Source organism: Amia ocellicauda, chromosome 5 (assembly GCF_036373705.1).
Source record: "Amia ocellicauda isolate fAmiCal2 chromosome 5, fAmiCal2.hap1, whole genome shotgun sequence".
Classification (NCBI taxonomy): Eukaryota; Metazoa; Chordata; class Actinopteri; order Amiiformes; family Amiidae; genus Amia; species Amia ocellicauda.
The window spans coordinates 31,041,762-31,330,119 of NC_089854.1; the positions used below are offsets into that span (position 1 = coordinate 31,041,762).

At 39.3% G+C, this 288,358-nt stretch overlaps 1 protein-coding gene and 1 long non-coding RNA gene across 4 annotated transcripts; both read left to right on the plus strand.

Annotated features, from left to right (window-relative positions):
- The first annotated feature begins 35,719 nt into the window (after nucleotides 1-35,719).
- ca10a (carbonic anhydrase Xa) lies at nucleotides 35,720-236,627 on the plus strand. 3 transcript variants are annotated; one of them, XM_066704769.1, is made up of 11 exons: nucleotides 35,720-35,821; nucleotides 37,459-37,853; nucleotides 59,554-59,628; nucleotides 110,721-110,863; nucleotides 196,852-197,037; nucleotides 227,933-228,028; nucleotides 229,245-229,317; nucleotides 232,415-232,569; nucleotides 234,283-234,457; nucleotides 235,458-235,532; nucleotides 235,911-236,627. In XM_066704769.1, the coding sequence occupies exons 2-10, from the start codon at nucleotides 37,793-37,795 to the stop codon at nucleotides 235,520-235,522; spliced, it is 1,029 nt and encodes a 342-aa protein (XP_066560866.1). In that variant the 5' UTR covers nucleotides 35,720-35,821; nucleotides 37,459-37,792; the 3' UTR covers nucleotides 235,523-235,532; nucleotides 235,911-236,627. The 3 variants fall into 3 exon arrangements, with proteins under 3 accessions (XP_066560866.1, XP_066560865.1, XP_066560867.1); XM_066704768.1 differs by lacking the exon at nucleotides 35,720-35,821 and having other exon boundaries at nucleotides 37,324-37,853; XM_066704770.1 differs by lacking the exons at nucleotides 35,720-35,821; nucleotides 235,458-235,532 and having other exon boundaries at nucleotides 37,325-37,853.
- Nucleotides 141,798-143,268, plus strand: LOC136750579 (uncharacterized). Its single transcript, XR_010816896.1, has 2 exons — nucleotides 141,798-142,004; nucleotides 142,110-143,268. It is a non-coding gene; the product is annotated as an uncharacterized LOC136750579 (long non-coding RNA).
- Nucleotides 236,628-288,358: the final 51,731 nt, after the last annotated feature.

Here is a 288,358-nt window from a genome sequence, read left to right on the forward strand (position 1 = left end):
CGCGAGCTGTTCTTACCCGTGTTGCCTTACAGGTGTTCGGGAAAATTGATGTTCCCTCTGTGTAGAATGTGTGTGGAAACTGAAAATCAGACTACCTCTTGTCTGCACAGTGATGAAGAGAGAGTGCTGACGGGTGTCTGGTGTAGCATTGAGCTTGACAAGGCAGTGGAGAAAGGTTACAGTGTCGGTAAGGTGTATGAGGTTTGGCATTTTTCTGAAAAATCTGATACTCTTTTTGCTGATTAAATTATGACCCATCTGAAAGGGAAACAGGAGGCATCGGGCTATCCCTCTTGGTGTGTTGACGCCGCGGACAAAGAGCGATACGTTCAGCAATATTTTGAAAAGGAAGGGATCCGTCTAGAACCGGGGAACATAACTGTAAACCCCGCCAAGAGACAAATGTCCAAACTGATTTTAAACAGTCTGTGGGGTAAGTTTGGGGAAATTAATAACCATCTAAACACAACCTTGATTAAAACTCCTGAACAGTTTATAGAATTTATGTTTTCCAAACAACATGCTGTATCACACTTTCAATTCTTAAATGACTGCATGGCACAGGTCCGGTGGAGGGCCCCTAAAGATTTCCCCACCAAACAGGGTAACGTTAATGTTTTCATAACGGTTTTTACCACGGCTTACGCCCGGCTTGAACTGTACAACTTAATGGATCAGCTGCAGGAACGCACGCTTTATCATGATACTGACTCTGTAATCTTTGTCACCAGAGCAGGGGATTGGGTCCCTCCCCTCGGGGACTACCTTGGTGAGTTAACGAGTGAACTAAATCCTCAGGACCACATAGTGGAGTTTGTTTCAGGGGGTCCTAAGACTTACGCATACAGAACGGCGGCGGTTAAGACATGTATGAACATCAAGTCTCTGACGACCCTGGTACAAAGTTTTGTAACCGAGAAAGACGCGCCTCCTCGTGAGATTATTACTGCCGGAAATCAGATCTATCGCAATAAAAAGTGGTACACGTTGGAAAATAGATCACTAAACAAACGGTTCAGGGTGGTGTACAATAAAAGAGTGTTGAAGACTGATTATAACACTCTGCCTTATGGATATTAGCGGCGGTTTTGATAACAGACTTCAACACCCTTTCTCCTGTATTAAAGCTGGTCCCTCCAATTCGGGTAAGAGCTATCTTATAAAGAACATCACAGAAGATGTGGAAGCAACTGTGTCCCAAGATCTCAACAACATAGTGTGGTGTTACTCTTGCTGGCAACGTCTCTACGATGATTTGGCTTCGAAAAAAAATAATCTGAAATTTGTGCAAGGTCTCCCAGCCTCGTTGTGTGAAGATGACTTGTTCCCGCCCGGTCAAACTAATCTAGTGATCCTTGATGACCTGATGGAGCAGGCTGGTGACAACAGTGAAGTGGAAAAAGCTTTCACAAAGTACACAATTTAAGTATTATTTATTTAGTTCAAAATTTATTTTTTCAAGGTAAAAAAAGCCGCACTATTAATTTAAACGCCAATTATATAATTCTTTTTAAAAACCCCAGAGATAAACTACAGGTCACCGTCTTGGCTCGTCAAATGTACCCTTACCAGACCAAGTTCTTTTTGGAGGCATTTGAGGATGCCATAATATCGGGGTATGACCTTCCTTTAGATCTATGATATAAGAAAAACACACAGTGTTGACCACAAGTGAAGGTCTGTAGACTTTGTACTTGATGACCACTGTAAATGATTTCTTGACAGTTGTTGAGCAGAAAGTTATTGATCTTCCGAGGGAAAGGTCTGAAATCCAGGGGGTTTCCATAGGAATCAAAAAATTCTCCACGGTGTTCCTGCCTTAGATAAATAGCCAGCCAATGTCCTCTGGGCATATTTTTAGGTTGTGTGTTGATTATGTACATTGCGGGTAAATTCTTGATCTTAAATTTAGGCAGCTGGTCGCAGGCGTAGACTCCTTGAAACAGTTTCCGTGAGCAGGCCATAGCATTCATGATGTGGTTGAGCTCTCTGGTGTTCATTTTAATAATAATCAAACAGGACGTTTCTCCTCTGGTTCACCTCAATAATGTTGTCAAACACAGAGTACACGACCATATTTACAGTGTGTGGTAGAGGCTGCTTGAAACGCATCTCCAAATGCATATTGCCCGTCTTCACCAGCGAAAAATGTTGTCCACACTTTTCGTCAGGGTCAGGTTGAAGCCGTACAGTGTGTAACCGCTGCAGTATTCCCAGCGATCGATCAGCAGAGGTTGATCCTTGAGATGGCGACCCATAGCCAATACTAGACTGTAATATTCACGAACAGCATTGCCGTTTTCAAAGTCAGGTTGAAAAGGTCTGGATGGAACCTGCACCCCATCGACGCTATAAATTCCGCGTTATAATGTTTAAAATTAAAGGGATTCTTGTTGTAAACTCCGGTAAATGCATCATTATCCACGAGCCCAATAATAACCTGTTTTGGGAGCTGTCCTAGAAACAGATTTTCCAGGTTCATCACCCACGTCCCTTTCGATCGGGTACTTGGCGTTTGCCATCATTAACGCCTGCGCATGTCCTAGTTTAACCGCCGGGGAGACGAACACTTTTTTCACAAACAGCAAGGCCGATAATATGGTCAGTTTATATTTTTCAGTATCAGGGGTCATCAGACAAAAAGCATTTTTACTACGGATCATTTTAATTTTAATGTCTACCCCGTTGAGCATGAGTTTTTCTTGGAAAAATATGTCTGCATGAATATGCCCCATTAGCTCAAAGGTTCGCCTTACTGTTGAAAAGGCCGTTCTTTTTTGCAAACCCTTATTGAGTCCCTCTGGATCCTTGTCGTCCATAGCTCCCGGGGTGTCTTTGAAGAAAAGGCTGGGGCTGAACTGTTTGCTTAGGGTCTCCTCACTATAATTAAGTGTAGCATAAGGTACACTTATACATTTCAATTAAAGAAGTGAATTTATAGTATCACCTTATCACGAATCCTGGAATCTTGTAGAATTCAATTTCTGTAATAATTGGACGCAGACACCAATTCCAAAGATATAAATTGTCAAATTTATTCAAAAACAAAGACTAAATGTAGCACTACACTAATTATACAAAAGGGAAAAACTAATTAAAATTCAACTCTAGATCAACAAATCAAAGACAAATCACTTCCGTGACCAAATCAAAGACCATGGGATCACATATGATATCACACAAATCGTTAAACAAAAAAAAAAGGTTATAAACACATTGACTACAATACCAGTTAGTAAGACGAAGGTGAGTCTCTCATTAGTATTGTTAGTCAGACATTAAATAACTATGCAGGTTAGTATTTATGTCAGGTAACTTCTCGTTATATATATATATATATATATATATATATATATATATATATATATATCAGTCTCATTTACGTTTAGGTGCCGAGAAAGATCCTATCATTACTTGTTACCACAATTTCCCTTAACTGATTATTATTCAATGATTAGTGATAGGCAGGGTGTCTATTAACTTGTGTCAATTTCAGACTAAACAGTTAAACAGGAATGAGAAGATATTTCTCGGCGTTGACAGATTTTATTTCTAAAATTATCAACAAAACAGTTTAATGGAAGACACATTTATATTTAAGAAAACGAAATGATATTACACTGATATTACTGTGCCATCCTCCCACACTGTCACTTTGATGTCAACCAGTCCCACGCTTTAAGGAAAACTTTGGGGTGAGAGGTCTTCTTTAGATCAGTGCTTCAGCTCAGAGCTAAAATGCTCTTATCAAAATAACCCATCATAATGCTACATAAGGATACACTCCATCATGGCTCTATAGGGGTAAGTATTGCTGCTTTGACTAATGAGCCGATCTCCCAGGGTCACATCCACCTGTGAAAGCATGGTGGCCACCGGGTAATTGATGACCCCAACGTTGGTCGTCTTCTCGATTGCATCGCCTTCCTCATCAACCACTTTACAGTTCATTAAAATAAATGTGTTATTCAAATCAATATAATCCTCGCCATTGCCTGCTATGAAAAACTCCAGAGGGGCCGTGTCTGAAATTGCTGAAAGAGGTGGAATCTCTCTCTATATGCTCTTATCTATACCCGTTTGAGTGTATGGAACTGTAAACAGATCTAGTTCTGATTTGATGCATTCTTCCGATAGACTGTGGACAAAAGACATGTTTAAAAGATGTATCCTGAGGCTCTATTTGTCTTTCTTTGAGACTTTCTTTTTGCAGGTTTTTTCTTGTGCTGCTTCCTTCTCCAAGTGTTTCCACGATATGTTGGAGAATGAGCGATTCTTCATTTTTTGTTAGCCATGGATCTTCGTCGCCCTGGTGGACACCTGCTGTTTCTTCTTTTACCCCCACTCCTCGCCATTACCATGAGACCCGAACCCTCCTGATGCTCATGGCTAGCTGCCCGGTTCATAACATTGGTGAACACGTCACTAACAATGTTTTTAGCCACTGATTTCAAGTGGGGTCTGGCTATAGCAAAGCCTCTCTTAAGCAGGGGTACGGCCATTCTAAAGAGACCACAAAAGAGCCCTCCTAGACCAGCTCCATACATTGTGGGGGCTCCTACAAAACCAGGCAAGCCGTTCCCTGCTTGCGTCTTGTAATAATCCACATAGGCGCTAGGATCGACATAACCCCTCGAGGTATCCATTTTAATAATGTACGCACTGTTTCAGGGGTCGAAAATGTAGTTTGACAATAACTTTACTGAAGCGGAAGGGTACGGATGATATTCTGATCCGATTTTACTTTGATCGTGATGTTGTCAAAGTGGGTCTTTCAGACTGGTACGTAGTGCGGCTTGTCATAAGTAATTGTGACCATGTCATTGCTTTTACCTTTAATAAGTACATTTCTCAAAAGGGGGACATAACTATCCCCGACCCTCTGGTGGGTTATGATATCCGTATACACATAAAGAGTGTAAAAGCCGCCCCTGATGTCGGCCGGGAAGGGGGCCACCACTTCTGAGAACATGCTCTCTGTGTCAGAATAGAACCCTAATATACGGCCCAGTTGGCCACTGGTTTGAATGCTAACACCCGGTTTTGACACCTTGTACACTCTGTTTTTAACAGGGTTGTAATATAGCTTGAGGTTGGAGTTGCCTTCTGAGAACTGTTTATTCATCTCATCTAATATTTTATCCACGCTGTCATAATAACCTTTTTGTATCGTGAATGTCCATTGACTCTTTTTAACATCATCAAAAATGGCGAAGGTGGCATCCTTATCTTGTAAAACAGACCAAGTGTAAGGATACTGTATTTCCGGCAACCCCACTTCCCACGACCCCCTTAGATCTATAGATTTTCCAAATTGTACCGTGTAACTGGATATTTCATTTTTAGGATATATATTGATAGAGGCATTACTGGGTAGAGTCACGTAGAAGCCTCCTGATTCCATCTTGAGTATCGAAAGTAATGCCCCCACCACACCCGCGGTCATGTTGTTATAAAGATTGAATATCGCAAACCTGTTGTTCCGGGACCCAATTATTGAACTTTTCAGGCCATCCTCGCCATTTCACCAACACATATTTTTTCCGGTTCTGGGTTTTTTCAGCTAATATCTTTTCAACTCTGTATACACTGTCTTTACCCACAATAATTTTTTGTAACTCGGCTTCGTAAAACGTTCCTTCTATATCCTCCCCGTCATAGTCTTTTAACCGGTACACGGGGGGTCTCTAGCCAACTGCTCGGTAACTGTAAAATATTCATCAGAAAATGTTTGTTCATAACCTTTGGCAAAAGTACTCCGTAGCTTTGAAATGCGAACCACATCACCGATGTTGAACTTATAAGTAGTTTTTCCCTAGTTAATAAATGGACCGTATAAATTTGTATAGACCTGCAGTTTTTTAGGACATCGACCCTTGCCCAATATATCCTCAAAGGCCCCTACCTGTTTTATTATGTAGAATGAGAGCCCAGGCATATTTCGATAACACGCCAATACACATCAACATAAATTTGTGATCATTGTTATGTTTTGATAAATTTGACATATCGACTAGATCCATTTGCCATTGTGAGTCTATGTCAGTTGCATATACGCGGTTTCTTTTAAAGTTAATCCTGAGAGGTTTATGTAAGGTATAGGCGTCTTGTTCCCATAACCATTCTGAAACAACCACATCATTAGCCTTCACTCCTGCCTCCGCGAGACCTCTTTGAAAACCCTTCTTACCCGCCAAACCCCCAATCTTGGATGGGTTGTAGTATAGTTCCTGCATTTGGGGAGCTTGCCGAGTCATTCTGTCAAATAACAACACAGACCAACACTATGCGCAAAGTTTTTATACAAGGTTTTTTATTCAACTTCAGGAGAGCAGATACCCCTTTTTAGACATTTGAGAAAAGTATAATATACACAACAATTTTTTCTACGGTCCAGACAAAAAGAAATCAGATCATTGGTTACTTGATCTATATCAACAAATACCTGCTTCTTTATCTTGTAGGCACACACCTCAGTTACATATGTAAATAAAACAACAATATGGCCTATTTTAAAAGTAAACAGAGGTGTATTAAACATGCTCAGTAAAAGGTCATACAGATGTTGATGAAATGGCCTAATATCATTCTTGGCCTCCTTGAGCGCTTCATCTCAGTGTTCGTACCCCCCGGTCTTTGTTACAGCAGCCATTAACTTTTCCAGGTTTGAAAGTTGGTCCTCATCGATGGTTAAATCTGTAGAGAAAAGGCTCGCGTTGGCAACTTTTTTGTCAAGCACATGGTATAATAGAGCTCTCAGGTTAGCTGCAGAGTGTTGATGACAGAACCAGTTGCAGAAGCAGTCCAGAACATTCCCCATATTCAAAGTCCCTTAGTTCAGGTCAGAGTCTGAATCAGTGGCGTAGATGTCAAATTCTTCATCACCGTTCCCAGCTTTAACTTCTTTACGGAAGAAATAAGCTTTTAGCTTGCCAGCGGTTTTTCTACTCGGCTCATCCAGGTCGTTGAGCAGCTGACCAAGTTTCTCTATTATAAACGGCTCCTTTTTCAGCTGCAGCAAAATCTCATCTATGATTTACTGGACTTGCACCGGGGTGACATGTAGGTGGGAGTAAGACAGCGCCTTGATTAGCGCAGGTTTCAGCCACAGTTTGTTCAGTCTTCTGTAAAACACGTCGAAATAGAACTGGAAATAGTAGCGGTCTGGTTCAAACAAACAGCTGTGTCTCAACTGACTGGGGTGATTCACTTCACAACCCAGACAGACTTCTTTCAGAGCTCGGCCGATGAGAGCACTCAGAATATACACCAGGGTGCTTTTAACCACTCTGCTTACTTGGTCACGTACCCCAGGCATAAATCCAGCGTCTTCATCACGACCCCGGGACAGTTCGATGCTCATTGGGTCACCTGGTGGTTTGTGGGGTGTTTCTACATCCATTGGACAGACCCCCTCCTGAGACGCACAGACGGTAGACAGTTCAAAATTGAGGCCCTCCAGGAGCTCCAGAGGCTGGGGCTCACCGAGACTCATTTGGACATCCATCGCACAGCATGCTGTTTCGTCCTGAGGGACTGGGGGCTGAGGTCTTGGAGGGTAGCCGCAGTCAGAGGGTTCCGGAGTGTATACAAAATCTGGGGAATAGAACCAGAGGAGATCCCAGGTTTGAAGAGGTCTGTAGAGCCTGTCGACGTCCACAGCTTTCGGGTAAGACATTCTCTTTAATTTTAAACCATGAATGAAGTGTTGCGCCTTTTATCCTATCTCTTCACTACGTCACGACAGACCGCCCTCTTAGAAGAGAGTAGCCCCTGAGCCACCAGACCCTCCTCCAAACCCCCACAGGTCATCTGTTTTATCATCATCGTCGTCCTTCAAGGGGGATATATAAACCATAATCCAGCATATTCTCCTTCTAACAGAATCCAGTTCCGAACATTTGATCAAGATGTCAAAACCGTCATTTATACAGGTTATGACCTCTTTCAAAAACAGCCAGTTCAAGTCGTCAAACATGATTTCGGTAACATGTTTTTCTGGCTCCTCCACAACCCCTTCAATAGGGTTTCTAATCAGGGTCCTGCTAAACAAAACCTTGCGATCAGTAGTTATCGATAGACTCTTCACCACTCTACCATAAATCTGTAAGCTTTCCCATTCACACCTTTCAAAACCCTGAGTCGGAGAGCCCGTTTTGGGTTCTCTTGGACCCTCTTGCAGGTCTTCTAGAGTCTTATCCACAAGACCCAGATCTCTCCAGGCCATCACCTTCAACCAGTCCTCATAAGAGTATTCAAATACCATCTCAAAAGGTTCCAGCGTACCCTTCTTCTCTCCCAAAGCAAAAAGGTCCACTCCAACATAGCTGGGGTCCCTTTTAAAGTGGTAACCCCGTTGAGCCCCCCAGAACAGCACCCAGGTGCGCTCAATCTTCAAATTGGTGAGTACAGGAACCCTTGCCCGGGCTTGCTTCTTGCGGGGTTTCACGTTGATGTCGCTGGACATGTTGACGAAGCTGGATGTTTCAGATGCTGAGAATTAAAGAGGTATTGCCTAAAAGCACCGCGGGTTCTTAAATAGAGAGGAGAGTTTCGGGGGCGGTGCCTTCAGAGGGGGTGGGGGTATTTATGGGTGGCCTTGTTGTTCAGGGTTTTAGGGGTGGCCTTGTTGTTCAGGGTTTTAGGGGTGGCCTTGTTGTTCAGGGTTTTATGGGTGTACACTTTCTGCCGGATATGACGTAGGAATAATTAAGGAAATAACTCTACCTAAAATCACTCCCCCCAATTATGACGTAGGAATATTAATAAGGTTAGGTCATACGCCATACCAAAATAGGCCACGCCCATAGGACCCTACTATCTACTTGTGTGAAATCAAATACAACAATAACAGGAGTCATTCATCCTTGCTCTTCAGTTATTCTTGTTAGATGATGTTTAATATCATTGGCATTTACATTAATAGTATTTCCATTCAAACACTTTGTATGCAGGTATTTAGTTATTTGGTTAGTAAGCTCGTTTTTATATACCACTCATTGAATTTTTACTTTAATACATTCCTCTAAGAAATACTGACAGCTATTTTGTGGACTAGGATTAAAACAACAAAAAAACATACATTAAGGGCTGATTTCACATTAGCACCAGACTTGGTTTACCCAGTGTTATTCTAGGTGGAGAGTCCGACACCAGTGAAATTCGAGGGCTGTGAAGCCTGCTGTAAGAGTTAAGCAAAGTGAAAGCTACCATCAATTGCCCGAAAGTTACAGACACTTAGCTTTAATGGAGCTAAAAGCTAAAAAGGGTGTAGATGTGTTGATTGTGCAGAGAAATAAAATAAATCCACCAGTTACACAAATTGCAATATTGTCAGTCAAACATACAAACAGTCACCCTCTGGCATAAACTACACAAAAATAAGCAGTATGGAATAAAGGTCAAAATCATATTCCAAAATAACATTTAATGGGCTAGTTTCACACGCTAGTCTATCCAATGTTATTTTAGGAAGAATAGTACAAGATTTGTGAAACCAACTGAAAAAAGCTGCTATAAAATGTTACAAAATTCTGTGTGTGTGTGTTCTATATATATATATATATATATATATATATATATACAGTGAGGGAAAAAAGTATTTGATCCCCTGCTGATTTTGTACGTTTGCCCACTGACAAAGAAATGATCAGTCTATCATTTTAATGGTAGGTGTAAAATAATCCAGAAAAACGCATTTCAAAAAAGTTATAAATTGATTTGCATGTTAATGAGGGAAATAAGTATTTGATCCCCTATCAATCAGCAAGATTTCTGGCTCCCAGGTGTCTTTTATACAGGTAACGAGCTCTCTTAAAGGGAGTGCTCCTAATCTCAGCTCGTTACCTGTATAAAAGACACCTGTCCACAGAAGCAATCAATCAATCAGATTCCAAACTCTCCACCATGGCCAAGACCAAAGAGCTGTCCAAGGATGTCAGGGACAAGATTGTAGACCTACACAAGGCTGGAATGGGCTACAAGACCATCGCCAAGCAGCTTGGTGAGAAGGTGACAACAGTTGGTGCGATTATTCGCAAATGGAAGAAACAAAATAACTGTCAGTCTCCCTCGGTCTGGGGCTCCATGCAAGATCTCACCACGTGGAGTTTCAATGATCATGAGAACGGTGAGGAATCAGCCCAGAACTACACGGGAGGATCTTGTTAATGATCTCAAGGCAGCTGGGACCATAGTCACCAAGAAAACAATTGGTAACACACTACACCGTGAAGGACTGAAATCCTGCAGCGCCCGCAAGGTCCCCCTGCTCAAGAAAGCACATGTACAGGCCCGTCTGAAGTTTGCCAATGAACATCTGAATGATTCAGAGGAGAACTGGGTGAAAGTGTTGTGGTCAGATGAGACGAAAATCGAGCTCTTTGGCATCAACTCAACTCGCCGTGTTTGGAGGAGGAGGAATGACCCCAAGAACACCATCCCCACCGTCAAACATAGAGGTGAAAACATTATGCTTTGGGGGTGTTTTTCTGCTAAGGGGACAGGACAACTGCACCGCATCAAAGGGACGATGGACGGGGCCATGTACCGTCAAATCTTGGGTGAGAATCTCCTTCCCTCAGCCAGGGCATTGAAAATGGGTCGTGGATGGGTATTCCAGCATGACAATGACCCAAAACACACAGCCAAGGCAACAAAGGAGTGGCTCAAGAAGAAGCACATTAAGGTCCTGGAGTGGCCTAGCCAGTCTGCAGACCTTAATCCCATAGAAAATCTGTGGAAGGAGCTGAAGGTTCGAGTTGCCAAACGTCAGCCTCGAAACCTTAATGACTTGGAAAGGATCTGCTAAGAGGAGTGGGACAAAATCCCTCCTAAGATGTGTGCAAACCTGGTGGCCAACTACAAGAAACGTCTGACCTCTGTGATTGCCAACAAGGGTTTTGCCACCAAGTAGTAAGTCGAAGGGGTCAAATACTTATTTCCCTCATTAACATGCAAATCAATGTATAACTTTTTTGAAATGCATTTTTCTGGATTTTTTTGTTGTTATTCTGTCTCTCACTGTTAAAATACACCTACCATTAAAATTATAGACTGATCATTTCTTTGTCAGTGGGCAAACGTACAAAATCAGCAGGGGATCAAATACTTTTTTCCCCCACTGTATATATATATATACACTCACCTAAAGGATTATTAGGAACACCTGTTCAATTTCTCATTAATGCAATTATCTAACCAACCCATCACATGGCAGTTGCTTCAATGCATTTAGGGGTGTGGTCCTGGTCAAGACAATCTCCTGAACTCCAAACTGAATGTCTGAATGGGAAAGAAAGGTGATTTTAGCAATTTTGAGCGTGGCATGGTTGTTGGTGCCAGACGGGCCGGTCTGAGTATTTCACAATCTGCTCAGTTACTGGGATTTTCACGCACAACCATTTCTAGGGTTTACAAAGAATGGTGTGAAAAGGGAAAAACATCCAGTATGCGGCAGTCCTGTGGGCGAAAATGCCTTGTTGATGCTAGAGGTCAGAGGAGAATGGGCCGACTGATTCAAGCTGATAGAAGAGCAACTTTGACTGAAATAACCACTCGTTACAACCGAGGTATGCAGCAAAGCATTTGTGAAACCACAACACGTACAACCTTGAGGCGGATGGGCTACAACAGCAGAAGACTCCACCGGGTACCACTCATCTCCACTACAAATAGGAAAAAGAGGCTACAATTTGCACAAGCTCACCAAAATTGGACAGTTGAAGACTGGAAAAATGTTGCCTGGTCTGATGAGTCTCGATTTCTGTTGAGACATTCAGATGATAGAGTCAGAATTTGGCGTAAACAGAATGAGAACATGGATCCATCATGCCTTGTTACCACTGTGCAGGCTGGTGGTGGTGGTGTAATGGTATGGGGGATGTTTTCTTGGCACACTTTAGGCCCCTTAGTGCCAATTGGGCATCGTTTAAATGCCACGGCCTACCTGAGCATTGTTTCTGACCATGTCCATCCCTTTAAGACCACCATGTACCCATCCTCTGATGGCTACTTCCAGCAGGATAATGCACCATGTCACAAAGGTCCAATCATTTCAAATTGGTTTCTTGAACATGACAATGAGTTCACTGTACTAAACTGGCCCCCACAGTCACCAGATCTCAACCCAATAGAGCATCTTTGGGATGTGGTGGAACGGGAGCTTCGTGCCCTGGATGTGCATCCCACAAATCTCCATCAACTGCAAGATGCTATCCTATCAATATGGGCCAACATTTCTAAAGAATGCTTTCAGCACCTTGTTGAATCAATGCCACGTAGAATTAAGGCAGTTCTGAAGGCGAAAGGGGGTCAAACACAGTATTAGTATGGTGTTCCTAATAATCCTTTAGGTGAGTGTATATATATATATATATATATATATATATATATATATATATAGTTTTTGTCACAACTGTATCAGCCCTGCATCTTCAGAGGTCAAGATTGGCAATGTGGTGACATTTGTCCTCTAAATGCCACCAAACATTTAGGGTCTATTTCCAAATGAAGAACATTCCAAGACCTACAAGTTCCTTTTTTATTTTCAAATGGATGAGCTAAAAGAACCAACCATCTAGTTAGATGAAGTTGAAGTATAGCAAGATCAATTGAGCAATGTGACGAAAACCTAAAACCTTAGGCAAATAGGAGAAGCTAAATATGAGAAGTAAGATTAAAAGATACATAAAGATCAAGCTGTTAAATTGTTCAAACTGTTTGTTAAAATCGTATGCAGTACTTACAGGGCAGGACCTATATGTCAGAACATATAAAACCCTTTCCAAAATGTGCCTATCTTTTGACATGCTACAGTGCCAAAAATTGTTTTACTTTTAGTAGTAGTAGTAGTAGTAGTAGTAGTAGTAGTAGTTTTATGATTATTATTTATTTCTTAGTAGACACCCTTATGCAGGGTGACTTACAATTTACACAAGAAACATTTCAAAGCATTACAACAGTGCAGTACAATCAGTACAGAGAAGCAGTAAAACAACAATACAATAAGTCTCCCTAGTTACAGTGTATTAACATAGTAGGTACTCAGTAACTGCATGTTAATTAGCCATAAGAACAGTGTATTTAAGCATTTGTTAACATGCACTTAATGTGTAAAAATGATTAATGGTATATGCAAGTACACATTTGTCTGGTAAGGATGCCTTTGGAGCTATACTGGCAGGCATGGCCAACTTTGTACACATTAAGTACATGTTAACAAATGTATAATTACACTGTTCTTATCAGTAACTAACATGGTGTTACTGAGTACCTACTATGTTAATACACTGTAACTAGGGAAACCTATTGTAAAGTGTTACCAACAATACATAAGTACACAGGGGCAAGGGTGGAAAATTAGTGGGCTTGGGAGGAAGGGGAGTGGAGAGGGGGTGCAGTGAGTGAGTAACAATAGATATCCTATCTCCCTTTTAAGCTAGCTTTGACTTTTAACAGGGGTAATTGCTGTCTTGTACTTGAAGTGAATCGATGACTACTGTTTTCTGGCTTCCCAGCCCTGAGCATATGGGGCTGTGGCAGCTGTTGTTGTCGGGGCCTTCTGATGAGGAATCCACTCCATCAGCCCTTGAATGGGCAGTGGTCATGGGTGAATTTTCAGTGTTATTATCTAGACGCAAGTGGTTTACTTCATTTGAATGATTCAGTCTACTCATTTCATTCATTTACTTGCTGTTATTGCTGTTATTGTATCAGTTTATTCACTGAGGACAAGAAAAGGCAACTTTAGTTAAGACACTGACTAGATCTTTGTCATTGTGAGCATTATGTGGATATATACATTGCATGACCTTGCTAAATTCACAGCATGCTGTGAAATGCTGGCCAAAAACTATATCTCTAAATCCATTTTATGTTTTTATTATGTAAGTACAGAAAATTATATTTAGAATGCGGTATTTACTTATTTATGTATGTATGTATGTATGTATGTATGTATGTATGTATGTATGTATGTATGTATTTATTTATTTATTTATTTATGAAGAGCAGCAAATCAAATCTACAGTGACAGGATTTGTTTATATACTTATTGGTTGGCATTTTTGCCAAAGCATGAGTTCCCATCTATTCCTGTCAGGGTGAATTTGTTTAAAAAAATCAAATAATATGGCTGCCCAGAGCTAATGGGTGTTGATTTTTCCATTAGCTGGCTGGTCATTCTTAGCGCTTGCCTAACTGTAATTAGTGTCCTTAATCTGGATCCTTTCTGCAGCTGACTACATGAGCATTGATCCAATACCAGTTAGGCATCTTCAGTATTAAAAGGTGATGACTGATTTGTGTTGCAGGAGATGGCCTTTAATTAGTATGTATGAATTTGCCAATGTGGAACTGTCAATTGCCATTCAACCCCACTCCAGGACGACATTACGTCACTGCAGCCCCCCCTCAACATAATTAAGGCTGACTGATGATCAATTAGTGCTATCTTGTCGCATTGTTCACCCATGTTCTTCTGTCCAGTGAAGCCTGCCGAGCTGCTGAAGCCAAAGAACAGCACAGGCTCACCAGGGCCTTCCTTAGGGCCTCCAAAAACTCAAGGTATAAACAGTGGTTTACAAAATCATTCATTCAAGTTGTGGAGTCGACACACCTGCTTAGCTTTGCTAGATGCTTTGGAAATTAGCATTTTGTGTATAGGTATTGTCATTTGTATGCCTAAATAACTTCCTGCTCATTGAATACAGTATATAAAGTGGACCTTATTTGAACCCTGCCACATTGTATGTTCTTTTTTTCTTGTTTTTTAGTTTTTTTGTTTGTCTTCCTTTTTGTGTGTTGTGTGTGCAGCACTTTTCTTTATGACTGATTAAAACTTTCAAAGGACATATCTGGCATAAACTATCTAAGCTTCAAGCTACCGAAATATATCCGTTCAGCAGGTAAAGACCATATTAAATCAGTCTCATCAATGCCCCCACCCCCATTTTAACCTTGATTCCATAGCAATAGAGAGAGTTGTCACAGGCTGAAGGATTTGAGCGGCCTCTTAAGACCTGCTGTCCACAGACTCCTGGCACAGACTGCTAGGAGCAATGGAAAATGACTGCTTCAGACACCGGCCACTTTATAATTCTTGATATTTCAAAAGTTGAGCTCCAGGATGTAATAAAGCATTGACGCGCCTGTCAAACAAATCAGTTTGAACTCACTTTATCTATTGAACCAATTCTGTATGAGAGTGCTTTAGAATGGACATTACCTGCTGTTTAGGGTCATCTTAGCTTAGATTCCAGCTCTTGACAAATGTCATCTGAGGTTGTCATATGGGAAAAGAGAGCTCACAAACCAGAAAATAAAGTAAAACAAACAGAAAAACAAGCAAGAAAATACAACCATAAAGTAAGTTAAGCCCCATTCACATTGAACCAATTGCCTGCTTTTTAGGGTCATTTTGTTGCTGGCAAGGTCTTTGTGAATGGGTTTATGCCTGCATTTCGACACCAGCAATTTTCCACCTCAGGACCTAGTCTAAATGCCAGCACATTTCCGACAACAGGTATGTGTGAATGGAGCAGGAAAACGAATGCTGGCAAATTACGCGTCACATCCTTGCGTTACTGATGTAACCAATCAGAATAGGGGGTGCAGTTTCAAATTTTGCCCCCAACACAACCAGGTTAAGCCACTTTTGACCTGTACATGAAAACGGACTGGGTGGTTTGTGGAAATGGCGGAGGTTGAAAATAATGTAGTTGCAGCAATTCTGAGTGTTATCGATGAACCCACAGGTTGGTGACATATGTAATGCTAACTATTGTCACACATTTCAGGAGTTATATACCAATAAATCATGCAAAATATAATAACTATACAGGAAAATGTATTAGACTGCATTACAGTGTACACTGATGGTAGTGTTTCAAACTTTAAAAAAATAAGTTGTTTTGAGCAATCAATCGCAGATCTGCAAACCCAGACTTTGTATTGTGCTTATATTTTGTAAGTCGCCCTGAATAAGGGCATCTGCCAAGAAATAACTAATAATAAAAATATACATAAACACACACAATGTAACATCATGCTTTTTTCTGATTTAGTTTAGTTGATTTAACTTTGCTGTAGTGTGTCAAGACCCCACACATCACTCAACCATGATATAAATAATCTGTGACCGCAGGGTCCAGTGACCACACTGCCAAAACACACAACCATACAACCTGATTCAACCCTAGATTGACATATAATTTGCGTTTCCCTCCTGACTATTTGTTCTTGGTAATGAGTCTGAACCGAACTGGCTCCCTGCTTAGAACCACACAATGCAAGGAAAGTGGCAAAACGAGGAAATGATCAAACTTTTACAAACACGTCCAGAATATCAGTCCGCGTCTCCTCTCCTGAATCCACATACTTCTGTAGTGTCTCGTTCCCAGGGCTACAGCACTAATGCTGGCATTCTCTGTTTTCTGTGTAAAACGGTACATGCCTACATTTTGCCAGCTTTCAAAGTCAGTGTGAATGGGTGTGCGACCGGAAAAAAGCAGGCAAAAGTTGCCTACATTTTGCTGGCATTTCAGTGTGAATGGGGCTTTAGTATTTTAGAATGATGATAAACAGTTCAGTGTTCATTTTTGTAACCTTGTCACAGTAGTTAACAACATGGAGTGTATTTGCATAACGTGTTGTTAGTAAAGCCTTATCCCTGCAAACTAAATACATTTGTCAATGAGAGTAACCTCTTGAAAATAACATTCAGGCATGCTGCAACATTTGTGCCTCACAGGATGTCAATCAAAGCTAAAAAAATAGAAGAAAAATAAAAAAAAGTCCAGTCAGCGATAAAATTACATGTAGTACAGAACTTAAGTGACCTTTAAAAGAACCTTTAATGCTAACATCCATTAGGATTTGATAAGGGTAAAAGGATATGAAAGAAGTCTGCAAAAAGGCACTGCACTTAGGAGTCTTTCTGGAAAATGCTACAGAAGGATTTTATAGATACAGAAAGTGCCTGGGAAAACTGGATTTCAACTGTTTCACCATCTGTTCTTGTGTAGTACACAGCATCGCAGAGCTCACAATTAGATTGAAGTTCAAAGGGGGTGAAGTGACAGCTTTTAAACTATTCACTTTCCTGTAGGCTGTCAGTTTGACAATTGCAGGATTTCTAAGTGCTGGGCTCATGTTTAAATATTGGCAAATTGGTGAAAAATGGAAGCTGGTGCACTACAAAGACACCTGTCTTACACACTAGCGTGTAACGTCTAAGTGCTATGAAGAGGCCTGTCATGATTTTCCATCATTCCTTAAATGTGTTGGCTTTGAAATGGTACACATCCCTCAAAAAGATGAGAACTTGCTACATTATCACAGCAAACAATGTATTGGATCATTACATTGAGCAACACTGGCTGTTTACGTGCTGGTAAATAAGTCATGACAAGAGGTACAGTCATAACTAAGGTAGTTATTGCAGTTTAGAGTTTTAAATAGTGCTGGGATTTGTTTGAATTGTAATTAAAGAAAAATCAACAGAATAAAACCTAAATGTCCAAAGGAGGGATTGTGAAATAAATACAGAATTTATCTAAACCCTCTACAATTGTAATACAGGCCTACCACCTTAAAATAAGTTGGCCACTAACTCTATTGGCATTACTTTTGTACAGCATATAAAACAAGCCATTGGCTTAATGGCTTCAGTAAATGCCTAAATATATCAGTCATTTTATTCTTTTGAAAAAATGATCAGCAGAAAATAAGCCACATCTAAATTTTTTATAAAAAAGTAGTGACTGATACGCTTTCAAAAAAAGGTTGTACATTATTTAATGTGCATGGGGCCATTATAACAACTTAATACACCTTTGATCTCTCTGTACTTACCATATGCATTTCAGGAGGCTTGCCATTGAGACATAGGGGAAGAGAGAGGGAAAAACAGATACTTACAATTCAAAGGTGGAACAAACCAGGAAACCAGCAAAAGACTTGTGAACCCATCTATTGTAGGGATACTAATTGAGTGACCAGTAGGGAGACTTTTGATCTTACCACATCATATGATTTCTTTCTTTCTTCTACTTTTAACTTTAGTTGAAATCTTATATTTAAGTGAATTCATACTTCTGTATTATACTTCTGTATTAATTATCACACTAAACTGAAGGACAGATTATCAATAAGAAATATGCCTATCTGAAAAGGCAAGCTGTTACTGCCATTGTTTTCCATAAAGAGATTACAGTAGTAAAGCCTTGATAGATAACTACCAAACTGAATTTCTAATACACTAAGTAGTCTAGTCTACTGAGGTCTATTTGAATGCTGTATTTTTTTTTTTAATTATATTAAACTCAAAGGACTGATATCAATCAGATCAGGTATTGAAATTACAGTTGAGCAATTACTTTATTCTTTATTTAGTGCACATTACTTTCTAAAGCAATAGCTATATTAAGTCCCATAGTTACAAATACAAACCACTTTGCAGTCACAAACTTTTTACTTTTTAAATGGACATTCCTTAAACCCAAGGGGGAAATATATAAAACTGAGCTATTTTATCACTGATCTAGCGATGCTTGTAATGAATGTTGTGGGTTTTTTTTAAATACAATTGTCAGTGATGTATAAAATCAATTCAATATTAGCATGCATGAATTAATACAAATTTGAAATGTAATTTGAGCTGAAATAAATCACTTATTTATTTATTTGATTGGTTTGTTTGTTTACTTGCTCTTTTATGTTAATTGAGTTATGCTTTGTGTTTATATTTGGTTTCTGGCACTACGAAAAAAAAAAAAAAAAACAGTAATCCCAGTAAAATACAAACTGTTTTTTGGGCAGTCTAATATTTTGCCTCATATATTTTTTCAAAAGCTTGTTTTTCATGTTTGTCATGTGACAGTGAAATGTGCTTAAAATGTTTTGGCTGTGAAGACATCATTCCTTGATGAGTTTAATCAGGAAAACCATTAGAGATTATCGTTGTTTTTGCAAAAATGTCACAGATGTTCCTGTAAACTGTCATACAGCAAAGTGTACCAGAGGAGATAACAACATAAAGAATAAGTTCCTTGAGTGACTTAAGGCTATTTATGTCTTGATGTGTTGTTAAGTACAGAGGAGAAGCCTCTTAGTGGTTTCATTTGAAAGATACATTGTCGAATAGTAATGTTTCTACATTTCAAATAAAAACTGATACTGCATTTACACTGCACAGTCGGACCTAAAGCGGCTAATAAGGACAACTTTGCTTGATTTTGTAAAGAGTACACCTCTTAGTTCTAAGAGCTGATTAATACACAAAAACACCATGACCAAACACCTTTACATAAGACAATATTTAGTTTGATACTTACATCCAATTGAGATAAAGTTATCATCTGTTTATTAATTTGTCTACCTTTCTTAAACATCAACAGACTTGTGTAGGAATGGTAAAGTATGGTTTAAGATTACTTTGTCAGGTTTGTGTCAGATTATTTGGTCTCTTTAATGTAATCAAGGAAACTGGAGTCTCTGAGACAAGCACCAACTGGGATTAGAAATCTGGATAAAAAGCAGGAAAATAAACTAAGATTCACATAAAACAAGACAACAAAAAATGTGTGATATAAGATGACCCAGATCATAGAACACTTATGCATGCTTAATACCACAAATCAGGTGGAGCAACATGTACCACTCAGGTTACAAATTGTTTTAAAAATTCAAATGTCAATGCATACCTATTATTTGTAGCCCTGAAAGCTTTGCATGCAGAAATTCACTGCAGGCTGTTGGTCAATAACATCATGGCTAATGCAGTCTTGTGTTCTTCTTCACGGCTAGAGCTGAAGGGAATACTAATATGTGCTTATTTGGCAGAATCAATAAGTACAATTGAAAGCAACATAGCACACTTCCCCTCCTTACCTCAATTGCCTAGTATCTGGGTCAGATTTTAACTTGCTAGTGATGTGTAATCTTCCTCACAAACTGCTCGTTTGAGCTGCCATGTGTTAGGCAGGGACAATAATTGAACCCCTCACCCCCCACAACAAAAACATGACAAAGCTTTTATTACCACGTTCAGTTACTAATTCAGAAAGCATCTGAATTTCAAAATGTTATCACATATGCATCTGGTGTTGTAACTGCATGCAGGACAAAGTGATGTAATTGTATTATAGTAGCCTCTCTAAAATTGAGATGCTTTGGTGCTGTGTTGTGTCAGTGTTAGTAGTATTTTGAATCCTCTGACATTGACTCTTTGTGGAGTTAAAAAGGTACGTTGCCAGTCAAGGGGTTGTTTTTTGACGTAAGTTGACTATCTGCCAGGGTGTTAGGATTCTGGACACGTCATAGTGCTGTTTATACACAAGACCCCCCATAGCCCAAATCATTAATCACTGCCACTGATTCAGTCATTCAACTCACATAGCAATCTGTCACTCCCAGCACTTGTCCTGATGTGACTATTGTCATTACCTGGAATAAATCAGGACATAAAGACCGGGACTAATTTTCTTGGGCAAACTGTAGTGCAATAATTCAAGCACTCAAGCACACTTGTTGGACAGCAGGTATATATCAGCATCACTTCAGAAAATAATTAGTCTTTAAGAAAGATAAATCATAGAAAGATCACTCTGTGGGTCAAAAATAAATAAGTAAACACACATTCATTCATTCATACATACATACATACATACATACATACATACATAGAGACAGGTGATATATTCAAGGAAAAACCAACATGAAGTGTCTCAGTAATGTGTTGGGAACCATGAGCCGACAGAAAAGCTTCAATGCTCTTGGCACAGATTCTACGAGTCTCTGAACTCTACTGGAGGGATGAACACCATTCTTCCAAAAGATATTCCCTCATTTGGTGTTTTGATGATGGTGGTGGAGAGCACTATCTAACAAGTTGGCCCAAAATCTCACAAATGTGTTAAATTGGGTTGTGATTTGGTGACTGCGAAGGCCATAGCATATGATTCACATTATTTTCATACTCATTAGACCACTCAGAGAGCCCTCGTGCTCTGTGGATGGGGGCATTGTCATCCTAGAAGAGACCACTCCCATCAGGATAGAGATGTTTAATCAAAGGATTAAGGTCATCACTCAGAATAACTTAAGAATGATTTGCAGTGACCCTGCAAAGTGGACCCAAACCATGCCAGGAAAATGCCCTCCACAGCATAACAGAGCCTCCAGACCCCCTCACTGTAGGGGTCAAGCAGTCAGGCCAGTACCGTTCTCTTGGTGTCACCACACATACACTCACCCATTTGTCGAGAATATGGTGAAGGATGATGCATCTGACCATGTCACTTTCCACATCTCTGTAGACAAGTGCCTATGGAGACCCAATAACGACCCCTCTTTCAAAGTCACTTAGATCCTTTCCTCTTGCAATCTTGATCCAAAATCGAGGTCAGCTGGGCTTGCTCAGCATTTTTATACATGCCACAGAGGATGATAGGATGTTAATTGCTTAATTGTATCATGCAGTACACCTGTTTGGAGGCATTCACATTCATTATGTCCCTTGTTTTTCCTTGAATTTGTCACCCGTCTGTATATACATACTATTTCACTTTCGGGTAGGGTTTCTCTATCTAAGACACAGTCCTTTATCCAATTCCTTAGAAAACAAATTGACTAACTAACTAAATGCTACAAGCTGGAACAGGGGATTGTCTTATTCAGAAGTTTACCACATCACATGTTGAACAGGAAAGAATCCAGAAGGGGATTAGATATACACCGATCAGCCATAACATTATGAGCACCTGCCTAATATTGTGTAGGTCCCCCTTTTGCCATCAAAACAGCCCTGACCCATCGAGGCATGGACTCCACTAGACCTCTGAAGGTGTGCTGTGGTATCTGGCACCAAGACGTTAGCAGCAGATCCTTTAAGTCCTGTAAGTTGCGAGTTGGGATCTCCATGGATTGGACTTGTTTGTCCAGCACATCCCACAGATGCTCAATTGGATTGAGATCTGGGGAATTTGGAGGCCAAGTCAACACCCTGAACTCGTGATTCATTGGACCAGGCCACCTTCTTCCATTGCTCCGTGGTCCAGTTCTGATGCTCACGTGCCCATTGTAGGTGCTTTCGGCAGTGGACAGGGGTCAGCATGGGCACCCTGACTGGTCTGCGGCTACGCAGCCCCATATGCAACAAACTGCAATGCACTGTGTGTTCTGACACCTTTCTCTCAGATCCAGCATTAACTTTTTCAGCAATTTGAGCTACAGTAGCTCGTCTGTTGGATCAGACCACACGGGCCAGCCTTCGCTCCCCACGTGCATCAATGAGCCTTGGCCGCCCATGACCCTGTCGCTGGTTCACCGCTTTTCCTTCCTTGGACCACTTTTGATAGGTACTGACCACTGCAGACTGGGAACACCCCACAAGAGCTGCAGTTTTGGAGATGCTCTGACCCAGTCGTCTAGCCATCACAATTTGGCCCTTGTCAAAGTCGCTCAGATCCTTACACTTGCCCATTTTTCCTGCTTCTAACACATCACCTTTGAGGACAAAATGTTCACTTGCTGCCTAATATATCCCACCCACTGACAGGTGCCATGATAACGAGATTATCAGTGTTATTCACTTCATATTCACTGGTCATAATGTTATGGCTGATTGGTGTATATATAGTGTATGTGTATATATATATATATATATATATATATATGACTGAATAACTATCTAGACTCTGGCCGAACAATTTAGACAGTGTATTAAGGCTGAATTATTTGTGTCTGGTCTCTGCGAACATGTGCAGGCATCATACACAGACATTCACATAGGTCTCTGCCAACATACTTGCACGTGATGTTAATGAAAACATAGGGGGCAGTGTGTATTTTTCACAGACATAATGCATACTCGGGTGTTCACAAAATACTCATTATGAGCATGACACAAATTTATGACACAAATTATGCCCCATAGTTATGTGAGACAAATGCGTTTCGTAGTTGAGGAGATGCATTTAAAATAATTGTGTATGTGACCACATTGTTTCTCTGACCTGCTGCAGCACTGTAAACATTGTACACCAGTCAACCCAGCACTCTCCATTATGCACAGCTGAGCGATTGGCCGTGGCTCTCAGAATCTCTCTGCTCAACCAGTCAGTGCTTTCTTGACACACAGGACTGCAGATACGCGTGATGATATTTTGGAGGTGTGCACGTCAGCTCCTCTGTGTGCCTCTGAAAGCTACGCTTACCCAGAAACCCCTTCTCTGCGTCGCTACATAGAGACGTTTATGCGTATCTTCGCAGAGGCATAAATCAGGCTTTAGTCTGTGTCAATTGCCTGAAACTATAATGAAAGAATCAAGATACTGCTGAACTGGTTATCTGAATAGTTTCTTGTCAATGCAGACTTAAAAAAAATCATAATTAAAAAGAGCTCACAGGTCCTTTAAAAAAAGAGATGTCTTTCAAACAGCATTCTGTCAGTAACTCATAATTAAAACGTGTTCATCTGTCATTTAAAAGAGAAATGTGTGTACACAGACCCACAGAACATCAACTGGATACTGTACATGCATCTAATTAAGGAATCAAACCTCTAGTCTCTAGAGATTCAGGAAGCATTCAGAGTAAATCCACTGAATATATTTTGATTTATGCTTTCTAACTCATACTTGTTAAAGATTAGGAATGAAACAGAAACCTGGCTGTGTTGTTTTCCTTTTGACTGTAAAACATTATAGATATACATATCTATAGATATTATATATATATACTGTATATAGATTATACCTTTTACATAGAGACCACCCGTGGAGTTCGGATTAGATTAGGTTTTAATTAGGTTTTATTCGTTTTAGATTAATGTTCAAGGTGGACCTTCATTTTTCCTTTTCCTTTTTTTTATATTCTTGTATAGTGTTGCCCGGATATTAAAAGCAGTTTTAAGGGGGGGTTTAAACCTGTAAATACCTGGCCTGTGCCATTGACCTCCTTTCGGGCACCTCTACTCCCAGAATTGCGCATTTACCCTCTCTTTCTCCCAGAGTCTCAGGCAATGGAGGAGTAAATCAAAGATGTTCTGGACCTGGGAATCATCCGTCCTTCCATGACACCTGCCGCTGCCAGCTTCTCTTTCATCTTGAAGGACGGTGGTCCTTGACCCTGCATTGACTACAGGGGGCTCAATGCAGTAACTGTAATGTACCGGTACCCGCTGCCTTTAGTGCCAGCAGCCCTGGAGCAAATAAGAGGAGCCTATTACTTTACAAAACTGGACCTGCGCAGCACCTACAACCTCGTCCAGATTAGAGAGGGGGATTAATGGAAGATGGCATTCATCACACACACAGGCCATTATGAATACCTGGTCATGCCGTTCAGTCTCACCAATGCCCCCTCTGTCTTCCAGGCGTTCCTTAATGAGGCTCTGAAATCCTTTCTCCATCGCTTTGTCATCGTCTACATTGACGACATTCTGATTTACTCTGCCCCCTCTCTGAGCACATCTAACAGGTACGATAGGTGCTGCAGTGTCTGCTGTGCAACGGACTGTATGTCAAGGCAGAGAACTGCGAGTTCCACCGCCAGTGCGTGGGCTTCCTGGGCTACGTCATCGATGCCAGCAGTGTGCACATGGACGTGGAGAAGGTGAGCACTGTCACCGACTGGCCCGTAGCCCCACTCTGTGAAGGAGCTGCAGTGCTTCCTGGGCTTTGCCAGCTTTTACTGGTGGTTTATCCACAATTTCAGTTCTGTCGCCTCTCCTCTAACCCCTGTTAAAGGGATCCCCTCGGACTTTCATCTGGACAGACTCTGCTACTGCCGCATTCGCCCACCTCAAGACGCTGTTTACCACAGCCCCCATTCTCAGACACCCAGACCCCTCTCTCCCGTTTGTCGTGGAGGTTGATGCCTCTGAGTGGGGGCTGTGCTTTCCCAGCGACACAGACAGCCGCCCAAGCTTCACCCCTGCGCTTTCTTCTCCTAAAAGCTGTCACCGGAGGAAGTGCTAGGTGCTCCTCACTGTGAAGCTGGTTTTCGAGGAATGGAGACACATGCCTGGAGGGCGCCGCGCATCCTTTCCTGGTTCTGACTGACCATCGTAAACTGGAATACATCCAGTCAGCCAAGCGTCTCAACAACCGCCAGGCGAGCTGGGCGCTCTTCTTCACCCGGTTCCACTTCACACTGATGTACCGCCCGGGATCGAAGAACGTCAAGGCGGACTCCCTCTTTACCAGTTCCACTCCTCTCCTGCTCCTCATAATCCATTCTGTCTCCCTCCTGCATTCTTGCTCCTATTCAGTGGAGCATCTGGGACAAGAACCAATACGGACTCGCCTCTGATCCAGCTCCTTCCACCTGTTCAGTGAACCAGACCTACGTCCCGTCATATGTGCGACACCACTTGTTGCAGTGGATCAACTTGACTCCTGCCTCCAGTCACCCAGGTGTCAGCCTTGGTTCGGGGACAATTCTGGTGGCCTGGTTTTGTGCGTGACGTCACCAGGTTTATCGGTGCCTGCTCCACCTGCGCGCAGTCCAAAGCCTCCAGACACCTCCCCGCTGGTCTGCTTGAGCTTCTTCCTATCCCTCACCATCTGCTGTCAGTGTCATTTCGGGATTTCACCCCCAGTCAAACGGACAGACAGAACGCTTAAACCAAGAGATTGGCAGGTTTTTGCACTTATATTGCAGTACATCGCAGACTGACTGGAGTCGGTTCTTGCCCTGCACGGAGTACGCTCAGAACTCCCTCACCAGCTATTCTACCAGCCTCACCCCATTCCAGTGCACCCTCGGATACCAGCCTGCCCTGTTCCCCTGGGATGAGGAATCCACAAACGTCCCGGTCAATCCAGTCACTTACCTCCTGCAGTTGCCCCCTCACTACAGGATCGCACCCACATTCCATGTCTCCCTGTTAGACCCTGTGGTGTCAGATCCCTCGCCTTCTCCTTCTCAGCCTGTCTCGTCTCCTGCTGTTCCTCTTCCTCCTCCTCCTCTGAATCTGGATGACGGTACTGCTTACACGGTCCGCTCCCTGCTCCAATCCCGTCACCTCGGGGGCCACCTTCAATACTTCGTGGACTGGGAGGGATACGGTACAGAGGAGCGCTCATGGGTTCCTGCCTCCGATGTGCTTGACCCTTCCCTAATTTCTGACTTTCATGCTGCCCATCCCACTGCACCTGCTCCTCTGCCCCGTGGCCGCCCCCGCCATGTATGGTCAGGTTTGGCTCCAGCCGACTGTGGAGGTGGGGTGATGTCACGGCTACAGGCCAGCACTCTGCACCAGTCTAAGCACTTCCACTTTCCCCCACTAGATGTCACCTTCACCCGTCCCTATCTGTCACTTCTCCCAGCTCCCTTCAATCAATCAATCAATCAACATTCCTGAAACCCTTGTGCACTTCTGTGATCACCCCCTGCTCTCAATCGCCCTCCACCTCTCATCTTGTTTCTCTGCCCCACATATAATCCATTCAGTCACTCTCAGTCACTGCGAAGTTGTGTCAGTTGTGACTTTGCTCCTCCAGATTACCTGTTTGCTTGATCACCCATCTCTTGCCAGTGACCACGACCATGTCTTTGCTTTACCCTTTGCCCTGTCCTGCCAGTATACGACCCCCGCCTGTCTTGACCATCCCACCAGCACCGCAACTGAGTTCCCCTGCTCCTGTGTCCGCGGTATGTTACAGTAACTATTAACTACACATTCATAATGCTTATTTTTACAGAAAGCCAGAAGGTTTCTCTGAGAATGCATTCATTTTTCACAAGACTGCCCAAATTTGAAAGCTCTGTGGTATTGAAATGAACATATTCAAAACAGAGACAGCAGGTGAATATCACCGAAGGGCATTAACTTATCATTCTAAGCCAAATTCTGTTTGTTTAACAAAAAGAGGGAAATCATCATGCAGAGTTTAAATGGCCTAGTAAAAAGTATTGAAAATGGTCCAAAATGTATAAAGATGAAGTCCTCACTTATTTATATTCATTTGCAACGTCCTGAGAAGACATTAAAGGGATTGCATTCTTTATCTATTCATGTATGTATTTTAGCATATTTTGTTATACTGCCACCTCAAGGTGTTGTGCTTTGAGATGCTCACCCTGCACACCACATCCCAGACCATTAAGCCCGGCGACTGGTTCACCACGGTGGATTTGAAAGACGCTTACTTTCACATGCCCAGGCACACAGAAAGTTCCTCCACTTCACCTTCGAGGGCCGAGCGTTCAGGTTTAGCTGTTCTCCACTTCAGCCTGTTGCTAACGCCTTGCACTTTTTCCAAGTGCATGGACGTCGTGTTAGCCCTTCCATTGCCAGGGGAGTCCATGTCCTCAATTATCTAGACAACTGGCTGGTCTGTTCTCACTCCAGGGAGTCTCGACTGACTCACTTCGTGTCATTCGAGAGCCACCTGACACCAACTCAGCAGGCAAAGTTTTCTGTCTCTGTCTCTGCCTGTTCCAATTGAGAGCCTGTGGCAGGGTGTACCTTTGCCAGAGGCTGCTGGGCCTCCTAGCGGCTGCATCACAGACCCTCCCCCTCGGCCTCCTCCAATTGAAGCCGCTGCAGTGGTGGTTCAGGTCTCTTCGGAAGCATCCTCACTTTAATCAAGCACGCCGAGTCACAGTCACTCCGGCGTGTTGGAAGGCGTTACCTGGAGAGCCCCTAGGGTCCCATTTCCTGGCTGTGCAGTTTCTGAAGGGAGTTCACAGGCTACGGCCTCCTCGCACCCCTTCACTGCCAGCATGGCACCTTGATGTAGTGCTGGATGCACTTTCCCAAGCCTCATTTGAGCCACTGCAGTCAGCTGACCTGAAATTAGTGTCACTAAAGACAGCGTTTTTGCAGGTGATCACCTCTGCAAAATGCGTGAGCAAGTTACACGCCCTGTCCGTATACCCATCGTGTGTCCATTTTGCGGGAGATGGTTCCAGGGTCACGCTACAGCCTAACCCTGCGTTCCTCCCGAAAGTGCTGTCTCCAATTCATGTCAACAGGCCTATTGAGTTGATAGATTTTCATCCTCCTCCCTTCGCTTCAGAGCAAGAGAGTCGGCTTCACCTGCTCTGCCCTATGCGTGCCCTCAGGTGCTATTTGGAATGCACTAAGGACATTAGGCACTCAGACTGTTTGTGTCTTATGGAACTCGGACACAAGGCTTTCAAAGCAGTGCCTCTTGCATTGGATTGTGGACACTATTACCATGCCTGGACACCTGGTGGCCCATTTGCCCAAAGGCATTGCCTCATCGTGGGCCGTTTTTCAAGTCACATCCTTGGCAGACATTTGTGCGGCTTTAGCTTGGGCTTTGCCGCACACATTTGTCTGGTTCTACAGGTTGGATGTGATGGGACGGTCCCTTTCATTGGAAATCCAGGGTAGACTTCAGTTGAGCCCCAGGAGCCTATGTTAGTGCTGTATCTCACAATCTAGTTAGATGAAGAACAAGATTTCATATGAAACATAACATTTCTTTTCAGGTAAAGACTCATTAAAGCATCATGAAACACAAAGTGCCATGCCATAACCAGAGATTTTCCAATCTCATAAAAATATATATTGTTGCCACTTTCTTTTTTAAATATGGCAATAACTTTTTTTTTTAATCTATGTGTCCTAGTTTATATATCAATAGCAAATGTATCTGAAATAGAAATATCCTTGACAAACTGTGCCTAACCATACAAAATGACAGAGACACATCAGTGTCAATTATTTGTGGATGAAGGTAGGAGAATACCTCTGTTTTACAAAACATGATAAAACAAATCTTTGATTATTTTTAAAGAATCGTTAGATGTTCATGTAACACAAAGACATACATGTCTGAATAGATTATTCTCGCTTTGGCTTTTACATTATTCTAATATGAAAGATGGTTATGCATATTTATTTATTTATTTATTTTGCATTTACCAAATGAATATTCAACTAAGTCCCTCTATAGCACCTTAATAGGCTCTTTGGAAAGTAAAGCTGAATAATCTCGTATGTTACAGGAACCATATTGGGCTTATGTTAACTTGGCCATTAGGAAGCGGAGTTCATCAGGAACACTGTTGATTCTAATCCGTGCTCTGTGTGACCTATGATTATAATGGCATGGAATCACCTAATGGTATGAAAAACAGCTTACCAGGTAGTGCAAGCCTCTTATTCCCGAAGGTGAAATGAATTTAAAAATAGGTCTTCACTGCAATCATGGAATCTATAGGTGCAGCTTTGCAACACTTCAGTGGCTGGAACAGACCCAGCCAGCAATTGTTTTAGCCATGGCTTTCCATTCCATCTTGTCTTAAAGAGAAATATAACCTTAGTCATGAATTGGATTCTTCATAAAATATACTTTTTCCCCACAAGTTGCCAATTATAACAATATTTTTGCATCCAATCTTCACACTCGGCATGAGGGATGTGTTGTTATCCGAATGTGTTATCATGGTTTCTGAATAGCTTCGATCCCTTGACGTCACCAGGCCGAATGTCAATGGATGGAGAATACAGTATTTAATGGAAAAACAATAACATTGTGTGTGTTCAGTACACCTTCGGCAGTTTTAGTGGCCTCCACTCTCCTTTGAGTCAGGTAGGTAAAGAAAGTACAGGTTTGAGCCAAGACTTAGTGTTGTGCATTGACTCAAGAGAATCCCTCTTAATAGGTACAAAAATGGGTGGTGTAAAAATATAGCTATACATACAGGAGTGTAAACATATCAAGTTAAAAGACATTTCCCTATCTGTAACATCACACAAACTTTCCTGGCCAGTTCAAATGCATTGTACACTCCTATAATTCATCTTCCAATGTCTCCCACAAACGCAAGCCCTCCATGTGCTGCCACAGATTAACAACAGAGTCTTCCCCAATCTATTGGCCCATCCATGCTAATAGTAAGAGGCAAGGCAATTGACTTAATGCAAATTTCTGGAGACTCAATCCATTTAAGAAGGTGAACTTGTGTGGGAAGGTTTTTATGTTTTTAATTAAAAACACAAAAAACACTAATCAGGTTAACAAAAATCTAGTGATTTATACTGTGATTTATTCCACCGTTACCTCATTCCAGTAAGGTATCAACCTCCTAATGATCAACAAACACACATTTCATACATTCTTTCATGAATCACAAACCTGCTGGGAAAATGCTCAACAAATGAAAATATTTAAAATACTCTAATTTCAGAACATTTATGAATGCAGGGAAAGGTCTACTAAATGATGTTTACAGGATTACAACACTGTGCTTCCCTTAAGAACTTAGTAATGGTGCAATGATGATAAACATCCATTTGTTTTCCTACCCAATATCACATCTAAGTGGAAGAACTGATCTTGCTTTGCTTTTACGCTTCATATTAAGTTACAGTATATTAAGGGATATCCTTTCTCAAATAGCCATTAAACTGCTATTCATATTCTTTGAACAGAAAATCTCTAAATAATTCATAACATAAATCGTTATAAATGCTATGATTGCCTATTGGTGATACAGGGTAGAAAGAAGAGATTTTATTTGTGTCAGCACTGATATTACAAAAAATCCACATTCCTTTCAACGCATCTTACGTTCTTTCCAGCTTTTCAGTACTTCATCTATTGATTCGGGCATCCTCTATGCAAATGTATGAATTCACATGTTTTAAATATATATATATATATATATATATATATATAATTACTTTTGAAATAAAATACCTTTAAAGCCCTTTTCAGTGCCTATCGACACTTTTCCGTGAGAAATTCTTCATATTATGTATGCATTACATTAAGCATTCAATGTTCCCTGTACAAAGCATTGGCAATTAAAAGTGCACTGTTTTCTGGTTTGGAGATGGATTGAAATCTAAATATATACATCTCCCCCAAAAAATAGATTATGTGCACAAACAAAGCAATGAGTTTTTACGTGTTTTGAAGATACTTCTTCTGCCCCAGGCTATAACGCACATAAAACGAATAAACCAACTGAGGAATTAGCTGAGAATTAAATAGCAGAACTCCTACTTCTTCAATATTTTAGAAATGCATCTCCAAGAATAATATCACATACATTGAATTTACATAGTTATTTAGAAAGACAGACAGGCAGGTAGAAAGACAGGTGGACACACTGAAATCCCATCATACTTCTGAAACAGCTTGTTCACTAGTGCTTCAGACTGCTGGGGGAAGAAAGGGAATCAATTAGATATCGTCTTTCATTTATTTCGCTTCTATGGATGAGTGCATTGAGACACACCTATCCAGCAGGCTTGGAATGAGAACCGTATGACCAAACCAGGAACACTTTTTATCTGTACTAGTTTAGCCCGTGATTGAAATGAAAGCAAGCAAAGCTGAGGTGATATGTTCGGAGAAGATTCAAAGGCCAGAGCACCCAGGAGGAATGTCGTGCTTTATACACCTGTTTAACAGTTTCTCACCCCGCTTGGAATTGGAAATGTAGCTACTTTTATATGAGTTGAACAAGTTATCACCTCTTTGTTTGTGTTTCAAAGGCATAACCTACTTAATGGTCTACTAAGTAGTATTTCATGGCCATCCCATATTGATACTAGCTACTGCGATTATGTGTAGTTTTGAATGCTATATCGCACTCTGGAGCTCAACTATGACTAATAATTATGAAGTGTCTGACAGCCTCATTCAGCTGCTCCTGGTCGTCTCTCTCTCTCTCTCTCTCTCTCTCTCTCCACTTGTATACACACACACACATTATACTTTGAGCTCCAGGACCTGATGTATATACATTTCAAATTCTTTTACCAGATTTATTTTGATACACATGATCGATAAGATGCCCTTGATGATACTTAATAGTGCTCAAAATCCAGTTAAAACAAATCTTGATAATTATTGTTGCTCTAAGTTGAGCACAGAGGGAGTTTTCCGCAAGTTTGACTTGAATGGTGACGGCATGTGTTCTCCCTGATAATTCAAGCTTGGAACACGAGATTGACCTCAAGGTGCATTTTAATTTCCAACTGAAATCCCAGCAGAGAACTCAATGTGTAGAGCACACCACCTTTTCTTACTCACCTTGTTTTTATGTATTTATGTTTGGGAGGAGGCATTGTAATATCCCGGTCTTGTATAGATGCTGAAACTTGGATATTGCCGGTAGCTCCTGCAGACATAAAGATGTAGAACTAATTTTAAACGCATTGAAGAGAATGATCAACTGCTGCTGTAAAAGCATAATTTTTTTTTGGTAAGATACAGCTGCTGGGTATAGACGGCATAGCATTTTATTCCGTCCCATAACACCTCAAAGAATGACGAACGCTCTCTGGAGCTTTCTCATAATTATCAAACGCAATATCTAAATCTCATGTTTTTTTATTTGTTATTATTACAAATCAAGTTTAGAACAGGGATTTGTATTATTAATGCCTCGTGGCACTTTACTTTACAGGAATGTTTCCATTATGACTTTCATAGCACCACACTTGTTGATAGTTTGTGCAATATTAAATTGCCTAGGCTAAGCATTGTCAATATTTCTTATTTAATGGACAGACGTGTTTCCAATAGCCTTTCACTATCTCTCTCTCATATGAAAGTGCACTTTTAAAATAATACAATCATGATTAATATAGGAACTCTCCCGAGCTTCCATATTTGCTTCTTAAAGAAATAAATGCACTATAAGCATGCATTAAGAGTAAAACTGTCTTGACTAAATTCTGTTAGTTGCTTTTTGGATGCATTGCAGTTGATCTGGTGAAATTTATAACATTCAGAAATAACCACAAGCCATGAATGGACAGTTTGACCTTCTACAGTTTAAATGACAGAATTTAAGGTTATTCATAAGGTTTGCAGAGACTTAACAGACTTAACAGACTGAAAAGAGACCATTTTCTAAGATCTAAACCTTTACAATATAGATTTTTTATATTATTTTAGTAAGAATACAAAACGGTAGGCCTCCAGACTCCTGCAGGGAAACAGAACAAATAAAAGATACATCTAACCATAATAATCACAATTTCTGTTTAGGAAGCACAGAAAATGTAATTGCATGTTTAGGGATTGCTTCTGTGGTAAGTTGAATTTAGTGATTCAGAGTAACTCTCACCATATGTTCTGGTTTGTAAAAAAAAAAAAAAAAAACATTAATAGAAGTTGCAAATTCCAGAAATTTTAGTAATATGCAGCTGCCTTTAGTATTCTATCATTATATAAAACACTGATTTCCAAGTTCTCCGAATTGTTCACAGTTCTCCTCTAGGCTTCCAAAGCATATGCATGCCCCTAAGACAACAAATTGAAATTTCAATTTAACAGAACATTTATCTCGTTTAAGTGAAATCAAATGCATCTGCAGTGGCATATTAATTGTACTACTGCACTTTTGTCATTCTTAAATTGTACTTGGTATTAATTATACTACTGCACTTTTGTAATTCTTGTGTAAACTGTAAGTCGCCTGGATAAGGGCATCTGACAAGGAATAATAATAATAATAATAATAATAATAATAATAATAATAATAATAATAATAATATAGACATTCCCAGAACCAAAGTCCATCATTTTCTGCCACCATGCGTTCTAGCAAGCAAGTCACATCAATTGTGTAATGCTGAGTAACTATTCATAGAGCTTAAATTTTGAAGGGAATTCAGATTCTGGACAGGCTAACAATTAAGTAATCTCGGAAAGGATCTAATGATTGCCTTTACATTGAATTGGGATACATGCTTATTAAGACGCCTAGGCTGGTTATACATTGAACACAAATGACACCAGATCCTGTATCACTAATATAATTAGTCGACCCATTATTTCTACATAGTGACTCTTCAAAACAGGATCTTGAAATACTTCACAATAATTGATCCAATAGGGCAGAAAACGTATAGCTGTAGTCGTTTGGAAAGTGCAGTCGGACTTCATGAAGATAAATGTGTGGTCAACAAACTACATAGTACTATATCCAAGGTGCTTGGGAATATTTGTTTGTTTTTTAATTTCCGAACACAAAACAGCATTGAGTTGTTCAGTGGACTCGACTGCAGTAGCACAAAATACAAAAACAAACAAATGATCAAACAAATAAATAATGAAAGGAAATTGATAATATTTTGATGAACCATAATTTGCGAAGCTACTTTATTGGAACACGAAGGAGATTATGATGTGATGTGCAAAGCAAACCTCACCCCTCTGAATAATGCATCCAGCATTGTAATACAGCTAGAAGCTCCCTCACTGTACAAACAGGCAGTAACTGTACACCTTAATGTGTAGTGTTCTCAGAGGACTTTTTAAAAAGTTATCTCATGTTTTTTCATACATTCAAAAAACTGAAGCTCACAGATCAGAAACATTAGTCCCTGCTTTCCTGTTGTCTGCTGTCCAAGGTCACAGACTCAAGTGGTTCAATGGATCCAGTGTCCCACAATATCAAAAGGATGTGGTGTTGGTATAACATGGAAACCACTTTTCTTCTGGGATATTGCAATGGTCCCCTTAAAATTAGAGTCATTTAACCCCTAAACAGTTTATGAAGACCAGCGTTACATGCCACAGTTTCATTAAATTTGTTTAATGGAGAATTCTAATATTCTAATCCAATTCTATATTTTTTGCAAGGTTCAATCTATTGATTTTAGGTTAGAAGTACTCAGTGTGTTTGTCACTTGCATCTTTTTCCTTGACACCCCTTCCCTCCTTACACTGTCTAAGAGCCACTACAAAAAAAAAGTACGTACAAAGTCTCAGCCACGCATGTGTGTTTTAAAAACACAATTTATGTTCACAGTTTGCAGATGAAAATCTTTACAGATTGCAGGAAGATGTTGCACACGTCTCAATTAAAATGATGTGAACTGCCATAAAATAATTATGCTGTATTAATAATTAGCACATAGTTAAGTCAAAACATAATTTACAGTAATTTCCTTGTGGGTCTACATTTGCAAAATGCTCTTCAGGGACACACAATTACATGATTTGTCTGGAGAAGTACTCTGAGGTTTTATTATTAGGCTATATTGTTATTATTGTTATTGTTATAGCGATAGTCGTGCAAAGGGAAACTGTCATTGCAGATAATTACATTGTCGTGATACATTGAAGCTAACTAGTGTGTATAATAAGTAATGTAACGTCACTTGTTGCAGACTTCATTTACTGTGAGTGGCGGAGCACAGGTAGTTACTAATGTTTCTTTCAGAGCAGACAGTGCAGGTCAAAGCAAAAGTTGTGCTATGTATAATAATTCACTGAATTAATTGTGCTTCCAGAACAAAGTAATTAGCCAAACTGTGCAAGGGATGTGACAACAAAGGAGAAACGGGTATGTAAGTATTGATGCGTACTTGTTTTTTAAGGGATTAGTTTAACGATATGCTATTTACAGACATTTCCCAACCTTGAGGTGGCATTTATTTTTGATTTAACAATTTATCTGCTGTGAAAAACAATGTAAAATATGGGTGCAGGTTCATACATAACGTAAAGGTTTTTACTTTCAATGGAATCCATCTCAAGGCCACACTGGGACCCAGAATCAAACTACAGCAAACTACCTGCCCTGGGATTTGTGTCATTTTCCCTTTAAAAAAAAAAAAAACAATCTCGTTATTGTTGGTACTTTTTCTTTAAAATGTGTGTATTCCAGTGCAAACCACGCTTTGCAGTCTTGCATCCTAAATTGAACCCTCAATTAAAGCAGCTGCACTGACTGCATCTGAGTGGAAGAGTTTCTTTTGACGCCGGGGTCTCAGCGTCGGTGTGGAGCGCCTGTCCTTCAGCGCCTCCCCGCACACGCTGCTCGGCACTGGGAGCCCAGTGTCACTCCAGAGGGGTTATAGTGTGCCGCGGTGAGTCTCAACTGGGGTTAAAAGGGCAAGTGGGGGAAAAGGATAGAAAGCACGCACACTGAGAAAGAAAGCAAAAGTGTGCTGAGCATATGTTAGTCACAGGTTGAAAGAGAAAGGAGGGCGTCCCATAATGAACTGGGAATGATTGTTTGTGCCTCAGGGAGAAAGGAGACCTGTTCTTTAGCATTTGCTCCACTGATGAGTTTGGGGGGGTTGTGAGTGGTAGTGGATTATTATTAGGTAGAAATACTGCCTGCGCATCGTGGACGGGAGCTGCTAATCCCCGGCAGCTGGGCGCTCACGGTCCGCCGCGTCCACGGCAGCAGATGCCGCAAAGCCGGGGACTGGCGTCGCACACTCGCTACGTTAAACCCCACACTCGCTCTGTTTCTCCCTTTGCTTTTGCGTAGCAGTTACTCATTAACCGACCATCGTAGTTCCCTTCTTTTCCGCGACGATTGATTGATTTTGTTGTAATCTTTTCCCACGGTAAATGCGATGCACAGGGCTGCGGGGGCGAGGGGGGTAGAGGAAAGTGCGTGTGTCGCTCCATTGGCTTTACTGTAGCACCGGGCACCGGCGGTAAACTGCGGAGATGCGCCGCCTTGAAGATTAGAGGGGTCAGAGACCTGCAGTAGTGCAGTGTATACTGCCATCAGCCTGGTATAAATGAACAGCATGGACCGGACCCGGTTAGCACTGCTATAGCACAGCACAGCACAGCACAGCACAGCACAGCACAGCACAGCACAGCACAGCACAGGGACACTCGGTATACAAGTGCAAACTTCGTGCGGCCGGCACGGGTGATTGTGTCAGGTACAACACATTGCATGTGTTTATGTATGCCTTCAGTCATAAGTGCTGCCTCTGTGTATGATGATACACATACTATGCAATAGTATCTACAATGATCTTACATGGGATATTATTCAAATGAGGTTTTCTTAAGTTACATTTTTTGATTCGAAAACGTTATTCCAGAAATGTTTTTAGTTCTGGGAACAATTATTCTTTGACGGTTTGTCACATAATTCGTCAGATAATGGCAGTGTTCAAGTATAAGCACATCTTCACTTCTTCCTTGTCTTGCTTCTTGTAACCATTGCTATTTCTATTATCAAGGACAATGTAGAGCTCGACACATTGTTGGCTATATAAACATTATATAAACTATATAATCGTTTTATTTGCGAAGTGCAGTATCTTTTCCTGATGATAATTTCATAATCCATTACGCAACATGGAACATAAGCGCTTCCCACTTAATGCGCAAAAGTGACAATTTATATCTGTCTATATGTATCAAATTACATACACTACTTATAGTAAGACTAATGTTTAATATATTTTACATACAAAGACTCCCCGAACTAAGTCGTATGTCTCTGTGTGTGTGTGTGTGTATATGTGTGTCATACATGGAGCCGGGCGCACAGCTGTGCATGCAAACCCACACAGCCAGGTAAATGGGCTGTATGTGAGCCAAGCACGCCCCCTTGCAGGGTAACACTCCGTCTCCAGCCCGTGTGAGCTGGCTGTCAGACTGCTGTGTGCGGGGAACCGACCCAGTGTCCAGGCTGTGCGTGAACTTTAGTGCGTAAAACCTGCTGTATTGTTTCATTCTTTCGTTTCAGGACAGATGACACCAGCGTATATGACGGTCTGAAGGAAGGATCACTCATTCACGGAGCAAGCATTAGAGGGACGGGGTTTCTTTTGGTGGGAAAAACGGAGTAATAATCCCTGAATCGTTTCAGATTGCGCTAAGGATATTGGCACAGTGCTCTGCTCCGGAGTCCGGTCACTTGGATTGCTTGATGTCTATGAACTCCGCCTGATATGATATGTTGTCTTTGGTCTGGAAAATACCTTCGGGAAGAAGTAAAGCGGGCGGTTTGCTGGGAGAACCCAAAGTGTGCTATTGATCCCCCTTTCCGTGCGTGATGTACTTGGAATGAAAAGCAAAGGATGGAAATTATTTGGGAAATATTTTTTATTCTTCAAGCCAATTTCATCGTCTGCATATCAGGTAAGACCCGCAGAGTTCACAGTCTGAAGTTGACAATTGAATGTAGGCAGGTAAGGGGCACTCAAGTCAAGCTCAAACACTTCCTAAATAGTTGCACACATTTACAGTCAATAGATTTGCTCCCTACTGGACAGAACCGCTTTTTATTCTGGTTTTGTTTGCCATCTCATGTGTTGCAGTTTTTAATATGTTGAGGACCCTGTAAACTTTTATTGCGACTTAAGTGCCATTTGTGATGGACGGTGTATTGCATTTAACTGTTACACCATCTCTTTCTGTTCAGGGAAGAGTCAAGGTCACTAAGCAAAGTATGCAATATGAAATGAAAAGTCATGCATTTTACGTTGGCATTGGAGCCTGTCAAATGAATAAATGGCCATGCCTTCAGCTGAAACAACGCATTATTTAGCATCAAAGGAAACCTTGGCTGTCAATGTATTGTCAGTCACGCTAGAATTGGTGTGAAGTGAAGAACGAGTATGTCAAACACACGTTAACTATTGAAACTACACTTTCTCGCTTAGGTGCTGTAGCTCTATTCATTATTGTCCGATGCGTGCACCCATTGAACTAAATAGAAAATATGTTTGAAAATGTGTATATCATGTATAGTATGATGTAGCTTTTTAGTGTCCCCTGATGTTGTTACTGATATTTAAATATTTAGTTTGCAGGGGGATTGTTTTTGTTCAGTGGATTTTTAATACAGCCTATATGTGTCGTGTTGTCTGTGTGCGTTTTCTCTCTGTCCCTGTGTTTATTATGCCCGTATCTTGGCAGCTAAACAGTGTTTTCCCGTAAATTACAATTCATCATATTTCAGATTTTCTTTATATGGAAATACCCTCCCATGCAAATGTGCTATGTCTATTCAGTGAGGCTTTTAATAAAGGTTTTACATATTATGTAAAATATGTATAAATTGAGCTGAATTAGTCTGTATGATATTCCTCAATCTCCGCAATATCCACCGTATATGTTACATTTTACCTCTTTGTAAATAATAATAATAATAATAATAATAATAATAATAATAATAATAATGCATACTCCTTTTTGCATTCAAAATGTTGTCCATCCTGAACATTGAATATGGATCTATAGCGGTGGTAATTTGGTGGTTTAATAACACTTTATGTTGTGCTGAGCAAAGATTTTCTTTTTCACGACGTGTTTTATGCGATACTTCAGGCTAAAGGATGTGTAATGCCTGTAATCTGTATTCTTTTTTGAACACATGGGATTATATAGAAGTTGTTCAGCTTCGTTTAATGTATGTCCCACTGTTATCTTTAAATTATAATCAAAGCCATCAGTTTTTCTATTAAACAAATCTTGTGGTCTGTGTTTCAGTCTATTCTGTGACTTTCCTCTTGACGGACTAGGTCTGCTACAAGGAATCACGCTAACAGTTTCGGATTAGGGATTTGGTTGCCTTTCCACTTTAATCCAAATGAAAGTAAATAGTGCACGTACCAAAAAAAAAAAAAAAAAAAAAAAAGTCTGTGCCTACTGAATTGGTAATGCTGTGATTACGTCAAAGTACAAGCAGACAGGGCTGGTGAGCCATATGCCATCCCATCTTCTGAGGAAAAAAAAATGGTTGTTTATAATTGTATATCTACACTTTATTTATTTGCACTTCCTGAGTCATCTGTACCACGCATAAGTACAGTCTTAACGATTGGTACTGAAGCATCTTGCTGAAAGAGCTGGGGAGTAGGCCTATTTAATCTCATTACTTTATGTCATCAGACACTTTTCAGGTTTAATTGAGCTAGTGTAGTGTAGAAGGATTGGGTGACTGCTTTGTTCTTTGCCCTGATAATACAGATTAATCTAAATGCGGCTTGTCAAGGTTTTCCCAAGTTGGATGGTTACTAGTGAGGATGAATGGTGAGATCAGGGAATTTTAATGATGAGCAGCTAGGGGAAAAGGGGCTGTTTTCACCAGGGAATGTGAGTACCTTTCAGCAAGCTCAGATTGAAGAGGTGATACTGTAGTCTTTTCTAACGAGCAGGTATAGGCAGGATCCAGTCTAATAAGAAAGGTTTGGTGCTCAGGAATGGTATTGACTGAAATGAATTTAGAATAACCAATGACTTACAGTATTCACATTTTAAACCCAGAAAAATAAAGAATCTTGTCAATATAATCCTATATATAGAGAAAGGATAAAAACAAATAGAATACTGTATGCATTGGCTGAGCTTCATGTGCTCAATCAATATGCCCAGTCTAGCAGTGCAACAAAGTGCTATCAGATCATTAGTAATCAGAAGTGGTAGTTTTGCTTGTTCGGTAATATAGTCTCCAGGGTGTCGGCCTTTGCATGTCAGAACTGCATTATCAGTAATGGTGGAGTTTTGGATTAAGCATCTACTTTTGTACAGGTGGAAGCAGGCCCCCCTCGTTTGTGGCCATCTTTGCATCTGAAAGAGGTTTGATTTAAACAAGTGGGACTAACTGGGGGCATCTTTGCATTAACTGCAGTGACCTTTGGGGTTTGGAGAAGAGAGGGTTGAGCTATGCATTGGAAAATGAGTTTTCTGTGATTTAAAAACAAATATGAGGCCAGTGATTTCTTGACCTGTATCTGGGTTTAGCCCAGAGATTAGGGTTAATTCCTCTTTTTTCCATCTTGAATTTTTAAATCCTTTATGCAAAGCCTTGCCAGTGTGGTCGTCCCTGTAAAAACATCTTCTGTGTTTGCGTGCATTTCTATGATCACTTTTTTCACTGCTGTTGAGTAACTCACTTCTGATAGGAAAAGAGCAGGAGACATGTGTTCAATAGTTATTTAGTACAATATGTATACTGCTTATTATCTAAATGAAAAGGTCACTGTGAGAGACCCCCATGATGTAAAATAGTAATACAAAAGCCAGGGGTAAGTCTTATTAAGTAACTTAATCACAGCTGAAAGGCTGGGAGTGTACTGGAAGTGAATTATGTGCCTGGGATTTCTGCTGGCAAAGTTGTATGGTGTCTAGAGAGTGTATCACTCAAATGTTTTCCTATACTGTTCCCTCTGAACTCTATGGCAGAAGCTCTTGTTGCTGTACATAAATAAAGTAATATCTTATATAGTTCCTTTGTCTCAGTCTTCAATGCACTGGGCACTAAAAGCAAGAGGGCAAGTAAACCACAGGCAAGGCCTTAGTTTGTCATTTCAGGTTTAAATCATTTCTGGTATCCATCTTGCTACTGTCAAACAAATGCTTAATAATAACAGTCCCTGCATAGAGCCGAAGGGGCTGAAAAGAGTGGTATAGAGCCAGATGCAAGGGCAGATACTTGAAATCAATCTGCTTCCTGTTTAATAAAAAGGATTAAAACTAGCAGTGCTTAAAACACTTAAAACTTGCTCCTGATGTTCAGTGGATGGATGGTGTTCATGACATCAAGAGCAGCACTGAAATCCAAAAGAAAGCAACTATCAGTTGTTCAATTAAGGCCTCTCTTAACTATTGTGGAGTGGTCTTTAGTCTGTGAAAAGTTTTATGGAGATCATTGTTCAGTAGAGGATTGTGCAACTGGGGAGCCACTCTAAAAGCTTCTGGACTGTGCTGAAGGAATGTGTTTGCTGATTTAATCTGCAAAAACATAAGTGGATTATCTCCTGGCTGAAAGCAAAGAGCACCCCCAGAAAAACTGTACGCAACACATTTTGCTAGGTATGGTTCCAGAATAAACACACGTCCTTTCCAAAATTGGGTCCCGATGCGCACACACTCCAATCTCTGTATGTCTGTGATTTATTTACTCCGCCTGGTGCTGTGCAGATCTTACAGCACAGATAGCATCTGAAAGCACATACAGAGTCATTACTCTAGATTAGTTGGAAATACAGGTCTGCCATTTTGTGAATAATGCATTTCACAGGATACGATTTATGTACATGTTTTATGTATGCTGTCATCTTCAGAATGCCATTTGTATACCAATAGTACAATGTATGTGGATTTTCTAGATACCAGAAGTGTGAAGACATGGCACAGGAAAAAAAAAGTCAGTCTTTGTATCTGGAGATTCTCAGAGAGATGAAAGAGTGTCCTTGCTAAAGAAACAAAAACCGGTCCCATTCTCCTTCACTTTCCCATATTAAATGCAAACGGAACAGACCCTTTCATTTCTCTTTCAAAGTGTCTGTGCCTATGATGCTGCCTTTGAAATGTGTTCAAGAACGTATTCATACAGTGTCCTTATTTTCTTTTGTTGCTAGATAAACTTGAAATCATAACAATGCATTTTTCACACTTTCTTGCATTAATAGCTTCTAAACATGGAACAATTCCTTGGTGAATCCAGTCACAATTTGCAGGCGTAGTGTTGCTGTATAATATATCTGAAGTTTAGAGTTGTGAAGAAGAGCAGGGCTGTATAATTAACTTAGTTTATCTAGATTGTTCTAGCTGCAAATGAGAAACTGTAATCCATTGGGGATATATCTACCCATCCACACTTTTTTCTTTTTACCCAAGAGATGAGTATTGCAGAGAAATGTCTCATGTTTAGATTGTACTTGCAGGAACAGCTGTGTGTTGGAACACAATCAATGCCAGCTTAAGACCCATATAGTTCAAATTAAATTGGTGTTTTTAGTGACAGGCGTAGAGTATTCTGTGCCTTTCAGTTGATCTATCTACAATTGAGCCAGACTCGTACATGACCATAGCACAACCCCATGATCATAATGATGATAACAAGAAGAAATTCCAGTTTCCCATTATCTGGTGCAAATGCATTGAACACAACATTTTCTAAATGCATTGTTTTTAGATGCCTATGGTAATTCTGTATCTATGGCATTATGTTATCAGGATATGTCTGGTAACAGGGTGGAAGAATTGGAAATTGAGGTTAGTTTAATGATGCAACCAGGACACTAATAATGATAAGAAAAAGAAGACAAATAAAAAATGATAATTGCACTTACTATACTTGTGCACAGTTCAGTTGATCTGCAATAGCACATTCTGGGTGAGAAGGTGTTGTATATAAGGCACACTATTGGTTTCATAGGCCACAAGGGTGTTGTTTTAGATGTTTATATTGTAACACATTGCTGTAATGCAGCTCTCATTGGCAGGGCTTTCTTGTGTTTAAAACCGTGAGTAAGTAAACCTTTTTACGCATCACCCATTTTTTGGAAGTCATCTGAATATTTAGCACTCGTGGACTTGTTAATCATTGCTTATAAGTAGTCACTAAGATGGCATAACACCCTGTCGTGTCTATCAAGCAAGTCAATACTTTGACAGAACTGGTAACCTCGGGGGATTTGACATCCACTCTTCAAGATAAAGTATTGGTGACAGTGGAGCGGGCTACCCAGTAAACTCCATTTACAGAATCATAGCCCAATCTCATTGTTTCTCAGTTTTCATCAAATATAAATGTCCAATTTGGTGTGGCTAAATCAACTTGTACAGCAATCTGAGCAATGCATTCTTGTTCTCAGCAGAGTGCATTCCAGGTTTTTATTTTGAAAATGTTTTGACTAAACGTTTGGGTGCTTGTTAGTTTTTCCCCCACAGCCGAGGACTTTCACATGACCTTGGTAGCTTAATCTAAAGTTTTTACAGATGATTACCATTACACGTTTGCCAGTTTACTGTGACCCTGAGAATGAGAACCCATTCTTATTAGAAAGTCTGTATATTTTCCATGGCCAGGCAACTGAATACAAAGGTTCTCCAGACCTGAACCTGACTGAAATCATAGAAATTGGCTTTATTTATACAGATACATACACCGATCAGCCATAACATTATGTCCACTGACAGGTGAAGTGAATGACACTGATAATCTCGTTGTCATGGCACCTGTCAGTGGGTGGGATATATTAGGCAGCAAGTGAACATTTTGTCCTCAAAGGAAAAATGGGCAAGCGTAAGGATCTGAGTGATTTTGACAAGGGCCAAATTGTGATGGCTAGATGACTGGGTCAGAGCATCTCCAAAACTGCAGCTCTTGTGGGGTGTTCCCAGTCTGCAGTGGTCAGTACCTGGTCAGTAAGTGGTCCAAGGAAGGAAAAGCGGTGAACCAGCGACAGGGTCATGGGCGGCCAAGGCTCATTGATGCACGTGGGGAGCGAAGGCTGGCCCGTGTGGTCTGATCCAACAGAGGAGCTACTGTAGCTCAAAATGCTGGAAAAGTTAATGCTGGTTCTGATAGAAAGGTGTCAGAACACACAGTGCATCGCAGATTGTTGCGTATGGGGATGCGTAGTGGAAGACCAGTCAGCACCTACAATGGGCACGTGCGCATCAGAATTGGACCACGGAGCAATGGAAGAAGGTGGCCTGGTCTGATGAATCATGAGCTGATTACACTCTGAGAACTTTATTAAAGCTCCATATTTGGGATTTTCTTTCCGAGCCCTTCTATGGGGAGAGAAGTATTATCATGGTCGTCTAGCATGCAGAAAAGCCTTTCTGTGTCTTCCAGCAAAGTGACTAATGGGCTAATTTATAAACTGCATATTAATGTGAGACGGGCTCCCATTTGCCTTAAAATGTCTTCCTTTAAAACTGTGGTGGATCCACTAATTTTATGTATGTTACCTTTTGCAAGTAATAGTCCCGACTTCTAAGACAAATTACAGTAATTTCCCTAATGCACTATATATTTTGATTAATTTACATTCCTTATATTACTATTAATTCATTTCAAGACATGGTATTTATTATTACTTTTGCAGGGTTATTACAGTTTAAAAAAAGAACGTTTAATTCTCTTGAGAGGTTGGATCTTATCACTTGTTAGAAGCATTTAAATAAGCAAGCTTTATTTATTTTTAAATGATTCATTGTAATGAGATCTCCTCATCAAAATGGTGGTCCAGAAGGCCACTATCACAGGTGTAATACACTTTTTATACTGATATATCATTGGTCATTGTCCTTGTGTGTGCATGATTTTAAAGGCTCTCTCCCATTATTATTTACATATAGGGGGTAGGAAAGTTTTTCCAACATTTTCAACATGTCCAATTAATATCCTTTTATTATCTGACCTCAAAATATTGTCTTAATCTCAGAACAGCCACTTCTCCAGCCTGTCTGATTACACGTGGACATAGGAAGGTTAATGCTTTTGATAGAACTTTATGATGCTGTTTGAATTACTTTCAGATGTTACTCTATTGGTAGATGCTTTCATCTAATCCTACTGACCAGTGCTTTGCTCTGTGTTTACTTTTTTAATGTATTCTTGTGATATACTGTAAGGGAAAAAAGTATTTGATCTCCTGCTGATTTTGTACATTTGCCCACTGACAAAGAAATGATCAGTCTATAATTTTAATGGTAGGTGTATTTTAACAGTGAGAGACAGAATAACAACAGAAAAATCCAGAAAAACGCATTTCAAAAAAGTTATATATTGATTTGCATGTTATTGAGGGAAATAAGTATTTGTTCCCCTATCAATCAGCAAGATTTCTGGCTCCCAGGTGTCTTTTATACAGGTAATGAGCTGAGATTAGGAGCTCCTAATCTCAGCTCGTTACCTGTATAAAAGACACCTGTCCACAGAAGCAATCAATCAATCAGATTCCAAACTCTCCACCATGGCCAAGACCAAAGAGCTGTCCAAGGATGTCGGGGACAAGATTGTAGACCTACATAAGGCTGGAATGGGCTACAAGACCATCGCCAAGCAGCTTGGTGAGAAGGTGACAACAGTTGGTTGTTATTCGCAAATGGAAGAAACACAAAATAACTGTCAGCCTCCCTCGGTCTGGGGCTCCATGCAAGATCTCACCTTGTGGAGTTTCAATGATCATGAGAATGGTGAGGAATCATCCCAGAACTACATGGGAGGATCTTGTTAATGATCTCAAGGCAGCTGGGACCATAGTCACCAAGAAAACAATTGGTAACACACTACGCCGTGAAGGACTGAAATCCTGCAGCGCCCACAAGGTCCCCCTGCTCAAGAAAGCACATGTACAGGCCCGTCTGAAGTTTGCCAATGAACATCTGAATGATTCAGAGGAGAACTGGGTGAAAGTGTTGTGGTCAGATGAGACCAAAATCGAGCTCTTTGGCATCAACTCAACTCGCCGTGTTTGGAGGAGGAGGAATGACCCCAAGAACACCATCCCCACCGTCAAACATGGAGGTGGAAACATGATGCTTTGGGGGTGTTTTTCTGCTAAGAGGACAGGACAACTGCACCGCATCAAAGGGACGATGGACGGGGCCATGTACCATCAAATCTCGGGTGAGAACCTCCTTCCCTCAGCCAGGGCATTGAAAATGGGTCGTGGATGGGTATTCCAGCATGACAATGACCCAAAACACACAGCCAAGGCAACAAAGGAGTGGCTCAAGAAGAAGCACATTAAGGTCCTGGAGTGGCCTAGCCAGTCTCCAGACCTTAATCCCATAGAAAATCTGTGGAGGGAGCTGAAGGTTCGAGTTGCCAAACGTCAGCCTCGAAACCTTAATGACTTGGTGAGGATCTGCAAAGAGGAGTGGGACAAAATCCCTCCTGAGATGTGTGCAAACCTGGTGGCCAACTACAAGAAACGTCTGAGCTCTGTGATTGCCAACAAGGGTTTTGCCACCAAGTACTAAGTCGAAGGGGTTAAATACTTATTTCCCTCATTAACATGCAAATCAATGTATAACTTTTTTGAAATGCATTTTTCTGGATTTTTTTGTTGTTATTCTGTCTCTCACTGTTAAAATACACCTACCATTCCAAGGTTAGACTGATCATTTCTTTGTCAGTGGGCAAACATACAAAATCAGCAGGGGATCAAATACTTTTTTCCCTCACTGTATACTATGTGTGTAAAATATATATAATTTTTCTAGTATTTTTGTCCTGCACAATGTAAATTACTCGCTTAAGTTCTGCACTTATTTGACTATCTAATGTTACAATATATCATTTGTTTAGATTCATTTTTTATAGTTTGTATACTTTTGCCCTTGGATAATTAGCCAAACTCATGTCATCATTATTATTGTAGTTGTTGTTGTTAATGTTAATATTATTTGATAGTAATAATACTGACACAAAAGGATTACCCTTAAACCTCTCCTGGGCAGCAATTCAACATTGAAAACAGTCCAAAAATAATTTTACCATTTAATTTTACTTAGGGAAAAGTAAAGTAGTATTGGGGATTTGTAGTTCTGGAAAAAAACATCCTAAATTTGAATTGCTGGTCAATTGTATTTGGATCTCATTAGCCTTTCAAGTTAAGTGTTTTGCAATTTGGACATATGCAAAATGCATTGGAGCTGGGGTCGTGCAATACAGAGAAACGAAACCTTGGTCTTTGTGATTTCAGTTGTCGTGGACTTGACCAAATAAATAGACAGTCAAGTTATAATGAAGTGGAAGGCAACAGTTTATACTAATCCCTTCCAATGAACCATTTTTCCCCTGAATATTAGACTTAGTTGGAGGCAGGATTACCCTCAAATGGATTGCTGAGCAAAGAAGACCTGTTTAATCTCGCAGACATTATGGAAATATTGTATGTGCAATATACCCTTAAGGCCGAGGTTCCTAAGCGTTAAAGCTAGCAGCATATTGTGAGTGTTATCTCATAAGCACACACGCATGTATGTATGTATGTATGTATGTATGTATGTATGTGTGCATTCTTTTTAAAGCATTGAAAACATGAAATGGGAGGTAAATGTATTACTGCATTGCCCTGATATATTTAATAGACAGTTTCCTCTATCATTGCTGAACAGATTAACAACAATACACAAATGACAGGTGCAGGGGTAGGATTTTGCAATCTAATATTAAAATGAGTCGAGAGATCAGTTTTGTGATTTTGGCATTAAGTATAGCTGAGGCAGTTAGTATCTGGCATCCAATCTGATCATGGCATAGGAAGCAGACCAGAGCAGAGTGATCTCATTGACAGTAGCCATATGTCTGAAATAAATGAGCCTTGGAACATGGCTTTTTTTTTTCTTCCCACTCCTGTGCCAAATTCAAGCTGGTGACCTATGGAGGGGTGTGTGGCAAGTGACATATTCCAAGTCTGTTTCCTGGAGAAAGAGCTCTTATCCTGTCACAACAGTGTGTCTACCTACCTCCTTCCTTATTGAGATTGTAATTTACAAACATGGGGTTTGATTTCTGCATTTTACTCATTCCTGGGGGGCTTTTATCAGGACCATATGATGCCAAATTCCACACATCCCCAGGTCACCAAAACCTTTCTTCTCACACCTGAACCCACACATGCACTGCACCTGCCCCAACACCCTCCAGCACGATCACTGTTCATACAAGAATATTGCTGGGGTTACAAGGTAGGGTGGCCTTCGAAATCACACATGCATTGTACACCCACTTTCCCCTCAACTGGCAGCCAGGTCTGGAGAGTGCCCAGGTATGCTTGTAGTGTGACTAGTACCAGTTAAGACTTCACAGTCCCCATTTTCATGAGGCCGCACAAATTGAAGCTAATTTGAGGGTCTCGGTGGAGATGCCCGTGCTGCCGTTTGAACCACTGAAGTGCACCTTGTAGGCACACCAGGTCACTCTTCACATGTCTAATCTCTACTGAATCGGTTTTGCATTCCTTAGCACAAGTGCGACACTGTGGCACTGCCAAGGTCATGTTTATTGTGGGAATCTCAAATGGATGTGTGAATTCCCAGTAGTCTTATCTTCAGAGGTGTTTTCATGTTTTGTTGTTGTTCTTGTTGTTTTTTCTTTTATTGCATATCTATAAGTAGTTTAATCCTCATACCGTGAATTTAGGCACCGGTGGCCTATTTTCACAAGATAACACACCTGGATTAAGGTATTGAGGTATTGAACACGGCCCCAATTTCATGTTGCTGACCTATTTTATTGTTTTTGTTTGTTATCTGCAGCCCAACGTGCGACGATATTTATAACTCAGTATGAAATATGAATGTCACTGGCACGCAGTTCTTGTCGGTTTCTTTTATCTTGCTTTTGCTCTGTGTCTGTGTGGAAATCTCTTCCTTACACTGGTGCGCTCGCTGAACACAAATGACAGTTGGTGGGTTCCTCATTTATTTGTTTGTAAGATGTGAAAAGAATCCAGTGCTGTTCATTGCGTTTGTAGCAGCTTTGTATATTTGCAAATTCTGTCACTCAGTTTTGTCGACTGTTTCACAGATAAATTGATTTCCCCATTGTCAAACAAGAGGTTAAACCGACTTGTCTAGGTTGTCAAACAGAGCACCCCCTCCCCCCGAAACAACTCAATCTCTCTCTTAGTTTTCACAGTTTAGAAGTACACAAGTACCTTGCCGACTTCTCAAACATAGATTGGACAGATTGAGAGATTTGTTTTGTGTTTTTGTAATGCACCACCAGAAGAGTTTATGTGATGACTTGTGCAAGTCATGATGACTAACTGGTAGACTTTTGTTTTTACATACATTTTTCATTAAAAGTAGAACTCATGATAAAGCTAAATATATAATAATACATAATGTTAATATGAATAAGACAATGGTGAGTTTTTTTTGGTTCAGTTGATTTATGACCACGATTGGAAACTAGTCTTCTCTTGTCAGAACCAAAGAAAATTATTACTCAGAATTTTCACTTCCATTCAGTGCCTATATCAATCAGTGGTTTGTTATACTGCTAGACTTAGTAATCTTGGACTTGCACTTGGAACAGACATATTTCTTAACGGTGATACTTATTCTGGAGAACGACCCAAACCAGCTTCAGGCATCTTGGGACTGTAAGGTGGCGTGACTTTATCCCTTCTGATGGGCTTTTAATTCTAGGGATTTTAATAACGTTACTCTGCATTGCATAGTCTGGAAGAAAGAAACACATTATGAGGACTGTTTTGCAATCCCTTTCTTGTAAGCGTTGTGTTTCTTTATATTTTTATATATATATATATATATATATATATATATATATATATATATATATATATATATATTAGTAAAATTTTTCTCCATTCTTTGTGCTTTGTGGATAGAGCTTATTCAGCCCTTTATAATGTAGCCCCTAATTACTTCTGGACCTGGACGTGGGTTGTTAATGACTACCACACACCGGGAAGAGAGCTATGGCAGAGGCCCTTCAGATGGGAACAATTTTAAGGAGCATCATACTGTACATTAACTGGGTTTGAAAGATTTGAAATATAGCTTTTATCAAAACAACTGCAAAATAACCCTTTTTAAATCTATTAAGCACATTAAAGCCAAAAGAAAATAATGATTTGATGACTAGTGGTGATGGAGGGCAAGTAATGGTGGCAGAAGTTACGAGATTCAAGCTTTTGTTACAGGTGAAAAAAAGCTTCCCTCAAAGTCATGCAGAAGAATGTAGTGATGTTATTAGTATCCAGCCATTCTTTATTGCATGGTACCAGAAATGTCTTTTGGATAACTGAAAAATAACAATTTAAATCTAACATTTTCAGGAAGTTTAGCTCAATAAATATATATTTTTTCATATTCCCTCTATACCATTTGTAGGGATGGAAAGGCTACAAATTGTCCCTGAGAAATGCAATTTCGAAGCAGAAGTCCAGACGTTAATGCATAGCGAGCTAAAATCTCGAAGACAGTGTATTGCAGTGTGTGTTCACTCATAGCGGAGTGGCTGGTGCGTTTTGATTTGATTGAAAACGAGACAAAATGCATAACGTCAACAACTACAGCTGTATCTGTTGTCTGGTGCCTCGAAGAGTCCTGGGTTATAGATAATCATCTCACAAGTCACTAAGCACAGCTGTTGACAAGGTCAGGTTTCATTTACGTTTAGCATTTTCATTTTCCTTCCCTCTTAACTGTGCTTGGGTGCGCTGCTGTGTAACAGGGCCATTTTGCTACATATTAATCTTGTAAATGAATTATAGCATTTATCTTGGCGAGGGTTTTATTTATAGCCGTTTATGTTCTGACGAAAGCATTTGTAGGCAAAGCTACTGGGAGTGAAAAGATGTACTGGAAATATGAAATGATTCAACATACAGGAATTTATGATCCATTATATTGCTCCCCGTTCCATCATATCTTTAAGTATTGCAATGCTCTTTCTTCCATGCATGTTTAAGAGTTCTGACAATATTCCTGCCTATAACATAAGATAAAAGAACTGAGAACTGAAGTATTGTAGCTTTGTATTTAATTTTTTGTCACTGTTTTATAATGTTATTCTTGAGCATTATTATTATAATTTGTATTGATGTATGCAATTTGTGGCACCAGTATGCTTCTGTGCATCCCCATGTGAATTGTGCATAAATCTTAAGTTCTTCATGAGAATGAAACTACTTTGATATGTTTTAATAACTCTTCTGTATTGGTGGCTGAGAGTGGCATCAGGCTCGATTCCCTCCTAATACAGTGATTATTCAATTTGGTGACATATGACATACCGACTGTCTATCAACAAAAAGAGTAAAGAACATTAACGTGGGTTTCCCTGAATTGCTGTCCAGTCTTAACTTGACCGATCCACTGGCGCACTCAAATCAGGGCCGTAATTAGATTGATTCACTAGATGTTGAAAGCAGGACTATGAAATTCTCCGGAGAAATATCTAGTGACAGTTGTTTTCTGTGTATTTGATTGTCTCATTGATTGGCATTACACTTCAAATGATCCACTTTCCAAAGAAGAAAGGCTTCCTGTAAGGATGTAACAATGCTATGTGTGTACCTATTTCCCTTACGACATTCCCATGGCATTGTTGTCAATTTCCATGAAGCACTGGGATTTCCTTCCTAATGCATAATCAATCTCTTTTTGGTATCTATTGTAATAGTAAGCATAGGTAGAAGACATTTCAGGTGCCTTGCTAGTGTCAGATTTATGTGAAAGGGCATCAGTGTATTTTAGAGTTGCATTATTTTATATCTATTAAGTCTTGAAGCTTGCTTGGTCTGGTATGAGTTTAATCTCCTGCCCCACTATCAAATTAGGAGGAACCTCTCAAGGGTCACTTGTACATTTAACTAAATTCAGCAAATTCAACTTCTCCAGTGGTAAAATTGAACAGCTATAAAACACCCATTTCCAGATGTATTGGCAGAGCACTTTTAGATGCTGTCCCGTGACTTTTGGGAATGTAATGTCTGTACGATGCACTCAAAGGGACCTTTATTACTCTGTTATTTCTGAAACAAAATGGCTTTTCTTTCCCTGCTGAAAACCTCCTGATGTCGAAGCCTGCACATTCACCGGCTTGATAGCTCTCCTTACTTTAAAGCTGTATATTGTTCAAGGGCAATGGTGTATCACAAAAATGTGTTGGCTAGCTGAATTTAATTCTGCTCTGGGACCACTAGAAATGGACTGTGATGGGCAGGTGAGAAAGACATTGGGGAAGTCTAGACCTGCAGAACTTTTTCTTGCATAGCAGTAAGCAAATTTGACAGCAAATGTCAGTCAAAAGTTAGTGACCGGTTTCAGTAATAATGCCAGTGTTGCAAAGGTTGCCCTGGGTGTCAGCTATCCTGTAACATAAGTAATGTTATTATACTTTGGGGATCCAGAGGAAGTGTATGACAGTTAAACAAAAAAAAAATGGCCTACTTCTGTGAAATATACAGAAAATCTATAAACATACTCCACAAATTAAAATGAAACTAAGGTATGTGATGGAAAACTGAAGTTTGGTGTTATTTTGACAAGGTTTGTTGCCTGTATATTTACTTAGCTTGGAAGTGAAGGTAGCCACAATATATATAATTCTTTTTAGGGTTATAATGATTACAGTGTCTTATCTTGGTGACCAGTAGAGGTGTATTGTCAAGATCTGTGTCTCATATTATAAGCGTGATTTACCCACCACTTACTAAAGTAAGGTTATAAGAGAAATTGCGTCTGTGGCCATCTCTTACTTATGAGTGGATACAATTATCCATGATTACATTTAGAAAGCTGCAGCATATGCCATCAAAGATGCGTCTTCATACTGTAAACATACCCAAAACACAGTCTATTACATTTGTATTAAATCATCCCAAGGTCCACAAGATCCTGAATTTGTGCATATTCCTTCACAGATGGACCCATTTACTTTATGTTGAATACCCTAGTGAAATCGCAGGTTCAGATGTATTAAGACTGTTCAGATTTCTGTACACCCTACACTACATATTTTTAAAATCCCTTTCACATTTAAGTAACAGGTTAGCTAAGGGCTGGGCTAGCACTTTCACATATTGAAAGCCATGGTTGAAAAGATTGCGATGGATAAAGAACATATCCATTACTATTATTTACCATATTATAAGTAGTCCCTCGTTATCCAAGACAATGGTATCCAGGTCACTCCCTCCTGCTAGATCATCAGACATTGATGGCTTGGGACTTTCCAGGCTTTGATGAGACACAGTGTCTGCATAAATCTATTCTGATTGTGAGTCAGCAGTTACAGTACAGACAACCAGTACACTCCTGCTTTTCACAATTCGAGGCATTTGCGAACATTTGGTGACACAAAATACTGAAGTTGAAGTGACAATAAAAACAAAACAACTCTTTAAGCCTTTAAGCCTGGAAACCTGTGTACTTGTGAACTAGAGCATGGGGGACAATGTGTGCTGCTGCAGTGTGTGCATGGCGGAGAGCAGGTGGGTTCTTCCATGCTGGGACTTACAGAAAACGTGGAGCGGTTTGTCCAAGACATTTATCGCCAACATTACTAACGGGGGTATTCCTGCATTGTAATTACTTCATCTGCATAATAATATGCTTATGCAGACCACCCACCAATAAAGTAAACATATATCCCTTTACAATATATACCATTGCTATTAATGGTGTTTAAAAGTGTTTATGCACTGATGTACAACACCTATGCAGCAGAAACCGATGCTCAATAAAGCATGTGCTGTACTTCGCCATAGTTCATTAGCTATTAATAAGTAAGCCATTGAGATCTTATGATGTGGCTGTGATTTAAATGTGTGTTAATGTGCATGTATGTAGAAGAGGGTTTAGTGGGTATCTAGGGAGGCTTGACACTAAACGATGCCTTTAGTTGTTGCTGTGGTTTCCCAACAGCCATTTAAGATAATATGTGAAGGTGGCACTGCTGGGGATTCATCACCTTTTTTGGGAGAGGGGAATAATGCATACAGCACAGATGTGAGAGTGGAAGACATTGCTGTTATTACGGGAAATTAGAATTTGAAATGAAGTCATGTGATTGGCTGCATCCCATATATTTTTATATTTTTATTTTTTTGTTTCTTTTTCCTGCAACCCTGTAGTGTTTTCGATTCCTTTCAGATGTTTAAGTATTAATTTTTGCTGATCTAGTTCATAGTATGCTGCTAAGCCCCAGCTGTTGGTTGAAGTGTGAGGACATTGGCGCCTTTCTTTACAGTAATTCTGATGAGTCATGGGGTGTAATGTTTCCAGTCCTCTGCGCTCCGACCCTGCTCTGCTGTAATGTGCCGAGCCGCACTGCATGATGCTAAAGAGCAACAGAAGCGAGCGAGAGTGGAAAGAATCCATACCCTTGATTATGAACATTCAATGGAAGAAAATGAACGGGCCCCTAATTAAAAGCCTAGATAATACATGAGTAAATAACGTGAGGTACCCTGCTGATGTGTTTATCCCTGCCTAAAAAAAAACATTTTGTTTGGTGCATGGAGTATTTTCTCCCTTGATTTGCACTGGGACTGAACTCTTTTTTTGTAATCTTCCGACTCTGACCTCTTAAGGTTAGTTTGATTTAGAGAAAACCAAGCCAGCTTCTGTCTGTGTGCTGTGTTGGTTTACAGCTCCTATTGAGTTAAGTTTAATCTGGTATTCCTTTTTTTGGTTTAAATTATTTTGAAATCTGCTGGTCCTCTCTGTCGACAGCAATGACTTCAAGTTTCCCTGCCTATGTGACTTACTCATGTTATATTTGATCTGAGAACTGCTTCTGAAATATCCTGAAATGCGGGAAGGTTTTTTAAAAACTGGCTAACAGCCAGAGGGAAAGGGGTGGAGAATAATTCAGTGTTTTTCTTTATTGGATGTTTGGTTTTGGTCTGTTTTATTAATCCGAGCTGGTTTCGAACCCAATCCTCCTAACTTCAAATTTGATGAATTGCCTTCTTATTCAAGAGGGAGCCATTTCCAGTATGAGAGGCTCATGTCCACATTTCTACCCAATGCAGTTTCAGAGGAGTCTGCATATTTTAAGAAGACGTTTGAGAGCTTGCTTTAAAGCTCTCCACCTTATTACTTATAATACCACAGAGAGGTTCTGGCTAATAAATTGTTATTGCTTCTTAAATGCACTTTGCAACATTTTCAAGGAGATGCTTTGAGACAAGTGCACTCCGGGGGGTGGTTTGTCAAATAGTTTTTGAGGAAAAAAAAAAGAAAAGAAAAAAAAAGGGCATTCATGTTTGGTTGGAACCATTTAGCAGCTTTTTGTTTCAAGTTTGATTCCTATAGAAGAGCTGCGAGGTGTAGTGGCTTTGTATTCTACAGACATGGAGCTGATTTGTCCAGTGCCCAGTGTTTATAATGCAAGTCTGTTGCAAGTGACTAAAACCATACTTTTAAAGCCCTTATAATCATTAGATTTCTGCATGGGAGTGATGATTGCAAGGATTCTCCCTAAACGCAGGAATTAATACTGGAAAGCCCTTTTTTGCTCATAATCTTAAATACCTTTGGCTGTAACAATCAGGAGATCAACCTCCTCCCTTCCATACAAATTTGCACCGCACGTATTTCAGTGCCAGCGAAGTGCCAGTAGCCAGCTAATGCAGTTGTACCTCCGGGGAGCGCAGGCAGGTGCTGCTGGGAATGAAGGGCTTATGCAAGCTGTCCCAGTTTCTGACCTCTGAGCCTGTGGATATGTGGCCTGCCTGCCTGAAGTTCTGATGAGCTTGGTTTTCATGCTACTTAACTTTCCAGCTCTGCCTCTTCAGCAGAGAAACACAGTGATGACAGGGCATTTATTTCCCATACCTTTTGTGTGTGTTAGTAGCTGTCCATGGTGCCGAACTGTATCTAAGAGCTACTTACTGTGCATGCATAGATTGAATGTCAAGGGGCTGCGCTTCTGTTACAAACACCTGATATCTCTGTTAAAACAGGGTTATTGTACTGCTGTTCCACTTCCGTGCGCCTCCTTCAACCCTTTATTAATAGCAGTCAAATCTATTCTTCATGCCAGAGTTAAATGTAAAATAAATCTACTTTTCTGGAAGTCGTCTCGGCTTTCCTCTCCCCGCACAGAGCGTCCGTGACTACTTTTATTACAAAGCAAGGGAAATGGACCTTGCTGCAATTTTTGAATAACGGCGAGCGGTGCAGAAATCCCAAACACACAGTACCAAATCCATTCTGCACGTCTGAACAACCTCGCATTTCATAACAGGGCCTTTTCCTTCTGGGTTAGTGCAAGTCACTTCAAACCCCATGCTGAGGACTTACAGCAGAAAGGACAATGCTGAATCACCGGACAATGATCTTACCACAGACTTCTGACAGGCAGAAGCAATGAGACAATGTCAGAGAGGAAGGTCGTTGTTTTGTTGTTGTTTTTGTGTGCTGTCAATCATGTGATGCAAAATGACAGGCAGCGATGCAAATACAACAGAGTGTTGTATTACAGAGTCAGATTTGTATGCTGAGTCCACACTGTGTTTGTTATGCTAACCTAATTTATTGCACTTGCTTAGGTATTACAGCCATTTATTTTGCTTGGCACGTTTGAAAAATCACATGCATGCAACCCTTCAGTTGCCTTCCCAGTCAAATTGAGTTGCTTATTTGTAAGAAGAGTTCAAAATTATGTGATGCATACTACATTATGAATTGTCATGATTTTTTTAACTTTCTTACCAGATAAAAATGTTGTTTTAACAACAGAGTTCCCCCTAGAGCATAATCAGGTGGAATGAAAACTGAGAAAGCTTTTTTATGTAATATTAGAAAAGTAGAATGTATATTATTTTTAGTTTTTGTTTTAATGTTACCTTGACTTAGATACCAAAGCTTTTCTTTCACTACATAATGTTCATGTTTTTATTCTCAAATGATTCGTTTGTTGACCTCAAGTCTGTGACTGTGTTAAGTTCTTCACAAATGTCCTTCCTGGTATTGCGTGGATTGTCCGATATTACCAACTGTCTTTTTGAGCTGGGATAAATACGAACTCTATCTGGTAAAGCGGGATCATGGCTGCCTCCAGCACACAATGTTTGTGATACATTTGGCACCGCACAAAATGGATGTCATAACACATTAATGGTTTTCAAATGCAAAATCTACATAGACTTTAAAGCAGTGCTTTAGTATCATCATTCTATAATCTGGAGTAAAAGCTTTTTATATGACCGGGTGCATGATCTCAATTTCCTAGCAGCAACAAGGAGTCCTCGTCTTATAAGTTTTCAATGAGGTGATTACTCGGATGTGTATTCAGAAGAACTTTATTAAGATGCTGTATCTAGCTCCCATTAAGAGTCATAAGAGAGGATGTATACAAAAAGTCAATGGATGGTAATATATCAATGACAGGAATAAATAAATATGTGAGGCCCTCTGGGGATTTTATTAAGGAAATTGAGGGCAGCGACTGATGCAGTGTAATTATAATTCCTGCAGCACTCATGGAAAGCGACTGTCTTGTTAATTCTCTATCTTAAATCCTAATCACCTGTGTGCTTTTTCTTCTTTGTTGTGGTTTCTCCTGGCATGTATTTACATTCAATGAGCAACTATTCTTGAATCCATTTATTTGGTAATAAAATCCCAATTTCCTCTTTCCTGACTGAGAGGCTTCCATCCTGAGATTATTTTCGCATGCCATTTTGTCAGCCTTGCCATGCTTTTATTTTTTGCAACATGCTTATCACATGCCTGATTGCAGAGCAGACCATTTCCATATCTAGCATCTTACCCTTAAAACATGAATATTTGAATACTGAATAGAGAGAAAATAATAATCTGGTAATGTCAAGTAGAAGCTGATTATATAAAAAAAGAAATCTGTATGCCTTTGATTGTGTTTCATGCAGTGTGTTGCGCCTGCATCCCTTTTGTTCATGCCTCTTGGCTCATTCGCAATTAACTAGTTTGGGGATATTGGGTTGTTAAATCCAACTAAACACGAGTTTTAAACAAGAAAATTAAACCTAATGGGCTGTCATTAGATTATGTACATTCAGTGTTGCTTTCTCACTGGCATTCGATTTAATACCCCGGAAATATTGGAGGTCAGCAGAATGTTGTCAAAGGAGTCCTTGACACTTTAAAACAGTGTTTGCCTGGGACTGTATTTTATGGCTGTAAACCAGGCTTTGAAAACATAACTGTTCCTTTTTTTTTTCCTTATCACCAAGTAAAGCTTTGAGAATGATCAAAGTAACACAGATAATTCCCATAGTGCTAATTGTAACCATCTTGCTAATTGCATGTGCATACAGATATACAAAGATCTTTTTTCCGCCGCAGATGTTAAAATTACTGCTTCACTGAATGAGAAAAATTGTCTAGGTTCCCAATGTGTTGATTTTCACACGTTTGACGGTGTGTTTAAGTGTTTTGTATTAATTTACTTTCCTTACAGCATTTGGAGGGGCTACTATGATGCTGAGAAGGAGAATTGGAAATTTAGATAGGCTGCATATTGTTTCCAGTCATCGACGTTCCTGTTGTTTTGAGAAACTTTTTGAAAGCCAGCAGAGCAATTTGGAAAGAACTGGTGCGATGGCATTTCACTTTGTGTACAAGCATGCACTGAAGGCCTTTTGTTGCGGTAGATCTGAGATGGTCCAGTCTCAGATGTCACATTCTGTTAACATGGCATGATTCTGCTGGGGGAAGTGCCGGGCACAGTTATGTTTCTCTGCATATTCAATTTAATTGCAGTCTAGTGTCCCGGTTTTATTTGTCCGTATGTATAGGTGTCTGATCAAACTGTATTGTTATATTTAATGAAATCCTCTTATTGATGTTCTTTACAATACATCTCATGCATTTGTTTGATGTAGTTCTTTTCAAATGATGGGGAACTGCTGGAGAACAATTCCAGTTTATCTCTCTGATTTGGGGAGGGGGGGAAAGTTAAATCAGATTTGGACTGATTTAAAGAGAAGATCATTTCTGAGTCAGTGTGCTGGTTGTGGAAAATTCCTAATCTGTTTTTTTTTTTGCTGTTGCCTGGGAATGGAATTGAAAGAGAGGTTTTCCAGACTTCACCTTATTCCTTTTCCGTTTCTTAAATTGAAGTAATGTATTCTGTTGCTGCCCGTTTTCAGCATGGAGTGAGTTAAATCACTTCTATTTCCATGAAATGAGTACCAAGCCCACTCCCAGTTTCTTATTAGGTGCTCTTGGATTGCCAGTATTCAAGGAAGAGAGCCAATGTAGAATGCAATATCCGAGAGCCCTTGTCTGTAATTCCAGGTCGTGACCTCCTTTTGTAGTTGAAACTATACCTAGCCACCCAATTATAATGTACAAATCTTCTGTAATCTTGGCTTCCTTGTACAACTGACATGACAGAACTTATCTCCATACTAATGCCAGACTAGGGGGCAACTTTGTCTTCAATTTGTTTTCTTAAAAGTCTGGTTGATAACCAGTAACTACCTTGCCCCCACACACTGTGAAGGTTACACCGGCAAACCCAATTCTGGGGTTTTTGGTTTACTTTGGATGTGGTTTTCTATTAAAGGACAAAAAATATTAATCATGACATTCTTTCCCCTTTTATGTTTTGCAGCTCAGCAAAATTCACCCAAAATCCATGAAGGCTGGTGGGCATACAAAGAAGTGGTGCAGGGGAGCTTTGTTCCAGGTACTACTACATTATAACTACTACTACTATAACTACTTACTCAGCAAGATACAGTAAGAAGCTGATTGCATGTAACGTACCTCCATATTGTGGCAAATGAATATTTAATAGTTATATAAAAGAAACACGCAAAAAAAAACAAGAAACAATACAATTTAAGACTGTGAATGATGATAGCGGTGGTGGTGGTTCTGAGGAACACACAGTGACATGATTGTTTAATTATGATGTGTAAAAGTTATATGTACAGTCTTTTTGTACACTATTAACCATATTTATTGGTATTTTGATCGTAAATTACAATTGAAATCAAAGCGAGTACAATGCAAGCTCAAGAAAAGCAAGTGGAATTAAAAACATAATGTGTGAACATTGGCAGACTCTGGTCACCTTTGTCTTCAACATTTATCAAGTGCTCTCTTCAGCCATTTGTTTGGGACCTAACCTCACAGGTTTAGCTCTTTTTCAGTGTCATATTTCACCTAAAAAATGTAACATATTCTACATCAGCTTTTAAAGTTGTCTTGCTTTTTATGTCTGGCATAAAACATCAAATCATTGTTTTGAGAGCTGATTGGGAGGGCTGCTTGTCTTTATTAGTGTCACTTACAATTAACATTTTCACAGGAAACATTACCATACACTAAGGGGAATAACTTCGTAATAAATCATTATGATAATTGAAATTGAAAGATTATGATGCGACTCCTTGATTTATATGCCTGGGTTTGATGGAAAGTGTAAGGATATATTTCTTCATACAGTGTTCACAGCATGCAGTTTTGTAATTCGGATATATGCTGGTTAATAGGAAGCTATATAAACTAAACCGTGGGACTGAGATTCTTTTTAGTGTTTTACTAGTACTATGCTTGTATCTTATCAGTTTTAAATTAAACTGATAATGTGTGTGCGTGTGTGTGTGTGTGTGTTTTAATCTTCAGTGGCTTTTATTAAAGATCACTGTAAAGAGATGTATTTTTAGTTAGAAGGGAAGCAGTTCCTACAACCAACACTGATTATAAGAATAAAATGAATGGATTTCACACAATATTCTGAATTATTTAAATCCCAATGCATCTGAATTATAATGTAATGTATGTATGTATGTATGTATGTGTATATATATATATATATATATATATATATATATATATATATATATGTATGGTGTATGTGTGTGTCATACATATGTGTGTACTTGTGTACAAGTCCTTGGTTGTTGAAGCCAGTCTCCATTTGAAGATTGTTGAGGACTATTGGGAGAGTTCTTCCTCAAAGTTGTTATTAGCTTGGTATACCAAGGTCACTTTGGCAGCATAGATTACAAGAAGCTCTCAAGGAACACAGCTCTGTGAAATCGAATCATTAGCTTTCTGACACAGGCTTCCCACTCCTCCAGACCTGTGCGCTGCAGGAGGAATCTTGCTGTTGCCTTGTTGCAGCGCCTTTTAAAATGACTCATTAAGAGATAAGCCCACGATCTTGACTGTGCTAATAATGAAGTTCACCAGCACTCCATCCATTCCAGATCACACCGCAAACATCAGTCATCCTGTGTCCACTGAGCTAAGAAACGGGGGTGTACATAAGTTCGGAAACAAAGACACTAATGTTAGTCACAAAATACTAGGCTATTGATAAGGGCCTTTTTTAAATATTATTTTTAAGTGTGTCCATTTTGGACGCAAACGCGTTGGCTGTTAGTAAGACGTTCTGTCTCGAAGCTATTATAAGACCATCAAAGACTCCGAGTCTTTACCTCCATCAGTTCATTTTAATATCCCCGGGTAGCACCAATAACCAAATTGACAACAATCTCTGGCAACATTTGAAGCAGGCCGATGTCACCTGGGCCTGCTCAGTACGACACTGCATGTAATGTGGCTCTGAATGGCTTACACAGGTTACACAACACTGCTTTTCCTGTGTGTGTGGTGTTGTTTTTTCCAGAGGTTTTATGTTTTATAGCAAAGCCTTGTTAATCTCTTATAAAATGTTATTTAACAGTAAGGGGGGGAGGGGATGACTCATCTTGGCAAGAAATAATTCCATATTCCTGGAATAGTATGCAAGCCACTCTGGTTTAGCCAACACACTACAATGAACATCATTTGAAATGATCATTCAACAGCCTTAAGTGACCTTGAGCAAAGTCATAGCTCAGTGCACTTAGTTACAGATGCTTCCTGTGATACATAATGTAGAAAGAGAGGCGGTGACCGGCCTTAACTCCTTGTTAGAATTTTCCAAAGACATCCACGGAAAGGATCTTGATTAGAAGTGCAGTGTGGCAACGCACCAGAGTCCTGGACACCGGAGTGGAGGGTTATTGGCTCAATCTCAGATGGGACACTTCTGCTGTACCCATGAGCAAGGTACTGCACCTACACTACTGGTCAAACGTTTTAGAACACCCCCTTTTTTTCCCAGTTTTTATTTAAATTTAAGCAGTTAATGTCCAGTGAATGCCGCTTACCTTTGTACCATTTCAGGTTAAACTGCCACAGGTTAAAAAAAAAGTTTAGGTTACCAAAAACTGAAAAATAATGTACATTTCAGAGTTGTACACTGTGTTACTGCACCCTCTTAAGCATTATTTGGCAGTGTTACGCGCAGCTCCTGCGCATAGAAGTTACACTGTATTCCTACTATGCACACATCTCATTCAGACGGTCACAGATCACTCCGTTTCAATCGTATTTCTTCGCAAATAGGCTTGTTTTGTTCAGAACAACCTACCGATTAATCCAGTAAATTATTTGATGTTCTATCAGACACAGAGAAGTTCAGATCCAATTATGTAAAATTGTTGTGTATTAGTATCTCTAATTGTTTATTTGTTCTATGCTTTAATTACAGAGTACATGGAGACATTAAACTGCTTACATTTAAATAAAAACTGGATAATTTGAGGTGTTCTAAAACGTTTGGTAGTGTATATTGCTCCAGTAAAAACACAGCTGTTTAAATAGGTAATTATGTGTAACGTGGATATATTTAAACAATTGCCCCCTGGATAAGGGTGTCTAATAAGAAATATAATAATAACAACAAAACCTGAAGTGTTATAAACAATATACCTGCCAAGGCTCAGTTCTGATTTTGTAGCTTTGTTTCCAGTCTATCACAGGAACAGTTGCATGACTTTCACTGATTCAAATCTGCAGATAGGATGAATGTTGCGACATCCGGCGATTGAGGAGAAGGCCTTAAAAGCATTTGCACTGTGCATCTTAGATAGGGATCGTTATATTGGTGGTGCAGTTAAGCAAAGAATAAATTCATTTCAAACCAGAAAAACAATGAAGACCACGGGCCCCTTTGTTTTACCTCGTCATTATGCCAGGTTTCATCTGTCTTTGACATCTGCAAGCGGAGCCTACGCTTCATTTGGGAGTGAGGTAATGTCAGTCTCTGAATACTTTATGTATCAGATGAATGTATGACATTAATGCGGCTCTTTGAATGTGGCGAGTCTGGATTTAATTTGTGTCACTACCATTGCTGTTGAGGTTCTTTGACAAATTATGTCAATCACAGATCCGCTGTCCTCAAATGATGTACGTCTTCAGCTTAATGGTTTCTGATGTGATATCCTGGTTCTGGTAAATCTCCACTTTAATTGAAGGGCGAATTGAACTGATCCCAATAACACTGGGTGGCTTAAAAACTGCATTACAACTGGTACTTACAAAAGCATAACTGTTTCATATTGCTGTTGCACTTCTGTTTTATTACATAGTACGACAAGTTGTTCGCTACCAGAATAATCCAGAACTATCCGACACTAGTGCAGCAACAACTTTTTGAATTCTATTCTGTGCACTGAATGGTGTTTACAATTTTGTAACGTGTTAAACGATTTAAGGTGAATAATGCTGTTTCGAATAGATATATCACTGTTTACACCTGTGATGAGCTATAAATACATCTCTATATTTAAATTGAGTTCATGTGATGCGTATTGTAAGTGTAGTGTTAAAATAAATAAGAAACAGAATTCCCAAGCCCTATGCATAGTTGTGCTCTCCTACAGTAAGCCCACCGGTCTACCCACAAGGGGCTGCAATACTGAAGATTAAATCAGCTTTATCAATCCTGGGATGTAGAAGTCCCGCCCCTCGCTGTGTCATTTTATAAAGCTGACTTGGGGAAACTCTTTTATTGTTATTTTTTATAATGCAGCACAATATCCAGATGGCACTGTAAGCACTTACGGATTCTGCTGGAGTGAACACACACACATTGTCTTGTTTATCTCCCCGCTCAGGATACACACAGCGTCCCCAGACATGGTCAAGAATGTAATACCCCAGCATATGTGTCTGGGATTATTACACAATTATGAGTAATGCGAACACTATTCCCAGAAGCCACATCCCTTACCTGCATCCCCACCTCCCCCTTTCATCCGAGTGTGTACATCACCTCACAAATTACTGATACAGAACATTTGCTACTGTTCTGGGCCCTAGGCAGCTCCAGTCGGGGGGGTGGGAATGATTTGGGCATTGCAGTGTGTACAAACTTTCAATTTGTTTAAATAGTATTTCACTCTTCTTTAGGATATTCTTAATTAGTGTCCCCCCTCAGAATACAGAGGAATATATTTTAGCAGTCTAAGTACTATATCAGCAGTCCCTTGAAGAGTACCTAAAAGGTATTATTTAATATTGAATTTAAGCAGCTTAAATTCAATTGATTTGCTAATTGCCAGACATTCTCATTGCATCTGATCCACAGGGAGACGGTTGCAAGAGATACAGCTGATCGAAATCACATTAAGCAATAGACACCTGATTAGGGGGGCATTACCGATTGGAGGTTTGTCGTTTATTGAACTAAAATAGATATACCATATACCGATTTTGTTCCATGAAAGGCTGGTGAAAGATGAGCCGTGATACTGAAGTAATGTTCCTGTCACAGGCTTGGAAAATTGTCTGGGCCTAAATGGAATTGGATGGTAAAGCTGAGGTTCTGTAGGTGGAAACTGTCTAACATGATTACCTATATATATATATATATATATATATATATATATATATATTTAAAGCTTGTATACTCTGTTTTAATCCCTAGCTCTGTGCTGTGAGTTCATATCAAGGAGAATCGTGGACTAGGAGAACCACCGGTAGATAATTAGTGTATTTTTGCAGATGTTACTTAACTAGGATTTACAAAAGGGTTTGCTTACCCTTTGTGTGTTCTAGATCAGTGATTGCCACTCGTAGTCCTGGAGAGAGAGAGACTGCCTTGCATGTTTTATAGGCAACTTCAAATCTTCAAGGGGTAAAAAGCTGGAAACAAGTGAACATTTAGTCCAATTATCTCTGTAATTGGTTTAATTAAGTCATTAAGAGCTTGGAGTGAAAAACTGAACATCCTGTGGCTCTCCAGGTCCAGGGGTGAGGATAAGTGATCTAAACTAAAAAGCATTTCAAGTAAAGAACTACAAAAACATTGCTTAGGAATAAAACCATTGCTTAGATACTTTTACAAGGTTTTGTTCTTGTATTTAGGAGAATCTGCAAGGGGTTACGTAAGAATGAAATAGATTTATAGATTAATTTGAAGGTTTAAAACAAAATGATGTTCCTGGCCTCCACTAGGAAGGGTATAATATACATATATCATATAAATATCAATTCCCTTTATGTTAATGTGAACCTAATTACATTTCACACCCATAGTTGTTCACATTCATTTACTAAATTAATGTTCTAGCACTTGTTAAGTCCAATTTGAATAGCTAGGAATCGCTTCATATTCATACTTATTTTTTTTAAATATATATAGGCAATATCATTGTTGAATTCTGTGCGGTTTTAAATAGTAACATTAATGTTTTAATTATACCCCGCACAATTAGTCATTGTGGAGAATCATACATTTTATACTTGAATGTATGTCTATTTCAATTTGTCATATTTATATATTATTATATATATTTTCAATCTCGTTGTACTTTGTATTATCTAGTTAATGCATTACATGACATTACAACTCAAAACCGGTAAATAATTACATTTTCTAAACATTCAGATAGTCTGATGGGTCTGTAATGCATTTGATCAATTTAGAAGATGATGGTGGTGTAACCTGATAAAGATCTTAATTGTTGTCATGATGGGAGCCCCCGTCTCCAGGACAAGGAAAGCACACACAGGCAGGCAGTTAATTTACTACACCCTTGTGAAATGCATTATTGCCAGCAACCAAACGGGTGTGTGACAGCTTAAAGGAATTAAGCAGCTGAATGACGGATGGGGTTCAGAGAGGCTGTATCTTATAACCTTCTGCTTATTGCCTCTGTCTTTGTAGAAAGAAACAAAAGTTACAAAAGAGCAAACTATGGAGTTGACAGCAGGAATATGCCAAGAGTGGACAACCGTGGACCCTTCACACCTTTACTTCTCTGGGTTCCAACTAATCCTTAATTATTTGAATGATCTACCACATGAGCAATTACTGTCATTAATTAAAGGCCAATCAAGCAATTAAAGTTCTGTTTGGACTGCAAAGGGCTGAGATTGCCTAGCCAAGCTTTAAAACAGAGGTGGGCAACTCCAGACTTTGACAACTGGATTCCTACAGATTGCAGATGGACTTCAAATGGCAAAAAATTTAATTAAAGGAACCAATGGGTGATGTATCCAAGCTATTAGTTCAATTAAGTCATTAAGACCCAGGCACGGGAGACCTGGAGTTGCCCCTCTGCTTCAGGTTAATGTTTTCCAGCAGTGCGACCTTCTGCTGCTGACTTAGAGATCAATGTCATGGACGCATGCATGTAAAGCATTATACAGTTCATATCTCTAGTGTTCAGATTCTTTAAATTGAATCTCAAAGATTGTCCATTTCTAAGTTCAATGATACAACACAATCCTCAAGGAATCTGTTGGATTTTAGTTCAGGCTTTGTTTCTTAGTTCTTCATGGCGTTCATGCATTTGGTGGACTTAGTGCAGGTGGAGAAAAGTCTGGATGAAGTTTCAAATAAAAATAGTTTTTTCACAGATCACTTTCTTTCAAATAATGATTACACAATTATGTATGTTGCGCTTTAGCTGCTCCAAGTCCCTGTGTTGAACACTTTACACTGGAAAAAGCAGGCCACTAACTTCACAGCATTAGAGTACACCCTTGTTGGTTATTTTGTGTGTAAGCTTTCCTCAGGGTTTTGAAATCCGAGTCCTCTGACAGATTTGCAGTGCTGATGAGGCAGTTCAAAGCTATCCACAGAATTTGCAGAATATAGACATTTGGCTTCTGTGCCTCTGAAAGAAATGTCTTCCAGTTCAATTCATGAAGCTGGTTGCAGATCGATATGAACAATATCCTTTATTTTTTGTTGATACACCTCACATTTATGCCCTTTGATGTGTTTTTTTCCATCTCTAGCCTGTGATATTTCTACAAGACATCCTTATATATTTGAGAAGTGATTTAGTAAATTCTGGTCTGTGCCCCAGGATTACATTAAAGCCTGAATATTGATGAGTAATCTCCATATTACAAGAAGGTATTTTTATAGTATTTATTGCTTTATTGACATGAAAATACCAGAGGCCAATCCTTATTCCCAAATGACTTTAGAGACTGAGTTCATATCAATATAATCTCAATCTACATTCATGTATTGTGACATGTATCCAAAAGAGAGGCCCAGAGTTGACTTGTCAGTAAATGTTGTTCTGGTTTTTAAATATAGATGTAGAAGTGATTTATTTGCATTTGTCAGAAGGAAAATGTGGATCTGTGCCAAATAGAAACAAATATGTTATCATTGTCTTTATAAATTGGCTCAATGCCCCTCAGTTGCTAAAGTTACATTGACCTCACATGCCCATCTGAGGCTAAACTGCAGTGGTGGGTGAGTCCCCTCCTACGTGTAAAGCACTTTGGGATCCCTTGGGTTTAACGGCACTATATATAATGGAAGATATGACAAAAGTGTAAAGTTTAATATTTCAAGGTCAATTTCCAATTGTCAGTTGTTTTACATGCATCTCAGCCCTGCATCAGTCTGTATTGTACTAAAGTTTGTGTTTGGCCTTTAAAATAAGAATTTTCAGAGGACGAAGAGATACAAATGGTAACTGACAGGTACACATAAGAGAGATTACACACACGCAAGTGACGCAAGGAGGAACACAAAACGTCATCATACATTTAAAATGTTTGCTAGTTTGACCTCTTTGCAATAAATGTACCAGCCAAGAATGCTGAAAATTAATACATATATAAATAAAATAATACAGGTAAGACCAGCAATAGTACAGACATATGTGTATCATATCTATTTTAATGTTACTAATAAAACTCCATATAAAATAAATCTGGTTCTATTTAGCACACTTAACACTACCTTACTCACCTCTGATGCCTTTCAAGTATAGAAAAGCACTATTAGCCTCAAAATGGCTGCTCTGTAAGGCTCCTCCTGAATAAAACTGACTGAAATCACATAACAGGCGCAGAAGAATTTAGACTTTGACAGGATATGAAGATAAACATCCTTCAAGAGCAGTGAAATAGCTTTTATATGCCTGGCATGCTGGGCCCATTTCTCTTCTCCTCAGTATAAAAGTATTTCCTCTGCACACCATGAAAATGAAGGGAGTCGAGTAAAATGCCAGTATTTCTCTCTTTAAGGGGATGTTAAAAATGAATTGTCCCTTGCAGAAATTACCAGTGAGCTGCAGGTTTTGTCTGTGTGAGAAGTTAAACTGTATAGCTTTTCAGACCCCAGAACTAAGTGAGTAACTACATAAATATTGACAAAAGGTCATTTAGAATAATTTACCTTTATGGTCGGGTTTCACAGATCCTACATCCTACTGGGCTGAGATAACTTTAGTTAAGACATAAAACAAGTTGAATTAAGTCCAATGGAAATGATTTACTATTAGTATAAAACTTTATTGAAAATTGCATTAAAAAAATATAATCCTGAATGTATTAACAGATTATGAATATAGTCTGAGAGTAACTGGCCACTTCTAATGATGACTTTTGTTATTAACTTAAAGCCAATATGTAACCCATTTGCAAGTTAATAATTCAGTGTTTCCAAACTAAGGGCTGGACCAAATTATAACGTTGACTTCCCAGCTGATCGCATCTGTGCCCTATCAAGGTTTAATTGATTGTATAAACATATTTATTTCTAATTGCCATGGGAGCTCTTTCTTATGTTACAGTCATTTTGTTATGGAGCAAAATAAAGTCCTAACAGTCATGCCTTTAGAGCTTGAACACACAGTTCAGCCGGAAGCCTCAGTACCTACTTGTGTAATTCAAACCCTGCTGTGCAGCCCTGAATATCAGCAGCTTCTTTTATGGTTTGTATTTATGTATTATTTTTTCTTTCTTCATTTCTTTTTCATTCATATCACATTTGGACAAGGCTGTGGAGCACCTAGCCTTTGTGGTTCAAGTCATAAACCTTAATATATTTTCCAAAACTGCCTTGATATATTTTATCCATTTAAATTGTATTGTATTTAATTTCCCAGAAACTGCAATGCATGTTTTTTTCTTCATCATCCTCTGGGAAATAAACTGGAGGCCTTCAGGCCTGGAGCCAAATTTCCCTACTGCTGAGTGAAGTTTTATGACAAGTCCCGTGTATGAGAATGTTCTGTAGATTTGGTTTATAAGTTTAATGCAGAGAGCTGAATGACTTTCTTATATTATCAAATGACGTTTGATCATTTAGAGACTGAGAAGGAAAAATTGGCAGGTGAACCATTGTGCGTTTCAAAATCTTGACATATTAATATGTTATAAGCTTCATCTAACCACGAGAATCGCAGCTCCTTCCTTCCACGTACAAGCATGCGTTATTCTCTCCTTCCTTACGTTTTAGTGTATTACAGCAGTGAGGATCACAAAGGGAATTGATATGCAAAACATGTCAGCTAATTAAACATGATTACTTCTCATTTATTTATTCCATTCACATGTAGAAGTCCAGCTTTTTGAATATAAAGAGAGCCCTCTGGGGATAATAATTGCTCAGAAGTGTCTTTATCGATGTACGTTGATGATAGTAAGTCTTACAAGACGACAATAAAATGTTTTTTAATTTTGTTAATGATAATCTTTGAAAGGACATTAAGTTTTTTTTCTCTCCATCTGTATAATGCTTGATATATTTGATAGAGAAACACCATGCATAATAGGGAGTAGACATACACACCTCCTTTTAGGGACCTGCGTTTTCCAGAAGGCTGCTTTGTAAGCCATTGAAGCAAAAGTGCTGTGGGGATAAATTGTCCATTAAGCCCAATGTGTTCAATGCGGCTTTGTTTTTTTACTCCACAAGTTCAGGGAATAACCCACCCCCTCCTCCACTTGCCACTGAGATCAACCTGTAAACCTTCATTTGAAATCTCCAGTGGGTTTCCTCGAGCCGTGGAACAACAGCACAGCGATGCGGTGTTCTCGCTTAAGTCGGCACAAGGTCAAACTGCACAGTGAGGGAACCATTCAGCTCCACACTCGCTGGGAGGTGTTGTGACAAAACACTGCTTATATTCAACTAGAAGCCAAACATAGCTTCGTTGGAGGCCATTGCCATTATTGTACTGTGTTTAGTGCTGATACAAATGTGTGTGCATATATATAATAATAATAATGAAACATGGTGGTGGTGGAAGAAAGCATTTTCCAGAACAATTATTTGAAAATTAAGTGACAGAAAAATGGCCATGCAGCTTTATATTAGAATGAGGATACAAGCTTGTTTTTTTTTTTTGTTTTTTTAAACGTTTGTATTATTTACACTGCCCCCACTCTTACAGCCCATTTTCTTCCTTGAATGCTCTTGCATCAGTGTGTATTTTTCGCTCTCTAAACCACCCCCTTTGTAATGCCAAACCTCATCTTAAGTCATTTCCACAGTGTTTCCCTGGCTCGGCAGTGGTGGGAGGACTGTATAATTAATGTATACGACACAGTTGTTGTAGAAAGTATGTACACTCTTTGTTTGAAAGTTACTCTGTGATTCATTTGGTGTACCGTAATAAGCATAATGCATTAAACTATTATTATTTAATACAGATTCAGCCAAAATACAACTGTAAAGATTTTATTGGATTGAAGAGAGTTGACCAGAGGTGTGTAATTATTGAACTGCCATTCTACTGCTTTCTAAATATTTTTATTAACAATATTTACTCGACAGAATTCATTGCTAGATAGCATTGATTCAGATGCGGGGCATGAATAATCTGAACTACAGCTGCTTCTAATGTATTACTGTTATTTCCCATTTTACCCAGTAACTAGAATTACTGATACCAAAACCAAGATATACAGAAAGCAAAAGATTGTTTGATGTGTATGAAGCCAAAAGTTGATCAAGTAACTGAATCACTAAAGAGCTTTATGTTAGATGTTTTGTTTCTTCTGTGTCGTTTGCATCTTTCCATCTGTTTCTCTCAGAGCCTTCATTGAAAGCAATGTACTCCCATTAAACACAACCTCCTACAGGTATCAAAGTCAGTCGGAAATATTTTTCCCAAACCCCAATGTCATTATTAGCATTTTGTTTACAAGCTTGAAAGTGCTTTGGTTCCGATCACATCGCTGTATGCAAATGGGGAGGTGGTGTGTCGTTCTTCAACCAGTCCCACGCTGGGCCTTCATCTCCCTGTTATGTAAAATAAAATAGATTTTATCGCCTCATATCCTATCCTGTACTGTTCCTGAGTTGTTTTTTTCCCTTTTGCTTCCAATATCACCTCAATCTCTTGATCCGCTCTGAGACAAACTGAGGGGCTTTTGGTGTCTTTCACAGGAAGAAAAACCTAGCAGGAGGTTTTGATGTTAGAGGAGGGTCTCTGGGCAGCTTTGCTTGCCATAAATCGGGCTCTAGGTGTTGAGCTCTTTGGAAACGTGTGGTAGACAGACGTGCACGGAAGCTAATTTGTCGAAATGTGAGATCCGATATACCCAAGAGGAGTCTCTTCAGCTTTTATTACAGCACAACCCCAGGTGTTTGGTAATTTAGAGTTCTGATTAATATTTGATAATAAGTCTAAGTGCAGATCTACGTGCACGGTGTGAAAAATAAGTCTTGAAATCCATTGCAAATGTGTCTCATAACAAGATTCCAATTATGGTCCTGGATTCAATTGGTAGTGCACAAGTATTTTGTAATTTGGAAGCCCATTGGTATTGAGAATAATAAAAAGTATTGAAGTTAATGTACTGTGATATGTAATCTCTGCCAGACTGAGGGGATTCAAATGTATTCAAATGTGTGTAGTATAATGTAGAGTAGTTTAGAAAATGTGATTTTCTATCAGCAATCTGTGAATTTGCTTAGTGCTGTTAATGACTTCAGACATAATCATTTGTTGTATATATAACATTAAATATTTTTTATTTTGGCAGATGTTTTTATCTAGGTTTACAAGATTTACATGAGAAAGCAATGAAAGCAACTTTCATAGTTCACTTCTGGCAACTTTTCTTGTGAAAATCTACTTTCTCATTTTACATCTAGATTATGTCCCTGAATAGCATAGAGGTGCTTGGGGGGGTTATTTAACATTTAAATAAATAAATATATATATATATATATATATATATATATATATATATATAATTTATTCTTTTTAATGTGGTTTACTGTAGTGATTTCTTTAAAAAAATAAGCAGTTGACTCAAATGCATTGAAGGGGAGAATCAAATGAAATGGTCTGGCACTTGGGGTTTCAGCACTCAGTCTAATTTTGATGTTCTAAAATGCTTTTGAACCATGTTTTGCAATGAATTTAAATAGAAATCATTTTCTAATCCATGCTAATTGGTTGCTGAGACTTTCAAGTTTTTGGCACAAATTACATTGCTGTGAATGACACTAACAAAACCAAATGGTTATTTCCCTGGTTGTTAATGTGTGTGTCTTAAAAATAGCACACAATCCTACCTTAAACCTCATATATAGCATATAGCACAGAAGAAATATAAATATAACAGTGTCTGAGCAAGTACAAAACTGGGTCATAATATGATTTCTCATCCCATTTGATATCTCGTTCCACTGTGTAAGCTTGCTTTATATAGCACATTTGATACAGAATGTTATGAAACTAGCAAAGAATAATAATTAAAAAAAAAAACAGTTGACTCATAGTTAAGGCTGAGATATTGTAAGGCCCTGTGAAATTCACAGATGAATTTGGGCAACCTGCTGACTAGGATTGAAGTCAGGAAAACTCAAGCCGTTAATGAGGCCATTTCGACAAGGACAAATGAACGTATCCACTCACAATCCACCTCCTTATTGTAAGATATCTACTGGTTATGAAGAACAATTAAGGTGGTATCTACCACCTATTTGTTTTCACAAGCCATAAATGGCAATTATTTACATTTTAAAGTAAAATGATTTCCTTTTCAAGGGAATGTTTATGCTTATTGTCTCAATCAATGTAAGATTGGCCATGCAAATCCCCTCCTAGCTCCGATAACTTTTAGAGAATGTAGACACAGATCTTTGCTATTCTTCTGTACCTGTAAATGACTTGTTTGCACCCCATATTCTGATTATTCTGTCTTGCTTGGAGACCATGTGACTGGACAGCCTAAGCAGGGAGTCAATGTATTCTCTTTAAAAGGATGAAATGTGTTATCTCTGTGGATTGGCTCCTTCTACATATGGACTTCTTTTACCCTTTTCATCTGTGCTTGGCTTTTCAGCTGGTAGTTATTGAGACGTGTGTGTTTGCATTGTGCATGGCTTTTGTGGGTCAGGAGAGGCACTTTCTAAATGAAAGGAAGCCTTTGTTTTGGAAATAAGCTGCAAGTGGAGCTATTGATTTGTTGAAAGCAAGGTAGATTGAGTCAAGGGAGACTGGTGCCAGGCTGTCTGCAGGTGAATCGTGAAAATGAGAAACATACCCTGAAGAAAGCCAAGACAGAAGCATGGCATAGTCTGACGCAAAGGGCATCAAATCCAATTACTGTGCACTTTTTTTTTTGTCCTCCCATCAAAATTAGACTTAACTTCAAACCTACGGATTTGTTGGAGGAATGTACAAATAGATTCAGTAGGAAACTGGGCACAGCCAGTGCATTCTAGCAAACCCATTTCTGTTTATCTGTGCTCAGCTCAGGTCACAGAATTGAGTGTCATGTTATTATCTGTGGCTCTCCAGCATGCGTGTTCATACCTTGTAAACTTGGGTGGATGGCCTGCAGTGCTCTGGATGTATCTTCTCATGACCGGTCTTTAAAAGATCATTCAATTTGCTAGATGACCTCCTGGTACAAGGATGAGTGGTGTCACCTTCTGCAATCCCAGACACAAATGCAGAGGCAGAGAGAATGCAACCAGCTTTCATAGATTGAATGTTCTTTTTTTACATTAGCTTGTCAGGTTATGATGTTCTTTTTTTGGGGAGGTGGGTAATGGATTCACTTTTAATGTTGCAAGAGATGCAGACGTCCAGTTTATACAAATGGTTCCATTAACTGAGGCAGGAGATGACGTCTGCTGTTGTTTTTGCAGAGGCTGAGACTATGAAGGTGCTTCCATCTGTAGATAAGGCAGATGAGGTATTTTTAATTTGCATTTTCCTTAAATTGTAGACCATTTCATGATCATTGCATGCTTTTGAAGGAGGATTTTTTTTATTATTGGAAAATAGAAGTATTACAGCTAATCTTTCATACAAAAGGAGCTGTATCCAAATTCTTGTAAAGTTGCATCTTGTTTTCATGATGATTTCCTCTGTACAATATAATCATGACACACTAAGCGTTTTACTGCATTATGCATACATTACAGTTAATCAACTCACCCTGTTCTGGTCCTATACCATTACCTAAATTCATATACCCGAGTGTTTTTATTTCCATTGATTCCTATGTAATGGGCAAACAAATTCCTCTGATCAGTAAAAGATTTTACCTCTAAAATTAACATGTCAGACGCTTTTATTGATGAGGGGAACCTAAACCCTGAGCCATTTATTTTGCGTTGATGGAATTAGAATGTCTAAACTCATCTTATCTCTGACTCTGACAAATCATCTGCAATTCTATTATTGTGCCACATAATAGAAAGTAAAGGATGCTTAAGGAATACATGATATTTGAAAAGCTGTCTGGGGTACAAAATCACATGGATTGCAGGTACAGCCGTTGTCAAGCTCCATGCAAAAGAAAAAAATAAAAGGTGGTTGGCATGGACCCTCAGATTTTTACATGTTAATAAGGAATAGTTTTAATACATTTCCATTATGGTATTAATAATTTGCATTAATTTTAATAATAATAATTAGTTGAAAAACTTTAATGTACTTAACCAGGAAAATATTCTCCCACTTCTTTGCCTTGTGATAAATTCAGATTGTATATGCTTACTTTTTTATAAAATATTACTACATTATTATAGGTTTTCTAAGTATATTTCAATATTTTTCATTTGTAACCGTGGAGAACTATTCCTATTCAGAAAATAATTCCTTGACTTGCATATTTTAAACATGATTCCTGATTTCATTGTTGTGATGTTATACAGTTAGGTCCATAAATATTTGGACAAGGACACAATTGACATCATTTTGGCTCTGCACGGCAGCACAATGGATTTGAAAGGAAACAATCAAAATTTTCTTTAAGTGTAGACTTTCCTCTTATATTGAGGGTAGTTACATCCAAGTTGGGTGAGCGGTGTAGGAATTACAGACATTTTTATATGCGGTCCCCCCAATTTTAGGGGCTCAAAAGTAATCATAATCATGAATTAAATTGTGAGTTTCAATACTTGGTTGCAAATCCTTTGAAGTCAATGACTGCCTGAAGTCTGGAACCCATAAACATCACCTGATACTGGGTTTCTTCTCTGGTGATGCTCTGCCAGGCCTGTACTGCAGCTGTCTTTAGTTCCTGCTTGTTCTTGGGGCGTTTTATCTTCAGTTTTGCCTTAGAAATCAAAACAAACCAATCAGAGAAATAGCAAAATCATTAGGTGTGGCCAAATCAACTGTTTGGTACATTCTGAAAAAGGAAGAACACACTGGTGAGCTCAGGAACACCAAAAGGCCCTGAAGACCACGAAAAAAAACAATGGTGGATGACAGAATAATTATTTCCCTGGTGAAGAAAATCCCTTCACAACAGTTGGCCAGATCAAGAACACCCTCCAGGAGGTAGGCGTATCTGTGTCAAAGTCAACAATCAAGAGAAGACCACCAGAGTAAATACAGAGGGTTTACCACAAGATGTAAACAGGAATCAGGAAGACCAGATTAGAGTTTGCCAAAAAACATCTAAAGAACCCTGTACAGTTCTGGAGCAACATCCTATGGACAGATGAGACAAAGGTCAACCAGAATGATTGTACCAGATTGTACCAGAATGATGGGAAGAAAAGAGTATGGAGAAGGGAAGGAACTACTCATGATCCGAAGCATACCACCTCATCTGTGAAGCATGTTATGGCATGGGCATGTATGGCTGCCAAGGGAACTGTTTCCCTTGTATTTATTGATGATGTGACAGATGACAAAAGCAGCAGGATGAATTCTGAAGTTTTTAGTGCTATATTATCTGCGCAGATTCAGCCAAATGCTTCAAAACTCATTGGATGGCGCTTCACAGTGCAGATGGACAATGACCCGAAGCAAACTGCGAAAGCAACCCAAGACTTTTTTAAGGTGAAGAAGTGGAATGTTCTGCAATGGCCAAGTCAATCACCTGACCTGAATCCAACTGAGCAGCATTTCACTTGCTGAAGGCAAAACTGAAGGCAAAACGCCCCAAGAACAAGCAGGAACTAAAGACAGCTGCAGTGCAGGCCTGGCAGAGCATCACCAGGGAAGAAACCCAGCATCTGGTGATGTCTATGGGTTCCAGACTTCAGGCAGTCATTGACTGCAAAGGATTTGCAACCAAGTATTGAAACTCACAATTTAATTCATGATTATGTTAGTTTGTCCATTTACTTTTGAGCCCTTAAAATTGGGGGGACCACATATATTAATGAGTATAATTCCTACACCGTTCACCCAGTTTGGATGTAGCTACCCTCAAATTAAATATGAAAGTCTACACTTAAAGAACATCTTGATTGTTTCCTTTCAAATCCATTGTGGTGGTGTACAGATCCAAAATGATGACAATTATGTCACTGTCCAAATATTTATGGACCTAACTATGTCTACAGGCAGACAAATAAATAAATTAGTTATTTGTAAATTCATCTTTTGAGAATTTATGAGGCTGGAAATGTGAACTAGGCCTTATCAGAATTTCAAAGTCATAATCCCTTTCAAAATGTATCTTAGCTATGTAGGGATAGAATCTATTAATAGAGCTCTGTGTGGTTGATTACTTGTTAGCAATTTAATTTTTTTTTTTTTAAATGAACCATCTGCAACCTTAATGTTTAGAATAAAGCCTTGCTAATAGACGATATGTTATCTTTCACTAGGTTTCTCGTTTCCCAATGTACAGGGTTTTTCCTATGAATTCCCTCATGAGTACAGAACTAACCCTGGCTTTGAGATAAGAAAGAAATAGCTACTGCAGTATGGTAGTGAGTGTGTCAGGAATTCTTCAGGATTAATTAAAAAAAAACAAGAAAAAAAAAAAAAACGCTAAGCCTCATCAGTCCTTGAATACAGTTGAAGAATCCATGCATATCACCTTCTGCTGTTCATCTTGTACTGACAGCAGCGCAGCCACCTGGGGATGCTCCATACAACTCTCCCCCTGGCCTTGATTCAGTTATTGGTGTCCCAAAGGCCCCGTACACTCAGTGCTAATATTGGATGCCTTTCAATCACATCACTTGGGTTTTGCGTCTGTGGGCTCAGAGTTCTTGGGCAGCCCTTTGCCTGCTACTTTGCGACGGTTTCATCTTCCAATAACTCGCCCCTGGACTAAGATTGTAGGTTAGCATATTTTGATGACAATAATGACCAGTGACGCTTTATTTGTCACAACTATGCAACCCAAGGTGACCTACAAGAGGAAGTACAAGCTCTTAATGTGCCAAATGCCCTGACACTTCCGTTTCACAGACCTCGCTTACCTAAAATAACATTGGGTAGTCCATGACTGGTTCTAGTTTGGGTCTGTGAAACCAGCCCTTCTTGTGGGTGTTTACAACTTTCTAAATAATAATACTGTCAAACCAGAAGGGCGTCTCTCTTGGTTTTGAAGACAACTTGGTGTGGGAGAAGCTCATCTTCTGTCACCTTTCTTCCATTCCAGAAGAATAGTTAAAAACAAACTAGAGTGGTTCTGTGCTATTCTATTATATATTGCAATAATCCACTTCCCAGAATTATTAGCAGAGCAATAATGACTCTGCAAACAAAATTTATATTTCTTTCCTTTTTTCTCCATGGAAGAGCACAAAGTGAATACCAGCGGGGGAATCCTCCAATTATTGTCAACATAAGTGAACAAGTTGTGACCACTTATCAAAAAGATGTGAGATTAAGAGTTTTACTGATAACTGTGGAAACAGTTGTCGCCAAGTCAAAGCACTGAGAAAATATTACCTTCGGGTTCAATGAAAAATGTCCACGTTTAATCCTATTTCCTTATGCTAATAATTGTATATTTTGTTATGGTTATTTATTTTAACCAGCTGCGAATGAACTCCATGACTGGCATCCCAGAAACCAACAAACAAAAAACAACAACCCATAAAGAAGTACGAAATGAAACTAAAGCAATCCGGGATGTATCCAGCCGCGGTGGTAATACGCTCCCCTGCTGCTGCTCTAAGCCTCTCTACCTGCTTCCACACAAGTGTTTGTTCCTATGGTGCTGAGGAGAACTATGTAGGTTAATGTAGCACTGGGGGAGTGATATATTATGACCACCACTGCTATGAAAATTTCCTTACAAGGTCTTGGAAAGGAGAGACAGTGTGCATTAAGGAAAGAATCGGAAAAGATGCCAGATGATGTTACAAATTGTATTCTGATATTCGCGGCCACTTTCGAGATGTAGGCAGAGGGGAAAAAAACATTTATTTGGCTTAAAATAGTAAATCAAAGTAGGCAGCCTTAAGTGAAGATTAAATCATTTTGAATGTGAATATACAAAAAAACACTTCTCTCCCCCCCTTCTAGTGGCAGTAAGTGGCAGTGCCTTGCACATGAAAGACACAAAACTCTGTTCTCATCCACTGTGGTCCAATTAAAGTCAAATGTAAATCTCAAAGTGGCACTTTTCAAATTATATTTTACAAGTGTCAGCTCTCCCAGTTTTAGTAAGAACTGAATTTTCTTAGGGCGGCTCCAGAAATAACAAAAGAAGTGCCAGCGACAGCTTCGGTCTTGTATTTGATTATCCGAGATAAAGCACCTGAGAGCTTATTATGGATAAGGAAGCAGGGTGTCGTGCAGGTTCCTGAAGTCCGGTGGTAGAAGAAAGCTTTATTCTTACCTAATGGAAGAATGCTTACTAGGCAGGATCAGATGTCATACTTGTGAGGATATTTATTCTCTGGTTGGGATATTTTATCTCTGATTCACTTCATCTAATGCACAATTATATGTAAATAGTACCTGTTATCTGTCTAATTGGTGTATGTACAACTGCTTTGGCTGTGGATGTTTGCTGTTGACCACACAATTATCTCAATCGATGACCCCTGTGTGCTTCTTGCGCTGTTGAAGTCCCAAGAACAGAGATGGTGTTTAATTGGTAGCGCTGAAGACCGTTACGGATTTGACTGAAAATGTTTGCAATGCTCTCTTCATTCATTTGTGCGATTGCAATGTTGATGGAACATCGGTCTAAGACAGAGGTCCTCAATGCACATTTGGTTTTCTCTGCTACGAAAAATGTTATTTTATGGGACCCCCCACAACATGGGAAAGTAAAAGCTGTGCCCCACTTGGTCTAGGATGAATAAAACATTTTTTTTTGTTGTTGTTGTACTTTCTGTGAAATTTTGTTGTGGACCCAAACCGCAAGTCATCTTGTGTATATAAATAATTGGGTGAAAAATTAAAAATGAATACATACAAAAATAAAACACAAGTTGGCCCCCCGGCTATGATTACATCTCCGAGCAAGCCTGACATTATTCTTAAGAGAAATAAATAAAAGCATCTCTTGTCTGCTCTGTGTAGAACCATTTTAAGAGGATTAGGGTGTGAATTTTATAAAGGGGATTGGGATTTGCAGCCTATCACAACTTAATATAGCACACCAGTTTAATATGCAATGTTCTCTTAGTAGGCTCAAGTCTAATCCATCCAAACTAAAGGGTTTTGCAGATCATGAGCGACAAGTAAAATCGTGCTTTTGGTTTTTTGCTAAGCAGAAATGTAGAAATGTACATAAAGTATTTAAACCTTGCATATGCTCTACATGAAGCCGACATCATTTCCGAACAGTTTTTAAATAAATTTATTGAATTCCTTAATCATATCAAAGTCTTTTTGAATCATTTGATTGAGATATACAGTAAGTACATAAGGGAAGTTTGATATTTGTAAGATGAAGTAGAGTGTGATTTGTGGGATGCAGACTAGGATTCACATTTAACACTTACGGTGTCTTAAGACAAAAATGCATGATGAAATGAGTTTTGAAAAGAATTAAAAGGTTTTAAAAGGTGACCCACTGGTTTAGTTTTTTTCATTTCCACAAATTTAGGTGAATAAATACTTTATTTGCAATGCTCAGACTTTTGGAAAAGTCTGTGTTTTGTGTTTGTTTTCTTCACATACCATTGTGAAGTGTTACTATTTGATTATGCTCCTTGAATCTCAAATTGTCTATATGTAAGAGAGTCTGCTCATACTTAAAATTATGAATACAATCATAACGTCTTGTAGTCGGGGAAAAATGTCTCGTGTATTAGGTCTGGCTTCTGGTCACATTAAGGAAAATGGGCTTAGATCAAGCAGAGGTTCTGAATTCTGAAGAGTACTGCTTGACGTATTATTTTATTAAACTGTCCTTGGAGGAAATATCTTTCCAATGTTGGTAAAAGCTCAATTCTGTTCCAGTAAATGAGCGCTAAATGACCGTTCACACTGTATGGAAGTTTTAATCGGGCTAATATGCAGGAGTTGCGAATTGCGGGACTGAAGTAAGTGCTTCAGACAGCTTCACTGTAGAGGTCCAAGGCTGAGTCTTTGAAGAGGAATACGCTGAATATGCTCCAAACATGGTTCATGAAATGTTGAAATAAAAGAGATGAGCCACTAATGCCACATTGTACATAAAACGGTAAGAGAAAAAAGGTGTCGTTAACAATCTTATTTAATCTGCCAGGACAGCTAGTTTATTTCTAAGACATTTCATCAAACACCTATATGTAATGGGTGTTGAATTCTTCCCTTTCTGAAGTGTAGACCGAGTGGCTTTTTACTGAGAGACCCTGTGATTCCCCGTGAAGTGTAATATTTTCATGGATTTTGGTTTATACCCAGGATTCCTAACCGAGACCGATAATAACAATTACAGCAATTTTCTGCTTTCAAGATGTTCTATATCTCCATAAAATAATTGCATGACCTTTTTATTATATATATATATATATATATATATATATATATATATATATATAGCATTTATTAACAGGGAAATATTCCTTGATGTTTAACATTTGTTTTCCATTCATCAAAACACCTTCATGGGAAAACAAGCATATTTTTGGGTGTCAAGTTATATAGGTCATATTCATTCTTGGAATTCAGAATTCTTTTTTTTTTTTTTTTAATTGAGACTAATGTGATCAGTATTGTAAATTTCCTGAAATCTATGGGCTCCCAATGCTGTTTGTGAGTATACTTACCTTCTTACTATTACAATTTCCATAAAACATTTCTAAACTAACTCGTGGTTCTGTCCAGTGGAAGTGGGACAATGCCCAGTCCTTCGTCTCTGTGTACAAGTGTAGAGCAAAACTGAGGAAAGTGGTTTGTTTTCTTGCCCTTGAAGGTGCGTCACTATGTTGAGTAATGTACTTTGTGATGTGATTTGGCTGTCAGGATGTTATCGTATTGCTTTGCCAGGGCAATTAGTGTGCATGCAAACACCTGTCCTGAAAAGGTGAGAAGATAAGTCCATTACATGCCTTTTATCCTGCATTCGTTTAACTGGGGGGAGGGATTGGGGACTGTCTCTGTAAACCTGAGCAAGGTACAATATAGCAAGCGCTCCCAAGCTCTGACTAACACTGGGCTGTCTTAAAAGTTGGCAGGCCGACTTCTGAGTTGTAATGCAAAATTAAATCAACAAAGAAATCTAAGTGATATGCCAAGTTTTACCACAGAAGTTGAGTTGCACATTGAGTCTTATGTGGCCAGTGGCCAATAACCCTCATATTGAATACAGGAGCCATGGCCTCATAACGACATAACTGTTAAATGGTGTTGGTACAGTATGACTGTGCTTCTTATAATGAATGACAAGCTGGGCTCACTTACTGGCGTTTACTCGTTTGCGAAGATCATCTGTGCCAGGGCCATATGTCACTTAAGAGCCTGCTTTGCCATTAAACTTGCATCACAAAACCCTGCTACAGTTTCTTTATTAGCTTCTGACAACATTTTAATGAGGCTCCTCTCCAACCTTAGGGGTAGTCTTATGTTATCTGCATTTCCCTGTTATTTTGCTTCTTGCTTGGAGTAAACACTATTGTGCGCGCTGCTCAGTTTATCTTGTGATGGTAATTTTCTCTTTCCAGCAGATTAATGAGATTTTGAGGTTCAGTTTGCAGTGCATCCATTTACATTTGGAGTATGCGGCTGGCATCATGTGTCTCCAACGAGTGCCTGGTTGTTACAGGTTTGAAGCTTGGGTGTCTGAAAGGGAGACTTGTAGTGTTGGCATTGCAATTCTGTGAGGAGAGATCAACGGGTATTTGCCACTGTCATCTTGTACGATTTGTTTTAAATCAAGCTCTTTGAGATAATTAGTTATGAAGGCACTATTTCAATTAAAAGACGTTGTTGAGAGAATTCAGGTCCAACTTGTAACTTATCTCTGCAATCTTTCATAATACAATTGAAGAGAAAATGAAGCTAAAATATTTAACTAAATACAAATAAAAAGTTTAGGAAAAAGTTTTCGAAATTAAGAACATGCATGACATTACCTCTCCTTTTCACAAACCCCAGCTATGTCTGATCAGCCGAATCAAGATTTTGAGGACTAAGATCTGGCAACTGTCACCTTCTAAGCCCCCAAAATCTTCTGTTGATCTCAGCCTGTGCCCTTCAAACCAGAAATAAGTGTAGCTACCCTTCTTTGAACCTTTTCAAAGGCCCTCTGTAATATTTATAACATGGTGCCCGGAACTGAACATGGATGTCTCCGTGTAGTCCTAACTAGGACATTGTACAATTCACAGAAACCTCCCTAGACTTGTATTCTATGCTTTTAGATGTCTATCCAACCATCCTTTCTGTCTTTTTAATTGATTCTCCGCAGTGGCAAGATAATGAAATTGATGAATCCATTACAACATCAAAACCTTTCTCCAACAGACTCTTACTTACGTTTGTGTCACTTATATTTTATACCCAGCATTTGTATTCCCAACATGGATGCCTAATCTCCATATCTCATGGAGATCTTGTGCAGCATAAATTCTGGCCTTCCTGAGTTTTTACATGTTTTGGGGGAAGAAAAATGGTGGAAGACTGCAGTTCTGTTACCAAGATCATAAAATCCCTCGATTACACCAAAATTGCTCTCTGCCTGTTGTATTGAGAAAGTCCTGTTACGAAATGTGAACAGAGATATGTCATAAAATCCTTGAATTATTTTCATCCTTCAAAAGATATCAGGGCATGTCATATAAAAATAATAACAATTGAGAAGCAATCTCAAAACAGTATTGTGACAGTGACTCTTTTTATGTATATATCTATATAGGTTTTTATTATTATGTTATGATTTGTTATGTTTCTTGTTGTTTGTTAGATTTATTTTTACTCTACTTTTTGAAGTTAAAATAATGCACTTTCTAGGGCATAAGGCAGACACTTTTATGCAGGTGTTATTTATAGTTTGCAGTTTGCAGAATAATTGCTACTTATTATAAGGAAGCAAACACATGCAGGAAAATCTTCTTTAAGTGCACTGTGGGGTTTACAGACAACTCTTTAATGTCTTTCTGTGTTTTTAGTGCTAAATGTGGAGAAAAAATAAATAAAAAGATCACTGGCATGCTTTGAATCATTTGGCTGAGTGATTACCTTGAGAAATGGCAGTCAAGTTCCCCCAAACCAAGTGATCTAAGGGTATTGTCAGACTTGGTTAGTTTGGCCTGAGTGTTTTCTAATTGAAAAACATTGCAGTTTCTTTTCACCAGGAGTTGTCCTTCAAGTATTTGGGGAAGTGTCATAAATCCCCCATATTCTCTACCAAGAGCAAAGAAAATGTTCGTTTTCTCACAAATGACAATCTGCATGAGAAACTGAGTTCAGAAGAAAGCGGATGTGAACTAGCAGAAGAACCCCTTTCAAGAGAGCTGAGCGAGTTCTTTCGCAGTGAAGGGCACATGTAAATGCAAAGTTATTTGCTCTCTGCCGCTGTGCTTCCTTCACTGGAAACTCAATTAAATATCAAAAGAAACTAAACTCTGAAGGCCAGTGTGGGTGGGTTGCAAAGGATTTAATACTGAGAAGAAAAAAAAAAGGTTAACAAGCATTACACCTGGACAGGATGCTGAATCAATGTCATACTTATGCTTTAGAAATTCAAAACTCTGTTAGAAAACTGAACAACAACAACAAACTACCAGTTAAATTAAGCATTAAACCCGTCGCACCCCCCCTGTCCACCGCTCTGTATGTGTCCTACATCATCTAAAAATAATGAATTAAATAAATTGTTATTTCACTTCTTAAATAACTTGGCTTGTTTCAAAGGTGGAATACATTACAGTCTTGGGAAACTAGGTCACCAAATTTCTCTGAGATCACAGTTGGCTGTTGACTTCAAATTTAGTTGCTTAGAAGTTGTGGGGGGAAGGGGAAAAAAAAAGAAGAAGAAGAAAATCACACCCACACAGATGCTTCAGTGAATTGCAATGGCTCAGGAAGCATCCAGAATAGATTTAAGATCACTGTGCTCTCAATAATCTCCTAATGGTATTATAACACCATATCCAGCGCTTGCTTAGACTTCTCAAGGCTTTTATACTCCGTCAGAGTGTTAATGATATTACAATCCTTTCTCTCATTACTAGGACATTAGCAGAAGCATAAATGTATTAATATGCATATTTCACAGTTCTGCACTTGTGCTCTAGAAGAAAAAATAGGAGAGAAAATAGAAAAATCAGCCACCTTGATTAGCCCTTCTTGATGAACACTAGTGTGTAATATGCTTAATGTCAGCAGTGTGCTTTGTGGAGGTGTTTTGCTGAGGTGTTGTTTTAAGGTCACATTAGGTTTGTGCACAAAATTAAAAAGCCATTTCTTTCATTTAACACAAAAGATAACATGGCCCTTAATAACTCTGCTGTATGCACAGAGCAAAGATCAGCAAACAAATTGTCTCCCATAACGTATGAATTATTTTTATGAAGAGTATCACTTATTTCATATATATATTTTAGCTGTGCCTAAGAAAATATTCAATTTCAAGCATTTGTAATTCAAGGACCAAGTCTGTAGAGTAGTGCTGGAAGCGGTAACACTTTTGAGATGTAACCGAATGCAAGTATCAGCATCTATCAAGCTTTACTGCTTTGGTATGCTTGAGTTTCGGAAGCCTCCCCATCAGCTGCTAAAAGCTCCTGTGCTCCCACTTTACCTTGCAATACTCCTCTCTAATTTTCCGTTGTTTTTAAGTGGCTTAGCAAAGTCAATTTCCATTGTGTATTCTCAGAGGAAGACTCCTGTTAATTCAGTGCAATCACAAAAGCAGGGCATCCCATATAACCACGTCCTTTTCAAAGGCACAGTGCCAGGTAGACGACAAACAAGAATGAGAAACTGACACCATTTCGTATGGAAGCAAAAACAATGCGCTCATTAATTTAACGGTAACAAATTACATAAACTGCCTGCCAGGAGACAATTTACAGGTGTTAAGATTCCATTAAGATCAAGCAATACTTACAAGTGAGCTTTATTTTACATATATTTATCTCGCTAAAATGGGGAGGAGTCACTGATCTGTATTTTGTGCTCTTCCAAACATTATTATTGGACAGAGAGTGTCTAGTTATGTCCTTAAATGATCTGTAGTGAAGGTTACTTATTTTCCCAAAGCCTTATTTGCTCTCACTGAGCGGGTTTGCAGTTAGGTGCATCCGAGCAAACTTTAGCATTTATGCCTGAGGCAAAATATTTTACATTCCACCTTCAGAAAGTGTGTCTTGTAAAGTTGATTTGGATTGAGTTACCCCATGAAGTGAAGGGAAAGTTTTCTCTCCCTGATTGAATGCCAAGAATACCACTGTCTGAGCAGATGTAGAGAATGTGCAGGCCTAGAAACTCGCTTTCCCAGACTTGAAATTGAGCTGCTTTTCTTACGTAGTCAATAAATGCATTGTTACCGTATTCAAATGGGTATAACTGATTAAACTGTACAACATTGCTGCCCACCAATAATGTTATTCTAATACAGATATCACAAACATGTACGAAAACTATTGTGTGTATGTGTGGGTTTTCTTTTCTTTTCCCCCATTGTTGGAAGGCTTCATTATAATAGGACTGGAGGCTATTAAGTGTTGTGTCAAGCTTCTTAACCAGTATGATTTTGGTGAGCTGAGCTGATGCCTTTTGATGTTGTTGTGTAGTGTACTGTGCATACTCTTTGTGGACAGGTTGTCGACAGTCTTTTCATGAGTGAAATTCAAGCAGAACAAGCTGTTTTTGGCTGTACTTTTTCAAACCACGTGCTCTCTGCCTCCTGTTCTTCTTGTTAAGGTTTGTTCCCACCTCATAATTATGGTCATTTTAACTGCAGCACACCACAAATGTGTACAAAATGACTTCAACTACACTTAATATCCCTAAAATGCCCATGTATTACTGTAAAGTGTTTTAATTCTGACAGACATTATCATGCTAATGAGCTTTTGGTAGATTACAAAAGCTATGAGTACTGCTGTCAATAAGACTTATAATTTTTGATGTAATAAGCCAAATTAGAATTCTTGTTTTAATGTTCTATTCAACCAATATACATTTACAGGTGAGTAATGATAATAATAGTTATTATAATTATTAATGTATTACTTCACTGCTTGTGATATTTCTATCGTGACATTTTGCATATGAAGGTACACGCTTAAGGAACTAAACAACCAAACTGAAAAGGTTTCTTTTTCCATCTCTGTAAAAACATTTGGGACCCTCAGCGATTTTGGGTCTCAATAGTCCTGGAGTCTCATCAAAATGAATGTGTCTTTTGTCTTTAAAAATGTACCGGAGGAAATGTAGACTTTGGGGACCCCTGCTCACTCGTTAACCCGGCCGATGAGGACTGCTCAAGGAGTTCTCTAACTGGAAATCCGAGAAGGTCAACCGCAGATGAGCCATTAGATAGGAAATTAACAGCATGACCGTTATACTGATATTCCCAGCGATGCACTAACCTCGGTCCCCTCTGTGGACTGGGACACGGTTCGTAACCACAGAGCGCAGCGTTGGAGCCTGCCGCTCCCTCAGTTCTTTAAGAGGGTCATAATTTTATACACTGTCATTGGGTAGGGTTTTATTGTTAAAAAAAATGTAATGATTTGCTGTTTGAAATGTGCATATTGAGTGGTGAAACACATTAAACAGAGAAGGGCCAGTTCTTTAAACAGTGGCCACACCATTATGACGACCCTTTAACCCCTTCCAGGATCCAAACCGTCTTCGGTGAAGTGGGAAAACGCTCCTCCCAATTCCTAGGAGTTATGTGTTTTCATTGAGTTGTGACTGTGTAAGCACTACACATGGCAGCACACAAGCTAGACCCCCGTCGCATGAACACGCCAATAAATCAATAGCAAATAAATAAATAAATAAATATCACACACACAGATGAATAAATCAATGGGTGAGCCAAGTAGCCCTGCACGTGAATTACTAGATTACATCACGGTTGAAACATCTCAGCCTGCCGTGTGCAGCTCCACTGGCTACTGTACTGGCTATGAAGTATAGACGGCCTATAAACTGATTGGTAAGCTATTACACAAGCCATGGGGATCACAGATTGTATCCTGCCTCTGGCACTATGTTTATTTTAATAGGCTCACATGACAAGTCATAACAGCCGGCTCATTACATCTTGTATATCGGACTCAATGGTATTGCGCCAATGTTATGCCTTCGACCTAGGCAATGCCGCGTAATGAACACACGCACAGATGTTTCTTTTGGATTATCTTTTGTCCTTCTTAAGCTGCGGGCAAGTTCTTGGAGATCACTGTAGCTTGGAAACTGGCTACTCGGGTGGTTGTTGAAGGAAAGCATTTAGTGGTAAATCCTCAAGTGCGTGAATCTTGGTTGGGAAAGTTCAGTTTTCCAACTCCCGAGCAGTAACATAGACCGACATAATAATATCCAGAGCTATGAGTATGTAGTTTTCGTTTGCTCCCAGCAATTCTTCTAATATGATAGTACTCCAGTCGTTTGCATTTTCATTCCAAATGATGAATTATTTGTGAAGCTTGTACCTGAATTCTGATTATGTAGGGACACAAATAAACAAATAAAAGGTATATATTAATAAAAGATGGGGGTGGAAGAAGAGAGCATTTTCCAGAAAATTAAATTCATGTCAGACAAAATGGCCATGCAGCTTCATATCAGGTGAAGAACATATATAGACTGTTAATACCATTGGAAACAAAACCATTGAAAATGAGTTTGAGATATTTTGATTATGTTCAAGATCTTTTAAGAGCAAATGAAGGTTTTTGAAAAAGTTATCAGAGGACATCAGAAGATAATGCTTTCTTAGGTTGCTGATTTGCGGCTGTGTGAGAAGTCCAGTGTTGTTCTGTGTCAAGATGCCAAAAAACAAGTCCAGGACAGGCTGCCTTCCTCACTGTCCCAATCTGATAAGACAGAGGTCATAAGAAAAGTGTCCTTAGAAAGAATGAATACATTAATATATAATGAATATTACTTTGAAATGGATGTCCTCCCAGATAAAACCTAGAATAAAAATGCAAAACAAATGAAGATTGCTTTCTTGTATCTTTTTAACAGACTTGAAAACTTCTTTCTGTATTTCCCCCAAACTCGCGTCATTTAAACATGAGCAGAATGCAATAATCTTGTTTGTGCCACTGCGGTACTTAAGTTGGACCGTTTTTTTTTTCTCTTTGATGGAGGAACATTGTTTTTTTGTGTTTTTTTAAGAAGCTTTTTATGAACATACTGAACAAAGAGCATTGTGTCAAGTGTCTTGCTTTCAAAAGAAGTAAAGAACAACTCGCAACTTTCCAGTGCTAGTTTTAAACTTATCTTGTTATGACCTCAGCTCCCTCTGAATACGGGTTCCCATTTTTGAGGCTTGTAAATCTTAATTGCAAACAATAACTAGCAAATAGCTCAACAGGAGAGGCAACATGTATTGTAGAATTTGGACAGAAGCCCAGTTGTACACTGAATATATGGGATTCAATTATGTTTGTAATTATTTGTATCCACTAACAAACTTTGTGTCTGGGTTTGTGCTGGGATGCATACATGTATTTATGCCATCTTTACACAGCATATAGTAACCATTACTGAGCATGGTGTAATCTGATAGAGGGAATGGTAGATGTTAATAAAGCGCAGCTAATTCCATACCAAGCAGTGAAATATGATTAAATCATCAGCACTTCATGTATAATTCAGCTAGATGCCTTCGGTTGTCAGTTTTATTGAGAGCTTGGGCCACGATGAATGTGCTGAACCTTCGGAAAGCTGCTTAACATCTACCTTTTGCAGTCCAAAAACCGAATTAAGTACTGCCAGTCGGGATGGCTGAGAAATTTCACACGTACTTCAAAGTCACATCCACATATCATGCCCGTAATCAGTCCTTAATTGGCTTAGTCTCTCACCTCAAAATGAAGTTGCTAAGAAAGCTTCTACTGTGTCGTCTTACTCCCGCACTTCATCATCCTCTACTTCCTTATTATGGACACCATTTTAACCCTTTACACTCAGGCCTATTCCTGTTATTTTCCTGTTGATTTATTTGTGTGTAGCTCCTTGATAGTTTGTGCCATATGCATTTATCTCAAATTGACAGCCTTTCGTATTATAAAGGGTTAATTGACTGACGCGACCATTTTCAAATTCTGTAGCTCAGGCCAGGTAGACCCTAAATACGTAAGTAAGATGTCATTTGAAAGCTCAAGGTCTCTCTTTATTTCTCAGATTGTCGATGTTCTGAAAATAATGGGGCGGAGTGTAAAGGGTTAAAAAATGTCATCACTGGGGTATTTAAAACATAAATTATCTCTGAACAACTGTGATCTGAAGTTCTTAATCAAAGGCAGCTTCATTGATGATGTCATACTATGTATTAGAAATGGGGGGGAATAAGACTGCTTAATGGGATTCTAATAAAGTAAGCATTCAACATCCGATAAAGTCACAGAATCCTCAATTGAATGCATGAAACTCTGAGACACTGACACAACAAAATGTGAAAAAAGTCCAAGGGGGTATAGACTTTCTATAGTCACTGTATGTTTGGGTTTAATGTGGAATCATATAAATTGATTAGAAGCCCCCTACAAATGCACCGTAAGAGTTTGAAGCCAGATTTGAAAAATAACTCAGACATATGGAGGCAGAATTATAATCTCTCTTGAGAATTATGCATGTTTTATTTTTTTGGACAATTAATTGGATAGCATTTGTTGTATTCTCAGTAGTGCGGCTAAATTTATATTTTAAGGCATCGTGTCAATTAAAGGTTTTACATTGTGATCAAAACCCAAATTCCCCACGTTTTATACCATGATTCGCTTGGTTCTAATTATCCTAAATGAACAAGATTCTCGGTATATTAAGAAACCAATATTAATTAGTGCTCAATTATAAATAGACCTCTTCAAACTGATTAAAGATGGAGCGACTCCCAAGACAATGTGGAAAGTACAAATGATGTACCTACCTTTGTTTATTGTGATGTGGTGTTGGATTTGTGGGTTAAAAGTAGTGAAGTCTTTTTTCAGATTGAGTTACGTTATTTGAGTTTAGAGGCAAATAAATAAATGCATAAATCGACCTTACATGCATTACCAAAACAAACAAAACAAAAACACTGCTCTTGATTAATTCTCGGCATTGATATTACAGTTAATTTATCACATAGTCTATTGTTCTCTTATCCTAAAGGAATGCATCACTTGAGACTTGGGGAGCTATACCATGAAATGTGACATTTATTGGAATACAATCCTCCACGATCTTCCTTTGATATTGAAATGTTTCCTTCAAGAAGGAAGTTTGTTTTGTGTGTGTTTATTGTTTTGTTTGTTTTGTTTTGTTGTGCCAGATTAAACGGAAACAGCGGGTGAATGCATCCACTGTACCCCCTCTGAAATAAATAAATCAAAATAATGATATCAATACAGTCAAATCAAACTTGGTTACAGCAAGTACAAACGTAGATTAAGTGTTTTTTGTCTGTTGTTTGCTTATAACATTGTCTGTGAACTACTAGACCTCAGCATTTATTAAGAATCATCCAAAATTATAGTTACAAATAATAATATTTAATAGCTTTCAGATTTTGCTTCATTCCTCCCTTATGACACATACCTTAAAACATTCCTTACATTTTATTTTCTTCTTTCTCCTCTTTCATTGATGTGTTGTCTGTGTCAAACTCAATTACAGCTCTGGAAAACAAGACCAAAGACAGCTTTTGAATGGGCATCATTCCCCGAGCACATCGCTGCTGCATTTCTCTCCATTATTCATTCAACACAATTCCAATACCCCAAAGAACTGAAAAACGCTGTATGCTGTTTTAGTGTGTACTTTAAAACTTCTGTTATCTGTACTTGCAGGGTTTTCCTTGATAAGACCTCGGCACAACAGACAACTGAGGAAGATATTTGTTGTAAATAGGTTGCCACACAGATAAAGAATCACGTCATATGAGTTTGAAGCAATCGTGAAATATTAAACACGGTGGTGTGCAATTGAAATATGGACCATGTGTTTTTGTGTTTATTTTCTAATACGTTCCTTGTTCAGTACATTGTTTGGAAATGGGTTAAAATACTGAACATAACAGACTGCCCTGCATATGCTAATTTCTGGGGGAAACACTGGGGTGATTGCCTTCTCAAGAAGAAGAAAAAACTCCTGTGAGTCCAGAAATATATCCTGCACTTTTCCACTTCTATACTGCGCATATAAAGAGGGGGAAAAAAGCACTAGTTGCTTTCAGTGACAATTCAGACGGTCCCACTATTTTCATTTTTCAATCTTCAAAAGTCGAGCTTGGGGATATGATGAAACAAACATGTTACATAATCTTTCAACTAATAAGGAAACAGATTAGAACATTAATTATAGTTTCAAGAAATGCAGTTCAGTTGACCTTCAAATTGCAACTTCAATTGAAGTACGACATTTTCTCTGTGGTTCTAATTTAGTGCACACTCCCATCCTTTTGCAGGAATACACAGATCTGTCACAGACAAGGGGATATACACATAGTACTAGTAATTATTGTTATTGTAATCATTATTGTATACATTTGCAATACCAAACTACTAAATGTCTTGATAATGTTTGCTGGTAAAAAATGGTAGGAGACCGCACAGAATACTTTTTCTCATACACTGTCTTAGAACTTGACATTGGAGATCCGACAGTTTAATTATTCAGGAAATAAAGGAGGAAAGTCCTCTAAATAAATATTTTATGTCTTTGAATATGATGTATGTATTATTTATTTATTTTTAATTAAGTATATTCATAACTCTTTGAGGTTCAGCACCGTAACTGATATGACCTTCATTTCCTATGTACAGTTAAGTGCTGTTGTGAGTCGTGGCTGCTATTTGCGAAGCTAAATCCTGGGACGGACCTTGTTTTTGATGTCTCGGATCAAGTCACGAACCACATGGATGCTGAAAGGAGAGCGTGATCAATTTCATTGCTTAATTGCCTTAATTGCCTAAGCTTTAAAAGCAAATATAGGAGTTCTTATATCTAGGAGTCCCCCCCCCCCACACACACACATATTGACCACTCGTGATGAGTTAATTTCTAACAGATTAATAATGGCTGCCCAGTTTAATTAAATGGCACCCTTTTAATACGTGTAATCCTTGTAATGTTTTGGTTCTAATTCTGCCATTCTTCTCAGGAAAAGAGAACATAACGCATGAATAACTGAACAAACAAAGCCCCCGATGAAATCCGCTTTGTTGACACTTTTTTTTTTTTGTGTATTTGCTCACCAAAAGAACATTTCTAAACGGTACCCAAAGCTGTAGAAACTACAGTGATATAGAGCAGTAGGTCACACACATCTATTTTAAGATTTCATTATCCCAAATTCAGTGTGAAACTCCAAGTCTGTGGTTATCTTGCCAAAGGCAGAGGCGCTTCCCTTAGATTGGTTGTGTTTGAATTGTGGCATTTCAGGTTTTGTGATTTCATGAAGGGAAATCTTTTAACTGAGGATACAGTCCTTTTCCATTAGACCACCAAGTCTGGGGCCTGCGTGGAAAGTGGCAAGGAGGGTTGGCCTTCTGCAGAGGGTGGTATGGAGAGACGACCACAAAAATCAATACTGAACCGTTCAGGAGGGAAAACTGCCGAAATGTGAGGGAGGCATTTTAAAGGGACCTTTTTATGTCACATTTACAGATCCCTCCAAGAGAATCAATGTGAGAAAGATATCCATACAGGATAGAACTGACGCTGCTTTTTTTTTCTTTTCTGTACTGACCTGTCGACGTTGTGAGTTCACACCTTGAATGTAGTTTCCTCCTTTCTTAAAGAATAAAAGATTTCCGTTCCTTTCTCCCAACACCCACTGTCCCTTGATTCCTCTAGTTTATAATGCATTACTCTGCCTTCAAGAAGCATTCTGTAGCTGGGAAGCCAGAGAGCGCTTGCATTGATTTATACCAATTATGTGAGCAGCTAGCGTTCGCGCACTTAAAATCAGTTTATTTATTCACATCATTAGGAGATCAATATTTTGTCGCCTTTTGCGCAAGGGGAAGCGGTTGTTGTCAGCCAGAATAAATTTGAATGTGGGTGGCTGAATTACCTGAAAGTATTTCTTCAGTAGAGCAGATTGACACTCTGAATTGCTGGGATTAACATGCTAAATATACTTAACATAAGACAAAAAATATAAAAAATTGAGAGATTCATGAAAGCCTTCTCTTGCATTATACTTCAGTCTTGACATTTCACATTGATTATTCATGCATCACTGGTGCTCTTGTCTGGTTGCACTGATGCTTCCCTCGAAATGATTAAGAAATACGTCTCTTGAGGAAGTGGCGAGAAGATCTCTAAATGTTTGCTTGGGAACACAGAAAGGGAAGCAGATGAAAGAGTTAATTGAACCCTGATTTAATGGGTTTATGTGGCATTATGAACAGCACACCATCATTATAAGTCTTGTGCCTTTGCTTGCTTACTTATACCAGCAAAGACTTAAACATTGGAATGTCCTGGTTTGATAGGAAAGGTCAGAAAACTTCAACTGTGAAGTGAGATGGAAGGTCGTGTATGCGTGTGTTATCTTGTACACACACACGCACACACACACACACACACACACACACACAATCTATACAATAGCCTCATTGTCACTAAATTGACGGTGTGTACTATGCACAGTTTATCCACGCAGTTCAGTGCTGTCCTGTAGTTATGTGAAAGAGAAGGAAACCTTGAGAATAAATTGTTTTTGTTAAAATGGTTAACCTCACCACACAAGCTCATGCACTACACTTGTGAAACCCAGATGCCAGACATACTGTCAACAATGCTGACAGCATGAAAGGTAAAATGAAGAAAAAAATGCAAATGAGAGCAATTCATGTGCAAATTTCTTTGGAAAATTAGATCCAAATGGATGAAAAATCAAGTCTTTAAGAATATCATTGATTTATCTGTGTGGTGCTGTTAAAAGGTGAATATTAAACTGTCGAATGACCATTCTTTCAGTAAGTCCGTCTCCTAAAACTGAACAGACCACTTGAGTGCACAAGTTGTTAAAGGTGTGATTATATAAGTTGTAGTGCCAAGCTCCAGTAGTGTTACCTGTCAGTCCTGTCAACAGCTGCAGCTCTGTAGTTCTGCCGTTTCCTTTATTAATCACAGATCTGTGGCTCAGAGCTCTTTTTATTGCCTTAGCCAATCTGGAATGGTTGACTGCATAATCTCCTGCAGAGTGACAATTCAGTACAATTCTCTTTTCCGATATAGACAATTGTTTATCACCCAAGTCTTGGAGATATCCTTCTGTGCTTTCTGTTTCACTCCATACTGCCCTTGCGCCAGCAGAAAGCACGACAGGTTGACTCTTAAGAAATGGAGCTTTTGAGATGTCTTGCTTGAAATACATATATATTTATTATATTATACACACCCATACATTGTTTAATGTAGCCTGGGAGGTTTAGATCTTATCACACAATGCTTTTGTGTGTGTGTGTGTGTGGTGGGATATTTGAAAAACTGATTATAATGGGTGCACACAGTCTTTGCAGCAGAAAAACAGCTACAAGTAAAGCATAAGAAAAAGCAATATCCTGTCACTGTGACTGCGTCTTGTCCTTTTTATCTGTCGGTTCTAGACGTTTGTTTTCAAGAAGTAAAAGCGCATTAATTCAGGATGATTGACGGAGCTTTTGCCAACCGAATGACCTTCAAGATGTTATGTGGTTGTGGGTATCATGTTGAGTCATGATTTCACTAAGGCACTGAACCACTTTATATTAGACCTTCTGGAATAGAAAACGAGTGAAACGGCCCTATGAAATTCCCATGAATTGCGTACAGTTGTGTACATCTGCTCTGTATTGTCCTAAACCTGCGCAGTTGTACTTACAGTGAGGAAAAAAAGTATTTGATCCCCTGCTGATTTTGTACGTTTGCCCACTGACAAAGAAATGATCTAATTTTAATTGTAAGTGTATTTTAACAGTGAGAGACAGAATAACAACAAAAAAATCCAGAAAAACACATTTCAAAAAAGTTATAAATTGATTTGCATGTTAATGAGGAAAATAGGTATTTGAACCCTTCGACTTGACCCTGGGTCAGACGTTTCTTGTAGTTGGCCACCAGGTTTGCACACATCTCAGGAGGGATTTTGTCCCATGCACGACCCATTTTCAATGCCCTGGCTGAGGGAAGGAGGTTCTCACCCAAGATTTGACGGTACATGGCCCCGTCCATCGTCCCTTTGATGCGGTGCAGTTGTCCTGCCCCCTTAGCAGAAAAAAACACCCCCAAAGCATAATGTTTCCACCTCCATGTTTGACGGTGGGGATGGTGTTCTTGGGGTCATTCCTCCTCTTCCAAACACAGCGAGTTGAGTTGATGCCAAAGAGCTCGATTTTGGTCTCATCTGACCACAACACTTTCACCCAGTTCTCCTCTGAATCATTCAGATGTTCATTGGCAAACTTCAGACGGGCCTGTACATGTGCTTTCTTGAGCAGGGGGACCTTGCGGGCGCTGCAGGATTTCAGTCCTTCACGGCGTAGTGTTTTACCAATTGTTTTCTTGGTGACTATGGTCCCAGCTGCCTTGAGATCATTAACAAGATCCTCCCGTGTAATTCTGGGCTGATTCCTCACCGTTCTCATGATCATTGAAACTCCACGAGGTGAGATCTTGCATGGAGCCCCAGACTGAGGGAGACTGACAGTTATTTTGTGTTTCTTCCATTTGCGAATAATCGCACCAACTGTTGTCACCTTCTCACCAAGCTGCTTGGTGATGGTCTTGTAGCCCATTCCAGCCTTGTGTAGGTCTACAATCTTGTCCCTGACATCCTCGGACAGCTCTTTGGTCTTGGCCATGGTGGAGAGTTTGGAATCTGATTGATTGATTGCTTCTGTGGACAGGTGTCTTTTATACAGGTAACGAGCTGAGATTAGGAGCACTCCCTTTAAGAGAGTGCTCCTAATCTCAGCTCGTTACCTGTATAAAAGACACCTGGGAGCCAGAAATCTTGCTGATTGATAGGGGATCAAATACTTATTTCCCTCATTAACATGCAAATCAATTTATAACTTTTTTGAAATGCGTTTTTCTGGATTTTGTTGTTGTTATTCTGTCTCTCACTGTTAAAATACACCTACCATTAAAATTATAGACTGATCATTTCTTTGTCAGTGGGCAAACGTACAAAATCAGTAGGGGATCAAATACTTTTTTCCCTCACTGTAAGAGCATTTGCATCCTTAATTTCAAACACTGCCATCTTTTCACGTTTTTCCTGTCCTGAATGAGGGACAAATAAGGAGAGCTGAGTGAATGATGAATAATTATTAAAGTGCATCTATCCAATAAATAAATGTTGTGAATACTTTCAAGTACAACTTTATATTATTCCATACTTCATGCTCTTAAAGGACTGGTGGATATCAATTTCCCTTTCCTTTGATTTGTATGTTCTTTCTTCTTAGTTCTTTACATACAGTCTTAACAATCTACACAATACAGCATTGCCCTGCATACATACCATGCTTAGTTTCAGTTGTTTAGTTGTTTTAATCTTGTTTTTAAGGTGAATCTTCACATTTCCAGTTCTGTTTGCTTACAGCTGTGACCACACTCACCATGAAGGGGGAAAAAATGTATGCTGACATATTCAATACACAAATCGCTTTCATTTGTCTTCATAAACCAAACGTGTAAAAATCGAAAGTCTGATCATTTCAGGTCCTGAGTACATTAAATTGTTTCTCCCATGTTTAATTTCATTTCAAAGATGGGAAGGGGATACTTTTAGGCAGGGAATATAACATTTATGTAGGGTTGTTTGTCATTTTTCTGTGTGGCCCTCAATACAGCAATAAAGAAAAAAAAAAACAGAAGTTGAAAGGCAAACCTAACATTAGAGTTGTTGGGGGATGCTGGTAAAATGGAGCCTGTCAATGAAGCAGCGTAAACTAATAGATTAACAGTTTAAAAGGTGATGCATTGCAGATTTTGCATGTTGTTCACTGTAATGGTTTCTGTGCTGCCTTACATCCGGAACAATTGCTGGGTGTTTGGAGTAAAATGGCAAATACCCTCAGTGCCTTATTTTGTCTCTGGTGGATTTTGTACAGGCAACAGGCATGATTATTTTGCTTCAGCCGAAATAATCTAAACCTGAGTCTAATGCCAACACTTTTTCTATGGATCTAAGGGATTGTGCAAAAGAGGATTTGGTTAACTGTTTTGGCTGTGGTCAGAGAGTATACCCCCACCGCCCCCTGCATATAATCTCACTGTATAATATAGTATACGAAGTGTAACTTCCATATTTATATCTGTATCTCAGTGTTGCTGAGAAATAATGATTATAGGAAAACATGAGTATACACTCACCTAAAGGATTATTAGGAACACCATACTAATAATGTGTTTGACCCCCTTTCGCCTTCAGAACTGCCTTAATTCTACGTGGCATTGATTCAACAAGGTGCTGAAAGCATTCTTTAGAAATGTTGGCCCATATTGATAGGATAGCATCTTGCAGTTGATGGAGATTTGTGGGATGCACATCCAGGGCACGAAGCTCCCATTCCAACACATCCCAAAGATGCTCTATTGGGTTGAGATCTGGTGACTGTGGTGGCCAGTTTAGTACAGTGAACTCATTGTCATGTTCAAGAAACCAATTTGAAATGATTCGACCTTTGTGACATGGTGCATTATCATGCTGGAAGTAGCCATCAGAGGATGGGTACATGTTGGTCATAAAGGGATGGACATGGTCAGAAACAATGCTCAGGTAGGCCGTGGCATTTAAACGATGCCCAATTGGCACTAAGGGGCCTAAAGTGTGCCAAGAAAACATCCCCCACACCATTACACCACCACCACCAGCCTGCACAGTGGTAACAAGGCATGATGGATCCATGTTCTCATTCTGTTTACGCCAAATTCTGACTCTACCATCTGAATGTCTCAACAGAAATCGAGACTCATCAGACCAGGCAACATTTTTTCAGTCTTCAACTGTCCAATTTTGGTGAGCTTGTGCAAATTGTAGCCTCTTTTTCCTATTTGTAGTGGAGATGAGTGGTACCCGGTGGGGTCTTCTGCTGTTGTAGCCCATCCGCCTCAAGGTTGTACGTGTTGTGGCTTCACAAATGCTTTGCTGCATACCTCGGTTGTAACGAGTGGTTATTTCAGTCAAAGTTGCTCTTCTATCAGCTTGAATCAGTCGGCCCATTCTCCTCTGACCTCTAGCATTAACAAGGCATTTTCGCCCACAGGACTGCCGCATACTGGATGTTTTTCCCTTTTCACACCATTCTTTGTAAACCCTAGAAATGGTTGTGCGTGAAAATCCCAGTAACTGAGCAGATTGTGAAATACTCAGACCGGCCCGTCTGGCACCAACAACCCTGCCACGCTCAAAATTGCTTAAATCACCTTTCTTTCCCATTCAGACATTCAGTTTGGAGTTCAGGAGATTGTCTTGACCAGGACCACACCCCTAAATGCATTGAAGCAACTGCCATGTGATTGGTTGGTTAGATAATTGCATTAATGAGAAATTGAACAGGTGTTCCTAATAATCCTTTAGGTGAGTGTATGTATAAACTTTCCTATTACTTTGCTCAGGAAGTTACTGAACCTGTCCTTCAGGCAAAACATAAACCAAGACCTATTGCACGTGACTCTGCAGCAACACTTGATGCTGCTTTAAATAACTAGATACAAGTGTCAGATGAGTAATTACTAGAACAAATAATATGTTTTTTGGCAATGCACCAGGTATCTGTTTTCACCTAATTAAAACAGCAAAAGATCTAGTTAGAAATACACTTAACTTACAAGTAATACAACTCACAACCACACAGGCCTGTTCAAAAAGAAAGGTTTCAGTTTGAAAGGTGAGGAATTGTTTGTTTCTGTGTTAAAATCAATTCCTAATCTTAGAGGTAACCAGTAGAGGGACCTAAACACTGGGCTGATGTGTTCAGAGAGTAAGTGAGGAGTCTAGGAGCTGCATTTTGAACCTGATATTTTTTTTAATTTCAGTTTTGGACCTCCATGAACCGAGAACCGAGAAACTGTCCTCTCTTTTTTTTCTACTCAGTCTAATTTTGAATTATTATTTCTGATGCCCTATTTCACTGAAGTAATGAGATATTGAATTTGTAAATGAAAATAAAATGCAAGACCATAAAATGATAGACTACACATCATAATTTATTGAGGCCACTTGTTACACCACAACAAAATATTCTGGGGGAAGAAAAGGCAACTTAATATGAATTTTGTTCACCTGTCCCACATTTTAACTATATATATATATGTTTATTTATTAATTAAAATGTTGAATTATCATTTTCAGTGTTATACTTTCCTGTCACACACTCACTGTCAGAAATGCCCTCGAGCTAGCTCTAGGCTTAGACTAGTCATGTACAAGTTTTGTTAGACTCTGAAAATACCTAGTGAAGTTTTTAACAAAATTACATAATTTCCCAGTGGTCAATAGTCCTTAGCCATAATTAATGGAGACCATTCGGGTTATTTAATTTTACTTTTGTATAATTTGATTTAGAGCGCCAAGTCAATCAATATCCTTATTCACAGGAGCTGATGTCCATTTTTTTTATTTTGGTTTTATTAGATTTTTTTAGATGTGGTTTCTTTACAGAACAAAAATAAAATCAATAACGAAAGAAGATTTAACTTTTTTAATTAAATGTAGCTTTTGAAAGGCTGAACAAACGTTTCAAGTACCTCTTTTGTATTTTTTTAGTATTTCCCTCTTCCTTTTCTTTTGGCATTGTAGATTAGTGTGGTTGCATAATAATCCAAGGTCTAAGATTTGACAGTAGAACTTTAAAATAATGAGTCTGAATGTGTCTACAGAATATGAAGAGACTATCTTGACCTAGAAAACTTGTTTAAATTGACTTAAATTGACTTAATTTATGTTGTAAGTCGCCCTGGATAAGGGTGCCTGCCAAGAAATAATAATAATAATAATAATAATAATAATAATAATAATAATAATAATAATAATAATAATAATAATAATGATGATGATGATGATAATTAATAATATTATACAACTGGTGATTGTGTCCATTGTCAAGTAGTGTTGTGTTGGTGATGGCAAAGCAGAGAGATCAATATGTTTTTTTGGTAATTGCTACCACCACTAGGGGACAAGGGGGCAGAATGCAAAGGTCTGTATCTATGACTGAAATATCAATTGGATTTTAGTATTGGTTTAGAGTCTGGTGCCATTTGTTTATCAGTGTGGCCCCAGTGACTTTGAAGACCACCCATGAACAGTGGATACAAAAAACATGTCTTAATTCAGGACTGCATTGTACTGATTACATTTGCTTGCAGGCCACATTTCTCTTAAGTATTCAGCAGACTTTGCAGGGGATTTAGCTTCTAAATCCAGTACTATGCCACAGCAGAGCATAATAACTCTATCTGACTTCCTCGCATTTGTTCGGAGGGTGAGGTTGAGCTCCCCCTGGCTTTGAGACAGGCGGCCCTTCAAGGTCAAGATTTGAGCCAGTGAGCTTCTGACAGGTTGACAACGGCTGGGTGCAAAACTGTCCATTAATGAGATACTTTATCCTGTTTGTAGAGGAGAAGGCCATGGCTTAGACTTGAACATTCTTCACAGGAGAACCAGTTGTTCTCTTCAGACTTGAAGCAAAGAACTGCTATTGAGTGGTGTAAATGAAACTTTTTCTTGAACCTGACAAATATATGTACGGTAATGTTCCTCCTTCCATTTCTGCTAAAATGGTCAGTCCAATTCAACTTTTGGGTTCTTAGAAAAAAAGAATCAGGATTGCAGCATTTGCCTTTTTATATTGTACAGGTATCATTTCACTGAAGACCGTTTGAAGGCCAGTCATCTTATCGTCGAAGCCGTACACTTGTCAGCATTTAATAAAGCGGATGTCCCGGCGTGAGTGCAGATTCCAATCAGGAGAGAAGAACAAATGGGAATTTGATGCAGCGCTTCCATGTTAGTGTCACTAATGTTCACCGTGGCCAGTATTGTTAATTAAAGCCGCACATCTGTCATCTATCATGCAATCTACTAGGCATGCAGCCAAGACTTTTCATCATAGTTTGGCAAAGGACATTTCATTTTATTTTATCTTCCCCTGTTTTCTGAGTAGCAGCATGATCTGTCATGTTTTATAACACTGTTCATTCTTTTTTTTTTTTTAACCCTTCTGCCTTTTGTGAACTGTTGGGGTCTGTTTAGTTATAACTGTTACCATGTTCCGTAACAACTCATAACAACTCATAACATAAGGAAAATTAGAGTCTTGGAGAGTACAGGGGGTTAACTTTTTTTCTCACACTTTTGATTTATTTCCGTTGTCTTAATTCTCACCATGTGCGCTCGCTAATGAAGGAAAGGCGAGCAGACTCCAATGTGTGAAACAGTGAATAGCGTTCCTCCCACTTTATTATTATTATTATTTTTGGCTTTGTGTTTGGAAATGCATCCTATAATGATTTGCGAGAATCTGTACACATCACCTAGTTTTCGTGTGTCAGTATTTATCAACAGAGCCTAAGATGAAACCGTTTTGGATAACAAGGAGATTACAAGTTATCAACCCAATGAGTCAACAATACCAGCTCCCAAGAGGTTGATATTCTGCATTTGTATTCCATGGAAATTCAGCATGAGCTTTTAATTTTCATCAAGCACTGTTTGTTACAGGGCAAGAAGACGGTCAAATGCCATTTCACCCCTCTTCCCTTCTCCTTTGGGTCATGTGTCACTTTTTGTTTTTCCTGGAGCTGGGTTGTCCCTGCAGGTTCAGAGTTTATACACAATATAGTTTTACACAATGCAGTTTATACACAATAAATAACGTAGTAGTTGCTTTTTCTCCTGATGCAACTTACAGGGACTCGGAGGTGGACTGTGTGTCATCAGAGTTCACTAACTAGCTCACCGAGTCAGTGGCAGACCTGGGATTTGACCTGGAAAAGGGGCATTTTCACAGAATGGCTTCTAACACACATCAAGAAATCACCCCATCAGATGTGGAAACAAGTGATGACACCCAGGGAAAAATAATGGCAGATCATCAGAAGGGTTTTAAACAAGAGGACAGTCAGCCTGTCTCGCTCTTATATTTAGTAATTGCAAATCAACACCTACCGTGGCCTACCAGACTGCTCGTAGACACACTGGTTCAGACTGTGATCCCAGAGTCCTGGGTAAGGTTGTCTGCTTAGAAATGCATAATAATAATCAACCAGAAATTAACTAGATGGCTTGGTAGCTTTTTACAAACTCCTACAAGTCTCTGTATACGGAACAAAAAAGTGCTTAACATGCCTAATTTGTATGCCCACTTGTGACCACTGATCCTTGTTTCGTTTGTAAACCATGAACGTTTTAAATTCACGCCGTCTGCATTTTCCACTTTATTTTCCATTATACCGGTGGCCGATCTTACTCAGTAGGCCATTCTCTGTGGTTGCAGTGCTAACACAACATCACAGCTACTAACACAACAACGATGACCAATATTGGGCAGTGTCCAGAAGACCATTTATAAAACATCATTCACTGAAGCTAGCAATGATGTTCTGTACAGGTCATGCTCAGTTTTGCTTTGGAGGGTATTATTTCCTAATTTGATGATATTGAAATGCAAGTGCAGAAATAGTCCGGTGTTACTGATGGCAATTTATGCATTCTGAAAAATGCTGAGCCATTTGTGCCCATTTTCTTTCCTCTGTAGTTTGTATTTGATGCATGAAGTATAGGGGAAGCTGGAATGAGGTTACAGTGAAAGTTCAGTTAGTGAAGCGTGCTGTGCAGTAAATGTTATTTCCCTTGCTTGTTTATATAGCTATCTGGTGTGGAGTTTGCACTGATATGCGGTTTTATCTTCATTTATTTATTTATACATGTATTTTTCTGCATTCAGAGGCCTATTGCCAAAGCAGATTTTCTTTGCAGGCAGGCATGGCAAAAATGAAGGCTGCCTAATGATTTGTGAAAGGAGAATGAATTCGCAGACAAAGCAAAGGTTTTAATATTAAGCAGGCAGCGACTTGCCGTGTTGGTAAATTTCCCCTACTGTTTGGAAAACTGAGAAGAAAGATCAGCAAAGTGCTCTTTAGGAACACGGCACTGTGGTAAATTGAATTTTAATTGGAATCAAATGCTTCCATTAAAGAATTGCACTAAAGGTGAACCTGATTTAAAATTCAACAAGGGAGATATGTGTCCAATATGTTGTAATTAATCACTAATTATTGTACTTCTTATCATTTCCTGAACCATATGTATGTTTTAATAGGATCAAAGCAGTTTTTTGCAAAGGCCCTTCTTACTGGTAGTTGGTGGAAAGGTAACCCTTAACACTGGATCAACACCTTTATCTTTCTTTACTTAATCATAATGCTTTGTAGTCTTCTTCACAAGGAGCTCGATTTACCAATAATAATTTGCCAGGTACAAAGATGGTGTTGCCAATAACAACGGAGTCAAGAACACCCTTCAGTTTGTGACAAGGCAGCATAAAAACATGAAGACTTGCCTTCGCCCTTCTTCTGCATGTGTGTGTGAATGTATATATACCGGGGGGGACCACAGTGCTGGGGGTTTGTGAGGTGGGGTTTAGAAGGCCCAAGGCAGATTTATTAAATACAGTGCTTGTAATGCAAACAAAATAGACCGACACAAAACCAAATAAACACCTAAGTCTTTGTGGCATGGTACACGTTTCACAGGTTCCTCTCTACACATTATATGGACAACAACCAAACGAATCAGTAGTCTGAAATCATAATCAAGACCATACGCAATGTCTGTCGCTGTAATCAAGTTATTCTCCGCTCTCTTGCTCTCCTTCTGCCTCTGTCTGGTTATTAATCCCTCACACGTTGAACCAAAAAAATAAAATAAAAAATGAAATATTAGCATTCTTTGCATTATCATTTTGTCACAATAAACTGCAAATGTAGCTGGACAGTTTAATTATGAACAGGAGCCACTGAATGTTTGCTATTATTGCCATTTCAAATGCTCCTATAATAAGATGGATATAGTTCATTTTATGCCATTATAATCATGCAACTTCAGACACATCACTTTGGCAATGTAACAGAACATCTACTGCAATGACATAAAAAAGAAAGCAAGGGCATTAGAAAAGGAGGAATCAGACTTCCTTTTTTTCTTTTTAATGGGTAGTAGGTATAGTTAGACCAAAGTGAATTCGATTTAAATGTTGGTTTCATTAGCATGCCTCACTGGATGTAATTCATTATTTTTCTCATTCTCTCTTTATCCAGCTGAGATATGTGTGCTTCTTCTGATGCAATTTGCAGATATTTTCCTTGATCTTTGTGTGTAATGTCCAGAAGTGCATACAATTAAACTGTACTCATTAGTTTCCAGAATTTACTTGGAAGCATAAATAAAATATTGACTATAAAGCACCATTGGGATGGAAGAAACTAAAGAGGACAATGAAATGTGCAATTATAGCATGCAATGGCTCATTGAGGCCAGCACCAGACAGTAATAATCTCAAAGCTCTGGATTACAAGATAACTGCGCTCAGGATTGCCCTGTGACCAGCCTCTATCTTGTGATCTTCAGATAAATGATTTTGTGATCTTGAAAAAACTGACCTGAAATCCCCCAATCCTTTGATTTGTGATCTTGGAAAATCCCAAAATAACTTATTTCGAGATCACAAGCCAAAAGCATTTTGTCGGATAACCATCGTGATGTGGTTACATTCTTCTGGTTTGCGCAGATTGACTGGTTATTGACAAGAAGCCTGACATATCGAATGCTATTTTAAAGGCACACCGTGAAGGTATATTGTACCAACAGAATCAAATTAGTTCTAGAATTCACAGGAGGTCAAAGCTGTTAAATAATAAAATGTCAATAGTAGACCTTTCATTTACTAAGTCAATTGTATAATCCACCTTCCGCTGTGATTTTTCATTCACCATAAATTAATCTTCTGGGGGGGTTCTTTCATTGTACTTTTGAAGCCTTCGATGCAACTAGCTGCTTAATTTCACAAATCCAATTTCATTAGCCCAGCTGAACAACAATAAGAACAACAGCAGATATAATGACAGTAATCATACAATGAATATGTGCTATTCAAAGACATCCTTTGTTTTTTTTACTTCCAACAGAATCCAAACCGTAACAATAATGTGCTTTTCTACTCATGATTGTGTGCAGACTTTTCTTTAATTGTAAATTTAATATAATTACAGTATTGAATATGTATTTGGTAGCAGGGATTCATAATAATAATAATACTAATAAAAGTTGTATAAATAAAATAATCAAGCTTCTTAGGGGTTTAACAGAAATTGTACAATGTATTGTGGAAAGTGTAAAGTGGAAACCAGACGAAGATCTAGAACACATGATTGCCAATGATCCAATGAGAACTCGGTAACAATAGGAAAGCACCACTTCCAAACCGCAGGGCTTTGTAGTAAACTGCTGCAAATTGATAGCACAGTGATTGAACGTGCATGTTCCTTCTGCTGCTCTAATGATAGATGTCTCATTTCTGAGGCTCCCTGCCTTGGTTGTTATGCAGCGGCGCAGCTCAGCCCAGCGCCAGGTTGTATATTCCTGGCCATTAACAAACGACAAGAAGGGTTTATGTGACTGACATGTTTATAGTTCTCTTTCTGGACCCGACTAATGAGGTATATCAATCCAAGGTGTTACGATCAGATGTGTATTAAAGGACAGAATAGCGGCGTTCTTTCTCCCTGTGATGGTGGAGTGTGTCGCACGGCAGCGAAGCCCTGGCTCTTTAAGTCTCATACGGTCGACGACAGGCAAGCGTGTGTCAGAGCATGATGGGTTCCTCTGTAAGTCATTAACGTCTGCCTGGCTCGGGCCTGCGCTCTCGGCCTGACATGTCACGCATGGATCCTCAAAACGAACGCACGTGTGATTGGCGTCTTAACTATTCCTCTGGCGTCGCAAGCATAAAAACATTCATTTGGTCTATCCAGGGAAATGACGATGGAAACCTTAATAAAATCTAAGTGCTTTAGCTTTGATTATGTGTCCTGCAGGTAAATGGTTTATGATCTGCCTTGCTAGCCTATTGAGACAATGATCAGTAGAAGCCTGGGATTTCAGTGCTTGATAGTATTGTGATTTTAACACAGAAAGGCTTTTTGCAACTTAAAATATTGAAACCCTTTAATTTTGTGATCAGCACTTGTTTCTCAGGTCCTTGTCTTTTTACGTGAATGTGCAAATAGTGATTTTTTTTTTTTCCCTCATATTTGAAATATGTAATCAGCATGTTATTAAAAGTAAACACATTGATTTGAGATCTTCTCTCATGGCAGCACCCCCTTCTCTCCCAGCTGGTCTTGAACCCTGGATACCTTTGTGCTCTCTGGAAGGATCGCTGAGTGCCTCTGTGGAGCTTTCCGCCCCTAACACTGGGGAGTTCAGGTGGAAAGGAAAAAAAAAACAACCCACACTTTCCTCATTATGAGTTTGTCAGTAGAGACATGCTAAATAGTATATTTCCAAACAATTATCTATGACTTTTCATCTGAGGGTTTGGCTAGCAAATTATTATATTCAGCTTTTGTCTTTAATTTGAAATCAGTAATGATTTGACATTTAATTCCTGTTGCTCTCGGTACAGTAGCCTACTTGTACAATTGCATCTTCTAAGATAATTGTATCTTCTCTCTAGCTCCATTTCACTGGTTCAAAGAGATAAATAGTATTTATTTAAACCAATCCTCCCAAGAGTTATCCAGTTTTTGACAAGTATTTAATATCACATATTATAGCGCAAGACCAGGGGAAAAAAAACGAATACATTTTCCTTCCACAACATCAAAGCAAAACATCCACATACATCTCTGTGCATTTACGAGAATCAAGTGTAAATATGCTGAGCAGCAGGACAGCAGAAGCTTCATTAGGAAGGGAAAGGAAGAGGGGAATATTTCATTCCCATGATTATTAATCTCTCGGATTATTATTTCCACCCCCAATCCTACACTGGATTTCTCCTTGAGCAATCACATTTTGTTTAATTTCATACCATCCCTCTAGTTCTGTTCAAATAATTGCCATCCTTGCAGAACAGCACAAGTGGTAGTGGTGGTGATGCTGGGAGGGAGGGGGGGATTAAAGGAAAATTAATCATAGACATTACAATGTGTTACTAATATTTCACCGAAGGGAAGACAATGGAATTCCAGGGAGATTGTCCCAAGTTTAATAAAGTCTAATACTGATGCATCTACCTTTTGCAGGTTTTTTATACCGTGTAATGAAAGCTTTATATCTTAAAACCAGAGATTTAAATAGTGAGTGAAATATTTAAGTTTCATTTGGAGGTACCTAGAGGCGTTAGCATGATCATTTGCTTGAAGATCTGTAGGAGGAAATAATTAATGGAGTGGTTTATTGATGTGCATAGCTGCAGCAGTCTTTCTCTCTCTCTCTCTCTCTCTCTCTCTCTCTCGGCTCTCAACCTTAATAAACCAGATGGAATCCTCCACTGCAGACGCATGTAATTAGACGGGGCAAAAATAATTACTGTACAAACACAACTTGATTTCTGTAAATTTTCATCTAGTCCCCGAGTTCAGAGAACAGGGACTTTTAAATTGAGATTCCCAAAAAGACGCGGTGTAGCTTGAAAGCGTCAGCATCGAGTCTTAGGCCTCATTACCATTTGTCATCAGAGCTGCACTGAACACTTTTTGAAGTTTTTCCTCTCGTCCGCAGCTGCCTTCGTTGCTGTTGGTAATTGGGGATGTGTTGGCTTATGTATCGACATTTCTCTCTTTTCTTTTTTAAAGGGTTTATCTTATGGAAGCACCTAAATTTGAAGGAAGCGGATTTCTCCAAGTGTTTCTCTGACGCTAGGTGTTTAAACCTGTTAACTATTCAACCTTGTGATTGTTTAGCATTTGACAATTTGCTTGAACTCGGTGGTAGGCTAATAGCAGTGCCACAACCGGTGATGAAATTAGACTGAGGCCACTTTCTATAAGTGTGTTCCTCTGCACCAGTCAACGGTGTGATCTCAGGAGAAATTCAACTTGCTAACACAGGAGAGGGGCTTGTGTTTGACTGTCTAATTACAAATCCAAACAACAAATCATTTGATAGGAATCATTCTTTTTATTTTTGGTGAAGGTGTTTAAACTCTTCTAAGCCCTCAAAGACTTAAAATGTTGTGTTGTGGTGAATGGTTGGTGAAGCAATCCAGATAGCTTGCCTCTAAAGATAAAATGAACCTCTTCAGTGAAAACAACAGCAGGACATAAATATTTGAAAAGCCAGGCCCTTAATAAATATCCATGATGTCTTCATTCCACTCCATTTGATTTAAGGATGGACTGGGCTATTAACGTGGCCACCGCAAAATAAATAAATAATTAAATAATAGCCTGCAATCTTCTTCAAAAGAACAGATAAGGGTATCTCTATAAAGGCCATAAAATATTCCTACATCTGCTCTCACAAGTGACAAGAAGAAGAGAAACTGTGCTTAATGTGAAATACAGGACAGGCAATAAATAGAGCTCGACAGTAATGCATTCCCTTCTGTTTTTAATACCACAGGGTACTGGAAAGGTTGAGACGTAGGTGCCGTACATTATTGTCTGTGGAAAGCTTGCCCTCCTGAGAAATACAGCTGCCAGGTTCAGCGTGTTCGGGATCTATCAGTAGGAAATAATTATGTGTAGATATTGAACAAGGTCTCGAATTAAGCATCGATCCAGTGCACTTGCATGCCATTTGAACCGAATATTTCCTGTCATTTTCCAGCATAATTTAGCGCACGGAGTGTGTTCTCGTAGTTTCGAAAGCGTTCATGGTGAATTCAATAATTTCCTTAAATGAGACGATGCGAAAAACAACTTGCATGTAGTGCTTTCTCAGTAGGGATGGTGTCAAATGGTGTAATTCGCCTTTGGAAAGAAGGTGTTATTAAGTTGGAATGCAACAAACCAGCTGGCTGCCGTTCCTCTGCAACGACGCCCTACCATTGCGGCAGATTAAATTATGTCTGGGATACCTTTATTAATTGAACCCAAAGTGGTTCAAGGCGTACTGGAAGCAAGGCAGGGTTTTGGCTGGAGCCGACCCCTCGCAGATTGTTGTATTTGAAAAGTTGGAGGGGTCACGTTCTACTAAGAGTAGCATTTGTGAGCGTCTTCCTCTGCTTAACGAGTGGAGTCTCCTTATTTCAAGATGCATCCGAAAGCACACAGACCAATTAACACCAGATGGCACTGATGTCAGGAAAGCGCTTCAACCCCCCAAGTTAACTGATTTCCAACATGAATAGGGATGTATCAAAACCAAGAGGTGACAGGGGAGATGCTCTAATACAATGTCTTGTGGAGGTTGTTCAGGGTAGAGGACTTTTCCCCTGAAATCAAAGTGTGGCTTCAGTCAAGCGTTTCTGAATAACAATCACTTATTCAAGACTGTATTTAGCAATGGTTTCCTCAAGGCTGCCTGTCTATTTGTATTATTATTCAAATATGAGCCAACATATTTCTTCCTCAAACTTTGCAGCAACTTGGCTCTTTCAATGTATGCATACCAATGTACCAGTGCTTAAAATTATACATAATACGTAATACACTTCTGTTACTCTCAATCATATATTATTAAAAATAAAACAGATTCATACTTTTCGCATTTAAATTGTTATTTAAATGGTTTTATGTTTAGATTCATTGAATGCGATGCACAAACTGATTTGGACTGACCCATCCAACGTATTCTAACCATATGGTTTTTGAGACGCAAAGATACGCAGCGGTTATTTTGAAAATAATGCTTAATGTGCTAATGAAATCAAACTGGTTGTAGTTTTCCCGTTTTCTTCTAATGTCTCTAACCTGTACTGCTTGTGTGTCTGTTTGTTTACAGTTCCATCTTTTTGGGGGCTAGTAAATTCCGCCTGGAATCTATGCTCGGTTGGAAAGAGACAATCTCCAGTTAACATTGAAACCAGCCATATGATTTTCGACCCCTTTCTCACCCCACTCCGTCTCAATACAGGCGGACGCAAGGTAAGTTGGCCTGCGTTTCTTTGTATCGATGTGTCTTTGTGAATCCTGCGATCCCTTTGTGGTCCCATTCTATTGGATGTTACCTCATGGCAGAGACTTTTATGGTGTTGTTTGATTTGTATTATGAAGTGGCCAGTACAGTGCCAGTTTTGTTGGACAGCAGAAGTGACACACTTCTTTCCATAAGATAAAAATGGTGGGATTTTATTTTACAATCCGGATGGTGGTTGGTAAGCATTTGCTGGTCACCAGGCTTGCGGTACTGTTATGTTTCTATACTTGGACACTGTGGGTATTTCCAGGTTTGAGTGACCTGCAGCTTTTGTGAATGTAATTACATCTGCGTAGGCAAAACCATAGAAAAACCTCTTCCAAAATAGCTCATTCCATTAGGATTGAAGTCTTTTCTTGTTTTGTGTACCAAAACGTGCTAAATGAAATAGTCAGAACATCCAGCCACATCCCATTCCATCGTCTTATGGAATGTTTCCTTGACCTTTTCATTGAAAATAATGTGATGTAAATCCGTTTTATTTGATTTCATTCGGTTTTGTTTCGGTTTTCCTCCTCCTCCTCCTTTTTCTACCTTTTATCACTAACATTGAATCCGACAGAACATGTAATAGAGGTCTTTGAAAGAACACGCTCATCCTGCTATTGCAATAAGTGGCTGACCTTCTGTTTTGAAAACCCATTCACATTATTAACATTCAGCGGTACATGAAGTATGGAATTCTTCAGTGATGGTTTTTGTCCATTTCTGTACACCTACAGCTAATGAATAGCATTGGGAAATTAACCCCAATTACCTGCCCCCCCCACCCAATCTTTGAATGCAGGCACTGATTTATTAAGAAGACACGTACATCAAGGTTATGTATGGAGACTAAAGAAGTCACAGTCAGGAAATTATCTGTATTAATTTAATATTTGCTCTGCTGAAGATGAGCTACATGTACTTGAAGTGGCTTTAATTAATTTAGTCACCTCTGCACAAGGAAAAAGTAGACATTTAATCTGGCCTAAATGCTGGCTGCTGCCGGATTTAAGAGTGAAAGGTGAAAAGACATTATACATGAAAGACTAATAATAAGACTTTTTATTTTCAAATGGAGTTCTTAAATGTCTAGTACAGAAAAATGAATGACTCAATGTGGAATGGAGGTGTCACTCTTCTAATATAGTTGGTTTCTCCTCATTGACAGAGTAATGTGCTGCATTTTATGTTTTGTATTTTAGTACAAAGAAAGGAAGGTCTTCACTGAATAGATAACCAAGGGTTTCTCAGAGTCACGCTTACTGTCGTAACAAAGTAAAAGAAAAAATGAAAAGATAAAAGTTGGGGAAACTAAAGAAAGGGTTTTTATTCCTGCTGTCCATGCTCTTATTGAAAGGTATGGGATTAGGTTTCTCTCCAGCTGCTTAAAAATCTAACCATTTACCATGGCTGAGATTATAATGTATGCCTATAAGTTTGTTGATTTGTTTTTGTTTCCAAATGTTCTACCATTTGCTTATTGAGAGAGTCTTTTTGGTCAATGAAGGAGGTTTCAATACAACATCTTCCCTACCCAGGATAGCCTATGCATGGCTGAATTTGAGAAACAATGGTTGAGTGTAATTCATAGCATACCCAAACCTAGGAAATGCATTGACAAATCGACACAAAACCAAAAACTGTAGACATAAAAGATTACCTTACAGCAGTAGACGTTTCCTGAGATGAACTTACCCAAATCCCTCAGAATATTTGGCATGTTTAATTTACTAATACAATCTGATCCATTAATCAGGGCTTGAATTTGTATATTTAGATTATAATCTGTACCTAAGAGGTGGGTTCTTTAGTAAATTGCCATTGCTGTCTCATGGTAGCCCCAGGGCATGTGGTTAATGTCTACTATATGACAGCCTGCTTTGCTGTATTTCAATTATGCTCACAGAGGGCAAAATAGAGAAAAATAATCTAGTTAACAGTTTCCTGTGATATGGGATATCTGAATGGTATCACCAACACCAAGACCAAGAGATAACTATCTTAATGATCACATAGACTACATCTCTCAGGAACTACTTTGCTGCCGACTGTGGTTAGGAATAAGTGGCCAAACTCCAGATTGGGGTCTAGGTAGTGCAGAAGGTTAATTTGTAAATCTAACGAGCTTCCTCTCTTGTCAGACACGGCCAAGGCCACAATTAAAATCAGTTTTTCTTTTTTTGGTTCTTGGACTCTCCTGAGCCATTAGGGAACAATTAGTTCAACACCATAGAAGCGAGGAAGGATACGGTACAGTTCATCTGTCAGTGTTGTTTAAAGGGAGCCTAAGATAGTAATGGGACAGTCATTGATCATATTTTCTAGAACTTGCAAAGCTAAATCATATAGGTCTTGTTGGCATTCTGTTGGACACTCCAAACATTTTCAGTTGTAGGTTCTCACTGTGTTGATATATCTGGTTGTGTTTAAATAATCCTACATAGACCTTTTAAACAAGGGAAAGCATGGCTACATCAGTGAATAATTCCCCTTAACTAAGCTGAAAGCCCTTCCTCCCCCCAGTGTTCACACATTGAAACACACAGAAGCAGACGTCTGTGCCGTAACTCACAGACTGTATTTGGTAATCGTGCTGTTTAGGAAGAGTCACACAGCTGCTGTTACAAAATGCATATCATCAAATACACTATAACCGTTGCCTTTGGCAAACTACACTTAACTGTGCAATTTAAATATTTATGTAAAACATGCAAATGTTTTGTTCTTTTCTTATCAGACTTTCTTAATTTATATATATATAGGTATATGTTTGAGTGTGTGTATGTTTTGCATTCCTAGTATATACACCAGGGGTTCTTACATTGTACAGATATTGTTTCATAGTACATGTAATACCTTTAACAGCTTTTGCAGAATTAATGCAACTAGGCTTACAGTCTGAAAAGATGATATACATTAAAGGCCCCGTGAAAATTGTCATAGAAATTAGAATGTTCAGAAGGCTATTCTGATGCTCAGTGACATGGAAGTAAATAAGTTAACTTGTATTTATTTATGTAGATATGTCTGTATGTATTTTTAAATGTATTTACTTTATTTTTCCAAGTCATGCCTTTCCTCCTTCACCCTGCTGAGCCATTTTAATTTTGTCTGTGGTGGGGGTGTTGGAGAAACATGCTGAAAATCGTGTCATTGTAAACTCCTTTTAATGCATTATAACATATTGTTATTTAAGATACTCAGTTAACCCCAGTGCATGGAATATGTATTTTGAGATGGTGAGCTGTTAAGTGACTCCCCGCCAACTGGGTCTGCTGCCATGCTGTTCCATCAATTGACGCTGTCCCAGCATGGATTTCCCTCCAGGGTGGTAGGCACAGCTACTGCCAAGCTTAGCTTTGGCTATTAGGGAGAAGGACAGATACTGGCGCTCCCTGCATTTACACACCCAATAGGGGGGTTCTTTTGTGATAAGTCCCATTCATTCTGTAGGAGCACCTACACTCAATATACTCCACCTAGCAGTAGAAGTAAAAATGAAATGGAAAGAAAAACACAATAAACCAAAGCAATTACACAGGCAATTAGATTACAGTGATGAACGTGCTAGGGCAGTAGCACAATCCCAATGATCTCTGAAGTCTTTGTGAACATTGTAATTTATACATTTTTTTTAAAATAAACCCAGCATATGGTATTACATACAATGCCATCTGCAAGACTTTTTTTGAAACTGTGTTCTAGGAATGTGATTTGCCAACCTCTGTGAATAACCCACTTGCTGCTGAAAGAGTTTTGTGCTCAGCTGGAACATTTTAAACTTTACCAGCTAAGATATAATTTGTTCAGGCAGTGCATCACATTTAATCAAAGTACATTTTACTAACATTTTTTTGTCATCTGCATTTTTTATTCTTTCAGGAAACAAAGTACAAACTTACATGTAATTACTAAATTACTAAACATTTTATTTCAACTGTGAAATTGATTAACATAATGGAAGCTAATTATTAAAATTGATTCACTTTTGTATTTCAGAGTATTTTTCGGTTGTGCATGATTGCACACCATAAGGATTAGTTTTCCATTGCTCATTAAACAAACACTAGGAAAGAAACGTCTCAATTGAATGTGAAATTGAAAATGGTCCAATTTGCAACGGAGAATTCGAAGTTCTGAAATCAAAGGCTTTGCTTCTGAATGCCGTGCTGGTTTGTCGCCGTGTCTAGTGTGAGATCTTTGCAGTCCCAGCCATCCTTGCATGACATAGTTTCACCTAATTTCCTTGAACAGAGGGGAAAAAAGGGTTTCCTTGGTAAAGTGCAGTGGTAACCTCCTGGGAGTGTACTAATCTCACAATGTGACAGAGATCCAGAAAGTAGACTCTCATAACGAATTAAAGTTCCCTACAGGGAGGAGGGCTTGCAGTAGCAGGTATGTGGTCGATGTACTGTCTGCAGCCACTGGTGTAGTGCACTAAAATACTACACTAAGACCTCTTAGGCACGCAGGAAATGATTTCTCACCGAGCAGAGACCGAAATTAAAGCCGAGATTCCTGCCCCTAAATATTTAAGACCATGATCGCATTTCTGCTCGAGTTCAGTGCTCTTCTTCAGACGTTGTCTTAAAAGTGAATTATTTCTGACGCTGTCCCTTTCACCTCATTCTTCCTCAAATACATTTTCTGTGCTGTTAACTTTCGCAAAACTTGTTCCCCAGCTCGTTCTATGAATACCAATATGATGCCAGGTTAATACTTTAAGCTTTTACCTGTGTCCGTAGGAGATAGAGTAATCTGAAATGGTGCTGGTTCAAGGAACAAGGATTCGATTGTAATAACCTGTTGAATGTCGAGGTTCACAAGCAGGTGGGTTTAGCTCTGAATGTAGATCAGCTAACCTCTGCAGTGTCTGAGAAATTGCTTTATTTCAGTGCGTCTGCTGTATTGTACATTCAAAACCTCATACCGTATCATGTAGACTGTTATCATATAAGCTGCAGCTTTATTCAGTTGTCCACAAGGCATGTAATGGTAGAGCTCCAGGGTTTCCTCTTTCTCTTCCTCTTCTTCTTCTCAAGTTAATTCCAGAGTCATTAATAAAACACAAATTACAATATGACTAATTAATTAGCAGTTAGTATCGTATATATAAGGAAAAAATCCACCCTAAAAAACGTCTGACGTGATGGTTTTCCCTGGGGAGGTGCATCATAAAGTGCGACACCATTATGACATTTGCCTGCATGCTTTTCTTGACGATCGGCACAGTGGCGGTATCACTCAAAGAGAAGAAAATGTATTTAAAAGCTTCAGACGATAATGCCATATTCATAGTGCTTAAAGTTTATATGTGAAGTTGATCTGTCATACTAAGAGGAGATTTAGCGAAGGATCGGATTTTCAGAAAGCATTATTTAAGAAACTCATGACTGAAGATCTGCAAATAGCACCCCTTCTTGCAAGCTGTTAAAAGCGGGCTTCTCCCCCCAATATTTTCTTTCCCTTAGGGCAATCCCAGATCCCAGTCTTCTCAAGATGTCACTGTAACTTAAAACCTCAACAGCACTTCTTAATTGATATGGCAAGAAAAAGGTGTTGGGGGGTTGTGGTGGGGGGGGGGGGCAAGTGAAAAAACACAGAGAGTTGAATGGTCCCAAAGGATTTCATGACTAAATCTAATCTCATAGACAGCCACTGTCAAAATGATGAATAAGTCTTCAATATCGGTTTATGGCAGCAGGAAAGTAAGACATTTCGGAAGGAAGGAAAAAGGAAGACGGAGAAGAAAGAAGCAAGATATTGACCTACGATCTGTACTGGAGGATCTAGGAAGCTGAAGTTTAAAATCAGTCAAGGTGAAAACTAAAGAGATTGGCACTACCTTCAAATGAAATCACACAACAGCTTTACATCCTTTATACCTATTGATAAGAAAATGCAACTGTCTATAATTAGAACAGGTTAAAGAATGTGGTCTAGCTTTTGAGGCTGTATTGTTAAATTAGCCATATTTGCTCTAGGACTATTATTTAAATTATATACCCTTGAACGGTTACTTTTGTCACATGATGACTTCATATGAGGAGGTGAGTTTAAAGAAATACATGATTTTCATGAGAAGAGAAGAGTTAAAACTATACATAGTTATGCATTAGATTAAAAAAGAAGCCTAAATATGATAATGGATAAAATGGGTCTGAATCCTGACTTGACACTGGAGTTTTAACCATATTTAATGCCCTTACTAGGAAGCTTTTAATGCAGCAATGTAAACAAGGTTTAATTCAGTTGCTAAGGTTATGACTGGCTTGCGGTTGGTTGTAGTTTAAAAATTGTCACGACACTCAGTATTTTTTCTGTGTGTGTGTGTTTGTTTGTGTGGGTGAATGCAAAAATATATTTCTATATTTCTAATATCTCTAAAAATATTTCTAAATAGACAGAAATGGAAGCCATTGTGGGTATCTACATTAGAGCATTGTATGGAACAAAACCTGTATATGATGAGGGTGCTTTGAGCTGTGATAGCTGTTTATTTCAAGACCAATAATGTGGAGAGTGTCTCATTGCACTCAGCAGTCATGTGAAAGGTACCTTGCTGTATTTAAGGAGTAAAGTGCAAGGAGTAAAAATACATTTCACTGAGTTAAATGAAGCCCCCGATCTGACAGTTACAATTTAAAGTCCCATTACTTGTTCAAACAGACAAAAGCAATCAAGCAAGACTCTCTGAAGATATTATAATATGAAGCCATTATCTCTAATCTTAATATTCATTTAAGAGTGTTAATTTAAGTGCAATAGTTCATATCTGGATCAAGTGTGTGTCAGAATCAGCCACATTCTTTTGATTGATTTCATGGCCCCACACCCTTTCTGTCTGTGGTAAAACATGTGTGACTGTGAAACAAGACACAGCCTTCCCTTAACAGCATCACTAAAGGTTGTGATGGAGGCAATGTGTTTTAGTTTCCATGCGATCAAATCGATTTATCCACTTATGGGTGGTGAGGGGGCTTGGAGCAACAATATGCATTGAAAGTGTGTTTGCATCTTCTTGACTAGAATGATGAAAAAGAGATGGATTTATAAGACCAGAGGTGTGTGTGGCTGACAGTAAAATGCATTACGATGATCAGAATTGATTTAATTACGCAGATTACTGAGTCAGATTAATTAGGAACATGCTTATGTTGGCTGAACCTGCAAAGCTGTCACAACTGTAGAAGAAGATTGTGCATGAACGTTTTTGAAAACTGCAATTAGCGCAACATCTCAACGAAGTTATTTATTAATCATATTTTTCCAAACATCTTAATTAGAGTAGTGATACAGAAGGTACAGAGACCCTTCACTTCCTTCTGACAGTATAAAAAGAAAGCAATTCTTACCTCTCTAAATGAGACATTGTGCTCCAGGTTTGTTTTAGCAGATGTTCAGTGTAATAGCGTGTATCATGACATCTCACTTTATTTTATACATATTTCCCTGTAATTTTTAATTCCTGTCAAATTTTAGGATGAATGCTGGTATAAATACTCCTAAACCAGTTTCCATAAAAACAAGTACAAATTATTTCACTAGTTCAGACAAGCACAGCAGACGTACATTGAAGGTAAATAGTGTTTATTTTGGCCTAGACTTGTTTGACTAAGGGAAGGCTGTTCTGGACTTCGGAACACCCACCCAACAGGTGGAATGAGCCAAGGAGCTGTGTTGGGGTGGAGGACGGCTGCAAAGGAATGAATGATGGGACAGTGCATTTTGTTGATGAATAATTATTCTGGGTATGGTGGAAGTCAGGCATGAGATTGAGACTGTCCTCATCTTGAACATGGTAAATGAGTAGGCCTCTTTCATAGCAGAAGTTGGACTCTCTCTCTCTCTCCCATTACAAATATCAATCCAGGCACTTTGTCACCTTCCCATTAGGTAGAAACAAGAATGCTGCATCCAACAAAAATAGTGTCAGGTTTCACATATGCAAATTGGCTGGTAGGACAAAGTTATGATGTCATCATGGTCCAAGAGTCATTAATGAAGCATAATTTAACCTTGAAAAGCATGTGCATTGGTTGCATTGTACTGGATGCAGCATTCAAAAGCCTTAAATGTGGAATTAATTAATTAATCTGAATTATACTTAAATGTAACTTTATTGCCTGACATTGCTAAGATAAACAACAATCAAATATTTATACTTTTATCGATCAATGTTCAGTTGTGTTTCAGTCTCTGTGTCTTTAATGCACTGACTCTTTCGCAGTTCTTCTTGGTCTGTAAAATACAGAGTGCTCCGGTACTTCTATGTTTTTTTTTTGGCACACAATGCAACAATGCATTGCTGATGAGATTACATGCATGATTTACACTAATTTGGAAATCATCAATGTCTGTTAAAGTCCAGCTACTTCATGTAGTTCTGTTTAATTCATTTCACTTTATCATGTAGAGAGTAGATCATTACGAAAAAATCTCCACAACTCTTAACCTTGGTTAATAATCCTGTACTATGCTTTGTATGTGTGCATAAGTCTATTCAAAGTCTTACAAGCTTATTGTAATTATTTTTCATGTATCTGGAATATGTGACAATCCTCTGCCAGCTGGACACGTCAACATGATGCTTTGAGGAGGAAGACGGTTTCAGTCTTGAGTTTCTGCATTCATCACTTGCTGTCACTAAAATGCCGTTATGATTCATGGGGTGATGTCATTGTTTGGGTATAGGAGCAAACATTGTTGTGGCTTCCAGTGTTTTCCATAAACCGTCAAATTCCTATTTCATTAAAAATGCTGCCCTGCATCTGGTTGCAGAGATTACCAAATCTCACCATCTGTGCAGATTAATGTTTGCTAAAAGAGGGTGCGATGGCAGATGAGAGGCTAGGCTTTGCAGATACATCTAAAAGATAAAGGATGACTTCCACATCTTCCACCTGATTCACAGTAACTACAGGACTCGCACAGTATTGTTGACTTGGGGGACAAACCATGTATGTTGGAGGGCAACCTCCCATAGACCTGTGTGGATACTGAACCCTCAACCAGCCAGTTCAGAAGTTGGAATTCAAATCGGTGGAGAGCACTGATAAATGGCACACGTGATATTAGGTTGATTTGATTCTAGATTTTTGGGAAATTCTTATCATGGAACTAATTGTAACAAGTTGCATTTGTAACTATGCATATACTGCAGTTGATACAATGTTAGTTTTAGTTGAATAAATACTGTTAATTAATCTATAGTTGCTTATCAGTGATATCCTAAAGCAGGACTCATCCTAGAGTAAAATGTCCAGTTCACTGAACTGAAAGAATGGTCACTATTGATTTTTATGAAGAGGTAGCCCAGTTAACACCCCTCCCCTCCTTCTCTGTCAATAAATAAGTATTGAATTCTGTTTGATCACATTAACTATACTTATTTAACTAAACAAATAACACTGTTTAAAAGAAAAGAAGTTGTCAGCTTGTGTGAGTGGGCCTGTAGCAGCTTATGCAGGTTTTCACAATAATGTTAAAATTCAAAATTATCTTCCCCCGTCTTCCGACTTGACAATAACTTCAGCGGATTACAATCCCGATCTTTGGTTTGTTTTCAGGGGTGGGATTTCCTTCATGTGCATTAGCAAGCTGATGTATCATGCAGATCATACTGGATGCTCAGAGAGGCATTAGCAGGGTGGAATTGTCGCAGGGAACTGGAGGGGGCAAACATTTAAATACCCAATGAAAAACCCCATTGTGATTTGTGTTCTTAATCACTTGTCAGAAGGATTATCCTTCTGCGTTTAAGAGCTTTTTTTATGTACAGTGTTTCCACTTTACCCAAGTGCACACCAGCTGCAGACATATTGAATATATATTAAAAACAAAATGCCCTGTGTTCAGAATCTGTTTCTTCGCTTTCCTTAAAGCTAAACAAAGCTATTTTGCATTTCTTTCATTTTCCATTGATTGATTTTTGCAGTATTCTCGTCTCTGGGAAAGTAAGAGGTCTCTTTAGTTGAAGGCCTTGGATTTTCATTCTCCTTGTTTTCCTGGAAATATGAATACAGATGAAGACAGAATAATTAGATTACATTATTATTAAGTTAACGTGTGGGCTTTTGCTGAATGACTAATTGGCGCTATAACCTTCAAAGATAACATATGGATACAAATGTAATTAACCTTTCCCCATGACGTGAACATACTTAACAATTGTTTGCCTATCTGATCTGTACCTACCGGAAGAAAACAAATAATATGCTCTCTGTCTCGGCTTACACTGAAAGGTGAGCAACTATTCAACTCTGGCAAGCTAACCTCCTGCCTCAGAATTCAACCTCGTTATGTTCCTGACATTGCACAGAAACACACACTGTCTCCCAGCAGTAAAGACACAACTGAGTCTGGGTTTTTAATGAGACGGCAGTTCTGTCAGTTCAAGCCTTAGGCTGATCCATAGTCGCGTGCCACACCGTAGGACAAAACATACATAAAATATATATATATATGAAAAGGAAAAGGAATCTCCTTCAAAATAAGTTCAGTCAACTGCAGTCTTTAGAGTTTCCTCTAGGCAGAATTGGTATTCAGCAAATTCTGAAAAGTACCATTGATAAATACCTATTTCTATTAACAATATTGATATTGTTTCAAACAATGTCTGTGACTGTTAATTAACAATATGTTGAAACTAAGCAACTCTCTGAATTGTATTGTTTGTAATGATGGGTGTGCATACTTTTGACTCGATTTGCACATTTTGTGTGTCTGTAAGCCAACTGAGCAATCAGAACGAATTGGCAAATGTTCTCCTCTCATCTGTGTCCTTTTTTATGCTTTTAAGAGCTTTTTATAAACTGAAACATTTGATTAATTCCAGAAATATCCATTTTATCTCACAGGATAAATTCAATGATAACAAATTGTGAAGGATTACTGATATTATAGAGAACTGGCCTAAATTAAAATGCATGTCTTCTTCGCATGCTAGGTTAGTTTGGAGCATGAACCAATCGGATCCATCCCATGGTTCAGATGGATATCTCTGGCAGGCCATACAGACCCCAAGGGTAATTTAGCTCTTCGTTGAAATGAAACATCTTTAGGTGGTACGCAGCCAATCTTGTTACAGGGAGTCATAAAATACACCAATCATTTAAGAGATGTGGAAGGTAGGAAATCCCAATTAAGGTGAGTGCAGCAAAGGTTGTCCAGGCATTTCAACCGAGACGGCTTAAACACTCTTGATGGGCGTGAAAGTTTCTTTGCTTTTTTTCTCCCTAATGTTCTCCCAAGGGGTTGACTGGCTTCAAACTGCTGTTCTCAGAGTTATCTGACTGATTTGACCCCAATCAACAGAATTTAACAACTCCCACAGAGATCCCCACATGTAATCCCTGGGGATTAATCTTTCATATTTTCGCGCATGATAGTGTTTCCTTTCATAGTTGTCATATTCGTGACTTGCATCTTCTCTTCACATTAGATATACATGTCAAACACATAACTAGTCTGAGAACTGCCTACCTCATGGTCAAGTATTTTCTCCTTAGGTCCCAACAGAACCTTTACATACGGCCTTGTAATAACAGGGTTTAATAATTTCCACATGTAATAGAGCTTGTTCCCTAATATATAGGTCACCAATCCTTATCTGGTAAAACAAATCGAATTAACACCCACCCCTTTGTTTTCACACTGGAATACAGGTATCCATAGGGTGGAAGCAGGCCTGGTTCAGATTTGGGATTTGGGATTTGAGCCCCAAACTGCACCCTAGTAAGGAAACAGTAATTTTGTCATGAAATACTTCCCAGAAGGCGAGGCATGGAATTATAACAACGCCTAAAAAGAGAATTTTGTAGCTAAACCATTGTCAAAATCAGACAGACCGCAGAATTGGACCCAAAAAGAGCCGAGTGGCACAAGAACTCTGAATAATGTTGAAATGATTTTACGTCTGGTCTTCACAGAAGGATTAAAAATACATTACGTTTTCCTACAGCAAAGGCTTATGATATATTAAAATATCATAAAGGACGTCTTTTATCCCATTTCCCGCCAGGGGAAGTATTATGTCACCCTGCACATGAAATTGAAAGAACAGACAAAGAATTGTTAAGTAAATACATCGAGATGGTTTAAATGTCCTTTTTTTCTTTTCTTTTTTCTTTTTGTCCAACCAAAACCATCAATGCAGAAAATAATAATAAATCTTGCCGGGGGCAAAATATAAGATGAACATAAATTTGACAGAGCTAATGAAATATGGCTTTTCTGATTCTAAATCTCAATGCATTCAATACTATACTATACTAGGCTTTTTTAGCTTATTTGCTTCAACAACAGATAGAAATAATTACTTTTTTCTTATTAAAGTGTCATTGTTTTCCTTTTATATATTCAACAATGATTTATGTGCTTCCTTTGAACAAATGATAGTCACTGATATCCGACTTTGTTTGCATGATTACTATTAGATATTAAACATATCTTCAGTCTTCAGCTTATTGTTGTTTTTGTTGACTTTTTGTTATGAGTCTGTGCTTTCAGGAGATTTCAAGAATTTCCAAAGGGATTTTGTATTTATTTATTTGCTTACTTGCAAAGGATTGTAGTTTTGATTGATCACAGCTAATCACAAAGGAAAGATCTGTTGTTTAGGTTTATTCAGAGTATGAGTTCAAGCATATGGTATAGCTGGTTTGTACAAGTCTTTGCAGCTCTTTGAAGAATATATTGGGGTAATCGATAAACCAAATTCTTTGAATATAATGACACCTGTGGGTCCTACTTCTAGATTGGTGATTGTTGTGTAAAGGGAATTGATGAAGGTAGACAATTCTGCATTGTCTTCTATTTGTTCACAACAATAATGACTTACGGTACAGCAGATGGGATGAAAGTGGCCTTATAATGTACTGTACCCTTACTGTATGACTTTTAATTGAACATGTTCATACTCTAATTGATCTTATTAAAACTGGAGTGCTGTGGCGTTTTCTTCTGCTCTGCTGCTTTATGAATGTGGGCATTGGTGCATTTCATTTATATATATGTGTGTGTTTCTCATCGACCCGAAATTTTACTGACTGTAGGATGATCGTACCGTGTGCCTAAATGCTAGCGGTATATACAAATAGCACTGCTTGCCCGATGAACTGGTTTATTTTTAAATGTTTCCAGCATTATCTGCATTTCTCTGAATTAAATGAACCAGCTGGAGGCTAGCTCACCTCCGAAGCACGACAGAGTTCCTGCTTACCTTATTAACATTCTCAACCCCTTAAGCGTGCAAGATATTCATGTTTATTATAATTTTGTATTTCTTAGTAGACTCCCTTATCCAGGGCGACTTACAGATTACACAATAATCATTTTCAGCATTACAAAGGGCAGTAGTACAATCAGTACAAAATACAATAAGCATACATCCTAGTACAATGAGCTATCAAGTGCAAACAGTGTGAGGGTTAGTGTTAATACATAAGGAAGCATAGTTAAATAAAATGCATAGCAAGAGTGCTGAACAGCTCCGGATAGTAAGCTGCTGTATTCAAGGTTGAGTCAGCACAGATGTGTCTTGATGTGTCAGAAGGTGTTCAGGGACTGTGTGGTCCTCACCTCAGTAGGAAGGTCATTCCACTGCTTAGGGGCGAGGGTGGAAAAGGAGTGGGCTCTGGAGGAAGGGAGCTGGGGGCGTTATAGTGAGTCTTTTGGTCCATTTCTGAGCCATTATAATTATTTTTGACTTTCTCTCTATGTGAATCCTTCGGACTATGTCTTGAGCAACTCCTATTAACATTCACAACCCCATTCATTTGATAAAGCCCTCCTTTTGTAATTCACTCTCTGATGCTCTAAACAGTAAACCTGCATGACAACAATTATGACAGCAGTGTGAACTAGTTATTCCTAGCGATGCATGTACAGTGTTCTAGTCCTTAGAGAGAGATGCTGGCGACTTGAGGTGCTGAAACATGCGGACCTCTACATAAGCACTGAAATGCAAAGCCAATCACTCCACCAGATTGTCCGTGGTGATTTAGTTCACAATCAACTAATCACTAATAATCAGAATCCGTACAGGAATAAACTTGCTGTGGCGCCGGCAGTGATGAAAGTAACCGGACGGATGAGTGATTGAATCTGATTTGAGCCGCTCAGTGCCTTGTGCGTCGTAGATAGACATTGAAACAGTGGAGAGCAGAATCAAAACGCATTGAGGAGTGTCTCACGCCTCGCTCTCCTTCTCATCAACGCAGCCTTTGCATGCTGTCCAACGCGTTTCTTTGTCTTTGGATTTTACTGTGATTTGATTGTCTCATTCATATGTTTATGTGTACAGTTTATAGAGCCACAATTAACAATCGTCTGTCGTTCCAGTTAACACCTGCTTTTTCTAATGAAAATCTAAAACAAAAGCAAGGGGCAAGTGTCATATAAATCTTTGAGTGCCAATGTAAGGTAACACAATGTAACTGCATGTATCTTTTCTTCTTTTGTACCATTGGCTGTTTGGTTTTCATCATTTTTTAAAAGGGATGCTAAACTTCATCTGACGTTTTATGAATTTGCCCCATAGTGTTTTGTTGCATTAATAAACTGTTAATTGCTGCTTGCCTTCTTCCTTTTCAAGCACAATGAGAGCGTAAGGTTATTTTATCTTGTGTAAGAGTATATGCATAATTAATCGTTATGGGGAGAGAGGGCTTTTTATGCACTTACGTGATTTTAATATCATCCTTTGAGGATAGGCCATTTCCTACTGTGTGCCTGCGAGTTAACTCTGAAATGAAATGGACTGTTAGCTGCAAGAGAACTATAATATAAGCATTTGTGTGACATTGTGATGCCAATCTGCTCTCCAGCCCCCGCCCCACTGTCCTGCACACCTCTTCACAGCTAGCCTGGGATTGTTCAATCAGTTTTTTTTAAGTTATATTTTGGATTGGAGCAGATAATCACAATCAAATTTTTTTTTTTTTACCAAAACCATTGGAGAGTAATAATAGTTATAATAAGTTCCCCCAACTTGCATAAGGGTTGTTCTGGAAACCTGTCTGTAAGTCAGATACAGTTTCCAATGTTATACAATCCTGTTCTATACCAAAAAGTCACAAAATAAAATAAAGGAAAGAAACACAATTTTAATACAGCCTGTAAAATCCCACATGCTTTTCCTGAGAGCACAGCAGACACTACTGGCGCTCTGAAGGAAAGCAAGTGAAAGGTTCCAGCACATTTCTCTCCCTCTCAATAAATCAATAAACAGAGCTCAGCCTCGGCAACTGTTGTCATAATCCATGATTGATGGTGAATGTGGATGAGTGCCCTCCAGTAATCGCATGAGTGAAATAACAAGCCCCTAATCCAGGAGAGAAACAATGCATGGTCATTTGCTTAGGCATAAAATAATGAGTTTTGTACATTGATTTGCAAAACATAAATGGCAAATCTTTCCTACTTCACATTTCAGCTGTACTTGAAGTCTCTTTTGTTGGCCCAGGTTTATTTTTAATGTGTTCAAGCTCTGATTGGCTGTGTGGGTCATTGACTGTAATTCTGGCTCTGGCTCATAAAGTGTTAGACAGCAAGGAAATGCACTGAATATAGAGTGTAAAACGTTGCTTGTATTCTTGCAGACTTAGTGCCCTCGCTGTAAAACATGCAAAGTATGAGTCCTTGCTTTAAGCCTGCATACTATGAGACTATATAGGAAAGCTAAAAGATAAGAATATTTTAGATTTCTGTAGAATCTAGCAAATACAACCTGCCCTTTCATTTTGAACGCTTGCCACCACCGTATGGACGACACCGGTTTCTAAGCTTTGAGTGCCAGAGCTGCAGATAGACACCTGTGCGTCTCTCTGACGATAACTGCAACCATTTCCTCAAAGATTAATGTCTCCCACTCACTTACTGTCATAAGCAAGTAACTGAAGATATAGAAATAAGGGGGCAGCCCGCTATCACTCTTCATCCATTACTCATTGTGAAACCTAAGCATGTGTGTGTGTGTGTGTGTTTGTGTATCCCGCAGGCTTTATTGTGCAGCTATGATTTAGTCACTGAAAGCAGGTGCCTGCCCTTTCCCTGGATTCAGACTGAGGGCCTGCCTCTGTACCTGTCACACCTGTGCTTTCACACACAACTGCGGTGTCTACCCAGCTGCTAGGCAGACTTGATAGTGGGGCAGCGAGCGCTACTCATGGCCATGTGACAGCCTCCTGCCTGCCCTGCCAAGATCTTCACCTCAAGCTTGCCCAGCATACTCAAATGGTTTCTCCCTTTCTGAATATTCCTTCCCCAGTATACAATGAGATTGTGTCTTGATTCTGATTTAGAGACACGGATACTGTATGTTCAGTATACAAGCGTTTGTTCCACCTGTATTTTCCATCTTCAAGTGTTATTAAAGTAGGTGCATTTGCTTTGTTCGTGCTGCTGTTGGTTCTGCTGACATTGTTTGCCATGCAAACACACTGTTACAGGAAGAAAGCTGGCTCTGGAAATACCTCTCAGATTGAATAAACAAACCAGTGTTGTCTGTGTGATACTTATTCATCGTCGCTGCTTAATTTCCTCTGATTTTCAGTCAGTATTTTATTTACCTACTTTGGGCCATACTTTATTTTAAGCAATGCTATGCATTTCTTGGATTATATAAACTCTTTGTTGTCAGCATATAGTAAGCCATGTTTAACTGCTTCTATATTGACTGTGATACATATGCAGCTCTTTTTCACCCAGTTTTATTATAAACCTGTTTATGAAGCCTAACCCTGTCTGACTTCATCACTGTGAACAATCCATCAATCAATCAATCAATAGCAGTAACAAAACAGGATCACTAGGATGAAAAAAGGAACACAAATTCCATGAGGGTTTAAATTGGAAAATGGAAAGTACTTAAAAAGACAAAGATATAGCTGTTAATGCCAGTATCGTAATTGCATTTATTTTAATTCACTTGCACTGCAAACATGTAAATGCTTAGCACCATGCAATTAAAGTAATTAGGGACTATTATAGCGAAAGAAAGCCTGACAATCTTTGTTGTGAAACATTGGGATGATATCTGTCAACACTTAATGCTTTCCCTATTTGCATTTGTCTTTTAAACTAAAGGAAAATCATAGTGTTTGTTTATTATATTGTAATTTTTATATTTGTAGAATAAATCTAGAAACACAGTGGGGAAGGCTTCAGATAACTGTGACTCTATCCCCATTGATTTAATACACTGCTTAGAGCTGATTAAATGTAATGCATCTTTGAATACATAGTTGTATTCATATTATTATTGTTATTAATTATAACGCTAATAATAGAATATACAACTCCATCAGTTTATGAAAGGATCAACAAAAGTTACTTCCTGATGAAACGTTTGCCCTTTGGTCTGCAGCACGTAGGTGAGAGGTTGAAATAGCCATGCAGGGAAATTGAATACTTAAGGCATTATTTCAGGGCTGCCCTTCCTAGGGATTAGTGTAACCCTTGGCCAGTTTGCATCATGCAGTAATGTGTGAGCCGAGTATTAACGGACTCATCCTGAAAAGAAATCTCTTTGGCACTCTCTTCTGGCAGTAGGATTAACTGCACTTTCAGAAAAACTCAACATGGCTGCTTCAAAGAGGGTGTAACATATGGATCACAATGCCTGTTACTTACATCAGTACAGTAAATGAGAGATTGTATGTCGGGGGTCCATAACCCGGGTCAGGTAGAGCTGCAATGTCATCAGGTTTGGCATTCCAACTGATCAGGCAAACTATATCGCTGAATTGATTATTGGCCTCATTTGGCAAGAGTGACATTATCTTTAATCAGCATCTATAGATGCCTGTAGTCAAAACTCAATGTGTGGAGCTCTGCAGAGCCAGGGGTGGAGATAGTGTGTATAGCTGACAAGCAGAATTTCACATATTAAATCAGGCCCATCCTGTGAAGCCAATGTTTTTTTTATTTTTCTATTGCACACTCAAGTACTTTGTTGAACCCTTAATAAAAGCGCAAAATCAAATTCCGCTGGCATGGAAATACATCATTTAAAACACTTACTCGCAGTGCTCGTATTCAGAAAGCTGTAAAAGCCTCTTACACATAAATGTAGTGATGGGTTGCTGCAGGTCTTTATTGGTGGACACCAAATGCTTTCTGCAACCAAAGGCTTATCCTGGAAATGGGACGAGTCTCACAAATTGCCCCTTTGCGTTATTTAAAAAATTAATCCTCCGCAACCGATATTTTTTTTTATCTGTGTTTTGGTGTAATAGGGCTGGCTGTGCCTTCTGTTATGAATGTATTTTTACAAGAGATTAGCGCCTGGAAATCTTGGACTATGCTCTGGGGCTGTAAATATGTGTGTGTGGGGGGTTGAAACTTTCCAGCGGAGTATTTGATTATTTTCTGTAATTATATATTCTCTGATCAGAGCGTCCTAGTATTAAAAAAGGCAGTTTGCTCCACCACCAAAATAAGTAAGGCTGTACATGTCAAAGACGAAGCCAGATATTACAGATGTTAAGCAGAATGAGATTTGAGGAAGAGAGGTTTTTTTTTTCCTGCTGCATAGATAAAAAGAAAGAGAAAATCTGTCCTGGGAAGATGAGGAATGTGAAACACTTAACACCACCAGAGTCTTTTAATGGGGATATTTGATATTACGTTATATCAAGTCAAGTTAAAATAAACCAATGCTTCATCTCTTTAGAAGCTCTTATTAATACAATTATTCCGCTCATAAGCACATGTATGATTATGCTTTAAATCCTCTCATACTTACCAACATGATTGTATTGCTTTAAATGAATATATAGATGGAAAGTAGCAAGAAGTCTCCCTGGAATTAGTGAATTAATTTGTGAATGTTTTATTCTTGTTATTTTGTATATGAAACGACATTTATGTAAATTTTGTTTGTCTCTCCAATCTATGTGGTGATGTTTCTTCTCTTGGGGGCTGGGATTTTTTTCTGCCGCTAAAAAAGCATTAGACAAACTCTTTAAACCCGGGTCGGGATCAGTTCCAGTTTGTCCATTCCGATTGCGTGGGTCATTCCCTTTTCAATTCAATTCCAATTCCGGGAGAGCCTCTCATGTCAATGGCAAGAAGAATTGGAATTGGAATTGGAATTTGGAATGGGTCTGAAGAAGGGAGTTGGAATTGAAAAAGTGAAATGGATTCCAGCCCTGCTTTAAATCCCTTTTGTGTGTCTGTCTCATTTCTCTTCAAACGTGTGACGGATAAACGTCGAGTTCCTATTTGGATACTGGAAAATAAGTGTACCTAAAAAGTGAGTTTGTTTTTTTATTATAAACAAATTTAAGAAAAACTACTTTCCAAGTTCTGTTGAATCTTGCTGTCGGGTTGGCCCTGTTTCTATATCCTATGAAACACAGTGAGAAGTTGTGTGTGTGTGTGCGTGTGTATGTGCTTTAGAAAGAAAAACAATTGCCAGAATGCTGTTAACATCTGTAGACAGCACAATCGGAAACTGCTGACATGCAGTGGCCTTGCTGTTTGTGGCAGTAATTTTAATTCATCATGAAATTAGAAGCAGCTCACAGTAGAGATGAAATGTAGCAGAATCCCATACGAGTTTATAAATGGGCTTCTATGAGCACAGTTTGATTTCTTTTTCTCATGTAAAACCCTCAGCTTCTGCAACAGCAAAGAGAATAAGAAAGTAATAGCATGTAATCACATTTCCCCTGGATTGTAAGATCATAAATATTTGCCAAGCCAGCAGATTTATTCCTTTTTGGGCAATTTTCTTGTTCCTTTAAACACTTAGCTCACCCAGCTTTTCTTTTTTTCCCCTTATCTTTCTTTTCCGTGATTGGGAATGAGCAATTCTCCACTGCAGCCCACCACTGCAACCCACAAGTTAGGCAGAGGGACTTCAAGATTGATGAGTCTTTGCCACACTCACCACCTGCATATATGTCTTCTCTTTTTTTTGCTGTTGATCGCATGTACTTTATCAGCAGATATTGCCGCAGAGCGAGGGCTTGGAGATCTCTGGCAGGCTGGGGGCTTTCTCAGGAAGGTTTTCTGTGGTGCAGTCAGGCGGCCTTGTTTCAAGTTCAGTCAGCCTTTCAGAAGTTCAAAGTCAGTGCTGCACTTTGTTTAAACTTGCAGAGGTAAATATAATGCAAAGTAAAAATGGGCAAAATTCAGATAAGTGAAGGGGTGTGAGTCAGAGGGATCACAAGGTATAAGAAGTCGCCTAAACTTTATTTCAATATAACATGGTAAATGGTTATCAAAGTGCTCTGCTAGAGTGGGCACTAAATGCAGGTGTAGTTCAGGGAAGGACGGGGCCTCCAGAAGATCAGAACCCCTCCACCCCCAAGTGTTTATGATTTGCATGGCATATGCTAATCATACACGCTGTGAACAGGTCTATATTACCCTTGGACTTCATGAGATCCAGTCTCTGTGTTACAGAAAGGGCATTTCAGAGGACTCTCAGTTCCTTATCCTGCCTCCCAACATCAAAGATCAATGTGTGGTCTGATTAAGTTGTGCGCTATAGATTTCTGCAGTCACCCTCATCAAGGAACCCATTTCTCTCTCTCTAATGATGCTGAACCTAAAGTTCTTCTCTCTAGTACTTTAATTTTCACTTGGCCATTACAAGCAGACAGTGACTTAATGAACTGCAAATAGGAGAGGAAAGTAACATAAATCATCTCTTGCATGTTTCCTGCAGTATTAGTGTAGCTGGTTCTTTCATCATTATGATGCCTGCAGTGATTTCGCGATGTGCAATGAAATTACACAGCATTGCTTCCACCAGACAATTCTCTTACCCCCAAAAAAAGAAGGAACAGTAATTAAGATAAACAATTTCATCAACACACAGGCAACATTTATTTTTTCCCTGATCATTTTGATTTGAATCCAGGGGATAGAAATCTCTATTTGTATAATAGATGCCATTCGATAATAATAATAATAATAATAATAATAATAATAATAATAATAATAATAATTTGGAGAGTTAAATATATGCTGCTGCTGCTGTTTTATTTGAAAAACGTATTTATGGACCTCAATTTGTTTGTTGAAAACATTTCCCTTTCCTAATTAAGAAAATGTTCTTCCCCAACTACTATTTTATCATTGTTGGTTTTTTCCCCTATAACTTGGCCCTTGTCAACATATCAAGTTAAGATGAGATGCCATAATTTTTCATTAACATTTGAATAAACTGATACTAAAATGAATCCAACTACCTGCCTATTACTAGATCCCATTCCCACCTTTCTTGTTTGTTCCTGTTTCCAGACTCCTGGTCCATTTGTGACCCCAATGATTAACATGTCCTGGAGTTGTGCCCTGCTATTAAATCTGCTGCAGTCTCTCCAGTTTTGACAAAAACACTAATCTTGCCACTGACAACCTGGGCAGCTATCAGTCAATTCTGAATCTCTCTTAATCTGAAATTCTGGAACGTGTAGCACAACAGTTAAACAAACATATTTTGGTACATAATCTATGAGGCATTACATTCAGGCTTCAGACCGCGGCACAGCACTAAAGCTGCTCTAGTCAAGGTTGTCAGTTATCTGCTGATTTCAGACTGTGTGGCCCTCTCCATCTTGGTCTTACCAGTACAGGACCTTAGTACTTCTTTTGACACTTTGAACATTTTTTTCTTGAGTGTTGAACATGATTGGCATATCTGCTACTGCCCTTGGCTTGTTTAACTCCTATCTCTTGGTGAGAAAACATTGTTATTTCTTTTTGCAGATTTTACTACTTGGTTGGTTTCTTCTGGTGTTCATCAGGGCTCCATACTGGGGCCAATCTCATTTTGCAAATACATGCTCCCAATAGGTCAAATATTCAGAAATTATGGTGTTAATTTCCATGTGTATGCTGATGACAGTTAGATTTACCTACGAACCACACCTGACTTTGACTTGGCTGTTTCTGAAGTCATGCTACTTGGTACCCCCATGAGCTGAGTAAATCCAGTTCCCAAAACCTGACTATCGCCGTGGTTGTAACACCCAAATTCACCTTCGAGCTGCATGTTCAGAATATTACCAAGTTGTCCTTTTTCCATCTCAAGAACATTTCGCTACTGTGCAAAAGCTTATACATGCGTTTGTCACTTTGATCCATTCTTTAATGCCTGAGATTAAAGATCATGATTAAAATGACAGCTGCTAAATTGTTTAGTTTTTTTTTTTTGTAGTCCCTTAAAATTGGATGTACTTAAAACAGAATTAAATGCAATTGTGTGTTCATGTCATGTAATTAACTGCCTGTATACATTGCCTTGAGCCATTTTTCATTACCAGTGAGTCTCTTGACTAGTGGGAAATTAAGGCTCATTGAGTGGTTTTATTGGTTAATCCCTGTACTTTCTGTTTGAGAATGACAGTTGTTAGTAACTTGTTAACTCTTAAATTACCATCACTGCCAACCCACTGGAATGAAAGACATGACAGAACTACGATTTATTGTATTGTACATCTAAATGGCGTCTCAAAGGTTTCAAGAGATGTCACTTTATGTACAACTGTAACATGAACAAGTCTCTGACTGAACAACACATCTGGCTTCTTAATATCAAAGCATGTGGACTGATGCACTGCAGTTATAGATATTTTACTTCTTGAGGGGAACATTTTGATGAAAGCTTGACTAAAAGGGTTGAGGCTTTAGAAGATGGAAATAAAACCAGTTGCAGGTCACTTGAGAGCATGTGCTGACATAATCGTATTCTGTTTTTCTGAAACAACTTGGAAAAACTGTAATGTCCCTAAATACTGCTTGGGCTTCTCAAACAAGGTTAAGTGGGGGAGAAAAAAAACATTATTAGATCAAACTTGAGGCAATCTGCTTCACCTTCTGGGAGCTATCAGTCACAGGTTATATTTGGTGAACTTAGTCATGTTGTGAGAAACACCAGAAGAGCATCTCAGCAGCCTTAGATTTTTAATGAAGGCTGAAACTGGCAAAGTAGTTTTGATATGCGGCACCACAGTGGGGGAACTGTCACTGTCACGGAGAGAGCCAGCACTCTTCAAGCCAGGTAATAGACATGCCAATACATTTAACAAGAGGCAAAGGCCAGTGAAATCCTTGACACCTTTTTAAGAAGCAAGGAGATCCTAATGAGTCCTGGGCACCAATTAAAAAGGAGTGCCCTGATTTGTCTCACCAGTTTAAAAGTAAAACAACACAAGTTTTGGCATCAGTAGTGTTCATTTTTAGTTTGCATGATTAGGAAGTTGAGAAATGGACCCAGTAATGCTTGAATGGTTAGTATTTGGTTACAACTTGGGCTTCTGTAAGAAATATTGCTTTACAAATTTGTGTACGATAGAAACTTCAAACTTCAAGAATTATGTTTCTTTATTTATGGCAACATAGAAATTTGAGTCTCGCAAATCGTGTTTGAATCAGACAGCCCTACATCAATTTTTGTTTGTGTATTTTGCGCAACGCTACAGTTAATTTTCAGCAGCCTAGGCAGGTGTAATTGGCTTTTTATGCACACAGTACCCATGACACACAGTAACAGGTTCTGCTGCCTGCAGTTTGTTATTGTAGCTATCACTGTAGAGCATTGATGTATATTTCTGTGTGTGACAACTTTTTAGTCAGTTTGCCAGCAGACATTATTATATTATTATATTATTATGATTGTATTTGTATTGTAAGATTTGTATCTCATGTCCCCTTGTCTTTTCTCTATCTCTGTTTCTCTGTCTGTCTGTCTGTCTGTCTGTCTGTCTGTCTGTCTGTCTGTCTCTCTCTCTCTCTCTCTCTTCTCTCCCTTCCTTGTCAGTCTTTACTTGTGACAGGTCTGCTGTCATTTAGCACATTTATCTCCTATTCCATCCTCTCAAGGACAATTACATGTTAATACGATCAAAAGGTTTTCAAGATTTGGCCAGTCAGAAGTAATTATACTCTGACACTTGTAAATGAAAACAACCTTTTGCAATATGCAATGGTTCACTGTGATCAATAAATGGGAACTGGTAGCATTGACATAAAATACAGCAAGATGTTCATATATCATTTACTCTTCTTATAGGGTACATGTTGCGACACAGATGATATATCTTACATAACGCCTGCAATCTGTTCTTGTGCTAATTAATGGATGTTTGAAAGTAATTGTAAAGACGAAGTGTGAGTAAAATTTGGTCTTTGAAACCCGTTTTGAATGTTACAATATCACAACATTTGTGAATAATTAGGATGATATGGAGCTGCTGACTTAATATACTCTTTATGATATACTGTCTTTCTGGAGAAGCTTTTCTATTAAAATGTTTTGCAAATTACTCATTACAAAATCAGTTGCGGTATTTGCTGATTAGCTGAACTTAATATGTAATGCCTACATCTCTGTGCATGTAATCTTTAAATGGTGTTATTGTGGAGTCAGTATCAACTAGATGTGATGCTATGCAGTATTGTTTAGTGTAGTCTAATTATAACTTGCATATAGGTGGTGCTGTTGTTTAAGGTCCAGTTAAGTATTGCATAAATGTATAACAGTAAATTCTCAATGTCCTTATTAGTATTAAGATGAAGGGAGATTTGATTTCTGTATCATGTTCTAAAGCTCAACTTGTAATGATTTAAGAATCAATAAGGATACTAAATCTGAAGTGGATTGATTCTCATGTCCAGGGTTTTTGTCACATTACTCTGAGGACTTAATTTCACTTGCTCTTCACACTGTGGAGTCAGTGTTCAAACAAAATGGGGTGCCACCTTAAGAACAGACGCCTCACAAATGCAACTATAGGCAACTAAATGGGGCCCCTTCAAGACTTCAGACACTTTATAACCCAAAGGCTGAGCTCCAGAACACATATATATTGTAACACATTGTAAAAATTGTAAGTCTCCCTGGATAAGGGTGTCTGCTAAGAAATATAACCTAAAGAGTCAAAGGGGACACATTATCCAAATGTTATTAAGGGAATGGAGTGGTTAGTGTTCATATTAACATTGAGATGCTTCTTTATCAGCGAGCTCTAAGATTGAAACTCATTTACTGCTTTGTTTCCTCCACCACAGAAGTTATCATCTGTAACGGATATGCATTATCTGTAGCATGCACGGCCTGGCTCGTGTGCGTGGCCCACTTGTTTGTTCAGATTAATCTAATATCGGGCGTTCGCCGTCGAATCTATCAGCACTGCTTCTCGTTTTCAACCTGAAACCTCAGTGTTTTGACTCTAGGCATTATGCCAGGTGTCGGGTGCTTTTCCATCTGCTAATTATCGTGACTGATAACAAAGGTCAGGCTGACTTGTTATTCAACGGTTTTGCATACGGGTGTTATCTCTGCACAGGGAACACATGCTCCGTTCACGATGTCGAGGAAAAGAAGCTTTACATGGGTGTTTAAGGTAATACACGTTTACATTCTGAATTCTGAAACGAAACCTACGCCCCTGCAATTAGAGTTCAATACATACCCGTTGATGTGTTAGCCTCCTATCTAAAGATATATTATTTTGCCATTATGCGCATCTTGTCTGCTGTTGAGCTACAGTGTTCTGGACATGTGTAATCACTACTGGCTTTGGGACTGGAATTTGTAAAGGTGCTAAGCCAGTCAGGATATTGTATTTAAAAAAAACAGAACAGGTGCATTTCTGAGCGATTGGCTTGGCTTTTAGAAAGGGAGGCTTTATGCGAGCTGAGATCTTAATAACTTAAGACTGCAAGGAGCCTAAAAGCTACAGAAGGTTACTTTCAGCTGCCAAAGAGGGCTGGCAGCTTCATCCCTGGGAAATGTAGACATTGTACTTCACACCTATCCACCTTGAGCATTAGAAATGTGAGAACGGGGATAGGCTGCAAGGGTAGTGCCTGCCGAATGCGCCCATCGCCTCGGGGCAGTAATTAATTGCGTCTTGAATGCTCCCGCTGCATGAAGTAGATTCTTTTCACCTCCTAAACAATGCGAGGCCTTCATTGTGTTCATTGTTGAGCATTTATCCCCCTTCATTTAGATCCGTACTGTACACTTTCCAGCGGTATAGACAATGAGGTTTTTGCTTAAACAATACGCTAAGGCTCGACAGCAGCAAAGCCACTCTGAATGCTTTCTCATTCTTCCAGCATTATCTCATAAGGGCCTGCTTGCTTTTGATGAATTACATTTTTAAAGGTTGTCTAACTGGACTGTCTTCCTTGAGCCAGATGAAGAAATACCTTTTGTGATTATGGCCTTTTTTACTGCAAAATAGCAAAGGCAGTTGTCTCAAGAGGGAAGTAAAAGATACAGGGGTGCACAGAGCACTTATAAAACTATGTATGTGTGTGTATAGATATATATCCTTTTTGTCACACTGCTTTATTTTTGTATTACTATGAAGAACTTTTACTGATTAAAGATATATATGAACTGTCCTACATAAGCAATTTGATTAATTTGCTTCTAACAGACTGTGAGGATCAGTGTCAGTGGCTGGAGTCAGGAATAAAGTTTGGATGGATCTGCCCGATCCCTCCGACTAGACTCCTATAAGATCAAACTACTACCAGCTGCTGAAGAACACATCTTTTTGTGTCTGATAGTTTTATATTTCTGAATCATTTCAAGTTGAGCTTTGAAACTACTTAAAGCAAACACAATACACACATTCTGAATATCAGTAAATAGATAGCGGTTAATGTTTATAGTAGTGGTTTTTTTTTAATGAATTACGGCTCAGTAGACCTAGAGATTGCCATGAATTTATCTCTTGTTATGATTACATGTGTTCATCTTTACTGCGCCATCGGTCCTTATTTCTGCACCCTCTGCACAGACCTGCCCCTCCCACCCCCACTCGCTCAGCTGCAATCACTGCACTTTTATTAAACTGGATCTCTATTGTCTGGTTATATGTACAGTATCTGCTTTATTAAATCCCACTGGGAGAGCCATTTCATTTCATAATGCATCTCCTGGCACCAAGATTAACTTAATGTGTTTAATCCAAGGTTAATATTTGACCAATAAAATGGTTCAGGGACACTGTCTATTTTATGGAGGACATCCTTGGATTTCCAGTTGAAAACTTGCCATGTTTGCCTATACTGCATGTAGCACACCATTAATAATAATGTATATTCAATAATAATGTAATTATTGAATTTTGGAAACTGCGTTAGGTATTTAGGCAGGCTTTGTGTGTGAGGGTGTTGTTAATCACATGTTGGTCTTCTTAACATGGTTATTAGTTACTATACAGTCTAGCAAACATGGGAATCAACTGAAAAGCATACAATATAGTAGATGCCATGGACTTCTGTACTAGTTCTGTACTATCCTTCCAATAGTGCTTGCGATAATAATAATATAGTCATGATGATGATATTGAAAAATGTCATTGATCTCTCTGGTACAACACCATGTTATTTCATGGCAAAGACTTTAGAATTGGTTTGTTAGAAAAGGAATTGCAGTTGTCTCCAGAGAGCACAGTTCCTTCATGCTTGTCAAATCCATTGACCATAGATAACAAATTTAGCATTAATGCATTTAGAGCCACTGTTTTCCATTTCTCAGTTTCTCCAATAGTGACTGGGCTTGACACAAATCCACCTTAGGTTAGCAGAGGAGTGGAACATACAAATGGATAAATACCACACAGAAGAAGTCTTATTTTGTGTGGCTCAAAGAGATAATAGTACATGTTTTTGTTTTGCAATCCCTGCAGTCTACAGTTGAATTGGATCAATGACTGCTGCGTGATTTAAACAAATTGAATAATAATAGAAATGGGGGGGGGGGTGTATTTTAAAGAATGTATCTTTGTGCTCTCCAATCAACTTCAGACATTAGGCCCAGCACACAAGGAACTCAAACCTCAAACTGTATTCACTCTTTTTTTAGCTCTGGTTTATAGTTAATATTGGGTATTCTGACACTCTGTCATAATGAACATTAATGGGGGTGCGTTGGCATCCTGCTGGTCACACAGGCTAATTAATGCTCCCTTTGACCATTGACCTTTCCCTGGATGTCTCCTGCTGCTAAAACTGACATGTGTCACTGTACAGCAAAGCCTGGTGGGGGCGGGGGGGATTCAGCCAGGTAGTTCTATAGATATAGATAGATTGAGAAAGCCAGGTTTCTCAGTCTTGTCCCCCCACTACTGCTGGCCACTAAGGTTTTGTGAAGTTTCTTCCCCTCCTGCTCCTGTTTGGCCTCATTATTAGTTGTGCCAGCTGGCTAAGAAAGCCAAAGTGAAAACCCAATGTCTTCCAGCTGCATGGTTTATTGGCTCCACAAGTATGAAGGCAGTCTTCATAGGACGGGTGTACACAAACTATGACCAGCAATGCTTTTTGTGCTCACCTGCATTTGTGTAAATGTTGATGACTGCTTGACATTCAATTTTAGTGACAGAATTCATGTTTTTAATTAATTTTCCCCACCCAGAAGAGGTCCGTTAATCTGTCATTTGAAGTTATAAAAGAAATCAATACATAAAAAAAAAATATGGAAGCTTATTGTTGGAGCTTCACTAAGCTATTTCTGCCCCACTTCAACACAGATCAAAAGATCAATCCCTCATCTGTAGAAAATGAAGAAAACGTATTTTTTCCGTACCACCCTTAGTTGGAGCAGTAGCTATATATTAAACACTGCCCGACTCGCCAGGCTGCGGTAGAAGGGATATAAATCTCCTGCTGCCTTTCAGTATGTCAACAGAAAGCTTTGGGTAAAAAATAAAATAAAAAGGCATTTGATCGCTACCAGTGCCTGCGGGAAAAAGTTAGAAAAGTTAGTAATTATTACCCTCGTTCAAATGATTGAAATACGTAATTTACATTCAGATTGTTTGCAGTCAAGAAACGGGCAGTTGTTGAGGGAAATTGCAGTGATAATTGTTTCAGTTAAGCCTTTATATATGATTTCTTTATCTTTTTCAGAATAAATGTGCCTAATTGAACTAAGAACTGTAAAACAAATTGTATTAAGAGGTTATTTAGTTAAGTATGTATATATTTATACATCTCTGTATGAAAGTGTTAATTGTGTATTTAACGGAAATACACGTTTTAGAGGTACATTATGGAAGCTGTATTCTCAGTTTGCAAACTTAAGACATTCTGAACTTTTACTGAATGTCTAAATCTTTAATAAAGTCTGTATTTGCACAAGATTTTTAAGGGATCTTTAAGAATGAGGGTATTTTTTTTTCTTCTTTGTATCCAAATATTAAGCTCATTATAAACTACAGTTCTTCTCCTCCTTGACCGTACACCCAGTTGGATATTAAATATATTATAAAGCGTCTTCTCTAGGTGCTTTTGATGAAAATACATGAAACCCACAATTTCAGCACTGCTCAATGGCAATATACAGATTTCTAAAAAGTAATTGCTGTCAGTAACTGTGTATGAAAGTTTGAATACAGAATGCAAAGAGGTTTATTTGTCCTAAAGGAGGTGTTTGGTTTTAAATGCACTGTATTGTAGAAGACTGGAGACCTTAACGCGACCTCCAGTTTAGCAGTGAAACAGTTGAAGTGAATTGAATAGGCAGTGCGGCATCAGTGATGGCTAAAGACAATACGTTTGATTAAATGTTAAGATCATGTACCTAAAGTGGAGAATTTGGAATTCAAATTGAGAATAATCCTCTTAAGGGTTGAAGCTTTGAATCATTTCCATTATTTTAATTACATGTAGATCAAATACTGTACTTAAAAGTGTGTGCCTTCTACCTGGAATTTGAAGCATATAATATATAATACATTTTGATCTATCTGCTCATTTGTATTTTATCTTAATGACATCCTGATTACTAATGTGACTCTACCTGCACTGTATATATGTGTCGGTGTGGTGGGGTGGCCAGGGATGGGGCTCAGAGACAGACCGCTGGTACAAAAACAACTTTTATTAACTAAACACAAATCAAATGGGTACGAGGGCCAAACAAAAAGATACACCAAACAAATAAACAAACCAAAATACACATAGGCTGCTCAAAGACTTCACTGTGCCAAAACATCAAACCCAAACAAAACAGCACAAGCAACACTGTGCTTACTCCCACACCCAAATCCACTCTCCAACTCAACTCGATTGGGAAGCTGAGGACTGCTTATATAGCAGGTGGCTGGGGTCGATTGACCTTAACTGAGCAATCACCCCAACCACCTGCAGTCCATGAGCAGGCAGGGAGGGACAATTAACCCCCTCCCTGCCACAGTCACTCACTTCATAGAAGCCATGGATTGCATAATGGATCTTGTAGCCCCAGAGACTCACCCTTCATGGCTCCCATATGAAGCCACAATACAGAGGAAGCTGGGGTTGGACTGGTAGGAGCTGGCTGCTCTGTAGATGGCATCAGAGAGGTGGAATTGATCACACACCTGAGAATTCAATGTGAGAATTAGTGTAGGCAGCACCATCACTTGACTCACCCCCTTCAGCTTCTCCTCACTGCTCACCATTTCAGACCAAACTCTGCATTGTAACCCCAAAGCACTGGAGCCATCTGCCCTGCTCTGCCTGAATGAGACCACAGGCACTTCCTGTTGAAAGCTCTGCACTATAGATAGAGAGATATGGTCAGTTTCTTTTACTTTTTACAGTTTGTTCTATAGTGAGGTCTTCCCCTCTCCTAGGTTATTCATTATTTTTATTATTTATCTGAAAGCCTGAATAGATAAGCAAAAACTAAAGCTTATAACCTGCATATGGGCATCAAACAGTTCTGTGAAACACTGCCCATTGTCTGAAGAGTGATATCATTGGTTAGTTGCATGTGATAAATCCATTTCCCCATTAGTTTCCTGCTTTCTTAAGTACTAAAGTACTTCCTAAGTGCTTTTATTGCTTGTGTTTATGAATGATTGTCCAAACAGCTTCAATCAATAACCCAGTTAAGATGAAAGGGTAACTGTAAGATGTTTAACCCCTCAGGTGGTTTTCTCACAAGAAAGCAGAAGTGTGGACTTTAATTAAGCTTCCTGAAACCTGGACACTGTTTATTTTCCCTCCTCATTTTCTATCATGTCCACAATTTGCATCATGGACTGTGACCAACCGACCAACCAGACAGCTGCCGTTTCAAGGAGAGAGTCAAAATGGCACAATCTGTCAGCCGCGCGTGGTCTGGAGTGATGGGTGATGGAGGTGGGTGTGATTGATGGCAGCAAAGCCTTGTTATATCAGCGTTTGCTTCTCGAGGCGTTCTGCTCTCGCGCAGCTTTTTCATTACCTGCTGTCTTTGTCTTTCAGTTGTCACAGGTGTCTGAACCCATCGTCCTCCTCCATCGCTCACTAGGCACTTCCGACAGCCATAGACTGATCAGAAGTTATTTTTCCGGGATGTGTGCCAAAGCACAGATGTGCAACACAGCGGTCTATGGTTTTTCAGGTTTCATTTGCAATCTGTGATGGAGGGGCATTGACTACAGGAGGATCCAGATAAATAATGGATGCTGATGTTCAGCTATCTATAGAACTGGTAGCTGTATTTTACGCCCCCTCTTTAGAAAAGACAAGATTTAAAATGAGTAATGTAAAGGTAACCTGAAAATGAAAAGGTCATTTAAAAGGAAATGCTTGGAATTGTGTTTCGGCCTTTTCTTTGATACACAATCTCAGTATTTGGGGGCAAACGCACTATCAGCTGCCAAGCATTTCCAAACAAATGTCCAGGGTGTGGGTATATACACAAATAATTGAATCTGTCACTTCCTGAATTCCATGAATTCCAGAATGAAGGAACGCTGATAAAGGACAGAAAACAAAGAAAGAAAGAAAACAAGCACACCAAACTAAAGTGCATTTTTAAATATCAAAACAAACCCTTGTGGCAACGAATGGTTCAGCAGATTTTGTTGTAATTTGCAACTATTCTGCAAGAAGACCAGACATGAAATGTGGAGGGAGAGATGGAAATAGAGAGAGACTAGCTGACGTAGGGAATCATACACAAGACGTATCATCTTTCAGTGAGATTGGGGCAAACGAGATGCAACTGCTTTTTAAAAATGAATCTCTTCTAACTGGCCCAACCCCGTCATATTCTGTATAGTTGGCAAACCAGAATACCATTCATCACACCTAAAATAAAATGTTATAAAGATAGATACATCTGCATAGTACCTTATTTGAATCCACCTTTTTATCACACTTATTTTCTTGTCATGAAGATTGAAATCTAACCTGATATGGATATTTGAGGTTGTGAGTTAATGAAACAATTGAGAACTTGATAAACTAGTTTGTTTTTAATCCATTGATCAGTGTGCTCTAATCTGCTAATGGCATTCCCTCAAGAAATCTTGTCTTCTCAGGAAATAATGTGTTGCATATTTTTTGTGTAACATGTATCTCTTTCAAAACGAACATGGGCAGCAAGGGAAATAAATAAATAATGTATATTTCTTGATCAGGGAATATTCTGTGAACTCTTTCTGAGCTGGGAATGCAATGAACAATCCCTCTTCTGACTTCATAGCATGGGAATTCCATCTATTTCCGTCAGGATAGTGTACTATTGATATGTAAGGTGTGTTATCTTTCCCTGCAGGTTTGTATTCCTCTGAATACATGTTACGGATTATTACTGTAGAAACCTCTCTCCCAATGGTGCTTAATAGAACATTCTGTGTATTGTTCGAAGAAAAACAATCCCTGGGATTTGGATTAATGAAATGGTTAGATTGATTTGAGTTTGAGAGGCACCAATCGTAAACGCTCTAATCCATCACTGTAGCGGTGAGGGCTCAGTACTTTTTGTCTGAAGGGCAGCGCTCAGTGGGATTACCAAGTTATTTTTATTTTACTCTTCTGATTGTTATTCACTTTCATATAAATGGCCAGGGCAAGTCATAGGTGTGTGCTTCCTGTTTAGTAACACTCCAGTTTCAGGCACAAAGCTGCAGAAAATCTAGTGAAATGGATATTATTTATGTGGCACTTTCTTCCATTTCTAAGACCCTAGTGGCTCTAAATCCCACTGTGTCGCTCTAGAAATCACTTCCACATTTTCCTCCTTTCTCCCCACTGTATTCCAGTATTATTCCTTTGACTTTCCGGTCTAAGATACACAGCTTTGAGGATATTATTGTGTTCTGGCTGATTTATTGAGTTGTTATATTACTCCCAGCCCGGCTGTAAGAGGTGCCTTGTGACTTGAATAAACACCCCAGGGAGACAGTGGAGAGGTGCATAGCAATGGAAGGTTTAATGGTTAAATTAAATGTTAAATTTGCCAGGGGGCAGTAATAGAAAGAAACACATTATATGTAGCCTAGAGTTGGATTTGTATCCAGATTTGCCCTAAAAACAAGTTATCTTAAGGTTCACCCAATTTCTACCTTTGTTTTAGAAGGTCTAATTGTATGGCCAATACATATATAAATATAAATATATGTGTCTGCAATATCCTTCTGTACACCATCCGGAGGTAATTCTCTTTTAAGAGAATGCTGAAATATCACTATTAATATAGTAAGATTAATTATAAGCAAAATCGAAGATAAACACCAATATCCAAACAAGTTCACCACACAGTTCAAGCAAGATAAATGAAAAATCAATGAAGGACAGTGATTTTTGTGTCTTCCTCGATTTGTAGTGAAAACAAGACTCAGACTTTTATATGAAACTCTCACACACAACAAAAGCTCAGCTGGCAGAATGTAAAGTAAAGTACAAAAAGACAAAACAAATACCCTTAATGAATTGTCCATATTAAATTAGATTGTACAATAAATAGAGAAGATATTTACACATTGTTTTACTTATTGAATTCAGCTTTTTTTTTTTGGCTTGTTTGTTTTGAATTATTAAAGAATTCCAAACATAATCATGAAGTAATGTCATTACGTTACAGATTTGGAGTATTGTATCAGATTACGTTACAGATCATTTTATAAACAAGGTAATTAGTATTCTGTAACTGAATACATTTTCAAATTAACCCTCCCAACACTGTATACACACATACATGCATCACAAACAAGTATCATTTTGCACTGCACTCTTGAAGACACTAGCAAATATGTCTAAGGAGGTTTGCTGTCGGTACGGATTTTAGTCAAATAACTGCGCAACATGCCTGGAATACTCAATGGCACATGTGCTGTGTTCCGCATTGGCCTCGAGTAAAACAGAAAATGGGAAATGCGATGTGCTTTTTTTCTTCAGTTTAACGAAGTAACAGAACTCGGAGACTGGAAAATGAATCCTCCTCTGATAGACCTCTATGTAATGAAAAACTAGTGTGTGTACGTGTGTGTGTGTGTGTGTGTATGTGCGTGTATACATACATACATACATCAGAAATCAGCACTAGTGTGAGAAAGCTAACCAAGTGTACAAGTTAGATTAGGAAATGAAGTTTGCTTCAAAGACTGTGAGAACAAAGATTGGGTCTTTCAGGGGGAAAGCCCTTCACCTCTCAGACAGAGCTCAGAAACAGCCACAGGCCACAGTTAAAGTACGCTTTGATGTTCTCCAACTCGAAACTTCGTCCTCAATGGAAATAACAATATTTTCCTTTTCAATAATGGAACAGTTGTATGTGTTTGCCTTAATGTAAAGCTATACCAGTAAGTGCATGATATATGCAGTCACAGACACAATTATTGGCTTTATTTGTGAATAGTGTTCAAACAAAAACAAACTTTTATTAAGTCATACTTATTCAATAGGTACATTTGTATTTGATTGAATTCACTTAAGGGTTTCTGTCTGAGAAACAGGTCACACGGTCGCCTCCTGTAAAATATTCAGTGCGTTCAGTTGTCTCTGTAGACACTCACTGAAGCGTATTCATTAAAGTAAGCAAGACTTTAATATTGATAGGTTTACATGAACCCTTTCAACAGGGGTTGTCAATATTGTAACAATATCAACTCCGTTGATGTCCAATACTAGTTATCCATAGATAACAAATTTTGGCAACTTGATAGTGTCTTCATGACAAATTCAAGTTCAGTAATGGAAATCCTATAAATCGAGATGGAGTCGCTCATGTATACAGCCTGACTTCAAATGTATTTCTGTTGAACTTGTTAAGAAATCATGTCGAATTATACTGGTAATCCAAGCACTTATTATAAAACGTGACCAGGATCTTGTACTGGCACCCCCAGTCTGAGCTCAGATCATTCTCCTACAATCTTTACTCATCTTGTTATTTTTTCTGGACCAGACCCACTCTATAGTTAACGAGGAGCGGACAGGAAGGCGGAGTAACACTGTCAAGAACATGACAAATTATCTGCTTTTCAAAGTCATGAGTCTGTGCCCTGTGTGTGTTCCAATGAAACATTAAACACAGTTACCACATGTTGACATTCCTATTTTGATTACCATATAAAATCCTTTTAAATATATATTTTTTAATTCTTATTTTTTTCCAATAAATAAGCTCTGTCAAGAAATTAAGCCATTTCCTTTTAACAAAGTGGCTATGACAAATGACAGTGTTGTAGGGTTGAATGTATAGTGTTGATGTAGCAGCAATAAATGAAAACTGAAGCAGAGTAGCTGAATGACAGCATATTTTTCACATTTTTTTCATTCACGCTCCTTGTAATCACAAAAGAAAAGTGCAGTTTCCAAAGTGCTTTGTGAGGGGGAAAGTAGTACTAGACTGATAGCGAATAAATGAGTCTGTCAGGTTTCCACTGTGCCCTGTAATGTATGGAAGGTAAGCTTTTCCCAGAGCTGAAGTTTTAAATGACATTTACAGTATCTAAATGCCAGATCTTGTTACTAAGAAGAATATGCTTCAAACTCTTTATGTGGGGGAGTAGCCATGAATGATTGTATTTATATAAATTCTGTAAACTAGTGCTCTGTGATAAATCGAGGTGCCAGTAATGAGAAGCTACAGAATAGGGCACAATATTGTTGTTGGATAATAATAATAATAATAATAATAATAATAATAATAATAATAATAATAATAATAACTCTCATGATTTTGTATGATTGTAGGTTTCTTTGTTTCTCTACACTGTAATCACAGGTTGGAAATTTGGTAATTAGTTTTACGGTTGAAATGTGTGCGTTTTGAGTGTCGTGAATTAGAATTCAATAGGAATGTAATTAACTCATGACTTGGCCTAATTGACATCCCGTGGTGGAAATTAACAATCAATAGATGGGCTATAGCTGAGGGAATTATGAAAATAAAATGGACACTTCCAAGTTTAGATAGAAATAATACTGATGGCTGACAATTTTTTTATAGCTTGTCAACTGACTTTTAATGTATATATTAATTCATTCTTAGGTAGTTCATACTATTTTAATTATATACACTACCGGTCAAAAGTTTTAGAACACCTCCATTTTTCCAGTTTTTATTGAAATTTACGCAGTTTAATATCTCAATATACTCTGACATTAAAGCATAGATCAAATAAACAATTGGAGATCAAAATAAATCATAGAATCGTTTTGTTTAACAAAATGTAACCCCTTAAACTGACAAACCCCTCTGGTACCCTTAAAAGGGCACCAAATCCATGTGCTTCTCTTTAATCCCATGTGTACTCTTCACTGTTATGTTGTTTGCCAAGACTCTCAGCTTTCTAACGATGTGAAGCATTCTCTGATGTGAAAAAATCTGAAATGGGGGGTGGGGGGATACTTGGTCTGAGCAGGAATACAAAATCTCAGAAAATATTGACAATTATGACATATTCTGGAACCAGACAGTCTACTGATCAAAACAAGACCATCCACATTTTGGTAGAAGCAACACACACCTGTAGAGAGCTCAGAATGTCAAGATGGAAAACTCTGTTTACAGTGTACTAATACACAATTTTTCATAATTGTATCTGAACTTCTCTGTGTTTGATAGAAATACAATACATACTGGATTAATCGTTAGGTTGTTCTGAACAAAACAAGCCTATTTGCGAAAGGGGGTAAACAAGCAGACTGCACGTTTACCTCCCGGGCTCTGAATGAAGGCGGGCAACATGGAAACTGTAAATCAGATGTGTTTGAGAAAGAAACTCGATGATAGCCAAGAGAATAAGCTTTCAAACAATTTGAATACAGTGTAACTTCTATGCACAGGAGCTGCGTGTAAAATAATGCTTAAGAGGGTGTAGTACCACAGTATATAATTCTGAAATGTTTATTATTTTTCAGTTTTTGGTAACCTAAACTTTGTTTTTAACCTCTGGCAGTTTACCACTTACCTTAGTACCATTTCAGGTTATTCACTGAACTTGAACTGCTTAAATTTCAATAAAAACTGGAAAAATGGGGGTGTTCTAAATCTTTTGATCGGTAGTGTATATGTATGTTACATTTATATTAGACCTTTTTGTGACACTGTTATTTAAATCTTTTACTTTAAGCACTTATCCAAGCTCTTATATTTCAACCATATTCTTTGGACGATGCCTTTCGTAGTGAACAATATTCCAGCATTCTGACTTCAATACCAACTACTGACAAACATCTCCATTACTGTATGGGTTAGTACTGCACAAAATTATTATTCAGCTCTTTAGATGGTGTTTCCCGGGTGGGGAATAGAATGACATCAACTCAAGCGATTGATATTAAAACTAAAGCACAGCTGCAAGAGTTTGTATTGATAAATCAGCCTTGCGGGAAGAAATGAGGGAACCGGCTTCATCTGATGAGAGAGCCAGATATACCAGGAAAATGTGGTCCTCCTACGAATTCCTGTCCTCTCTCACTGGGAGAATCGGTTTCTCTCATTTCTTCCCACTGTGCTGATTAATCAATACCTACTCTTGCAACTGTCATTTAGTGTTACGTGTCCTTCGACACCACCATCCCACCACCACCCCAATAGCTGGATCAATGTACTGTGCAGCTCATGTCAAGATCTTGATCGCAAGGAAACAGTTGATTTTGCCAGACGTTCTGGGTGTTGTAATGTGCACGCATGTCAATCAATCACAATTGTAGGGGGGTAAATTAAACACGGTATGGCTGAAACTGGATTAATAGATATGAGCAAACATGTTATAGCTATTATATATTATTACAGACGCTCCCCGGGTTACGTTATACCTGACTTATGCAGATTTGCCTTTTTGTAAAATGTTCCTATAGGTCCCGTTATGAACATTTCGGAGTTATGAAGATTTTACATTAGATATGTGAAGAGCAATTAGGGCGGGGTATAAATATCGTGGATGGTAATTCTATAAATATGTTCAGACAATGGCGTGACTTATGCAAGAAAATTAGAATTGTAGATTGGAACCTTTATGTGAGTCAGGGAATGTCTGTATGATTATTATTAAACAAGAATTAAGAGTTTTTGTCTCAAATAAATATTACACTCAGTAATATGAATATTACTCAATGGAGGGATTACCTTCATGTCTCTGTGGGATGCTATCTCCTGTCGCTTTCGCATAAAATACTTTTCTAGGTCATTAACTTCATTTAGATGTGCATCTCTTGGTTTGACTGCTATATGTTTGCACTGCAACTGTCCTCTCTTAGTACAACTACCCCTTAATGTCTTTTATATCCATCATCACTTCAGGACATGACAGCTGGAGAAATCTGGAAGGATACGTAAAAGGCCAGTAGACATTTACTTGATTAGAGACAGAATTGACTAGTTTTAGAATGACAACCTTTGTTGCTTTTGTTGCTTTGTGTATCAACTAATCGTTAATTTATACTTTATACACAGGCTATGGCATGTGTCTTCTAGAGCTTGAGACAAAGCATGTTTCTGACATTGAAAACACAAAAGGAGAGTAAAACCCAAGCAATTGTGTTACATGTGGAGTTGAATGCAAAATAAATATTTGATGAGCTTTGGTGATTGAAATATGATTTTTTTTTGCTTGTGTGTGTGTGTAAAATATACTGTTGGTCTCAGAAATCACTTTGTAACCATTCTGAAACGTGAGAGGGTGTTATACATTACTTCTCCCTCTTGGTAATGCATCAATTGTTTGCTTTTCATCTTTTCTTGTAAATGGCTTTCTCCTTTGAAACTGTAATGTAAACCCTGGATTATCCAGTACAGATGCCAAGACATGATGAATTACAGCAATATGAGCAGCAAAGTGCATCTCTGGTGCTTCTTCAATGCTTTTTATCTTAGATTTTTAAGTGTGCACTCAATAATCAAGTCAACCATAAAAATAGTTTATTTAAAATCTGCCTCTGACAGGCCTGCGATTTAAATTCAAATGGATTCATTTTCAGATTGTGCTGATGATATGAGGGTAGAAATAAAATCAAATTATTAAAAAAATAAAATAAAGAAGGAAAGTTGGAAACATAATTCTTGTATTCACCTGAACAGGCTGAGTGCATTAAAAAGCAGTATTTTTCAACACCTTACCCTTAATTCTGTCCTTCTGTCCAATTCACAATCAGTAATTATCTATGAATTTAATTTGCTGCTACTACAGAGTAACAGGGACTCTGAAAATGACTTCCGAGACATTGCACGAGTCTGGAGTGCACTCGGCAGAACCAGGCTGTTACTAATACAGCGCTGTTACTGCTAGCACTGCAAGGAGAGGTGTAAGCCACAAGGATCACTGTTGCCTAGCAAACCGTTCACGTCCTGGCCATTTTGAGGCCTACCCAAGCCTGGTGAAATTCAATCGGCTGTGCACTGGGACGCTAGGATTCCCAGCCACAGTGAGATAATTAATTGGGCTCAGGAATCGCTGCAAAACCGTCTGCAGACAAAACGCCAGCCGTTGGACTGTAGAACACAGTCTGCACTACACGGAGATGGGCTTATCAGTGGAGACACTCAGGAGCTCCACTAGGAATTGCAGTAGTGTTGTCCTGTCTTTCCTGGGCAAGACATTTTCAAAACATTAAAACATCAAAGTGTAGTAAGTACAGTCAGGGCAAAATCCAATAAGCATCCACCTAGGTACAAATGAGCTAACAAATGTAGTATTTCAGTTGTATTATTTTTGCAGATTTTAATGTTTGCTCTTTTATTTATTTTGATGTTACTTAATGTACTGTACACATTCACATTTCTGCGTGTTTGTCTTTCTTCAAAAACATAACCCTAAATGTACTTGCGTTTAGCATCTCTGTTTTGTGTTTGTTTGCTGGCTTAACTTTTTATCTTTTTTTCCTTGACATGTCTGTAACTTAGGGATAAAACGAAAACCTTAATATCTCCAAACAATCCCCCTCCCCACATCTCTCAGAGAGAAACCTTTTCTCTGGAGAACCTTCAGAAAGCAGCTTGCATTTCCCAAAGTCCCACAGAGCATATCACATGCTTTTGTCTCTGAGCCTCGACTTGAATCCAATGCATCTTATTGTTTTGTTTTTTTTGTCTTTTGTATGTGTGTGTTTGCCGTGTGTGTGTGTGTGTGTGTGTGTGTCTGTGTGTGTGTGTGTGTTTTAAAGTGCTGTTGTATATTAGATGTCCTGTTTAAAAACAAATTGTGTCAAGATAGATCACCGAGGTCAGCCATAAATATGTATTCTATTGGAAAGGTTCTTCCATTGACATTCACTTTTTGTGATAGCATCAAAACCCCACTTTGCTGCCAGATAGGCGGTGGTCTACTGCTGATGCCATAAATTCTGAAGTTCCTCAACTGACTGTTATGATAAAGCTCCCCCTGGGGTCAGTCCGCTTCATGGTCCGTATTGCAAGATATTGTGATCTTCCATTATTCACAGAGACTAGGTAAATATAATCCCCAGTTTTTAAGATCAACCATGTTTTCTACCATGCATTTATGAGTTAATGTGCAGTTGCAGTTGCTTTTATAGCCACATAAACCAAAATGCAAATATGTGAAGGTTTCCAAAGACAAGTTATTTTCATTTCTAACTAGGCTGTGTATTTGGTAGCCTGGCAGAGGTCTCTCTCAGTGCATTCAAATCTTAATTGTCATATTTCAGGCCTAGGTGCATCATCGTATGATATACAAAGCAAAGTAGGGAAAAAAAAAGTTGTATGCCTTTATTTTAAGATTGTTCTGGATACCAAGTGTAATTAATGTAAGTGTAGGTATTGACATGTGTTTGCTTTTCCCTCAGTCCATGTTTTACCACTAGGTCACATACTGGCCCCATCTTGCCTGTCATGTTCATACAGGCCTGAGATTGAATAATAGGATATAGACTTCCAAGACATTTGTGACGTTAGACTCGAATCCCAAAATAAAATAAATGCTCTACGACTACAAAAGAAAATGCTATCTTTTTCTTTAAAAGGTAAACTACAAAAAAAAAAAAAATACAGCTCCAGAGCACAATGTGATGTCATCATTCAGCCAGGCCAGATTGTAAAATCAATACACTTAAATTCTGCAAGAGATGCTGCTTTGCAAGCTGCACTACAAGTTGGACTAAAGATTTATTCTTTTTCCTTCCGCCAAACGTAAAGAGACGGAAACTGGCCAAAGAGCCACTGGAAGTTCTTTCAATAATTAAGGGATCAGAAATCCTTGTGAAGTCAGTTATGAGAAGGAAATGGGACAGAATTTCATGTGTTTTTCTGAAGGATGAGCAAGTACAAAATAAAAAAAAGACTAAGTTTTAAATAAGAGGAACATGAGTGAACTGCTTGCTTCTGAAATGTAGCTGCACACCAGGCTTAAAGAAATGGTCTTGCATTTAGAGGTCTGTTACTGAGATACAAACAAATATTAGTTGAGTCAAGTATTAAGATTCATGAATCGTATCCCCCTTGGCTTTTGTTATGTTCCATAAGCCTTCAATGTTTATAAATTGTTGTTCTCCTGTCTACATATTTTGGGGATCCCTTTACACACTTCTGACTAGTGAAATACACACTCAGTATACAGTCAGCCAAATCGATGGAATACCATTTAAGCACTTGATAAAGCTTCTGGTTGATAGCAATACATGATGGTTGCAATGTATACTTGTAACATCTAGGAGTTATCCACAAAATGTATTTTAAGTAGCATATGTGAATTATGCTATAGTGGCAATTTTAAAAAGTTAAATATGTGTCAAATGTCAACATAATGCTTTGGTAAGTGGGACGAGTATATATATATATTTTTTCATTATTTTTTTCCCCCAAATCAGATGAGACAGGACAATATGCCTGCACAACATCTTACAACATTCTCAATGTAAAGAACTCCCTTTATCAGTGTGTTCTTCAATCAGGTTTTATATTAAAGGCTGGTAAATAGCAGAATTTTTGCAAGGCCACTGCTGTGCAGTTTCTCCCAGTATGACACGCCGGGCAGTGAACGCAAAATTGTTATAACTTTTTGTGAAACATATGGGAAATGCTGATAGGTTGGCAGACAGTTGGAGAGAACGTCAGAAAAGCATGCTGCATCTAAAATGACAGCACTGAAACTACGGACCAGGTGGAGTTGGGAGCTGGGACTGCCAATGAATGCAAACAAAAATAAGACTAGCTGGTCAGAGATAATATGGTGTTAAAAAAGACCTTCAAATTTCACTTTTAGAAATATACTGAAAATTATCTTTTGTATTTCACAGCGACTGTCATCAGTGTCACTTCATGATAAAATACAAGGAGCTCGAATTATGAATTGATTGAGGTCTTCTTTAAAAAGATTTGATTACTCATTATTAGTTCAGAAATGATAAAAATAGGTGATAACTTTAACATGCATCCTTAATGGAAAAAATAAATAAGTGAATCGGTGCTGAATTATAGCACTCTCACCACTCTGAAGTTGATGAGCCAGTTTTTAAAATAGCTCCAAGCTGTCTCCAAGGTTTGAGTATTCCTCACAAAAGAAGCATCTTCTCTTGATCAAGTTGATAACCCACCACCATGTATGTAGTAGTTGAAACTTTTTGAAGCAATGTTATTCACTGATTTGTTTTTGATTATAAATACTATTCATTAACCTAGAGGGGGGGTGTAAACATTTGGCTGACATTCCACGGAAATAGAAGCAAATTGATTGGAAGTCAAAAGTGTTGATGTTCCCTAAATCAGTTCAAGCAACTGCAGTCTTTCCAGTTTTATCTTAGCTGAATGAGAATTAATGAGTCAAATTTAATGAACGATATGAAGCCAAATTAGCAAAACGAATCATAACATATAATTCTATCAAATAGAGAGTGTTGTATGCCCTGCAGTACATTGGTGTCCAAGGTGTGAAAAGAGAAATTACATCAATACTGATTTTCTCAGTGTTGGGACTGGACCAAATCAAAACTTTGACCTTCCAGTGAATCGCACACAAGTACAACCAGGTTTTAAGTGTCAGAAAACTTGAAATGTTCAAGAAACTGTCAGAAGTCACTTTTTCTTCTACTTATAAACCAAAGCATGACTGTGTAATGGTTTGTAATTTACGTTTTGTGGGTAGGACAAAGTTTTGATGTGGTCTAGCCCTGTCATAAGAAATGCTGAACTAATAAAACGGTTGTTACATCAGCTCTCCACACTTCCCCATCCTCACCTGAATTCTAACCCTGTCTCTCTCATTCCCCAGCACAATGAGCTATCACCCAATTAACATTCATCAGCACCATGTGCACATGTACCATCTACACTCAATTCCCATTGGACCAGCACCACACATCCCTGTCCCTGCTTCCCTCTGCTCTATACTTAAGCCCCTGTTAGTTATATTAAATGCTAAGTCTTGTCAGTTTACCTGCAATTCTAAGTGTTCCTGACCTTTGTTTACGCCCTGTGTTTTGACTCCTGGGTTGCCCTTTGATTGTTTGAATGCCTGATTGATTGACCTACTGCCTGTGACCCCAACTACTCCTTTTGCCTTGCCTCCATTGCTTTGTTTGCCAGCTCTTTGATCTGGACTGTTATATATCTACTTCTTCCCACACTTGAGTCCTCCACTTCCCTGGCTGTTTGCATAGGCAGTCATGACAACGGTGGTCTTGCTGTCATTCTGGCAAGACATTATAAAAGGGTTCGAGACTAAACAGCAGCATGCTAAATGATTGGTCTAAAAATCTGTTAAAGAAACAAACCAACAATTCAAGCCATACTTGCATAGATAAAATAACACATTGGTATGGCAGTAGTATGACAAGGTATTTTGAGTATTATTATTATTTATTTATTGTCAGATCACCTTGTCCAGGGCTACTTACAAAATATAAAATAGTATTCCTGTATTATTTGTGTAGCAGTTGCTGGTAAAAGTAATTGTCTATAGGTCAGCAGTGCTGGAAGTCACTGCAAATGTGGTCACAATTAAATTTTTACATTTGGAACTTAGTGTGTGCTGGCCTTTCTTAACATGGTTCATGCCTGACTTAAGTGTGTTTCTGTTCTTTCATTCTCTATGAATAGGCTTGCAGTGCTTCACAAATGTTCATGCTGTAAATCCAGGTTAAACGTCTGCTCTGCTCTACAAAGCCAATTGCCTACTGTTAGTTACTGCTTAAGATCCGACGAGGGGAAAGGATAGGGAGTGCTTTAGTGTTGAAGTGCTTTAATGACGTAATTCCATGAAGTCCCAAGCATGCTCAAGAATAAATCTTACAATTGTTATTCTGATGGATGTCCACAGTTGAATGTATTATTAATTTAATATTTAGCAACTGAGAAAGAAGGTATCATAATTATATCATCCCCCCACTTTAGCATGTAACTGCTACACTTCCTGCACTTGAGAAACACAAGGCAGGTTTGTATGGTCTCTGTCCCTGACAAGCATCCACATTTGCGGCTGAGCAGATGGTGAATATTTATATAATCTTCAAGAGCCCATCTACTTAGCATAGTGCATCTGTTCACCTGCTAACCTAGCAGTTCAGCTTTAGCAGAGGCAGTGACCAAACCAGCTCCCCCAAGCTGGTCACCCGCACCGGTGTGGAATCCTCCAAGATGTTGAGAAGCTTACATCAAGACAAGTCATTGAAATTTCAAACACATGCAGAGTTTTAGAAGCAATTTTGGCACACGATCTGTAAGCCATGAACTGGGTTTAACTAAAATGTACGTGAAGATTACAGTAACAATGAAACCTCAATTGTGTATGTAAGCTCAGTTAAGATCCAAACCGTTCTCAACACCTGCTATGATCATATCCATTTTAATGAAGGAAACCAGTATCTTGCCAACAGCAAATGCACTTGTAAGCACACGCAAATGTTCCTGGCAAGCAATTGTTCTTGAGTTCTGTACAGTGTGTTTAAAAAGGATGTAACCTTGTCAATTCTAACGCAAGTCAAATATCTATGTCTGAGGCTGATGTTCTTTGCAGAGATCCTGTTGCCTGATTGTGAAAAAGGGTAAAAAGAAAGAATGATACCTTTAGGACTATATACATATGAGCCCCCTTAAAGTCTGGTGATTTGTAGACCTGTGCAAATGGTCATACAGCATTTTCCATCTAGCTCAGTGAGACTCAGACTGTGGCTTTAACTTGCTCTTCTCAACCCATGATATTAAACCATGGTGTGATTGCATCACATATCACGGTACATATCGTGGCAATGTAAATCTACATGGATGCAATGTAAAAGAGTTTTAAAGTACTCTCCATATGCACTGCGAACAACTCCGCTAAAATACATATTAAATATTTCCCATCAAACTGTTTAAATATGAATATGTAGAGAATTATAATACTGTAGTAAAGAAAGCCATGAATTCCAACCATGTCTCTATTGAGTTAGGCTGATCGCAAATTTGGCTCGTGAACCACTGAGGTCTGAGTATTACTGATCCAGCTAATAACACCTCCACTGTTATTTCTACATGCTGTGTAATGTAAGTCATTTTAATCCAATCAAAACATTACCATTTAAAATCATAGCCCGTGTTTTTCGAACATTAACTAGAGACTCTTGTTAAGCATGTGAAAATGTATTGCCTTCACGAGTGAAAGCGCTTGCAACAATACACTTTTATGTCTATTGTTGATTGAAAAATTGACTGATTTTCTAACATTTCATTTTTAGTTGGTTCTCCATAGCTGAGACAGTGCTGCTTCCATTGATTACATCTCATGTTAATCATCAATAGCACTTTCTAGTAAAAGAGTGTTTCATATATCGCCATGGTAGTTTGCTTATAAGGGGACCTCTCTCTGAGCTGGATGGATATTTGTTTGTTTGTGTATAGTTTGGGAATTGTAAAGATATGGACACACTACACTATACACAAGTTATATCGGTAACAATTTATAATAATATGTTGCTTATTAATGTACTATTAAGTATTCATTACATGCTTTATTAAGCAATAGGTAAGTAGTATTAAGTAAGTAATGTATTATAGTTATAGCAATACATGGAATGGTCACAAAGTCAAACAGTTAGCTTTACTGTGTCCCTTTTTCAAATCTATGAACAGGTTAATAAATTATTTTAGTTTTTGATAATAAATGATTCACTTTTTAGATACCTTTTCAACTTTGTGGCCAATCCAGATATTGCTATGACTGAGTTTTAACTAATTTATAATGCATTATTAATGATTAATGATGTATCTATTAATAGTCTATTAAACATTTATAAAACATCAATTGTAATGTTACCATTATTTCTGAGTTTGTTGAAAAAAACTGCAAAATAAAGTAAAATTAAGTAAAATGTGTTGCTCCTTTAAAACTACAGCAGTTTCATAATTCACTATTAGTAGAACCCGGTGTAAAGTATGAAAGAATAGTCTTTGCAACATCCTCGACTTAGACCTGGCATACAACCAACATGGCGGAAGAACCGAAATAGACAAATCTTCAAACTTGCACTGTGGTCTTGCTATTCCACGTGCAGAAACATCAACCACTGCAAGAAGCGTCTTAAGTACCCTGCATTGACCTACTTAGGCTGACTCAGTTGGGGGATTTCCATTGTCTAGGCCGAACATCTAGTGCAAAGCTCCTCCATGATCCAGCGGGCCGCACTGTGAAAGAGAGAGACCTTTCTTAATTGCTGTTGGTCTGAGCAGATTAAATTATTTCATTAGCGATTCTTCTTGAAAGAAAAGGCAGGGTGTCTGTGCGTCCCACTGCTTTGGATTTCCATTCTCTTGCCCTTTTAATGCCATCCCGCTGGCTCATATGTAAATGTTGCCTTACAAACACAAAATAATTAAACTGTGTTAATCGGAGGCCATTAGATGCACCCCCCCCCCCCCAATCTCTAAATTATTTATCCCGCAGCTGCACACTTCTCACATTGATACTGCAACCAAACCTTTCAGGATAAGTGTTAAAAAAAAGAAAAAGTTGCTGCTAAACCGTATAGATTTAACACAATGTAATTAGAAATTGAAAAGGCCTGAGATAAATAATTTATTATGCCCTAATTGGGACTGTTGTCTCCTGCCGCCTGTTGTAGTTGCCAAGGAGTCTACCGAAGGTCTTGCAGGAAAAACAACATTTCCTAAGGGGGGTGTGGGGGGCTGTCGAGAGATACATAAGCTGCCATGCCCCATAGCAAAATTGACTTATTGAATTCAGAATAGAACTGAAGCCAAGTTCTACAGCCGTTTTGATTGGTCTGGGTTTATCATTTGAGAAAGTGATCACATTTGCAATATTTTTTTTAACAAGCAGTCATAGACATTTTCCATTGCCAAGCAACTATATTTGGGATCATAGTTGCCAAATATTTGAGTTGCTTATGTCTTCCTGTGTTTATTCATCTTCATACCAGCCTATGTAAAGGTCTGCATAGTGCACATACCTAACTATACTCTATTTGTATTTCTATATTTGACAAAAGGAGGAGACAGGGGCTGATGATAAGTGGGTTTGTTAGGAGGACGTGAGGCTGGAGGCGAGATATCGATGTGATAGGTCAGAAAGGCGATGGCTTCTTTGCCCAGCTGCACTGAGGTCAACTTTGAAACCGCATACGTCCCAATCGACAGCTTCCTGTAGAATTCAGCACAGTCTGCTATGCCTTGGCAGCTATTCCCTGCAAGACCGGAGATGTCATCCCTCATCTCTCTAGGTGGTGCCCACTGGAAAGCTCAGCGTAACTGTTTCAGAAGTCCCTCTCTTACGGGCTGTGGCCTGGGTCCCGGGTCTCGCTGCCTGACAGACGGGCAGCAGTGTGGGATGGAGCGTGGTCCCGGCGGTGCCAGCACTGGCAGATGTTTTTGCTGTTTTAGAACGTAGAGAAAGTGACAATTAATGAGATGTCCCCATGCAGCGGAGAAGGCTGCTCTATGCTCGCACGTGCCGGAGCACGTCTGTGCAAATCAGGACCAGAAATTATGGATTGATAAATAGTTTGGAATATATGCATCCTGCTTGGGCCAGCACAATACTTAATAATATTAGTACTGCTATGAATATGATGATAATAATGACACCCCTGCACATAATACACATGCCTAAACTTTTGTTGTTCCACTGATTAAGATGTTAAACTGAACAATATAGATTATAATTTGTACACACACACAATACAAACAAACACACCTACGTGGTACGAGTTTATTTATACCTCTTTGGTGTTAAGCTCCCTCTAAGCTGTTTCCAATAACACACTGAGGAAAAAATAAAGCAAAAATAATTTAAAAGGAACCTTCGCAATACAAATGAAAAAGATATCAGCCTTTATGTATCCTCTGCTGAAGACAGTTTGCTCATTGCTGTTATCCCTGCGCTCGTAGATTTCCCACTGGATTCCTCAGTCTCAATACTCCCCCTCCTGGCGGACAGCTGTAAAGGACAAAAGATTTACAGATTAGACCCTTCAAATCTCTTTGTAAGCAACTAAGCCTCACAGACACACACACACACCCCCGACCAGTTTACCTAATTCCAATGTTTCTGTACAGCACTTCCCTTTACAACCACAGTGGCAGATGTTACTCCCAGAGAACATGTTGCCGTAGAAATGTGTGTTATCAGGCCATTAAAAATATTTAGTTGATAAAAAACTACATTCAAGTTAGAATTTTGTGTCATCGAGTCTGAATTTAGATGTCCTGTATATTCAAAAGTGAAGAGGCTATACCCAGACACACAGTATATTTATATGCATGTGTATATATACACTACTGTTCAAAAGTTTGGGGTCACTTGTTTTCGAAAGAAAAGCAAAGGATCTTGAAGAAGGAAGGCTATCACTCCATTTTGCAACGCTATGCCATACCCTGTGGACGGCGCTTGATTGGAGCCAATTTCCTCCTACAACAGGACAATGACCCACAGCACAGCTTCAAACTGTGCAAGAACTATTTAGGGAAGAAGCAGTCAGCTGGTATTCTGTCTACAATGGAGTGGCCAGCACAGTCACCGAATCTCAACCCTATTGAACTGTTGTGGGAGCAGCTTGACCGTATGGTACGTAAGACGTGCCCATCAAGCCAATCCAACTTGTAGGTGGTGCTTCAGGAAGCATGGGGTGAAATCTCTTCAGATTACCTCAACAAATTGACAATTAGAATGCCAAAGATCTTCAAGGCTGTAATTGCTGCAAAGGTTGAAGGACACAATTATTATTTCAATTAAAAATCGTTATTTCTAACCTTGTCAATGACTGTATTTCTTATTCATTTTTCTATGTTGGTATTCAAACTCATTTCATGTGTGTTTTCATGGAAAACAAGGACATGTCTAAGTGACCCCAAACTTTTGAACGGTAGTGTATATGTGTGTGTGTATGTATATAGAAATACATATGTGTGTGTGTGTGTGTGTGCGTGTGCGTGTGCGTGTGTGTGTGCGTGTGCGTGTGTGTGTGTGTGTGTGTTTTATAGTTGTCCAGATGCAACCAGCCTGCATCCTGCCCAATTCCAAATACAGCTTCTGGTAGATAGAAGGAAATGACAAGTTGCAAGTCCCTAAATGCTTTTTTTCCCTGCTCTGTCAAGCCATCACAAAGCAAAAGGCTGTCCTGGTATTTTGTACAAAGCCAGTGCTCTTCAGGCAGATGGGAACACAGCAGGTAGATAAATGCTAACATTGCCTTTGCTGAACACTTAAAAATAAGGGTCAGGGATGAGACAGTGAGAAAAGAGAGCACAAATGAGACCGAACATCTGCTTAAAAGGACATAGAATGGAAATGATTCATCACACTTGCAGATATACCTCTGTTCGCTAATTTGCCAATCAACATCAGTTTAATTATATTTAAGATTGGAGCCGTGTAAACTGCTCGCCTTGTTCTCACCGACAGTGGGGAGATGCAGCATGCGCCCAACAGCTGAGCCGAAAATAAGTGCTGGGGGACTATTCTTTGCATTATTAAAAAGCATTTCAATTCCTGTTCTCCTAACCACAGCACAAATTAAAGGACATGAATGTGATGGTTAATTATATTTGTTAAGTGGAATGCTGGTTACCATATCACAATCCGCTGGCACTGAGTGGAAGCATTGTGTACACCTCAATCTCTATCTGCTTGAACAACTTTGTAATGAGAGCCACAGATAGCCACGGTATAGAGCTGTTTTTCATTTGATCTCTTTTGAGATTGGAAAAGGCGGGGAGAGCTACATTTAGCATTCATGGCATTGCACTCCATGTGTAAAACAATCCAACAGGTTGAATATGTATGTATTTAAAATGCTGAGTGCATTGTTATGGGTCATCTGATGGCCAGGAATTATACTGCGAGCGCCTTGCTGCTTTCTCAATATACAGTAAGCAGCACAATTCCATTAATCTGACAGGGGCTGCTGAATTAAAAGCTTTGCTCTACCCATTCTGCAATGCATTCCTTACCAAATACACCTTGCCCTTCTGCTATCCCCTTCCTCCGCTCAATTTAAACACGGAAGGCTCTGCGCTAACTGCCAAATACAAGAATCCCACCTGTGGGGGTCTAGACAAGTTTGAACGGCTTGTCTGCGTCGTTCGATCTTCCTGTGAAAGAGTCCCTCAGATATGAGCTACAACACCGCACTCAGGCCGCACTTTCAACTGTTTGGAGGACTAGAACGAAAGCAGCTTATACAAGAACGCCTGGAAGAGCTGTCTTGAGTTCCACAGTGCCAGCAAAGAGCCAGGCTTCACCTTCAAGCATGTCAGATGTTCTCATTGTGGCCTAGTCTTGGTGTGTCTTGGCAGCTGGGCGCCAAGCTGTACCTGTCTCTCCCGCTCTCAAACCCAGCTGTCCCTGTCATCCTCTCTCGTTCTCATCAGTTTAGGTTTAGTACAGGCTATAAATAGTGAGTGGGTGTAAAGTGGTTGGCCTTTTACAGAAAGGATCTACATTGTGTTAAATTATGTGGAGATGTTAACTGCCAAACCTATACGAAATACAGTAACGTGAGCAACATTTCTGGGTGAACATGGTTATATTCTAAGAAGGAAACAGCAACATTAACATTAACATGATCAGGTTTGCAGCTCCAATAATATATTGTGTGTTTGAAAGTAAAACTATGGCCCAAATAGAGCACCATACTCATTGTCGGCACCTTTCTTCCAAACAGTGCTGTGTCACGGAAAGGAATTGAAATAAATCCACCCAAAATACACCCTGCTTTAACAGGTAGAGTTCCTGATGGTGCATAGCTGGTCTCGCAGTGGTCCTTTTGAAGAGGAGAAAACAATTCGATATTCTGGAAGGGAAATGTTTACGGTCCTTAGGGAACGGCAGAGAGAAACTTCAGAATCAAAGGAATGGCAGCGAGAAATGAGACCAAATCCCTTAATCCCAAGGCAGAATATGTTAAATAAGGTAGCAGTTGCACAGATAATAAAGCGCTGACTTTATTTATTATATATGTTTTCTATTTTCTATTTTTATTTGTAAATGTTTTGTAAATCTCTAATATTCTTGATGAGTTTTACAGAAGATATATATATATATATATATATATATATATAACATATATATGTATATCTAATATATGTATATAAATGTGTGTGTCATGTATTTATTAATTAGAGTGAAATGAATGACTTATCCCCTGCTCTTCATTAAGTGCCATTATTGATGCTACCACAAGTTTAATTCATACTAGAGAGTGGAGTCTTTCTAGTCTTATAGGCAAAGGAAAGAAACCTCAAAGGCAATAGCCCCTACGTTTGTTGTGCTTATTTTGTTCCTCAAGCAGCCTATACTCCAATGGCCTGTTCAGACAGATAGACAGACTGTAAATGCCAGGTCAATTTATTGTGAAATGTCATTAATAATAATTTAAAAACATATTAAAGATGAAACCTTTGTGCAAGATGGTAGACAAACGTGTAAGGGACAAAATTAGGAAAGTCAGTCAGCTGTTGTCTTCTATAGGTTGATACTGCATCAGCTCTTTCCAGTCTAGTTACACAAGACAGTGGATCGGTAGACATCAATGAAGACAAGCAGACACAATACAGGAAATGGTTCATAAGAAGTACATATACATGGTTATCAGTTATTCAGTGATTTAAAGACACACAGACATGTTTAATGCAGGGTTCATACTCTAGTCTGGAAAAACTGATTTCCAAGGCCACCTCTCAAGCTGCCCGGGTTTTAGTGTAGCGCATTCTGCTCAAAGCGATCTGTTAGAGCAAAAATACAACTCAACAAGAGGATTTCTGCCAACCTCAGCACCCGTGACTGTAAAAATACTCCCCCACTTTGAGTTTGAGCTGCTGGGAGAAGTATTATGCTTCAATATGTTATGCACATAATAGTATGTATGTGTGTGTGTGTGTGTGTGTGTATTGTTGTTATTTTAATTGGCTTAAGAACATGATAGTCAAGGTTACTTACAGAAGAGAGCCACACAACCAATTAACAAAATACAGAACACAATGAGTTATACAGCAAACAAAGTGCTGTACAAGACACGGCAAGAACATTATTCTTAGCACTGTAGTGGGCTTCAACAGGGAGCATTTTTATGATTTGATCTTTCAGAGAGTATATATATATATATATATATATATATATACTAATTAAGTTGTCAACAAAGCAAACAGCAGTAGTTTTAAAATTACTTGGACATAGGGAATATATATACACACACTCATGCATTACTGTGAAATTAATTGGTTTGTGTTTTATTTTACTTTATTTAGTTTTATCATGTATATTCAGGTTTTTTTTTTTTTTTTTTTTTTTTTTATGCCAGAAGATGACTAGATACAATGGATTTTTAAATATGAGCTGAAACATGTTCATTGTACTCTGCCTTAAAAAGATTCATATCATCTTTATTCATAATTATCTTTAAAACACTGGTCTTTAAAAGTTGGAGTTATTTGCTCTTACTAATGCGTTTTGTTCCTAACTTTGAAATATGTGTCATCTGCTACTGTAGTACATACGTTTACTGAACTGTTTATGTGAGGATTGAATATTGTGTGGTTTACTGCAAAGATACCATCTGACATACGTTTAATGTTTACAATTAGCATTATAAACGAGATCAGTGTAACACGGAACCATGTTTTAAAAGATTCAGATGAAATAAAAGACATCAAAATAACCAGGAAAATGAGAAGCCGTTTCTCACCCATCTTTAATGAAAATCCAAAATGAAAATCTGTTGCATTTAAATTCCCTTCAGACTTGAAAAGTCTCTCTAAGCTTCAGGACAGGAATTATAAAGTATGAGTTAACACCTAACAAAGAAGCTTCAAGTACAATTTACAGTCAGGTACACAGAAGGAAGCTAATGGCTAACTAGAGGTCTTCATGCAGATGGTTGTTTATGCTTCGTATTTATGCTGAGATTATATTTGAATGTGTTAAAGTGTGAAATGTAAAATTGAAGGGATGTTTTAATATCGTCGAGTGGGCTTTAAGCATTGTCAGGATCCCAGCATCCATATCTTGCGTGTTTCCGCAGAGTTTTTTGTGCCGAGTTGTAACGAGCGATCACTCTCAGTTAACGGGATTTTGACTGACGAAATCTCATGAGATCAGAGTATGATGTCTGCTCTGGTTTTCATGGCATATTAAAGCTGTTCTAAATGCAAGAAATCGATTGACCCTGGCCTAAAAGAGTCATCGCCTGATGGCTGTGCTTTTACTTTATCGTAAAATGAATCTGCGATATGTGGCAATGCCCTGTACCATCTCACTTGTGTATTCAGCACTTGACCAACATGGCAAATAAGAACTGTCTGTTATTCTCAGACAGAACTGGGCAAAAAGAATCTGAATGTTCTGAGAAAGACCGAATATTGCAGTTATTTTTCTAATTTGCGCCGTGATCACCTGCTGTCAGTGAATCTGGTGGTGTGAAGGATTATACATCTTGATGGTTGAGGTGCTTGTGATGTGATGGAAAAACAGCTTGTACATCTAACGCCCTTCTCAGCACAATATTCTGCTCTCAACTGACACGCCTTCAGCTGGGAAATCTGCTTTCGGATCTCCTCGTCCTGTTCAAAGTGCCCTGTGGAAGCAGAAGACAACTGATTGAATGCAGTGAATCCAGAAATCACATTTTCTTAATGGCCTTCTTTGCAGCCAGGCTCGCTCATACAGACAGCCATCGATTTAAAGTAGATATTGTCACAATCTTGCATGCCCGTTAACAATACTGTAAATTCACCATTAAGTGCACTAAAAGTATTATTTTGACACCAAAGGAATGGGGTACAAGAGAAACCTGTATGCAGAGGTTTTTTAGATAGCGTGCACTTCTTTGCGGTAATCAGTATTCTGTGGGCAGAAGGATGCTACTGTCAGTGGTTGATACAGTGATTGAGACTTGTCTGTCTGCTCAACAAGCATTCGCAGGAGGTTTTTTTTTTTTTTTTTTATGAAGATCTTCATCTGAATTTATCTTGATAGATTGCCTTCCAGGTTTCTTAAATCTGTGTTTGCAAGCTTGCTTTCCAAGTTATGTGCTCTAATATCGGCACACAAAATAAGATGATGCATTTTAAAAGGCTCAGATATTTCTTCTTTGTTTGTTTCTGTAGCCTGGAACACAGATCTGGCTCAAATAAGAAGCTTGGCTCTTAGACTGTACAAATAAGGTTATTAAATTGTTTTTTTTGTTTTGTTTTGTTTTCCACAGCCCTATGATAAAGAGATTTAAGGTATTGTAAACGAACAGGACAGGAGCTACATAAAAATGTTTCTTGGAAATATATCCTTCATACAGATTTGTAGCACACCAAAAAATTGGATTTAAAAATAAGGAATAAACCATGGGTGTTGTGTAAGGCATTATCTTAGCTGGCGTTTGTATTTTGGAACTGGCACTTTGCATTTACCTGCCATTTATAGTTCACACATATCAGGCTTAACTCAGTGGTTTCATGAAAGGAAAATCATGTCACACAGTCACTAACCTACTGAGCTCTGGCAAAAGACTAATTGGATTAGAAGATCACCAATTATTGCTTCAGTCTTTGCCATAACCGCTGCATTAAGTGTACAGTCTCTACAATATAGAAATGTATCGTAACCTGTCTCTAGGAATTTATTGTATCCTTATCTGTTTTGACAAATCTAACATCTAAGAGCTTAATGATGATGCTTAAGAGCAAACCAAAACAATTGCATGTGGCATTTCTTCCTGGTCACAGTGGTCTGTACAGTATCTCTGTAACATCACTGTGGGAAGCCTGACCACTAGATTGAATCTGTAGTGCTGAACACACACATTGTTTCATGCATTTGTGTTTTTTAATCTTGGGCACATAATATGTTACCCTTATTACTGTGTAAGGCTCTCAGCTGGGACGTAATGTACATTTTTTGTATTCATCTTTACGGATAAACACATACAGAATTTGTGAAACAGATCCACACTATTTGCCTGCTTTATTTTGCTGTGATCTCTTCCCGTTCCAAGTAATTACAATTTTATTTGAAATGGAGCAGTCCATATGTTAATGGCCTGTTAAAATCAGTCAAGTCTGGAAGTGATGTAGTCCTTCATCTCCACACCAGGAAGCCTGTCACTTCCTGTTTTATTGAGGGGGAGAGCCAGTCAGGTCAGGTGTTCCCCCGTTAATGTGTCCCCCCCAGGGTCCAGGGAGGTGCAGGGCAGTTCACCAGGGCAAGGCTGGCACAAAGTGAAGATCTCCCTCTGGGGGTGTTCTGTGCTCTAACTGTGATTCCAATGCATTATTCATCATTAGCAACCTGGCAGATTTGAATTTCAGTGTGTTTTTAAAACTGAAGATAGAAGAAGCCTAAGGTCATAGATGCCAAGGGCTTCAGAAGTCAAGCTTTCTGATACTTTTTTGTCTTGTTTTTTTTTTAAGGTTGTTTTTATAGGGTTTCCAGAAGAAAATGCACACATGGATCTGGCAAAGCATTTGAGAATTTATTATAACAGTTTTTAAGAAAGCCCAAAATAGGAAAAGGCCACTGAGCTGTTTTGCGAGGCAATGCCCATCTAAAGTCTTGACATCATTCTCATTTACCAGTATAAAAATGACATCTCGCTTCTAATGGAGATGTCTGAAAAGGACAGAGAACCTGCAGGGCCACCAAGTGCTGAAACTAAAGATCCTTCTGTCTGGCTGTGACTCTCTGCATTCCTGATAAACCAAAAAGATAAATCCCTTGAGTTTTTAATCGATACCTGTGTGGATTGTGACCTGAACTAGAATCCCTAGCCCGTCTAATTTGAGACAGTCGAGTTGTTTACATTACTTTCACGAAACATATTCAGAGAGTTTAACCCAGGTCTTCAGATCAATAAATTGCACTAAACCTTTTTTTTTTTTTTAATAAATAAATAAATAAATAAAATACAAAATAAAACAGCCCAATGCACCAAACCACTCACATCCCCTTTAAACACATTTTTATATCCCAACTGTTCTGGTGGAGAGAGAGTACTATAATCTAAACCTGTTTAAAAAAAGATAATGCAATAAAAATCTGCCAGCCTGTTGAGAGACTGTACATTACTTAGGTTAGGTTAAAACTGTAATTTTTGCTATCTTCTTTTTATTATAATTTTTTTTCACAGCACTGCATTTTAACAGGGTGAATAAAACAAGTCAGAAAACCACTAGAATGGACTATAAAATCACTTGAAAGCTAATTAATTTGCTGTGCTGTAGACCAGGAGGGTAGTTCAGCAACATTGGAAGCTGGAGGCTAAACTGCATGCTAAGTTTTAACACGCTTAAACTTAGCAGGGGAGCGCTGGGCTCAGACGTTTGGATCCCTGGATCCTTTACTGGAGGATAATATAGCTCACTCCCAAATTCTAATTTAACTCTTATTGGGGATCAAAGACCGTCTCTGACCGGGGGTGTAGGCCAGCACAAAGCCCACACTACCTCGGTTTTCTACGCCAAAGAATAAAATGCTTTAATGTATTTATTTCAGTCATATAAGTTGTATTTTGTCCGTTTTTATAATCCAAACATTTCATTTAGTATTGAGTTTTAAGCTTATTCTGGAAATAAGTTGATTTAGGTTTATACATACATCGTATCAGTGACATAATAGTTAATAATAATATTTTGAATATTATGGAATAGAAGACAAATTTAAAGTTCGTTTTTGTGATTTGGAGAATTCTATCAGTTTGCATGAAGCCAAACCCATTCACGGATACACCGCAGTGCCACGGAAGGTAGATTATGTTCACAGGAACATTTGTTAGCAGTGCAAACACTTGGGTACATTGACTAGCTTCGTAAATAAAGTGTTTAACAGATACTGACACTCTAAGAAAAGTATGAAATCTAAACTGACTAATTAATCAGTTTAAAGAAGTACAGCAACAGACTTTTTTTAGTGCTTTGGAGATTGCACTTACTTACACCTCTTTACTCTTGTATGACCGATGGCAAAGCCTGAACAAAAAGTTTGATAAAATGATTGGCATATAAAGAGAAGGATGATGCCACAAACTGTAATCTAGCAAAAAATTGTCTTCATGGGTTATCTCATGATTTCCCTAAGCAGTTTGTCAAGTAAAGGTATTTTAGGATATTTAGGAACTAGAACTCTTTCTATGTCGTTATACTCCTCTTCAAAGACAATTTTATATGAACTAGTTGAATCTCTTGTTTGATTTGATTGTAATATTTAGTGTCTTCAACTAGTCTTTTCAATTTGACCTGTGGTGATTGGTTTTGCACAGTTATGGCACAGCCCTTGCCTATGGGTTTGATGACTATCATATTGTAGTTTTTTGGGTAATTTAAAGTTTGCATTTCCCTTTTACTTAAGTTGTAATAGGAGGTATGTGGTTGTGATTAGTTTCTGTTGCTAATCTTTCATCTGTTGATTGTTCCTCTTTGTTCATTGATGTCTCACACTCAATAATGTGTAATTATCTAAGTAATTGTTTGATCATTGTGTTAATTAGGGCTGATTCCCATTTAAAGTAATATAAGTGTTAACCATGAGGTTAATTAGGTCTATAGTGTAATATTGTGAATGTGACTGTTTGATACAAAAAATATGATACAAACTCTAAAATATTGTATAAGGTGCCTAGTGAAAACAGTGTAATCAACAATAATAGATGTACTATTTTATTTATAATAATAATATTATTAATATAGAACATAAAGACATGATCTGAGGTAGGGCTTTGCGATATGACAATATGAGGGAAATAAGTATTTGATCCCCTATCAATCAGCAAGATTTCTGGCTCCCAGGTGTCTTTTATACAGGTAACGAGCTGAGATTAGGAGCACTCTCTTAAAGGGAGTGCTCCTAATCTCAGCTCGTTACCTGTATAAAAGACACCTGTCCACAGAAGCAATCAGTCAATCAGATTCCAAACTCTCCACCATGGCCAAGACCAAAGAGCTGTCCAAGGATGTCAGGGACAAGATTGTAGACCTACACAAGGCTGGAATGGGCTACAAGACCATCGCCAAGCAGCTTGGTGAGAAGGTGACAACAGTTGGTGCGATTATTCGCAAATGGAAGAAACACAAAATAACTGTCAGTCTCCCTTGGTCTGGGGCTCCATGCAAGATCTCACCTCGTGGAGTTTCAATGATCATGAGAACGGTGAGGAATCAGCCCAGAACTATGCGGGAGGATCTTGTTAAGGCAGCTGGGACCATAGTCACCAAGAAAACAATTGGTAACACACTATGCCGTGAAGGACTGAAATCCTGCAGCGCCTGCAAGGTCCCCCTAGTCAAGAAAGCACATGTACAGGCCCGTCTGAAGTTTGCCAATGAACATCTGAATGATTCAGAGAACTGGGTGAAAGTGTTGTGGTCAGATGAGACCAAAATCAAGCTCTTTGGCATCAACTCAACTCGCCGTGTTTGGAGGAGGTGGAATGACCCCAAGAACACCATCCCCACCGTCAAACATGGAGGTGGAAACATTATGCTTTGGGGGTGTTTTTCTGCTAAGGGGACAGGACAACTGCACAACTGGACAACGTGGATGGGGATTCCAGCATGACAATGACCCAAAACATACAGCCAAGGCAACAAAGGAGTGGCTCAAGAAGAAGCACATTAAGGTCTTGAAGTGGCCTAGCCAGTCTCCAGACCTTAATCCCATAGAAAATCTGTGGAGGGAGCTGAAGGTTCGAGTTGCCAAACATCAGCCTCGAAACCTTAATGACTTGGAGAGGATCTGCAAAGAGGAGTGGGACAAAATCCCTCCTGAGATGTGTGCAAACCTGGTGGCCAACTACAAGAAATGTCTGACCTCTGTGATTGCCAACAAGGGTTTTGCCACCAAGTACTAAGTCGAAGGGGTCATATATTTATTTCACTCATTAACATGCAAATCAATGTATAACTTTTTTGAAATGCATTTTTCTGGATTTTTTTGTTGTTATTCACTCTCTCACTGCTAAAATACACCTACCATTAAAATTATAGACTGATCATTTATTTGTCAGTGGGCAAACGTACAAAATCAGCAGGGGATCAAATACTTTTTTCCCTCACTGTGTGTATATATATATATATATATATATATATATATATATATATATATAATGATATCCCATAACAACATAGTAATCACACAGCACTTGCGCTGTAATGTGTTGCATTCTGCAAATGTTTACCATGACAGCCTGCATGTGGTATTTGTTAGTTTTGCATATTTAATGATAAACAAAATACTTGTAGTTTGAATGTCTTTGGTCTTACTTTCTAGCTTGATAGGATAAAAACAAGAAATATCGAGATATATATTGTGCATCAACCAAACTATTAAAAATATTGCAATATTATTTTTAAGTAATATCACCCAGCCCTAGTCTGAGGAGGATCCTTAGACTAAACTTGATTTCATAAATTTCATAAATGTATTTGTGGTGCGTATGTGTAAGTATGTGAGTTATCTATTCATATAGGTTTGTGACCAAACGATATATTAAAACCATATATTTTGCTTTATTGGTGTCCGGGAACCAATTTTTATTTTTTTAATTTTTTAGTACATTGAAAGATAATATTGTCAAAGAACGTATTACTGAAAGAAAGTGTTCATAAATCTTTTGCATGAGGCTATTGCTTTTTTGTTTTGTGAACTAGGTCAGTTGTATCTGGCTGGCAGTTTCTGTTTACATGCTTTTCCAAAGTTACTGCCACAATTAATTCTAAAGTAGGTGCATGCTTTTGTGTGTTTGGCTGCCTCTTGAACACACAGCCTTTTTCTCTACTGCAAGAGTTAGAAATAAGCAGTGATACAGACATCATGTCATAATTAAAACCACTTATTTAAAAGGAAGCTCAGAGTTTGAAGGAATTGAACTTTGCAGCCTGTAGTTATGAGGCTGAAACGATTGCTTGTCAATACTTTGTGCAAATAAGCCAAGGAGCCTGTCTAACAATATTTACTTCAAAGCAAACTTCACAGCCAAATCGAATAGAGGATTCTGTTTGAAGTAGTAATCAGTCCTGTTGAGATGCATTTTCCAATCACCTGGTGTGTGGTTGGCAATTATTCTGAAACACTGTATTGTGGACTCCGAGGGTTACTAGCCGTGATGGCATTTAACATTTTGCAAAAACTGGGTACCTCATGCAGGCAAACCCAGTGGCCTATGATTTATAAATGGCATCAGAACCACGTGCTGAAGGCGTCTTAGGTAGAGACAGTATATTTCTGTTTGTAAGGAACAAGTCGTGACAATCCACTTTATGAGAAATGTCAATTAACTACACAGCATGTAAGGGGGAAGTTATGGCAATACCTGGGGTTTTGAGAGGTGAAATGTGACGATACGTGATAGGCCAATAAGACCTTCATTTTAACATAGCTGGGGTTTTGTAAACATTCAAACATGCAGTGTATTGGTTTTCCAAATGTGTTGTTTACAATGGACCTCAGTGCTGTCTCAGATAACTGCCAGAGAAAGTTATCTCATTATCTACAGGTGTTTCCATTGTATCACACATTGCTGAAACACATTTCTCCAGCAGCTGCAAGTGACATTATTAGACAGACAGCGGCCTTGAGGAAACTCTTCAATGTCATTGCATGCTGACCACCTAAAAGGAAACTATAACTGATCGGCATTATCATGAGAAATAAACAAATACAACAACAACACATTATTCAGATAGCAGACTGATCAGCACAAGCTAATTCTAAAAATGGGCGGTTTTGTTTCAAAGTCTTTATCTAGTAGTTTTCAGTTTTGATTTCACCTTTTGTTTAAAAATTTATTCCAAGACTTTCGGCAAGCCTTTCAGTGGAGATTCGGTATTGTATGAGGAAACCCACACCATATTACTCAGTTTGGTACACAGTGCAGTGTTTTGTGGAGTAAGGTAACACATATACAGTTAGGTCCATACATATTTGGACAGTGACACAATTGTCATCATTTCGGCTCTGTACGCCACCACAATGGATTTGAAAGGAAACCATCATGATTTAAACTTTAAGTGTAGACTTTCATATTTAATTTGAGGGTAGTTACATCCAAATTGGGAGAATGGTGTAGGAATTACACCCATTTTTATATGTGGCCCCCCCAATTTTAGGGGCTCAAAAGTAATTGGACAAACTAACATAATCATTAATTAAATTGTGAGTTTCAATACTTGGTTGCAAATCCTTTGCAGTCAATGACTGCCTGAAGTCTGAAACCCATAGACATCACCAGATGCTGGGTTTCTTCCCTGGTGATGCTCTGCCAGGCCTGCACTGCAGCTGTCTTTAGTTCCTGCTTGTTCTTGGCATGTTTTGCCTTCAGTTTTGCCTTCAGCAAGTGAAATGCTGCTCAGCTGGATTCAGGTCAGGTGATTGACTTGGCCATTGCAGAACATTCCACTTCTTTACCTTAAAAAAAGTCTGGGGTTGCTTTCGGGTCATTGTCTATGTGCACTGTGAAGTGCCGTCCAATGAGTTTTGAAGCATTTGGCTGAATCTGAGCAGATAATATAGCCTAAAACCATACCTAATGTTTTTGCTATCTCTCTGATTGGTTTAATTTCATTTCTCAGCCTAATAATGGCTTGCTTCACTCGCAGTGGCAGCTCTTTGGACTTCATATTGAGGGTTAACAGCAACAGATTCCAAATGCAAATGCTACACTTGATATAAAATCTAGACCTTTTATCTGTTTACCTGTAATTGAACTAATGATGTTTTTTGGCGAACTCTAAACTGGTCTTCCTGATTCCTGTTTACATTTTGTGGTAAACTCTGTATTTACTCTGGTGAAAGTCTTCTCTTGATTGTTGACTTTGACACAGATACGCCTACCTCCTGGAGGGTGTTCTTGATCTGGCCAACTGTTGTGATTCTTCTGTCATCCACCACAGTTGTTTTCCATGTTCTTCCGGGCCTTTTTGTGTTCCTGAGCTGCAGTACAGGCCTGGCAGAGCATCACCAGGGAAGAAACCCAGCATCTGGTGATTGACTGCAAAGGATTTGCAACCAAGTATTGAAACTCACAATTTAATTCATGATTATGTGAGTTTGTCCAATTACTTTTGAGCCCCTAAAATGGGGGGGACCACATATAAAAATGGGTGTAATGCCTACACCCAATTTGGATGTAACTACCTTCAAATTAAAAATGAAGCACATCTTGATTGTGAAATCCATTGTGCTGGCGTACAGAGCCAAAATGATGACAATTGTGTCACTGTCCAAATATTTATGGACCTAACTGTATATGTATCTCTACTGTTAAACCTCAGAACTACAATGCAAAGATCACCTACTTGTGTGTATGACAGGATTTCTCTGTGTCCTGGCTTCATCTCTATCTTGTGTACCTCAGTGGTGTATCTCACTAGATGGTCTTGTGTACATTAGGGGTTTGTTTGCAAACTCACTTAACTTGTGACCTGAGCTGAATATGCTTGAGTCTCCAGAGATGTTCTACACTAACTGGGCTTTTTCCCTCTGTTTGAAGAGGTTTCGAAGGTTGGTAGAAATTGTATATGATTTAGCTTTAGCTGGACAGGATTCCTTTATAAATATATGTGAGTGTGAGTGAAATTGCAGTAAAGCAGGGAGAGGTGTAGTGTAGTAAACAATAATACCAAACACATGAAGCCACAGCAACATAAAGTGCTTTCATCCATTCAGTCAAAATCTCAAAAACGTTCTGATAAGAGTTGTTCGCCAATTGACTATTGTTTTCATCTCAAATATGGAGCCCATTTCTTAACATGGATGCACCACCAATATGGTAGAGTTGGCCGTTTTTACAACACCACTTCCTCACTCAAAGTGCAAATATCACATTGAGCTTTTGTGTCATATCACTTATAGTATGCATGATCTCCATATCAGCACTGTGCAGTTTAACAAGCTGAAATGCTGTGTTTGTATTTACAATTGCCTGTATGTTATGGCTCGGATGCTGAGAGCATGGAGTGGTATTACGTTGTGTTTTCTGTGTTCTTGGTAAGAAACCTTCTTTTGCACTGTTACATCATTGGCTTAAACCAGCAGGCACTGTGTGTTTACTGCTTTTTGATTAACATGTGGCATGTGATTTTTATCTGTAGAATTCTCATTTCCTGCTCTCACTACAAACATGACCTGTAGTAAATTCCAAAGTGAATCATCAGACTTTACCAGGGATGGTTAGGAAAAAAACAAACTCTGATAACCATTTAATCACCATACCTCCTCCAAAAGATAAATACATTCGGATTCCATCTCATTTGATCTGTAACCTTGTAGGTGTTCACTTAGTGCATGTAGAGCAGTTCCAGGCAGTTGATCCTCTTAACTTAAAGGAATGAACCAAAACATTCTTCTTTGTATAGCTACTTTTTGTGTGCACATGAATGCTTTCTCAGATTCCTACAATAAGCACCAAGGGTTTTTTTGCAATTCACTGCATTTCTTATTATTTGTTCTAATGCCATTTTCTGTTGAAATGAGTGCTTACCATGGATGAAGTAGCATACATTTGCAATTGAAAATGTGTATGGTGCCTGAGTCTCAAATATATGGCTTTAATGCCACAAACTGTTAAAGCAGTGGTGGTCTTCATACTACATTAAACAAGTTAGTACAGGCTTTGCCAGCCATGACTAGCAAGCTAACCTGTTACGAAGCACAAGGACATTTATATTAGGTAAGAGGAGTTTTTAAATAATGGAAAATGGAAATGGAAAACTTTAGTCTTAAAAAGTATCATGTTCAAAAGTACAAACAGAATTTGAAAGATTGTCAAATGTGTTAGATAACCACAAACACCATCAGTCTTTTTCAAAGGTCTGTGTTCCCGAAGTAATTTAATGGCTTCCTTAATCATTGATTGGCCTCTTGGCTGTTAAATCTGCTGATCGTTTAGTAAGAAACTGGCTTCTGTCACCGTGCCTGGAACACTGAGCAGATTTCAATAACGAGCAGCCATTCAATACAAATAGATACACACAGCCTTTTTTAAAGACACATTGCAGGTATATATTACCTTTGAGATGCAGCGTGAAAGAAAATCATGCCTTTTTAATTGAGCAACACGCTGGCAAGAAAAACATGTCTGTTGGCAGCTGTCATCTTTCAACTCTTTCCAAGCTTTGTTAACTCATATGGTTATTTTCTTATCACTTGGGCTTCATCCCATAGCTTCTTTTGTCCATCTTTGGTCTGTTCTCACAATTTGAGCCCTTCCAAAGAACCTTCTGGTTCAGTCTCCGACAACGATCAATGTCTTTTAACATTGTACAGACTACACGCAACTTTAGCGTGATTACCTATTAAGCCAGCATGACGCCTACAGTCTTTGATTATTAGATGTCTAAAATTATTTTTCTAAACCACAACTTTAATTGTTTCCCTGCAGGCATTCAGATTCTTATTTGATTGTATTATCTTTTTCACAAGATTTTGAAGAAAATGCAGAGAGAAAAAAAAAAAAGAAGGTAGGGTATTTTTTCTTCACGAATGTTCAAGCTTCTCTTCCTGCAATCAATACGTTAAGGTTAACCTGTGGCACTGAGACAATCTACTACTCCTTCATCTTCTATCTACATGTTAATCCTTATTCGAAACTTAAATCCCTAAGCCCACACAACCAGGGGAAAAAGAATTGGAAGTGTCGTTTTCTCATGTCAGGGATCAGCAGTTGCCATGCTTTCATAGTCTGAAGCTTTAGTATATTGGCTTCTACAGATGTTTTCTTTTCTTCACTGTTCTTGCTATTCACATATTTTTGTATTTATTTTTGCAATATGAAATATACACACTAAAATAATGTATATTTATCTGGACATTTAAACTACAGTAATTTTATTATATGCATATTTAATCTGATTAAACATGAATTGCATGATGTGATTATTCCAATGAAGGGTGTGTAGTCTTTGTGTTTGGCACAGAATAAATTGGACTACGTAATGTGGCTTTTTTTATCAGATATATTTTTAAGTGTGTTTTTCCATTATTGAAAAGATACTGCAACTTTGGAATACAATAATTTGCCAATGGTAACAAACTGTTTTTCTCCTAATTATCCGTACATGAATGTAAAAGTTCAGGGTCTGGTCAAGGTTGGCTGGATCGGGAAGAATTAATCCAAGGGCCCTTAAGACAACCTCGCAGCTGGAAATTGCAAAAGAAATGGACAACACAAGAAAACAGAATTGGCAGCAGAAGGTTGTTGCATGTTAAGTGCCCAGGAAAGTCTGAAATTCATATGGACAGATCTGAATATAAGAACTGATTGTGAGAAATTGGTTTTGTGGTTAATGCTGCATTTTATTGTATTGTATTGTATTCCACAACCATTGTGCAAGAAATAAAAATGAAACCACCTTAACAGATGAGTGTCCCCAGTTGCTTGCCAATCCATATAACCATCTAATGATCCTATGGGAGATTAGGACGTGAACAGCTGGCATGTGGTTGGCATTGGACTTGAAATATGCTTCAGAGAACTATTTAGCGCCAGCCAAAACTGCCTTTACATTAAAACTGGAGCTCTTCCAGCACAGCAAGCTGCTGCCGCTGCCGTATCCCTGCTGCTTATGTTGGAGAAGTTCAGACATTCGCTCATATATATATATATATATATATATATATATATATATATATAAGGTTTTGCAAAAACAGAGCTCTGCAGGTTCTTACCTTTGTCAGCAGTTGAGTAACGCAGATCTCGACTGCCCTGGAGGGGGCTAAACTGGGTAGGCTTTGCTTTGTGGAAGTATAGAATTGTACTTTGAAATCAGACAGTCCAGCGGCATTATTAAGTATTATGCATTTCTTAAAAAAAAAAAAAAAAAAAAAAACACAGTGGAAAGCACACAGAGAAACAGAAGAAATTATGGGGTGGTGACGGAGAGTACCATCAAGAAGTCACTTATAAAGTATAAAGACTAAAAAGTATGTTGTTATTCTTTTTTCTTCTCTCCATCAGTTTCACGGAAGAGATTGCACTGTATTAGCAAATGTAATTATCGGTGCTTCCGACATCAGAGATGCAGTGCAAGTCCCCAGAGGGTTCGGTTTATGACGCTGCTCATTCTGGCAGAACTGAGGTGACCGGATTCGGATTAGCTGGCTTTTATGATAGAACATCAGAGGATAAATCAATAGAGACATCTGATCTTATCCTCTGTGCTTAGGATTGAAAGTGTGAACTGGATTTTGCAATTATTATACACTCACCTGCTTGATACTTGATATTGCGCAGCATGTGAAGCTAAACAAGTTTATAAGAATAATTGATTCTCATAATCCAGTGTAAATGTTTGTTTAGGTTCTTGTTGGAATATATTAATTTTATCTGTTCTTAAGTGTATGGCACAAAAAAAAATGTTGCGTTGATGTAAGGCTAATGCAGGTGTGCACATACACTTATGTGTGTATGTTTTTTGGGCTGGCCACGTTTTATTATTAATTGTGTCTTACGTCTTTTATTATAACAATTATAGCAATTGGGACTGTGGGAAAGCTTACAATACTTGGTTAATGATGAAAGCATTTTGTGACTTATCTCAACAGCTTTATAACATTAAAACATGTATGTATGGTAGATAGGAATTCAGAATGGTTCTTTGATTAACCTTATGTATAATATATATATGTATGTATATACATATGTATATACACTCACCTAAAGGATTATTAGGAACACCTGTTCAATTTCTCATTAATGCAATTATCTAACCAACCAATCACATGGCAGTTGCTTCAATGCATTTAGGGGTGTGGTCCTGGTCAAGACAATCTCCTGAACTCCAAACTGAATGTCTGAATGGGAAAGAAAGGTGATTTAAGCAATTTTGAGCGTGGCATGGTTGTTGGTGCCAGACGGGCCGGTCTGAGTATTTCACAATCTGCTCAGTAACTGGGATTTTCACGCACAACCATTTCTAGGGTTTACAAAGAATGGTGTGAAAAGGGAAAAACATCCAGTATGCGGCAGTCCTGTGGGCGAAAATGCCTTGTTGATGCTAGAGGTCAGAGGAGAATGGGCCGACTGATTCAAGCTGATAGAAGAGCAACTTTGACTGAAATAACCACTCGTTACAACCGAGGTATGCAGCAAAGCATTTGTGAAGCCACAACATGTACAACCTTGAGGCGGATGGGCTACAACAACAGAAGACCCCACCGGGTACCACTCATCTCCACTACAAATAGGAAAAATTTCGATTTCTGTTGAGACATTCAGATGGTAGAGTCAGAATTTGGCGTAAACAGAATGAGAACATGGATCCATCATGCCGTGTTACCACTGTGCAGGCTGGTGGTGGTGGTGTAATGGTGTGGGGGATGTTTTCTTGGCACACTTTAGGCCCCTTAGTGCCAATTGGGCATCGTTTAAATGCCACGGCCTACCTGAGCATTGTTTCTGACCATGTCCATCCCTTTATGACCACCATGTACCAATCCTCTACTTCCAGCAGGATAATGCACCATGTCACAAAGGTCGAATCATTTCAAATTGGTTTCTTGAACATGACAATGAGTTCACTGTACTAAACTGGCCCCCACAGTCACCAGATCTCAACCCAATAGAGCATCTTTGGGATGTGGTGGAACGGGAGCTTTGTGCCCTGGATGTGCATCCCACAAATCTCCATCAACTGCAAGATGCTATCCTATCAATATGGGCCAACATTTCTAAAGAATGCTTTCAGCACCTTGTTGAATCAATGCCACGTAGAATTAAGGCAGTTCTGAAGGCGAAAGGGGGTCAAACACAGTATTAGTATGGTGTTCCTAATAATCCTTAAGGTGAGTGTATGTTTGTGTATTGTAAAAAGGTGCAGGGTTGGGCTATTGTAGCCTGTGATGGTCAGGTGGGGAACAATGTCAAAACTCAGGAAGAGGAATAGTGTAAAACAGAACACAGACTTTTGGTTTATTTCATTTCTGAAAAAAAAATTAAGAGTAAATCAAACCTAGCTCCTTGTAAGAAGCACTATCTGTAGAAGGGATGGTCTGCTACACACAAAACCTAGCTAGCCCTGGACAGCTAAGCAGTTTCCCAGGGATAACACAAAAAAAATCAACACAAACATTGGGATGAGCAAACAAACAGTCTTGAGAGGTCAGGCAGTCTCGTGGTCAATGGGTTTTTCCAGGGGTCGTTACTAGGGTTGCAGTCATTCAAAATAACCCAAACCCCGTTCAGGGTTGTCAGCCAGTCCCCTTCATCATCCAGTAATCAGTCCAGTCAGTTTGTTGCTCTTCTTCTCCTGTGGTTGCTCCTCTAGCCACCAACTTTAAAGACAGAGAAAGCACAGGGTGGGGTTAAGTATCCGACTCACTGAGCAGCTGCATCTGTTCTCAGTCTGAGTGATTCTTAATCCAAGGCAGGTGTGGCTGCTCTGCTGCACTGCGAGTTTCTTTTCCCCACAGTGCTGTCCGTGGTCCTGATGCACTCAGACCTGGGGCCGGTTGCATAAAACTATATTAGACTGGTCTAAATCATTAGACTGGTCTTAATTTGACAGTTAGGCTAGTCTATGCAAGTTAGTCAGTTGCATAAAAAATAAGACTAAGACTTAGGCTGAAAAGTTAGCCTCCTCACCCACAGGCTAACTCAGAACTTAAGTCTATCTTTCAATTGCACCCGACTGTCACTGTCAGGCACATAACGACATAAGACCCAGCCCCTTGCCAGTATACAGTATGTACACTTAGTCAGGAAAAGCAGGCTATGTGAAATATATGGACAGATGTCTACCTTATGTCTTCACTAGTGTCTAAGTGAAGAAGCAAACAGATATATATTATAATGATAAAATGTTGATCAGTCTGCTAGATATTTTTAAACAAGAGAAACAACATATTGTTACATAAAAGGCTCAGTGTTTCAAAGAATATGAACAAATATGCAGCATGTGCAGTAAGGGTACAGAGCGGGTGTTACATTTTCTTTGTAGGAAAAGTTAAAGCCTGCTTTTAAGCTGCTTTGGCAGGCCGGTCTCCTTGTTTCAGCCCCTGTCATCAATACCAGTCAACAGGCCATTGATCTGTAATGCAGGGAGCTTTAAACAGATCATTGCATATTGATATGAAAATACCTCCTTTTTTCCACATTAAGATCAGCTCTGCGGCACCGAATACAGACAGGGGCTCGATTCACAACATGCTACCTGGTTTCTCAGTTCACACTGGGAGCTGTGCCTGCAGGTTAAAGTCTTCCCAAAAGTTCCTTGATGAGAATCGAACCAGGCCTCTGCAAGTCCTCAGTGGGCCTCAAGGTAAGAGTGCAAGACAGACAATGGAGGAAAGCCCAGTGAACTTCAACTGACTTGCTCTTGAGTAGAAAACATGTTGGGAGGAAGGTCATTCTTTGCGTGTTTGTGAACTGCGGCTGTCTAGATATAAAATGACACAAGCATCAAACATAAGCCTTTGAACATATTTTGTCCCATCTGTAAACATTGCATGTGGACCTAATAGACAAGTCTTCCTTGTGAACTCTGTGAAAGCAAGAGTCAGTGCCCAGCTATCACAGCACATTGTCATAACATTTCAGAAAGTTGCTGTAAGGTTGTGGCTTGGCTGTGGCAGACATGTTACACAAACATAAGACTTTATACTGAGTGGCCACTTTTTTAGGTACAGTGACCTAATTTTGCCCTCAGAACAGCCTGAATTCTTGAGGGCATGGACTTCCAGGTGTCGAAAGCATGGTGCAGGGTTGCTGGCCCATGTCGACTCCATTGTTTCCTATATTTGTTGCAAACTGGCTTGTGGTGGATCTCTATGGGAATAGCTCGTCCCATCTCATCCCACAGATGCTCAATTAGATTAAGATCTGGTTACTGGGATGGCAACTGCAGTCAGCTGAATTCACTGTCATGTTCCCTGAACCATTCCTGGACAATCCTAGCCTAATGGCATGGAGCATTACACTGCTGAAAGAACCTATTCGCAGGTGGATACACTGCTGCCGTGAAGGGGTGAGCCTGATGTGGCATTCAAACATTGGTATTTAACCATCTACCTGCAGCAGCTCCTTGGTTCATTCTGCCCAGTAGCAGAGAGGGGTTCCAATTATCTTAATCCATATGGCTCGGCTTTTGTTCCCTCAGGTTGTGGTCAAAATAGCTCTCAAACACTCTGATGAAACCCTGCCTATAAGATGAAAGCTCATCACTTCCTATGAAATTAGTAAGATTTTTCACAGACATTTTTAATAAAAAAACTAAACTAAATATGTAATGAGCACACAAAAAATGAGCCATCCATGTGACCAGAATTACATGCCATTATGTGAGGATAAACTTCACAGAGAGAGATGTTATGTTTTGAATTTTATTATTTCTAAGTTTTCAAAACGTAAAGCCCTATATGTTGCGTACAACCTGCTTATTTTTTAATTTAAACTGGTTTTAGCAATATACACTGCCTATAGGAAGTGTGCGTCACAATTTCAGGTTGTAACCCAACACAATGTGTGAAGTCCCGGGGGGGTGAATACTTCCTATAGGCATTGTACCTTTTCTAAGGAAATACACATGAATTAAATTCAACTTTCAACCTGTCCAGAATTGCAGGAATATGTGATAGCTGAATTTCATAATTTTGTTTTATTATAATTGTATACTTGTATAATTATACACTTTGAGTCTGTACATGATTTGATAAATAACACTTGTGATTAATACACATTGCAAAGTCAGTCTATTATTCTGTGAAATAATGCCATTACAATTATTATACTGAGGTAAGATTCTACAAAATCCATAAAAACAAGTTAAATCAAAAAATCAACTAAAACCCAAGACAACTGGAGGAATTGTCATGCAATGCAACATGGAACCCTAGTTTTGTTGTTTTGTTAAGTCAAAGCATAAATTATTTCAGAGACATGTCAGTTGCTTGTTCATATTAAAGACTAAAAATGTCCCAGCCTACAGCTACAGCAACAAAAACTTAGGATCAAAGACACTAATCTTTGGTACACATCATTAAGCACAAACTGTTATATATATTTATGTTCTTTCTCTGAATTAATTCAGATTCTGTTTGAAAAACTAAAAAAGGCAACATAAAAAACATTCTATTATAATACACTCCTAGTTAGTTTCAGTGCTTGCCCTAAGTAATTAAATAAGGGGTAGTGTTCTTCTTGCAAGTCATTGGGAAAGGAAATAATTTAGTCACCAAGCAACTGGATTTGGTTTTAATTCTCTAAGAGGCTCTAAATGTTGAACCGGTCATGCTCTGGTTTCCATCTCTCTCTCTCTCTCTCTCTCTCTCTCTCTCTCTCTCTCTCTCTCTCTCTCTCTCTCTCTCTCTCAAAGGGTGACAGGCCAGAGTACAGACCTTGCACAAATGCATGCAGTCTCCCCAGCACAATTAACAATGTATCTCAGAGTGCTTTTAAAGAAGTATTGCCCATTGATAGGTAGAGCACACTGCTGCAGAAGCCGAATACCACCTATTACCTGCCTATCCTATACGTTACTGTACTCACATTCCAGTCCTCGAGGGCCTGAGTTCAGAAGGATTTAATGTATGTGTCTCATTCAAATCAATACCCGCTTAAGGAAAAGGGTCCAGTAAAAAAAGAAAACAGAAAACCCTGGGACCCCTTAAGGACCTGATCTGAGTGGCCCTGCTATACAGTGTTGTGTAGGCTGTGAAATGGAACTGCCACAGATTGACCAGCTCTGTTGCATGGATTGTCAGATCTGTCTTAATAAAAAGTTAAATCTTCCCATTCTCAAGAGCTAACGATTGTTCTTTGGGCAGATTCATAAATAGGTTGTGCAATCTAGTCTGCCCTAATTTCCTCTACCTCACTCAGAAGAAAAATAAAATAAAATCCTGGTTTTGAGCCTTTTCTATATTGAGGTGGTAATGTACTGTAGCTAAAGAAGTTGAAAGTTCCTATCCCATAGGTGGCTCTACTGCAGCGTGCATTTGTGAGTTAAGTTGGGGGCTTTATTTACAGCACTTAGGGATCACGGTTGTATTGAAAGGTTCCAAATGAGTTCAAAGTGTTTTAGTTGTTTTCGTGAATAAGTGAATAACTGGGAAATGGATACCTGAAAGTGTTACAGGCTGATCTGTCAGAGCATACAGTATTACTCAGAGAGAACATTTAAAATTCAGTCATTGATTCTCCGTGGTTACCTGTTGTACTCTGGCCAACAAAATCTTGTCTGGGTTATTAGTTTCAACCTCAAAGTGTTGAAAGGGCATTTTCTGAGCATTATTTTCATACCAGGAGAATTTACATCCACCCCAGAACTGAGTACTTGGATATATTCATGATGGTTCACACATATGATGTTATACTGTCACTATAGTGTACTGTTTTTGTGTTAAGATATAAGTTGGTTACCCCACAGTTCAGTAGCGCTCTGAGCATTGCCCAGATGTTAACAGTCTTGGCTCACTTCCATGCATAAATATATCATTATAATTATGTTTTGTAGTTCAGTACAATATGTTTTCTTTAAGCTCCTGGGATCCACTTGTTAAACATCTCACACGATCACATTTAGACATTGTAACATTCAATGGTATAATTTAAACCTGAGGGTACTTCACCTTACATCACCTTGGGATTAGTAACTACCCAGCATGTCATCAGCTTACTACAGCCATCACATTTGACATCTGATCTCTTGCAAAGCACATGTTTGCATGTTCAGTATATTTGAAGGAGTCCCCTATCCAGATCAATATGTTCCCCTTGTTTTCCCACAAGTTTTCTTAGTTCAAGTTGAATGTCATGATTCTGCTGCTGACACTCGCCAGTTGAGGAAACTGTTGAGTTGGTGTTTTTGAAGGTGTTTTGCCATTGTAAAACTCCAACCCTTTGTTCTCTTGATTTCCTCCCTGCCATTCGAGAGTATCCTTGGATCACTTAGTTACTAATGGACACCAAACAAGCACAATGTGTCGAATGGCCTCCTCTCGATTGTAAACTTTATGTTCGTATTAAGACTCTGAAGGAAAACCAACAGAGCTTCTTTAAGATACACGGCTTCCTGGTGACAGCATCTTTCCCATCCTGTTCCCTAAAAGCCTATTCATTATTTGTAGCCTTTTCTGATGCATCTTACTTATGGTCGTTCGACTAAATAGGTTCAGGCCTGGGATGGTTATAAAGATACAGTAAATGTGATTTTGAATGTGGTGATTGGCTAACGGGATAGCCATTGCACAGCCCTTTATAATCCCCCCTCTGCAGTGTGACACAAATGTGAAGTGTAATTTCACAGGCACTAGACTTAGACTCACTTAAGTAGATTCTATCATAGTACCATGATGTATATGTTTGGATCTGCATTCCCTGTATATACCTCCATTTAGATATCTTCTCAAAGATCTCTGTAGTGATTCTCAACCCCCTTCCCGGAGTTCCCCTGTGTCTTCTGTTCTTTTGGTTCCAAATGAGCTCCAAATGACTGACATACACGCTGAACTGAAATTGGTTCATTGTACCTTGTAAGATTATTGCCAGCTGTTTATCAGTGGGAATCATGCAGTGGATGGTTCACTTAAGTGACTGAGAGCCAGGGAAATCAGGTGCTATAGAAATAGTTTTGAGGGTGCAGAAATCTCTGTTTTCCAGATGTCGTCACCTAAACGTCAGCAGTTAGACAGATGCTTAGTTCATACTGTAAGGACCCTAAATTTGAGGTTAAGGCAAAACCAATTAAGGTTTAAACAGGGGTGAATAACTATTTCCCCCTAGGCAACATTCTTCTTGATTCCCACTTGCAATCTGTTAACACGACAGACTATTTAAAGCTACACACTATTTAAACCCTGCAATTTCCATTTGATTGTGTTGGATTGTCATGCTAAAAACAGCGCAGCAGCAGTTCAATTAAATAAATGTAACTACAGGCCAACAGAAGACACAAAAATGTGAGATTTGTGTATGTGTGTATGTGTGTGTGTGTGTGTGTGTGTGTGTGTGCGCGCACACGTTGAAGTCTATTAACATGACTAATATGTCCCTGTCTAGAGCCTATTGCATCTGAATTAGGCCTTAATGCTCACAATTAATTGGTTTGTCAGTAGAATCAAACATAACCTGGTTGTTGTGTTTTTTTTGTTGTTTTTTTCAAGCTGTTTTAAATGTTTAATGAGCTGTACCCTGGCACTCTGCTCTTTAATACCCCGGAACGTCTGATGAGATAATTGTTCAGGCAGATTTTCAGGCCAGAGTCAGGAGGCAGATGGTAACAAAGGACAAAGACTCTTACCTCTGTCTGTAACTTTTACAGAACAAGCCATTTCTTGCTATAAAATAACGAGAGGAAATATGGTCCTTTGGGTCCGACTCGTAAGTGGACCATTCCAGATAGCTGTTTACAGATCACAGCTGATTATGCATGTTAATTACACCACAGCATGACACAACACTTGAGAATAGTAGTATAGCCGAGACTGTGGACAATTTGGGTGTTGTTTTTTTTTGTTTTAGTTTTTTTTTTAAATGCCGTTACAGCAGGTTGCGCTTGTTTATTTATACATTTATCTTTTCATCTACCTATTCTCAAGACCCTTATCCCAGTTGTTGTAACTCGCAGATCACCCAGCAGGAACAGATGGTATTTTGGAGGCATTTTGTGAGCATCTGAAAGGTGCCAGCGTCTCCTACATTTGGTTGTGCACTGAAACGCTGATGTCTTGACAAGGTTAATGTTCTCAGAATGCTGCTTTTTTCCCTTTAATTATATATATATATATATATATATGTATATTTTATTTTATACATATTTATATTTTTTATATTTATTTATTTATGTATGCATTCCTCACTCGTCCTGTTCATCCTGCTTTCAATTACCACCAGGTTTGGTCCAGTGATTTAGATATAAATTGGTGATGAATGTCTTTCTGCCCTTCTCCTCATACCATCTCAGCTTCTTCTCGTTGACGTGAGATGGCTTCAAGAATCTAGTCATGCAGGTTAATGAGTTCTTGCAGCTCTGCTTAAATTAAATGAATAAATAAAAATGTAGGCAGGCTGAGGTTTCAATCATTACGAGAGTCTTTTAGGCCTCTTGGCATAGTAAAAGCAGAGTCTCTTATATTCACTCATTGATCTATTCAAATGCTTTGAAGCCTGGATTTGAAAACAAGGTGTTCCTATGCAATGTCATGGCTGATCTCCAGAGCAGATCTGAGTACAATTCAATCCCAATTTTGGATCAAATCTGGTCCTATAAGCAAGCAGTCTTTCCAATTGTAATGGAGGAGCATGTGTGTTCATAATAGTGGAGGTCCTTAAAACAAAGACGATATGGGTATTTATGCATCTGTACATGTGTTCACTTTGTATAGTGGTATTTAAAGGATGCAATACCAGTCATGCAGTGAATGAACTTGTGTATATAATAGTATTTCATCCAGAAATATTATAGACATGGTTCCCCTAGAATAGGTGATAATCCCCAAAGTTCTGAAAAATCTATGCAAATATTGTACACACACATTTACTGTAGAACTGGGTGACAAATTCAGGACTCTAAGCATTGCTGGTTTGTTTAAAGGTGACTGGGTGTCCTTCATAACAAATGATGCATGCCTTCCAGGGGAGCAACACAAGAAAAATAATTGTCTTGATTAAATCTGCATTTTTTTCAATTACCCCCCACCATACCCCTCGCGCCATAATGCACTGATTCACATTGGCACTCTTCGCTGAAATGACTTCAGAATTTCCTTGAACCACTTAGCCTCTCAATCATATCTGGCTAAAACATAATTGATTTAATCCCCGGCATTCACATGAGCCGAATCGGGATTTTGAATCAGTGATACTGTACAATAATTTAGATTTGCTAATTAAGTGGGAATCCTTTTGAATCTTCGAAAGGTACAGATAGCAAGCTTTTATTATTTAATTGAAAATGTTCCTCTGAAAAGCGGCAGCTGAAAGTAAGTCTTTGCATCCATTCAAATTCACTTCACACAGCCTTTATGATCAAATATTTATAGTGGTACCTGCCATTCCTCAATGTAAAGTTTTTGTTGTTGTTATTGTTGTTGTTGTTTACTAGTGTGTTGTGCTCCCTGGTAAGTAAGACTCAAGAATTCAAGAATTCTGTCCTTACTTCTCAGTAGGTGCTAGGTCTTTGCTGTTTGTTGAATATAAAACCCTCGGTATGCAATTTATCTATATTGCCTTCGAGCTATTCAAGAACATTCCACCAGGTTTATGGCTGCTGTGGAAATAATGTTAAATAAATGTGTACTTAACCTCTCACACACATTACACCAAAGTACAGTAGATGCTTTTGACATGACTTTGTTCATAGTATACTGTGCCTAAATAAAACGCTTAGAAACTGATTAGATCCTCAAATATGAGAAATAAGCTCATTTACCATTGATTTTTCCCATAGTTGCAGCCTCTCCATTGATATAGTCTGGACAAGTTGTGCCAAGAACCAACAGTTATTGTTTGTTTTGAGAACAAATGCTGGCACATTTGTAGAAATCAAAAGGTTCTGGCCAAGATTAAGGTTTAATACCTGGAGACTTGCGGATATTCTGGTATTTCCAAGGTACACAGACAAGCACATCAGTTTGCAAGTTAAACAACACAGAACGGGATTAAACTTTATGCTTGAATCGTTATCGCTTCACCACTGTGTAATTCGCCGATTGAGAAACCCCCTTATTCAGAGTGCTAGACTTTCCAAAACCTTTAACTGCACCCCAGTTTTTCATAAGACCTCTGTAAGTTCTCATCTCCCTCCCATAGGAGTCTACAGAATGCAGGCTTTATTCATATCAAGACCATTTGATGTTGGCAAGCCATAGTTTAATACTACAGAATTGTGAAAGCCATGTGGAGCATAATGTATTGTGTGCCACTTGCTGTAACATACACAGTCACTTGATCCTTATGGATTGCTCTTAAACACAGGGTTGGAGTAACTCAAGTGTCACTCTACACTGTGTAAATCTATTTCTTATGGGACCTTTTAAATGGTATTTATGTGAAGGAGGCTGTGAACCATATTAATTTCTCTATTGACGAACAAGTTCTGATGGGAGAAGCAGTGAAATTGCATGGGATCAGGCTGACCAATCAGTATTCGTACACAGTTAGAACCGTATTATCGGGATGATTTAATGATTTAATCTAAAATGTCTTGCAATTGATTCTTAAACATATAAAGTATGGGTAGCAGTCAGTATATGAGAACTCAGGCCATTTGCCTTTATTGAAGTGACAGTGTTTTATAGAACCAGCCATCTCATTTTAAAGGAGAGTGGCTCCCATTAAGCGCACGTTAGCAATCATGTCCGGTATATCTTGATCACCTCTAAGTGAGTAAGCAAACAAAATCGAGAGAAATGAGACGACGGGTTGTCTGCATTTTTAGAAAACTAGTCCAGGGGTAGTTGTGATTTTTAATTTAGTGTATTTGACCTTTTTTATTTTTTAATACCTAATACAGTTCAAAATTCCTTTGGGTAACTTGAAGCATTGCTTGATTCCTTTTCACTCGTGTTTCCCTCTTCTTGTAGTTTATTTTCTCTTGATTATTCAAATACAAACAACTTTAAATGAATGATCGCCTCCCACAATCCTTTACTCCGGGTCCTCAGGGGTATTTCGGTGTTGTAGGAAAGGAGAGACTAAAGACACATTCTTTTAGAGGTCATGTGGAGTCACCTATAGGTTCAAGTGTGTATGCGTTCTCAAGGATCTAACCATATAAGGAGACTATTGAAGCCAGAGTCCTCCAGTGGGAAATGTATAGAAAATTACCCAGGCTTGGAGCATTCTTAGTCTTGTTGTCTAATCCATGCCTCTCACACGTGATTCTGTGAAGTGCTTGTTTAGTTATGCTTGCATACACTAAGCTGTGCTTGGTTAAATAAAGAAACAAAAGCATGTTTCCTAGTTTTACACCTTTAAGACTTAGCTAAGCTTTTTTTTCCAGAGGCAGGATCATTGCCTTTCATGTCTGTTACAGCTTTACCCAAAGAAAGCATAATGATTCAGTTGTGAATGTAACCAAGCACTTCAATGCGAATCAAGAGCTGAAGCACTGGTCAATGCTTCTGATTCACATCAAAGTCTTATCCATAGCGTATTAAAAAACAAGGACTTTATGTATCAATTGTGTAGCTAAAGCTTAAATGATGAATTAGTTGAATTTGGTTTGGGTACAGATTTGAAAGTACTTTTGTCATCTAAATTCCATCTGAGAAACAGTTCTAGTATATTTATTGAGATATTTTTTTATGTCGTCCTTTGGCCTTCAGCCATATTTTTTACTTGAATTGCATTTTTAGTGTTTATATAGCTAGTCCACAGTTTTTACCCTTAGAGAAAATGCTGACGTCTGCTTTCAAGAGTACCTAACTCTGAATTAATGTTGTGAAATGTAATTTAATTTAGTCACCGATTTATTCAAGCCAGAGTGTGTAAACGTGATCTTACTAATTACTAATTAATAAGTGGGAGGTCAACATTACAGAGCTTTCAGAGGTATTAAGAAGTGGTCAAGGTTAGATTGTAGAATTAGTTTCAAATATAAGTTAAAGATGGATATACTTTTTAGTTATCTGCATTTTATGGAATCGTTAATATTATTCTGAGATTGAAGATTAAAAAGCAATTTAGGAAATACAGGTAGCCCCCATTTCACTGAAGTGATCCAATCATTAAACAGATTTAGTTAGTTTTAACTAAATGAAATTGTGCTTGATTTCCATAGCAGCCATGTTTATTCCACCACACAGATTAAAGCTGCTTTTACCCTGTGATTGGAAACCTTTTCATAATAGCGAACAATTTAACAAATAACTCGGAAATGATTGCACCTGGGTCAGACATTTGACTTTGTCTGAGTCAAAGGTTTGCCTCTAAAAGCATGTTTATTGTGGTTAGGTGAATTAAGTGAGAGGGTTTTTTTTGTTAAAAACCCTATCATTTCTATTATAAAATGTGTGCCTGTATAATCTACTTTTATATGATATAAGTTTAAAGTAAGGGGTGAAACCACATCCCTAGATATGCTGAGTTTAATCAATATTATGCAATATTAATGTTTATCTGGTGTGCGCGTATTAAAGGAATTACTGCACATCATGGGCACATTTTAAGCATCACAAAATCTATAATATTGGAATTCCTGAATCACCGAAGAAAAAAGGGCTTTGTATATCAATGGCAATTAGACCTCCAAATCAGTAGAATTTAAAATTGTAACTGATGGAAAAAAATATGAACTGACTTGTTTAATTATTATTGACTATAAACTTTGACTATCATGGGGACATAAAAGCTTATTAGAAAGTGCTGTGGTCAGTGTTTAATTGTCTTTGCTGATGGAATTTCTGTAAGTATCATTGTATGTATGTTTAAGTCTTATTTTGTCTGGCGAACTAGTTTAGGCAACATGAACATACAGTTAAGCTGAGAATACAATTTTGAGTTTGAGTTTCGGCGGGAACAGGGTTTGAATTCACGTTCATCTTACATTAGTGTCAGATTACATCTATTATAAATATTAAGACTAATCAAAATCCAGCTGTATACTTGCATTTAAAATCCAATGGAATCACCATGTGTAACAGCAGAGACAGTAGCTGACTAGTTGATTCCAAGACTGTATATTCTGTCTCATACCTCACAATGGCCTGGCTACGGCTGTCTGTTTCTTAATTAGTCACTCAGCTATTGTAAGATGAAAGAAACAAGTATTTGATTCTTCAGAGTTTGGCTGATCACGGTGGATTTACAACTTTCAGCATGACAGCATGTGAGCCTTTATATTGCTTGGCACCTTGTGCAATGAAATAAAACATTTATCCAATCAATACAGGATTCTTTATTGGTTCTTCACAAATGCAAAGTAGCCCATAATAGAATGAAAGATCCCCTCCATCACAGAATTGGATTTGCATGACAAGCTGGTTAAAGGAATGGTAGCCTCTTCTTTAATTAAAGATAGGCCACCCCCCACAAAAAAAAGTAATATTAATCATTTTGGGGAAAGAAGTATTTGTGTCTGACATATCTTTCTTAAATTGTATTTATTCTGCTGGGTTTTGTGTTGCTCTGTCCTTTCCCCATCAGTACATGTGTTTCCAGCTTGTTCATGAGAGATTAAGGGCAGGTGTCCTCCAGTCTTATTAAGGGTCTTGCCACCACTGACTGGTAACTCCACGTCGCCCAGCCCGAGTGGCAGATGCCCAGTGAAGGAGCTCTCATTCACCCTCATTTGCAGATAATGTCCATGTGCCTACACTCCACTTCTTTCAAACTGCCACGGTCACATCAGCTTCATTTTGCATGTGCTTCAAAAAGGCTCAACGACTCTCAACGGTTGGTAAAACGTTAAACGGTGACCTAGGACTGCCGCAGTCTTGCTGAGACAAAAATTAATTTGGCAATCCAAGGACGCGTTGCTACTCTTGTCATCGCTGAACCGTGGACCGGAGAGTCAAATATTTTATTCATCCCCGTCACTGCGTCTCTCTGCTAATGAAAAACACACACATCCAAGTCATTTAATCAAGTGCAGGAAAGTTTACCTCTATTTGATTATGCCTGCAGGGTGCCACGAACAGTCTTTTAAATCTGTGCGTGATTGCTAAACCTCACAACACCTTCACGTAACTGGGCACAAACCAATATCATTAATTGACAACCTTTGCCTGGAATGATAATGACTTCCTGATGTCTGAGAAAGGCCTTCATGTGCACAATATGTTGAATAGATATCATAATGGTTCAATGGCCCAGACAAAGTAATTGCAGGTTCAAAATGATTCCAACAATAACCACCAGGTTAGGGCCTGAGAATCCAAAAACAAAATTATTGAAGAGCCCATTTTCTGTCTTGTTTAAATCATTTAAATGTTTTTTTTTGTGTTACTTGTATCACTTTTATTCTTAAAGCGCTCTTGTTAATATGTCATATAAACATTGGGTCCCTTTTAGTTAGTGTTTAAACTTGTATTATACTAGCATATACTTCATGAATTTCACGTCACCACTACAACTTTACCAATGCTGTTTATAACATAGTTGGCATCCATCTGATTTTGTGTTACTGCAGATATTTTGCATGATATAAATCCCTTAATAGCCAAGATTACAAGAATCTAATGAGAAGTGCATTACTACATATGTTGATTTGTTTGTACATGCATGTTACAAGAGTGTCTTCTATTATTGACAGTAAGTCCCCTTCCTAGCACCTTAAGAAATATGAAGCAATGTGAATTACGAGGGGATGTGTGTGAAATGGATCACCACCCTCTGAGCATGACTATAATGTGTCTATTAGGTGCCCCCTCTGTGTAAACCTAGCTTTTTTCAGCTTCGTTTGTATTCTGATATGGATTGTGCTCTATTTGTCGGGGGCCATTAGTTCTTCAGTGATTAGGTTCATCTTGTGCCTTTTCCTTTGTTGATTTCCCGACTGGACTGTGTAATCGTGTAGTTCAATATAGCTCTTCTTGGGTCATTATTGGTCGCACTAACTGCATGTTGTGTCACCACAACACTCTCGGGCGGTACTCTACTGTGGAAAGCAATTTGCTATCCTTAAAATGTCTGTCTCAGCTCCCTTCCTCCAACTAAATCCCTCGGAATATTCCAGAGGTGGGCCGACGTGATTAGAGTTCAAATCTAGGGATTGCCACCTCTCTGTGGGTTTAAAAACACCCTTCTGTCGGGAAGGTTACATTCTCTTGAGTCTTTTTTTTCTGTTGTTTTACTCCTAAAGAATTACAATCATGTCAGCCAAGCATGCATTGTTGAATTCAGTGTAAATATTTATGTCATCACATTGGTCTTGGATTTCTGTAGTTCTGCTTGATTTGCCTGCTAGGTTATCTTAGGCAGGAACCTTGTTTTTGTTTTTGTCAATGTTTTGTTTGGTTGGTTGTCGTGCTTGGTTGTCTATCTCTGAATAATCCGAACGCTCGAACGGGACTTTTGTGGCCTGTGTGCTTTGTATTCCGTTTTGAAGAATTTGCTGCTGATCTGGGATGTGACCTTGGATTATGTCGCACTTCCACAAGAGGACAATAAATAGAACATTTGTTTCTTGTGGCGTGTCCTAATCATACAATATGTGAGGAAGATGTGGAAAATAGCCATGTCGACTATGAAAAATTGTGTTTTTCTTCTCAGATATCGCACAATGTGTCTTGTTGCTTATACATGCGAGATTGAATTTCCTTTTGTTGTTTTTGTTTGTTTGTTTGTTTGCTTTAGATCACCTTGAGCTTTCTTTTTGTCGTCTATTGGTTACATAATCATTTCTTATTGCTACATAAAACCTTCTCCAGTCTGAGAATAAAGTGGCAGTGTCGCACAAATCAACTAACAAGGGCTCACTGTTGAGGTGTACAGTAAGCCCCCCCTACAAACAACAAGCACATCATTTTGTTTTCTGATGCTGTTGATTTTGGGGATCCTTTTACAATAGGTAATGAAAGTCCACCTGGGATATTACTCAGTACTTTTAACTAGACATGCGGAGAATATGGTAATTACATGTTTTAATGGAAGTTCTTGGTACACACTTTTAATCTTTTGGTGGTCAGGTAAAAAGAGCTTTTATTGAGGGGGGTTGGTTAGGCTAAACTCCATAACAACATTTATCATGTTATAGATATTTTGCCTGTTTTGTGATATTTGAACTTAATTCACCCCTTTCCTCATTAAATTGCACAACATTCAAAACAAGAAAAAGCAGAATAATAAAAACAAGTCTCTTTCTGAGCGTTGCTGGCAGTAAATGTGACACTGCCTGACTGGTAATTATAATCGTTGCCAGAGGAATGTGGGGAGTTCTACATAAAATTGTCAAGTTAAGAAATTAAAGTTCACTAAAGCATTCATTGTTATGATTTTGCATGTATTAATACAAATTATGCACTTAGATTAAAAAGAAAAAGAGCAGCCACTCGCTTATGTTAAGATCATATGTCAAGTAAAATTGATTGGTTTCCAAGTCTTGCATTACACTAAACATCAACAGCGTGCTTCTGCAGACTTTTTTTTTTCCCCTTTTGTTGCAGTGCAAAAAGGGCTGGGTAGTTTTTAATTAATATTTGAAAAAAAAAAGAAATTAGGTATTTTGCTTTACCACATTTTACCTCAATAGTTTTTTGCTGTTAAAACACCTTGAAGATCTTTCTCTAGATCTGCTGTATTACATTCAGTTTATTAAATTTTAAACAAACTGTGGGTCAAGTTTAATAATTGCTAATGGGATGTTTCTAGTATAATATACCCGCTGCTGGAAAATACAAATTTCCCATTTGAATACTTGAAGCAAATGTTCCATTTATATCAATCAATCTTGAATAATTTAGCTAGATACAAAGGAACACATGATAACTAACAAATCAACACTACAGCAACATTTATTTGTGTCCCGTTTGGTTAAATTATTATGAAGACATGCCAGTTCTTTGGAGGGATTCGGTTCTCACCCTGTCAAGAATCTTTATGATTCCCAAAGTACTTTTCTTGCCTACAGACATTGATCATCTCATCAGTGCTCTATATTCTCTGGCAGGCCTTATATTGTTAGCTTTTGGTTCTAGAGTTCTCTTGTTTCAGATCATTGATTCCGAGGTTCTATAAAATATTTACAGTGTGTGGGCTGTGTTGCTTCTTGGGGGATTTGGAGGGGGGAAAAGGCATTTTAAAAGCAAGTGTGGTGTGGTAAAAGGGAGAAAGGAGAAGAGAGAGAAATGAGAGATATGGCATCCCTCTTAGAAGCATTCAGCGAATAGCAATATTTTACTTTGAAACTGCTCCAGAAGAAATATAGGAGGCACTGTGCTTTTATCACCGTCCTCCAGTTGTCTTGGTTTCAATCAATGTGCTAATTGTCTTAGTCGGCAGCTTTTCAAAGCCTGGCCCAAAGTTCTGCTTACCTGCTGGATTTCCATCATCCCTGAATCCAGTAACTGCAATTTAGAGGAACATCATTTCTAAACTAATATTTGATTTTGTTTATTGATTTTAATTCTGCTTGGTGTATGGCTTAAAAGCCGAGATGCCGACCACATTGATTAGATTAGATATCACTTACGAAGAGAGAGAAAACCATTCCCTATTTTAGATTATCTCGCTTATCACACTTAGATGAGAAAAATGGGTGGCATTAATGAAGAAGCCATTCCAGTTCCCATCCTCTATTTCTTCCATGTGCTTTGGTTCTCGATTTAGAGTTGTAGCAGTCATCGTATCTTTCAATCTCCAATTCAGTGGCCACCAGGACAGGTTCTTGGGCAAGTCTGTGCTACTAATAGGGACAGCATTGTGGAATAGTGGTTAGGACTCTGGACTCCTGAGCAGAGTGTCATGGATTTAATCCCAGGTGGGGACACTGCTGCTGTACCCTTGAGCAAGGTACTTTACCTAGATTGCTCCAGTAAAAACTCAGCTTTATAAATGAGTAATTGTATGTAAAACTAATGTGATATATTGAAACCATTATAAGTTGCCCTGGATAATGGCATCTACTAAAGAAATATAATAACAATATTAGCATTGTCTTTCTACTTGGCTGTGATCATTCTTTTTGAAGGCAAACATTGGAAAGTCATTATGGCAAACATACCCTTTTTCCACACTAAGCATTCAGTTTCCAGTCAATCTTTTTATCCTGCCAGTGCAACCCCTGTAGAAACAGAGGATGCCTTTAAAACAAGCTTCAAACAGCTGCACCGCAAAAACCTCACTGAAGGTTTGTTGGCCCACATTTGCCCTTTCAAATACCTTCAAGTCCCCCCACATTTGAACATTGCCATAAACTGATTAGACACTTTGAAACAGAGACCAAATAATGCTTAATGAGGGTGAAACACCCCTTTTTACTGTCACTTCTTAAGGTCGGATTTGATCTGTACCTCCTTCCTTACAAGCAGGTGATGCCTGCTTTAGACAGCAGTACCAGCGCCATTACTGCTCTCACTTAACAACAGATCTTTCCCAGTAATAGCACCATTAAGCATAGAAAGGCCATAGGGGAAATAATCCTGCTGGGAATGTCCAGATCAACAGTGGAGCGTTACACATCCCAGAAACTTATAGATGCCATTTTAAAACCAGTAACAGACTAGAAATGACTGCAGATTATGTCTGGTTTGGGTTTATCATTGAATCTGGAAAGACATGATAACCGAGTGCAGTATCTCCTGTCCTGCTAGAAGCCAGCTTTGTCTTCCTACCTGCCAAATATTTTGAGAAACAACCCTTGTGAAAATGCTTTTCTCATTTCAGAGATAAGCCCAGCCCAGTGCTGAGGCTGTGAAACGAGGGTTGTTACACATGGAAGGATTGATTACCTGTGTTCTGTTTTGTCACGCAGGTCGGGGGAACCATGTACAATACAGGCCGGCATGTTTCCCTGCGTCTGGACAAGGAGCACTTGGTAAACATCTCAGGAGGCCCCATGACATACAGCCACAGGTTGGAAGAGATCCGGTTACACTTTGGCAGCGAAGACGGCCAGGGCTCGGAGCATCTACTCAACGGACAAGCTTTCTCTGGGGAGGTAAGATGGTCTGCGTATAGTTGAAGTGATACTTTAGAAGGCTTTAGAGGAAGCATTAAAGATGCATTAACTTTTATTTGCAGATCTATTAGCACTGACTGTTTGCATTTTCCAACCATCCCAAAGGCTGTTTATGTAAAAAAAAAAAAAGTCTTTTACAGTCTTATTGATTTATGCATAAGTTTAGTATTTGTTTTTGATTTGTTTAGCTTATCTAGATTCAGAGTGACATGTTCTGCCATTTCAAATGCAAAAGACTGCAGTTTTAAGATTATGAAGGACGTGGTCAGTGCTTTAAAAATGTACCGATTGTGGACAGGATCGTTTCAGGAAGCATGACTTATAATTGTGTTGAGGGAGACTGGAAAGGAATAATAAAATATTGTTTTTTGCAGGGCCATAGGTTTGCTATTTGCATCTTAAAATCTCTGCACAGTCAATAAATGTTATGATCTCCGCACTACTTTATCTTTTGACATATTTTGAATGTGGAAACTGAACTTGGTTCCAATAAAATACAGGAAATAAAGTTGGGAAGAAAAACAACAGTAAAAAAATAAAATAAATACAAATTAAGTTGCAGCTTTTTGAGTCTGCATTGGCATTTTCCTAACTTTGAGTATCTATATAACTGCAGTGTTTGCTTGTTTTCTTTTTTTTTTTTGCGGAAAGTTGACTTGGAAATGAACCAGCGATTATAAAATGACTTGTTTGTTAAGAGAGAAGTGCAATACAGTAGCTTAGTGTGTGGAATTGTAAGGTAAACTGTAGAAATAATGTGTTTGCTAAAAGGCAAAGACAAGAAAATGTACATCAAGAAATTAATCATCATTGGAAAGCATCGGCTGCCTTGACATTGGACCTGTTGTCTCATGTCAAAAACAATATTAGCTTAACAAGGCTTGGTTTTACTTCAATGTTAATTAAAGGTTGTGGATGGAAGATGCTCAAGAGGTAAAACAAACACATTTGCGCTTAGAAAGCATAGCTGTGTCTGCACTGCGATCTACACAGAATATCAATACTGTGCAAACAAACTCAAGCGTAGGGACACAGATATACTAGGAGGCTGTAAATATTCAAACTTTTTGTATAGTAGCTCTATTATTCTGGGTTGTTGTTGTGTATATATATATATATATATAGAGAGAGAGAGAGAGAGAGAGAGAGAGAGCGAGAGAGAGATAGAGAGAGAGAGAGAGAGAGAGAGAGAGAGAGAGAGAGAGAGAGAGAGAGAGAGAGATTGATAGATTAACAATCCAATTGTTCTGGATTTCAAACCATCTCTTTAAACAATAACATTAATACTCCTGTGGAAAATAACCATAATGTGTGTAGGATTGTCTTGTCTTTTATTATTGATCTTGTTATACCATTGTTCCATATCATATATATTTGTATGAAAGATGGGAAGCTGAAATAATAAACTTGGCTGGCACAACTTGGAAAAGGGAAACTATAGATCGAAGCAAGCGGAAACATCTCGGAGAGGCCTTCATCCAGCAGTGGATCGATATTGGCTGCTGCTGCTGATGAAGATATATACACACACACATACACTACCGTTCAAAAGTTTGGGGTCACTTAGAAATGTCCTTGTTTTCAAAAGGAAAGCAAATTGTTAATGTTGTAAATGACTATTGTAGCTGGAAACGGTTTGTAATGGAATATCAACATAGGTGTACAGAGGCCCATTATCAGCAACCATCAATCCTGTGTTCCTATGGCACGTTGCGTTTGCTAATCCGAGTTTATCATTTTAAAAGGCTAATTGATCATTAGAAAACCCTTATGCAATAATAGCACAGCTGAAAACTGTTGTGCTGATTATAGAAGCAATAAAACTGGCCTTCTTTAGACTAGTTGAGTATCTGGAGCATCAGCAATTGTGGGTTCGATTACAAAATGGCCAGTAAGAAAGAACTTTCTTCTGAAACTCATCAGTCTATTCTTGTTCTGAGAAATGAAGGCTATTCCATGCGAGAAATTGCCAAGAAACTGAAGATCTCGTACAGCGCTGTGTACTACTCCCTTCACAGAACAGCACACACTGGCTCTAACCAGAATAGAAAGAGGAGTGGGAGGACAAATACATTGGAGTGTCTAGTTTGAGAAACAGACGCCTCACAGGTCCTCAACTGGCAGCTTCATTAAATAGTACCCGCTAAACACCAGTCTCAACGTCAAAAGTGAAGAGGCAACTCTGGGATGTTGGCGTTTTAGGCAGAGTTGCAAAGAAAAAGCCATATCTCAGACTGGCCAATACAAAGATAAGATTAAGATAGGCAAAAGAACACAGACACTGTCAGAAGAAGATTGGAGAAAAGTGTTATGGACAGACAAATCTAAGTTTGAGGTGTTCGGATCACAAAGAAGAACAGTCGTGAGACGCAGACCTAATGAAAAGATGCTGGAGGAGTGCTTGATACCATCTGTCAAGCATGCACAGCAAATTTGAATGTTCGAATTTAACACCATGAGTGTTCAATTTAACACTTTTGAAGTGTACATATGGGAACCACCACAAAAGTGTTAAATCAACACTTTGAGTGTTCAACATAAACACCACATCAGTGCTAATAGCACTGTGCTCAGTGTTGACCCAACACTAGGTAGAGTCTAAAATGTACTCTGTACCAGTGTAAGCAGCACTACACCGCACTATATAATTAGCAAATTTAACACGGTAGGTGTTAAAATCAACCCTTTTAAAGTGTACATGGACGTCCATCCAAAAAGTTTTAAATCAACAATTCTAGCAGTCCTTATATATATATATATATATATATATAAAATGTATTGTAATCTCATTGGTTTTATACTTAACTTTTAAGTAAATAAGTAAATACCCAGACCCAGTAAGACAAGCAAACTGATCATGCATATACAGATCATGCTCAAAAGCACCACCACAAGCAGAGAAATAGACAAAAGAAAAAAAAAATTGGTAGATGTTGACGCAAACACATTACTTCGAATTTAGGGTAGAAAAACATAAATATAAATACACTCACCTAAAGGATTATTAGGAACACCATACTAATACTGTGTTTGACCCCCTTTCGCCTTCAGAACTGCCTTAATTCTACGTGGCATTGATTCAACAAGGTGCTGAAAGCATTCTTTAGAAATGTTGGCCCATATTGATAGGATAGCATCTTGCAGTTGATGGAGATTTGTGGGATGCACATCCAGGGCACGAAGCTCCCGTTCCACCACATCCCAAAGATGCTCTATTGGGTTGAGATCTGGTGACTGTGGGTCCAGTTTAGTACAGTGAACTCATTGTAATGTTCAAGAAACCAATTTGAAATGATTCGACCTTTGTGACATGGTGCATTATCCTGCTGGAAGTAGCCATCAGAGGATGGGTACATGGTGGTCATAAAGGGATGGACATGGTCAGAAACAATGCTCAGGTAGGCCGTGGCATTTAAACGATGCCCAATTGGCACTAAGGGGCCTAAAGTGTGCCAAGAAAACATCCCCCACACCATTACACCACCACCACCAGCCTGCACAGTGGTAACAAGGCATGATGGATCCATGTTCTCATTCTGTTTACACCAAATTCTGACTCTACCATCTGAATGTCTCAACAGAAATCGAGTGATTGGTTGGTTAGATAATTGCATTAATGAGAAATTGAACAGGTGTTCCTAATAATCCTTTAGGTGAGTGTATATTGGTGGGTAAAGACACATTTTATACTCAAACAATAATTGCTTTACAATAATTCATATTTACACATACTTAAGCGCTTAAATAAAATAAAAAAAATAAATAACACAAATTATTCTGGAAACTACCACAATGCATTGTGGGAAAGTTTCATTATTTGGTTTTACACTAGTACAGTGTTAATTCAACACTCTTTATTTTGACACTCAGTATTAACCCTGAATCTCAAAATGGTTTAACTCTGTGTGTTAATTTCACCCAATGAGTGTTGAAACAACACTGATTTTTAACACTACATTTTAACACTGTAATTTTAACACTATAGATTTTGCTGTGTGGTGGAGGTGATGTGATGGTCTGGGGTGCTTTGGTGGTGGTCAATTGGGAGGTTTGTACAGGGTAAAAGGGATCTTAAAGAAGGAAGGCTATCACTCCATTTTGCAACGCCATGCCATACCCTGTGGACGGCGTTTGATTGGAGCCAATTTCCTCCTACAACAGGACAATGACCCACAGGACAGCTCCAAACTATGCAAGAACTATTTAGGGAAGAAGCAGTCGGTTGGTATTCTGTCTATAATGGAGTGGCCAGCACAGTCACCGGATCTCAACCCTATTGAGCTGTTGTGGGAGCAGCTTGACCGTATGGTACATAAGAAGTGCCCATCAAGCCAATTCAACTTGTGGGAGGTGCTTCAGGAAGCATGGGGTGAAATCTCTTCAGATTACCAACAAATTGTCAACAAATTGACAGCTAGAATGCCAAAGGTCTGCAAGGCTGTAGTTGCTGCAAATGGAGGATTCTTTGACGAAAGCAAAGTTTGAAGGACACAATTATTATTTCAATTAAAAATCATTATTTCTAACCTTGTCAATGACTATAATTCCTATTCATTTTTCTATATTTCCTATTGAAACTCATTTAATTTATGTTTTCATGGAAAACAAGGACATTTCTAAGTGACCTCAAACTTTTGAATGGTAGTGTACATACAAACACCATATGCCACATCATTGTTAGGTAATATCCTCACAATGATTCCCATGGTGCATCTCGTTTGGTAATATTTAATTGTAACAAGAAATAAATCAAATTAGTTCTAAGTGAGGGTTTATCACATTCTGTTCATTCATTGCATCACAAAACTAGACAGTTATCCAGTTTGCGTCTTAAATTATGAATCTATTAAATGTTAATTAAATACCCATTGTGCTTTAGCTAGAAATACCTTAACTGAAAATATTTAAAAAGCAACCCAGTTTGTTAAGTACTGAATACATGTTTCAGTCTAATTGATGAAGTAACGGATGAATGACATTAATATCCCGCAGCACAGCACATTTTAAGTGTAAAGAAGAAACTGCATTAACATCAGCCGCCTCTATCATTTAATATGGTTATGAGTCAATTAATACATGTCGTTTTCTTCAGGGGAAATAAGAACAACAGCAATTTGCATGGCAACAAAATAATTGTGGGTATGACACGCAAGTTCATTGTAATTGATGATAATCATTTATTTTACTTGATGAAGGAGGTTGATATTTAAATACTAGAGAGTGCAGACTTCATTACGCTGCATCCTGACCTATGACCTCTTGAGTAGCTCTTGTGTTTAACAAACTATTATTTATCTAATACTGACTCGCACAGGTGCCAGAGGGCTCCAGAGAAGTGCTGAAAAGTCTGAATCAGTCAAGACTGCCATCAGCACATTTCAAAATCATCCAGCACAGCTTCAGAAAGTAAAACAGCTTTACCTTTACCATACCTTCTTTATGATGTTTTACAGTTTAATAGAAACCACTTTTTAGCTATTCTAAGAGGCAAGACATATTTGGTATGGAAACCTAAAATAAATTAACCACGAAATGGGAATCCAGTGGATTTGCTGTAGATGTATAATTTACTTTTGGTAATTGTGTAGTACTGTTCAGATTCAGTTGTAAATCGATCATGTTTAGAGCAATCTCCCTTACATCGTTTGAACGAAAACAGAAGGGTCCATAGCTGTCAAAGAAGGTGTTTCTGGGATAGCTAATCGATACTGCTTGTTAACCAATCTGATCCTTGAGTTGTCCGATTCCTTTCAGGCACTTCACTGTAAATACATACAAGACAGCTAATTGGTTTTAAGCAACAGGCATCAGCTTGTTACTGACATCCCTTAACAAAATCTTGATAAACATTCAGTGTATGGAAAACATCATTCTGCACAATTGCTCCCCACAGTGTGTCAAAGACACTGATGTAGAGGGCAACACTGGGGCCTAGTTGTTCAATATCCTTTGTTCAGTGTTTTTAACTTAGCTAGTACAATTGAATTGACAATGTATATGTCAGCTTTAACAATACACACACCACATCTGTAGCACAATTGTTTCTTATGCAAACTGTAGGCCACCTTGGTAAGGGTCTCTGCTCAGAAATAAATAATGATAATACTAATAATGCATAGCAGAATCATTTATAGCTAATTATCTTGTTTAGGTCTTTATTCAATGTGAGAATTAGAGGATATTTTACAAAGTGCGATTGATTTGATTTTGAAAAAATATTATAAAATGTGTGGAAGCTAAATTGCAAAATATAGTTTTGAGAGGGATGACATAATAGCTAAACCACATTTTTCCACCTTCAAAACTTTGTTTCATAAACTCAAAAACAAATTGACTAAAGGCATGTTAAAATGCTTCATTTTATAAATCAAGTGTCAAGCATGTGCCCTCCTCCAGTTTGGTAGCTGCCAACCCTCTATATACATATGTGTAGGTGGGTAAATCGTTTCATAGTCTTATTGACTTGACTCTTCATCCCAGACCTAACCAATTACCTGGCTGTCAAAGGCTCTACCTCCTTCATCTCTAACAAAGCTCCCTTCTGACTGGCAAGGCTATCTCTGCTGTTCCCTTCACATTCGTCAGTAGAAACAGCACATTCTCGATTTCAGGTCTTGTCAGGAAATGAATGGAAACTTTGCACAAAGCAAGAGAATACACTGAGAATAAAACAAAGGAACGAAAAAAAGAAAACAAAGACTTTCATTTTGAAATTGTAAGCATTGGAAAATGTCTGGCAAGCATTTCACCTCTCTTTCAGAACATCTTCAATTCACTCTGCCAGTCAGTCCGGGAATAAGTGCGGCCCTAAAATTGCAGTGCAGAAGGCAGACATCTTCTCTTTATATGTTTGGAGAAGAAGTTTGGAAATAAACTTTTAAACGCTAGGAGCATATGCATATATTCTGGTGATCTTTACCCAGAATTAATTTCTCTAAAACCATTTTTCTTCCAGTAGGTGGGCAAACTACGGCCTGCCTAAGAGAGTTTGATCCAGCCCGTGGGCATTCATCCAAATAATAAAATCACCTGCATACTATGAGTTTGTTATGCAGGAGTAACCAACTATCCTGAAATACACACACATTTCTGTACGTGGCAGTGTAGAGCGCTTGACCAGCCACGTTGTTTTGTAGCCCTCAGTGCGTGCTCGCAATCCTGCAACAGTTTTTGCGACTTTGCATTTGGAGTGGATTGTTCTGGGACATTTACATGACCTCGGCGTGAAGCTACAGGGAAACGATGTATTTGTGCATGAGCTGTACAACTATGTAAAAGCATTCAGAGCTAAGCTTGTGCTATTCACCAGTCAGGTTAATGATATGACATTTAATCACTTTCCAACTCTGGCAGTGAAATATAGCGCTATTCTAAGCGACTTGGGTGCGGAGTTTTCAAGGCGATTCTCTGACTTTGTTAAGATTGAGGACTCACTGGAGCTTATCGATCTCCAGTGTGACACTACACTGAGGGATAAGTTTGACACAACCACTCTTCAACCACCGAGTTTTAGGCGTCATTAAATTAGACGTGACAGCAGGCTCAGAAGATGCTGGGTCTATTTGGCTCGACTTATGTGTGTGAGCAAAACTTCTCTGTGATGAACTACAATATATCCAAACACAGATCTCAGTTAATTGATGAATATTTGATGAATATTTGGCCTCTATACTGCAGATCTCAGCAGCAAAAATGGTACCTGACTTTGATAAACTTGCAAAGCAGGCTGATCAGCTTCACTGTTCACACTGACTTGCTTACATGGTCAAGGCTAGTCAGGTTGTTAGGGCTTCTCAAGGCTTGTTGTACAATTTTGCTTTATATATGTATATTCCCACATTGCACTGTTCGTGATTGTATGTGCCTGATGCAGAAAATGCCCAAGTGGTGATATGGAAGTATGGAAAGTCACTCTCAATGTGTTTGTTTATTAAAGCCTGTTAATGGTAATCTATTGAATGTGCTTTGAAATTGCTATTATTCAGATTGTCTGTCTTTATTGAAAAACCTATTGAATTATTTAAAAACATTGCTCAAACTTATATATATTGATTGTAAGAGTGTGCTATTTGAATGACAGCAGTCAGTCACAGGTAATAAAGGGCTGTGATTGAATTTAGATGCCTTATGAATACATTATGGTAAAATATATATTGTTACTTGATATAGTGTTACTTGAAAAATGTGTGTGGCCCACCAACCAAAAAGACCCATTGTGGCCCCTTAGCCAAAAAGTTTTCCCACCCCTGGCTTAGACACATGTTCAGACAGAGTTAAGATAGGGGATGTGCATACTTTGGATTGCCACTCAATGGAATTCAATGAACACAAGTTTACACCCCAGTTGTCTAAACCCATTGTCAGTCTACTGGAATCGCTACAGTTTCCTCTAGGCTGAATCAGTCAACAAACTCAGTGTTCAACAAATTCTAAAAAAAATAAACTACAATTGATCAATGTGTAAAGGTTAATGAAAATTGTTCAACTAATTAAATTAATTCAGAGATTAACATTGTTTGATATGAAGGATGTGAATACTTTGAACTAGAGCTGTATATTGATCCTCTGTTTCTTTAAAGGAAAACTACAGGCTCCCTATGTTGTTATGTTCAAGCAAACATGTTCACAAGCTGTGTGTCCCATTGTATATCTGTTCAACACAAACATGACCTCATTACTCCCTTCCCATTCAGTTCCTAGTGTCTGCCAGCCAATTAAATGTATAGTAAAAAGTATTCTAGTTTTGGGAAAGAACTGGCTTTCCCTTTAACTTGGCAATTGTTGTAGTGTAGGGTAGGGAGTTGTTTCTTATAAATCCTGTAAAGGGTAAGCTGGTTTCAAACAATCTGAAAGTCATATTTATAAATATATGGCATGGCGTGAGCTGTGGCCATTTGGGGTCAAGGCCTGAACTGGTGTAATACATGGTCGTTTAAAGAGGACAGGTGTGGGCACTCTGCACAGCATGACAGGTGTGTATGTGACATGCTGTTTTCACCGCCATGCAGTGTGTAAGATGGTAAGATGGGTTAACCACGCCTTCATGTACCACTCCCACTGTCACTGTCACTATATTTATATATTTATCAAAAATAATTAAAAAGATCAATAGCAGAACGATGCAGAAATATGTAACAGTGTGGTTATGCCAGTGGGTTTGTAATGTGGTAACCTAATAAGACAGCATTTAAAGTCTTTGTCATTGCCCCGTTTAAGAATTAATCTAATTCAATGAAAGCTTTGGAAATCTAAAGCTGCGTGTGCTACCTACTGCAAATGAGCAAAGCAGCAGGATTAAGGAGGCACTTCTCACTCTCTGTGGAGAACACAGCAAGAAATATTAAACTTCAAAAGCAAGAAAGCCTTCTGAAATAGTATTGTGGGCTTTTTATTCACGATCATTGGGCCAGCAACAATTTAAAGCGTTAGAGTGTTAGAGGATGCAATTGGAAAACATGACTTTTTTTTTTTGGCTTCTGCTGCAGTCGGTAGATGCCCGTAAAGAATCTGTGCTTTGTTGTTGCTAAGCAGAGTGGAAGTTACTAAGCTATGGTAAAGTCGGAATTTAGACTTCCGAGGTTTCTGAGGAAAGGGAAAATGGTTATTTACGTGATAGCCATCCCATTTCATTTTAGGAGGTTTAAAGTACCTTTGAAAATGAAACACTGCGGGAGTAATACGTGCTGAAATATTCAGCATATTATTCATAAGCTCATTCAGACTGCATTCCAATTACAGTGAATCTGGTTTCCTTGAAAGGAAAATAAACAGGAGCATTTTATTTATTCTATAAGAAAGGAAATGAAACCCCATGATCTTAAAAGATGAAAATCAAGCAGGAGAGAAAGAAACCGAGCTTTCCTCATTTGGCAATGGATTCTTTATATAAAAAATAATTCAATAAATAACCTATATCCTCAAATAATGAGGTAGTCAAGAGCTGCTTATCAAGGCACAGGATGCATTTTAGCTACTTTCTCCCTTCCACATTTTTACGAACCAAAATGCATTGTGAAATGAAGCTCAATCACTCTTATGATTCTGCTAATTACACAGAGTGTGAACCGTTCATCGTACTGTGGTTGAAATGCGTGTGTTTGACTTTTTTTCATCTTTCTCCCTTGCACGCAATGCGTTTGTGAATGTCCATAAATAATATATCTGTGAATTCCGCACACTGTATGCATTACACAGACCTCCGGTAGCATTAAAATGCAGGTTTCATTGTAAACACTGTGCCTGCTTTGGAAAGCTCCCCAAGATATATAAAAGGTCTGTCGCACAGCAGTGTTCAAAGTCAACTCGAGCCACACAAAGGACGTTCGTGACTGAGGAGTGAAAGCCCCATAGTTTTGAAAGGCATTACTGTGGGAGACCGTGTATATTGTCACGGTTAACACGGTGAAAGATGAAAAAGCAAGTACTATAAATAAATAAACAATCAATCGATCAAACCAAGATGGCAAGACACTCAAGGCCTTTATATATGCCTGTGATGTACAAGCAAATGGCCAAGAAAGATGGTTTGTGTGTGTGGGAGGAGGGGGGGGCAGGCATTACCTAAATCTACACAGAATTACTGTATATATACCTGAGGAAATAGTAGTTCCATCTTTCCTGTTATTCAATATTATACTCATACATATCTCCTTTTGTGTAAGGTTCTGAATTGCTTGTCCTCTGTTATGCAATCATTCTTGTTTTCTGTTGTCGTTGCTGCACAGAACATTACGTTTCAGATAAGTCTTGATCTAATATACTTTTACTCTGAAGGGCCAGGGTTTGCAAGGCAGCTACATTGTCCTCTAAAAGCACATTCCACATTTCCATAGAAAGGCTAGGTGGTTCACTCACTTATACACAGTCCTATTCGACAGCTAGTGCTGGCTGTTCCGGGTTAATTAAGTAATGTTTCTGTGTGATCTGTAATTTTCCAGACCAGCTGAATTCCATTTTGTCACTCAGATGCAATTAACAGTTCAGTATCAAATACGTTCCATGCCTTAATGGAACAGTCAATGGATAATCATATCCCCATTTCACATCCAAAGTAACAGCTGTAGCAACATTGTCTTAGAATTGGAACGCAAGAGAGAGTGGGAGGGTAGGTATAAAATCAGTTGTATATGAATAATGTAAGAAGAAATCCCAAAAGTGCTTCAGATTGAATGTGTTTGGTGTCATCTCCCCCTGCTTTTCTACGAGAGGAGCAAAGTAACAAAAGTTCTTCTAAAATGGCAGTGTTGAATTAAATGAAACCATTCCCATCGGTACATATTCCGATTATACTGAGATTATTTTTCTCTATAAACTGAACAACCCTGCCGGTCTGGAGAAAATAAACAATGCCATAATCCATGACATCATCTGTTTTTTCGAGTCACATCCAGGAAAACCTGCATGTGTATGAACATATCTATCTTCAGCAGTACAACAAGCATTTCATGAATAATACAGTAGGTGGCAGCACCAGTAACAAGCATCTGATCTGAATATTAGAAAGGTATCAATTAAGATGAGGTTAAAGCATATAATGACAGGAGCAATAATTCTGGAGGCCAGAAAACTCTATCCTTTTCAGTGTCCGATTTTAAGCCAGAATCTGGGTCATAATGGATTAACACAATCATCAACAGGAATGATAGTCCCTTTATTTTAGCCACTAAGTAGAATAACCCAGGTTTGCTTGCATATTAGTAACTATAGCTACTATTAAGCATTTTGCTCCCATTGTACTTTTACACTTGGTTTTTGTTAATCAGTAAGATTTTATATCAGGTTGTATACTTTTTGGGTCATATATATTTGTATTTTGGGGTTTTATTATCATTGTTGTGTACATAAGAACATAAGAACATAAGAAAGTTTACAAACGAGAGGAGGCCATTCGACCCATTGTGCTAGTTTGGTGTTCATTAATATCTAAGTGATCCAAGGATCCTATCCAGTCTATTTTTAAATGTTCCCAAACTTTCAGCTTCAGTCACATCGCTGGGGAGTTTGTTCCAGATTGTGACAACTCTCTGTGTGAAGAAGTGTCTCCTGTTTTCCGTTTTGAATGCCTTGAAGCCCAATTTCCATTTGTGTCCCGGGTGCGTGTGTCCCTGCTGATCTGGAAAAGCTCCTCTGGTTTGATGTGGTCGATGCCTTTCATGATTTTGAAGACTTGGATCAAGTCCCCACGTAGTCTCCTCTGTTCCAGGGTGAAAAGGTTCAGTTCCTCAGTCTCTCAGTAGGACATTCCCTTCAGACCTGGAATAAGTCTGGCTGCTCTCCTCTGAACTGCCTCTAGAGCAGCGATATCTTTCTTGAAGTGTGGAGCCCAGAACTGCACACAGTATCCAGATGAGCTCTAACTAGTGCATTGTACAGTCTGAACATTACTGCCCTTGTTTTAAATTCTACACTTTTGACAATATACCCTAACATCCTGTTTGCCTTTTTTATTGCTTCCCCACATTGCTTGGATGGAGAAAGTGAGGAGTCCACATAGACTCCTAGGTCTTTCTCATGCGATACTTCATCTAGTTCTATTCCTCCCATAGTGTAATTATAGTGGACATTTTTGTTACCTGTATGTAATACCTTGCACTTGTCCACATTGAATTTCATTTGCCAGGTGTCAACCCACAACTGAATATTATCTAAGTCCCTTTGAATAGCCTGTGCTGCCAAGATTGTATCTGCTGAGCCACCTATTTTAGTATCATCTGCAAATTTGACAAGTTTGCTAACAATCCCAGAGTCCAGATCATTAATATAGATTACAAAAAGCAAAGGCCCTAGTACTGATCCCTGTGGAACTCCACTAACAACCTCACTCCAGTTAGAAGTGACTCCTCTAATCGACACCCTCTGTTTCCTATACATCAACCAGTTCATAATCCATGTACTTACATTACCCTGAATGCCTACAGCTTCCAATTTGAGGATCAGTATTTGGTGTGGAACCTTATCAAAAGCTTTCTGAAAATCTAAGTATATCATATCATATGCTTTTCACAGCTGCAGTTGCATGTTCAAAAAATTCTAATAAATTAGTAAGACATGATCTGCCTCATCTAAACCCATGTTGACTATCTCCAAGAATATGGTTTTCATTGAGATGCTCCTCTATTTTCTGTCTAATCATTTTTTCCAACATTTTACAGGTGATGCAGGTGAGACTGATTGGTCTGTAATTTCCTGGCTCAGTTTTGTCCCCTTTCTTGTGGATTGGTATGACATTTGCTCTCCTCCTATTGACCGCTTGCTGTTGTAATATTGAAAAAAGCTCTTTGCATCCATCCATTTTCAACTAACTCTGTATCCAGTGTGCTCCAGTCTAACTCTTCTAAGTGCCGTCTCATACCTTCAAGGTTTGCTTTTCTAAAATTGTAGATCATTGTTTTAGACTTGGTCCTTGTTTTTTGAAAGAGTGCCTCAAAGCTAACCATATTGTGATCACAGCTTGCCATTGGTTCTCTAACTAGTGTCCCTCTGACTCTATCTTTGTCATTTGAAAATATCAAGTCAATGCATGTACGCTCTCTGGTTGGTTCCCTGACAAATTGAGTTAGAAAGCAGTCATTTACCATCTCAACCATTTCTATTTCTGCTTCTGTAGTCCCGACTGGGCTTTCCCAGTCTACGTTTGGGAAATTGAAATCCCCCATTATAACAGCCACATCCTTGCTACATTCAGTCCTGATTACACTGTACAATGCAGCATCTTTCTGAATATCTGAGTTTGGTGGCCTGTAACACTCCTACCACTAATCCTCCAGATCTCTTGTTCAAAAGTTTCACCCACAAAGATTCTGTTCCTTTACTGGGATCTAATACAAGTTCTTCTGCCTCAATGTCATTTTTCACATATATTGCTACCCCACCCCCTCTTCGATTTTGCCTGTCTCCTAAACTGTGTGTATCCTTTCAACTTGTATTCATCCCCATAATTTTCTGTAATCCATGTTTCTGTCACTCCTACAACATCATAGTCACACACCAGCACTGTGGCTTCCAAGTCTAACATCTTGTTCCTTATACTCCTGGCATTGAGGTACAAACATTTCAGGACTTTCCTATTGGCAGTTTCCCTTGGTTTTCTTTCCTTAGTGGAACATCTCCCATTGTCAGAGCTCCCTGCCCCCCTGGTTCCTAGTTTAAATGATTCTCAATTTCACTGCACATACGCTCTCCCAATGCATTAGCCCCGCTTCTGTTTAGATGTAGACCATCCAGTTTGTACAGGTCCCGTCTATCCCAGAAGAAAGACCAATGCTCCATAAACCTAAACCCCTCTTCCCTACACCAAGCTTTCAACCACGTGTTAAACTTTCCAATCTCTGCCTGTCTCCCTGGCCATGCACCTGGTACTGGAAGAATTTCGGAGAAAACTACAGTGGAGGACCTGCTCTTTAGTTTCTTTCCTATCTCTTTAAATCTGTGTTGCAGAACCTCTGTCCTACCTTTTCCTATGTCATTGGTTCCAATGTGGACCATGACCAGTGGATTCCCCCCGGCTTTGGCCAGTAGCCCGTCTACTAGTTTAGGGAGATCTGCAACCTGAGCACCAGGCAGGCAAGATACCATGCGGGTCTCCTTGTCACTAGAGCACACTGTGTGATCTACACCTCTAAGAATTGAGTCTCCTACTATAACTACCTCCCTCTTCTGGGGGGAGTGGGCACCATGGTGCTCTGGTGCTCAGCTGCCCCCCCATCACCCTCTGAGCTGTCACTATCCAACTCGGTGTCCAGCAGTTGGAACCTGTTGGGCAATTCAAGCTCTTGTGATGTCTCTAAGGGGTGTGTTCGCCCTTTTCTGTGGTTACGACCTACTGTAACCCAGCAGTTCTCTATGCTGTCCTGCTCTAAGGTCTCAACTCTCTTAGGTTTTGGCGTGCACACCATCTCTCTCATGGGCTGATTGACCAATTCTTCTCTATCACTAATACAGCGCAGATCGACAAGCTGAGCCTCAAGATCACGAACCTTGATCTCTAGGATTTCAACATGCCGAAACGTTCACAAATTAAGCCTTCTTGGATGAGTTCATCCAGGAAGGCAATCGTTCTGCAAACCTGACACTGTAGTGACCACATGCTTCTAAATGTTACTTTTTTTTTTTTGTTTCTTTATACTTCTCTTGGTTCCTACTGCTAGTCAACTGTCTAACTTTTGTCAGCGAGAAACAGCACAGTTCTTTCTCAACAGCTGCTTTAAGTAGCTTTTGTCTACCTACCCCCAATTCACACCTAACTGGCCCCACCTGGCTCCTCCTGCAACAGAATTCCTGCTAGTCCTAGACAGAAACTCCCTTCTACAACCTGTTTACTTTCACCAATTCAGCTGAACTGAATTGACTTCAATTTAGGCAAACTACAGATAATGCTAATGTCAATTTAAGGCAAACTTAAAACAAAATGAGCAATGCTAAGACTATTCTGAAACTAGTCAAACAACAAGATGGCTACCTCTCACCTGTACTCTCCTGTCTCTCTCTGTGGCAACTTGTAAATACTTCTATGTACTAAACACAGAGTGTGGATGCCATGGATACCTCATACATATTGCTCCCAATCTCAACCGGCAAAATTAATACTTTTAAGAATCATTAAACCTTAACAGTAATATACCCATGAGGTACAAACTCGTGGTATACCTAGGGTAAGCATTATGTACGATCATTGTGGAATTTACATTAATTCTAGGGCTCTGGAGAGTTGGCCAATGGAAATCAATATTCACTGCGTTCAAAGTCATTGCTAGCCTATAAATTAATGTCACTTGCACCAACTAATTTCGTTGAAACATTTATTCCTAAATTAATAGAATTCAGAACATATTTTTTTTCTAGGCAGCACTGGCGGACCGTTTCTGTCAACAATCGCTTGTTTCACTAGGGACATTATAGCTTGGGGAACAAAGAGTTTTGAATAATGCTTTCACCAAGACATCATTACTTAGGCAGTTCAGAGTACTGTATTTTGTGATATCAATATTACTGTGTAGGAGAGGCTCCGACATAAACAAAATTGGACTCTTTGGCATTTAAAGACCGTGGTAATGTAAAGTGCTTTTTAATAACTGTGTTTTTATCTTCATTGTCCTTTAAGTTGTTCAAACCCCTGCAAGCGGATGTCTTGTTTTCCGCATTCAACCCTTAATAAAAATTAAAGCGGTTCCTAAGCAGTAAGATATGGTTATTTATAGCTACTCTCCCAGGCTGGTACTGTAGTCATAATTGCTCCCCTACTGTGAAAAATGAATTTGAGGAGCAGCAGATAGCAGTCACATGCTGTTGTTTATACAAAAAATGACTCCCACCACATTCTGTCCAACTCATTTCTTCTATACAGTGACTGACTCTTTGAGCAGGCATTATAAACATATTAGTATACAATTAACAATTAAACACACTGTTCTTTAACTAACCCTGTCGGGGGGTAATGTAGCTGGCATTCATTTGGCTTGGTTTCTAGCGTGTGACACCATTTTGTCGCTTGTGAAGGATAGAGCTGTGTGTTGTCATCGTTCCACTGCTTCTTAACTGAGTTGATGCAGTTGTCTGTTTGATTCTTTCCCTTGAGATTAAAAAAAGTACTTTGTCTTTTAATTGGATTTTGTTGGAAAACATCGAGACTCGAGGTATGGCTGCCTTCTTCATCTATTTAGCCTCCTCAGTGATTGTGCAGTCAATAATCGCTTTGATTGTTTGTTTCTGAACAGGCATTGTTATCCAGAGGAGTTTATCCCCTTTAGCCATCCATGAGCTATGTTAAATATATATATATATATATATATATATACACTCACCTAAAGGATTATTAGGAACACCTGTTCAATTTCTCATTAATGCAATTATCTAACCAACCAATCACATGGCAGTTGCTTCAATGCATTTAGGGGTGTGGTCCTGGTCAAGACAATCTCCTGAACTCCAAACTGAATGTCTGAATGGGAAAGAAAGGTGATTTAAGCAATTTTGAGTGTGGCATGGTTGTTGGTGCCAGACGGGCCGGTCTGAGTATTTCACAATCTGCTCAGTTACTGGGATTTTCACACACAACCATTTCTAGGGTTTACAAAGAATGGTGTGAAAAGGGAAAAACATCCAGTATGCGGCAGTCCTGTGGGCGAAAATGCCTTGTTGATGCTAGAGGTCAGAGGAGAATGGGCCGACTGATTCAAGCTGATAGAAGAGCAACTTTGACTGAAATAACCACTCGTTACAACCGAGGTATGCAGCAAAGCATTTGTGAAGCCACAACACGTACAACCTTGAGGCGGATGGGCTACAACAGCAGAAGACCCCACCGGGTACCACTCATCTCCACTACAAATAGGAAAAAGAGGCTACAATTTGCACAAGCTCACCAAAATTGGACAGTTGAAGACTGGAAAAATGTTGCCTGGTCTGATGAGTCTCGATTTCTGTTGAGACATTCAGATGGTAGAGTCAGAATTTGGCGTAAACAGAATGAGAACATGGATCCATCATGCCTTGTTACCACTGTGCAGGCTGGTGGTGGTGGTGTAATGGTGTGGGGGATGTTTTCTTGGCACACTTTAGGCCCCTTATAGTGCCAATTGGGCATCGTTTAAATGCCACGACCTACCTGAGCATTGTTTCTGACCATGTCCATCCCTTTATGACCACCATGTACCCATCCTCTGATGGCTACTTCCAGCAGGATAATGCACCATGTCACAAAGGTCCAATCATTTCAAATTGGTTTCTTGAACATGACAATGAATTCACTGTACTACACTGGCCCCCACAGTCACCAGATCTCAACCCAATAGAGCATCTTTGGGATGTGGTGGAACGGGAGCTTCGTGCCCTGGATGTGCATCCCACAAATCTCCATCAACTGCAAGATGCTATCCTATCAATATGGGCCAACATTTCTAAAGAATGCTTTCAGCACCTTGTTGAATCAATGCCACGTAGAATTAAGGCAGTTCTGAAGGCGAAAGGGGGTCAAACACAGTATTAGTATGGTGTTCCTAATAATCCTTTAGGTGAGTGTATATATATGTGTGTGTCAATTGTAGTGGTTCAGACAGACAGCTGTCAAGATTGTACTAATCAATATGAACATAAATAAGGTGACAAAGTAGCAGGCAGTTCAGATCATCTTACCTATTTGGTGGATCGGCACATTATTGATCGATGAATTCCATCCAGTCAGTTTGTAAAAGGGTCTCTGGGAATGGGCTTCAAAAACAGGGATGCACAGTTTGCTCCAGGAGCCCAAATAAAATACCTCCGGTTTCCAATTCTTAATGCACCGACACTTCATTTCCATGTGGGGGCTTCTGGGTATTGTTTTACTGACTGCAAGTAGGAGCTTTGATTAGGTATGATTGTGTCTAATTTTGTCTTTGAATTAATACACGTAGTTCATTCATGCTACAGATGACAATCTTTTCCGACTCCTGTCCTGTTCTATTCAAGCAATGACACACTGCCCTCTTGTCGTCTCATTCCTGCTTTAGCACACAATACCCGAGTCAAAGAAACCAGCTGAGATTCTTGTCTTCCTTTGATACTGACCTAACACCTTCACTCACCTTACAATGAAACACATTTCTAAGCTACCTTCAACCATGAACCCTTCTCCGATGTGCCAAAAAAAAAAAAGAAAAACCCTGCAGACTTGCCTAGACAAAAATGGCATTGAAATCCGTTCATTCAAAAGTGAAATCATGAGGCTGGAAAATGTAATTATTTCTGATAGGGAAGAAAAAAATAAAAAGATAATAACAATATTAATTTTCAGTGTTTCTTGTCATCTCTAGCATTTAATTTAAGCATATTCACACATAACTGATAAATATAAAATGGGGAACTCAAGTGTAATTATACTGAAAGGTCACATTCTCAACTGCGGAGGCACTGCTGCAGCCGCCTGTTCAAAATCCTTCCACTGATGCCACACAAGCGAGTTAAAGAGGAGACAAAAATAATAATGAAAAAGGATGCCAGGCAGGCCATTTGGACACAGTCGATCGTTCTTTGGCTTTCAGATCATCTATTTAAAGAGAATGTTTCCCTTGCCTGTTGGGTTACTGATTAAGTTGGAACATATATCTGGATTTTAAAGAAATGCCTTGAATGATAGTGTTGGGGATCCTTGTGTTTAAATGTTGAATTTTAAAACATCAGAATAGAGATTCCTTTACGTCTTGTGCAGACCTAGCCTTGCCCACCCCCCACCCAAGGTTTTTCCAGTTTGTCTTTGTGTGGTCTTGAGTGTCTGAGTGCTCGTGTGTGACACGGCCATTTGTCTTTATTACAGAACTACTTTACACACTCCTCTTTCCTGTGGCATTTAATTTCTTACCAGTTTATTATATTTTGGTATGACTGTTTAATCACTCTTTATTACACAGTCTGTATTCATAATTGCTTGGCCCAAGTAATGTTATCACTAGAATATTCTCCTCTTCCTCATGCTGCTGCAGGGAATGGGGATTTTTGTTTTTGTTGTGAATAGGTTTGAAGGCATGTAACCACAATTGCTTTGTGTTGTTGCTGTTTATTTTAAATGATCTTATGCTGGCAACGTTTGTTTCCATGTGCATTTTGTTTCTGCCAAGTCAAAAAAACGTTGCAGAAACTTTATACCAAACATTGTTCAAATGGTTGTTTGAATAGTCTTATCTAATGTCCGTTGAATGTCACGCAGAATCTCATTGGTCCCTTTCCAGGATTTCAATTCCAAATAGATACATCAAGCACAGTTGCATTATTTTACAGTCTCCGATTTTGGCAGCACCAGGGAATCTTAGCCTGTGTAAACCAATCAAAGTATAACAAATGTGTGTTTGATTACTAAATAACAGGATATCAACACCTGCAGATGCCACACACAAATAGATTTGTTATATATGTGTACGAGTCTCATTTCACAATGTTATTTTGCAACGTTTGGAAAATGCCCTCTGGAATCGATTTCATTGGGGTCACAGCGTTGTGTTATCAATCTCTATCCTCAGTTGTTGCAGTATGGATTTGGGAATTTTGTTACCTGGGCTTCTACATTAATGTAAGACATTAATGCACAACACTTTTTATTTTCTATTAGTATTTTTTAAATATGTATCTGGCAGCCTTTTCCTATCAATAATAAAAATACTCATACATTTTACTGACAATGCGTCCTGTGTTACAGATTTGAATATCCATTATAAATAACAGCGTTTGCTTTTTCCAAAATCTGTGGGATTTTGTTTAGTTTTTTGGTGGATGGGGTCCCTGAGTTGCAGTCCTCGCTGTGACACATAAGAGCACACCAAAAAGTGATTTAAAACTGTACAGAAAAACTGTTTGTCTTCCTCTGTTTCTTAAAGAATAAGAGGAGGCTAGCTTTACAGATGCCAGCTGTTATGCCTGTGGAAACTGTCAGCTGCCAGAATGTGGAAGGAGCTGGCATATTGTCAGCCTTTTCACAGTTTCTTGTGAAAGTCAGGGCAGTAATGACTGTCAATTTGACAGTGTGGCAGCGCTACACGCAGAGTGCAGAGGAAGAGTTCTTGGGCAGGAAGAGAGTGACAGCTGCGTCTTACCTTCCGCCTGGACAAGGCTCTATGCTTCCCCAAATTAATGCACACTCAACCACATACTCCGCAAAGCAGTGCTTAGCAACGGTTACTCTCTCATACAGGACCGCCAATCTGCTTTAATCACAGTTTTTTCCGGTGGATACTTGGGTCTCACTGAAATGTGACGGGGATGTTAACAGCTGCGCTCCAGCACCGATGATTGGGGAGACGGTGGGAAACTTCCTGCATGGACTTCCATGCGGTCGTTAGCATGCGTATGATGGGCACGAATGACGAAGCAGAGTGGGTGGAACAGGAGCCGGAGAGCAGAGAGAGACTGTCTGACACAGTAGGGCACTGGTACTTGATGGGAAGTGTGTTTTTTTGGCACACATTTCCACTTCGCTGTTCATTCGGGTTTAAACTCAAACTCGCAAGCCTTTGATCTCTCTAAACAGATAACTGTCATCATGGTTCGTGGTTTATGACCATTCCCCCTCACCTGCCCCTGTTCCAAGTACAGTGTTACTGCGCTGAAGGTTTTTCAGGCTAACATTTTTTTTATTTTGTACATGTCATTGGATAACACCCTTTGGCTCATTTAGGACAGATAGAACATGGTAGGCAAAGGTTTTTACAAGTTACATACCATTTCAATGTTGTTCTTCATACAAAATTAGGTTGCCGTCCCTCCTTGCACAATCACCACCCTTTTACTTTACCATCAGAGCCCTAACATTCAAGAATATAGACCCACCTTCCTCAGCTGGTCAAATTAAGCACCTAATACAGGCTTTGTTCTTCTTTCTTTTATGTAGGCCTCAGTTTTCACAGATATTACTCTTTGCCTGTCTGTCTTGCCTGCTGAGAAATCATCAGTACTTTTTAGATGGACCCCCCATTGTTCCAGAAATTATAGCTAATAGGATTGCTTACAAATCCACGCATTTCCCAGCACAATTATTCACACTCTTCTTGGCAAATAAGCATGCCTGATTACATAACAACTTCCGCATCATTATTAATAGAAAATCCATATTAGCCCCCCTTCCAATCATGTCCTGTAAGGCCTGAATGCTTCTAGTTTGCAGTCCTCATGAGCTCTTAATTAGTTAATTGAACTAATTATTCACTTAAGTCAACAGCATAACCAATTTTTCATGTAAGTAGTTTTGCATAAAAGCACCAGGTGAAAAAGTGCTGGATTGTGGCCCTTTTAAAGAATTTTAAGAACGCTGCCACACAGTATTCAAAATTGTATTCATCCCAAATCAATACTGATTGGTGCATAGGTCCAGGGAGCACCTACAGCTCCAAGAAGTCCAAACAAGCATGATCTATGTCTCGTGAAAGCGGAAAGGAATGTCCTGACATGCAGCAAACAGCTCCACATATTCTCTATACCATTATATTCCAGACATAGATTGCATTAAAGTGGTGAAATTTGCATTGCCAGGAAGAGCTCTCCTTCATCTCAATCACTGCAAGATGAAATGTTCAGTGGAAATTGTGCCAGACACTTTTTCTGGGGGATGTTTTCTGGGGATCTAGCCAGGGTGGATGTGCTGTATTGGAGTGTGGCACATTTAATCACTACGCCACCCTGTTTGTCTTCCTACTAAATAGGCTCTTTGCATCTCAGAGGTTAGCTTTTTTTTTTTTAATCTTTTCCCCTTTTACTGGCTAGCAATACTTGGATAGGTTGAACACAGGAACTTCTGTTATGACATGGACATGATTTGGTGCTTAGGATGTGCTGTGGATGAGTTGTGATTAGAAAACCCCATTAACTCCCTTGAGTTGCAGGGACTCGAGTAAATTAGATTTGAATACAAAACAGAAGCAATAGGGCAAGTTTCTATTCTAGAATTTCTTAGCTATATTGCTTTATTTATCTGTGCAAGTCTTTGGGTTGTGTTTTGTAAACAGTCTTGTCTGTAAAAGGGACAATAATGAAAAAATCAGGACTGATTTAGTAAAAAACTGTATTTGCTCCCAGAATTACTACTTCTCCCAGCAGAATTATTATACAGGCCAACAATAATCAGCAGGGAAAAGTGACAACAATTTGGGAGGGCTTCCGTAATAAATGGTTACTTCCTAACGTTTTTACTATCATAATTAAATTGACCCCATATACAGTAATGGCCCACCAAACTAATTTGACATGCTGTGGAAGGGAAAATATGAACAGATGTTTAAAAATGTGACATAATTTTAATGTACAAATTCTCTGCTACATCTGTTAATGGTTCACCCAATCTGTCCCTGAATATTTGTTACCTAATTATCAAGAGGATTGAAGTCTATCATTTTCACTTCACCTCAGTTTCAGCGAATGCTTTTAGAATCAGATGTCATTCGCTTTAATTTGAAACTGTCCACTTTTTATCAGTAATAATATATTAACTGCAGTACTTATTCAAACAACAGCATGGCACGAGGAGAAACGTATTTTTACTAAGCAAAATCCCTCCGAGCATTTTATTTATGTTTAAGGATATTACGTTACAGATGTGGAAAGCACACATCTGAAAGTTGCGTTTCTTACAACTGTAACCTTTTTAATCTGCCGAGCATTCGTTCTTGGAGAGCTGTCTCTTCCGACGGCTGATATATCTGTGACAGGTGGAATTCATCAAAATGAAACAGGTTGTGCTCCAGAAAAGAAATTGTTCGCTATGACAACATTGTGCGAAGTGAAGGGGGGCAATGGATAAATTAATACGCTTATAATTTATAATGCACTTTAGCACTGTGGATGCCAAGCAATGTGTCTGTGTTTAATATACAGCAGATCATTACTGTTTTGACAGTTATCCCCATTAAAGGTGGACTAGATCAATAGGTAAAACATTAAAGGAAATCGGGCATTCTTTGCAGAAAACGCAGGGAGTGTTGCCTGCAGTGAGCCTGCAGACTGGTGTAATGGTCAGCTGTCAAGCGATCAGGCTGAACCCTCAGGTGATAGCAGGCACAGTGTAACTGGGAAGAACGTACTTTGTCCTCCCTCTGATCAATAATGGTCTTTTGGTAAAATCAGTCAGTTCTAGAACCTTTTTCTTTTTTTTTTAGCAAAGTAGAAAACACCCTGCAGTACTAAAGGATCAATGTTCTCTTAATTGAACTAGTGACTCATTTAATTAATCTGTAACTGACACGTACTCCCATGGTTTATACATTTGGTGACCCACAAAACAAACTATACTGAAGCTCTCCCGGACCACAGCTGGAGATCCCTGCCCTACTTGCCAGATGTTTTTACATCCCGAAGAGGCATATAATAAGAATATTTGTGCTCTTCAGACCCTTTCATGAGCTTTGGTAATTCATTGCTGCTGTATGGATGTATAAAAGCTAAAAAGGATCGTTTAATCAGTGAGCTGAAATGCAGGAACATCCTTAAACGTTAAGATGTATAGTTCATCTCTTCTTAATACAGTCCCAAACCAACTTACAACACACATATCTTTTTGACAAAGTGCATCTATAACAGCCTCATTATTTATCAAAGCATGCTACGCATCACAATAGAATTTCATAAAGACAGCACTTACATTCCAGATGGGGGAAAAATACAGATATTTATACAAATGAAATACATCCATCTATGCACAAAATTGCAAGCAGCCAGTCATTCAGAAATCTAAATCCTCATTCAAGCTTGGTGGAGTTCCCAATGCACAGTATATATCACTTTGAGTGTTTTTTTTTTTTCATCTGCTATTTGTAAATACCCTTTCTATCTCTACGCACTGCAAGCTAGTGACAAAATGTGAACAAGATGGATGGAGCTAGGGTTGGTTGTGTATAGATGAATAGATAGATGGATGAGCACTTGGGACAGATGGAGGGGAAAATAACGGTTTTGTATCTGAACTCGGGCCAAACCGTCTGACAGTCTACAGCCGAGCTGTTTAACTCGCATCATGGGGCCTTTTTGAGAAAGTGTGAAAGTCAAACTAAGTTTTTCATTACTTTGTGGGGGCTTCCATTCAACAAACGGTTAGCATGGGAGTCACATTCTCACATGCAAAAACCAAATCTATATTAAAAATGTTCTTAAATATTTTATGCAGATTTATAGCTGTGGTCTCACTTATAAATTGCAGGCTGTAAACTCTGTGCTTTCCACCACAGGCTTATTAATGTGGTTTTAAGAGAATTTGTATCCCTCAAACATAATGGGGAAAAAATCACTGGTTACATTAGTTTTAATAAAGCAGAGTCAGTGCAATTCCAGCTAAGTTAATTTAGAGGCCGCAGCAATAAATCACAAATATGCCGAATGACTGAATTACGAACATGCTTTGCAGGATCAGCAATTAAATAAGAAACAATATTTCCATGTATTTCTCTGGAATAATACAAGAATCGCATTAGAATACAACACTGGTGAAGAATTCAGAAAACTTGTCAAACTGAAGCTAATTTACAATGTTAAAACAATGTATTGCCGATGTCATGCCTTTAGTATTCTGCTTTGTACTTGCATGGGCCTGACGGATCTTGGTGAACTGAAGTTAGCTAGCAAAGTAATTTCTACTGTTGCTTGCGGAGGTTTTCTTATTATTATTATTATTATTTTTCTTTTTGCAAAGAGCTAGTTAGTGAAGGTTTTGTTTTAAAGATTCCTGCAGGCTACAGAGAGCACATTTTGTTTTTCCATGTTTCTTATTATGTTGTACTGCTGGAGAAAGAGAAACAACAATCATAATTAGTCCTTATCTAATTTCATTAGAGGTAACAACACATTTAAATCATTTCAGGAGTTGCTTTGATATCAGAAATGGGTGCTCTGTGTAGCCTACTGTGCTGAAAGGGACACTTGGAATAGAAGTCTCCATTTAAGAAGACATTGAATAATCAGTAAATAAGCATTTTTTTATGTTTTAGTGTTTTGCCCCCCGCAGTTGTAACTTCTCCAGTATGTTCCACTAACAGTTACATATTAGCACGATGGTTACATACAGAATACAGTGTGGCACTGATATAGTTGTACTACCAAGATGCCAAATGAGGGTCAGGAATTTAGTGAGGAAATTAAAGTACTCCGTGATTTGATGATTTTTCTCATTGTAAATATTTTTTTCTGTCTTCTTTAGTTTTATTATACACCTCAAAGTTAACAAAGGTGGTATTTGAAATGGAAATCCACATACTTGGACATGAAATGCTATATAACTGAAGACATATCGTGATATATGATCCTAGGTTTTGGAATTCATGCACATTGACTCATCTGTAGTTCTCCACAGCATAGGATGAAATATACATTTTAACCTTAACCACTGTGCTAAGTTAACACTAGTTTGCAAAAATGACACAGAGAAGGGGGAAGTCTCCCATAAAGCTTTCAGACTTCTAACCAAACCAATGACATGCTTGAACTGTGTTTTGCAACTGAACAAGACAATTGCAATTAACAGCTAAAGATCTCAGAGGAGGATGAGAGAGAAATCCATCTAAACCTGGACTGCCAAGCTTATGTAACCTCTCACATTTTCTCCTGATCCTCCTTACATTTTAGTCTTAACTATCTCTCTCTTACTAGCTAATCCCAAGCATCATTTATACACATAAACAGCATAGATCAAATCAGCTTTGCCCTACCCATGAATTGGTCATTACAAACCTCTCCCCAATTGTGGTTTAATGTAATGTCTGAATCCAGTGGCTACTGCTTAAAAATAAAAACACAACAGGATACAAGATGATGATTTGCAATAAGAACAAAGTTTTCCACAGAAAAACAACAGACATTCTTCAGCCGAACCTTCTCCTCCTCATTTGTTTTCTGCCATTCTACTATGCTAAATAAGTACCCCGACTTATTACTTACAACTAAACACTTTCAGTGATGCTTTACTTTTGGTCTTTGTGTTTAATTCAATAAGCAATGTAGCTTTGTAGTTAAATTGTTTCCCCTTTGTGGAATGCTGTCAAATTCAAGAATCCTAAATATGTTGGAACAAAGTCTGGTATGACTGTTTGTAGCAACAAATTGAATCCTTGCTTGTATTTCCTGAAGCTTACAAGAGTCATTGGTGCAGGGTATTACAGCGCACGGTAAACCCTTTAATCCAGACTTGAAGTGGAAAGACAGACAAGGGTGCAATGAAATAAACTGCAGGAGGGGTTCAAGAAAGAAAAGAAAGTGATTCGCTCAGTGTTACAGTCAAAGACAGAAGTATTCGCCCTCCTGCAGAAGCCAAAGACCAGAAAGAATGAGCAAATTTTGCCAAGCTTATAATTGTATGTGTAAGATAAAAATAAAGAAAAAGCCCTGCTAAAGGGTTAGGACTTGATATGAGGAAATAGGGTATAAGTAAAATGTATACACCCATACGTTACTCATTTGTACAGCATATGGTTTTTGTACTGTTACATTGATGTATTTTTGTTAAATCTATATACACCGTAGGCACGACAGTTTTCCCTGACATTGCACTTTCCTGCACATTAATATGCATAGTTTGTATAAGTGAGAATAAATTGGTTGGCTACATGTGTCCTTCTGCAGTTCCATTGAATTTACAAGGAGATGGTTTTTAGTTATGCATTTAAAGAGTTACTGACATCCTTCAACAGAGACTGTGCGTGTGCTTTGGAAATCAATGAATATTTTTGTTCCACCTGCCTGATTACAATGCGAGGTACCTCTGTGAAACCACTTAGACAACAGAATTAGCTCTTGGCCACACACCCTTTTTGAGAGTGCCGTATAATGCTCTTCCTGCCAATGCAGCACTTTTTCACCCTTTCTTCAGTTGACAGAAGCATCTTTAGTATTACCCACTGAGGAATTCCCTGCCTTATTCAGCCTTCACATAACCTTTTGTTAAAGCCATTTTCGTAAGATTACAGCTACTGTTATACCGATGTGGGGAAGAATACCTTTCTTTTAGTTTATTCAACTCTTTTGTGGATTCAATCTCCAACCATAGGCAGACTTATGATCTTCCAAACAAGCAAACACACTCACTAGGCTTAAAAACTGGCCCCTAAAGGCAGGGACACTCGGGTTTGTACACTCTGGACTTCCCGAAGGGAGTGATGTCACTGTAGCAAGCTTATTGTACACAATACTACCTCAAACACATTCTTAATATTAAGCTCTTAATAACCCTTCAGTAAGCATAAATAATCCTGCTATATTAAACAAGAACAAAAGCATTGTTTATTATACTTTCAATGTACAAATGCATGCAGTTGGGGCAGTTCATGAATAATAAATAACAAACCACACACACATTTTGGAAGTGGTGCGAAGAGACAACCACCTAGGCAAGTGTGGTCTTGGATATCATTTATCTTTATCACAAATATCCTTTATTCCACTGTGTCTCTGTGATGCTGAACTTTGACATCAGTGTGTTGTCATTTACCACTGTGTATCAAGCGCTTTCTGTAAATGGTACGTTTTGTCGTGCAACCCAGTAATCAATCCTAGAGGCTGCAGAATGGAGCGTTTTGGATTTGCTGGAGGTATACATATTGATCAATGCAAATGAACATATTTTGTGGAAAACTCTCTGTTTAGAAGTAGCCTGTGAGGGTACTGCCAGTTAAAGCACCATCTGTGGGCAATATACTGGAACACTTCTGTTTGTATGAGGCATTTTCTGGATCCCACTAATTCTGTTTAAAAAAAAGAGAGAGATTTTCTTTCGGCAAGTACAAACAGCTTTACATACGGTAACATTTATTGGAACTTCAAATAAGGTATTTGTACTGTAGCTCGAGTGAAAACTTTTTTTAGGAAAGTGTGTGCGTGTGTGTGTGTGGGGGGGGGGGGGGAACTTTTAAGCTGGCTCTAGTGAAAATAGTCCTTGGGCATACTTCTGAAAGATGTAAGAGCACAATTCCACTGAGGGTCCATAGGCCTACATACACAGATCTCTTTGAAGAAGAAAGTGTAACTAGAAGAGGCACTTTTAGAAGTTAGCTACGGGTTCCTTTCCCAAAGCAAAGGAGTACTAACATTTTGTTTTATAGTGGCTGAGGATGGGGACTGTTCATAAAGGACCTTTCAGAACATTTCACAATCCTTTTTATGATGATGATTTGTATTTTGTGTGTGTGTGTGTGTGTATGTGTGTGTTTGTTTATTTTCATTTTATTTCATTAGTAGCCCTCCGCTTTTGAGAAGGTTGACTTGGTGAAGTCTCCCGTGCCCGTGCGGATTGCGTTTTCAGTTCATTCAAATCTCAATATCAGAAACACAACAGAGCCCTTACTGGGGGGGGGGGCGGGGAATGGAAAAATGAAAGTGAAAGAAAAACAAATGTATTCTGACAGTATCAGAGACAAATCAAGCCATTTCGCGAATAGATTGTCATGTACGAGCACGAGAACGATCTTCTCTTACGTAATAAGACTGAGCAGCATCGGGTTGTGTCTGGCCTTATTTGTGCTTGCCTGTGTGTATCACGTACACAACAAGCTGTTTCATTTTCAATTACGTCTGATACTTTTTCGTAAGTAAACACCGACACAATCCCCATGCGTGGAAATCAGTCAGTCGTGTGCATGCAAAGTAATCAGCAACACTCATACAGACAGAGACAGAGAGTGTTTAATTCCTTTTGTAATGTGATGTGATGAAAATACACAAAGTTTTTTTTTAGTTGTGTGGCAGATGTTACTCTCTGTATGTTAGCAGTGCTGCTTCATTGTTTGACCAAGGGAAGAAGGCTGAGATGCATTTTTGGTGGTGGTGTATTTCGCACTGACCTTTATTCCAGATATTTGTCTAAGTCCTCTCTTACCAACTAGTCAACCCTCTTGCACTGACATGAGGGCATACCTTCCTCGCCTCATCACAGTCAGATGTTGTTGATGTGTGATAGTTCCTTGTATTCTGAGATGTGTCAAGGAGGTACCTTTCTTTTCCCTTGATGACAAAAACTCGACTAGACTTCACGCTCAGTGCATTTCACAAGGCAGCTTGATTGGACAAAGGAACAGTCGGGAGGTAGGAAATAAAAGACTTCCAGATTTTGCGGTCATGCCAGTGTCAGCATGATACTGACCTAAATGAGCTATAATTTCTGCCAGGGAGAATCAACAGGCAGATTAACTTAAAAGGGGCAAATGTTTTTCCTGCTTTCTTTGTTGTGAGTCATGCAGACAACAACAGGTAAAAAAGAAATATATACAGTTGGCAAAAAATATATATAAACCACACACAAGAAACTTTGAAGATGCTTTTCAGAATGTAAAGTGCAGCACATCACAAACGGATGACTAACGAACTGCTGGCTTATCGCTCCTGAATGGTGAGAAGACTCATTAATTTTTCACAAGACCTTTCGAATAGGTGGCTCAATGGGATTCCTTCACTTCTACACATTGCACTGCCTGTCAGAGCTCAGAGGATAGCTTCATTTGGTAGCCTTGTCATTTTTCCTTTTTTTGTAGTCGTTTTTTTTGTTGTTATGTACATGTTTGTGTGCCAGGAGGAGGAGAGGGAAAAAAGGAATTTGCTGGTGATCTTTTCGAAAGGTCATAATACAATCCCTGTAGGACCGCAAAGAGAATTGTGGAAGATGTGAGGGAAAATACAACATGAATAATATATTTCAGGCTTTACTTTTGCTTGTGGAGTTTCTCTGTCTGGGTTTTGCACATTTGGTGTGAAACAAAATATACAGATGCTTCTATTAAAAAGGGCTCCTTAATTAGAAACAAATTAATTTAATTAAACTCTCTAATATATCAGTTATGCACTCTGCTTGACGACTGTTGTGTCTTGAGCCTTCCCCAATCCCAAGACTCAGTAGGGTGGACTGGTAAACTGCTTTAATTAGTTGTAAATGTAATTTAACAAACACTACAATTGTCTATTTATATATCTGTGTATACAAAATCCCATTTACAGTATATGCATCAAAATTTCAACAAAATTTAGATCAAACTGCATTAAATTGCAGACATTTTAGAAATAAAACTCAAATCTGCAGAGGGGAAAACTGTCAAAACACATGTTCACAGAAATCTTTCACATTGATAGTGAGTATCAATGGGATGAAAAAAACGTAAAAACATGGTACTTTACAGTAGCACCAGGCTTTTTTGGGGGGGCGGGGGTGTGTTTTTGCATTTTGCTTTATAGCAAACACTGCAATACCAACAACATATTTGAATCTCTCTTGAAAATACAGTGAGATGCCCAGCATATTGTAAATATTGAGATAGGGAACACTATTTGCTATGAAACGCAAAGCAAAGCCTGACAGGAAGAGTGTTTAAGACATAGCTAATCATCCCCATACAGAGTGTTGCTTATCTTGGATGGACTGTGGTGTTTTAATGGACGTTGCTTTTCTTATCTGCAGGTTCAACTGATACACTACAACCATGAGCTATATACAAACTACACAGACGCAGCCAAAAGTCCAAATGGATTGGTGATAGTTTCTATATTTATGAAGGTAAGAATACCATTTCTTTTTAAAGATCTCAGCATGGTGTGAAACAGCTGTAATTGACTTAAATGCACAACTAGGATCTTATTTGTTTTTTAAATGAGCCAGAACGCAGATATTTACAAATGTATTTGTGTTTTTGCTTACCATAGAACATGTAATTGAATTGCCATGAGTTATGGCCAGAGTCTCAGTTCTGGTCCTGCAGGGCCTCAGTCTAGTAATTTGCTGTTGTCTCTTTAAACCGTCAGTGCTTTAGAACCCGAGGAAAGGGTTAAATTGGTTCAGCAAAGAAAAATAATTATGTAATCACTCAGCCAGGACAAGAACCAGGAGACCCTGCAGCTTGCAATGACTGGATCCCAGTGTTATGGTATATTAGAACTGCGATAAATAACATCAACAGTAACTATGATTAACTTCGCCCGCAACCTAATAGCAGGAAGCTTTGAGATTTTTTTTAGATTAATATTATCATTCTCAAGTGTGCAAAAGACTGACATGTATTAGTCTAAAGTGTATGGAAGGCAGGATTCACTGTTTTTAGCAGGAAAAATTAAATTACCCCAGTGACAATTAGCAGTGCAATTATAGACACTAGAGTAGTAGAAGGCAATCTTAGGCCTGGCATTGCTGAAGAGATAAAAGGTCAATTTCCTATTTTTATAACTTAGCTTTTAGCAAACACCTGCTAAAATCAAGTTCTTATTTTTTCCTGTTTGTAAAGCTTTAGACATGTTTGGACTAATTGCCCCCTTGTCATTCATTTCTATTAACTTTCCCCATGTCTCTTTGAAAAAACCTAAATCAAGTGGTGCTCATTTTTAATTTTATTCTAACCTCCCTTGCCCATTGGGGAGGCCTTGATTAAAAGCATTCTTCACTTGGTTTCCTTTTGGGCATTTTAGTGGTTGCACAGAGATGGGTCTTTTGGGCAGCATTGGACTTTTAGCTTGACTAATGATTAATTGCATGTTTTAACAGAATGTCAATGGTTCTCAAATATACACTGCAGTGTTAAAGACCTGGTTCTTTTGCCTGTATAAATGGCCATTAGTGAACTCTAGATTAAACCATTATTGAAGATTCTTCTTGATTTGTAAGTTAACTGTTTGGTACTCAAACAATGCTAGCGTGAAAGGCATACATAATCAAATAACATTACTTAATTACTCTTCTTTTAAGCTGTCTTGGTTTATGTGTTATTCTTCTCTTCCTCTAGATATCCGAATCATCAAATCCATTCCTAAATCGAATGCTAAACAGAGACACCATTACAAGAATAACGTACAAAAGTAAGTTTGCCTGCCACAGTGCTGAACAAATGAAAACCAGTCGGTGTGATGCATTTTTGAATTAATGTTTTTGGGGATGGGGGGGATGCTGTCAGCATTTGGTGCATTCCTAATCATCCATTAAATTAGAAATGTACCGCCGCTACCTGTTGCTACCACTACATTCACACGGGCAATTCATTTTCACAGCGTTATGTGTAGCAGCTTGAGGCGTCTTCTTGTGTAAGAGTTACACTTGTTGTCAGCGAAATAAATAAATGATAAGGAATATATGTTGCTCACTTACAAAGTTTGAATGGTATGGCTCATTCTATGTATTACAGATTTCCTTACATCCTATACAGGTGCTAAAAACTTTACTTTCTGTCAAAGTTGGCCTCATGCTAGAGCTTATTCTTGTAATTAGTGAGATTTAAAACATCTTGAATTTGATTGCATGGTAAAGGCAGAAGGTACCTGCTTTCTGTCTACCTGGTTTCCTTTGTTTGCTTTTCCTCACTTCCCCACTGTCGAGGCAAGGAGCTATTTGAGAATGGAAGACGTTTTATACAAAATACAAAGGCGCTATATATAAATGGAAAAAAACTCAAGCAACTGCAGGAGACAAAATAAAAAGTCAAATTCCTTGTACACATTTTAGCACAGTAAAACATACAAGATATACCCAACTTTTCCATTCCATGAACCCGTCACAGAGTCATGCCTATTTTCCTTTGGAAATCTATATAGTGATATATATGTTACACCACAAGGTATAACAGGTGTGCTGTGACTGTGACCTGAGCTAAACTGTGCTGGAGACAGTGTGTCCAGAAGTGTTTGCCCAAAGGGAGATGTCCTCTTCAAAGAGATCCTGCCGAGACGCCACCTGCAGGTTACTAACAGACATTCAGCACTTTCATCCTTGTCAGGTCTATCGCAGTAGCCAATCGCAAATCACAGACAGGAGACGCAAACTTGTGGAGACAGCTTGCCAGGGTGGTTAAATGGAATGGGCAGGGCAGATTTGGTTTAAAAAAATGTTAATGAAAGAATATGTTGTCTGGGCTTTTGTAGTCAGCTTTACCCCCCACCCTCTTGCTCCATCCTCTGTCTCTCCCCTCCCTTGTTTCTCTCTCCCAAATAAAGTACCGACTCAAGCAAAATGCTTTGATAAGTCTAGAGCTCTATAACCAGGGGAGCTTTTCTGGTGTGTGAAATTTGAGAAAAGAGCCCCATAATTGAATTAACAGGAACAACTGACTTGACCTCTCGGAGCAGCAGCAGATTTCAGGCCCGTTGCCAGAAACTTGTAACTCGCCCAGCGTGAGGCCTTCCACAGACAAGCCACAGGAGAAATAAAGAGCTTCACTCCTGACAGCTGTCAGAAGCCAGCCTTAGATGAGGCCTGAAACCTCATCTCAGCCTGCTTAATGTTGTTAGCATAAAGTATATATGTATTTTTAAACCCTATCCAAACAGAATTATTTATATGCTATAGCTATCAAAGAGCATTGCCATCTGCATGAAATACCCAGATTATGCTCTAGAAACATAATTTAGGTTCCATTCTTCTACGGAGAAATAATAATAAAATCAAATAACAAATCACACACGTATAAAAGAAGAAATAACTGGCTAGACTTGAGCTTTAGTGCGTTGCTGTCACTGCTAAATGCTAAATGTGACTATTGTTCGTGTCTTGTCTGTCATAAAGTGAGAATGTGGATAATGGTGTTCTTGTTATAATAATGAAATATTTGCTCTTGATTTGTTACCCACTGATCAACAAGGACGTGAAATTATTTGTAAGAGTTCCTCCTGGCATGGTAATGTGTACCAGGGAGAAATATGACATATTAAAATGAGAAAATGCATCTAGGGCATATGTTTAATGAACAGGAGTGTAATTCATTTTGTATGTAATTGTCCATAGTACAAGAGGGACTGTGATATATTGGGAAGGAACAATGGAGTATGAAATTGACATTTTATACAAAATTTGTATCATTACTTTTTAAAGGTCCACACAGATTGATTTTTATTTCCTTTTTCTTTTTTCTTTCTTTTTTTTGACAGGTGGGGGGTGGTGGGTATACCCATGGTCTCAGTTCATCCAAAATGCAGTTATTCCCTATCAAAATCACAATAAAAACATCTTGCTGCTTCCTCTGTATTTAGTGACCCCTCGTCAACAATTAGAACCCATTTCCTCACATTACCAATACATTTACAATTTACATTTCCTAATTTTTATACCCCACCCTTATTTTTCCACCTGCTTGCCCCTATATTGCCAGAGAGAGAGAGAAATGTTATACTGGATTAGATTAGATTTGTCAGTTTCTTCTTGTGATGCTTCAGTCGGGAAAAAAAAAATGTTGTTCTGTGGAAGTTGGGTCCATCCTGGTCATTTAAGGTCCCTGCCTCAACCTCCAACCTACTGGACAATTGTAAACCTTCTCCTGGGAGCTCCTGACCAATCAGTCACTTGCATGGTCTGATTAGAACCAATCATTTTACAGGACCCTCACTTCACTCCAATCTGATTAATCCTGCATATTTGTTCCATCACAAATAACCTTGAAATGAACATTCCATTTCCAATTAATATTTAATAAAACTCTATGGAAATAATGACTTGCCTCCCAAAGTGTGTTCTCAGATTTAAAACATTGCCATTATAAAGCCTTTTAAATGCCTAGCCTTTTCTCTTCTGACATTCAATTTCACCACCTCTTTGTACAAGTATCAGCGCTTCCGTTAAATTTAAATGGATTGTTCACACTGGACCTTTTGGTGACTCAGAAATAAGGAGTCTCATTGTCAATTTTCGGATATAAAAACTGTATTAGGGTATTTGTTTTGTTTTTTAAAGATCGATATTTCCTTCCTGTTTTGATAGTTAGAAGAAGAATGGGGAGAATTTGTGTTCATTTATCGGAGTTTCATTATAAGCATATTCAGTCAATGACAAACATTGTTCACTGTCATGTATCAGCATTGAAAAATAAGGAATGTGCGGTCTTATATCAGCTGAAATCATATTGTCATAGCCATAGTAAAATCTTCACTATTAACACTATCGTTCATTTTCCATTATTTCCTTTCTCTGCAGATGATGCGTATTTGCTTCAGGGGCTAAATATAGAAGAGTTATATCCAGAAACCTCTAGTTTTATCACCTACGATGGATCAATGACTATCCCGCCTTGCTTTGAAACTGCGACATGGATCCTCATGAACAAGCCAGTGTATGTAACTCGGATGCAGGTAAGGTAATTCTTTCTCTCTATTTAGCTACAACAAAATCTCTCCTGAAGGCAGGAAGCATTACTTACACCGCCACGCCAAGCAGGCTTCAGAATTTAGGCCGAGAAAGATTTTGTAATTCCAGAACCAAATGACAATTCCCAACGTAAGATGCAGGCAGTAAATACGCAAAGGCTTAAAAAGAGTGGTTAACCCTAGGATGCAGCCATCAAAAACATGGTGTCCAGCCCTGATCTGGGTGAGCTTCAGCTGAACAGGTTTCCTCAATGGTCAGTTTATTGTACGGCAACGTCGTTAGCCGGTAAACTTAAGCCACTGTTTCGGTCATTTGAATATCTTTTGGAACAAACGCCCAAATGCTTCTCAGTCCTCAAGGAGCAGAGTTCCCTTAACTCCACGACGGATTTGCGTAATCAATGAGTAACTACAGTCTGTTCCCAGTCTGTGAGATTCCTGAGTTAATGGTGACCTTTAAAACTACCCCGGATTATAAACTAGGATGGACACTGCTGATCAGTCTGTTCAAACAATAGAGATAAAGCAATCCGATTATTGTTATTAAACGGTAAAGGAATAGAGAGGGGGGAATAGGAATGTTTCTATGTTTCTACAAAATCCTGGAGCCAAGGTCACATTCTAGGGTTAATGATTGCTCTTGATTGTGTGCTTATTTCTGTTGGTTTGCTTGTTTGTCTGTCTATTTAGGAATGTAGTGGTGCAGATCATTGTCACAGAAGCGCAAATATGGTTTACCTTTTACTTTATAGATCTCCCAGTTTTCAGTTAACACACAAAAAAAAAAAGGAATACTAATAACAACAATAACACTAACGGCCACAAACAGACGCCAGAGCTAACTTGCATGGAACTCTGGGAGTGATTGTCAATACCACCCACAAGCACTGTTTGCATTGTTGGCATTTTTCCAAAGCCCCCTGTAGTCAAAATCAGTAACCATCCAGCGGTGGAGTAGGTTGAGCTCCCTTCCCTACTGGGCTTTCATTAGAACATCCGCCGCTGCACTAATGAGGCACGACTGCCCAGAGCAGCAGGGTTCAGCAGCAGCATTGCACCCCAAAGCCACACAGTTAACTATAAAACCACCATCGTCTTCAAAAAAACAACAGCAACAATAAAAGAGAATGCGATCAGAGCAGCCGACCTGATTACAAACTTTTTTTAAGAAGCATGCTTGCGTTATTTACTGCTGTATCTCCCTTGTGTTTAAATCCCTTTCCTGACCTATTTCAGTGATATACTTCCCAGGCACCATGGTCTCTTTCATAGGTAATATTTCCAGAAGGCAAAACGAACCCGGTGTGCATCTATTCTAAGGGAAGTTTTCATTAGGAATGCAGCAATTGGTTTGCCTAGAAGGACGGTGAATTCTGCCAGGTGTATTTTAAGTGTCAAGCCAAAAGCAGGAGATTAAAATCTGGGGCAGGCATTGAAATTGGCAGTAAGCACTGTTGGAATGGCAAAGCAGGTGGTATAGGGAAAGGCAATTACACGTTGGTGCCAAAATGAAGCAAGGTGGCATTATGAAGGGGAGACAACTATATCATAGCTCTGATTTCTCCTTTGCTGAGCCGTTGCTTTGATGCATCTCGGAGGTTGTTCTCTGGGACTAGCCCATCATGTTTTCTCCAGTTCTCCAGTGTCTAGCCTTTAATCCCCTTTCGCGGCTCCTTTTTCCACTCGGTGTGATGGCAGATGCATTCCTTGCGGCTGCTGAGTCAGAATCAGCCGTCACAGATCTTCCTGAGTATGAGCGACAACGTGCGGCCGGCACAGCCCCTGAACAACCGCTGTATTCGGACCAACATCAACTTCAGCGTGCAGGGCAAGGACTGCCCCAACAACAGGGCACAGAAGCTACAGTACCGAGGTCAGTGTCCGCCCCTGGTCGTCTCCCTCACGTCGCCCTTTGACCTCTCAAGGGTCCCTTGGATTTAACAGTCTTTTATCTTTCAAGACGTTTCCATATATTTTTAGTTTTGTTTCATAGAATTAATAATATGCATAAGAGGGGGCCAAACTTTGCACCCAATAGTGTGTTTTTAGAAACTATAAATGGCTAGCTTAGGAGGGGGGGAGAGAGAGAGAGAGAGAGAGAGAGATGAAGGGAAGTCAGTAGCAACAACTGCTAAAATTGTAAACATATTAAACTAGCTGGAATACACAACACAACCAGCATTATTAAAAGCAAGAGAGTAGGGCTAGAATTAACAGGGGACCAGGTTTTAGGGCCAAGTTAATGTCACCATTGCTTGGAGAAACTCCTTTCGGTTTGGCTTTTCATTGGTGCAGATTTTAATGAATGAAGTACAGCTGTTTAATTTTCAACAATTGTAGACATATGACAAAAGATTCAAACCTCTTTCATTTGTTTTTCTGTTAATAATCGGGGGTGGCTCTAAAATAGCTTGTAAAAGGCTTGAGCAACAAGTAATGGCCTCCTGTGAGTTTCAGTAGTGCAGCTTCACAGCAGTTCTGTCACAGCAAGCAAACTCTTTTTTGCTTTTCTATAATTCCTATTACTCACCTCCGTCAAATCCTTTATGTGTAACTTTGGCCTCGACCACTTTGACCTTCCCGCCAATTACAAATTACATACGTACCCTATCGTCGTTTACTTTAATTTCAGACACCACTTTCTTCTACTTATAAATTAAAACACACTAGAAAGCAAGTTTGTAATTTGTGAGTAGATTAAACTTGTTGTGGTCTTGCCCTTTGTCTTAATTCTCCTACAACAACAAATGTTATTACTTATATTTCAGTAGCTGTATTGCTGAAAATCCCCATTTTCTATGTTCCCAAAGTCTTTTCAGTGTCCAGATGAATCAGTACACAAGTTGGTTACAATTTCCTTTTGTCTGTTACAGCCAATATATCTCCCCAGCAGCTGCACAAAATGCTGTTAAATTCACCCAGCAGCATAGATACATAAAGGTCAAGAGGTAACTGCTATTTTTCTTTTTCAGGATGATTTCTAGTGTTAATGTTATGCTAATTGCTAAATTGTTAATATTTTGTGCAGCAGTTGTAGAGATATTCCATCTTAGACAGATTCAATTATACATTAATAGTTTTTTTAAAGGGGAAGTTCTAGCAAAATACATTTTTGTCTGTTTTTTTTTATTATTAATGTAAAATACTTTTTCAAATTTTGAATATATCCTCTCACTCGTTGGATTTCCACAGAACACATTGTAAAGCTTTGAATTGATACATATTTGCACAGACCAAGTTAGCAACCACGGTATCTTCATATTACTGCTAATACTCTTCCTGAAATGCGTCCTGACCAGATTCTTTTGGTGTTTTGTTTCTTTCAGTGAATGAATGGCTTCTAAAATAGACACCATAGGATGAACAGTATTTGCCAGTATTAACAAAACAAAGAAAACAAAACAAAACCCTCCTTCTCACAAGATCAAGATTGCATCTATCACTTTTTTCCGATGGACTTCATGTCATTGTACAAACAAAGTGAAACAGCTAATTAATTTACAAAAATAGATAAGTGATATGTGACTTTGCTCACAGAGCATAGAGACCTTTATTTCATATTTCAAGTACACTTGAAGAACTACTCAGATACAGACACATCTATTAAACTTTTGATACCTAAAGTTTTGAAGAGAAAACAAAAATATTGAAAAAAAAGCAGCAAAGAAAAAAAGCAAACAAAACTGTTGGAGCGTTTTATTTGGTTGCCTCATCGCCAGTGGAAGATAGACAAAAAAAGAAAAACAAAAGACTTTTTAGCCTTTGTATATACGGACACCTTGCTACATATAAATCAGAACAACATGACTGTGAAATTGTGTTTCGGGAGCTAAGTGGTGCTTTGAAAACTCATCACAACATTCTCCTCATAGGACTGAAAAGGCATGCAGACCATAAGGATACAGGAACAATCATGCATCAACTTATTAAAAGAATTATGTCAAAAAAGGATAATGTCTGCGTGCAAATGAGTGTTTGGCCTTGTAAATATTATTAATACTGCTGTGGGAAAAAAAAAAAAAGTAAACAAAAAAAATTACTAATACAGTTAATGATGAGAGTTAAGTATTTTCCGCTTGGCGCACTTTGACATTTGGAAAGACATTTTGAGCTGATGCCTTTTTCTTTCTGTTTTATTGTTTACAATGGTCATACACTGTGTTTGGTTAATGTTAACAGCCCAATAAATGTGTTTGGAAAGTTAATTTAGTAAATATGCCTGACTCTGTCTTTCTAGCATTAATGTTGGCCTGTTCTCTTTTTGTTCTCTCACACATTGCACATTTTTTAATCTGTTTTTGTTTAGTCTTTTTATCACTGTGAAGCAGTGCTTTGTAAGGTCAAAAGTGTCACTTTACTCTTCTTTGTAGAACGCCGAAGAACACATTTTAGCTGACTGAGGCGACTTAATAGTTTCTGTCGATGGCTGGGGACGAAGTCCAGACTTATGAGCTGTAATGAAGTTACTATCTGCAGAGTGTGGGGTTAATAAGGAGCAACCAGTCTGAGAACCCAGATCTGTAACTGATTTCTTTCTGCAGTATCACGCGCTTCTGAGGAAAACACCACCATTGATTCTTAATTCCCCTCTACTTTCTTTTAATTATTTCCCAATCAATTCCGGACGTTTTGAGTATTATCCTGTATATGAAAACAACCAGGAGCTGCCACAGCTTTGATGTCAATGTTCCATGGTTCAGATGTGCCGTAAGAAAACACAGTGGGGGGAAAAAATCAACTAACAATATCAACACTGTTCAAGGTTATAGCAGTCAGTTCTCTGTTGATTTCAGAGCGTCAAAGGTACGATTGAGCTCAACCCATCTGATAGACTGATCTACTCTATGCTTCACTTCATACAAAGGATATGTATATAACAAATATTTTAGGATGTCCACGAAAGTAATACATGATTTTATGTGTACAAATCTGTTTCTACACCAGTTTGTCAGCGGTGTTACTGTGCTTTGTGTTTGTATTCTAAAGAACCTGGCTTGCTGGAGTCCTTCACAGACCTTTAGTCATAATATATTGAGAACAAAATAAAATACATTTATATTACATAATTCCACTCCTATGAATGATTATAGTGTATGTCACCTGGAATCTTCGATGGGTCTTCACTCGCTTAACAATGAGAATGTCCTTCTCTATACACCGAGGTTAAGCCAAGGGGTCGGTTTCATTTCACTTGATTGTGGCTGCCTCCAATGGCATTGGAAATGAAACCAGAAGTGTGTCAAAGGTGCCATTCAAACAGCTTTGCAGTATCTACATGGACTTCAAAATACAAGGAAGAATTAGTCAGAGGACCCAAAGGGGGCCAGTGATCAGACCCTCATAAGGGTGGGAAGGGCTCTTGTGTAACCAGAGGGCAGTTGGTTCATATTTGAATAAGGTACTATGCCCAGGCTGTTCCTGTATAAATGGGTGCTCATGGAATCTGGAATCTGAAACCACTAGAGCCCTAACCACTCAAAAGTTTCAGACAATTAAATGACCAATATCAAGGATACAAATGGTTGGCTTTGGGATGCCAGTTGGGACGAAGTTGCACTTAAACAATGAAATGAGATTCCCACCAAAACCGTATTGCCTTCATTTGTCCAAGAGGTTTTCCAAATCACGGTCAGTGGAGATATTTAATATTTTGGCTAAAGAAATGTAAGAGTTATTTACTTCGTGAAGACCAAAGGGTTATATTCATCAAAGGCATATCACCATGCAAATATACTGTTTTTGTTTACTGTTGTCCAGATGTGGAATGAACACATTCACACACATTCAAGTCTGCCAGGATTCGTGGTTACAATCCCTTTGGGAAATTCAAATGTTTCTTTTTAAGTTTGTAATGTAGATGGTTTTTGCACTCCCCTTTCCAGAGAGAAGAAACAAAGTGTGGGACCTGCTTTATGAATTTGTTCCATACTGTCTGCTATCAATTCTCACATTGTGTTCAAAGGCTTATCAAGGTCACATTGTGTGCTGGATTGCTGAAGTGAGTGTTAAAAAAACAACAACAAAAAAAAACATAAATTACAATAAATGAATCAGCAGAAGTTTTTCCCTTACAGACACAGGTTAGCCAGTGTCCTAGCTGGGTGTGTTCAAGAAAGTGCTGGAGAAGACGGTTCACCTTTTCAAGATGTCACACTAAAGGTCCTGTTGAGTATATGGAATTTAGAAACAAAGTCACAGAGTCAGGTAAGGAGTATTAACACAAGCTTTCCAGCTATATTCTGATTTGACTCTGTGCAATCATGTCCTTGCAGTGTTTCTGCAGTGTTGATACATAATCATAAAACCTCTTTCCCCTGCTCTGCACTCTTGCCTATATCATTAAGCTGATGTTCGCAATGGAGCTGAACTGTCTTGTGCTTGATTAGAGTAGAACACAAACTGTTAACTAGTAGGTTTTCAATGTAGCTCTCCTTTCAGCAGAAGCACAAATCCTGAGTGGGTGGTATTGTGGTGGACATGAGAAGAGAAATACAATAAGTATCGGTCCTCCAAAAAGAGCAATCTGAGATATTGAAGAATCAGTAGTTGTGACTAAACATCAAAACACCAGACACTGACTGACTCGCTCTCTCGCTCTTTCTCTCTCTTTAACATTATATCTAGATTGACCCGGCAACATATTCTCCCCAGCCATCCACCCTGGATTACATTATGGGAATGTTGATATATTATGGAATAAAGTAAAAGCAATGCATTTATGTGTCGCTGTGACAACATAGCCACTCAACAGGACTTTCCGCACCAAGAACAGCTCCCAGACTGAGCAGCATTGAGAATGGTGCTGTTACACTCCTCCATACACCAGTTGGGAATGGATTAAAAGAGATTCACATAGGAAATAATAAGCAATGTATTTATTTATGTATATTTCCAATAAAGGGCGTCACCATGTTGTCATTCACTCATCGCTTAACCGGTTATAAAGAATGGATCTCTTTATTCTTATTGGACTCCACAGCCCTGCAATCCCACCTTAGATACAGAGTCCTTTGCACTTCCTGTGGGCGCTGCTGTCAGAAAGTACTTATTCTATTATAGGGGACATGATTATAATTTCAAATATTGTTTCATTTTTGGTATCCTAAGAACTGCACTCGGACAGAAATGGATTTTAACAAAAACCTTTTTTTTTCCTCTGCAATACGAAATCTGTCCTTAGTGGCGAATGATTGAAACTTGGATGTGATTAAATGAGAACATAGTTCAGAGAACTTCAACTGCAGCGTCTGTGTTATTGAAGGTTCTATATTATTGCTATAGAAATGAGCTTAGCTATTATCTTTTTTTTTCCTACACTTTTATTAGCGAACAGATGGAAAAGAATTGCTATCCAATATGTTATTAGAATAGTCTTGTCCCTAAGCTACACTATGAAATCTTATCTTTGGAGCATTGGAGACTTGTTTTTTTTTCTTCTTTTCTTTTCGAGTTCTTTTTTTTTTTTTAATGCAAGCCATCAGTGTCAAAATTATATTTGCACTTCACCTTTCCAAAGGGTTTTCAAAGGAGACGCCAGGCAGTGTCTGAATTCTAGAGAGGTTTGTTCTAATTTCCAGGCACTTTCTTTTCTTCTTTTTCTGTCTACGAATCTCTGTTCTGTAGGATTACACCTTTGGGACCGTATTCATAAAACGTTGACATCACCTTAATCTTGCCACCCCTTTTGTGATAAAGGAAATGCAAAATTCTGATGGTATTTAAAAAAACATAAAGAAACAGGTGTTAACTAACCATGGTGGTAAAAGTTGCTTGATTTCTAATGTTAGATTTGGTCGTCACATTAAAACCAAACACTGGGGTTTGTTTCAAAACCATACTGGTTCAAGACAGTACACTGGTCTTAAACTAAATATTTCTGAACTACAGAAAATGTATGTCAATGTTACAGCAAACAATCCAAGCTTTGACAAGGAATCTTCTGTTGAATATTGCATTTGCTACAGTAAGGAAAGGGATGAATGTTTTTTCCAGCTTTAACACAAGCTGCCATGTTGTTAACCACACCCCATAAATAGATCAGGCTTTTTAAAAATACACAACTTCACTAGCAACAACATCTTAAAGGTTCAGAGGTGTTTAGTAGCAAATGCTGAACTTGTAATGTGGTTTGAAGAATGAGAGTTTGCTCAAGGAATGACTTTTGTTGTCCCAGTTTATTGAGTTCACTCAGCCATTGTTATTACTCTCTCAGATTGTAATGTGAACTTCACAGCGGTATAAGGATTGGAGATGGTACCCATTTAACACACGCACATATCTCCGAAGTAAAAATGAAATAAACTCCATGCCTTTCCCTCGAAGATTTCTTGCGCTTCATATTCTGCTGTCTTCAAAAGTGTGGGCTTTTTCGTGCCCTTCTGCTGTGCGTATCCCCCCCACCAGTCTCTTCTCTGTACCTTCACTGAATTGTAGTTTGTAATTGCCTGCTGTACTCACTGCACAGCTGATTTGCATGCTGAAGATTCAGGCTTTGGCCGCTGAGCTCAAAAACATCTCATATCTGCACAGTAAATTAGATTGAAATTGTTTCTTGTTATATTTATAAAGCCTTATGACCTGTGCTAGCTAGAACATTCTCAAGGTTTCAGTCACATGCACTGCCATTTTCTAATAGTAATAATATTAAGTAAGGGATGTTACATGACAAATTCAAAACCTTAAAGAAATATTGTTTCCGATGTGGGAGGAAACTCAGTTTCTCACTTAGAGCTGAGTAAAGTTCAGTCATGTTTACATTACTCGAATGTGTTTAATTCGTATTTATCCTTACTAGATAAATGAATCAGCCTCATAAATGATCCTACAACATACGCAGAAACCAGCATGGAACCAGCTCATTAAGCCTCAAGTTGTCAATCAAGTTTCTAGAATGAAATGAATGTATTGACTGTAGCTTTCTTGGATACTATTCTTAATATGGGACAGCTATGGCCAATCTACAATTAATGTAAATGTTCTGTTCTGTAATGCAAATATGTTTAAAAAAAAAAACAGGGAGGGTAATATTGAATCTATGAAATAAGGGAATGACAAAATCCTAACTACTTTAGATTAATCTGTTTGGATACTAATAACACTATTGCCTCAGCAGAGCTTTCCATGTGTGGATTTCCATAATGTCACCAAGGAGAAATGCTGTTGAAATGCATTGTTGTAAAGGATTTGTGTCAAATCCACTTGATCTGGGTCAACCTTCGACTGGTGAAGGATTAAGTTAAAAGCTCAACGCAGGGAGGTACCCTTGAGTCGGGTCCAAGCGTAGTGTGAATAGTTGCTAAATGACAAATACATTATGAACAGGCCACGTTTCTGAAGAATACCACCGACAAATGGACAGTACCAATTTTCTTATCTGACTATGTAAGATTGTTCATGAAGTAAAGGATAAAACTTGTGATACTAGAGCGACAGATTATGTTACCAAATCAATGAATAATTTATGCTGTCTTTTTCTTACCACTTAATGTGTGTGACAGTTTGACTTAAGTTATGGAAAATGAATAGAACTTGCTTTGAAAGTGACCTTTGAGTATGGAGCTGCTTACAATAACAGACAGCAAGGAATAACAGGCTTTGAATGATCAAATTGTGTTCCTTGTTTCTAGTTTGTTCTATGTGCAAAAAAAAAAAACAATCCTGAAGGAATGTCCCAGAAGGTTTGAGCTGTACTGTAATGTGGTGCTTTGATGTTCTGCCTTGCATATAATGTTCTCACAATCCCTTCTGACAAACTATTAATTTGGCATACAAGTTGTGGAGGTTTTAATCTTTAGACATCACGAAAAAACAAGAAATGGGATTTAGCTTGGGACAAGATTACAGTCCTGCCCCACACTCCCCCCCACCAAAAAAATCTGTTTTTTTTGCACAACATCACATTCTCAAAAACCGCATTAAGTGGGAAAAATGTCCCATATAATGCTTATATAGTTGTAGTGGAAACTGGTCACACCATTCATTTGACATCAATCAAACTAATTTCCATCAACTGTTATCTTTATAGTTTTCTCGAGGCTGAATCATTTCAGGGTTTAAAACTGAAAAAAACTTATATTAATATAGTCTAATTTACTGTAATTTCTTACAAATTACAAACAACAATTTTTAAGGGTGTCAATACAGTAGACTACAACTACATGTAGGCAAAGCATCCACACAATGTAAATGATGAGGTGGCAAATTTTTGATACAGAGATCAGTGTTCTTCCATTGATTGAGATACAGGCATAAGCGCCAAGAGATTGAAAGAGTGCTGTAAACATTACTTGACTATTTCCAGAACTTGTAAAGATGTAGCAAGTACAAGGATAATAAATCAACTGTAAACTTGCATGTCTGTTTTGAGCTGGTGGCACAAGGTGGGCACTGAAACACATTAACCAATTGTAGCCACAAGATTAGAGCCCTGGAAGCAAGTTCCTGGTAACCTGAAATCAACCATTTGTCCATTTTCGTAAGGACCAGAGCTGCATCATTACACAGTTTATTAAGCCCTTGAAAGCTGGGACATGGGACGTTAGGCCACTGTGAAGTGATTCAAATCTGAATTTTGTATTCTGATTACGCTGGCATCTTTTCTGAATGTTTATGGTTTTTAGATGCATTGAAAACACACACACACCAGCATTTTAAACTCTTAAAATATTTTCTGTGAAGTTCCTTTCATTGAAACCTGTTAACTCTTCCACACCTGTGAGGGCTTCCAGTTTTTACCTTTTGAAAATGTAGTGCTGCCGCAATGGGGAAGGGCTCCTGCAAAGGACATTTATTCCAAAAAAGGGAGGGTCAGATTTAATTAATTGAAAGTTATTTAAAAAAAATAAGATAAGCTCTCCACATCTTGGCCAGACTTGTAATTAAGTTGGGTTAATCGAAATAATGAACTTCAAAAGATATATTGTTTTTATGATAGTCATTGCTGCATTCCTTATAAATAATAAATGTCCAAAAGGAGCAAAGGTAATTAGGATTTGAAAATTACATTCAGAAGTACCTTGATGAAAGTTTGAATGATGATTTATTTTTAGTCTTTCCTCTTGGTTTTACCATTCACATACTTAGCTTTTTTATCATTATTATTTTTGTATCTATCCATAATTTCCATTATTTCACTTCCCTAGACTTGACTGTGGTTTTACTATGGTAACCAAAAAATATGATTATTATTATTATTATTATTATTACATATTTCTTAGCACACACCATTATCCAGGGTGACTTAGTTTACACTTTTTAAAGCATTACACATTTTACAAAAAACATTTTAACATTTTAAAGCATAACTAAATAAAAAAAAAAATGCATTTTGAAGCATCACAGAATGTATAAGGGTCTTTTTATATAAAAAGGAGCCTTTTTACATTGTGAAGTTTGGGCCCTTGTTACTGTAAAATGCTGGACGGGTGGCTGACGGACTAAGAGACGGTGGATTGACACAAGAACAATGTCAGTTGCCATGGTGGAGGCTTGAGTTGAATTGTGGCCCTGGTGTGGAAATGCAGAACAGAGGGAGTCAAACCACACGCATTGCAGTGCATTTCAAATAGTATTGGGTACCACAGGTCCGGGCCCAGACATTTAGGGCTTCAGTCTGACTTGTGTGCTGCTTGCCTTCTCCCTCATTGAGGTTTGGCTACCCTGCCAGTCCGGCACTATGGTTACCACAGTGCACTGTGCTGTTAGACTGATTATTGAGGAGGAACAACTTAAAAGGTCATTTTTTATTCTCATTTTATTCCACTTCTTGGTGTTCACTGATTATTTTGGGATGATTTCTGTCACGGTGAGAATTACTTGTTTTAATGAGTCCTAACCACACATCCCTCCTTCATTTTGACAACCTGATCAATTGCCATGTACAGGAATTGGCATTTTCCTGTTCATTTTACTATTCAAAGAATGTCAACATCTTGCAACTTTTCAAGAAGCACGGCAAGAATTTGTTTAATTAAGGAATTCAAATTCGGAATTTGAAATGATATGAATTATGTAGTTCAAATGTGCTTTTCTGCAGCAACAGGCAAGTACCCTTGGTTAATTGTCGTTGTCCAAAAGGCAATCTGATTCAAATTAGCAAGGCAGCCTCACCAGCAGAGTGAATCACAATAGGTTGCCAACACCCAAAGGCAGATTGCAATGAAAACATTTAATTAGTCAGAATAATTCCTCTTTGACATGGCAGACAAAAACATGCAATGGAATATTAAAACTGTGGTAGGGGTATGGTTCAGTATCCAAGCTCAATGGTGACAGATTGTGATGGAAAATAAAGTTTACCAAAGCATGGAAGACAACCAGCTATGGTGCATATTTTATAATGCGCTGGAATTAAACTGAAATATTGACATTGTTCACTGAGGAAGTTCCACCAGCGCACCTACGTTACCCGAACGACCGAGGGACCAAGCATGCTTTGCTCTAAAACATTTCACAGGATCTTCAACTGGAGATTCACAAATAAAATCCCGGTTGCTTGCAGTGAGTGCAAAACGGTAATGTTCTTTGTTAAATGCCTACAGCAAAGCTAAGCTGGGAAGAAGCTAGTGGTTGAGGAACCTAAAAGTAATTGTGTGGGAACAATTGTGTGTGAATCAATGTGGTAGGCCCTAGTTCTGAAGGCCAACAATCCCGCAGTTTTGCATGTTATTTTAAAGCACCATCTGGAAACAGTGCTGAATGTTTTTACTTTAGCGAGTAATTGGTTCAGTTCAGGAGCTCGGTACTCAGGTGGAACAAGGGCTTTATGCAGCAGGCAACTCCTGGTATGACTGGAAGACTGGAATACTACTCTATTATAAAGCTGCTTGGCTTCTCAGTTGTAATTGAATATTCCATAGAGTGCTTTAATTTGATCTATTTCTGTATTTATGTGTGTGTGTATTTATTTATGTATGTATGCATTTATTTATGTATTTATTTTAATGGTCTAGTTTGCCCACTTTTCTTTAGAATCCTCAGTGAAATTTCAGAAATGCAAGAGAATCTAATCACTGTTTTGAGGGGAACAGCACTGCGGGGAACCTCCCAGCTTAAGTATAAACCACATTAATTTACTACTGTTTACATGTTTGATATCCCGTTTGTGATTCAATTTGCGTAGCACTTTTACATTGCTCTCCGGGGAGCGATACTGGATGGGGTGTTCTCAAGCATCGTTTTTAAGAGGTGTCCACTTGGGGACCATTTATAGCGAAATGTCCATGGTAACTATAAATTACTTGCTGCTCTAGTGCAAGAGTGCCCGACTCCAGTTCTTTCTTCTGCATTTGTTCCAGCCCAGCTCTTGGCTCCTTAATTGGTTTAATCAAATTAAATTAACTGGATGAATGTAACACTTCTTTCCAGACTCTGAAATGTTGTGTAGGTACAATATTATGATTAAAACTAAAATGTGAAAGTTTTCGATAAGCCAACCTGAGAAAATAATTACATGAATAATTGAGAGCTGCTGTTACCAATAAACCAATAAACACTGCACGCAGCCCTCCAGGACTGGAGTCTGACACCCCTAGTGTGTAAGTAAGATGAATACCACTCTTCTGGGTTGATTCTGTCATATAGGCAACTTTTAAGACTTTAAAATGTAAAACAAAGAATGGCGGGTGTCAATCTCTGATCTTTTTCCAGTGTTGCCGGATTTGCCTTTTCCTAACTTCCTGGATAGTGGAAAAACTATACAAGTTGGTCCTCCCCATGGTAACTCGAGCCATTATGATCGAGTCAACCGAGTGTCGAGCATCCCGAGGTCTTTCAAGGGTCGTTTAAAATGAATGAGTTTGACATCCGTATTTTTAATATACCAGGTTAAAACAGATGTTGGATCAGTCAATTTTTCTGTCTTTATTCAGTTTTTTTCATCTTTTTATTATCTTTATTTCTGTACTGTAGGTAATTTCAGAGGAGTGCCTGCAATTCTTTTGATTCTCGAACAGAAACAAAAAGGTATTTGACCCCTTCAGGCTTCTCTCATCCTCACTTGTCTCCTGCTGGGAAACCAGAGTTTCTTCACTTTGACAGCGCCGGCTCTCCGACTGTTGCTGCTCCTTATTAAAGGAATCGGAGGTGCGAGGCGCTGGCCCGTGCTGTGCCAAATGTTTGTGCTACAAAAGTGATTGGAACTAGGAATCCAAGCAGAAACTCTTTATAAAGATGTGATTATAGATATTGTGGTATACGTTTAGGATGCCTTTTATTATTAATCAACAGACATTATTATTATTTTGTGCTAGTATCAGGACTGTGCCCCGTAAAACAATTATAGTTCGTTGTATGCAATCTAAAGTTTTGCAGTTCTGCATTCAGATCCATGGGCAGGTCATTTAGGGCAGGGAAAGTCATATGTTCGAATAGCTCCCCACTTTTACCGGCTTCGGATGTATCAAGAGGTGATACAATATTGCTGTCGGGTCTGTCATGGCTTGAGTGTGGAAAGCGTCAGGGCTTGGAAATGTATCGTAAATGAAGACAAGACTTAGCACTGGCTGTTCAGAACAAAGGGGTATATATAGGCATGTAGTTCAAGGGAATGAGAGACAGGTAATCAAGGTAAGAGACCAGGATGATTATTGAATTATGAGTAAGGGAATGAGGCAGAAACCTATGGCAAGGGCGGCATCTAGTGGTGAGGTCCGGATTAAGACATGACAGCATCCCCCTCTTCACAGACGGCTCCCGAAGTGGGGTCGTCCGCGAGACCGGGGGACAGGAGCTGTGGGGTGAGCGCTGTGGAAATCAGCAATCAAGGAGGGATCCAGGATATCCGAGGCGGGCACCCAAAAGTGTTCCTCGGGTCCATAGCCCTCCTAGTCGACTATATACTGGAGGCGCCCCTGGTGGCAACGGGAGTGCAGGAGGGACCGGACGGTGTATGCGGGACCATCATCCAGTTGTATGGGAGGTGTTGGAGATGAGTGATAAGTGGAAGGTAATTGAAGATGGTAGGATAGCGGGTTGACTTGGCTGAGGATTTTAAAGGGTCCTATGAAACGGGGACTGAGTTTCGTTGAAGGGAGTTTGAGACGGATGTCCCGAGTCGAAAGCCAGATGTCCTGCCCGGGCTGGAATTGAGGTGCGGGTCGTCTGTGGCAGTCAGCACATGTGCTGCCTACCAAGGACACATTGAAATAGTGTTAAGCCAGTGGAGGAGCTGTCGAGGGAATTCTGTGCATATTCAGCCCAGGGCAAGACTCGACTCCAAGTCTGCTGAGATCAGAGGTGATTCTTGGGTATGTGGGGGCCCCAGGCAGAGGTGATTCTAGGGTATGTGGGGGCCTCAGCCCGGGGCGCCAGGCAATTGCCTAGGATGCCTACCCCCTTGCGACGCCCCTGGCTGAGATATGCTGCAATATGTACATAGGAAATGGCCAATTTCTTGATTTATCCTCTGCGACTGTCCATTAGACTGGGGATGGTAACCAGAGGTGAGGTGGATTTTAATGTTTAGTGCTTTAAAGAAAGCCCCTTCAGGTGGATGATCCGGCACATCTTGGAGAAATGTTTGATGGCAACAAGGACTGTGGCATAGCCCTGGGAATTGGGAAGATCTGTGAGAAAATCTATTGAAATGTGGGACCAGAGTCGCTGAGGAACAGGAAGCAGCTCCAGGAGACCTGCTGGCAGTTGTTGGGGGGACTTGGACTAGGCACATGTGTGTTACAAGCGGCGACACAACATGTGAAGTCAGGAACCAGGCCGTGCCACCAGTATTTACCCAGGACCAGGGAAATGGTCCAGTTCATGCCAGGATGACCAGAGGTGGGATTGGAAAGGAGCCAGTGGGGTAACTGGGCACAGACCGAGATGGGGACATACATGTGGTTATGTGGACAATTAGGTGGAGCAGGATCATTCATGAGGGCCTGTTGGATCTGATCCATGATATTCCAATGAATAGGAGCAACACTGCAGGTGGAAGGGATGATGGGTTCTGCGGGAACCGTGGTTGTATGGCTGTCAAGCAGCCATGATAAAGCCTCAGCTTTTATGTTCTTTGATCCAGGTCGGTAAATAATATGGAACTGGAGTCGAGTAAAAAAAACAGAGCCCAGCAAGCCTGACAATGATTGAGTTGTTTCGCTGCCCATATTGTATTCCAGATTCCGGTGGTCCGTAAGCACCAGGAAGGGATGTGCGGTGCCCTCTAGCCAGTGTCGCAATGCCATCTTGACAGCCAGGAGCTCTAGATTTCCTAAATTGTAATTGCGCTCAGAGGGGGAGAGTTTTTTGAAGAAGAAAGCACACCGGTATAGTTTAGATGGCTGGCCATGACGTTGGGAGAGAATGGCACCCACTCCAGATTCTGAGGCATCAACCTTGACTATGAAGGGAAGAGAAGGATCTGGGTGTTTTAGGATAGGCGCGGAAGTAAAAGTGCTCTTCAGACATCAGAAAGAATCAGTCGCTGCCGTGGACCAGGACAGGCAGCGAGCAGTTCCTTTAATAGGGGAAGTGAGAGGCGAGGCAATAGAGCTGAAGTTACGAATAAAGCACCTGCACAAATTTGCAAATCCAAGGAAATGTTCCTTGATGGGCTATGGCCAATCCATAACTCCTTTAATCTTGTCAGGGTCCATGTGTATACCATCCGCATTGATGAATTATCCCAGAAATCCAATGCTTTGTCTGTGAAATTCTAATTTTTCTACATTGACATATTGTTCATTCTGTAACAGGCAATGAAGGACTCGGCATACGTGGGAAACGTGTTCTAAAAATGTTGAGGAATAAATTAAAATGGAGCATTTACCAGTCCAAAGGACATGACGAGGTAGTCATAGTGGCCGCTAGAAAGACTGTCTTCCACTCATCCCCTCCTTGATTCGGATCAGATTGTGTGCGCTGTGCAGGTCCAATTTGGTGAAAAAACGGGCTCCCCGAACCTGTTCTACCGCACCTGGCACCAAGGGCAGGGGCTAGCGTTATTTCACAGTAACAGAATTGAGTCCTCTATAATCTATGCTAGGCCAAAGTCTGCTGTCTTTCTTGTTAAAAAGGAACTTGCCGCAGCAGGAGATGTTGAGGGGCGAAAAATTCCGTTCCAGAGCTTCCCTGATGAACTCCCCCATGGCTCGAGACTCTGGGAGGGAAAGGGGATATATGCGACCCCTGGGAGGAATGGTGCCTGGAAAGAGGTCAATTGCGCAGTCCCATGACCGGTGGGGAGGTAGTCGTGAAGCCGGAATTTTATTGAAAACCGCTGCCAGGTCTTGGTACTCTGAGGGAAATTCTGAAGGAGTGGAAAGGAGAGGGCTCTCGATGTGTGTTGCTCTGCAAGGAAAAGACAGGAAACAGGATTGCCAATTGCTCTGACATTGAGTGGAGGATCACACGGAGAGAGAGAGAGATGTGTAGCCGATTTGCTGTTGCCCAGTTAATGAAGTTGCCTGCGGGCCCTGAATCTAGCAGACACAAATGTACTGTTATCACCCAACTGGATCTTGACTTCTCTCATTTTACTGTAATGCCGGATTAACCAAGTATTACAGGGTGCAGGAGAGTACATAGATGATGTGATCATTTATAGCACCACTTGGGAGGACCATTTGGGACATTTGTCTGACGTCTTTACTCACATCAAACTAGCAGGTTTGGTTGTGAATGCAAAAAAATGCTCAGTGGCTAAGAATGAAGTCCAATATCTTGGATATGTTCTGGGAAACGAAGAGAGAAAAAAGAGAAAAAAGAAAAAAAAAAAAAAAAATTTGGCCTGAGGTACAGGGCAGACTAGGTGTTCACCATGGGCCTTACATAAATAATAATAAAAAACTGAAAATATATGTATCGTACAATATGCCAGCTGCGAGCGGAGTGACTGAGATGCAGTGCAAGCTGCCTAAAAACCTGCACTAGTGTGGGAGGGGCACAGGTTACTGCTCTGCTGCTGAGGTGAGAATGCAACGAGGTGGAGAGAGAGATGGCATCTTTTAAAAGAGCATACCTGTCGGTGTTGAAAAGAGGAAGAGGAGAAAAGAGGATGAGGACAAGAAGGTGCAAAGTAGAGGAATATTACAGACTTTATTCATAAGTTATTTCACTTCACAGCTCACCTGTTGTGTCGAGTGATGCTTGTGGGTGACCTCAATCCATTAAACAAGCTAGCTATTATTATTTTAAGTTCAGTCTCTTAAGTATACTAGTTGTGTGTCATGCAAGTTCTGACTTTCCTCTTACATGTCATTTCAACCCACTTGCTCAAGCAGACCAACCATAAGGCATTTAATCGAGGTATACGGCCACACAGAAGGACAGGGTCAATCCCAAAAATGATGAAAACATGACCATTTTCCACATGTAAGCCCACAATTTACATGCAAATGCTACTGTCTGAGATAATTGTATAGCTTATATCCTGAAATGGTCACATTGCAAGATTTTAATTAACTTAAATTAATTAACTTTAATTAATTGTGGGTTTCAGGATAAAGTAAGTTGCTGATGGACGTTTCATGGTTAATGGCAATGTGGATCACTGTTGTTTCCTATTATCATTATGCTCTCTATATTGTTGTGGTCTGTTGTGCACTGTTCACTACTGTACATCATGTTGACCATGTAAACCGAGAGGGAGAGGGTCATTTAATTTATGACTCGAGCATAGTGACTCGAGTGAGGTCAAAACACACATCTATGCTTCATTTCATGTAAAAAGATACTAAGGAGTCCATGAAGAGAATGTCAGTGCAACTTTAACAGCGATTTTCTCTGTTTTGTATATTCCACGTAGTGGGACTTCAAGACTATAACTTTGTTAGAAGTTAACATCTTCACTAATTATATATAAAGTAACAATCCAGCTCAAGTGGTGAAGTAGTAGTGAAGTAGTAATCTCATTTATGAAAAGTTTGGTGATTGTGGTGGAGGGTCTCTTTGATAGCTAGCCTACTGCCAGTTGCCATCCAAATTATAATAATGATTAGCTAGTAGTTAACTATTACAGTTTGCCAGTTGTCAGCTAATGATTTTTGATTGTATTGTATTTATTATTTATTATTGTTTTTTAAGGTGCACTGCGCAATATAATGCAAGTGCAATATAGTATTTTCAGTACTGAGTGTTTTAGGTGTGGGTGTTTTTTTACCTAAACTGTTTATTAGTTATTGCTGTTATTTCAATGTGCACAGTGCACTATTAAATTTTATTTTATGACTATTTATATTTCAACATGTGCTGTGTATGTTAAAGTCCAATAAATTATCTGTGATGTGCACTATTTAAATGTTTGTGTGTCTTTTAGTTTTACCTAAACATTAAGCTAAATGTTTTTCAGCGAGGTGGGGGGGCCCACAATCAGATCTCGCCTATGGCCCCCAAAAGGGTTGGTCCAGCCCTTCTCCCACACAGAAGGACAGGTTAGATCCTTTATAGGTTTAGTAGGATGGTATAGACGTTTTCATCCCAATTTGTGTGGCTAGAGTGGCTATGCTGTCTAATCAGGTTTTACAAAGGTAAAATGGACTGAGGACTGTAAAGCAGGTTACAGGGATTTGAAACAATATTTATGTGAAGCTCCTATGATGCAGAGTCCTAACTTTGATTGACCTTTTATAGTCCAAACCGATGCTTCAGGTGTTGGACTTGGTGCAGGAGGAAGAAGGACAAAGACAACATGTGGTGTACGTCAGCCCAAAGCTGTTCCCAAGAGAAATTAAATAGTCCACTGTTGAAAAAGAAAGTTTAGCTGTGAAGTGGGCACTGAACTATATATATAATATTGAGATATTATCTCACAGGGAAAGACTTTACTTTGGAAACCAACCATCAAGCTGTCATATGTAAATTGGTTATGGTTAAGGAGGTGGTTTTGGGTTTGTTAAAGGTGAAGCAATGATAAATGTTTATATGTATATGAAATGTTTGTTTCTCAATTGGGTTACTGTGCATTTTTTTTTTTTATAATATAAAAATGTAAAATAATTCTTATGGAAATAAAATGTACAACTTAAACTCAATAATGAAGATGGATGAGTTTCTTGTAGTGTAGTGCATCTACCTTATGACACGCACGCAGATCCTATAGTCTCTATATACATTGAGCTGAGAGGGTTTAGTTTGTCAGAGGGGGGAAATGGCAACATTATTTCTTTCATTGCAATTTATATCTTCTGTCTTTATTTGCAGTTGCTGTATTGACTCAATTTACATGACCATGTATACATCACTTGTTTTTGTTTCCTATTACTGTTTCACAGGAGCGTATATGATTTGGTGTGATTTACTTTCTTTAACCCATGTCTGTGATAACATTTGGTAGGGCGGGGGTGGGGTTACTTACCCCCTCCCCTATATAATGGTCCTTGTGCTGTAAGCATATGTAAACACTGTATTTTCAAAAGCCTTCTAATTGTTATTTCTACTCTGATACCGTTTAACTCCAGGACATTATCTATTTAAAAAATAATAATAATAATGTACACATAAGAAAATAACAAGTACCAATCAGGAATCAAACCCAGACCACCAGGTTCACAGTGCCATTGCCTAACCACTAAACCAACTGATATAAAACTTAAATGTAAAACATATTTGAAGTAGCATGCAGCCGTCGCTGCCAGCTTTCGTGACTAATTGTATAAAACTTAATTATTGGGGTTATAGTCTCAAATGAATGTATCAATTAAAAACATACATTATAATAAATAATACATAATAGTTGTGTGTGTGTGTGTTTGTATTTATATGTATGTATATATATATATATATACACATTTACTATATATAAACATATGTGTGTTCCATGGCTCTACAAAAGATGAATGCACTCATGGTTACAAATGCTCAAGTGGAGAACGTATATTGATGGGGCAGATTGACTTGAGGACGAATTGACGAATGCACTTGGAATCAAACCAGTTCAAAGATGGAAAATAAGAACACCGATTATATATAAATATATATACACATATTCCTGTTTTATTACAGATTCTTTTTGGCAGACATTCATGACAAGTCATTAAAAAATTTGAGCAGAAATAACACTGTCAGGTGTGGGGATGCCAGGAGAGGTGGACCCAAGTGCAGGGCACAGCGGAGAGTCAGGACAGACGAGGTCAAAGCCGGTGAACGGAGCCATCAGGGTAAGACAAAGTTCGTAGTCAAAAAACAGACAGGTGGTCAAGAGATTAGGCAAACAGGCTGGTCTGGGGAATCCGTGAATCGTAGTCAAAAAACAGGCGGGTGGTCAAGAGATTAGGCAAACAGGCTGGTCTGGGGAATCCGTGAATCGTAGTCAAAAAACAGGCGGGTGGTCAAGAGATTAGGCAAACAGGCTGGTCTGGGGAATCCATGAATCGTAGTCAAAAAGGAATGCAAGGGACTGGTACACGACAAGGCAAACACTGAAAATCGGGCCCGGGCAGCATGCTAGCCACCAGGAAGGACCGCTGCAGCAGCTCCATGTGCTTCTGCCACACCCTGGAGTTCCAGATCCCCATCTCCTCCTCCTCCGTCAAGCCCTCCGGCTGAGATTCCAGCAGCACAGCCTCGGGGACAGAGGAGGGAGGTCAGTAGCTGGGCCTGGGGCTGGCCCTTGAAGAAGAGGAGCATGGGAAGGAGGATGCTGTCTGCCTCCACGGTGAGTTCCAGATCTCCATCTCCTCCTCCTCCGTGAAGCCCTCTGGCTGAGCCTCCAGCAGCACAGCCTCGGGGACGGAGGAGGGAGGTCAGCAGCTGGGCCTGGGGATGGCCCTTGAAGAAGAGGAGCATGGGAAGGAGGATGCTGTCTGCCTCCACACTGAGATCCAGACCTCCATCTCCTCCTCCTCCGTGAAGCCCACGGCTGAGCCTCCAGCAGCACAGCCTCGGGGACGGAGGAGGGAGATCAGGAGCTGGGCCTTAACGGCGTTGGTATGGCCACAGTCTGTGGCTCCATCTTCTCCTGGGCTTGTATTTGTGTGGAATCCTCAGGGGGGCCACAGTCACCATTTCCACATCGTTGTTAATAACACAACCAACCTCCATTGGTTCGTCCACCACCACTTCATCAACCTCCATGGGTTCGTCAACCACCACTTCATCAACCTCCATGGGTTCTTCTTTCTGGGCCTGGGTTGATTTGAATTGGCCAAAAAAGTTCCTAATATTCTGGGATACAAAACCTCCACTCATCTTGGCACTCTCAGTAAGTTCTCTGGTTGACAATGAGAAGATATGTCTCTCTGTAAGTTTGCTGTACAGACTGGTCGACCATAAGAAGACAATGGAAGCTTAGTAAAGTTGTTGCCATAGATACCACATGTCACAATGCGCCATGTCAGAATAAGGAAGTGATGTCACACAGTTTCACTCTGGACAATCAAAATGCAGGATTTAGACCATTCCTACCTTCATCTGTATGGCATATTAAAGCTAACTTTATTGAACCCTTAAGAAAAAACTTTTAACCCTAGCCAATGCCAAAGTGTCAAACTAGGCCCATACAAATCTACACACCGTACAATTAAATCAGCAGAGAAACAAAACAAACCTAAACGAAAGTACAAGTTTAATGGGGAGTCTAACCTTAACCCTAGCCCGGAACAAAATGTAATCCTACATTTGTCAATACAATTAATTTTAGTGCAAACTGTAGCTAAATTCATCACCATTATACTAAATGTAAACATCAGAACAGTCCAACCTTCATCAGTACCTATCAATACAACTATCAGAATGTATTTCTGCTTTTGAATTATCTTTCATTATTTCTGTTAATTTCTACTTGACTAAAATTGTTATAATATATCATATTGTTTTAACATACAGTTACCCATCTATACAGCTGTGGCCCCACAATCTTTATTTCCATCTCTGTTACTGCATTGCAATGTAGACCACAGAGACTTTTCATTATAACCCACTGTATTACATGAATGGTTGCCTGCCCCAATGTAGGCCTGAAAAATCACCATGTGTACTGGCTGCTGTGGGCACATGGAGGTCTACTTATTCTACTGCGTTGAACTGGGTCACCTGAGAGTTGTAGGGTTGAAAGTGTCTATGTATTGAATTCAAACCAGCTGTGTCCTGTTACTCTCAGCGGTGATGAAGTGTCCCAAATGGTCAATGGAGGACGGATTTGAGACGCTGCTGGTTGTCAATCACCTGGACATTTTCCTGCTGAACAATCTGCTGCTGGACAAGCTCAAGAGCTTCGCCCCCAGCCAGGTGGTCAATGTGTCTAGCATCACCCACAAAGGTGGACAGCCTTCCGCTCATCAGTCCCACCTGGGTTTCCAGTAGGGGTGTCACAGTTTCATGGTTTCATGGTAAACCGTGGTACAAACTGCCTCGGTTTTGCAACCATAACCATTTTTCTACACCGCGATTACCGAAGGTGGTATTTTTTTGTTTTTAACGTTTGTCCACTGATCATTAGAACTAATAAACATGGGGCGACTGTGGAGAAGTGGATAATAAAAAAAGAGCCCTATGTTTTTGTTTTTGAACTTAAACAATCTTTCGGCATTAAAAAAAACAGTGCCGCTGATGTTTAAACGGCAAGGTGTTCAGCAGGACAGTTGTGAAACAAGTCAAATAGTAAACACAAATGTGAGGAGGCCTCTTTCCTCCTGCCAAACGAATTAAATCAGCCATTTGGGGATATTTGGGATATGTAAAAAATGAACAGGACTCTGTTGTTAAGGATGGAAAACCAATTAGCAGAGAGTGCAGGATTCGGGGAGCAGCGAAAAGTGGGAATACATCCAACCTCTTTGCCCACCTACGAGAGCATCACCCATCCCATTATACATTATACTGTGATACGACAATGATCGCGGTATATTTTTATACAATTACCATATCATCAAAATGTGATACCGTGACACCCCTAGTTTCCAGAGTGTGTACAAGGCAGGAGAAATCTATAGGTCTTTAGGTTGAACTGAGATGTGGACCACTTCCTGTCAAAAAAACAAATCCCACAACACTATTGGAAGGAGGAGGATTGTTCAGTTTCAATGTTCCCATACATTACTAGAAGGCGATATTGGTATCACTGCCTTTATGGTAGTGAACTCGACTGGGTAGCAGTAGACCGAGAAGATGACACTGTAGCCCCCAGTGCTGAGCTCTGCCGACAGTGTAACGCCGTGATGCCCAAACATGGTTTTGTCAGTCACCCTAAATCGCTAATTTCAGAAGACTGGGACCACATGGAAGTTATTGATCAATGAAGCAATGAACTTGTTCAATTAAGGGAATTCTTGAGGGCTGAAAAGGGTAGTTCATTTACTTTACATGACTTAATTTCACAAATCACCTGCTTAACCGATCACATTGAAATAAAAACTGTTGGATAGGAGCCCTCGAGGATTGGGTTTTGGCTGCACTGGTGTAACAGAACACACAGATGGGCAGCAGTGTACAGTAGTGGTTTGGCCGTTGGATCTGTAACCTGGGATCTGTTGTGGTACCTGTGATGAAGTGCATTGTGATGAGATCTGGTGGGTCATTATGGTAGCGCAGATATCTTAACTTTGAATAAATAACCCAGTTGTTATATGTATAACGAATGCAGATTACCTTAATACACACACATTTTTTATGAAATTAAATCAACATACCTGTATGAGGAGTGGCTACGACGTGAGATGCTGCAAGTGTTTTGGTGTATTTTTGTTTTCCTTTTATAAGTGTGTTTACTTCTTTTGCAGTCTGTTAAAGTTAGAAGTCAGGAAATAGGTGCACATATTCCTGACGGAGGCTTTTTGCAGAATGTCTGATTTAAACTGTTTTTGGTTTGTTAGTATTCTGTTTGTTAGGGATGCCTTGTTAGTGTCAAGCAAAGTCCACTAGTGCATGTGCACGTGGGTGCGCGCGCTGATATGGTGAACTTTATATGTGTGCCATGGGTCCTCTTATCTTAAAGGGGTGGGAAGGAGTTGGTTATTGATGCTGAATGGGGCATGGATTTGTGTGAACTGAACAGATTAAACCATATAGTGTGTGTATTTGTACCAGCATATTGCTTTTATTAGGAACTGATTGGTTATAGTTCAGTTTTGAATATGTAGTTTGTTATACGTAATTTTATATGTGATATTACCTCGCATCGAGCTTGGAGTAGCCCGTAGTTGGGGCAAACTAGGAGGAGGCTATAAAATGGGGGGCCTGTCTCATTACAAGGAACTAGTGGTCTGGATAAGACTAGAGTGATAATATCTACTCTGAATGGAAAGATAAGGGACGTAGCAATTTTTAAGTGTTAATTCTGGATTTTAGTTGATTTACATTTGTATATCTTTGTTATTTGCTGTTGCATTTTGTAATAAATTGTTCTATTTTGCACCAGTGCTGCCTCATTATGCACTCTGCTTTCCCAGGTTTTCCTTTTTTTAAGATCGCCCGCATTACATTTGGTGTCACAGTGGGATAGTGTCCAGTAGGGTGCAGTGGTGCTTTTTGCTTTTTGTTTTTGTCTGTTCCTTCCATTGGCTGATGCCACCAAAGTGAAAGAGAGTGGAGGCAGTAGAAGGTGGCAGAATGGCGGCTGAAGAGAGACCTGCATCGTCAAGTGAGGACACGATGGGAGTAGCAGAGCATGGCCAGATGCTTAGAACCTTCATGGTCTCACAACAGGCCAGAGAGGAGCCGCTGTATAGAGTGGTGGCACGTCAAGAACAAAGATGGCATTCTGTACAACACCAGTTCACTCTGCTGCAAGTGGAAGTGCAGCGGGAGAGACAGGAGGGGGCGTTGAGTTCAGCAGGGCAGGCTCCAGATTCTACGTCTGTGTCATCTGTGCTGTCCCACGCTGGTACATCAACGGAACAAAGTCGTTTGACAGGTTGGAGGGGACCAAATCTGCATAAATACTCTAAGGATGAGGACATTGAACATTACCTGACTACCTTTGAGCGTATTGCCCTGGCCTGTAAGTGTCCAGAGGAGGATTGGGCATTGTACATGGTCCCTCTTTTGACAGGCAAAGCCAGAGCTGCTTACGTTGCAGTGGACATGGATGATGTTCTGGAATATGACAAAGTACGGGAGGCGGTACTGGAGAAGTATGAAATCAATTTGGAGACCTATAGACAAAGGTTTAGGGCAATGACAATACATTCTGGTGAAACACCCAGAGATTTGCAAGCTCGCCTGAAGGACTTTATTCGAGAAGTGGGTTTGTCCAGGAAATATGTGAGCAGATGGTTATGGAGCAGTTCCTTAGGATGGTCAATAATGATGTCCGAGTGTGGATTAGGGAACACAACCCAAAAACCTTTAAGGAGGCAGCACAACTAGCTAAAGATTTTATTCCAGCACGGCGGGGTCCTCAGAGCTACAAGTTTGGGAGAGAGAGAGATTTACACGTGCCGACATCCCGGGGTAAGTCTGAGGTTGGTCGGGGTGGTCAGTCTATTTTCCCTTCTGGACATGGTTTCCCTGTATCTTCTAAGAAGCAGGTGGTGTGTTATAGGTGTGGGCAGATAGGGCATATCAAGCCAGAATGTCCCCTCAGGAAATTGAGAGAGGCACATTTGTGTTATGTGCCACGTCCAAAAGACAGTAGGCAGCTGAAGAGTAATCGGTCGGAAGTGTTGGTGACGGTAGGGTTGAATGAGGAGTATGAGGCCTTATCGTTTTCCAGTTAAGTTGATCCCTGAACTTAAAGCGGAAGTGGAGCTGATGTTGGAGATGGGTGTTATAGAGCCTTCCAAAAGTGAGAGGTGCAACCGTAGAGTATTGGTGCCAAAAAAAGGTGGGAGCCTGAGGTTTTGCATGGACGTTCGGAAGATAAATGATATCTCTATCTTTGACCTCAATCCTATGAGGGTTGATGATTTGATTGAAAGACTAGGACAAGCAAAGTTTCTCAGTACACTTGACCTGTGTAGGGGGTACTGGCAGGTTCCCCTCACTGAAACTTCCAAAGAGTTAACTGCTTTTCGTACACCTCAAGGTTTTTTTCAGTTTTCAGTCATGCCGTTTGGACTTCATGGGGCGGCTGCAGCGTTCCAACGGCTGATGGATCAAGTTCTACGAGGAACAGATGAGTATGCGTCAGCATACTTGGATGACATCATACAGCCAACTATAGCCGGACATGGGAAGAACATCTAGCCCATCTCACTGATGTATTTCAGAGGATCAAGCAGGCTGGACTGACCATCAATCCTCAAAAGTGTACCCTGCTGCAAACCGAGGTAAGGTACCTGGGTTATGTGTTGGAGGAGGGGTTGTGAAACCACAAGCGGAAAAAGAGGCAGCAGTAAGAAACTGTCCAGTGCCAGCCACCAAATAACAGGTTAGATCGTTCCTAGGATTGGTTGGTTGGTATAGGCGATTTATACCAGATATTTCTACAAGAGCTACTGTACTGACAGGCCCGATTAGGAAATGTATGCCGAATAAAGTAGTCTGGACAGAGCAGTGCCAGATGGCATTCAAAGACTTAAAAGATTGTTTGTGTAATGAGCCTGTTTTGCAAAATCCTCATTTAAATCAGATGTTCATAGTGCAAACTGATGCCTCCACACTGATGCCTGTGGGGCTGGGAGCTGTGTTGTTACAGGGGGAACCAGGACAACAAAGGCCCATCACCTACATTAGCAGGAAGCTGTTTCCTAGGGAGGTCAAGTACTCAACAACAGAGAAGGAGTGCTTGGCGATAAAGTGGGCACTGGATTCCCTTAAATATTACCTGCTTGGGAGAGACTTTGTCTTGAAGACAGACCATCGGGCGTTACAATGGCTAAACTACATGGAAGACTCCAATGATCACAAGGTGGTATTTGTCTCTACAGGACATTCATTTTCAAAGAAAGCATAAGTTTGGACCACAGAACGTCACAGCTTTTCGGGGACGAAAAGTTTTAAGGGGGGAATGTGATGAAGTGCATTGTGATGAGATCTGCCGGGTCATTATGGTCGCGCAGATCTCTTAACTTTGAATAAATAACCCAGTTGTTATATGTATAACAAATGCAGATTACATTAATACACACACATGTTTAATGAAATTAAATCCACATACCTGTATGAGGAGTGGCTACGACGCGAGACGCTGCGGGTGTTTTGGTGTATTTTTGTTTTCCTTTTATAAGTGTGTTTACTTCTTTTGCAGTCCTGTTAAAAGTGAGAAGTCAGGAAATAGGTGCACATATTCCTGACGGAGGCTTTTTGCAGATTGTCTGATTTAAACTGTTTTTGGTTTGTTCACTTTTTGTTGGTTTGTAGGGATCCCTCATTTGTGTGCGACTTGTGTGTGAAGCAGCAAAGACCGCTAGTGCGTGTGCACGTGGGTGTGCGTGCGCAGATATGGTGAACTTTATATGTGTGCCATGGGTCCTCTTATCTTAAAGGGGTGGGAATTAGTTGATTATTGATGCTGAATGGGGCATGGATTTGTGTGAACTGAACAGATAAAACCATATAGTGTGTGTATTTGTACCAGCATATTCCTTTTATTAGGAACTGATTGGTTATAGTTAAGTTTTGTTTATATACTTTGTTAGACGTAATTTCATATGTGATATGGAGTAGCCCGTAGGTGGGGCAAACTAGGAGGAGGCTATGAAATGGGGGGCCTGTCTCATTACAAGGAACTAGTGGTCTGGATAAGACTAGAGTGATAATATCTACTCTGAATGGAAAGATAAGGGACGTAGCAAGTTTAAAGTGTTTATTCGTGATTTTAGTTGATTTACTTTTGATTATCTTTGTTATTTGCTGTTGATTTTGTAATAAACTGTTCTATTTTGCACCAGTGCTGCCTCATTATGCACTCTGCTTTCCCGGGTTTTCCTTGTTTTGGACACTATAAGATCGCCCGCATTACAGTACCCTTGAGCATGGTCCTGCACCCTGAATGCTCCAATATACTCCCTGGACAGATAAACGGGTCCCCACCACGACACCTGGCAAATACATGAAAGACTAAAAAATATTTTAGAATTGCAAAGTAGATTCAGCCCCCCCACCGCAACCCAGTGAGTATTGTACTGTTGCCAACAGATCATTCTAGATTAGATCAGCAATTCCATTCAGCGTGCTAAACTTGCACATTATATGTTCATCACAGTAATGTTGTTATAATTCATGACTCGCTGAAACTTCAAATAAAAAAAGACAGTGTTGGTTCTAGTATTCTCCGCCAGGCCATTCTACCAGGCCATGCATCTGCAGTGCTGTGAAAGACACAGTGAGACACTCGGGCACCTCGATATTCCACACATCGGGACATTGTGAGACAGGGAGGGATATTACACTTACCTTTAAAGGGACATATATGTAAAACTATGGTCATTATTTACCTTATATGGTCATTTCGGACATGACTGAATGTCTAGATCAAGGGGTTAGAATGTAAATGAACATTATTATATTGCACAATTGAGCTGTTTATCTCGAGACAGACATGGAACAGTATATTAGTTTAAATTAAATTAAATGTTCACTGCCTTTTCCCTTGTTAGTGACTTCATTCAAATGTATCAATTAAATACCCTGACACTAATTAAGACTGACACTGGTGGGACTTTGTTCATCTACTCTGCACTTCGACTGGGACCCCCACCAAATATAATGGACCCTATCTTCTCTCCCTAAACATACTACCTTGCTTGTCTTAAATTTCAATATCCCTGTGTTCCCAAGCAAAACAAAATGGCCCTGTAATGCTTATTGTAGTGGACATAGACAAGGGTTCAGCTGAATTGTGATATAATGGGACTGGACCATAATCTGCAGAAAAAAAATGATTTACTTTCATCACAATCTACAATCGGGCCAATCCTTAAATGCCTTAAAAGCATTACATTCAGTGCATATGTGGATGCCTAAATATTATTATTATTATTATTATTATTATTGATTTCTTACATTAAGTTTGGCTGAATTCGAATAATGATCCACTCTAACTGGATATCAATGACTGAACCTGCCTTGCTCTGTCTGATTTGCTACTAGTTAATTTTCCCTGAACCGTGTTATTGAAAAACAATTCTAATGAGGAGAATCTAAAATCCTTATTAATCGCCTTCTAATTGTTATTTCTACTTGGATGCTGTTTAACTCCAGGACATTATCTATTAAAAAAATAATAATAATAATGTACACATGAGAAAATAACAAGTACTAATCAGGAATCAAACGCAGATCACCAGGTTCACAGTGCCGTTGCCTAACCACTGTACCAACTGATATACAACTTTAGCATGAAACATATTTTAAGTAGCCTGCAGCCGTCGCTGCCAGCTTTCGTGACTAATTACATAAAACTTAATTATTGGGGTAATAGTCTCAAATTAATGTATCAATTAAAAACATTTATTATAATAAATAATACATAATAGTTGTGTGTATGTGTTTGTATTTATATATTTACTAGATATACACATATGAGTGTTCTATGGCTCTACAAAAAGTGAATGTACTCATGGTTACAAATGCTCAAGTGGAGAATGTATATTGATGGGGCAGATTGACTTGAGGACGAATTGACGAATGCACTTGGAATCAAAATAGTTCAGCTAAATGAAATGACAAAGATGGAAAATAAGAACACCGATTATATATATATAAATATACATACACATATTCCTGTTTTATTACAGATTCTTTTTGGCAGACATTCAGGACAAGTCATTAAAAAATTTGAGCAGAAATAACACTGTCAGGTGTGGGGATGCCAGGAGAGGTGGACCCAAGTGCAGGGCACAGCAGAGAGTCAGGACAGACAAGAGGTCAAAGCCGGTGAACGGAGCCATCAGGGTAAGACAAAGTTCGTAGTCAAAAAACAGACAGGTGGTCAAGAGATTAGGCAAACAGGCTGGTCTGGGGAATCCGTGAATCGTAGTCAAAAAACAGGCGGGTGGTCAAGAGATTAGGCAAACAGGCTGGTCTGGGGAATCCGTGAATCGTAGTCAAAAAACAGGCGGGTGGTCAAGAGATTAGGCAAACAGGCTGGTCTGGGGAATCCATGAATCGTAGTCAAAAAGGAATGTAAGGGACTGGTACACAACAAGGCAAACACTGAAAATCGGGCCCGGGCAGCATGCTAGCCACCAGGAAGGACCGCTGCAGCAGCTCCATGTGCTTCTGCCACACCCTGGAGTTCCAGATCCCCATCTCCTCCTCCTCCGTCAAGCCCTCCGGCTGAGATTCCAGCAGCACAGCCTCGGGGACAGAGGAGGGAGGTCAGTAGCTGGGCCTGGGGCTGGCTCTTGAAGAAGAGGAGAATGGGAAGGAGGATGCTGTCTGCCTCCACGGTGAATTCCAGATCTCCATCTCCTCCTCCTCCGTGAAGCCCTCTGGCTGAGCCTCCAGCAGCACAGCCTCGGGGACGGAGGAGGGAAGTCAGCAGCTGGGCCTGGGGCTGGCCCTTGAAGAAGAGGAGCGTGGGAAGGAGGATGCTGTCTGCCTCCACATTGAGATCCAGACCTCCATCTCCTCCTCCTTCGTGAAGCCCTCCGGCTGAGCCTCCAGCAGCACAGCCTCGGGGACGGAGGAGGGAGGTCAGCAGCTGGGCCTTAACGACGTTGGTATGGCCACAGTCTGTGGCTCCATCTTCTCCTGGGCTTGTATTTGTGTGGAATCCTCAGGGGGGCCACAGTCACCATTTCCACATCGTTGGTAATAACAAAACCATCCTCCATTGGTTCGTCCACCAGCACTTCATCAATCTCCATGGGTTCGTCAACCACCACTTCATCAACCTCCATGGGTTCTTCTTTCTGGGCCTGGGTTGATTTGAATTGGCCAAAAAAGTTCCTAATATTCTGGGATACAAAACCTCCACTCATCTTGGCACTCTCAGTAAGTTCTCTGGTTGACAATGAGAAGATATGTCTCTCTCTGTAAGTTTGCTGTACAGACTGGTCGACCATAAGAAGACAATGGAAGCTTAGTAAAGTTGTTGCCATAGATACCACATGTCACAATGCGCCATGTCAGAATAAGGAAGTGATGTCACACAGTTTCGCTCTGGACAATCAAAATGCAGGATTTAGACCATTCCTACCTTCATCTGTATGGCATATTAAAGCTAACTTTATTGAACCCTTAAGAAAAAACTTTTAACCCTAGCCAATGCCAAAGTGTCAAACTAGGCCCATAAAAATCTACACACCGTTCAATTAAATCAGCAGAGAAACAAAACAAACCTAAACGAAAGTACAAGTTTAATGGGGAGTCTAACCTTAACCCTAGCCCGGAACAAAATGTAATCCTACATTTGTCAATACAATTAATTTTAGTGCAAACTGTAGCTAAATTCATCACCATTATACTAAATGTAAACATCAGAACAGTCCAACCTTCATCAGTACCTATCAATACAACTATCAGAATGTATTTCTGCTTTTGAATTATCTTTCATTATTTCTGTTAATTTCTACTTGACTAAAATTGTTATAAAATATCATATTGTTTTAACATACAGTTACCCATCTATACAGCTGCTCAAGGGTACAGCAGCAGTGGCCCCACAATCTTTATTTCCATCTCTGTTACTGCATTGCAATGTAGACCACAGAGACTTTTCATTATAACCCACTGTATTACATGAATGGTTGCCTGCCCCAATGTAGGCCTGAAAAATCACCATGTGTACTGGCTGCTGTGGGCACATGGAGGTCTACTTATTCTACTGCGTTGAACTGGGTCACCTGAGAGTTGTAGGGTTGAAAGTGTCTATGTATTGAATTCAAACCAGCTGTGTCCTGTTACTCTCAGCGGTGATGAAGTGTCCCAAATGGTCAATGGAGGACGGATTTGAGACGCTGCTGGTTGTCAATCACCTGGACATTTTCCTGCTGAACAATCTGCTGCTGGACAAACTCAAGAGCTTCGCCCCCAGCCAGGTGGTCAATGTGTCTAGCATCACCCACAAAGGTGGACAGCCTTCCGCTCATCAGTCCCACCTGGGTTTCCAGTAGGGGTGTCACAGTTTCATGGTTTCATGGTAAACCGTGGTACAAACCGCCTCGGTTTTGCAACCATAACCATTTTTCTACACCGCGATTACCGAAGGTGGTATTTTTTTGTTTTTAACGTTTGTCCACTGATCATTAGAACGAATAAACATGGGGCGACTGTGGAGAAGTGGATAATAAAAAAAGAGCCCTATGTTTTTGTTTTTGAACTTAAACAATCTTTCGGCATTAAAAAAAACAGTGCCGCTGATGTTTAAACGGCAAGGTGTTCAGCAGGACAGTTGTGAAACAAGTCAAGAAAAATGTCAAATAGTAAACACAAATGTGAGGAGGTCTCTTTCCTCCTGCCAAACAAATTAAATCAGCCATTTGGGGATATTTGGGATATGTAAAAAATGAACAGGACTCTGTTGTTGAGGATGGAAAACCAATTAGCAGAGAGTGCAGGATTCGGGGAGCAGCGAAAAGTGGGAATACATCCAACCTCTTTGCCCACCTACGAGAGCATCACCCATCCCATTATACATTATACTGTGATACGACAATGATCGCGGTATATTTTTATACAATTACCATATCATCAAAATGTGATACCGTGACACCCCTAGTTTCCAGAGTGTGTACAAGGCAGGAGAAATCTATAGGTCTTTAGGTTGAACTGAGATGTGGACCACTTCCTGTCAAAAAAACAAATCCCACAACACTATTGGAAGGAGGAGGATTGTTCAGTTTCAATGTTCCCATACATTACTAGAAGGCGATATTGGTATCACTGCCTTTATGGTAGTGAACTCGACTGGGTAGCAGTAGACCGAGAAGATGACACTGTAGCCCCCAGTGCTGAGCTCTGCCGACAGTGTAACGCCGTGATGCCCAAACATGGTTTTGTCAGTCACCCTAAATCGCTAATTTCAGAAGACTGGGACCACATGGAAGTTATTGATCAATGAAGCAATGAACTTGTTCAATTAAGGGAATTCTTGAGGGCTGAAAAGGGTAGTTCATTTACTTTACATGACTTAATTTCACAAATCACCTGCTTAACCGATCACATTGAAATAAAAACTGTTGGATAGGAGCCCTCGAGGATTGGGTTTTGGCTGCACTGGTGTAACAGAACACACAGATGGGCAGCAGTGTACAGTAGTGGTTTGGCCGTTGGATCTGTAACCTGGGATCTGTTGTGGTACCTGTGATGAAGTGCATTGTGATGAGATCTGGTGGGTCATTATGGTAGCGCAGATATCTTAACTTTGAATAAATAACCCAGTTGTTATATGTATAACGAATGCAGATTACCTTAATACACACACATTTTTTATGAAATTAAATCAACATACCTGTATGAGGAGTGGCTACGACGTGAGATGCTGCAAGTGTTTTGGTGTATTTTTGTTTTCCTTTTATAAGTGTGTTTACTTCTTTTGCAGTCTGTTAAAAGTTAGAAGTCAGGAAATAGGTGCACATATTCCTGACGGAGGCTTTTTGCAGATTGTCCGATTTAAACTGTTTGTGGTTTGTTAGTTTTCTGTTTGTTAGGGATCCCTTGTTAGTGTCAAGCAAAGTCCGCTAGTGCATGTGCACGTGGGTGCGCGCGCGGATATGGTGAACGTTATATGTGTGCCATGGGTCCTCTTATCTTAAAGGGGTGGGAAGGAGTTGGTTATTGATGCTGAATGGGGCATGGATTTGTGTGAACTGAACAGATTAAACCATATAGTGTGTGTATTTGTACCAGCATATTGCTTTTATTAGGAACTGACTGGTTATAGTTAAGTTTTGTATATGTAGTTTGTTATACGTAATTTCATATGTGATATCACCTCGCATCGAGCTTGGAGTAGCCCGTAGTTGGTGCAAACTAGGAGGAGGCTATAAAATGGGGGGCCTGTCTCATTACAAGGAACTAGTGGTCTGGATAAGACTAGAGTGATAATATCTACTCTGAATGGAAAGATAAGGAGCGTTGCAATTTTTAAGTGTTAATTCTGGATTTTAGTTGATTTACATTTGTATATCTTTGTTATTTGCTGTTGCATTTTGTAATAAATTGTTCTATTTTGCACCAGTGATGCCTCATTATGCACTCTGCTTTCCCAGGTTTTCCTTTTTTTAAGATCGCCCGCATTACATTTGGTGTCACAGTGGGATAGTGTCCAGTAGGGTGCAGTGGTGCTTTTTGCTTTTTGTTTTTGTCTGTTCCTTCCATTGGCTGATGCCACCAAAGTGAAAGAGAGTGGAGACAGTACAAGGTGACACAATGATGGCTGAAGAGAGACCTGCATTGTCAAGTGAGGACACGATGGGAGTAGCAGAGCATGGCCAGATGCTTAGAACCTTCATGGTCTCACAACAGGCCAGAGAGGAGCCGCTGTATAGAGAGGTGGCACGTCAAGAACAAAGATGGCATTCTGTACAACACCAGTTCACTCTGCTGCAAGTGGAAGTGCAGCGGGAGAGACAGGAGGGGGCGTTGAGTTCAGCAGGGCAGGCTCCAGATTCTACGTCTGTGTCATCTGTGCTGTCCCACGCTGGTACATCAACGGAACAAAGTCGTTTGACAGGTTGGAGGGGACCAAAGCTGCATAAATACTCTGAGGATGAGGACATTGAACATTACCTGACTACCTTTGAGCGTATTGCCCTGGCCTGTAAGTGTCCAGAGGAGGATTGGGCATTGTACATGGTCCCTCTTTTGACAGGCAAAGCCAGAGCTGCTTACGTTGCAGTGGACATGGATGATGTTCTGGAATATGACAAAGTACGGGAGGCGGTACTGGAGAAGTATGAAATCAATTTGGAGACCTATAGACAAAGGTTTAGGGCAATGACAATACATTCTGGTGAAACACCCAGAGATTTGCAAGCTCGCCTGAAGGACTTTATTCGAGAAGTGGGTTTGTCCAGGAAATATGTGAGCAGATGGTTATGGAGCAGTTCCTTAGGATGGTCAATAATGATGTCCGAGTGTGGATTAGGGAACACAACCCAAAAACCTTTAAGGAGGCAGCACAACTAGCTAAAGATTTTATTCCAGCACGGCGGGGTCCTCAGAGCTACAAGTTTGGGAGAGAGAGAGATTTACACGTGCCGACATCCCGGGGTAAGTCTGAGGTTGGTGGGGGTGGTCAGTCTATTTTCCCTTCTGGACATGGTTTCCCTGTATCTTCTAAGAAGCAGGTGGTGTGTTATAGGTGTGGGCAGATAGGGCATATCAAGCCAGAATGTCCCCTCAGGAAATTGAGAGAGGCACATTTGTGTTATGTGCCACGTCCAAAAGACAGTAGGCAGCTGAAGAGTAATCGGTCGGAAGTGTTGGTGACGGTACGGTTGAATGAGGAGTATGAGGCCTTATCGTTTTCCAGTTAAGTTGATCCCTGAACTTAAAGCAGAAGTGGAGCTGATGTTGGAGATGGGTGTTATAGAGCCTTCCAAAAGTGAGAGGTGCAACCGTAGAGTATTGGTGCCAAAAAAAGGTGGGAGCCTGAGGTTTTGCATGGACGTTCGGAAGATAAATGATATCTCTATCTTTGACCTCAATCCTATGCCGAGGGTTGATGATTTGATTGAAGGACTAGGACAAGCAAAGTTTCTCAGTACACTTGACCTGTGTAGGGGGTACTGGCAGGTTCCCCTCACTGAAACTTCCAAAGAGTTAACTGCTTTTCGTACACCTCAAGGTTTTTTCAGTTTTCAGTCATGCCGTTTGGACTTCATGGGGCGGCTGCAGCGTTCCAACGGCTGATGGATCAAGTTCTACGAGGAACAGATGAGTATGCGTCAGCATACTTGGATGACATCATACAGCCAACTATAGCCGGACATGGGAAGAACATCTAGCCCATCTCACTGATGTATTTCAGAGGATCAAGCAGGCTGGACTGACCATCAATCCTCAAAAGTGTACCCTGCTGCAAACCGAGGTAAGGTACCTGGGTTATGTGTTGGAGGAGGGGTTCTGAAACCACAAGCGGAAAAAGTGGCAGCAGTAAGAAACTGTCCAGTGCCAGCCACCAAATAACAGGTTAGATCGTTCCTAGGATTGGTTGGTTGGTATAGGCGATTTATACCAGATTTTTCTACAAGAGCTACTGTACTGACAGGCTCGATTAGGAACTGTATGCCGAATAAAGTAGTCTGGACAGAGCAGTGCCAGATGGCATTCAAAGACTTAAAAGATTGTTTGTGTAATGAGCCTGTTTTGCAAAATCCTCATTTAAATCAGATGTTCATAGTGCAAACTGATGCCTCCACACTGATGCCTGTGTGTTTACTTCTTTTGCAGTCCTGTTAAAAGTTAGAAGTCAGGAAATTGGTGCACATATTCCTGACGGAGGCTTTTTGCAGATTGTCTGATTTAAACTGTTTTTGGTTTATTCACTTTTTGTTGGTTTGTAGGGATCCCTCGTTTGTGTGCGACTTGTGTGTGAAGCAGCAAAGACCGCTAGTGCGTGTGCACGTGGGTGTGCGTGCGCAGATATGGTGAACTTTATATGTGTGCCATGGGTCCTCTTATCTTAAAGGGGTGGGAATTAGTTGATTATTGATGCTGAATGGGGCATGGATTTGTGTGAACTGAACAGATAAAACCATATAGTGTGTGTATTTGTACCAGCATATTGCTTTTATTAGGAACTGATTGGTTATAGTTAAGTTTTGTTTATATACTTTGTTAGACGTAATTTCATATGTGATATGGAGTAGCCCGTAGGTGGGGCAAACTAGGAGGAGGCTATGAAATGGGGGGCCTGTCTCATTACAAGGAACTAGTGGTCTGGATAAGACTAGAGTGATAATATCTACTCTGAATGGAAAGATAAGGGACGTAGCAAGTTTAAAGTGTTTATTCTGGATTTTAGTCGATTTACATTTGTTTATCTTTGCTATTTGCTGTTGATTTTGTAAAAAACTGTTCCATTTTGCACCAGTGCTGCCTCATTATGCACTCTGCTTTCCCGGGTTTTCCTTGTTTTGGACACTATAAGATCGCCCGCATTACAGTACCCTTGAGCATGGTCCTACACCCTGAATGCTCCAGTAAACTCCCTGGACAGATAAACGGGTCCCCACCACGACACCTGGCAAATACATGAAAGACTAAAAAATCTTTTAGAATTGCAAAGTAGATTCAGCCCCCCCACCGCAACCCAGTGAGTATTGTACTGTTGCCAACAGATCATTCTAGATTAGATCAGCAATTCCATTCAGCGTGGTAAACTTGCACATTATATGTTCATCACAGTAATGTCGTTATAATTCATGACTCGCTGAAACTTCAAATAAAAAAAGACAGTGTTGGTTCTAGTATTCTCCACCAGGCCATGCTTCTGCAGTGCTGTGAAAGACACAGTGAGACACTCGGGCACCTCGATATTGCACACATCGGGACATTGTGAGACAGGGAGGGATATTACACTTACCTTTAAAGGTACATATATGTAAAACTATGGTCATTATTTACCATATATGGTCATTTCGGACATGACTGAATGTCTAGATCAAGGGGTTAGAATGTAAATGAACATTATTATATTGCACAATTGAGCTGTTTATCTCGAGACAGACATGGAACAGTATATTAGTTTAAATTAAATTAAATGTTCACTGCCTTTTCCCTTGTTAGTGACTTCATTCAAATGTATCATTTAAATACCCTGACACTAATTAAGACTGACACTGGTGGGACTTTGTTCATCTACTCTGCACTTCGACTGGGACCCCCACCAAATATAATGGACCCTATCTTCTCTCCCTAAACATACTACCTTGCTTGTCTTAAATTTCAATATCCCTGTGTTCCCAAGCAAAACAAAATGGCCCTGTAATGCTTATTGTAGTGGACATAGACAAGGGTTCAGCTGAATTGTGATATAATGGGACTGGACAATTTATGTTAATCAAAATCTACAATCGGGCCAATATGCCCGGTGCCTGATGATGCTTTTGTATGGTCTCTTTCCCCACTGTTAGTGCTGGCTATTATTTTATCTGCGACAATAGTATTGTATGCAAGTAGCATCATTTTTTTTTTCTGAATCCAATTAACTAAAATAAACTATTTTTGCTGCACAGCACCACATTAATTATTCATTTTATTTTTACACCCCAATCATCCCAGTTACGCTCGATATTAAAAGGACTTTAGCAGTGAAGAGGCTGAGGATGTGCTGTTCGTAAACGTATGGATATTTTGTGTTACTGGTTTTCTTTTTTCTTTTCTCACAGACAAAGTTAATCAAACATTACAGATTCTTCTGTGGAAAATAACAACAATAATAATAATCATAAGAAAGTGATAGAATAAATGCTCAGATAAAAGTCTTGCAATAACTACTTCTATTGAGTCTGCATGCAAACTTGTACTAAGTTATCCTTCGAGTAGAGAAACCGCCCAGAGGGGAGGGGCTCTGCAGTTACTCACGGGAACTCTGTGAACGCAAGTGTATCAAAGCTGCCTACCGGACCGGGGGTGTGTGCCCCCAGCAGACCCCCTCTTCCGTCTGCTATAATTAGTGCGACACACACCCCCATTCTTCCACTTCTGCCGTTCACGACTGGGACTCGATCCACGGATCTGTGAGCATTAAAAGACATATACATATAGACTTTAATTGTCTTATTAAATTGTATTGCTGTGTCTAAGCCAATTCATCAGCAGGGTTTCTTTCCACAGCAATCTATTTCTTTTCAGGCAATTGAGTACGGGTAAAAAAAAAGAAAAGTCCGCTAGGCCCCCTCGGTCCCCGGACTCCCGCCGATCCCGAGCCGGGAAGAGGGCACCTTCCCCGGCTACACCATCTACTGTAGCCCGCGGCTGATTGGGATCGCATTTCCCTTCCTCCTAGGGCTCTATGAGCGTTTTTGTTTCCAGGTAGATGGCTGTTACCTGCACACTGAGTGCTTGAGTGCATCTCCGCTGCGTCCAGTGTCAGCCTGTGTGTTTAAACGCCACGTACCTGCGGGCCCCGGCGATCTTCTGCCTGGTGCGTCCGCGTCTCATCGCCGCTCCACTGCAAGTAAGTCTGAGTACATCTCCGCTGTTTCCAGTGTGATTTAAAATTGACCCTGACTTTGCACAGTGTGCTCCGCTATCTGCGGGCCCCGGTGCGTTGAGCCGGCGCTGTCTCTGTGTATGTGGGCTCAGCGCAGCTGGTGTCGTCAGAGGCTGCAATGCCTGCACTCGCGGCCAACCATAACCGCCCCTGAGTTGCTGGTGACGCTTCTAAGTTGCGCAGTGCCTTGTTACACAGCCACAGGTTCTTGCACCGGCCGGCGTTTCATTGTCACCTGCCTGCTTGCTTCCACCACGCTGCTGCTGTTCTAGTAGTACATGTTTTCTGTTTTCCACCAGTGACTGCTTCACTGTCTGCATATTTACTCTCTATTGACCTGGTTGCATATAGAGACTATTATTTTTGGCTACCAATAGTGTGTTTATAAGTGTATATCCACCTATTGTGTGTCTCATATCTCTTGAGCAGCCTCCCATCGCTGCTAGGATGGAGTGCGACGCCGCAACCACCCCACGCCTCTGCACCTCCTGTGCCTCTGCTATGCCCAGCGCTGATGCTCATGAGCACTGTGTGGCCTGCTTAGGTCCTGAGCACGCCTGCAGAGCCCTGGAGGTGGTTCAGTTTTGCCCTATCTGCGTGCAGTTTGGTATTCAACCCCTGCGAGACAGACTGCTCAGGGCATCTGGCCAGAGGTCACTTACGCCCTCTCCGGCCTTGGGCTCGGTGCCTTTGCTCCGGGTCTCGCCCAGCCTGTGGCTTCGGGCTCCACCCCTCGCTGGAGACAACGACGCTCCACCCAGCCTCCGAGCCGCTACGCTAATGTCCGAGCACTCAATGACTGCCTCGACCAGCTGTGGGACGTCCTGCGGCTTCAAATGGCACCACAACAGGCTCACACTGTGGCTCCTCCACCCTCTGAGCCAGCTCTGCCCTCTGGGCCCACCACTGATGGTACCCCTCCTTACTGAAGGGAGCTTGGAGGCCTTGTGGGCAGCAGACCACTTGTCCTACCTGGTCTCTGACCCAGAGGACCTGGATCAGGACATGCAGAGCCAGGAGGAGGCCAGCCCCTCCCTGGCCCCATCCACCGCCGCAGCTGATGTGGTCCCCCCACCCCTGCCACCGCCGGACTTTATTAATATAGTCCAGCGTGCAGCCCAGCACCTGCATGTCCCATGGCCGGAGGACCTGGCGCCCCTGCGGTCGCTTTTTGAACGCCGGGCCCCTTCCCACCGGCCCCCAAGAGCGCTTTCCATGCTGCCTGACTTCCTCACGGAGTTGCAGGCCACATGGAACAGGCCGTCTTCAGCTCCCACCCTGACCCGTGGCGGTGAGGCCTTTAGCCGAGTCCAAGGCGCTCAGGACGCAGGCCTCCTGTCCTTCCCCTTGGTGGATTCAACCGTCGCCATCCTGGTGTCACTCCCGCCGGTGTCGGCTGAACCCCAGGACCTCGCCTGCCCTAACAGGCAGTGCAGGGCTACAGAGCGCCTTCTCCAAAAACCTATGCAACCGGGGCCCAGGTGGTACGCCTGCAGAACACCGCCAACCTGTTTGCTCTCTACATGGCTGGCTTGATAGAGACCCTTGGCCCTGAGTCTGCGGGCCCCCTCAGAGAATTGGCAGCTACAGGTGACCTCCTGGTCAACACCTTGCGTCACGGCGCCCGGGCCACAGGCCGGTCCTTGGCAGCAATGGTGGCTGCGAGACACCAGCTGTGGCTATCCCAGGCCAGACGTGTCCCGGAGGCGGACAGGGCCCGCTTTATTGATGCGCCTATCTCGCCCGGGTTCACATTTGGCTCTGTGGTCGAGGCCATGCTCACTGCGAGCGAGGGAACAGTCTGCCCAGCTGGCTCAGGTCTACCCACAACGCACTCCTCAGGTGCTACCCAGACCTCGAGCACCCCGCCCGCAGCCACGACTGCCCCAGCGGGTCCCTGGAGACCTGCGTTTCACGACCTCCGCCACTGCCCCTGCCCCCACCCCCACCCCGGGCTCTTCCCCGCCCTGGCAGGCGCAACCAAGGTCGTGCTGTCACAGCCCGTGCCCGGCTGGCCATGCAGGCACCACTTCTGCCGCCGCCCCAGCCATGGTGCCACTCCAGGTGCCTGGAGAGAAACAACTACTGTCCCACTGGATTGTGGACATGATCGCTATAGCCTACGAGTCAGCGCACATTCCGATGCTGGAACAATTGGTGGCACGCTCCACTCGAGGCCTGGTGGCTTCGTGGGCCCTTTTTCATGGTGCCCCGCTTCCCGATATCTGTGCTGCGGCGTGCTGGGCTTCGCCACACACTTTTGCTTCTACAGACTGGACGTGACGGGCCCGGCTTCCTCTATAGGACATCCGGTGTTGGCTTCAGTCGAGCCTCAGTAGCCTTGTTGGCTCTGCCCCTGGCCTCCCGTCCAGTGTTGGTGGTTGAGCCCTGCTCCCCCTCCAAGTTTTCTGTCCATCTGTGCACGACCAATGGTGCACATCCTCGTAGGTTTTGCCTCGGATGTGCCCTTCTACCTTCACGGTAGGGATCGGCCCCCGGCCTCTCCCCTACCTCAGCTGTTCTACCGATGAAGTTGAGGCCTTGCCCTATCTGGCCACGGCCTTGCAGCAACCTCCTTATCTCTCTGCTGCCAGCCTCCTGCACGACTCATTGGGTATACACTCACCCCTCCCCCTCTGGGCGGTTTCTCGAACACAGAAGCACTTTGCAGTCCCATGGAAAACCCATTATGGAAAACGATAGGTTGCGAATGCAACCCCGGTTATCTGAGAAAGAGAAACCGCCCAGAGCTGGGTTGTCGTGCTGAAGTCTGGCTCCGGCGAAAGAGGAAGAATGGGGGTGTGTGTCCCACTAATTATAGCAGACGGAAGAGGGGGTCTGCTGAGGGGGGGGGACACCCCCCCTACACCCCCCCCCCTTCCCCATGAGTAACTGCATAGCCCCTCTCCTCCCCCTCTGGGTGGTTTCTCTTTCTCGGATAACCAGGGTTGCGTTCGCAACCTTACGTTTTCCATAATGAGTTTTCCATGGGACTGCAAAGTGCTTCTGTGTTCATTTGTGTTGGTAACAATTGCAAGCTGATATGTTTTGTGTGTGTTCTTAGCATGGCAGTCTTCCTCCTCACCCATTTTGGTTTTCATTTGTAACCTATTTGGAAGCCAGATTATGAAGATGTCAAGTGTTTGCACTTAATAATATGAATCATTAGTTCTTTTCCTATGGATCAGAAAGTAGGTCAGTTGTTTGATTGGTTTACTTTGTTTCGGTAAAATGAAAGCTTATGAAATTGATTTCCTCTTTCCCATGGAAATTGGATTAATTACCATTATCTGTGTGTTGATTATCCACGTTTGCATTTCATATTGATTTTTTTTTTTTTGTAACGAGCCGTTAATGTTCTGATTACATTAAGTACTCCTCATTAAGTCCTGTTCCAATATGTTCGTAGACAAAAATACATCATTTTCTGCAACAAACTGTACAAACCCCTCCCCTCCTTAAGAGCACAACTGGGGTTAAATATCTTGAAATCAACGAGCTCTGTTGTATTCACTAGTGATGTTGATGCTAATACACACATTACACTGTGTTGTCTCCCCTCTGATTACACTGTGTTGCTTTCATGTTTCACCCTCTGTGAACAAGCACCCCTGAGAAGCCATATAACCAGCTTCATCCCGGAGTCCTGAAAAGAAAAGCTGTTCTCAATGCTAGATATTAACCTTGATCTTAAACACACACACACACACACACACACACACACACACACACAAATAAGATCTGCATTCTTCTTTTTCTTTGGAAAAAGCTTTCTGCAAACTTGTTGCCTAGCAACTGGATACTCTAGAACCAAAGGAATTTAAGAGGTTATTGGTATTCCGCTCTCCTTTCCTCTATACTTTGAACATGAATGGGATTCTCAATAACAGCTGAGCCCTTTACTTGCCCGTATGATGTTTTCATTCTGTATTAGCGTGGTTTTGCACGCTAGCAATTTACCACATTATAATGACATTATTGGGGCTTGAATTTGCACTGTTAAATCCACTAACCTTGCAAGTTTAAAGATTTCAATCGGGACCACCAAGGTACTGTGAGAAACGCCTCTCTGCTCTGTTATCTGGAGTAATAAATCTGTGTGATGCACAGGATCTAATGTAAAAATGAAAGGGGAGGAAATTGATTCCCACTACTACAGTCAACCAAAGCAACCTTCCTTTCTGGCTTCTGCTTGATTTTAATGGTGATTACGATTGTGTATTTATTTATAATTATGATTTTGTACCCCCCAAAAATTGATTTTAGCAGCGTGACACCACCAGGTTATTTTCAGGGTATCGAACAGATGAGAAGACCGCTTTGTTATATGTTTGGGCCCTCACACTATACTGTGCCTTTGCTTTATTTCAAGGGATTTCATCACATAATTCAGCAGAATTAGGTGTTTTGCAGCACCCTACCAGATTTAAAAAAAAAATCCCACTCTAGTTCCCCAGGCTTTTTGTATGTATTGCACTTTCACAAACAAATCTTCTCCTGAAAGGCTTTAGCACATTGTCTCCTACAAAAATACTTTCCGTCACATGGAGCAAGGTTTGCTAACTCTGGTTAGATGTGGTACTGCAGGTTTTAGCATTTGACATAATGGCTTTAAGAAGTGACACAAGCAATCTGAAAGTCTTATTAATGGGCCAATGAAATCCATTGTATTTATACATTTATGTCTTCTGCTTAATTATTTTCCAGATATCAGGGTTGCTGGCATGCGTGCGTGCGAGTAACCTTACAACTAAATGACATTAATTCGGAGACTGCATTGCAGTGGCAAGACGACTTGACATAACGGAACATAAGAACAAACGAGAGGAGGCCATTCGAACACTAATGGCAGTCTGTGTGTACTGGTAAACCTAACCAAAACCCCAACCTTAGGTCAACCCCCAAAATCTTGCGCTAATGTGAACCTTCAATAACACCAATAACAGTCAGAGGTCAAGCAGTTCATTTAAGATGTCAAATTCCTATCTACTAATAGTAGGATCAATCTAAATCACTATTCACTACAAATGTTTCTTCTGCTGCTTTGCTCCCAATAGTGTCCTGCAGAGTAATCTGTAATTCCAGGGCACTGCAGGTTAGGCCTCACTACTTTCTTTTGCCCTTTGGTGCTTATATTAAGCGCGAAAGGTATCAAATACTTGGCAAACTTATCCAACAGATTTTCTTTCACTTTAATGTCACATGTCATTTAGAGAGCATAAATGAGAAAACAATACTTCTGTGAAAAATGTGCTTTCTGTAATGGCTTTCCAATTGAATGTAATGACTTTACCAATATCGGTTACATGTGTAATGCACAGATCCATCTAAATTGAGTCAAAGAAAACAAGTCGATTAAATATTTACAGACCCTAATGAAGCTGATGCAATATCATTGTTTTCGTTTCATTTTTCCTCCTGGACTGTGCATGATATCCGAATGTGAGTGCTAGGCGCAGAGCAGTGTCTGTAGAAATACTTTTCTGGGTCAGCTCCAAATCGGATGTGTCAAACTGCAATAAATGTCTTGCAAAAATCTGCAGGGTTTCGTGATAAACAGGGCCTTGCACGTTCATTAAAGAAACAGATAGCCTAGTATCTAAACAGGCAGATTTCCTGATGTGAGTTTCTGGAATGTGTTTAGCGAAACCATTTCACATGTATCACAGTTGGTAATTAAATGAGAGTACTGCATTATGCAAAAAAATATTTCTGTAAGCAATCGTGGTGTCCAGAAGAAAAGTGTAGACGTGTGTTTGACTATTATTTGTAGTTAGTGTGGAAGTTAATTCTGTGGGTTCAGTTAATTAATGCAAAGTTTATTTTAAATATGTTCAAAGAAGCAAGAAGAATTTTGATTAAATAAACAAAACAAAAAAAACTTTCTTTATACAAGATCTCAAAAGCCGTTGCCAAATTGTAAAAACTGTATTTAATAATGTTTCTGGAGAAATTGTTTTAAAAGCTTTTTTATAGTAGTATTATCCCCTGTTCCTCTCAAGGTGAACAGGGCACTGTTGTAATTTTAGGAGTAGCTAAGAAGGTAGATTTAGACTAAATCATCCCAGCTCTTAGTGGAAATCTGAGATTGACCTGGTAAAAGCATTAACTGAGGCAGTAATTCGGATTTTCATATTCCACAGTAGTTCATTACACATTGAATAAAAATTAATCACTCCCAGCATGGTCACTCTGTACCCAAAAGGCATTTCAATTTCACTTGAAACATAATTGGGCTGAAAAAGTGAGGATAGTGCCACTGAGTTTTGTGACTGTGAACGGCTGGAGCCTTCCTGATCCACTTTCAAGCGACTACAAAAGTACCTAAAACTAAAACTGACCCTGCGCACACAGCTAGTGTCAGGTGTCCAAAAATAAGGTTTCTGGTGTTCATTTCCTGCATTACATTGGCCTCTGAAATACTCATTTAGCAGCATACATTTTTGCTTGTAGCAGAGAGCTTGCTTAGATCAAGGGTGTCCCGGAGCACCCTGCCCGCACCAGGAGGTTTTATCAGTCAGCAATTTAGAAAGACTCGGAAACCTTTCATTTTGATTCATTAAGCAGGCGTTTCGGTGAAGCCAGTAATGTAGAGACTATGGGGATCAAACGTCAGCATACCCTGCAGGACCAGGTGTTCTTTAATTGAGCAAAGAGACTTGCGTAATTAGCCAATGTGTTCACAAGTCTATAGAAAATAGTCATTATGAGTTGACCTATAAAACTGTATTGGGGTTCTCCAGGAACAGGGTTAAGCCTCACTGGTGTAGAACAACTCTGGGTTATTCTTCCTACTTTCTGTAACTGTGAGATCACTCTAGTTTTAACAGAGGGATAATCTAGTTATCGCAGGTTTCCCAGGGTACAGTGTGAGCCCTCTCTAAAAAATAGGCCAAATTACATGAGTAAGCATGTTTTTTTAAATGTTATTATACTATATATTATGTTCTAATGTCAGAGTAAACTGCAGTCTCCTATATACGACTGGCAGTAGTAAACAACACTATTTGCTATGTTAAGTAATTGATTATTCCTAGGGCAATAGAATGGCACAAAACAGACATGACAACACTACTGCTCCCTGCGCTTATGTGAATTACTGGATCCTCTTTAATGGATGAATAAAATAAGAAGATTACAATATGTAACACCCCCATCCACAGTGAACCAGGAATAGCTAAAAGTAAATAAATGTTGCATTGGCTTTTTCTTTGGTGCTTTGCCCCACAACATTGGAAAGCCAGTGTCTAGGGAAGCTAATGTTGGTGGACCTCATTCAAGCCCTGCAAATGCAAGCTCTCCTATCGAAGTAAAGGGTTCTTGATTGAATGAAGCACAGGCACTCGTATACACTTTCACTTGTTTGATTAACCCAAAACAGCCTTTTCAGCTGGTGCAGAGGAATGTAATTTTGAATCTTGTTTATATGTTTATATATATATATATATATATATATATATATATATATATATATATATATATATATATATATATATATATATATATACACTCACCTAAAGGATTATTAGGAACACCATACTAATACTGTGTTTGACCCCCTTTCGCCTTCAGAACTGCCTTAATTCTACGTGGCATTGATGCAACAAGGTGCTGAAAGCATTCTTTAGAAATGTTGGCCCATATTGATAGGATAGCATCTTGCAGTTGATGGAGATTTGTGGGATGCACATCCAGGGCACAAAGCTCCCGTTCCACCACATCCCAAAGATGCTCTATTGGGTTGAGATCTGGTGACTGTGGGGGCCAGTTTAGTACAGTGAACTCATTGTCATGTTCAAGAAACCAATTTGAAATGATTTGACCTTTGTGACATGGTGCATTATCCTGCTGGAAGTAGCCATCAGAGGATGGGTACATGGTGGTCATAAAGGGATGGACATGGTCAGAAACAATGCTACGATGCCCAATTGGCACTAAGGGGCCTAAAGTGTGCCAAGAAAACATCCCCCACACCATTACACCACCACCACCAGCCTGCACAGTGGTAACAAGGCATGATGGATCCATGTTCTCATTCTGTTTACGCCAAATTCTGACTCTACCATCTGAATGTCTCAACAGAAATCGAGACTCATCAGACCAGGCAACATTTTTCCAGTCTTCAACTGTCCAATTTTGGTGAGCTTGTGCAAATTGTAGCCTCTTTTTCCTATTTGTAGTGGAGATGAGTGGTACCCGGTGGGGTCTTCTGTTGTCGTAGCCCATCCGCCTCAAGGTTGTACGTGATGTGGCTTCACAAATGCTTTGCTGCATACCTCGGTTGTAACGAGTGGTTATTTCAGTCAAAGTTGCTCTTCTATCAGCTTGAATCAGTCGGCCCATTCTCCTCTGACCTCTAGCATCAACAAGGCATTTTCGCCCACAGGACTGCCGCATACTGGATGTTTTTCCCTTTTCACACCATTCTTTGTAAACCCTAGAAATGGTTGTGCGTGAAAATCCCAGTAACTGAGCAGATTGTGAAATACTCAGACCGGCCCGTCTGGCACCAACAACCATGCCACGCTCAAAATTGCTTAAATCACCTTTCTTTCCCATTCAGACATTCAGTTTGGAGTTCAGGAGATTGTCTTGACCAGGACCACACCCCTAAATGCATTGAAGCAACTGCCATGTGATTGGTTGGTTAGATAATTGCATTAATGAGAAATTGAACAGGTGTTCCTAATAATCCTTTAGGTGAGTGTGTGTATGTATATATATATATATATATATATATATATATATATATATATATATATATATATATATATAAAAATAAATGTTGACTCATGCACAGAGATGAAAATACAGACACACACACACATACTTGTTCTCAATTTCACTTTCATTCTTTGCAATAATCATGTAATGTATTGTAATGCATCTAGTACAACTGACCTTTATATTTATCTGCTGAAACGACATTCACTGTCTTTCCAGCAAATTATTATCCTGAATTTGGCAGTAGCGAAATAGATTGCGTTGAGGTAACCCTCTATTCTCCGCTCAGACACAGTCTTTTCAAGTTACTGCTTAGACAAATGGTACCAGACAATGTAATCTGTGTTAAGTGAAGTTATGGCTCAGAGTGTGTAACAGGTAATTTTCTATAGATAACGAGCTGAATCAGATCCCAACATTGAGCGCCAAGGGCCTTGTGTCAGTGGCAGGGTAATTGATTTCTACAGTTTTTCTCCGATCTGACAGACAGCTTTCAAACCACATTAGCACCTTCCATGACTATGCAATTGCGCTTGAGAGAGAGAGAGAATCTTTAAAAATGTATGAGGAGCAAAATAAATAACACACAGACACACACATGCATGCATACGCAAAGATTTTAGAACGGCAGCATTTACATTGATGGTTATATCTCAAATGGTTTCACAATTTAAAGAAACTTGGTTGCTAGATCATTATACATTTGTAATTATTTTAAGTAATTTATGTTCCTGAAAGTTATCGCACTGGAGTCCAATGTCATGGGCAGTCCGGTACCATTGCTCTGTTGTAGCTGGATTCAGTCACTATTGTAACCTGGTTCACAGTCTTTGTCTTAGTGTGTTCCTTAAACTGAACCAGTACAACCAACACTGCTGTAAGATCTTCTGTGTTGAGTTATGTCTCTTGGGCGTAATCATCTAATTGTTTTCACCACCAGACATTGTAGTTCGAGGCCACTGTCATTAAGATGGTGTCTGTTGAAAATGGAGCTGCACAAGCTGGATATTTTATCTATTTGCATAATGACTGATCAAATGCTGATTCGGCCTGATCTGGAACATATGGAGATTATCAGCCATCCGCTCTTATCTCATTTGTTTACTTATTATTTTTTTGTAGAGGTATTGAAAGCAGTTTAGAACCATTACTATTTTGGCAATGAGCCCTCCCCTCCACCTCCTTTGGATCCAAAGAGACATATTTTTTTGAACTGCAACATTTTGACTTGACTTTTGGCAGACTGTATTTCTTAATTCCTTTTGAGTGACAAAGAAAAGGAGGTTTATACATTAAGAGTGACAAATATGTTCTTAAATGTGAAGTCTGGAGATTCAGAGAAATGCAGTATTTACTGACTTGTATGTATTGAGTTTTTTGTATCTAGCGCAAAAACTGTGATCCTTTTTTATTGATGTTCTTTAGATTTCATTTTGAATTGAATGAGTTCCGTGAGCCCGTTGGCTGTTTTATTGCTCCTGTTACAACCTGTTGCATGCTAGTACTGCATTGGCATCCCATTTAAAGCACATCAAATGGTTTCCTATGATCATGACCCTTTTTAATCTGACCCCAGTTCAATCATATGTGTTCTACATATGATTGGCCTTCATGTGTGTAATGCTTTCCTGTGTAACTCACACACGAGTGAGAGATGCTGTTTATTAGGATAAACGTGTTTAAAATAAAAAGGCTTCTGACCTCAGTTATCCTCTGGCGACCAGCACCTTCAGGACTGTAATCAACTGCATTAATGAAACTGTTATGCCTGACTGACATTGCATTCCTCTCCCTAATAGCCTTTTAATGTGGAGACGCGCTTCCCAGCAGTTTGAGGTATGCTGTGTACACAACAGCCGTCAGGAACCCTCTTTAAAAATGTCAATAAATCAATATACAATTAGGCATTACCGTGACTTGACACTTCAGTCATTAAGAAAGACATATATGCCTAATGTACAGTGAACGTCCCTCTTTATGTAAAGTGTGCAATTATATTGTGTGGTGTGTGTGGCTTTTTTTTATCCATGAAACACTAGTTTCAATGAATTCTGCTGTCCAACTGAAGAAAGCTGTTGCCCATAGCTACTCTATTCTAGGTGTGACCAGCCACGCCTTCTTCAGTTTTGTATGTTGTGTCTCATGGTTTGTACCGTTCTCCATTTTGGTTTTCAATATCACATTTAGGGCATAGAAGCAACTTGCAGATGGTTCTAGGAAGATTCACATTTATCAAGGTGCATGCATCAAAGGCACTTGAGTATGTATGACTGGAAACCGGAAATGTTATTGTACGGAAGAACAGGAACCATTCTCTTCAGACAATGCATTTTCAAATTAAATAAGTCATCATCATCAAGTATTGTATAAATTAGAATAATCATAGGTAATTCTGTTCTCTGGAAATTGTTTTGGGCCTACACAATATAGAACCAATCCCCCAGCTGGAGTTTAGAGTCATCAGAGCCAGACTGGGGTTAACAAGGGAGGCTGTGTGGATGGAGAGAGTAGCTGGGAGTGGGGGAGCAGGGAATTACTGCCTACCATGCAGCACTGGAGGCAATTGAAGAATTTGTAGAGGTAAATTAAATTATCTAAAAAAATAACATTAGCATTCCATTCAGTAAAAAGTTGTTATCATTTAAGCAAGCCATTTAAATTAGTAATCTAAAACTAGTAACTTTGCATGTAAAACAGACGGGTTAAGTAGGCAGTATTCCAGGCCTTCCACACATGCATTCACCTGAAGGCTTCTGAAACATTAGCAAACTGAGTCCATTAGACATCAGGTTTACTGTAAGATTCCTGTGCTACTCCGTAACCCTTTAGTCCCAAAATCTCTGAAACCTTTGTCCTATTACAGGAATACAGGTCCTGTTGATGTGGGGAAGAAGTCCGACTATAGGTATGCCCAATTAGGACTGAAACCATTAGTCAGATTTTCCTCACTTTCTGGTTTGCTAACCTTCCTTGAGAATATTATCTTGAATGAAAGCCATCAGGGTATTTTTTTTTTTTTTTTGCTCTTTTTTCAAATGTGTGAATTTAGAAATAAAAATCAAAAGGACATCACTTTTCATTACAAAAGCATTTACTGCCATACTACTTTGTATGGATGCTGCATTTTTGTTTGGGGAGACTGTTTCCCATAGTGCTCTTTGCTTTACCCTTATTAATTGAAATCCAACCCTACTCTTTGTAGCCTTACAAAAGCATAGTTGTAATTATAGCATGGTTTATTGGTTGTTTTGCCAACCCTGTCTCTCTGAATAAAGGGCTTGGGGAAATGATTAAATAATAATAATTAAATTGATCGTTACTTTTTGGAGGCAATAGATTTAGATTTGAAAGAAAAACTACCTTCAGAACCACTAAATTCAAGCTTTTCATGCAATTGCTAACTCCTTTAAAATAAAAAAAATTGTAATGCTTATTCCAATGATACACCATAAATAACTTAAACAACCCCAATTAAACTAGGTAAATTATATTGCTGCATAAAAGGCCTTTTTTTCCACCCTTAACACATTAATCTCTGCAGCACTGTTTGGAGTGTCCATTTTTCTTTGTACTTCCTCGTTCCTAGTGGAACTCCACTAACAACCTCACTCCAGTTAGAAGCGACTCCTCTAATCGACACCCTCTGTTTCCTAGACATCAACCAGTTCATAATCCATCTACTTACATTACCCTGAATGCCTACAGCTTCCAATTTGAGGATCAGTCTTTGGTGTGGAACCTTTTTGAAAATCTAAGTATCAGGGTTGGGGTCAAATCAATTTAAGTTGAAATTCATGGGCTAATTCCAACTCGAATCTTATACTTTTTTATTTATTTGAAGTCTTTGGAATTAAATTGGAATTTAGAAATTTTAAGCTGGAATTGAATTTGTAATCTCATACTTCAGAATTTGAATTGGAAATGTGTTTTATGTGCCTTGTTTTAATCATTTTACCATTTTACCCTTTTTAATCCATTATGAATCCTCTATAATGATGTATTATCTGTTCTTAAACTATTTTATTTTGTAATAATTGTGTTTTCATCACATTTTTCAATGATTTAGACAATAATGTTTACAAGACAATGTTTTATTATTTAAATTACAGGCAAATGCTTCTCCGCAGCTTCTCGGGTCAGTTTTTCCTGGCCTCCTAGCAACTGAGGAATTTCTATTATCTGAATCTCAGCCAATGAGTTCCTCATCCACCTAATAGACACTCATACAAGACAGTGTCCTAGTCTTGCCCTCTTGTTGGGAAGGGATATATCCCAAGAACCATCTCAATTACTTACAATTACCCACTGTTCTAAAACTTACTAAATAAGGACCTACCTCGCTTTCCTTGTTTGGTGGGTAGAAGGATTGTAGTGGTTTTGACTGTTATTTTTTTATCGAATTGGAATTGAGTTTGCAGAATTGATCTGAATTTGGAATTGAGATTAATTGAATTGAAAAGGAATTTAGGAGAGTGTTTTGGATAATTAATTGATTTGATGGAATTTAAAGGGATAAAAAATGTAATTGGAATTGACCCCAACCCTGCTCAGTATATCATATATGCTTTCAATTGATCTACAGCTGTAGTTGCATGTTCAAAAAAATCTAATAGATTAGATAGTCAACATGGGCTTATCTCCAAGAATATGGTTTTCATTAAGATGCTCCTCTATTTTGTCTAATCATTTTTTTCCAACATTTTACAGGTGATGCAGGTGAGACTGATTGCTCTGTAATTTCCTGGCTCAGTTTTGATCCCTTTCTTGTGGATTGGTATGACATTTGCCATCTTCCAGTCAGTTGGCACATCCCGTTCTAAGTGTCATTTGGAATATTTTAGTTAGCGGCCTATAAATAATTTCCCTAATTTCTTTAAGTACTGTTGGAAATATCCCATCTGGCCCAGGTGATTTGTTTGTTTTTAATTCTGCTAGTCTCTTTAGTACCTGCTCCTCATTTATCCTGATCTCTCTTAGGGTTTGACTGGACTGGTTGTTAACCTGTGGCATGTTATGTTTTTTTTATTTTGTAAAAACCTATGTGAAATACTCATTTAGAACATTTGCCACATCTTGTTAGTTTTCCAAGATACTTCCATTTTTGCCCTTTATCTGTTTCACTTCCTCCTTTATTGACCTCTTGCTGTTGTAATATTGAAAAAAGCTCTTTGCATTAGTTTTAGCTCCAAGAGCTATGCTTCTTTCTGTTTCCCTGTTTGCGTTCCTGATCCCTTTCTTAAGATCTCTTTGCAGTTCAACATATTCTTTGTATTTTGTTTAATCTCTATCCCTTTTGTATGTGCAATACAATATTTTCTTTCTCTTGATATTTTTTGCATACTTCTATTAAAACATTTTGGCCAATATTTTTTGGTCCTCAATTTGCTAAGTTTTGGTACAAATTTCTCCTGAGCCTCAAGTAGTATATTCTTAAAATATATAACCATCCATTTTCAACTGAATCTGTATCCAATGTGCTCCAGTCTAACTCTTCTAAGTGCCGCCTCATACCTTCAAGGTTTGCTTTTTGAGTGCCTCAAAGCTAACCATATTGTGATCGCATTTTGCCATTGGTTCTCTAACTAGTGTCCCTCTGACTCTATCTTTGTCATTTGAAAATATCAAGTCAATGCATGCACGCTCTCTGGTTGGTTCCCTTACAAATTGAGTTAGAAAGCAGTCATTTACCATCTCAACCATTTCTATTTCTGTTTCGGTAGTTACTATAGACTGGGCTTTCCCAATCTATGTTTTGGAAATTGAAATCCCCCATTATAACAGCCACATCCTTTCTACATGCAGTCCTGATTACACTGTACAATGCAACATCTTTCTGACTATCTGAGTTGGGTGGTCTGTAACACACTCCTACCACTAATCCTCCGGATCTTTTATTCAAAAGTTTAAACCACAAAGATTCCGTTTTGTTACTGGGATCTAATTTGAGTTCTTCTGCCTCAATGTCATTTCTGACATATAATGCTACCCCACCACTTTGATTTTGCCTGTGCCTCCTAAACTGTGTGTATCCTTTCAACTTGTATTCATCCCCATCATTTTCTGTTGGCCATGTTTCTGTCACTCCTACAACATCATAGTCACACACCAGCACTGTGGCTTCTAGGTCTAACTTCTTGTTCCTTATACTCCTGGCATTGAGGTACAAACATTTCAGGACTTTCCTACTAACATCTCCCACTGCCAGAGCTCCCTACCCCCCTGGTCCCTGGTTTAAAAGATTCTCAATTACTCTGCACATATGCTTTCCCAATGCATTAGCCCCCCTTCTGTTAAGATCAGGTCCCATCTATCCCAGAAGAAAGACCAATGCCCCATAAATCTAAAACCCTCTTCCCTACACCAAGATTTCAACCACGTGTCAAACTTTCTACTCTCTGCCTGTCTCTCTGGCCATGCACGTGATACCGGAAGTATTTCAGAGAAAAGTACAGTGTAGGTTCTGTTCCCCCCCGCTTTGGCCAGTAGCCCATCTACTAGTTTAGGGAGCTCTGCAACCTGAGCACCAGGCAGGCAAGATACCATGCTGGTCTCCTTATCACTAGAACACACTGTGTGATCTACGCCTCTTAGAATGGAGTCTCCTACTATAACTATCTCCTTCTTCTGGGGGGAGTGGGCACCATGGTGCTCTGGTGCTCAACTGCCCTCCCATCACCCTCTGAGCTGTCACTGTCCAACTCGGTGTCCGGCAGTTGGAACCTGTTGGGCATTTCTAGCTCTTGTGATGTCTCTAAGGGTTGTGTGCGCCCTTTTCTGTGGTTACGACCTACTGTAACCCAGCAGTTCTCTATGCTGTCCTGCTCTAAGGTCTCAACAGTCCTAGGTTTTGGTGTGCACACCATCTCTCTCATGGGCTGATTGACCAATTCTTCTATATCACTAATCTAGATCAACAAGCTGAGCCTCAAGATCACAGACTTTGATCTCTAGGATTTCAACATGCCGACAACATTCACAAATTAAATCCTCTTGGATGAGTTCATCCAGGAAGGCAATCATTCTGCAAACCTGACACTGTATAGGCCACATACTTCTAAATATTAGTTTTTTCAGTCTCTTAGTTTCTGTCCCCAGGTCAACTGCCTGACTTTTTTTTTCCCCCCACAG

What these genes read in the sequence shown, in the direction of transcription:
- ca10a (XM_066704769.1), top strand. Translation starts at nt 37,793, where the DNA reads ATGGAAATTATTTGGGAAATATTTTTTATTCTTCAAGCCAATTTCATC. An exon ending in TCAATACAGGCGGACGCAAG is followed by an intron (nt 110,864 to 196,851) that starts GTAAGTTGGCCT and finishes TTTGTCACGCAG; the next exon opens with GTCGGGGGAACCATGTACAA. An exon ending in ACAGAAGCTACAGTACCGAG is followed by an intron (nt 234,458 to 235,457) that starts GTCAGTGTCCGC and finishes TGTCTGTTACAG; the next exon opens with CCAATATATCTCCCCAGCAG.